The following is a 288,358-nucleotide window of genomic DNA, read 5'->3' as shown; positions in this document are numbered from 1 at the left end:
GCACATCGTTGTCCCTACGAAACGAGTCACCGTGGCAGGTGGGGGAGGCTTCCATGGTCTCTTCGGGGAAGCTCGCCACGCTCGCAGCTGGCTGAGAAAACTTTGCATGTCAGCACCTCTGCAGGCCGTTCCTAACAACACCGAAAATGTTCTTCCAAGCACTGCAATTTCGGACAACGTCTCATTGGACAGTTTTACAGGCAGTACACTGCTGTACTGACATGTGCAGAACTCGACAACGGCGTGATCATTTGTCAGGTTTCTGTTGCACTGCCAGACGATGACTCAGAGTCTAAAGATGTCGCACCATGTGCTACGCTGCCGTCGCATGCGGAGCGTGTACAAGCAGTGACTGTGCTTTCAGTCGCCTATAGTGATCGTACGACCCTCTCCAAGGTTCAGGATTATTGCGCGTAAACGGAACAGCGTGCAAAGGCGCGTTCACGATTTCTTCAAGGCTACTGCCAAGCCCGAATAAGTGCGTGAAAATAAAGAATTTAGTCTTTTTTTTCTTTATCTGCTTTTTTGGACACCTGTTTATTCGGACATTTCCGCAGTCCCCGTGAGGTCTGAACAACGGTCGGCGACTGTACAAGCAGAAATGACCAATTTTAAGCAACCTATACCTAAGACAGCTTTCACTTTGTGCAAGATGGCTGGTTTGCTAGGTACGTCAGTTTCATGATATAGCCTTGAATATACAAAGCGGGGACAAAACCTCAACACATAAGAAGAAAAGGATTCTTTATCAGTGGCACCTCTCTATAAATTAGAAATGAAAGGCTGGAGCTCAGTAGTGCCAGTTGATGAATCCACAACACCTAGTATCACCCACCAGCATGGACTTACCTTGTTATTAAGTCAACAACAGGAGACTTCCATGCCGCCATCTGCAGGGCAAGATCTGCCATGGCGAGGGACAGCTAGAACACCAGAACAAGGAAAAAAACCTTAAGCTTAACGATGCAGGTACCGCACGGCCATGTACTATCAGCATCAAATGAAATGTGAACAGCGGAGGGCCTGGCCCATGCATAATCGATGCTATAGTGCGCGCCGTACAGTCATCACCATTGACAGGCACGCGCGTCCACTTTGGCCGCACCGCGCGATCCCCCTATAGCAAGATATTTTCGCTTCTGTTCTGGTTCTTGCATTTGAAAGGGAGAAAACAAAAATAAATGACAACATACAGTAAAATATTGCAATTTGCGGCAAGTATTGTCGCACAGTTCGCCAAAACCACAAGTGCTATCGGCGCGAACAGCGGCGCGCGTTGTGCAGTTTGCACCGTCATCGTTAAAGATACGTTCGCTCGTGTGGTTTGACTCCCAAACAAGTGCTGTGTGGCCAAATTGGATGTGCCCGTCTGTCAATGGTGATGACTGGACGGCACGCACTGAACTTTCACTTATGCGTGGGCCCCGCGCCCCGCTGTTCATGTTTAATTTGACGCTGATAGTACAGTAAAATTCTACAGTATAGCCTTTTTTGAACACTACGCAAGAATGATTGACGGGGCTTAACATAGCAAAACAACACACAGGCTACGAGAGCCACTGCAGCATAATGTTGACCCGTGGCTGTTCAACACGCGTCCAAAACTTGACGCACGAGCGTTCTCGCAGTTAATCCCCATCAAAATGCAGCTAGTACTGTGCCTGGCAACGGAATGCACGAAATAGAGCTCAGCAAGGCAAATGCCACAGCAAAGTGAACTACAGCTGTGGGCCATAAGAGTGGATACGCGCAAGGAGCACACAATGCGGTTGCAGACTGGTCTGATCGAACAACTGCTTACAAGTTTGCCGGATGCGCTACAGCCAGATCCCTTTCCCATTTCATCCCGAAAAAACAAGTTTGTCCTATACATTACTTCTCTGAAGTCCAGATCATGCCCCAAACGAAAAAAACCAAAACCGGATTATAGGGGTGAACATCCCAAAGAAACACATGGGTTATGAGAGTGTTGTGCACCGGATTATTCTCAGCCAACCGGAGTTCTTTAACTTTCACTTAAACCTAAGTACAGAAGCATTTTTGCGTTTCACCCCCGCCAAAATATGACAGTGGTGGCTGGGAATCAAGCCTGCGATCTCGTGCTTTGCAGCACAATGCTATAGCCACTAAGCTACTGCAACGGGTCAATAACCAATGAGCCATCGCAACAGGTATAATTGTAAAACCTCCTTCACCTCGTTCAGGGCAATCACCATCATCACACTACAAAATGTTACCTAGTTAAATTCAACAATCTGTTTTGTTTTGTTTTTCACTTATTGCATTCTAAACCGCAATGGTCAGGAATCAAACCCACAACCTCCTGATCAGTAGCAGAACACCACAGTCACTGATCCACCATGGCAGGTCGCGTGGCTAAACAGAAGGCACTGTTTTGCTTCCACTTACGCATCTTTCTCTGATGTCGGCATGACCCCCCCTTTTGATTCCCAAGTACCGTATTTACGCAAATCTAATGCACACTTTTTTCCTGATGGAACGGCTCCAAAAATTGTGTGCACATTAGGATCAAGTACGACCCTAAATCAGCATTACCATATCGCCATCGGCGTTTCGAAATGGCCGCCTCGTACGCGCTTCGAGCCTAGCTGCCGTAGCTTCCCTCACGTGCTGTAGTTAAAGGTTCGTTCGATTCAGAAAAAGGCGCCCAGTACCTTAAACGAAAAGGTGAAGAGGGTGCCAGTTGTGGTATGCTGGGTGGCAACCACTCACTGCAAGGTTCGAGGGTGCACTGCACCGGGGCAGCACCTTGCCTTGCACCCCGTTCGATCGGGCACCGGGGTGCAGGGTGCCCCGCCGCACCTTGGGCAATCGAAGACCTAGGTGCAGTGCGCCGTGAATAGGTGCAGAAGGTGCAGAGAAACGTGGCCGAATCAAATGGACCTTTAGTTAATGCACCGTCCGTCTTTCCGCTCTCTGCGTTTGCGCTATCAGCACGGAAGTGCCGACTGCAAAGATATGCCGAGTTCATCACAATGCCGAAAGTTAAAAGGAAAGTGGTCATGTGCGCGGAGACGGACGGGAATCGAGCCGCATCACGAGCATTCTGAGTTCTTGAAACTGGCGTGCGGAAGTGGCACAAGCAGCAGATGCATTCTACTACGGCGGCTGCTATGTACGGTGCCTCCGAGCGGCACCCATGTTGAAAGGGATCTGCGATGGAGACAGTGTCTATACGTCTGGCGCACCACGCTGTGCCCTCATCACTTAGTTCATGTTGAAGCTAGAGGCCACACAAACATCAATTCGCTCCATGATTCGCTTGGTCCTGCTACCACTGATAAAGAGTTTCCGTGGTCATTGCGCGAGACGTGTTCATGTTTGCTTGTGTGCACGTGACACCATGCTTGTTAACTTAGCTAGTAAACGAATGTTTAACAGTTTATATGGCCGATAAGACTACTATTCTTACTTTTGGTAGAGCTGTCTACTAAAATTTGCTAACGCAATGATGCTTCGCCTTTCAGGCGAAACTGCGATTTTTTTATTTATCGCACCTTTAGTGTACTGGGAGTAAATCTGTTTTTCCAAATGAGAGAAAGTTGCATCTCTGTAGGAAAGAGTGAGGTGCGCAGTACTGTAAAAGACTTTTCTTTTTTTAGGTCCCGGCAAGCAGGCACCCATTACAAAAGAGGGCGTTTTTTTTTTTTTTTTCTCATTTTGGTCATGGAAAACTTGTGTGCGTTACAATCAAGGACACGTTAGAATCGAGTAAGTATGGTATATGACTTGTAGGGGCATTCTGCTTAATACTTTCCCCATCAGGTCTCATTCTTTAAGAGTAGAGCAGTGTGAATGCACATAACATTTGCAAACATAGCATCCCAAAACTCCTCATGGCCCTGCTTTGCAACAAGAACGAAACGCCCATAACCAACTGCTTCTTCAGATTTGCAATGAGATCACTTCTAATCAATTAAAGGCAAGGACAGGAGTAACAGGAGATATATAAAACACATAGAGACTCCTGTCCTTATCATTGTTCCAGGTGACATATCTACTGGAGCATTGAACCACCTATAGCCCAAATTAAAGTTTTCACAGAATGAAATTCTCGGCATCAAAATGAGGTGAGAAGTGAAACAATGGTTCACAAAAATCTTGCGCACCTCACTTATCTCACTGTTTTGACAATTTGTTAGGGCCTGCGCATTATCCCCCTTTCATCAATGTGGAGCCGGATGGCCCGTCATTTCAGCTATTGCACACTACCAAACATTTCTTTCGTACACATATGTTTCTACGGTATTTCTGCGTTCACTGTACTTCATATCTGCATTTAAATTTCATGCTACGCAGGATGACAAGGGCGCTATGCCCTCTTAGTGGTCACTCACATCAACAAGAAAACAAAAATAAGATAAAACACATCCGCCTTACCTGTGTAACAATAACTGGTGCAGTATCTTTGGTGACCTTTGCCAAGTGCTCCATGAGTGAGTCTCGTAAAGAGACGTGGGATTCGGGAGGGAGTTCGTGGAACACGTACTGGATCTTTAAGACACACCGGGAGAGAAAAATGAGGGAAAAAAAAAAAAAAAAGCAGACAACATTAAAAGACTGTTGCAGCATACTCATGAAAGAAGAGACAGTATAGAGAAAAAGCCTGTTTCACCCAGCTGCTACGGTGTATCACTCTCTTGTGTTACACGCTAAAACACCCTGCGATCGCATGTTCAAGACCACTTGCGCCAGCAAGACCACAACCGCCTACGATTTGTCATTGTTACAATATGACATTCAAAAGTGTGGTTGTATAGAAGGTAGCACAAATGTTCATATTGGGCATCACATTAAACTTAATGTTTATAGCCCCGCAACTGAACATAGTAGCCATTGATGAGCACCTGATTACTTTTGCTATGTGTATGACCAGTACTGCAAATTCCATGATTGAATTGGGTGTCTTGGTTGCACACAAACTTTGCTTTCACGTGCCGCTTCATTTCCTCATTTTAAGCTTCTCATTAAAATAAACTTCCAAATAGCATTACATGTACTCAGTGCCCATAGACCAACTACAGAGTGATTTCATAGTATATTCGTGCCAAAGAATTACGCATTGCAGCTGTGTTGATCAACTTTTTCTCCTGTTCGTATTTCAATTTATGCCCATGGCACTTAGAGACAGTCATCCATAAAAAACAGGACCTTTTCTTAGCTTAGCTTTCATCTTTGCTCAACGTATTACCATGTGTATACTGTTTATCTCTTTCACAGTGACCATTTGTTCCCCAGATCATCACTGTTTACCAACCTGTCACTCATACTGTCACATCCCCTGCTATGAGCAGTCCAGTGATGTTTCACACAGCGCAATTTTACTTATAATTTTGGACGTGCAACATCGAGGGGTGCATCAAATTTAGTTCTTGTGCTTGTCATATACCTCTTGCGCCCGTGTTTTACAGCAAATCTGTCAAGGGGAGTTCCACAACAGTTTTTGTACGGTGATGGTTGTGAAAACCTGTGGCCCTGAGTGGCCACGCAACCAAGACATCGGTGATGAGCTACCTAAGAGCAGCCAGCAACAACGCCCTACCAGGCCATAGGAACATGCAGCAAGATGCCGAAATCGGTAGAACCAGCACAGCGTGCAGGAAAGCGTCGGATATAACAAAGAGTGTAGAAGTAATAAGCTCACATAGAGTGAAGCATATGAAAAGGCTCGGGTTCAGCGAAGGAATTGCACTGGACCCAGCGAAGCGTTTGTCAAGTCTTGTGTAGATTTCAGGCAGTAGTAGAAACAAGACACCTAGGGCTCCCGAAGGAGGTGCGAGCTCCCTTACGCACCTTCCCAGTCTTCGATGCACAAGTTGCTCTGACTGACATAGATCTGCAAAGTTTCTTTTTTTCTTGTGTGCTACAAGTTTAGCACTAGCCTGATCTTACACACATCTTGCAAGTTTGATGTGAACAGCCCCAGCTCCTTTATTCAAATACCAATGGCTGTTTTCTTTAGCCTTTGCTAACTGAAAATGGCTAAAGGCCAAAAAGAGACAGGAAGTCGTTTGTTCACCTTTGTTCGCATGGTCTGGGCAGCGAAGTAGCAGGACTCAAGGTCCACATTCTGCTGCAGGAGTTCGTCTGCAATCTTCCAGGCACAGACCTGCAGTGGAGCACACAACACACTCTCACTGCGATGACATGCAGTCAAGATACACACACATACACGCTTGCGAGATGGCAATAAGACATACTTCGTGACACATTTGCAGCAGTAACCACAATCAAGGTTAACCCCTCTGGTATGAATTTTGTTTTTGAAGTAACAAAGTTATATGATGTGTAATTGGAGTGAGAAAAGAAAGACAATTCCCAAAGCAACCTTTCATTATTTGCAAGAGCCACCTGTCACAAATTCAGTACGCTGCAGACGAGATCATAAACAAGGAATCGTAAGTAATCGTAATCAAGCTAGTAAACAAGTGTGTTAAAACAATGAGCACGAATTATTCAAAGATTACCTTCAAGCCACACCTAAGAGATTTTATGGTCCTTATGTGATAGGCTCTAAAAATGCAGTCTCAGATGCCAGACCAGCATGCGGCAATGTGTCGACTTCTTGCAAATTTCAGAGAGAACCAAATGCTAATTGCTGGCACTCTGTTTCCTCAGGTTAGTTTTGGGTTTTGCCCATTTTTGTGTGTTGCCCTTTTTGGTGCTGGATATCTCTTGTAAAGCACTATGAATCCTTCAGCAGACATGCCAGCCTTAGAAAATGAAAAATAACACAGTTACAGTCAAGAAATACTAACAGTTCTTTTCATAAGAAGCCAACGAACACTGACACCAAGGACAACATAGGGGAAATTACTTGTACTTAATAAATGAAGTAAAGAAACGATAAATTACTGTAAATGAAAGTGGGTGAAGAAGCAACTTGCCGCAGGTGGAGAACGATCCAACAACCTTCGCATTTCGCGTGCGATGCTCTACCAATCGGGCTACCGCGGCGCTGTTTCCCCATCCACTTTCTTGGGTATTTATGCTTCCTAGTAGAACCTTGGGAGTGTTAGCCAGCGCCACCACTCACAAAACTTGGTGCTGGATGTGGAACAGAGTGATTGGCTAACATGCTTGGTGCTGGCTAACACGATTGGCGCTGGCTAACACTCCCAGGGTTCTACTAGGAAGCATAAATACCCAAGAAAGTGGATGGGGAAACAGCGCCGCGGTAGCCCGATTGGTAGAGCATCGCACGCGAAATGCGAAGGTTGTTGGATCGTTCTCCACCTGCGGCAAGTTGCTTCTTCACCCACTTTCATTTACAGTAATTTATCGTTTCTTTACTTTATTTATTAAGTACAAGTAATTTCCCCTATGTTGTCCTTGGTGTCAGTGTTTGTTGGCTTCTTATGAAAAGAACTGTTAGTATTTCTTGACTGTAACTGTATAACTGCATATAGGGAAGCTGTCAACAGGTTCTCATGCTCTAAATATTCGCAGTAGAATTATTTGTGCCACAAATGTTTATGAAGTTTAAGAGCAGACAAATCAAGCATTCCAAAATGTTGTTTCGTGGTGTAACGCCTGGAAAATGGAAAGTGACAGGTTACTCTGTCTTTATGGCTACTACACACAATAAACATACTCTCAAGTTACCTGTGATTTATCATCATTTGTTTATCATTATTGTACCTGTGATTTATCACTCTCAGAGGCCACACAATGCAAATAATAGTGTCTCTGAATAACTAATGATCTTAGATGGACTCCACACATTGACCCAGTAACAGCCCACTGCTAATTAATAACTATTTTTTCTTCGAACAGTGCTTAAAGGGACACTAAAGGAAAGTATTAATTCATGCTAAAGTTATATATTAATGCTCGAGAACGTCTGAGGCGTCAATGTTATCACAAACGGAGATTTCATAATCGGGAAATTGAGGTAAGTGCAGGACAGGATTTGCAACTCCACCGCGACATCAGGTACTAGCCTGTTTACGAAGGCACTCATTATTATAGTTCTGTCACTAATACCCAACCATTTGTAATAAAAAGATAACTGCAACGCATAAGTGGAAAAGACGGAAAAAAAATGCTACTTGTCCGGCTATATCCGATTTGTAGAAAAAAGAAGTAACTGAACTTGCCCTTGACAACGATGTGGGTGGTCAAAAGGTTTAGTTTTCGTTCAACCTCGGCAGTGAATGTGCTTTCGCGTTTCAGTAGTTTCACTACCGCGTAGTGGTGCGCTGGTTTTGCTGGCTCGCTAAAATCACACAAACTGCAAGTAGCAGAGAATGCTTTGTCCCTGTAATTCCAAGGGATGCCCGAACGGTCCAAACCACTCGACCAAGGACAGCTGCCATGGTGCATCCACCATCTGTCTTGACTCGGTTTCACCACGGTGGTGATGGCGATGGTGTGTGCAACGTCACAACTCCCCCGCTCGGGAGTGGGCGGTTTGAGTTTCGCTAAAGGTATGCGGACCCTCCAGACGCGATTTTCTCTTAAACTAAGTATTTTCTTGGCACGAAAGAAGTGCTGCAAGGTTTCTGGAATGGTATTTTAACAGTCCATGTTGACTTAACATTTGCCTTTAGTATCACTTTAAGCTTTCCGCTCCCTCCACGAGACTTCTTGCCTGTACAATAAAACTAGCATAGATAAACCTGAACAAGTGCTAAAGAAGGCTGTTTGCTTTACTTACAATAACTTCAGATGTACCTCCAATGACTGTTATTAGAAAGATCTAAACTTGAACCCTTAGCGCAAAAATATTGTAAGTCAAGACTAAAATTCCTATAACAATTAAAGGACAATATAAAACTGACATCACGAAAATTATCTGCTTTTCTTCTGGATACGCTACGAGGCAAAGAAACGAGCTGACTGTAACCCCTCTTTGAGCCAAAAGCCACTGTTTCAAGTATTTTTCTGCAAACTTCCAATGATTGGAGTCATCCAACAAACTAACTTAAACTCCTACAACCAACAATAACATTACTTGTGCCGCATTTAGCGTAATGAATGCTCATTTCCTTTTTGCGTGTGACACTAAAGTGTGTTTTCTTTATGCTATATTGACCTTTTCTTTCTAACTTGCTGTAATCTGTACTTAGCTTGTAATAGGTTATACATAACCAGTTGTAACCTACATATGTATTTCCCACCGTTATAAAATTACAAATGAGAATTACCATATAAGTAAGTGTGTTCTTGATATATTCAGGTAATGGGGGTTGAAATTTTGTGTGTCTTTATAACAATGGTTCTATAAGTTGGAGTTCATGGTTGCAACAGTGCGATTGGACATAGACCAAGTAGAAAGTAGAAAGTAGAAAGAGTAGAAAGTAGAAAGAGTAGAAAGTAGAGGACACCACACGGCACTGCGTGGTGTCCCTTCATTTTGCTGAGCCCTTGTCCAGTGGCGCTGTTGCAAGAGTGAGGCTGCAACAGCTCGCCCGAAAAAGCTAGGCTATGAAAAATCGGTCAGTGACGAAGTTCAATTTTTTTTTTAAGAAGTTCTGCCCTAAACTGGGTGGAAATGAAAACATTTTTTTCAAAATTACTGATGTCAATATGCCAGTCACAAACAAGCTCTAACAGTTGGTCATTTTACGACAAAATTCTAAATGTTGGCGGGCATGCTACAGGAATTGATGGACCAAAAATAGGTTAAATAAGAAGCTTGACAGAATACATAACAAGCCTATGCAGGACCTGTCTTTCCCTTCACATCGTATCACAAAAAACTTTGACATACTGGCCTCACTTCTAGGTCAGATTTTGCATCAAGACTGCATTTCATGGCTCAGATAGTTAAAACACTTTGCCTTGTTAGCCAGGACAAAAATGCAAACTCGCCTTCACCTCTTGGTGTTTACATCGCACTCCCAGTGATGATTTATGGAAATTTATCTACAAGGCCATGCTCTGCCATACTGCAGACACCAGAAGCAACTGGGTAACATCATAGCTACCATGTACAGGCACCACTAACTGCGAGGAGCGCTGACAAAGGCAACTTGTCATTTCTTGGCAAAAACAGGTATGTAGTAGTGCCAAGCGTTAGACTACCTAAATGATACGGACCACAAAATGTGATCTTGTTGTAGCCCCCCTCGGCCCCCCTCCACAAATTTGTTTCACACGTTCACTGTGGCATGGGTGACCAGTGGGTCACCGCAGTTATTCCCATTGTGCAGCCGTGCAGTGAGAAAGCGACATCTTTGCTCGAAATCAACCAAGATAAAAAAATTCTTGTTCATTCTGGCCTGGCATATTGTGAAGCCACCTCTGTCCACCTCGAGAAAGATTTATAAAGGAGCACAACTTCCTGGTGAATTACCAGGGGAGCCACGGAGCAGCAGAGAAATAGTACGACAAATGGACGGCCCACCGGAAGGTGATGCCACAGAGGAATCGACATGTCAAGAAGTGCTCCCGTAGTGATGGCGTTAATGATGTCAAGGAAAAAACGCTGGCCCCTGTATTGCCAGCATTGTCAGAGTGCAGGCTGGAATTGTGTCGATAAAATACTGTGGCACAGCAACTCCCCCTCTATGACATGCTGCTTATTTTCTATAATTTCTTTATTAGTTTTATTTGTCTTTTTTCCTCTGTGCATGGAACTCAACAAGGCCTTTGTACATAGATGTCCTGCATCTCCTCACTTGGGCTGCAGAATCGAACTGGTACAAGGAAAGGTGCCACATTCAACAGAAAACAACTTAAAGGAAAAGCGCTTATCTCCTCTTTTTCATCAAAAAGAATGGTAGAAGTAAACAGAACTGCAAGCAACCTCATGACAACAATTAACCAATGTCAACCGTGGGAAAAGAGGAGGCGACGTCTTTCAAAGGGTGTTGCGGCTTCTTAAGTATACAAGGGTTTTACTGAAGTGAACTCGGGCGCGACAGCTGTAGCACTAAGATGGCGACAGGTAGACTAATGCCCTAGCAGAACAAACATCTTGGAACAGGACTAAAACAAAAACAAGACATAGAAGTAGCTTCAAAAATTAGTTAAGAACACTTGGACACATGCAAGATACAGTATGTCCATACTAAACAGTCTGGTACAGGGCGAACAGCATAAGCTAGAAGAACGTGTGACTAAAGAAAAGGAAGAAAGTCCTAATAAGCTTCATTTGCCGAAGGTTTCACACCTTGCAGCCAGTTTGAAAGACTACCGACTTAGACAAAGCAGGCTAGAAGACGTCGCTCACACTGACACACATAAAGGAGAAAATTACACCGACAGCAGCTCAAATGACCCAACTTTGCCGAACCAGCCAGTTGCCTCCAAATGGCCACTGTAGGAATCCTAATGATGCATGGCGCCCTCTAAAAAGAACAATAATGCTCAACCCGTTTCCCTCCCGTTTCTCTGACACGACTACCCTCGCCATTTTTTCCCCGTTTCATCACTTATTTACAGTATGCACTCCTTTTTCATTGGCTGAAAAAAAAAAGTTTCGTAATGCTAATTGTGTCGCAAGACAGAAACGTCAATTAACAGCAACAGTCCTGCAACTTCTCTAAGGTTGTGCACCTAGATCCATAGCTAAAACACGAGTCGCTCGACTTAAAAGTGTGTGACGAAACAATAACAAAACGCATTGGTGGGCGATCAAAACACGCAAGTCCACAACAACACGTGTACCTGAGTTCGAATCTATGTGGTCGGAACGACGCAGTTGAAGAGGTACCACGGTATGCTTCGTTTCTTTTTTTTTCGTTTACTACTGCATCTAACGTCATCTACAAAGCCAACAGCTGCAGAGACTTCAGCGGAGAAATCGGACACGATTGAACGCAAAAGATGAGGTCTCGATGGTGCTCTACACGAGCTCTCGGCTAGACGTTCGTGTGCTAAGCGTACTCGGCGCTGTCGAGTCGTGTTTACTCCTTGAATTCGTGTAGATGAGATTAACATCGCGTTGAAGAAGTACGGACACGAATCGCGAGGGCAAAACAACGCATGGCACGCAGTGGCGATACTGCGAGGAGACAATCAGTTCCACAGTCTGGCATTTCTGAGACGTCGGGAAGACGCGAAGTGTCGACGGGCAAACGTGGAACGCAGAGAGAAGTAGGCTGACACGCGACGCACGACTTCGCACGGCGAAGCGTGATCCAAAAACGTCAAAAAAAACCGGTCGGTCAGGGGGTGATAGGTTTAGGAGCTGGGATCAGAAACGCGCCTTCGACGGCGCGCAGCGGAGCGCAGTCAAATGCGAATAGGGGGCAAAGGAAAAAAAAAGCTTCCACACCTACAAAACCTTCATCGTCAGCTGAAAGAGCTTCGCCTGCTTTACGACTTCTATCATTGCACATCCGTCAGCTTCCGTGCTACACATGACATCGCTTCGGCGCCTTTGTCGAGAGAGGCGAATCCAACCCCTACGCGCAATGAGTCCCGTTAGTATCGCACGAGCATGGGCGAAAGTTTGGCACACGAAACTTACAAAACTTACGGATCTCTGCAGTTCCCCGAGCCAGACCGATGCTTTCTCCTTGCCCGTAGTGTCTGGCTGTCTGTAGAGCGCGTGGATGGCTTGGACGACCGCTTGCAGCGATGGCATTCCGCTCGCGTCGTCCATGGCGACGCTATATCCGCGCTGTGTGCCGCCGCCTACACGCTCACGGCGATCGTGCACCCCACCGAACGTCCGCAATTAAGCGTAACACGCTCAGAAAATGATTGAATGTCAAAAAGAGACCCCATCAACTGCTAACCGCCATTACGTGCAGTCCCGCAGCTGTCAAATTTGTGTGCATATTTTTTTCCACACAAGCAAAAGTTACCTTCCCAAAAGCTTGTTAGTATTGTTTGTTTTAATTTTTGATAGAACGTGTTTAGTAATTGTTTGCATGTATTTAATTTAAAGCACTTACACTGATTTAAAAATCAGTGACAGTGCATGCGAGCCTGTCGTGTGCAACATGGACGACGATGGGCTGCCGATTATTGGGCACGGCGTTGATTATACCAAGGTAAATAAATTGAGAGCTTTAAATTTCAAGAAAGGAAGAGTTAAGAAGGCTCCCATTTCACTTTAACTCAGTTGAAGTTTGTTCGTTATAAATAGCGTTGTAGCCTTGTGAACACTTGATTGGAGTGAAAGTGTGGGTGTATTTCCCAAGTGGTTTCGTGTCCGAAAACATGTGCATAGGACGCTTATGTTTGACATTGTAGCGATTTTCATGGCACTGCTTCCTCATTCTAAGCCTTTAATACGATGTTGTATACTCGATGTTTCGCATATATAACTGTGCCGACGGTTTACGCCAGTTCTTGCTTGTAGTTTCTTAAGTCTGATCACCATCTACTCTGTTCCGTTTCAGGTCCCACCGATCCAACAGAAGCGGACTCTAGCTTTTCTCAACTATTTCCTAACAAGGACGACTTCGTTTCTCAATCATTTCGCAACTGTCTGTGATGAGAAACTGGAAGACCTACTCGTCAGAATACAGCGACTGGAAGCATCTATGTGCATCTTAGAGGCGAAAGTAAGTTTATCGAGCAGCGCGTTTACAACAAGTTTTCTTGTAATCGATTAATCTATTTGTAACCTAAGCAAGGCATTGTGCTCGATTGCTTACACCCCTGTTAACGTGGGCGCCGTCAACCGCCCTTGGGTCGATGCAGATTAAGCGCTGCTACGAGTCATTATTAAGTATGTTTGACTTCTGTGCTGCCCTACTTGCGCAGTCATCGTGCTTCGATTGTATTCGACAGGATATAGTACAGGTTTATCTTCAAGGTAATCGAAACTGCGTGTGTGAAATGGCATCACGTTTATTTTGATCATTCACGTCATTTCAACATCCCTGTATAGGTTGGATTGGCCTTGAGGTTGATCTGCATAGACTTAAAGAGACCCTGAAACGATTGTGACGATTTGTACAAACGTACTCAGTCTGTAGGGTAGGTCCTTCTGATCATTAGGTGATGCATCTAAGCACTTCACGTAAAGCATGTAATTTATTATGAGGTTTTAAAAATGTACATCGCTACCAATCGCAGCGGCGCCGCTCCCTTGAGTTTTCAGCCACCCCACCAATATTGACACATGTCCTCCATCTGACGTCAGTAGGGCGAGCTAACCAATCGGCTACCCAGGGCACGTCATGGATTTTTATAACTTTATGGTGAGCAAATGTTGTTCGTTATAGTTGGAATGTTGGTTAATTTGTTTCTGTAAAAAATAAAAGTTACAGAAAGAGAATACATAACAATTTATCGCTACACTCAAGCACTTCCAGCACACAGCAAGTGTCGTCTGCTTGTCTAGCAACATTATCCTTGTTGATGCGAGCTGCACGGTCAGAGTTGGTCTCGAGCTTCTTCTTCCTGAGCACTATGGATCCCCTTGTTACATTGTGGGCTGCAAATCTAGCGATCGGTGACGTGTCAAGCTGCGACATAGTGTCCCTCTACAAGGCTACAGACTAGTGGAGTGGCTGCAGCACATCAGGCTGTTGGTTTCCGATCAGTGCCAGGTTCTCTGCATTTGTGGCCTTCACGCTGGAGGGTTACTACAATAATAGAGAGTTTCAGTGTGTCCGGTATTTGGGTAAATGCGACCGCAAACTGATTGGGCATTTCGTTGGATTAGCGGAGGCATAAATGTGAACGGCCTGCATGGTGCAGCCTTGGTGGCACAGAGCTCAACCGAACACAGAGCTAAAATAGCAGTAACCAATTGTGTTCTACTTTGTTGCTAGTGCCAATTTACGGCAGGAGCTTAATCATTAACACATTGTCTTTTTAAATGTATCAAATGTTTTACACTTGGTTACAGAAATATTAGCTCTGTGTTTGGCTGGTTAAGCTATGTGCCACCAGGTGGCTAGACTGTGCAGGCCAATCAGGCTGCTCGTGGGCTCACGTACGTCTGCGCTTAAGTTCCTCAGTGCAGCGGTAGTAGTATGGAGGGGTTTTATTTTACGCCTCCACCCATTCGTCAAAATACCCAGCGCGCCTGTGGTTACTGGAATACTAGACACACTTGGTGCTGCAACACAATGCTCGCAATGCACACTGCTTGGATAGCTCTCTCTGGGGATCGATGGCCAGGCGGTTAGCAGAGAAGTTGGAGAGGCTTTGTGCGCTGACTCCAAGACAACCAGAAGTAGACGACACAATGTAACATCATGACGCAGAGCCAGTGAAGGCGGAGCTTATTTCCGATCACTTAGCAAACAAGTTGAGAAAAAGCATGACAAGGTAGGAGAATAACTTGAAACCGTCCGTAGCCTGCTTAATATAATACGCTTCACTTAAATTGTAGTGTGGATGTTTTACTGTAGCTGTACCCTACATGTCTAGAGAGAGAGAGAGAAAAAAAACATTTATTCGAACCATCGAGGTGGTTGAGTTTGAGGTCGAGTGGGCGGTGTCCTCATTCCAGGACTCCACTGGCCATGGCTGCTCGACGTACTTGCTGGACGAGAGCTTCTTGTCCCGCCAGGGTATCGCCGGTCAGCTGTACCTCCCACTGCTCAAATGACGTGCTAGGCGTCTGTAAGTGTTGAGGTTTGCCCCCGCACCCCCACGAGATGTGAAAGAGTGTAGGGCGTGTGTCGCCGCACCAGGGGCAGATGCCGCGATATGTATGTGGGAACATTTTACTGTATCTGTGTCGGTTTGGAAATGTGTTTGTCTGAATAAGTCGGAGAGCTACAGCATCTTCAGTGCTGAGCTTTCTGTGAGGCGGAGGATAAATCCTGCGGTTCAGTCGCTGGATCTCGAGTCGGTCGCAGTAATTGGACGGCAGGGGCATGAAGGTAAAGGGTGGGGATTGATGAGACGATTCGTCTTGCCCCGCTTGGTTGATTAGCGCTCGAGCTAGGGCGTTCGCCCTTTCGTTCCCCTCCAGACCCGCGTGGCCCGGCGTCCACGTGATTTGATGGTATTCTTGCAGCCTCGGGCCTAGAATCTGAGCCGCCAGCAGCGGTGTTCATCCGTTGGTAAAGTTACGGCAGGCCTGTTGCGAGTCGGTAACGACATGGACTTCCCTGCCTACCCTGTCTTCTTGCTACATGCCTAAAAAATTCATCCAAACCATTTAAGAGACCTTTTAATATGGTTTGAAAGTACTCGCGTGACAAAGGGCTAGCACGTTGGCGAAGCAACTCTCTGCTCTAGACCCTCGTCGCATCAGCAGCTTCAGTACTCGGTGAAGTTGATCAGCATTGAATTTTTCAATTCAAACCACGAATCATGATCAACTGCACCAGGTTCGAAGTCAAATGTAGTTTACTATGTATAGTAATGCTCAATCTGCTATGAGTTTATCTGAAGAATGACAGCATGAAAGTGGCTGAGAGATCTTTAGCTGCAGCGGTAGTTATTACTTCATTTTTTTTTTCTTTATGTATAACCCGAGCCTCTTATATTAATTCCCGAGTACCAGCTTTTCAGACACTGGTTACGGGCCACTTTCAGGCTGGCAACAACCTTCATTTGACGCTCCACCACTGCCCTTTATTAGCAAGGGTGGGCAGTGGAAGAGCAATACCCACACGTGGCAAAAGTTTACCGTTCTCTGGCAGTGACGGGTGTAAAATGTGCAGGAATCTGCTCCCACGACAATGTGCATACATCTATAGTGACTGTTAGGTCACCTCCTAGCAGGGAAGAAAATGATGTGATTGTATGCTGCTCAATGGAAAGACGTTGCTTCTAGGCAGTCGCACTGTACAAATGGGACAGTTGCAAGGCACTCATCCCAGCTCTAAACGAATTGCAGCTTTTCTTGTGTTCTTTTTCTTGCTCCGCAGTGTTGCACCCAAACACCCTGGACGGAAGTATGGACTTCTGTATCGCTAGCTTCCATGGCATCTTAGTGTGACTGGGCAAACAATTTTAAAAAGTTGCGGCAGAACTCATCAATGATGATTTTCGAAGTTATGCGAGAGCCATTCGCACAGCACACATACTTAATTCAACTTCCACTGCAGCCAACTGAGTGGAGCACGACGGTGCATCCGTCTTGCTGCATCACTTTTGCCGCTAAACGCACCGCGCATCTCTAGAGAGCTTCTAACCCTTCACACGCGACCCATGCATGCACGTCAATATTGTGATGATGACTGCAGTACTCTTTGGCTCTAACGTCGCACGTATTCCGTGCTCCTTCTCAACTATTGGTGGGGCACCAAAGATAGGTCCAGGTTTGATTTCTCGGAGGAACTACATTTTCTTATTTCTGTTGGCAGTTATAGTATAAAGGTCAGATGGACAGGCCAAAGTCTGGTAGGTTAGCCAAGAAAATGCTCTCACATTTGATACAGGAGGCTGTGGTTGAACGGAATTATGTGCTCATCTGGAGTGGCTGCTAAGAAGTAAGTTCACTTGCTTTCAGCTTTCGTCGATTCCTGGCCTCGAGAATGTGACGGCCGGTGCAACTGAAGCCAAGCCGGAGGCAAATGATCAGCAGAGTACGACGCAGGCCACGGCTGGACAGAGCCAGTCACACCAGTCGCAGGCAAATGGTCCCACGACTGACACAAAGGCCGAACCCCTCCAGGCAGCAGCCACTGCAACACAGCCTCCAGCTGCACCAACAAACACGGTCTCCAAGGATCCTAGGTTTTCAAAGTACTTCAAGATGCTCAACTTTGTAAGTGACTCGAAATCTTGCCAGCATCGCTGTGTTGCCTTCTGGCTGTTCAGCTTGGGCACTGTATTGCAGTTGAGCCTCACTCTAATAATGTCACATCAGACAATTTCATCATATTCAATTCGTTGATTGCTTATTTTCGTTATACTCATGGGCTGATATCAGCAAGAACCATTTTATATACCTTGTTATATCCAGCAATTCACTTAGCTGTGTTTGTTATATTGAGGTTCGACTGTATACACTAAAGTCCTGTGCACTTTTTTTATTCGGTTACCGTAGCTGCATAGTATACCACTCTAAACGTGTTTGCAAACTTTCAAAATATGTGTGGGGAGAAAGTACGCACCATTTGGCTTGCTTTGGTTGTGTTCACCTGCTGCTCTGCCTGCCAACAGCAGATAGGTCATAAACAAGGCTGAACGAGCCTGACAGCCTGTTCGTCATGATAAACCTATTTGAAGGACAACCCCTGCAAATCTTGTAGGTTTCTAGCAGGCACAAAATTTGTATTGAGCAATAAAGCTAACTTGGGTGAATTGGTGATACATTTCAAGGTGAATATATATCAGCACACGAAAAACACTGGACTGCAATCGGATCGTACGTTATCCTGGGCAGTTTGGCAACATGCATTTAATGGCATGATGAAGAGTTGCATACTTTTCCCCAGTTTGATTTTAAAGACCTGCATGCACACTCGTGATTTGTGCTTTCAAACGGACGATGCAGCATGTAACAGCGTAGCTATGCGGGCCTACACTTGATGCCACTGTGCCATTGGACAGGAGTTTTTTGTAGTGCAGTAGCCAAAGACCCAAGTTATGACTAATACACTCTCCTTATGCTTAGTTTAGAAGTAACTTGAGGCTATTTGTAAACAGCATTAGTTGAATGTTGCACATCAAGGCACTTGATAACCATAGGCAGGCGATTTTATTGCTTACTGTTCCTTTTCATGAACTCAGGGTATTCCTCTGGGTGCTGTTCAAATCAAGATGCGGCAAGAAAATGTGGATCCCAGCATATTAGAGTAAGTTGCTGACGTTTTCTGTTTCCTGGTGCCCTTCCTTCATCTACATTTACTTGCACCGATGTTTACTCTCTGTCCTGTATGCTATGGTTATCCCATCTATGAAATGTTACGTCTATGACTTTATTGTGATGGCGATTTTACGGATGCTCGAGACCCATGCACGCTGTCAACGCTGTTCAACTTGATGACACCCGCGTGGTTCTCCCACGCAGGAGATTCCTTTAGAGACATGGAGTGCGTTTGGACGCAACGATGATGAAGCGAAGCCGACACATTGTAAACGCTATGCTCAGTCACCTCACTTGCAGAGCCAGAACTGTGTTCTGCCTTCTGCTGCAGGCATGAGTGTTGCACACACGCCACTGTAAGCACATGGTCCTGCCGAGATGCTGTGCGTATGCACTACTCTTGAGTGGAAGGGGCAGTGAACATCGAGCTAACGTTATCTAATATTTCAAGACGGTACTAATTAACGCCGACAATTTCCTGTCGGTCTCTTGTCATGCGTCATTGGGGTGCGACGCCTGTAATGTCGCTGGTAGCTTATCACACGAGCATTGTGAGATGCCTGGTAGCTGCCAGGGCGCTGTTCCTTCTACCCGGCAGCAGTTGCCTCGCATGCTGCGCCTTGTCAACATGTCGCATCCGTGTATAGTTAGAACACCGTCCGAGGAGTCATCATCTTCAATCTTTACGGCAATATCGTAAGATACGGATACAGATTATCTGGACTGATAGCCTACATTGGCTAGTGGCCGGTCCGGTGAAACGCATGAAATAGGTCAGCAATACAATAAATAAATGAATAAATAACTGCCCTGAAACACTAAAAAGATTTGTACATTATCACAGCAGTGCAATAAATAATGGGAAATATAAGCAGCACATTGGCTGCGTGTAAAAGAACTATCTACAAATCTTGATTTTTCAAATAAAATATTTTAGAACCACATTTAAAATTTCTCTCTACCTTAGTTTTCATGGGTAGCTTATTCCAGATTCTCTGCCCATGTAATTGAAGGTCTTTCTCGGTATAAATTGTAGCATGTAGACAAATTAAATTGCCGTTTGATGCATGTCTTGTGTTATCAGACGGTATGGTGAAAAGAGTGACACTGGTAGACTGGTGTGTATTATTTTGTTAACAAGGAAGGAAACCTTATAGTTACGAAGTGGTGGTACCAAGAATATTCATTGTTCCTGAAATATATTGTTAATATTGCCATTTGCACAGTTACCACATTATTTATAGTACACTTATCACTCTGTTATGTAGTTGCAGTAGTTGCTCCAGATATGTCATATATATTAGACCCCATGACAATACCTAATGTGAGGATGACAAACTGCCGAGTACAGCGACCGAAGCACAGAATGGGGAAGGCATTGGCATCCTTTAGTTGGCGCATAGCAGCCACACGCCCCTCTCCTGCGTACACTGTGAGCTTGTTCTTCCCAGCGCAGGTGCTGGTAAAAAAATCACGCCTAACTGTTTGAAGGAAGCAACTTTTCCAACTGGAGCGTTGTGCAGATAGGGCGTAATTGATAAAGTGTCAATAAACCCTGCTATCACTGTCAATGCTTCGCTCTTTGAGCGAGCTAGATTTTTGTTTATTGTAATAGCAATTATATGGACACTCCAGGCGAATTTCCGCCATCGCCCTGAGGTTCCTTATTAAGTCCAAGTGCAATAGGGTCACAGCTGTACTGTAGGCGCGAGGATGTGCCAAGAAGGATGGTGGCTTGATGCGGCAGTGGCTTCTCGCGTACTCAACGAGGGGAGCGGCATGACGTGTGCGCAGTAGGGGGGGGAAGGGGAGGCAGGTGAACCGTCCACCTCCTCTTCTACTCTGGTCGCAGTGCCGCATGGCACAACCGAGAGCGGCCGGGTGCACCCTGTCTTGAAGGTAATCTGCAGTCAGTGCAAACACTGGGCGACCCGAGTAGCCTGATGGCTTCATGTGCGATCTGTTTCAGAGCACCTAGATCGCTCTGAAGCGAGAGGCAGCCCGAAGAGGAGTTCGCTTGCCGCTGCTGCCTCTCTTGATCGCACCAGCGTTTTATCGAGTGAGAGTTCGGGTTTGCCTATGTGCGCGCGACACTATGCCTGTTAATTTAGTTTGTAAGTAAACGTGTACAGCAGTTTATGCGGTCGATAGGACTACAGTAAACCTTTGATATATGGAAGCTGCTTTAAGCGAATTATTGCTTATTTTGAAGTTTCTTCCAGTCCCAACTGAAATGCATGCAGTTTAAAACAGGATTGCTTGAAGCAAAGCGATAAGCTGCTACGTTTTGAGCGAACGGTCAAGAAGTGCATGCACACTCAGTGGCGCTCAGCACCTTTCGTGGCGGGCGAGGGAGCAACCGTCTTCGTTGCAGCTGCGCCATCACGCTGCATGTGCACCCTTTTCCTGCATGCTGCTTCCATGTGTTATCATCGGCGAGTGGGTACGCAGTCACAGTGGCGCTCGGCACCTTTTGTGCCCAAGTCCCGTGAATAAACTAAAGGTAGCGGAATTCCTGCTCTCCTGGCCTCACCTGCTCACTGCAAGCACCTTCCCTAACTCTCGCCCTTTAAGTTTGTTCATTTAGAGCAATAGCAATTATAGAGACACTCCGGGCGAATTTCCGCCAACAAAACGCGGGACGCAGATAGACACCCAACTGCAGTTTCCGGGAGATTTTTCTGTCAACCGTACAACTGGAATAAATGGTCAAAAACTGGAAGTCTTGGCATGTATGTTCCCAGCTCACCCTTGCACCTACAGCGTAGGGCGCACTGCTGCAATCTTATCGCACTTGGACTTTGTACGGTGCTTCAAGGCAACGCCGACACCCCAGGCGGCAATTCACCTTGAATGTCGGCGTCACCGTGAGGTTCCATACTGTGGCTGTAGCATTCAGGAACGTGAAAGTTACTCTGCCACATTCTTCGTTCACGGAGTGCCCAGAGTCGCTCGAAAGCCCTATTGGCTCCCTCCCACAGCTTGCGCAAAAGAGCCAATGGCAAACGAGAAAGTCGATCCCAATTGAAAATGCGCCACATGACACCTGTATTAGACTTCTGCAGAGTCACGTTTGTTGAATTACTGCTTATACTATGAAATCTTTTCTTCATCCCATTCACTTCATTTTAACGAGGGTTTACTGTACTAACCTTACTTTATATAGCTGTCTAATAATTTGCTACTGCAATGCATGCTCCACCTTTCGTGCAAAACTGCAACTTTTTCTTCAACAACAATTGCACCAGCATTTATGTGTGTCCAGGTGCAGTTTGCAGCGATAGTGCAGGCAGTATGCGTAACATGTCTGCTGGCCAAACCTTGTGCTTGGGAGGCAAAATGCAGTCATCAGTATGATACTGTCACGTTAAGTTTCGATTAGCTCTGCCCAAGGAGCCTGCCTACACTTCTTTAACGAATAATTGTGGCTGCCCCCATATTCAAGTAATAAATTAAAACCATATGATCCAAATAGACGAAGCCTGATAAATTATATATGAAAAATGAACTGCTATATTTAATTGATGTATAATTAATGGGTAAAAGATAAATGCAAATATAGGAAAAGACAATTGGTCATGTGGTTGACTGAGAAAAAATGTTAGCCTATCAGTTATCCGGATTCTTCTAATTAGAAGTTCTTTAACTGTACTTTCCACCATTGTTAGTTTCAAGCAGCAGAATTAGTCGTACAGACGTGTTGGCATGGCTTGATTTCATCATCTTAGTGCCTTGCGCATTAAATTGGAAGTTTTCTAACTACACAGTTTACCATTGCCAGTTATGATAAGCAAAAAAGTAATCATGAGACATGCGTGATCATGGCGCCACCGCACGTAGTTGCGAGAAAATGTGTTCACGTGAACAGCTGAGGCTACTCATCTGCTGGTGATGAAGTCACCTTTGCCCTTCTTTTTTTCCTTTCGTACTTTGTAGCAATCCTGATGCACCAGCGCCCCCGGGGGCTCCAACTTCTCCATGTCCTGCGGACGACGACAGCTCCGACGACAGCAGCCTGAGCAATTGATGCGTCAAATTTGTGCACCGGCACCCACATTCCATGCATGGTCGCAAACATGCGCCTGGGTACATCCTCGCCACACTCGTATTCATGCCAAAGCAAGCCGCCGTGCTCAAAGAAGACATTCAACTAGCTTCAAAGCACCTGTGAAGAAGCCTTACAGGGAGCCGGTGTCACCACAGCTTGCCGCAATGTGGTGTTACGGCACGTAACACTCGCTGTTACTTGACAGACGCGTGCTGCAGTCTTTGGGGTGTTGTGCCCATGCTGATAAATATTGTGAGCTTAAGTGTCACTTGCAGTCACAGTTGCTCTTTGTGACGGTTCAGGCAGCTTAGTGTGCAAGGAATATTTGTGTTGGCCAAAAGATCTTTCAGGAGGGTCGTAGGGTAGATGGCAGCAATCTAGGTACTGAATTGTGGGAGGGTACTTGTACTAGCAGCTTCGCAGGTGTTCATGAATGGATGGGATGCAATGGAATAATTGAGACATTAACCATAGTTTTTATAGTTGAATCTTGAAACTAGTAAACAGGTATGGGCGTGCAGGAAGAGTGCAGACTCTCTTTTGTGTGAATGAAGTGTTGCTGATGCAGGCCAGTACAGCTCTGTAAATTGGCATCAGAGCATTCTTGTTGGCTTCCTGAATTTGGTATTGAAAGACATTACAGGGTGTGATGATGCTGTTTCATTTCTCTGCGCCACTGGCTTGTACCTGCTGCTTTGTGAAGCAGCAGTGCGCGATGCGTGTATGCTTTAGAAGTGTTTTGTAATCGTAATAGTGTTGATGGCTTGCTCGTGGATTAATTTCCTCCCCGTGTCATTGCACTTTGGGGTAGTCGGTGCTTTTGCACAAGAAGGGGAGGCCAGTTAACATTCCTCTAACAGAAAGTTTGTGCATGCAGACCCAGCCTTCAGAGTGATTTCGCATTACAAGTGCAAAATTAAACGCAAATTGTACGTCATATAGTTGCTCGTGCCGTGTACATTCATGAGAGAGTTTTAGAAACAGCATAGCGAAGCGACTTTGTGTACGCAAAGACCCAACCTTCATTGTAGGCCCTTTGCATTCTTTTGTAAGCGTGGTGGTCTGCGTCTCTTAATTTTGGGCGCACAGTATCTAAAACTTCCTATTGTCTGTAACCTAAAGTGATGCTTGGCTGTTATGTTCGTGTGTTACTGAACCGTATACGACTTGTTTTTATTGCCCCGTTTCTTTTGGCTGCATGGAAGTTCCAAGCCACTGCACTGAAAGGGAAGAATGTTCGATGCTTTCTTCAGAAGGCGTGCGACTGTTCGCTGAAACAGTGAGAAATGTGATGGCATGGCCACCACATGCCGAAGTATTGCATGAAGCATGCCAATGTGACACCGACTTTTAAAGTTCCTCTTTCATCCTTGCTTTCAGCACGTAAATGAAAAATACTCTTGTGTTTGTGCGGGTGGACACTTTGGATAGAGCTGAAATCATGGCTCCTTTATATGTTGTGATCCTCGCAGTGGTGTTTTGATCACCAAGTTTCTTGTGTATCACGTGCGTGTTTTCAGCGGTAGCAGGCAGACAGTTGAAATGTTTGCAAGTTTCTCTAGTCCATGTTGTTTGTCCCTGTTTCTTGCTTTTCATGACTAGATAGCACGCCTAAAATCGCCTGCCATGTAGATTCCTGACATAAGTATTTAGCATGATGACATGGAACCGCATTAGAAGCTCGTCAACGCTGCTTTTTATTTGTATGTGTAGGTTCTTGCTGTTCATGACTGCATGCTGTCAGAAATGACCTGCATGCCGCAGTAAAATTCATGATTTAGGTGTTTATCAAGGTAGTAAGGAGCCACTACAGGAAGTGCTTCCTAATCTTAACCTTATGCAAATGGCGGGAAGAAAGTCGCTATATTGCTCTAAGTGCAAAGCAGCAAGAACAGTGTATTTGTGCTGTAGCACTTCATGTCAAAACGTGAAGGATTGAGTCACCTTACCTTTTGTGTCTTCCACATAATCTGTCCAGAAGCTGCAGTATTTGTCAATTCATTCTAATGGTGCAATGCTTGGAAACTTATGGATTTCCAGAGTAGAGCGAACCCCGCACCCTCCATCACTGTGTGATCTTGTTTGGCATTTGTGCGTCTTGAACGTCTTTGTTCGTAGAATCGCGTTTATTCGCAGTCACGCACATGGTAGTGTGCAGGTCACATTTGAAGCACTTTCGGCTTATGTGTGATTCCCACGGCATTTGTTGCATTGCACATTTCGTATTGAATGAAAATGAGACGTGGAACAGGAAATTGCAACACATTGGCATTTTTTTCTCAGCTATGATTAACTGCAGTGCGTCTACCTGCCTTGTTAGCCTGATCATTTTGCTTCTGCACCAATGCTGTTTCTGCCACACTCATAAGGTTACCGGTGTTTTTTTAATTTAACAGCCATTTCATGTCGTACTAATTAGTGTGTTTACAAGAAACAGCTGGAAAGTCCAAATAATTCAGATTTTCTGTTATAGACAGGGTAGAATCAGCAAACTTGTACTCTATGAAGAGTAAAGAATCATTTGGGACAGAAAATTCCAAACTTATCTTGGGAATGCTTGGCATACTAGTTAGATGCTATCCTCTGACACCCATTTCTGAAGATTATCATCTACTACTTAACGCATGTATGTACATTGAAATAAGTCATTTGATTGTGCAAAAATAAAGGTGTGTACTTCCGTTCTGTGTACCTAGGATGACGTAGCAGTACTAATAAAGCTCCACTGTGTTTATTTTTCCCATAGTGCTGTATAAAAAAGAAAAAAAATACTACTTGTCGTAAAGTCAAGTTTGCGCTGTGTTCCCACAAGCATTATCATGTAATATGCCACGCCTTCTGTGTTAGCAGTTTCCAGTAAAAAAAAAAAAGCACTGTTTAGGCAATTGTATTATTGCTACTCCTCGCTATTTATATTTTTCAATCAGTATGCTGATTAGTATGATCAGATATGATTAGTATGCTGATCAGTATGCTGCATTTCACTTGCTTCATGCTTAAGAACATGTACGCTTTTATTTCTTACGTCCACAGTTCATCGTCTTCGTGATGCACTACACTTTTGACTTCACAGGCAAATCTGCGAGCTGTTGGGTTCTCTATGGCACCTACAGTTTTCAGTTGCCAACGATGATTATTAAGAATGCTTGTTCCCAGCTTCTAGCAACACTTCATTAATGCTGTGTGACATTGGGTCCTGCTGAGCAGACTTTAGTTTTGCATTGTTACGACCAGTGCATAATGGGAGACGATAACACGTCTTCCATGTTTTTGTCTACCGTTATGCGCCGTTTGTAATTATGCAGAACCAACTCGGCCAAGGCTGCACCTTTACAGACTTTAGTAGTGTTGAATAATTTTAAATCACTGCCTGTGGTAATCACCACCCTGGCATTTGAAACACCATTATATGGCAACAATATATCAACTTTCAAAAAAAATTCTCTCTAATGCTTTCAATGTTTCGAAGATAATCTTTGAGACAAACTAGCATTAAAATCAAATCACCTTCATGGACTTTTTGCCCAAATTTTACAACATGCACAAGGTTGATTGTCTAGATTTTGATCCACTTAACACTGCAGCAAAAGCAATGATGTTATGCGAGGACTTTGTGGCTAAGCCCTCGGCAAAGCGAGTTGGAATGCGTGCGCTATTTATTACCTCCATAGCTGACAAATCATTCCAGCTGTAGACTCCATTGAGGGCACTTTCGTATGAAGTTCAGTGTCATACCTCGCATGTCAAGTCGCTTGATTTCTGGATGTGCCTGTTTATATGCGAGCTTTTGCCTTAGGCTGTCCACAAGATGCTTCGAATGTGAAGCTGTTTCTTTTTCCCACTTTGTTGACACTAGACCAAAGGCTGGAGCCGTTTGTGATATGTGAAGGCATTGTGATAAACTGGAAGCTTGGTGAAGTCTGTATTTGTATTCACCTGCATTTTACAAGACAATGCAAAACAGGTGAATGGGCTGTTTGCAGTTATGTAATTATAAAGAATACATATCATTGGATGAACTGGACTTGTATTTGTCATTAAATGGTGGGAAATCTGCTAAAGGTTGATTTGAACATGCAACGGCACGGACTGCATAGTCATAAGGGAAAAGCTGTTGCATGTTGCAAAGGGAGATGATGATGTACGGGGCCATTTGTTCTTACAGGGAAATGCCGAATTATTCAAGGCAACATAGCTTAAGAGGAAGCTTTAGCTCAGATGCTCCAATCTAAATACGTGGGAAAGGAGAACTCGTTTTTCTCGGCAACCACTGCACGAAATTTGGCGAAGTTTGTTGTATTTAAAAGAAAAACTTAATATCTTGTGACTGTTGGTTTAGAACTCTTTGATTTAGGTCGTCAATTTTTTATTAAAGATTGGCAAATATCGAACATTTTCAGAAAACGAAACTATCATGTTCACAACTCTGTAACTGCAACGAAAATGATATCGCAGTTCTGTGAGTTGCATCTAATAATATATCTAAAGCGTACAAAATTGATATGTTACACATGAATCTAAAAAAAAATTAGTAATATGAAAATACAGCTTTTGCAGAACCCTTGTAAACAATGGAACAAATTCACGTAAAATGTAAAATGACACATCGAATTTGTCCGCTTTCAATGATCTAATGGATGCCATTCACAGAATCGCGATATCTGTTTTTGATGCAAAGCTATGAATTTGTTAACTTCGTGCTTCTCTCTCAAATACAACAATTTTCATTAAAATCGGCCCGGGGTTATTTCAGAAAAGCGTTTTTGTGTTTTACATGTATTTGAATAGGCCGAGTTGGAGTTGGGTCTGAGCTAAGGCTTCCTCTTAACATTCCTTTTGTTTGACATTAAGCATGGTCAATTTGAGGTCCAATGTAGGTATGTATCAGTAATAGGTTAATCTGCAGGCCTTCACAGGAAAATTTAATCGCATATGTGAGCATTTGAATGATACTAGTGAGATGTTTTTTTCCAAAATGAGACTGTAGTGTACATTGCTATGTGTTGCAATGTCGTCGAGACTGCGAGGGACGGAATAGAGGGAGCGAGAATAAAGGCGCACTAGAAGGTGTAGCCAATCTATTTTCATGGAGCCATGGTCGTGCCAAAAACGGTTTGCATGTAGACATCGCCCATGAAGCACGATGGCTACGTAGCATCTGCTTTTTTGTAATTTGCCTGTCGTATGTATTGAACCCTAAACCGATATTAAAGCTTGTACAGTTCTGGTGATATGGTGTTGCCGGCAAATCATTTAGAGCAGAGAATTACTGGAAAATTTAACAAGCCAGCAGGAACTGTTTTCACAAATAAAAATTTATTTAAAATTGAGCTGTGATATGTAGGCAATTTGCGCTGAATGCATGGAAGCAGACAAATAAGTGAGTGCATGAAATGGTGGGTGACCTCAGTCTCATTAGGATTATGACTTTTGATTAGGATTAGGATTAGGATTATGACTGTAGCAGTGTGCATGTATGCCATCTCTCTGGCCTTGCTGCTCTCAAGCGCTGTTTGACAGGTATGGTGCAAGTACAAGTACTGTTTATCGGTGCAGCCACCGTGAGTTGCTGGTCTCACCTGTGCTGCAAAGAGAGAACAGGCTCTTTGTGCGTGTACCTGTACAGGCAAGTCCAATCACCTACTACTTAAAGCATCATTACAGAATTTCTTATGGCACAGATGTTGAATAATTTTGGAGGGGGCCAGAGCTTCATGTGAATAATATTCCAACTGTGAAAGGGTTTATTGGTGGCGCCTAATGCGAAGGCACAGCGACCGGGAACGGCGAGGCAGCCCGAAGCACTGTCCAAACGGACGCCAGCAATCAACAACGCGAGCGGAGACGAGCCGCGTGTTGGCGATGCGGCTGTGCCGCGAGGCGCGTCTTCTTCTTCACAATCTCCCCCCGGACAAAAAGAGCCATCCTGGCGCCTTAAGAATCGGGAGGTAGAGGGTCGTGGTAGGGCTTGAGACGCGAGACGTGGACAATATCACGTCCACGCCGGCGCAAGTCTTCAGGTGGTGACAGGGGCTCAATGAGAAAATTCACCGGGGACGTTTGTTCCAAGACTCGGTAAGGCCCTTCGAATTTTGGGACGAGTTTGGAGGAAAGCCCCGGCGTTTGGAAAGGGACCGACAACCACACAAGAACGCCTGGAGCGTAGGTGGTGTTTGGACGCGTGTCGGTGCGGTTTTCTTTCTGGCGCTGCTGTTGCTCTGCCGTAAAGGAGCGCGCTAGCTGGCGGCATTCTGCGGCTTGTCGGGCGACGTCGGACACAGGTAGACACTCGGAGGCGTCAGGACGGTATGGAAGGAGCGTGTCGATGGTATGCGTGGGCTCGCGGCCATACAGGAGGAAGAAAGGTGAAAATCCCGTAGTGGCCTGGATTGCGGTGTTGTACGCGAACGTGATGAATGGAAGGATGCGGTCCCAGTTACCATGATCAGATGCCACGTACATAGAGAGCATATCACCAAGTGTGCGGTTAAATCGCTCTGTGAGCCCGTTAGTCTGTGGATGGTATGCCGTGCTTGTCCGATGAATAATGTGGCATTCCGAAAGGAAACTTTCGACGACTTCGGAGAGGAAGGCGCGACCTCGATCGCTGAGGAGTTCTCGAGGTGCGCCGTGTCGAAGCACGAAGCGATGTAGGACGAAAGAGGCTACATCCCGCGCTGTAGCACTTGGTAAAGCAGCAGTTTCGGCGTAGCGTGTCAAATGGTCAACAGCAACTACGATCCACCGATTGCCGTCTGGTGTCATAGGAAGCGGGCCGTATAGGTCGATGCCGACGCGATCGAAGGGTGCGGCAGGGCACGGGAGCGGCTGCAAGGCACCAGACGGGCGTAAAGGCTCATAACTGTTCCCACAAAAGAAAGGCTCATAACTGTTCTCATAGCCCCGACGTCCACCAGGCCATTCTGCATATACCAACAATTATCACTTCCACTTTGTTTCTCAGCATTGTAACCGGTAGAAGTATCTGTGTCGTGTCGGGTCTGGCGAGTTCACCTCCATCGGCCACGCAGTCTAGTTTCCCGACGGTGGTGGTGAGAATGAACGTCACCTTGGTGAAGGAGAACGACATTCATGAGAAGACCGTGGAGTGAGATTGCAGTTGCAGAGATTGCGTCTGAAACGGGTAAGGCGCTGCGTTGACTCCGTCGTGGACTGTTGATGGGGAAGGTCATCGATGAAGGAAAGGAGCGTGGAGGCCAGGAATGTTTGAAGTCACGACGTTCGGCGCCATAGGGCGTTGGCTGTGCGCTCTGACAACCCAGCTGTGACATATGTGCTGTGACACCCCAGCTATAACACACGGGAGGCTGACGGCTAACGTTCGGGTAGGATGGGTATGTCCGTGGCTCCGGGTGCGCCGTTGCTGAACAACGGGCATATCTCTCACCACGCTCGTTGCCGGTTTCCCGGTGGTAGTTCTGTTGCGTTCTCATTGGCCTTCTCGAGCGGTACTCCTCGACAGTCGAGCAGAGATAGAAAGGGGAGCTGGTGGAAGATTGTCCGGATGTTGACCATCGCGGAACTCGGTGTTCAATTCCATGCAACGACATAGCTCCTCTCTAACAATATGGCTGATGATCGTCGCGAGATCGACTGATGGGATGTCGTCTTCAATGCTTGCAACAGTTGTTACCTTCGCTAGCCAGCCAAACTTCGGGGGTATGCGGCGCAGTTTGAGAGCCTCAAAGGTACGGCAATGACGTATTACGTCGGCGACTGAGCTAAGGTGTTCTTTAGCAATGAGGAAGTTGTAAACGACCTCTTCGATTCCCTTCAACAAATGACCGACTTTGTCCTCCTCTGACATACGAGGACTAGCCGTACAGCATAGCTTGAGTGCGTTTTCGGTGTAGGCCGTGCACGTTTCGCCCGGAATTTGAGCTTTGGAGGACCGTTTGCTTTGCCTGCTTCTTCTCTGCGACAGAATCACCGAAAGGCTCCTTGATTTCGTACGAGAAACGATCCTATGTTGCCAGAGTTTCCTTGTGGTTATCGAACTACACGAGCGCCGTGTCCACCAGAAAGAAGACTACGCTTGAAAGTTGCCTTACACTATTCCAACAGTAGTGCTTGCTCACACGTTTGTAGTGGCTAAGCCATTCTTCAACGTCCTCGCCGGGCTTCCCTCAGAATGTTCGAGGCTCTACCAAGCGTTAGCGCTGCCAAGGCCTAGCCATCGTTTGGGTCGAAGATGCCGCTGGTGCGGTGTGAGTGTTGCTTTCGGTGTGGGACATCTCAAACACCGGAAGTAATGGAGGCAATCCAGCGATCCGGCAGCTTCGACGCACATCAGGTGTTTGGGGAACCGTGTCGTCCGTGTTGCGTGGTGGTCGGCGGTACCCCGCACCTCCACCAATTGTGAAAGGGTTTATTGGTGGCGCCTAATGCGAAGGCACAGCGACCGGGAACGGCGAGGCAGCCCGAAGCACTGTCCAAACGGACGCCAGCAATCAACAACGCGAGCGGAGACGAGCCGCGTGTTGGCGATGCGGCTGTGCCGCGAGGCGCGTCTTCTTCTTCACACAACGTTTGAGTCCACGCAGCTATCGATGGCTAAACGCCTAGCCTGCAAGAGGAAATCGGAAACTGCACATTTCACTGCAGTTGCACGGGTGCCTTGCAAAGCACGGGAATATTAAACGTAAAATTAGTTTGTCAATAAAATTGTTCAGGACGAAACCATTTGCAGCTCCACGTTCAGTCTGCCACATCGTAACACAAGCTGCTGCTTGTGTTTACTTATTGAATCACTTAGGGCAACTCCGCCTGTGTCGGTTTTCTCGGAAGGCACGATTAATGTGGCCAAGTTTTCGGAAGTTGCTTCTGCAAAACTGATGCACTTGGGATGAGGTATTTTGGCACCGAATATACTGTAGCGGAACCAGGGCTTCATGTCTCCCTTCAATGGAAGGGGGCCCTTACAGGGCAGCAACCAATGTATATATATATATATAAGTCGAGCATTGACTCGCACGATCCAACAGTGAAACGGGTAAAAAAAAAGCACGGTGCAAGGTCTGACTATACGACCTACAGTGTTTGATCCCTAACCTTTAACAGGTTAGCTAAAGTTGGCTGGAGACCCTTGTATAATTCACACAACAAGCAAAACTGATGAGTATGGGAACTGCTTATACCGCTGTTATTCGGATCATTCTGCATTCAAGAAATAGTGAAGTTCTTCAATCACTTAGAAAAAATTGTCAATGTATCTTCAGAAATAACTCTGGAGGTAACCAGTTAAATGTATGTGAACTCAAAGCAAATAATTCTAGCTGCAACACAGAACATCATTCGCCTTAATTCATGAACAACCTCAGGCACTACGACAATATAGTTTATGGTTTCACACCTACATACCTACAAAAATGGACAAAACGCATGCGCTTTGGCATAACACAGCACACATAGTGCACAACTAAACAAATGAAAATGAGCAGGTAACTTAAAGAAACTAATGTGAACCTTCAATAATTCACGAGCTTCAAGCTCAGGTGGCTCGTGAAACAGTGTGCTGTGCCAAGAATCTTGGTCGAACAAGGGAGGTGACCGCTATGTGCAGTGCCTCGGGGAAATGCGTGCAGCAGTACAAAAATACCTGCTTTCCTGTTCTTGCTCATGCCACATCAACAGATTAATTGCCATTGAATCATTAATCGAAAAAGTGGAGAGTTGGAACACACAAGGCACAATGCCCCTGTATCACACATCGGGTCAAAAGGGTGGTCCAAATTAATCCAGAGTCCATCCACAGCGCGCGCCATAATCAAATTGTGGTTCTGGCATGCAAAACCTGAGAACCTAGCTCATTCCCAACCGTGGGGGGAAAATAGGTGTTTTTTGTAGGTAACACCAGATTTAGGGCGTGAGCTCTACTACTACTGGTTCCGTAGATCTGACCTTCAAGCTCAGCCAAGGTCGTTTTCTTCGCGTTTCGCCTCGCAACACCCGCAACACCGCTAGCGGCGCTCATCAGTCCAGCGTCCCGAGACGCCAGGTTACAGTGCAGCTGCCAGGGCTGCTCCTACTGCTATGCAGCAGCGCTTAGTTCACGTGCCGCGTCGCGCCAACGTGCCTCCCGCGCGTATTGCTAGAACACTGAGGCTAAACATTGCTATCGCTTCAAGTGCTTCGCCCTTCGGTCGAAACTGCCCGGTTATTTTTTTTTATTGCGACAGCAATTATATGGACACTCCAGGCACATTTGTGCCGTCGCCGTGAGGTTCCGTATGAGTGAAATCGTGTGAGGGTGAGCCTGCGAACGCGGTTCAGTCTTAGAGAAAGAAATTGTTCGATCACGTGCGCGAGCGAGGAACGCGGCCCGGGTGCGTGCCCTCTCCTGTGACGCGCGAGGGAGGGGGGGGGGGGCGTTCTTCTCTAAAACCCCTTAAACTTCGTAAAGTAGTGACACTCTCCTCCTCCGCCTTCACTCCTCCTCGTTTCTCCTCTCTTTCACGCTCCTTCCTCCACCGTGGCGCCGCCTACACTGCTCAAGCGTGGCAACGGCGGCAACATGCGCTCCTCGCCACTCGATAGATGCTTTTCGAGCAAAAATGGCGCTGATGCACGGTGCGAGGGCCCACGCGATGCTATTAGGCCAATAGCGACGCGGCGTCGGCCTCGACCAGAGCGCGCGAGGAGGAGGCGGCATTCTTCAAAGCGTGGCAGTACTTTACGAAGTTTAAGGGGCTTTATTCTTCTCCGGTGGCTGTTACGGTGCCTCGATGTCCTCCTCGCCCGCCGCTCCATACAGAGCGGAGACAACCGCAGCGTCTACTACGGCGTTAGCCACGCGAATCGCGGACGCCGTAGGGACGCGTTGCCGGCGCTCGTGCGTCTTGAAAGCAATCTGCGGCGTGGCTAAAGTGCGCGCCCGCGCGGGCCTCATCTTCCAAGCGATCTGCGATGCTTGCAAAGTGCGCGTAGTGCCGGTACCTTTGTATGCGCTGTGCTTTCGACGTTTCGTTCGCGCTGAAGCGATGCATGCATGAAGGTCAATTCGCTTGCTGCTGCCGCGATTCCCCACTCCAGAATTTTCACAGCGAGTTTCCGCGCTCATCGAGCGAGATGTGTACATATTTACCTGCGCGCGCGTGACACTGTGCTGGTTAAATTAGGTAAAACACGTTGACCGGCTAGTTGGTTTGAATCCATGATAGAATGTGTAAGCGCGACTGAACAAGGACGTAGAAGGAAGCAGACACACAAAGACAGCGTTGTCTGTGTATGTATTTCTTTGTACGTACTCGTTGAGTCTCGCTTACATGTTCTGTCATTGTTAATTTAGTTAGTAAGCGAACGTTTGCAATTGTTCATAGGGCCGATAAAACTACTATCCTTACTTCGTACAGCTATCTACTAATTTGCTATTGCAATCGGTGCTTCGCCTTTCGGGCGGAAGCTGTGATTTTTTTTCTGAAGGAACAACTGCACTCAATATTTTTATGTAATACATAAACAAAAAGCAGCATGAATGTACTTTTCACGCATGAAAGTTTTATTAACGAGATGTATGTAATAAAAAACAGATATAAATTGCCAAACTTAAGGCTGTGGTATAAAATTGAACAATGTTTGTAAAGACCCGCTTGTATTTACTAAGAAAAAATGTAACGAGAATTGTGAGACATACAAAATGTATTACCATCTTATAGGAACTATCTCCGAAAAAAATCAGAATTTTTCTTTGAACGGGCTTTCCACTACCAAAATTTAACTGCAAGCACTACAGTTGGGCGTGCCATGCGGCGAAGCAGTTCACAGGGGTAAAACATCGCGAAACGATGCAATTGCATGTCTTCCCGTAAACTCTTGCTTTCTGCTCGATTTTCCTGTGATTGTAGCATATCCTGCAGTTTCGATCAGTCTCCATCGCCGCCGGCTCTCAAGCGCTCCAGCGGAAACAAGAGGCGAAACTAACAGCGTGCTTAAGTCGGCCGCCGATGTTCCGTGCTGGTTTGCGTCGTCGTCGGTCTCGGAGCCAAAGTCCGACGAAGAGGCAGCATCCTCAGATTCGCTGCCGCTCGATCCATCGATAAAACCAGTCGCAGACGCAGCGGAATCTCGAGATCTGCGAGCTTTCGAAGCGCACGCGCACCGCTTTCAGAGGTGGCCATTTTTGCTTTCTACTTCGACGATCGGGAACTTCAGAGCACGGTGTTCTGAGTGCGCTCAAAAATCACTGCCAAGTGGGAAAGAAGGCGAACTGCTTAAGAAACAAACATCATGTCCGATGGCGCAACGCGTCCCTGAGCGGTCTGAGCGGTGCGGAAGGTGTCGAAAGCGGCGCTTCAAACCATCGATAGCTGGTTAACGATGCCTAATGGGCGTGGTAGGGAAAGAATTAAATGGTGCTAGAGAGCCTCTCCGCGCACAATAAATAGAAAAGATGTGGAAAAAAAGCGTGCCATATCACATGACCTTGTCTGTAGTCCAATGGGAAGGGGGAGACCAGCGGGGATGGAAGAACGGCGCACAACAGCCAAGCATTTGCGTAGGCGTAATTAACGGACAAAAATGAGCACAACCAAATTAAGAGGGCAAGTAAAGGTATAAAACAACGCTTGTGCAGTATCGGAAATTTCCGAATATCCAATCGAATAATATGCTATTCGGTATTTGCTTCGGTTCAAAATTCAGCTACTATTCGAAGTATTCGGGACGAACAAACGTAAGTCTGAGAACATGTACAAAACAGTTTCGGCTTCTGCAAATAAGTCGCGGTAGGACCAGTTCTAGCCACCCTAACCACGGGTAGAGCATCCAAAGTATCTAGTTACAAGCGAGTGGCCAAAGCGGCGCGCGATTGCATGGGGGAGCGTGAGGCACTTTCAGTGAGCAGCCGACAGAGGCGCTGCTGTGGGAGACCCAAGACCAGGAAGCCTTAGAACACGCATCCATAAGGCAAAATATAACAAGGAAGAAGAAGCACGTGCTTGCTGCGGTAAAGCTAGGGAAACGATGGATCACGTTTTATGAGAATCTGAAGATATCTGCCCAGCGGTCGATTTGGGCACCACTGGACTCCTTGAAGCCCCTGGGCAACGTTACTAAACTAGGTAACGTTGCCCTTGGGTTCAGCGAGAGGAAGGGGAAAGTAAACATTTCCGCAATAGAGATTAGCAAGAGGTGATTGGAAGGCTGGTGGAAGAACAATAGGGAAACGACAAAAGAAAACGGAGACGTACAAAAACAAAGTTCACAATAGGGGGTTAGAAAATTTGGCTATGGGAATTCATCGTGCATTTTTTTAAAGCGAAGCTTTCTTTGCCTCTTCTTTCGACTTTTCCACTGCTGCAGCTGCTGCTGTCGCACACCACCCCTCGGGGGGTGGTCAGAGCGTGTATATAGATGACAGGCGCAAGTCAGAGAGGAAAGGTGACGAGAGAAACTCGTTTTCACCCCACCGCGTCGAATGCGCACAATGCCCTCTGGCGATCCCTGGCCGTCGCCACATTAGCCGCTTGGTAGTTGTAATTAGAAAATTTTAGTGCGTCCGGTATTCCGGCAAGCGCGGGCGGTTTGCCGTGTGAGCGGGGGCGTAAACGTGAGCGGCCAGATTGGTGGCGCCAGCTGGTGGTGCAAAGCTCAACCACCTAAACACAGAGCCAATTACTATGTTCTTTGCTGTGGTGTAAATGTCCAAAAGCGGCGTAATTGTGAACACAATTACGCCGCTGCCGAGGATTTGCACCTGCAGCGAAGCAGAATAAAGTAGGTTACTGCAATTTTAGCTCTGTGTTTGCATGGTTGAGCTCTACAGCACCAGGCGGCTGCACCGCTCCGGCCGCTCACGTTTACGCCCCCGACTATACGGTAATACGCCCAAACCGCCCCGCTTGCCGGAATAGCGACCAAGCTCAAAGTCTCTATTATCCGTGACTCCCCTCAGGAGTGCTGCAGAAACTGCAGCGCTTCCCTTTCTACTAACGTGTGAGGCCAGAGGGGATGCAAATAGAACTGTAGAGAGGAGAAGAAGAAGGAGAGGGAGGAGAACAGTTCCATACAAGAGAGGTGGGGGAGGTGACGTGAGAAGGCAAGGAAACCTTACTATTATTCGACAGCGGTTGCGGGGAAACAGGATAGGCTAAAATTCAAGGTACGGCACAATACGTTGCTGCTGTTTCTGAAAAATAAACTCCATGAAAATATGTCAAGCGGGCAACTTACGCAGGGCGTGCAGAAGCAGAGCTGCATTAATTAAAGCGCACCGCGGGGTCCAGGAGACACTACGGAAGCGGTCGACCGTCAAATCAACACTTCTGTGGCCGCCGTGGTAGCTTTGCGACTATGGCATTGCTAGAGGTCGTGGATTTTATCCCAATCGCGGCAGCCGCATTTCGACGGTGGCGAAATAGAAAACGCACGTGCACTTATAGCGTCCTCGATCACCTTGCCCCGGGGTTGCCCCGAAACCAGAATGGTGCGCTTTGCCCCGCCGTGGTGCCGCACTGCGGAGGGTCAACATCGAGGACAAAACTGCACCTTGTGCAGGGTGCTTGCATGCAGCGCTACTTTGCCCCTGGCGCGGAAAACGTGCGCAAACACGCGCGCGCGCATATTTTATTGTTTGCAGATGCTGAGCATCTGCGGCAAGCGCTCGAACCTTGTCAAACTGCGTGCTCCGACATACCTGGTTGCAAGCAAACACCAATGGATTTTATAATTAATCCTGACGACCCGTTCAATGAACCTGTCCACTTTCGGCCGCTCTTCACCACACTGTTTTTGGACGAGGTCGAGCAGCATGTCGTCTTCGCTGTCAGACGAACTTGAATAATGCTTATCGATTGCGGCAACTAGCAGCGCTTCCTTTCTCATTGCCGACAAATCCACTGGCTAACTCCGTCAACTCCGTTGCAACCGCAGCTACCGGGCCAGAGCGTCCGCGGTTCTGCAGTCGGCAGTGCGCGCGCGCGTCCCGCATTGCTTGCTGGGATTGCACCCCGGCGCACCGCCGATTTTCTCGGTGCGAGGCGGGGCAGCAGAAAACCGCTCCAACAGGGTGCGCTTCCGGTGATCGAGGATGGTCGGTGCGCACCGGTGCGGTTGATCGAGGATGAAAGTGCGCACCAAGGCGCCCCGGTGCGCACCGGTGCGGGTGATCGAGGACGCTATTAGATTTTGGAACACGTTAAAGAACATCACGGTGTCAAATTTAATGGGGAGTCCGCCACTGCGGCTTACCTCATAATCCGAGTGTGGTTTTGGCACGTACAGCCCCATAATACCATTCAAGTTTAATACTTCTGCCCCAATGCGATGTGCCATGTGATGAAATGACAACGCTCAGCCGTCTCAGAAGTTATAAAATATGGCGCACAGCAACGCCTCAAGCAAACACTTCTCCCTGTGTGTTCTGTGTACTACGCAGACAAACAGTAGTGGTGCACGCAAGGTAACGCTTAACATCAACTCACCACTCTCTTGTTAGCCTAAAAGTTGAAGAAATTAAGCTTTATCCGTCAACAGCACCGCTATTTATCGTCAATCAAAACATCCAGCACGGAAAGCATCGATTCCCACAGTGCGCGGGATCTGCATAACGTTCTTCTTTTTTTTTTTTTAACCTAGGCAGGGCAAGATAAATAGTATAATAGCAAGAGCCCGGTGGCGCAACCCACCGCCCCGTTCCAAAAGGGACGCTCATAACATCCATCGATCCATGCGAGGGCATGGAGGAAAGAAAACTTAGGGGTTCTGACGTCACTATTTGCGAAGCGTTCTAGCGAAGCCGGAAGTTGACGTTGTTCCGCCATCGTGTCGGACCAGTTGTCCTCTCTTGTTTACATTTCTCGCGAAACCACGCCGCGCTGCGCGCAACCAGGCTGCTCGAACGTACGCGCTCCGCAGCAATCCTAAACTAAAGGATGTAATCGCGATGTCTTATCGCATTACCGTTGCCGAGGTCAGTCAGACAGTCAAGCCCAATGTGGCTCTGGCAGGCCTGATGAATGCAGTATGTTTTCTAGAAATAATAAAAGAATTTATTATTATTATCATAAGTCATGTTGAAAGAAGTTCATAATGAACTTCGCAAATTGGGCTGTGAGGTCGAATCCGCTATTTTACCTGCTTTAATGAAACTGGAGATGCTTTATCAGCCCAGCTAACTGAGCTGTTCTCATCGACTTCAGGTAACGGCCGCTATACCCAGTTCTTGCGTCTTTTTAAAAAAAGATCACCTTTATCGCTCCCATCTGCTTGATTTTCTCTGCTTGGACTTCCTCTCAGACGGACTTGCGATACGAAAAAAAATGTACGCATTCTCACTGCACTGCAAGAATGCACTGGAGACACGCACGACGCACTGACCGATTTGCGTTCGATCTGGAGTTTGTAAGCACAAACACCTATTCTCGCTGTGTGTTGATAAATCGTCGTGCTTTATTGTACAAATTTGAACAAATTGAACAAAAGCGCGCCGGCGAGGAGGCAGAACGTCATTTCTGATTCCGCGTTTAGACTGCGGCCTGAGGTGCCTTCTTCCCACGGTAAGCGAAGCTTCATGGAAACAAAGTTTTGTGATAGCCGGCGTACGGTACCGAACAGCGTAGACCCGGCCTACGTGCGACCATGGAACAGCCGTTTAGTGTGTTCGCAGGCGTACGTTCTGTGGAGCCCTGCTCACTCTTGCAGAGCATCCGCTAACCTTCACTTCCCTGCGCTTCTCGAGCGCACAGCTATAAGATATGCCTGCGGTAGGGAGAATTCGTTTAAAACAGTAGCTTCTTTCCTGTCTTCCTGGATGAAGCGTCGACTGGCCGGCGCACGGTGCCGAGGGCATCAAAATGCACGTGTTCTGCGTAAAGCTCTATCAGCACGTGTATTGTGGCATACCTGCGGAAGTACAGTACGTGTGTATGACCATCGAACGCACTCTGCTTAAAGGAGTTCGTGCTGTCGCGAGTACTGCGAGAAACAAGAAACAGTTGAGCAACATGTGTTTTAATATGCGCAAGAGTAAGTTGTTACCGAACACGAAGTTCTTAAACCCCAGGATTATGCAATCTTGAATAATATACGTTCTACGTGCTGCAAATGCGCCACGCGCTGTCAACAGCAGGAATCACCGACCTGCAAGGTGTTCACTGTACAGATTCTGAAACGCATCGGTTTCGGCCTGCGATGGCGGGAGACACATGGTGCGATCGGTCGTACGACCATTCGCATCAGCAGCCGCACTCAACAGGTTCTCAAACAAATCCGCCGCACGCGCCGCAGAACCGCACGCCGTGCATGCGACCGACTTGCTGAATATTGTCGTGTGACTGCCGCATCGGTCGGTCGACCGCAGCCAATGACAGCGCCGGTAGAGTGAACGTCATGGCCACGTGGTAGACCCGGTGGGGCGGGGCCGGCCAGCGGGCGCCTCGCCGCTGCCTGTCATGTCTCTTTTTTTTTTTCTCTCCCTGGTCAAAACGCGGGCCTTTTTCGCCGCTGACAGCGGTACATAAATCGGCTGCAATTTGTTTCTGACACGAAATAACTTCTAGAATAAAGTGACCTCGAAAGAGTGCGTGTCATAAAACGTTGTGCGAAATAGTAAATCGTTGGCGTGATTTCTACTCGGACGCGGTCAGCGCAGACGCGCTAGCAATCGTCTGTGTACGAAGGGGCTCGCTTTACTGGCGTGTTTACTCATCGCTACTAACGACACCGGGAAAACTAACCGTATTTTCACTTAAGAGAAACATAAATGTTCAGGCATTGATTGTGCTGACGAATTTAGGCGCTTTATAACGAGGTGCGGAATCATCGCAAGGACCCTCGGCCCCGGATAGACGGCCGGCGAGCTAGGCCTACATCGTCTCCCAGCGATCGCAAGCTCGCCTGGCATGCTCGTTCGCTTCTGTCGGCGCCAATGAAATCAAATGTGCTGCAATTTAAGCGTGACCTAAATGTGTACACGTTGTGCCGACTAACATAGGCGCTTCGTTGTACGAGCTGCAAGGGATCGTGTCACAAGCGCCACCGGTGTCGGATTCGATGGCCCAGCGAGCTATGCCTGCCGGCTCCTGGCCATCGGCGGCTGTCAACGGATCCGATACTGCCAACGCGGCGTTGCGGAAGCACGGCTACAGTGCTCGCATAGACGTGTTTATATTGTCATCGTTTGTTTCAAACAAAATAGCTGTGCAAATACGGTTGCTTTCACTTTCTGTTCGAAGTTACGCAGCATTCCGAACTTTCACGCAGGGGCGCCAGTTCTGGGCGGAGCTACCCGCCGCTCGCTCATTCGTACCCCATGTATCCCAAATTTCATTTCTTCCACACTTTTCTCCTAGTGCGCGGAGGGGGTAGGGCCTATCCTCAGTTTTCCTTCCTCCATGCCCTAGGGAGACCCGAATTACAAACTTATTTTATAAAGGTAACGGGGAGAAAGATAGAATTCACTCGTATAAACGGTTGACCATTAAATCGGTAATATACAGGCTAGCAATACAGGCAATCAAATTAAAGCTTCAAGCATGGGCAGAGAATAATGGCATTTTGGGAGAGCTTCAGAATGGCTTCAGAATAGGTAGGCGTTTGGATGATAACTTGTTTGTTCTTACTCAGTGTATTGAAATATCAAAAGCACAAAGCAGACCGTTGTATGTGGCCTTTTTAGACATTACAGGAGCCTACGACAACATAGACCGCAACATTTTGTGGGATATTCTGGAAGGGGAAGGCTTAGGTAACGATTGTCTACAGCTTTTGAGAGAGATTTACCTAGAAAATACGATTTGCGTTGAATGGGAAGGGATGAGGAGCGAGCATAAAGTTCATATCAACAAGGGACTGAGGCAGGGGTGCCCTTTATCCCCACTGCGGTTATGGTGAGGATGGAGAGGGCGCTAGAAGGAAGTACTGTCGGGTTTAATCTCTCATACAAACAGGCGGGTACAGTAGTAGAGCAATAGCTTCGAGGTTTATTTTATGCGGACGACATTGTGTTGCTATATTTAACGAGCAAAGTGATTTGCGACGTCTGGCTAATATCTGTGGGCAGGAAGGCGAGGATTTAGGTTTGAAATTTAGCGTTAGAAAATCAGGTGTTATGGTATTCAATGAAAACAGTGAACATACAGTGCCAATACAGGGCCAGGAAATACCTATAGGGTAAAAGAATACAAATATATTGATATATGGATAAACGAAGGCAATAGATATATGGAAGCACAGGGGAAAATTATGCAGATCCCACGCACTGTGGGAATCGATGTAAGCGAAGCTTTCCGTGCTGGATGCTTTGATTGACGATAATTAGCGGTGATGTTGACGGCTAAAGATTAATTTCTTCAACGTTTAGGCTAACGCGAGAGCGGTGAATCGATGTTAAGCGTTACCTTGCGTGCACCACTGCTGTTTGTCTGCGTAGTGCACAGAACCCACAGGGGAAGGTATTTGCTTGAGGCGTTGTTGTGCGTCACATTTCATAACTTCTGAAAGGGTTGAGCGTTGTCATTTCCTCACATGGCACATCGCATTGTGGCAGATGTATTACACTTGAATGGGATTATGGGGCTGTACGTGCCAAAACCACACTCGGATTATGAGGCGCGCCATAGTGCAGACTTCGGATTAATTTTGACACCGTGTTGTTATTTAAGGTGTCCCAAATCTAAGCGCACGTGCGTTTTCTATTTCGCACCCGTCGAAATGCGGCTGCCGTGATTGGGATCAAATACACGACCTCTAGCAATGCCATAGCCATAGTTTGTGCATTGTAAGTAGCAAGCTACGTTGTTTCTGTTTTTGTCGTCGTGGGTGTACTGACTGGCACTATTTGGCCGTTGTTGCCCCATGCAGCACAACACACTATTAACCATAAATAAAAGAAAATAAAACAAGTCGAGACTCAACATGTTACTTCTCCGATTTTCATAAAACGCCTCTAAAAGCAAGTAAGCTTGTATGTCAAATTTTAGCATTCCCGCTCGGTACGATACAAAACTGTAAACTGCAGCTTTCCCGACAGGGCTCGCACCCTATCACCTGGTAAACTTGCAAAAATTTCATAGTGAGGCACGTTATTCAAGTGGACATGTTATTATGGGGACCGTTGAGCTTCTTATGGCTTGGCGTGGGCAGCTTGCAGATCAATAATCTCTTTTGTGCGTCTTCCCGAAAAGAGAAATGATGAAGCCCTGACAAACATCGCAGCAAAAAAAAAAAAAAATGGTGAAACAAAAGTTAGTCCAATAAATGAACAAATCATGGTTCTAGTTGAAGTGCTCAGAAACATACCCTGCAGTGTGAGGATTCCGGCGCTTGATGTTACTTCAGTGGTGACACATTCACTGTTGTACGCCCAGAGACAACAGAGTCCAAAGGGGGAACAAATATGAGCAGCGTCTTGGAGGCTGAAGTCGAGAGAAAAAAAAAGATCCTCAGTTACTATGGTGAAAGTGCGGGCGAGTTTGTGATTCATGTATGTCTAAAAACAGTGCACAAAACCCTCCATGACGGAAAAGCGCACGCACGCACGCACACACACACACGCACGCACGCGCGCACACACACACACGCACACTGCTTTTGAATGTCCATTTCTGTCAATGTACGTGCGTGGGCTGTGCTTAGTGAAACCTCGATTAGACAACTTTTTTCTCGGATGCTAGGTAATAAACAGTAATTTTATTATGTCTCAAATGCAATTAGTCTAACGGTATCACCGGAAGTATATTTGCCCCTCACGTGCAGTGAACTTATCGCAGTGTACTGTTCATGCAGAAACAGCTAAAACGATTTATTATGTATGCAGTACTCCGCGTTAGGAATTTTAGCAAAGTGGCAAAATAACAAGAGCCTTGTTTGAAGTGCCTTTGAAGAGCAATAACTATATTATTATTATTATTATTATTATTATTATTATTATTATTATTATTATTATTATTATTATTATTATTATTAATATTATTATTATTATTTTCCACATTTAAAAAATGACTGCATGAATCTGTTTTATCCGCGTCGTACGCAACGAAATTCAAAGTTGAACATTCGAAGCAGTGCTTTCTTACTCACCGGTGCGCACACGCAGAAGCTCGTATACCCGCCCTAGATTTATGGTTCAGACATTTTTAAAAATGTACGACTTTTCAAAACGACGTACGCAATATGCATTTATCACTGAACCGTCTCAGATTTTTGAAGTATCGTGGTCGAGATTTCACAACCCCCAGGTAATATTTGCGCAAGCACAGTTACAACAATTGGATGTGTCTACATATACGCCAAGTTTGCCGTCCGAATGATACCTCACCAAACCTTGAAATTAAGTTCGGGGACATGTTTCCAAACGATTCTAAACTATTAGCAAGCAGACATTTAATTAATGTCTTACAGGACCACCTATACCAGCTAGCTACTAACAATACAGCTACTGACACGTCTATGTGCTATGACAAGGCAGTGGTGGGAATATTCTCTGAATCGCTTCAGTGGCCTTACTTACTTCGCCTTCTCGACTTCACAGCCATATTTCAGGCAGAATTATTGGCGACTGTATTAACATTGCGAAAGCTTCCCCAAAATGACCCATTAGCTGTTATCGTGACCGTCTCGCAGTCTGTTATACACAGCACTTACTGCATCTTCAAATTCAAGAATTCAGCGAATATTTTGTTAGACGCTACCTCCGTACTTATGGCAAGTATACTTACCTTAGGTACCGGGACATCGTGGGTTGCACTTGAATGAAATGGCTGATTCAAACGCACGAGCATCCTTCAATGGCCCTATCATATTTGTTTTGACGACATCAGCTTATGTTACCGCGGCGAGGTACAGAAATTTCTCTATATTGCCAAATTTTGCAATACCCATGCAAACATCGTCTTCTGAATTCCACCATCTTTGTTTCCCATGGAATAAATAATAATCGGTGCCCTTCAAGGCAATTGGAAGTTTCCTTTGCAAAACTGAGGTGTCGTATAACGCCTCTAAATTTCTACTTACACAGGTCCGGTCTCGCTGTGTCTGCTCTATGTTCTTTTTGCAATACGCCTGAATCTGTTGAACATTACTTTCTCTCGCGCCACCAAGTTTCTAGAAAAAACTGTTAGAAAACTAATTTCGACAACTTGGGCCATCGCTACCCTCGCCTCCCATTCTTTCTTTCGCGGCGACTGCACTGGGATCCAGCCACAGGGATGCTTTTCTCGCAGTTTACAATTTTATTAGAGACAAAAAGAATACCTTGCTGAATTTCTAAAATTAAGAATTATATGTACTATTTCGCTTCTTTACGTTAAATTATTCTATCTCAAAATTCTTAGCAATATGTTTTAAATTTCTAAATCACATTTCTTTACTCCCATGCTATACTATTCAAATTTAGTTTTTTTTTAAATTCTAAACATACGGGAAACCACCGGCTTCTTGGCCAATCCCCCATAGTGGGTATGCGCCAGTGTTTGAAAACAAGACAAGACAAGAACAAGAAGAAGACGATGAAGATATGACGGACGTGGCGTTAGACGCTGTGCAGCGTCACCATATTAGGCGCATAGTCACATCGTCAAAGGCACACAGCTCCATCAACCGCGGCAAATCAAGTCACCTCGCGTTATGCGTGTGCGGTATGACATCAGCAGTAGCCGTCGTCGTCACAGCTGTGTCTCTTGGCATCTACTTCAGCAGCCGCGGCGGAGTGGGACGGGAGAACCCCGCGCTGGAAGGCAGTTTCTGCTGCCCGGACGAAGTGCTAGAGCTGGCGAGGTACGTCAACACCAGCCTGAATCCCTGCAAGGATTTCTTCGAGTACGTCTGTTCCAGCGCCATCGCGGACAAGCACTCGACAAGAGGCGTCGACCAGGCCGAGCTCGTACGCATGGCGATAACCGGAACGACGCCGGCAGGCGCCGAAAGGGGGCGCGCCGGTCGACTGCTCACGGCTTTCTTCGCTACGTGCGTGCAGACTGCGCAGCACCAAGAACTGTTCCTCGCTACCTTAGCGACTGCGCTAGCCCACAATACGTGGAGTCCTCTGCAGACGCCGAACACGAGGAATGCTTTAGCCTACTTAGTTACGGCGTCAGTTAAGTATGGCATGCCATCGGTTGTTCTCGTGACTATCGAAAGACTCGAGTCGGTGATGGTACTGAGGATGGGCACCCCGTGCACGGTTGGAAGGCCCAAAGAGTTGCTCTCGGCGGCCCTGAGAGCCTCTCGAGAAGCACTGCGGGGGCACCAAAACGCGACCGCAAGCGCGGACGGCATGGCGGACGCGGCAAGCCTGGACGCCAAGTTGTGCAAGCGATTCGCTGCCGTAGGCAGATCGAGGGCCACTTATGCGATAACGAACGAAAGCGACGTGTTCGACCGGGAAGTGTGGCACGTCGGCGACCTGCAAGCATCCCTGAACGTGATCGGTCTCTCGCCGGAAAGCCTGAAGACCGTCGTGGTCGAAGGTGTCCGCAAAATACGGCTGCTCCACGACTTCTTCGCCGCAGACGAAGACTCCGTAGACCTTAAGGCAGCCTACCTCATCTGGCACAGCGTTGGTCGAGCGGCGGCAAGCTTCTACGCTTTCTACGACGGTTCCCCCACCGAAGCCTTTGAGAAGTGCGTCAATGGCTTGTTCGGCGCGCCGCATGTCTTGGACGCGTTCGCCGCGGAGGTCTTTACCAGCCCGGAGAAGGATGCGGAGGTTCGGGCGACGTATGAAGTCGTCAAGGACGCCGTCTTTGCGGACTGCCAGAAGAGCTCGCTGTTCGAAGCCGACGACGTCGAAGAGCTTCGCAAGTTCTTTAGAGACCTCACCCTGGTTACACCCACGGGGGCCGGCGACAGTCGAGTCGTGATACCAGGTCCGGCAGACACCTTTGGCGAGAATGTCTTGAGACTTCGCGCGTGCGAGTTTGACATGGCCAGCTCGAGTGAGCAGGGCGCCGATGACAACCCGCTCTCCTATCTAAGCCTTCGGTTCGTCGACGAGCGTCGCTTGCTCATCTCGTCGTCCGTTTACAACCAGATTCGCACTGGCTCGCCTGACCGCGACGTTCCGAACGTACTGCTCGTGGGCATCTGGCTTGCAAACAGCTTCTGGTACAGGTTCCTCTACAGCGTCCAGTGGAGCCCCAAGACACGCGACAACATCGACCGATTCAAGGCGTGTCTCGCGAAGAATTACTTCGCCGACGCAAGCCGCGGACTCGGGGTAGACACGCTCACAGTCATAGCACTGAGCTTGTCCTCCGTCGCGAACGCATTGAGGACTGCCGACTGGAACGTGCCCAAACCCTCCTGGGGCCTGCGGCTCCATTCGCGCGCCCAGTTCGTCTACACGTTAGGCATCTACTATCACTGCCCGAGGGAGCGGTCGCCGTGGTCCGTGCGATTGATCAACGCGCCGCTGACGTACATCAGAGACTTTGCCGAAGCCTTCGGCTGCCCCTCTACCTCGCCAATGAGGAAGCCTCAAAGGTGCTCGATGCAAGACCTGGCTCGCGACTAATCACCACAGCACCTTTTCTTTCGCGCTTCCTTAGCCGTCGAAGAAAATACTCCGTTACTGTGTCACTGATGGGGATGTTTATGGGACATCTTGCCGTCAACTTTGCATTTCTGTTTCGCAATTTATACCAAAAACCCTAGTAAACCCCTACAGGCGTGCGGTACGCTAATGAATGCGGCGCATGCGAAAGCTGTGCGAATAATTGTGTATTCGTTGTTGCGAGGAAACTATGCATGATGTTGACCATGCTTACGGATTGCTTGTGACAGCATTCGGCGCAGTTGACACACGCGGTCGCAAGAGTGAGGCACATAGGCGAGTCGTGTTCTGCTTACGTGCGTCTGGATTGCGAATCTGTAACTGATTGACGTTTCTCCTCCACCACCCATTAATCTTTTCAGTTGAAATATGACGACGTTTCTGTGATACAGTGCTTCGTAGTTTCGTATAATTCGTAATGTTTTGCTTTAACACCTTTGCGCACATCATTTACAAGTTTATTTTTGTGTGTTAAAGCCCACTACCGGTTATTGCTAGGTCATTTATTAGTGTGGATAAACGTGCACCGTTTTACAGCGATGGTGTAATGCCATTTCTTATCTTCTAGAATGTTATGGTCAATCGAATAGGAATACTCGAGCAAAACGGCCTTCGAACACCGGATCGAATACAGCATATTCCTTTAATTTCCAAAGAAACTGAAGTATAAGATGTCATGTGGAGTTTTGTAAAAAGAATAGGAAAGCTCGTTTACATCATTCCATACACTTATCGTCCTTAAGAACTACACGTCCGGTCAACTCTGGAGCTTCCACATGAGCAACAGCTGAAATGTGGCATCTGGTGCACACATAAAATGATGATGGCAACTATGAAACACAGGAGCCGCATGTCAGCAGGTGCACGTGTGGTGTTCGTTGAAGCACAGTACCGCAGCTCGTTCTAAATGCAAATGTAGTTAAATTTTCAAAAAAATTTAGTTCTACCTAAATTGAGAAAACGAATTGGCAAGCCACTTTCACAATGACAGCAATGAAACGCAGGAACAGCGTGCAACCAGATCACCAGCGGCACGTGGTGCATTTTCTACGATGAAGGAGAAAGGCGTAGGGCAAACCCACGATAAAAGATATCTAATGCTCGCACACATCAAATAGTTCCCACTGTTTCACTAGCTTTCACCGAATGTCGCGTTTATTTAGGAGAAGTCAAATAGTTAAAGGGACACTAAGGGCAAATACTAAGTCGACGTGGACTGTCGAAGTACCGTTCGAGAAGCCTCGCAGCGCTTGTTTCGTGCCAAGAAAAGACTTGGTTTACGAGAAAATTTGCGTCTGAAGGGTCCGCATGCCTTCAGCGCAATTCATATCTCCCGCCCCCGCGTGGGGGGAGTGGTGACGTTGCATACGCCATTACCGTCGGCGAGCAAAAGGGCTCCCGACAAACTGCGTTATGGTTGGATGTGCCGCTGCAGCTGCTCTATACTTCAAGTGGCATGGACCACTCGGGAATCTCCGCGACGTCACATGGATGTAACATTCTCTGCTACTTCCACTTTGTCTAGTTTCGAGGGCCTGCAAGACCATGGCAGCACCACGCGACAACGGAGCCGCTGAAACGCTTAGGGCCGATTTACGCTCGAGCCGCCCATCGCCGCAAGCCGCACCGCACGCTTGCGGTCACGAGAAAAATTGCACGTATCCAGCACTTGTGCACAAATTACCATTTGCACTGTGTGCACAGTGTATACATTACACATTGTAAACCGAAATTGGTGCACAAGTGTTTGATACGTGCAATATTTCGCGCGACCGCACGCGTGCGGTGCGGCTTGCGGCGATGGGCGGCTCGAGCGTAAATCGGCCCTTAGGTACGGGCGGCGCAGAGTGGACAAAGCGAAACCTTTCGACCGTCCGCGTCATTGCGAAGGCTGAGGTCAATGAGTTCTTTTTTCCAAAGATCAAATAGAACTGGCCAAGTAGCATTTACTTTAGTCTCATAATTGAATACAAGCATCGTTTCTTTTTTACGAGTGGTTGAGCACTAGTGACAGAACTAATAAGAACTGCCTTCGTTATCGGTCTAGTACTTGAATGTCCCGGGGGAGTCTCTCATCGTGGCCTGCATTTAACTAAATTTCTAGATTACTAAAGCTCTGCTCGCTTCAATATTGAAGCTTTAGACGTTCCCGAGCACTAGTCTATCGCTTTAGCTTCACTTGTCATTTGCCTTTAGTGTACATTTAACGCCAGTTTCCAAACATACGACTTCGAAATCTGTGGTGAAGAGCATCCATGTTTCAATTGAGACTAATCACTATGGCATTTTTTTCTCACTAATGATGAGCGTTAACCTGAAGATCAATGTATCTTGAAACAGAAATCGTGGACGTATTTTTTTAAAAACTGTCACGAAGCTCAGGATTTCTTATAAATAGATATGACTTCATTGCGCCTTGGCTTCCATTCCACAATTAGGAGATGTGGACTGGAAGGCCGGAAGTTGGGGTCCAATTCGAAATGATTACGCATGTTCGCGGAGTCTCATTGCCTACAAGCTTCTAGAAAAATACGATCGCTTGAAAATTTAGGACAAGGTAATAATATTCAGACAGAAAGTACCCTTTGAGATTGATTATCTACGTTAGTGCGATTGCCATTCAAGTGCTGGTGCATATGTTTTTGCGATCGGAAGTTCATCATTGACAGAAATATTAATGATCATGTCTATGTTATGTAATCATAGAGTGCACTCTGTCTGTCCATACACGTACCCCTTGGCCCATGCGCAATGGCTCAAGTTGTTTACTAGGACAAGCATCGGCCAGCAGCAAATTGTATCTGCAGTCCATAGCAGTGGCTATCTATCTATCTATCTATCTATCTATCTATCTATCTATCTATCTATCTATCTATCTATCTATCTATCTATCTATCTATCTATCTATCTATCTATCTATCTATCTATCTATCTATCTATCTATCTATCTATCTAGATATCTATCTATCTATCTATCTATCTATCTATCTATCTATCTATCTATCTATCTATCTATCTATCTATCTATCTATCTATCTATCTATCTATCTATCTATCTATCTATCTATCTATCTAGATAGATAGATAGATAGATAGATAGATAGATAGATAGATAGATAGATAGATAGATAGATAGATAGATAGATAGATAGATCGATAGATCGATAGATAGATAGATAGATAGATAGATAGATAGATAGATAGATAGATAGATAGATAGATAGATAGATAATCTGTACGGAGCTACGTGCAAGACCGCACTCATGCAGTACCCGTCACTCCCATGCCAGCAGAACAATTCACGCGCCAGTGTTTTCCCCAAATACTATGCCAAGGCATATAGTTTCCCACAGTAATTCCTATTTGCTATCATCTTCTTCTTCTTTAAGATGTCAACAAATAGTAATTAGTGTAGGGAACACTATGCCTTGGCACATTTCGTAACGTCTCTGCGCTGCGCCAGTGCGTGGCACGGCCGCACGGATGACGTGGTTCATCACGTGTAGGCCGCAGTCGCGCGCACTCACCGAAGATGATTCGACAATGGCGACCGCGAGGGGAAGACCACTCGCCGGCCTGGAAAACTGCTGCATGCACTCCGCTCTGATTGGCGGCGACTCGCTTCTCCCCCCGTCATACGAGGGACGAGGCCAGGGCGCTCGAAGCTTGTTGCAGGAATGGCGAGCGCCCGAGGGGCCGCTTTGTGAGTGAGGCCGTGCTTTCATTTACGGCGCTAAGCGCGGCATTGGAAAGGTTGCAGGTCTGCTCTTCAGCGTGCTTACTCGAGCGCATGAAAGGCTAAATCTTTATAAATAAATAAATAAATAAATAAATAAATAAATAAATAAATAAATAAATAAATAAATAAATAAATTTATTCATTCGTCCGGTTCGTTTATTTCTAGCAATGCATAAGGAATGTCGCTGTGCATAATGGCGGCATCTTTAATTATGGAAGCAACGAGGCAATATCTTGAATACATGGCAGCAAGTAATTTATTGCGAATGCGATGCGAAAGAGGTAGACACACGGATGTGCACGTCATAAGTGTCTCACTTTTCAGTGGCCACCTGAATTATCCCATGGCCATGGAAGGGATGATAAATAGCGGGAGTAAAACAGAGAAGGGATAGCTAGCAAAGTAGGCAATAAAAGGACTTATAGAGCAAAAAATAAATAAATAAGTAAGTAAGTAAATAAATGATAACGTAGTCACACACAGCGACATACAGATACGTGCAGGGATTCTATGCCAGTGAGATGGTAATTGCCGTAGTTCATGAAACAACTGAAAGCCCCAAGCGTTTATTACAAGTTGGGTTCTTCGTTCACCTGTTTTGTATGCCTTGAAATTCATATTTGGGTAAAAAATCGGTTGTTATTTTTAAAGAGCGAAACGGGATAAATCGTTTTTCTCTTTCTTCTCTTTGGCACAAAAAGTATGGTGAATTCGGTGCTTCTTTCTGGCAGCCCAAAGTTCGCGATTCGTCTGTTAACTTTTACAAATAAATTAGCAGAAGTAATGGTTTCTTTCCGGAAACAAACTTTATACACGGTGTTTCAACTAAAACGGGCCAAGCTTTAAAAAATCCACGTTTAGTTACTAGAATGCAAGCAACTTAGTATTGTTCGCCGACCTCTTGCGCAATTGAAAATATGTTTTGCTATGAGCATAGCTAATTAATTAACATCAATTAATAAAGAAACGTGAACAGGGACATTAAAGGGATATATTAATGCTCGAGACCACCTAAGGCGTCAACATATGTTATCGCGAAGAAAGTTTTAGTAATCGAGAAACTGAGGTAAATGAAGGACACTATTTGCGATTCACCCGGGAAATTCAAGTACTGGCCCGATGACGCAGGCACCCCTCATTTAAATTTTTTCGCTAGTACTCAAACGCTCATAATAAAAAGAAAAGTAATTGCATTGGAATATAAGACGGAAGAAAACGATACCGACCAGTTCTATTCAATGTTTAGAAAATAAAACTCATTGACGTTATCCTTGACAACGACGGGGGTGGTAGGAAAGTTACGCATTCTCCACTCTGCGCCGCCCGCGCTTACGCGTTTCCATAGTTTCGTTATCGCGTAGTGCTCCGCTGGTTTCGCTGCCTCGCGAAACTCACACAAACTGCAAGTAGCGGAGAATTCAACTTCCATGAGATGTATAGCGGTATGCCCGAACGGTCCACGCCACTTGACCAAAAAGCACCTGCAGCGGCGAATCCAACGCTCTGTCCTGGCTCGGTTTCTCCGTGGCCGCGCGTTCACGTCTTGTGAAAAAAAAAGTAGTGCCGTTTGTCGGGAGTCCTTTCACTCACCGACAGTGATGACGTATGCAACGTCACCATTAGTAACACTAATGTATCTGCGCGGGAGCGTGTAGTCTCGTGATACATTTTCAAATCTCGCGCGCTACCTTTGCAGCCGAGAAAAAAAGCAAAACCACAGCAGCTATTATCACAGAAACAAACAATTTGGAAATGTTGCAATGAGCTCTACAACTTCCACATTAAAGATTTCTTTTTGCGTTTAAATCAATGTTTTATACGTTGGTCAATTAGTTACTGTTAATTAATGAAGTAAGTTCATAGTAGAAAAATTATTTGAAATGCCGAAGAAGACAGCGAACAATATTAAGTTGGTTACATTCTCGTAACTTACACACACGTGGATTTTTTTAAATGCATGGCCCAACTTAGCTGAAACACCCTGTATTTAAACAAGGGAAATCACTTACAGGAACAGGTATTTGCAAAGAGGGCTGCTCGCAAATCGTGCGACAGAAATCCTCATTCACTGACTCTATTACCACATTTAAAAATGTTTAGTAATAAGAACAACAAATAGAGACGAGTCTGGCAACCTCGTGTTAGTTTACTCTCCTCGCGTTTTAATCCTTCCTCTAAAAAAAAATAGAAAGAAAGAAAGAAAGAAAAGAAAAGAAAGGAAGTAGGAAAGAAAGAAAGAAAGAAAGGAAGAAAGAGAGAAAGAAAGGAAAAGCAGCACTTATCCACGTTTCGAAGTATGCGGGATTCTTTCCATCATCTTACCAGTCCATGTTGACGTACTTTCTATTTCTGCGCGTCCCTGGTAGACTTTTGTACCTTTCGCCCTCGTCTATTTTGTTCTATTGGTTCCCATTATAAACTCTAGGCCTGGAGAGATACGAAGATCTGCAGATATGAAGGGCAACATTTCTGAGTACGGTAGCGGTGCGTGCGTGTGCGTGTGTGTGTGTTGTCGAAAGTCGGACAATAGGAACTGCAAATTTTCGAAGACATGGAAACAGAATCCTTCATGGCCTAATTATGTGCCAAGTATGAGTAATTGAATGCATAGCTGAGGACAATGCTCGCGCAGAGTGTCAACTGCGAGTCATCGGAACGAGGGAAACAGACCGAATGCTGTCCGGAATACTATCAGCTGTCATCACCATCATCATCGTAATAATAATAATAATAATAATAATAATAATAATAATAATAATAATAATAATAATAATAATAATAATAATAATAATAATAATAATCACAATCATCGCCATCATCATCATCATCACCACCACCACCTCAGTCATCATCACTATCATTATCATATTTGAAGGTCCCTGCATGGAAATTACCTCTTCCAGAAACCTCCAAATGCTCTTGTATTGCTTGAACTGTCACTATGCTGCGCCTGCATGTTTTCTAACCTCACCGCCCTAGCCAAAACCGCGATATGATTACAGGGGAGGACTTCGAATTAATTTTGACCATCTGTGGTTCTTTAGCGTGCACCCAATGGACGGTACGCGGGCGCTTTTCCATTTCACCCACATCGAAATGAGGCCTCCGTGGCCAGGATTCGATCCCACGTCGTCGGGCTCAGTAGTGCAATGTCAAAACCACTACATCACCACGGCAAGTTCAAACCAAATCTCTTTATACTATCACAGCTAATGACAGCTTCTCCATTTTGTGTTTCACATTCCCCATGCATGTGGTTCTTCACTTACGCAGTGCTGTCTTGTTCATCATTACGAGATTGAAAGGTAGGCATTGTGTTATCGCGCGGACGAGATCTCACTTAACTTGATCAGACTGCAACTTGCAAATTAAAGGAGTTGTCGGCGACGCATAATCGTCCCCGAGAAACGTTTCTGCTCAGTACAGACACGAAAAAAAAAAAAGAAATAATGAAAGGGACGCGTGGTACGAAGGTTTTCTCCATGCCCTTTTTGTATGCTCTCCAATCTCGCCGAGAACAAACACTAGGTCCTGGTTCGAAAGCTAAAAAAATAAACATACGGGATCGATGGATGGCGAAGAACTCGATGTCTCGTGCGATGAGCTGTCGGCAGTTTGTCTCAGAGAAATGGCACATCAGGCCGTGCAGACGTTCCGCGTGCTTTGCTCCGTGAGACATTGGAAGCGTTCAAAGGTCTCTGTTGTTCGCGCACGTGGCCTCTCATCAGCCTGATTGGCCGGTAATCGGAGGTGCTACGTCACCGGGATCACGTGACATGCCCCTTCTCACGATCCTTCAAAAGCAGCCTGCTTGGCTCTTCCGAACTGCAGACGGCATGGAGCGTAGCAGGCGAGCTTTGGTCATCCTGTTCCTATTCCTCGTGGAGTCAGGTACGTTCTCGCATGGAATAGGCTTGTCTTGCACTAGTGAACGCTTGTATACGTCACCATACGTAGCCGTACGTTGATTTCGGGAGGTGCGTATTCTGCAGACCTGGCACTGTAGACTCTCAACATCATGCCTTTGTTCTAAAGTCCGCACTAGCGAGAAGCCTGTGCGTCTGCTCTTACTGAAGCATCAAATGCGGTAAATTGCATGCTGGTTACACAATTTGTGCAGATGCAAGTGTTTAGGAGTAAGTGAGTGAGTCGTGCTGTTGCATGCAGGTCCAGCCAACATCGTGTCGGCGCTAATTACCTCCACCTGGGTGCCCATCACAAATGATAAATGCACGCGTGCAGTGTTTCTCAAGCTTCCGGTCACGGGCCTTTTTTTCTTGGGGTCATTGAAGCTCCAACTGCCACTGTCACCAACGACGTCAGTGCCTCTCAGCAACCTCTGACGCCAAGCCTTAACCGATCCACTTCCCTCTTTTTCGTGTATCGGCCCTAGAAAATGAACTTCAGCCAGGAAGGTAGCCCGAGAAATGGTATCGCATTTTAAAGTCCGGGCCTCGAGGGCTAAACTACATCCTTCTGATTAAAATATATGATTAAATCAGTACCTGTTAAAAAACATTAACAAGCATTTTGGTAGCCCTTTCTGCTGTAGTCAACGTACTTAAATTAAGATGTACCTGCGTCATTGAAAAAAGTAAAATTTCAGAAGACTTATCAAGCAGGGGGCATGGTAGGTTTGGTAATGCTAAAAGGGGTCACGTGCTGTCAGAGTTTGAGAAACACTGCAGTCCTACACCGTAATACTATTGTAAAGGCTAGTTTAGCTTCCCGCGAAAGGCGATGACTAGGGATGACACATCCCACCTGCTATAAAGAGGTCCTTATGGGTATAAAAGCTCGGACATGCTACGCATAGACCAAAGTCAGGTGCGTATTGTACGCACTAGAGTCGGACGCTCACCACCACCCACTACTGAACCCATAAAAGAGTTACGTGGATCGCACGTGCTACGGTAATTAACGGACGCAAAGTTCTTCAACGGCTTCCATCACGCTCTCAGTACCGACACTCTGTTGGTCTCGTGGTGCAGGCATAGAATGGCAAGCATGGGTGTCTGTATACTGGGATGTGTGAAACGCAACGCTTAACGCCGTCAGCACAACTTGCAAGGACACGATCCATCGTGCCTCCTAATCGGGACGTTGGAAAGTGTCGAAGCTGAGCTACACGAAAGCCATTTGCGACGCGTCAACCAGCGCCAATGTACGCAAGTGCTTCATTTCGAAACTCGTCCATGCTTACATCACAGCTGTTCTTTTTTATTTTAATTTTTTTTTTACTCTACGCATCTCAGCTGTGTGAGAGACCGCCCTCTAAGCGCACTCGGCAATACACCAACGCCAACCTGGGAGAAATAGTGAAAGAAAGTGTTGGCACGTTCCAAACATTGCGTTAATCCCGACCGCGGCGAAAAAATTTCGATGGGGGGCAAAATGCAAGAAACGCCAGTGTATTTGGATTTAGGCGCACGTTAATGATCCAGCCAAGGTCAAAATTAATAAGGAGTTCCCCACTACGGCGTGCCTCATAATAACATTGTGGTTTTGGCACGTAAAACCTCGGCATTAAAAAAAAAGAGCTTTTTAACACCAGAGTTAGTGTAACGCAGCAGCGTTATCAGGATCGGCCCAATCGCGTTCTTGAATGCATTGCCCCCAGGATCGCTCTGCATAACAAACATCATTAAAACTCTTGCTGGGACACATATTCTGCACTGGCGTAAAGCTCGGCCCACCAAGTCGCAACCTTTGATAACGCGATCTCCGGGATCAGTCCACTTTCGTTTACTTTATATCCGGAATCGGTATAGTGTACTACTACGCTGTCTCTGGGATCGTTACAGTTTACAAATACACTGTCTCCAGGATTAGGGCACTTCGCTCAGTTAGACAGTGAAAACATGATGACGACGACACGTCAAACTCCGGGAGGTAGATGAAAAAAAAAAAAAAAAGCTTCGCTTTAAAATGTTCCAAGTTCTCTAGCAACCTTGCAGGTAGCACGCAAAGTATTGGTTCTGAAGACGGTTCATTGTTGCTTTAACTTCTAGGTGACTTAATCTGGAGGCCCCGTAGACAGCCCCATAAAAGTGTGCTATCGTAGTTAAAGATGTCGATCATGAACAGAGGTCTCGCCCGAAGTCCGGGAATAAACTTGAGGTCGCAACGCACAGTGGACGATGGACAGCGCAGGCTTGTACGTAGACGCGCCACTGGACCGAGTCAACGACACTTTGCAAAATAAGCAGTGTATATAGTATTTCTAAAGGTAACAAGAACTTTTGACACCGGGCCTTTGTACCTCATTGGCATAATATAGAGCTTTTAAAGTACTACTGTTTTTTGACGCCGTTGCTGTTGTGGCTTTCTAGCTTACTGATCAAAGAGCTTTTGTGCCAGTGAACGAAAAGAAAGGGAACCGAGGGACTAGATTATTCTTATTCGCAACCACATGAAACCAACAGTTGAATCAAAGTACAGAGGAAATTATTTGTTGTTAAGCATAAAATCCTTTTTGCTCCTGTTGTCGGCGACCTTCAAGTGACCTTTAGCCAAAAGCCAGTGCTGTTATACTGGTACTCAAACGAGAACATCCGGGCAAGTTGCTGACAAGGAAATTTATTGACCCGTAGGCACGCTTACAACTGTGGTATGAAAGAAAAGTACAATATAAGGTACATCACATGTAATGCATCATACTTGATGTAAACAAAACAGATTAACAAATGAAATAATAAATGGTGTCTACTTGACACTGGCTTTGCCGCACACAACTACAACAACAACAACAACTACAAAACTCATTACCGCATCCACGCAAAAGCATTATTGTCAGCCTCGAATTTATGAAAGGTACCCGGGGCACATACAGATACAGTCTGAACTCAGGCAACAGAATTGAGCATTATTCTGGCTGTAGCAAGACTTTGTCTCGGGAGACGGTTATGTACCGCGTAGACCAGCGGCGAAGAAACTCGGCTTCACCGAGTTCGAACAACTGTTCTTCAAGGTGACCCCATATTATCACCCGTAGTTTCCGCATTCTGGGGTACATTGCTCTATTTGACAGCCGAGATCGTTCTGCGATGTTACGGAAGCACCACAAAATGTAGCTAGCGCTGTAGTAGACGAGACTCGCAAACCGATCTCGGCGCTGTGGTGGCCGCACGATGGATCTTCCGAACATTCTTGCAACTAGCTTCCAGAAGGTGCGCGCTACAACGCAGTCCTTTACTACATGCGCGTTGGTCTCTGTTTGTGCGCAATATATGCATTTATCATTCGCTACCATATGCCAGCGTTCAAGCCTGTCTCTTGTAGGTAGAATGCCCCACTGATATTGCCAATGAAAATCCTTCACTTGAGAGGGCAAATCAGGTGAAAGCACAGCTTTCCATGTTTCTGTAGTAGCTGTCCGTGGAGGTACAGCTGTCTCACACAACATTTCACAAAGCCTGGAAACTGGTGTCGCACGCCACTTTGTAATTCTTAGTTGTACAAGCTGGATTTGCAAGCGCGCAGCCGCCGCATACTGCGGTGCTGGCGTTACCGCCGTCGGAAGCAAGTTGCCTGTACTCTGCGGCATAAGCGTTCGACGGTAATGGCCCAGCCAATAAAGGAGCAGTGGCCTACCAGGGTACTCATCATCATCAAGTAGATCACATGTAGTCTTAGTGCACAACAGCCTACCGAATGTAACTATGCACGGCAAGCTCCATCCTCCGCTGGATTTTGGCAGACGCAAAAATTGCTGCGCTACGTATTGCGACTTGTTTAGCCAGAACCATGAGAAAATAAGTGAGTTTACTACTCGTACTGTTGGTGACGGCGGGAGAGCTACCCTTGCAGCAAACCACAGTTTACTGCACAATACGTTCTTAATGAAGAAAGCCCTTTCTGCCAGCGGCAGTGGCGACGCAGTCACTGCTTCTGACTGTTCTTTAATGGAGGTGACAATGTCTCGCCACGTGTGAGGTGAAACACCACTTGTACAAAATTTGATACCTAGTATTTGCATATGCTCGGTCTGTTTAATGTCCCCTGGTAGCGTTATTTCGCCGCGACCTAAATTTAATGCTTCACATTTTCTCATATTTATTTTGCCCCCTGACATTGAAGCATATTGATTATAAATACGAAATACCTCTACGAGACTGTCCCCATCCCGTAAAAACAAAGTGAAGTCATCCGCATACGCCGATACTTTTATGCACCCGGATCCCGGCATAGGAAGACCTCTTATAAGCGGGCTCTCGCTAAACCGCCTTAACAACGGGTCAATCGCAAGCACAAACAATATGGGTGACAAAGGACAACCCTGCCGCACTCCCTTTGTCACATCAAATCTAGGTGTTAAAATGCTGTTAAGCAGTAGCTCAGCTGTTGTTCGCGAATACAACATCCGCAGGATGCCTACAAACTCTTCAGGGAAGTTATAGCATCGTACAACCTCAAATAAGTACTGGTGTTCTAAGCGGTCAAACGCTTTGGTTTGGTCCAAGCTTACTAATACTCCTGAAGCTTCACGCGCTGTTGTGTATTGTATGATATCACGTGTTAAGTTGAGAGACGAAAATATACTCCGACCCGGCACGGAACATGTTTGATGTACACTGAATATTTTCGGCAATAATATCTTCATGCGATTTACAAGAAGGGTTGTCAATATTTTATAGTCTCTGTTGAGCAGCGTTATAGGCCTCCAGGATGAGGGTTCTGCAAGGTTGGAATCTGGCTTTGGCAAGAGCATTACGCGGCCCCGATTAAACGATTTAGGAATACCTTCCCGTGCAAGAATGCCGTTAAGAAGCGACACTAAGGCAGTGCCTACTTCCTCCCAGCAAGATCGGTAAAATTCGACTGGTAAGCCATCTGGACCGGGTGTTGATCCGCTGTTCATAGATCGTATAACATCAAAAACTTCTTGCAGATTTGTTGGAGACAATAAATTCTGGCCTTCTGTATCTTCTACTTGAGGTAGGTTAGCGCAAAAGTCTGAAATTTCTTCACTCAATAGCTCTGCATTATAAATCTTTTCCGATGAAAATGCGTCTGAGAACCAGTTCCAAAAAATTCTTTCGATATCTCGCCTCGCACTGCTCTCTGTGCCATCTTCTATTATAACCCTTTCAATGAAAGAGCTGCCATTCTGCCTCCTGCTGGACGCACGAGCCAGCCGCAGTACCTCAGGGTCGGTAATTGGCCTGTTGGTCATCCACGCCTTTGCAGAGGTGCGAGAGTACCAGCTCATAAGTCTATGGTAGCGTTCACGCTGATGATCTAGGTATTCGCGCATTAACTGTGTTTGGGAGTTACAGTCTCGTACTATTCTTATCCTTCTCAGGCACTCACAAAGCTGTTCGGTCTCTTTTCTTTTTCTTTTCCTGCTAGCTGCTATGCATACTGACCTCCACCTTTCCTTTAATGTATCCCACGCTTCGATATTGCATTCATAATCGCAAACTGTTGTAGCTACTGACGCTTTTAGTTCGGTTAGAGTCGCCTGGTCACGCAAAGAAGCAATGTCTAGTCTCCACATGTCAGTGCGTTCACCTGGCCTTCCTTCGAGGTTCAATATGACAGCGAAAGGGCGATGATCTGAAATGTACCCGGCGTCCGCGGGGAGATCGAGGATGCTGCACTGGACAATTTGCGTTGTTAATTCAGGGGGGAAATACATTCGAGCTAGACGACATTGCGATTGCCTTTGCTGCCATGTGGCGCCAAAACTTCCGCCATGCATATGGACCCAGGCATCCGACAAATTGTATTCTTTCACTATACGAGATAATTCAGTTGCGTGCGTATTGGAAGCGTATTGTCGTGGCCCTCGTGAGTCGCGCATGGGGTCGAGCACACAGTTAAAATCGCCAACGATAAAGAATGGGTGGTTGTCTAACAAAAAAGGGGAGAGTCTCGCAAAGAAGTCATTGCGGTCTGACCGTACGGCGGGTCCATAGACATTCAATGCCCGAACTTTCCTCTCACCCCAGAAAAAATCAAAAGCTATTACACGACCTTCCAAGTCAAAAAGGCGGTGACTTCCATGTAGAAGCACCCTACGAAAAACTACCACTCCTACACCACGACATCTCCCGGGGCTATATGAAAAATAAGCTTTAACAGAAAATTCATCGCAAAATCTTTTAACTTCCTGCTTGTTTCTCAAGTTACACTCCTGAGGAAACAGGAGGTCGACTTTTTTCTCGCGAGCGAAATGAATTACTTCCCTCTGCTTATCTATGCTACGAAATCTTTGTGCGTTAAGTGTCATTATGTGCAAATACATGGCGAGTTAGTTGCGTACAGAAATAGACTAAGACAAATGGCTTACCACATGCTAGTTGCGAACTGAATCGGCGTCCTACATCAGTGCAACAGCCAGAACACGGCAAAGTCAGCAATGACTTAGGAGTATCACAGCGGCGAACGCGAAACGGGCACTGTTCATGTTCTTCACACAAGTTAGCCGGAAGCAAGCTGATTACTAAAATACCGAGGTTGCAGACGCTCGCACAGGGACGGGAACGCGATGTCTGCGCCAAACACCGTTCCGTCAACGCTGCCTGAGCTTCGTAGCGGGGAGTAGAGGAAAAGCAGCCCTTACGGGCAGCAGAAGCAGTGTAAGGCGCCATTGTTAGTACGTCTCCGAATCGGAGACAACGTCCATGGTAGTGGTGTCTCGTGGCATTTTCTTGCATTTCTTGGAGGGTGTCGCCATTGGTTCTGATGACGTAGAGCTCTCTGAAGAGAGCATTCTCTTGGCTTCTTCAGACGCTGTTTGCGAGCGCGTGCGTCTCTCATTCACCGCTGTACTAGTACCACTCGCAAGCGCGGTCGTTGTCTCGGCAACCGGCGTGGTCCTCGACGGACCGGCCGAAACTTCGGGGAGGCCGCGATGGCGTCCATCCGCGTTCTCGCTAGCGTTCGGTGTTGTAGCACATGCAAGGAGCCGTTCCCGCTGTGATAGCGTAGACTGGGCGTCTAACGTAGGCTCCTCATCATCTTCCGTGGCAGACGACGCCATTGTGGCAGGTGGCGTCTCGTTGCTCTCTTCGTCAGTAGAGGGAGAAGACGCAGCGTCGCTGGCATCGGGGGACGCTGGCGTCGGCGCCTCTGGGGCACTTTCTTTTCCTGCTTGATCTGTGGCTTGCGTCTGTGCTGCGTCTTCAGATGTATTCTCTCCCAGTCGTGGCTGGGCGGGCGTCACTGGTTTCACTGCAGCAGCATACGAACGTGGCAACACACAGTCAACAGTGGCGTGCTCGCCATTACAACGTCTGCATGGCGCGTTGCACGTTACAGTCGCATGGCCAAAAATGGCACATCGGGTGCATCGAGCTGATGTGCAGGTGGCCCCAAAATGACCTTCTGCTCCGCACTTGAAGCACACTCTCTTCATTCCTTTGTATTCCAGCATAACCCGAAAGCCAGTCACCATGATGAAATTCGGTGGCGGTTTCACCACCTCGAGCTTGACCAGGCGGCTGCCATTGCTGATGTCCGTCCTGTCCTTGAAAACAACGTCGGAAATGCCTCGGCACTTCCCATACAGTGCAAGTGCAGCAATCAGGGCGTCGTCACTGACACAGGGTGGAAGACGATAGACCGTCACATAAACCACTGGAGTGCCCATGCGTTCCAGCGGTACTACCTTGTTGGCGAGCAGCAGGGAGCCTTTTGCCGCCATCTTGGCTGCCTGAGCCGCGGAGCGGACAGCTGCTAAGAACTTGTTGCCGCCGTGATGTTGCAGATACTGCAACCCTCCGGCACCTACGACTTCTTCGATGGAGTCAATGATGGCGTCAACCGGCGTCGAAACCGGTACATTGAAGAGAAAGCACTGGGCTTTCGTTGGACGCTGAGCAGGCGCTGGTTTGTCCATAGCTGATTCACCTAAGCAACCACGACGCAATGCGTGGTGCCCAGGCTGATGATGCACACGAAAAAAGCACAGACAAGTTGCGAGAACAAAACGAGATCATCCGGCCAACCAATCAAAACTTCAAAAAATGCGGCCCTAAGCCCCAACCCTTCGTACAGGACCACATTACATACGCTAGTTACTGCCCAAACAAGTTACAAAAAATATTGCTTCCGAGTTCTTAATGTTTGCTCACACTATCACTCAAGCTGTAAGTTCTAGTACGCTGAAGTTTTATGTGTTATTTACAATAGCAACGTTCAAAAGGCAGGCGCAGGGCACCATACACTTCTTTTACATCTTTTACATATACATTTTTTGACGCTGAGCGCTCTTTCGAATGCCAGATGTCCATGAGTTCCGCGGCGCGGGTTTTACACCGCCTCGAGAGATGGCGCCACGCTTCCTGGCATCTCCTTTAGGCGCGTCTACCTGACGCGGTTGCTTGGCGGTTACGGTGTTGCGCTGCTAAGGACACTGTATCAAATCCCGGCCGCGGCGGCCGCATTTCGATCGAGGCGAAATGCAAAAACGCCCGTGTCCCATGCATTGGAGGCACATTAAAGATCCCCTAGTGGTCAAAACTAATCCAGAGTCCCCCACTACGACGTGCCTCATAACCAAATCGTGGTTTTGGCAGGTAAAACGCCAGAATTCAATTCATTCTTTTTTCTATCTGGGCAGCGCTCTCTGTCTGCTTGGTGCCTTCCGCTGCCTGTCCCGCGGCCTTAAGCCAGTTTTCTTCTTCTAGCAGGGCAGCGTCCGTATGTACCAGTGCACACTTTGGCGTGGTGCGGCGTTGTGTGGTGGAGTGTGCCGTTGCAAACATCCACTACACCCATTTTAAGATTGTGGCTAGTATCATCTCCAACCAAGCTGTTTGGCCGCTTGCCATTTCATGCTTACATCTACTCTCGATTATGGGAGAGCCAACATTTTTTATTGAACTGTATAAATGACAAGCTACAAGGGAATGAGAGTGGACGAAAAGAATAACTTGCTGCAGGTGGGAAACGAATCAGATGGGAGCCGAACCTGGCTCCCACGGGAGGCAAGTTGCTTTTTCGTCGACTTTCATTTCCCTTTAGGTTATCATTTATATCCTTCAATTAAAATTAAAAAAAATGCCTATGTGCTTTTCTTGGCTTCATATGGTCGTACATGTTTAACGCCTGTTGGTGCGGTGCCGAAAAAAAATATTCACAGCCTTTCTTCGTACGAAAAGAGCAATACTATAGCCCCTGCTTCCACCTGATCTACTCACGGTTAAGCGTACACCGCATACACTGCGTCCACTGGACATCGCTTGAACGAGGTCTTTGAACAGCGTCTTTGTTCGGAGCGTCTTGCGGTATTGCGCAAGGTTTTTTTTCTACTAGATTTGTTATAGGAAACTTCGAGGCTGTGATCCTTCAGCTGCCACGTGAGTGATGGGTATTTGGTAGAATGATTAGTCTTACGTTCATGCTTATGACTTCATCCGTACGTGTTGTTTTATTTGTTACATTTACAAGCACTCGCATATTTCTAAACACATAAAGGATATGATTCTTTGGGGACATCCGTAATCATTGCGGACTGTTGGATTTGTAACGTTATGTGTAACATGCTTGGCTGAACCTCCGTAATTAGTTCCCCTGTAGACAGAGAAAAATTTTCCTAATTTTTGTAAAAAAAAATTATGCGGTGCTATAGGCTAAGAAAAACCAATTTATTCACGTTTTCGCTATAGACGAGTGTTTTCCGGAAGGATCCGCTCATGATTTACCACTTGCAACTTCGTCCTTCAATGGTATTTAAGGAGGCGCGTGCTACGGTACTATGGTATATGTCATCTGACAGGTATGGAAAGCAAGTACGCGTGTATTTGGCGCCGAAAGCAAGTTAAGTGCATGCCGAGGCTATGCGCTTCAATGTGATTAAGTGCATGAAAATACTAGCGCACAGTGGCTTATGCGTGCGTTAAACGTGATGTAAGTTTCTTATAAAATGGTGCTTAACTTTCTTTAACTTTCTTTTCCTTAGCTTGGTCACTCGTTTGTATATGTATTTTGAAAGTACCTTGTACCGACTCTAATAGTTGGGCTGTTTTGCATCGCATTAGTGTGTGCGCCTTTCTCTCCCTCTCTCCTCTCTTGTATCTCATCATTCGTCTTATCATTCTATCACTTTTTGTTCTATTTAACCCTCCCCCGACGCAAAGGGCAGCCAGCCAGTATTTTCACCGTCTAATCTCCCATTCCTTCGCTCACTTTTCTTTTTCCTTCCTGCTCGCTCACTTACTCAACAAAAACTGTGAATGCTGCTTGTGGGGACATGTGCTATACCCATGTTTCAGAGGAAGCGTAAGCTGCGGGCCAGATCCCTCGGTAAATAAAATCGCACTATTCGAGATCTCGCTTTATTCGAAGTATTTCACGTTCCCTACCGAACATGATGCATTTTAGACTGGTTTATTCGAATGACAGTCGCACCGAAGCCCGCTTAGTACGAAGTGCGTGGTGAGAAATCCGTACGTGACAGCTCGGTTCAGCAGACACGATGACAATTCGCGTTTGTCTGGACCAATGTGCCAAAGCAAGAAGCGCTGTGAAAGTCAAACAAGCACGTGGGTGGCGGATCTTTGGGACTAGCTCTACCACGTGAGGATGATTGACAGGCGAGGCAGGCGTTCACGGGCGGTAGCAGAATTTCACCACTGCCATGTCACTAATATCAAGCGCGGCTTTGTTTCGGTATGCATTTTACCAGCTCTCTTTAACGAATACCTTGTAGACCCTCCGTGTTTTATGAAATACCACTTATGACGAAGTAAATTCCATGTACCGATCACTTAGTTATAACGAGTTTTTTATTGTACATGTGAAATGCACAGGTGCTCTTCCTGGACAACCACCAGACCGATTAGAATAAATTTAGCTGCGTTTGAGATGATAGCTTAGTTTCCTTTGCGTGCCTCATCTCTCTCACAGAAACTTGCGCCAGTCGATAAATTAAAAAAAAAGAGAGAGAAACTGAAGAATGAAGTTTATCGCCTAATGAATCTGCACGAAAAACAGACTATTGCATTTTTGCAAGCTGTTTTATAGAATTGTTGAAAGTGGGGAAGTGTAATGTATATGTTTACAGCTATCATTAAATATGTAGACTTTCTACGTGAGGTTTTGTTTAGGTATCTTTTAAATGTTATTGGCAGAAGTTAGAGTGACTTACAATAGGTCATTTTTGTATCAATACTAGATGCCGTTTACGAAATCATGACAGCACGTTTATAACCGAGTTACGGAGTTGTACAGATGACGTTACAGTTTCTTTCTAACAATGGTTATCAGCAGTTAAAGATGTTGAAGGCCTAAATGAAGAAAAGATCTATTGTTTCTATTAGGTAGACTTTAGGCATTGTTTCAAATGCAAGAAACCTAACCAATTTCGGTACAGTAAATGCCGGGAGAAATGCTTTCTCCGTTCACACTTCAGTAGTTGTGAGGTAAATCAGCTCTCTCCTAAAATAATTTTTTGGGCAATATTGTGTATCACCCATGGAAAGCATTCCCTTTGTTCGGACAAGTGCAGATTGCACTTGCTCAATCGGGCGATACGAGAAATATCCTTAAATTGAGTTAGATGTTGCACAAAGTGGGACTCCTACAATGGCCCCCAAGATCTGGTGGTGCGTGATGCTTTGATCTCGGATGCCATGTTTCCACGAAAGGAGCTTTTAGCACATGCGAGAGGTGGCGCGAGTTTCTTTGCGAGTGGCGGAAAAAAATGAGGGCTCAACTGGTAATATAACTCTTACGCCTTAAAAATGTGCCTGCGAAGGAGTACTAAAGGCAAATATTAGGTCGAGAACAAAGCCTTCGTGTGTGATAATATGTCATAATTACAGAACAGAATTAGGGGAACTCCACTGGGGGCTACAATGTATGCGGGGTGATAAGATCGAGAATTAGAAAACGAGCAACAGTTTTCGTCCTTACTTTTTTAAACGCCGTTCATGCTTCAAATCGGAGATCTTGTCAGTGTTCAAAGTTGAAAAAAAGTAGCAGTTGCGCCAGAAAGGTGAAGCATCGATTGCAATAGCAAATTAGCAGACAACCGTACGAAGTAAGGATAGCACCTTTATCGGCCGCATCAACTTGCAAGCATTCGCCTGCTAACTAAATTAATACTCATGGGGTCAGCGCGCACAGCAAACATGAACGCATCATACTCGTTGACCGCGGACACTCGCTTTCGAAACGCTGGCGTAAGCTAGCGCGACAGCGTCAGCGAGCGAAGTGACCTTCGTGCTGTCTGTCGCTTCAACGCTAACTGAGCACCGAGAACATATAGCCCGCACAAAGCTACGAGCCGTCGACGCACCTAGACTCAGCTGCCAACGCAGATCACTCTGAAGATATGGCTGCGCGACTGCACGCAACCGCCACATACGCAGTTGCAGCCGGAGTAGAACGTCCCCCCCCCCCCCCACTCCCCTTTCCTTCCCCGGTGCCTCGCAACGTTGGGTGTCTCGCGCGCGACGGAAGACGGCGCGCTACCTTCCCGCTCTGCTCCCTTTCGCGCGGGCGAGACTGAGCCGCCGATCGTCGGCTCCCCTCGCACGCTTTCATTCGCGCATACAGCGCAGAGCGCGCGGCGACGGCGTTATCGCCCTTGGACTTTATGCGGAACCTAACGGCGACGGCAGAAATGCGCGTAGAGTGTCCATATAATTGCTATATCGCAATAAAAAGTTAGATTGTCTTATTTGCCTTGTAAAACCCAAAAGGAGGCAGTGCTGAGTGACATGCAATGGGCTTCTCTTGAAGTCAGTGACGAGCAGGGCAATATTAGGTTTGAGGAAATACTCGGGAGCATTAATAATAAGAAATGAATAGCTAGAGCGTACAAGTATATCAACCTCTAATAAGTGGACACTGGCAACCAAGTACAGGGTAATTGACAGCGTAAATAGACAACCTGGATTCCTCGAAAAGAAAGTGAGAGATAGAAAGACGGTAAATTATATACAAAGGAAGGAATTGAAATGTCTATCTGTATTTACAAAGACGGTAAGCAAGACCAGGAAAGAAAGTCTGCGGTACAAAGACAGTGCCTTGGTATTTGAGGCACGAGCTGGCTACTTGAGACATAGCGGAGAAAATATTCGCAAAGGCATGAGGCATGTGTCTGTTGCAGTAGCAAAGTCCGGAAACCACTGAGCACATCGCTATGCAAAAGCGAAAGCCGCAGGTAACGTACATGTCCTAGGAGCGCTGGGATCATAAACGGATGGAAGCATTAAGTGGTCAGTACAGGTACAGATAAACAAAAGGCGTTTAGTGTATTGGTGAGAAAACAGGAAGGAGATGAGATCGGGATCATCGCAGCCATATATAGGCAGTTAACTTTACCAGATGAAACAGAAAAAGGCAGAGTGCTAGATTACGACACGGTAACATGTAAACAGCTCACACAGGCCGGGTGACAATTAGTTGCAATCCCGCTTGAAAGAAGGGAGGCCGCATGCCAATAACATAATAATAATCATCGTCGTCATCGTCGTCGTCGTCACCATGAAATCTCCATGGTACCAGGGTGCCACATGTCGCGTTTATGATTGCTGAGCTGCAGACAACCCCCCACTCATAACTAAAAAAGAAATTATCTTCGTTTCATTTCACTATAAGAATAGGCTTAGAAGAGCAGAAAAGTGGGCATGTTTGTTCAGATTCATCATCGGTGCCGTATTCGTCGTCTCGCGTCCTTCGTCCTCGTCCCTTGCGCTGCCCTGAGCCATGAACAAAGTAAAGGGCTGTTTGACCAGATATGTGTGAGTACACAAAATCGCACTGGTGATTCATTTTCACCGTGTAATGTGGGCACTTTTTTGCTAGACCACCGCAGTCACTGTGCTATACTTTTCAACGTTTTATTTCTGGGCAATTTGAATTACGAAAGAACAGAGTGGTTGGGCTCTTCTATCTCGATTTCATTTGCAACTATGCCTTCCTTCGGGCTCAAAAATGTTGCCAAGCTTCTAGTTGTGTAATCTAACAATCTAGATTAATTCGAAGTTCTAATGAATGTTAACGCCACAGCCAAAATATTTGGTTTTGAAAAGTAAAAAAAAAAAGTTGATGGACTAAATAAAGATCTGCTCTCTATGTTCGGTAGATTTCAGCCGCTCTGCTTTAAATTCATCAAAGCAATCGTATTCAGTGTAGCGGATCTTAAAAAAAATTTCTGTTCACATGTATTCCTACTGGGATACCACGAGCCGAAGCAACACTTCTGTGCTGCTTGTGGTTCGGCTAGGCGTTCACAAACGCTTACTCATTTCGCATCAGAATGGCAGATCATCCTGAGTGCGACAACTGCGGTTGCGGGATCAGACATCTTCTATGTGAGCTTCCCTGTTATAATGTGCACAGAAATGAACGAGAAGAAAGGGAGTTAACAGAGGGGTCCGATTTTTATTAATCATATCATAAGAAGCCAACAAAGAAAAAAAAAAACCTTCGGCAGGTTGTTTTTTTCATCCACTTTCATTTCCATTAATTTATCATTTCTTAAGTTAAGTTAGTAAGTACGAGCGATTTCCTCCATGTTGTCCTTGGTGTCTTTGTTTGTTGGCTGCTTATGAAATGTGCATAGAAAGAAACTCTGAACAGTGTTAGACAGATTAGACGGCCTCCATTTGTTGGAAATTAAAAAGCTGGCACACTGGCCGAGACCGTGCTCCGCGTGAAATGCCTTAAACGTGAGTAGTGTGTGCGAGTGTAGCGACGTGAGTTCTGAATGTAGCGCCCGTAGCGTCCGGTCTTGTCTTGATTGTGTCCGTTGTACCCACGCTAACATGGCTCCATCAAGAGTGAATTAACCCACGAGTAAGTTAACTTGAGTTGCCTTAAACGTGTTGCTCCGTTTTTTTAGGACAAGCGGACTTTGGAACAGTCTTCGAGTGTTTGCGTGCTGCACTATATTGTGTCCACAGATTCACCCCCCCCCCCCATATTTTTCTTGTCTCTTGTTTCTTGTGCAAATGTAGTGTCTATTTCTGTGAATTCACTAAGCCCCTTAACCCAGCACAGAGCAGTAAGCCGGTTTACGACTGGCTAAATGCTTTGTCTTTTCCACTCTCCCTTTTTCCGTACTCATCTTAACACATCATTCAAAGGTGGAGTAATGGCAAAACGTCGGGTTGCTGCACCGAAAGTAAAGGTCCTTACATCAAATACCCTTCCAAGCCACTACATGGTTCTTTTCATGCTTGAAGTGGCTCCTGAATCGGGCACATGAAAAGAAGGTGATGCCAACAGCCTGTGGGGTTATACTGCAGCCTGTCGCTACAACCAAATTTGAAAGGCCCACCGGATTTCAGCGAAGACAGAACAGCAGCAAACGGTCATCCTGGCGCAATATATTTAAACGCTACCTCATTTTTCTTGCATGTTTCTCTTCGTGTCTCCAAGTTCCCGTTGCTGCGATGGAAGCGCAGCGCACAGATTACCTTGCTACCAAGGCAAGGTGGCGGGTCAACCACTCGGCTCATTAACGGGACAGTGTGGCACTGCTTACCTCTTGTGTTTGCTTTTGCTGGGCCACGTTCTTGTTGGCTCTTACTCACTATTCTTTGGCTAAGGGTGCAAGCAGTTCTTGTAATCACATGGTACGCAGTGTATGGAATAGTAGTGAATTGAATTTCTTTTGTGATGCCCCACGCAGCTCTCCTTCCAGCCCAATGCCAGATGCTGAGAACCAATCACCCTCCGCCCTTCAACTTCAGCAGCGGTATCGTGCGGCTCATAATCAAATGTGAGTGTGTCTCGTTGGCTTTTGCCGATGTCCATACGCAAACCTAAGGAAGGCAGTGATAACGTCTGCTGGCTACATTCTTGCTTCTTGCATGCCAAAGCGAGCCGCTGGCTAACCCTTACGTTAGGCCCTGAAACGCTTCTACAGTGAAACTACCTATGTGAATGAAACTATAAGAGGGGTCGGTACAATGCAAAGATTGCATTCTTTCGATTATATTCCTTTGTTATCAATCACCGTTATCAGCCAGCCCATTCTGCTGATGTCGTAAGAGGAGCGCCGCTCAGTCTACTTGCGAAATGCGGAAAGGAATAGAATTAGAGTAGTGTCGTTCCATTATGCCAACCCTACATCGAAAATAAATGCATCAGGTCCACAGCGAGCCTTTTGTCACAGAGTGTTCAGCCCTGCCTATCTGCTCTGACAGCGAAGCTACGATAAGTTGCTTAGCGCCTGCACTTGAACAAATACGAAAGTATATGACCGTTGTCACATCATTTACGTTTTGTGGGGGAAAAGACCAGCGACTAAACTGAAAATCGAAATAACACCGGAACTGAGCTTGGACGTTACGGTCCTTTTCTCACTCCGGAAAGAAACCGAAAATGAAGAAAAAAAAAACTGTTTTCGGTGGAGGTTATGGCCAACTTTCCTGGAGCTTTTCATCCATGCCTTAATTGCCTTCACATATTGTGTCTCAATCGTGCTATACCTATTTTGTTCGGACTCGGCCACCGCCTGGAAGTGCAAATATGTCGGTGTTGGTATTGGCTACACCTTCAACTGCACTGGAAGGTGTAAGGCTAGGGGCAGCAGTGCTGGGGCGACGTAGTCATGCGAATGCACTTATACCTGAGAAGGATGTAAGACTGTGCCTGCAACGGGTCGTCTGCTCATTCCTGAGCGCAGTTCCAATTTCGAGACCTCGCCTAGTATAGCATGGATCCACTTGGCGCCGCTTTGTTGGGAAGCAGTGTTTTATAGTTTGAAACTAATTTCTTCTGCCGTGCGTTTGAAATAAAATTGCCAGCGCGACTGCCTTTGACGGCGTGTCACTCTCCTTGTTCGCGCCCGCGCTCACAAAATACCTCCTCTGTAATTTCACTATCTGCTGTTCTTCTCCCTGTGTAAAATAGCCAACCGATTCCTTCCAATCTATCCGCCTACTTCCCGTTTCCACATGAACGTAGAGTAATAATTCGACATGTTTTAAGCACGTCTTCCAGTAGAATTCTTACGAAAATCTGTAACAATATTGTCAAGAACTCAGTATATGGTTTCCTTGGAGGAAAAAACAGAAAGCATACGGAATTTCGCGACGAAATGTGCTTCGATCGTCGTTAATGAAAGCTCGGAGCGCTAAAAACACGAAACACTCAGAGAAAGAAACACACACACACCTCACGCGCTCACTCACAACTCACAAGTTGCGAGTGAGCGCGTGTGGTGTGTGTTTCTATCTCTACGCCTTTCGTGTTTTTAGCGCTCTAAGTTACCATTAATGTGCGTCACCAACTAGCCCACCTGTCCGCCCTGTCACTCGTCCTGTTCCGCGCGCTCTAATAGTACGTTTCACTCTCACGTCGCTTCCGACGCCATCGCCTGCGTGCAGCGTACACCGATGAGCTCATCCGGGACCTGGGCGACAGCCCCGCGCTGAGACTGAGCGAGTCGCAGGCCGAAGTCGTGCGCCAGCGGCTGGGTCGCCTCTACGAGCACGTGCGCCGCCACCCGGCTCTCCACCAGCGCTACCTGTGGGTGGGACGGGACAGGCCCCAGGCCAGCCCCGACGAGCCCCCTGCCGGATACGAGCCCGTAAGTGTCCCAGGACGCGCACGCGCCTCTTGTTCGTTCTTTGTTGCCACAGACCCAACGGTTGACCTCCGCTAGAATAGCAGCTTGGGCTTGTTGGTTACGTTTTGCGCTGTTAGCAGCAGCAATGATCTCCGACTTGCCATTGCACGTTGACAGCGCGAAATGCGCAAGAGCTCGAAAGTGAGTGAGCGGGCAAGCCGGTTGGCATGTACTTTGTAAAGTGAGCCGAGGATGTCAGGCTGGTTATACTCATTGTAACTTGATAATTCATAAAACAATGCATGCAGATCAAGCGGATATCTCGGAATTTATGTGAAGCTGCTGTTAAGCTAATGTTAGAAGCTTTGCCAGTTTCGTTCATGTATCTTTGACGTAAACGGTCGCGCGAGCTCCTGTGCTGTGGAATGTGACACTCGCAGTACGATCGTCTCAATGGGCTAGTTGGAGTTAATTGGCACGTCCGAAGTATACGTGTGATTGTGGCCTAATGGTGAGACCACAGGGCTGCTGTGCTACGGGACCTAGGTTCGATCCCGGCAACGGGTAAATAATTAACGTTAATTTTTTTCAGGTGTGGGGCTATTCGGGAAGACAAAAGCACCCAGCAGGAGCAGCCACAATCAGAAACGTTCGCGACGGTTCGCGAAGAAAGCTTCGCTTTCAAATTGCGCGTAAGGAAGCACTCAACGAACCACGGTTGGTTTCACGCTGTATGAAACCACATCTTTTCAGATATGGAACTAACATTCCCCAGAAAGTGAACCGAGCATGTCATCGGGTGATGTATAGCTGTACATACAAATCGTTGATTATGAACTTGCTGTTTTGGCAGTTAGGGCTCTGGTGTCATCGCTTCTGTGTGTACATACAAATCGTTGATTATGAACTTGCTGTTTTGGCAGTTAGGGCTCTGATGTCATCGCTTCTGTGTGTACCTATGGTTCTGTGTGTGCCTATGGTTCAAGTTACGTGACTTGCCACCCCACCCCAATTCTGAAAGTGGAGTGGCGGTGCAAGTGCCCCTCCCCCTAAACGCCTATATTTACCACTTATTGTTGTCAGGACAAAAGGCAAGTACGGAGGGCGGATTAGGATCGAAGCAGACAGCCTGGACGCTGCCATGTTGTTACGCAACCACGCTAGCCCGTGGATGAAGTCCAGGTAAAGTTGCAGGACAGTACAGTGGTTCACGCTGGTTTCTCGGTAAACTCCGCGCATGCGCAGTCGAGGAGGCAGCCGGTGTCGACAGCGGTCAGATTTCAACCGTATACGCTAACTCCCTCTTCCGCGCTCGCGTTCCCCGCGCAGCCTTCGACGGTGAGCAAGCGTGGAGACAGCGGCAGCCGTCAGCAGCGGTCCTCCCCCCCACGGATGCCCGAGGGCGGCGAGCGTGGCAGCGTGCGGGGCGTGAAGAGGACCCCTCCGGAGACGCCGATAACGCCCCTGTCGGAGGAGATATGCCGCACGAGCACCGCGTGGGAGAGGCTCAACGAGACGGTCGACTCGTTCGGCAACGCCGTAGAGGTGGTCCAGGACGAGGCCTTTCCCCAGTGGGTCTTCTCGTACCGCTGCGCCACGCAGGGCACGCCCTGCGTCGGCATTGACGCCATGTGGGTATACCCCCCCGCACTACGTCTCACGCGGGAATGGCACGTGCGGGCGAACTGCTTAAGAGCACCCTTTCGCGTTCGTCGCTTCGCTTTTCACGCATCGAAATACGATGCGGAAGTCCCGTTCTGCAGTATGTTTGCTGTCAGTATCGAGATTGGAATTCGCGCTTGACTTTCCGCCCGCGGAAAGCGGTAGATAAACGGCTGGATGGGTGAGCGGCTGGGCGAGTGGTCGGGTCAGAAATAGCGAAACTGAAAAAAAAAAAAGAACTCCGAGGGCGCCTAAACACTCTTATGAGTGGTAAATGAGAAAGCATTAATGCCCAATCGGACGCCGCTCAGCGGTCCTACGAATTTCGCGCGGCGAGTAATGTTTTCGAGTTTTGCAGCGGGGTATGTTATAGAGTTTTCCGATTAAACTGGTACAGGGTTTTTTCTTTGGTAGTTTCTAATTTAGCATTTCGGCTGTACACCGGAATCATTTGGACGACATTGCTGAGAAATCAAGGACACTGCATGCCACCGACGTCCTGCGCGACGAAACACCGAGGAAGCAGCAGCGGCCACCAATGCCGGCAGGCACGCACAGCAGCAAAGGCCAGTCTGGGAGAGAGCGAGGTACGAACCGCGCGCCGGCTTCCGAGAGCGAGACGGTGGCACCTACACGCGCACGTCACGCCCCGCTGGTGACGTGGCGTCGCGGCCATGCCCTCTCCTTTCACGCAACGCCTGGCGCGCCAATGCGCAGCAGGTGTTCCAATCCGTCTGCTCCTTTCCGTCGAGGCACCCTCGTGACGTGGCGTCGCAGCCAATGGGAACTTAGGAGCCGCGTCACTGCTACAGACGCTGGCTTTTTTGCTCAGTGGGTCGTTCGGTGCTTGAATATGTTGCCAGCCCCCTGCTTTCGCATACTGCTTTCGTTCAGCAGTTCGTTTCGCTCGCATGCCCAATTTTAGGAACAACGTGCACGGCGGCGACGTGCAAGCCGGCTCTCGTTGGAAATACGCGTGTGACGGTGCAGGTACAACAGCGAGTGCACGGAGCGTTCGGGCTTCATGATCCTGTACCACCGGAAGAGTGGCGCCGCCAACGACAGCCTGCCAGCATGGGGTGCCGTTGAGGTGCCGCATCACTGCACCTGTAAGATCACCCCCAAGGTCCTCACCGAGTCCTGAGCGGTCCACTGGACCCACCCGAAGCTGCCGAACGGGTAAAACATCTATGTGACGTTTTCTTGCGCTCTACGTTTAAACTGCCACTAGAAATAATCATTCGATAATCCGTCCACACTACGGAAAAAAAAAAAAATCCTGACTCTTGCAGTCAAACTGAACGTAAGAAAAGTAGGCAGCGTCGATTGTCCCGGCGGCCGGGAGAATTTCTGAAACGAATTTCTCCGCACACTCACCTCCTATTCGTGCTCAGAAATCACGTGACAAACTGCTGCGAGAAACTGCCTGCAGGTGTGCGCGAGAGCCTACAGGTGTGCCCTGACCTAACCTAACTTAACCTAAACTAACCTAATATTCCGAGAGCCAATAGGAGGTGACTGCCGGGAGAAATTCGTTTAAGAAATTCTTCCGGTTGCTCGGAGAATAGGCACTAACTAAAAAGTACTTAGACCATTCTATTTTACGAATAGCAGAGGGAGCCTGCGTAAAAAGAAAGGAAAATACACACATAAAAAAGCAGGGGTGAGTTCTGTTTTCGAAATACGGACAGGCTGTCCGTAATTTGATGTGGTGGGAAAGCAAACATTCGGAAGCGAAAAATAAACTTGCAAAGAATATAAAGAAAAAGCACTGTCTACTCTCGTTACTAGTTACATAATGTCACCATAGATAACGCTGCTTGAGCATTATCCACATGCCAACAGTAAAAACACGATAAAAACAGAATTTCTTGAGCGCTGGGGCTGCTAATAGACTTGTTGAGCGGCGTTTCAGAACTCTTATCGTTTCCATGTAAGAACAAAAGCAAAAAAAAAATGGTCGAGTTACCCAATAAAGTTAAGGCACAACTCCTCTGACTTAATGCCTTAAGTCAGAGTATGAATTATGCCTTAAGGGCAAGTCTTTATCGCAAAAAAAAAAAAAAACTCCTCTGACTTGAATTTCATCCCGATACCTCGGCACTGGTCGTTAGCTTGGCGTCACGAATTTAGTATTGTCTCGTATATTTGAACCGTTACGGCGGAGGACGAGTTCCAGAAATTTGCTGCGTTTATTTATTAACATACTCCGGAGCTTTGTGTGTCATAACCATGACATGCTTATAACGCACGCCACAGGGGGGGGGGGGGGGGGGCGCAGGTTTTAATTCTGATCCACCTGGGGTTCTTTAACGTGCACCCAATGCACTGCACTAATGGGCTTCAGCATGTCTTCAACAAAGATTAGTAAGGGGCGATTGGAAGTTTGGTGGCAGAAAACTAGGGGGACCACAAAAAACGGAGGCATACAAAAAACAAAGTTTCCAGTAGTTCAGAAAGTTCGATGGTGGGAATTACTCGATGTGTCTTTTTTTTCTCCTTTTAAAACGATAGGTAAGACACGCCAATAAGCAAAATAAGAACAAGAGCTTGGTGGCGCAACCCGCCTCCCCTTTTCAAAGGGGACGCTCATAGAATCCATCCATCCATCCATCCATCTATCCATCCATCCATCCATCCATCCATCCATCCATCCATCCATCCATCCAAGAATTTCTGGACAAGAGTTTGCTGGACTGGTATTTGAAGCTCGAGCTGCAGTGTATGCTGCAGCAAAAATCCGGGGACCACTTAGCACATCCTAATGGAATGCGAAGGGATTCTTCCAGTCAGATCCAGAGGTAAAGTACACCTTGTATTTAAAGTGGACGGAATCATCAAATGGTCAGCAGTCGAGATAAGCAAGATACGTTAAAAGTATTGCTGAAAAAAAAAAAAGCCGGGAAGGAATTCATACAATTGGATCCATTACAGGCATACGTAGCGATACAAGGTAGAGAACGTTTAAGGAAAAAAAAGGAAAAGATGACGGCGAGCTATACAAAAATGCTAAAATGAAAAACATGTACAGCATACCTGATTAACTGAATGAAGTTTGCTCAATATTTGTCAGCGCACCATTTCAAAGGGGATGCCAACGAATCATCATCATCAGAAAGTGCACACTCATGAAAACGGTGGTGTATGACTATATGCAATATGATAAATTAATACGATATACTTTTTACCGTATTAACGTAAAGGCGGCTACGGCTAGTGTCTTGATTCCACGGCTCCCCTCAAACATGGTTGATTTGCGGAAAGCTGCCGATAGATGGCAGCAGGTGCTGTATAAAGTCCATTCGCAAGACACGCCTACTGTATAAAATGTTTTTGAATGTTGTTGCCGGTTCTATCCCGAGAGAGTCCGGTCCACGGCCCCGTGTAATCAGATTGCGTGCATAGGTTTACCGTGAACGACAGGACGGCATGTATATAGACAGTAGGGCCCCACGAGACAGCTATCACTGACTTTGACAATCATACACCATGGCTTATGCCACATTTTTTAAAAGAGCTGACCTGTTTGGTCGTGTCTTTCGCTGGACCGGTCATTAGACATTGTAAGCTAGCGGTTCCTACCGACTTGTGATCTTTCCCTGTGATGTTTCAGTAGAATAGGCAGCTTGATTAATAGCACCAAGTTTAACATTTCGCTAAACTCGCCAAACGACTGCGGGGTTATCGCATTTTCATCATTCGCTTCGCGTACGTGAAATGAAGAATTTTCAACTACTCTCTCCTGCTTGCTTTATTTTCTTCTTTTTTTTTTACAGAGACGAGGATTTTCAACAATGAAGCGTAGCAAGCTTCCGGGAGGCGCGCACAACAACACAACAATGAAGACTGCAGACAAGAAGCCTACAGCGCAGGCAAATAGAAATAAAAAAAAAGTGAGGTGCTGAAGAAAGCACCACTTCCGGTTTCGTCCGGTATTAAGCAAATTTCGTAGCCTATCTTTACTATAGCAATCGACCTTTCCTTGCGGAAGATGTCGGCTCTCGTCATGTGACTGATGCTACACTGGCGAATGACTTTCTGCTACGGAGGCAAAGCGGTCCACAAAAGCGATCCGAAAAAAAAAAATAATAAAGTCCGAGATCCTCATTTGCGATAGCCTTGAGCTGGCGAAAGAAAAACTAACAGCTTATTTACAACAGCAAAATGAGGCAAAATACACTAGTGAGCGTTAAATTTGACTTACTTATCTCTTTTCTTGCGCATTTGGGCGAGTCCGACACTGTCGCACGTTGAACATACAATGTTTAAGCATCTCTTAGAAGAAACCTAAAGCGCTGTCAAACTGTGGCTGGCTAAACTTGGCGTGGTAATACACGTGCAGAAGCAGCACCCTTGCGGCCTTCCTTTCACTGCCGCAGAAAGTTGTCTGCGAGTCGTGCCTGGTCGACGTACGGGAAGGAGAGCCCTTGTGAACACAGAGGCCTAATGGCTTCCCAGCTACTGCAGAATAGCTCAGGGCAGTCAGTGTGAGTCCGTAGGCATGTGTCCATGGCAGGACATGTCAGCAACCCACAACTGCACTTTGTATTTCATTTTAACTCGCCACAATCAGCTTTTTTTTTCTTCATTTGAAGAACATGCCCTGCAGCTCAGTAAATGGAAAGTCTGGGCGAGTTGGTGATTAATTATCATAGCGCGATGGTGAAGTAGCGCACTGACCAGGACAAGGCAGAACGTGTCGTGTATTCTTGTGTCTCTCCGCTTTGTCCTCGCCAGGGTGCTACTCCGCCAACGCGGTATGATGGTGCCCTGCACCGTAAGTTGGTACTTAAATGGAAGCGTGTAGGCTCTCCTTACGTAAGAATTGAAGTTATAGAACTCTACATTCCACGCGTAACTGTTAGCCTGGTCAGTTTGCGACTCTTCCAGCTTTTAGAGGGCTCTTTCTCGGGTAGCTTTCGTGCCTGGACATAGCCACAAGAGTAGGTCAGCTGACAGGTGGTGGAGCAGAACACTTGGGACCGCTTACGGGATCTTCAGGTGTTGGACACTAGTGCAAGGTGACGGCAGGTGTGAGACGCTATAGGGTGGAAAATTGGGCATGTTGATTTGGCATCTTCAGGTAAAAGGCATGAAAATGATGACGTGTGTCGGTGTATTCGGGTGTCGTCGTCGTTTTGGTGCCTTTCGTCTAAAGAAAGTGTAATGATCACCACAGCCCGAATTCTTGGGAGACGCTTCCTCCGCTCAGGAAAAATAACGGGGAAGAGATCAAGCAGACACACGGAGGTAATAAGGCGCGTCTGTGCCGAAGGATAATATATTTTTAGGCTAAAAGAATGGAGCAAGGGCCTGCAGGGAGGGAAGCAGGTGGAATTTGTGGAGTCGCAATAGAGTGTGCATTCCGTCCGCTAGGCCGTTGTACTGGTTCTGACTGTCCGTACACACATTGCACAAAGGCGATGAATGCTGAAGGCCTGCGAGCTTAATTGTACTATATATAGTGTTTGCACTGGTTCGCCAAGACTTTTGTTTGAAGCCTTTTGTGAGTCATTTGTGCCTCCATGATGTGTATCGACGCAAAACTTTACTTGTAGTATCAAATTATACTTAATGCTTGCAGTGATACGGCTAATCGCGCAAAACAAACAAAGAAACAAACAAATAAGAAATAATAAAAAGAGGAAAAAAACGCTAACTCGTGCATGGGATTCTCGAATGCAACAGCCGTAATTTGCCGGCTCCAAGGTAGATGGAGCCGCAATAATGCCCCACAGGAAACTTGGAGGCCTCACCAAGGCGCGCAGTAATCTGCGCCATGTTAGAGACAGCTCGTCAACGCGTGCCTTAAGCGGCGATTGATCAGAAGGAGTACGTACGTCAGCGGCACGGTGTACACGATAGACATGAACATGCTCTCGCAAGTCCTTGTACTCACAATTTTATGCCAAGAGTAATACGTGCTGCCGGGCAAATTGGTTCATGATCTAAACACTGAAGTTGAAGATTAGCGCATGTCCTGTCGTTCTCGTCCATGACCTTTTTGTGCTCGTACGTCTAAATTATGCGTATATGGCATCCTGCTTTTTTAGAATAGTTCTTCCCGGCCTCACGGCAGCGCTTTATCGCAAAAAGGAAATACGCTCATTGCAAATGGCGCTGGCAAGGGGGGGTATGGGCAATATTTAACCATAACTAGCAAGTTCGAGCTGTGCAGTCGTCCTAGCCGTTTCTACCAATATCGCCAAACAAGAGCCGTACTCGTCCACATCACAGCATCTGCTCTGCTTGCCGGAGACGAGCCAAACTCATCAACTGAGTTCGTGGGCGACATCTGAGTTTTGCTATTTGAACATATCACTTCATGACTTCGGTACCTTTCGTTATCGTAAGTTCAGTTAATTATGTTCGAACGTGACGGAAATATATTTTTATCCAAGACTGACGCCTCTCAATAACAGTTCAAGTAAATATAAGAGATAAACCGAACATTTAACATATTAGTTGAATGCGAATATATTCTGTAAATTGTTGAAAAAAATATTGAAAAATTTGTGCACATATTAAAGACGTTGTGAGTTTGGGTTTGCGCCCGAACCCATGCTTATATATGGCATTTTCTACAGGCCATGTTAAGGCTCGCTCTCACTAATGGCGTATAGGTTGAGCTCGAGTTACTTGATATGCGACCTTTGGTAGCCTATGAACTAACTCTAGGATTAAGGAGTGAACGAAGTCCCACTCGGCTTGCGGTTCGCTTGAGCGGAAAGCGCCGCGGCAGAGCCGATCCCGCCGAGCCCGATTCCTGCCGCCCACAATAGCGTCGTCGTCTCGTATCTGGCCAATCACCACGCGCGCAGAGGCAGTGTTAGCTATGCCAATACGTCATCTAAGCAAGCTACGCGTACAGACTCGACTCGCCGACAATGGCGGACGGCAGATACGGCTGCGCAGCCGCGTAGTGTGATCGTAATAAAAATCTGTACCGTACGAAACAAATTACACAGAGTTGACACGGGAACCATCTTGAAATAGCGCGCAACGGGACCGCACAGACGGGACGGGACACGGAGTTAATGGTAAAAATGGGAAAGGTATAGATAAAGTAACGGCGGCACAAAAATTATTGATCCGCTGCGGAGTCAACAGAAGGAAGGGATTAATTTTAAAACTACTACAAATGCTTACAGCTGAACCTTTCCAAGGGGATAGTTAAAATCCATTCACGAACAAATATGACCATCGAAAAATGGTTTAAAATATAGAAAATAACTTATCAGGCATGTTACTCAGATCTGGCGGCTCTGACTGGTGGCGGCGGTGGCTGCTGCTGCCGAAAAAAAGAGAAAAGAACGGATGGGAGGAGGACTCACGTGAGCAGCGCGCGTTGCGAGAGAGCAATGTTTTGAGGCAACAACGAAAACAACAACATAATGGGCGAGGTGCGTCAAAAAGGCATGATTTACTTTGCCAAGAAAGTGGGACAGGCTTTACTCATCTTTGATCCTCAAATCAGTGAGTACACGGTGCTGCTGCTGATGACTTCAAGGACCGTTGCGCGCATCCAATAAGAGGGATTGCCAAAAAATTGGGAGGAGTAGAAACAAAGAATTCTTAGAACATAGTTTCGAAAGGATTGAAACCAGGGAGAAAAGTGAGTGAGTGAGTGAGTGAAAACTTTATTGAACCTAAATGAAATAAGGCACGATGGTTGGGGCCCCTATTTCATGCCCCACAGGCACGAGCGGTTCGCTGGTCTTGGTCCAGAAGAGCCAATTGGCTCTCCCGACCCTCGTCCGCAAGCCATGCCTCCCACTGCCTATTACTCATTAGTGGATGTTGGTGTAATATGGGGCTGTCTATGTGTGGAGGCCTCCTGAGGCACTCCCATGTGATGGGTTTTAGTGTGGGTGTGTCTGTGCACCACGGGCACTCGTCAGTGAACCTCGTGGGGTCTATTCTGTGCAGGTGGTGCAGGTAGGGGGTATGTATTCGTGTGAATACGACGACAGAAACCAGTTTGAACAGTCAGGCACGGATCAAGTGAGTTGCTCGCTTGAATTAAAACGAATAAAGGAAAGTGTCATATGGAGACACAGAAGTAAAAACTCAGTACCCTTCCACTCTGTGAAGAAGGATGACCAGCGAAGCTGCGTATGTGGGCCCCTTAATGGCGAACTGCACCTCCGCCACGGGTCGGCGCGGCATTGCGCTATTTTCGGGATCGGCCTACGTGCGGGGAGTTTCATGTCTACACACGGACACGATTCTGGAGGCACTAGCCGTTAACAGCTTCTCTGTGGAGATGAATTCAACAATCATTTTGAGGACATACACGACGGAAATCATTATTGAAGTTTGTCACTGCAGTGCAGGCATTTCTGTCGGTGTGCTTCAGCATGAATGCCCCAATAACAAGCAGAACAGGGGCACTCAAGGGATTCCGCACAGGAATTTCCGAACCCCTTTTCTCCGCTAGGGGAGGATGAGGTGAAGGGAGGGAGAGAGGGAAAAGAAAAGATCAATTGATTTCAGTGTCCTGACGCAACAGACACAATAGAAAGAACGACGTCATATGAGCCTGCTAAAAGTTCTTTTTTTTCTTCTCTTGCGGCTGGAATGCATGCGCAGGTTAAGTTGTCGTGATGGCCATTCTGCATGCATAAAGCAGCTTTTGCTGATTCGCTGCCATATTTCAATGTTTCAAATATCATTTCAATGTTAGCGCAGGAATCATTATATTATAATTTTTACGACCAAATATGGAGAAAAAAGAAGAAAATTTCAGCTCCCTTGACTGACTAGAGTAAGAATTGTGCCGTCGGTGGTTGTAAAATCAAAGAGAAATTATGTTGCCAGCAGAAATAAAAAAGAGACGCCATCAAAACAATTCCATTCAATACATTTACCGTCATCTTTCTTGTCCTTTCGTAAAGAAACGGATGCAGTTACTTGCGCCAGCAAAAGCTCCGACATACCTGAGAATGCGCATCACACGCGCTACGGCATCCTGGAGGGCTCAGAATGTTCTCGACAGAAACGTCAGGATTTTTTTTCTCGAGCACCATACGGAGTACGCATTCGTCGACGAGAGACTGCGGCGATAAGAACGGCACGCGTACAGGGGGTCCTCGAGAGCACGCCACTCAGAAGCGTGCGAGAACGTATGCGCACTTACACACACCTGTCGTTGCAGACGAAATCTGCGGCAGACAAGCGTTTTTCTGCAAGGGCGCCTCCAAATGCTAAGCAGCTTCTCTGCGAAGCCTCACTTTTTCTCGGCGGCAACAATATTTTCTGCAGTCAAGTCGGAAGCGAATTCTCTTTCAAGAAAAAGAAAGAAAGAAAGAGAGAAAGAGAGAAAGGAAGAAAGAAAGGAAAACAATGCTACTTCCTCAAGGATTCGATATTTTGTTCGTTCTCTACCGTTGTTGCGCGGTATATTTCTTCTTTATAAAATTACAATTCCAAGAACAGAGAAAGTTAGGAATCGGGTCCAAAATCTCGGATGTAGCACTTAGCAGATCCTTTCATTGCTCTTGCATAATGTTTTTACCTCTACATTTGCTTTTGCGAGGCTGACTACAATATTACAAATGTCTTGACGTTGTTTTCACTTGTTTGTTCCTTTATAGTCGAACCTGGACATATCGAAGCAGAGGTGGAAAGAGATAGAAAAGGAGAGTTTTAAAACACAGACTATCTTTTTTAGCGTGTTCGTAAGTGCCTACAACCTTGTGCGTAGGAAGAGAGATCCCTTGAGAGATAATTCGCAGGAAACATGCTCCCTGACGCGTTAAGTTCGGGTTGGGGAAGTGCAAATCTCGTGATATCACGCTTACGCCCCAAGGAGCCCTGCGGATTGGTCCAACGCGTAGAACCAGATTGCTTCTGGCCACTTGCACTTGTTCAAAAGCTCCGAAAATATCAGTGCTGAGGCATCCTATCAAGCTATATCATTCGTATAAAGTACAGAACATCACACAGGTGCAAGGATGAGGCGTCTGACGACAAGTTTTTCGCGGAGACCCGACATGTTGACCGCAAGTAGACATATAATAGCAGACAACTAAACTTTCGTTCGAAGAGAGACAGCGGTTGAATATCTCATCTGATACCAACGTTCTTTGACGAGGAGAGACGTTGTAATAGGAGTTTGGACTATTTGAATGCCCGTGACTGCTGTGGGGCGGCGACGGACGAAGAGGAAGAGAAGAGCCGGTGTCTGCGCTGAGGCGGCAGCCATACTGCGGTTAGAAAAAGATGGTTGGAAATACCTTTTCGAAGAATTGGCCTGGACTTGACAGAACCTTCAATTCTTTCGTTCGGAGCGTCCACTTTGGGATTCAGCCACAGGGATGCATGCTTCGCTGTCCGAACATTTCTTACGGAATCTAAACGAATGCCCTGCTAAATTCCTTTCTTTTTGTTTTTACTTTTAAATTAATTATTACTAATTCAATATAACCTTCCTGATTTTATTTAGCAGGTAATTAAGCGCTATTCAATGCTATTTCAATAGCTATTAGGAAATTTATGCTCCATAATAATTTTGAATAATCCACCCATTTCTTGGCCAATCCCCCAACGTGGGTAGGAGCCACACGCATCGCAGGCTACAACAACAACAACAACAGCCATGCGAACTGCCTGAGCTGCCTGGGCTGGCCTTCCGAACGAGCCGAGCAGTTCGTCTATCCAAGGCCGGTGTTCCTGGGTGTGCTGGCAGAACAGGCCGGGCTGTCCTTGGGCTTCAACCGGCCTGCTCCACTGCTGGGCGAGCATCCGACGCCGGCATGTTCCGGTGCAGCTAAGCCTTCCGAACGGTCTACCCTGTGGCGGGCAGACGTCCCGACCCAGCTGTCGTGGCTCATCGTGTGCCGAGCATCCGCCCCGGCCTCCAGCGCCTGCGCCACTCGCTGCTCCAGATTCATCTTTGCATCTCTTCGTGCCGTGAGTGTGTGATACCGACGCGCTATCGGATGCCTTCCTATATTGACGCTGAGCTTGACTATACCTAAGCGACAGACACTTATGAAAAGAACTGTGTGTGTGTTATCGTGTACGTTATCCTAGTCCCGCCCCGTGTCATTAAAGCCTCTCTATGTTATTCATTGTGCCATACCTGTGTGTTTGAGGCCTGGGCCCACATCTTCCTATCACAGACGTTCCGAGAGAAGGCTACTTGGCACATGTTCACGTGTCTGGCTCAAATCCACTCGTCACGGCTAAATGTTGCTTAAAAACAAATTCCGTGTTGGCTTTCGTAGGGCTGCTTACGAGCGCAGGAATCAGCGACACCTTTTCACGCCATCCCATGCTCACACTTAAGCGCTATAAAACTAGTCCCTGCGCTAGAACCCGGTGGCCTCAGTTAACCGGCCGGGCGAAATATCAAGCATTTAATCTCCACGATAGTGAGCATGCCATCTTCAGGAATAGGAGAATGGTAGCGTTGAGAACGAATAAGAAGAGAGAGAGAGACGAATGGAAGAATAAAAGCACAGAGGATATCCAGAACAAGAAATAAGGTTTTCAAGCTTAAACTAGGGTGGGGGAGGGGGAATCAGAAAGGTAAGAAAAAAAAAAAAAAAAAAAACGCGCGCGCGCGCGCGCGCGAGATAGCGAGAGAGAGAGAGAGAGCACCTGCACACGATCACAGCCATTGACAGCACAAGATAACAGTTTGCGCTTGTCAGTGCTAGAGTCGCTTGTGCAGGTTTTTTGTCCTTAAGAAGCAATCGGAAAATATTATCACAACTAAACAACTCGGGCTCAGCAACAGTACGCCATAGCCGTTAAGTCACTTCAGTGGGCCAATGGGTATGCGGCTGCCACAAGGAGCTATCGAACCAGCGATCTCACGCTAGGGAGGACAGCGTCGTACTCGCTTCGCTGCCACGATTGCGTAAAGCTACATCGTGGAGGGAGATGCATCAGCTGCAGGCAAAGGACGCGTCGGAAACAGGCAGAGAACGCTTGGCCTCTACTCCGTCTTCCCGACTATGGTCAGTGAAGGCTTTTAGGCAAGAGCGAGGCGTTCGTGCCTCTTGCAGGCTGAAAGCGGAGTTCTTCAGGAAGCAAGCATTTTAAGAACACAAGGCCAGCTGCGGGGTCAAGTTTAGTGGCGTGACACGGAGGGCCGCGCTGACGTTTTAGCTCAGGCGCGCTCGGCTGGCAAGGTCGATCGCCGAAGACACAGAGCAGACCGCGCCGGGTGTCTTTCTCAAGCTGCACTCCTCGGAAAGGAAGCTATACATACCTAGCCAAATGTAAGCAACAGACGTGTTCCTGGCTTCGAGAACGCGGATTGCTCAGAATTGCCGGATGCTCAACGCAAGAAAAAAAAGGAGAGCGAGAAGGGTCTGCCGTGCGTGACGTCACACTGAGGGACAGACCCCCCCGGGCTTACGGATGACGTGTGTGCGTTTCCGAACCTGAATTTGTACCGGCTGCCGAGTCCATCACGCAGCCCGCCTTGCAAAACAAGTGACTCAGCTGGGAGCAATCCCCCTCTCCAGTCTATAGTACTGTATACAAAAGCAGGCATAGGACCGTGGCTTTGGTGTTATGAGTTCTGTGCAGTATACTGTCAGCTGCATGCGGCATTATTGCCGTCGGCGGGTTAAGGACAACTTTGCGTTTCGCTCTTGATGTAACATTAGGCTCGAGACGACTTTGCAGTCTTACGACGTTTGGGGTCCCTCATCTTAGGGCTTTAAGGACAACCTGAACACATCAAAATGAATTGTTTGACCAGTCGGTTTGAGAGTTGTGCGAGAGAATGCAAGAGCCAGAAGAAGACACGTTATGGTGTGTGCGATGATGACAATAAGACAACCACACGACGCCTACAATCGTCTTGCTGTCATCTTCTGTCCCTTGTGTTCACTGGCTCCTCGTGCGGATAACTTGTGCCATTCTCCAACAAACGTCACAACTCCTTTCATTTTCTTTTCTAACCGTTACCTTTCACACATGCCAAGTGGCAGGCCAGATTTCGTGCAGTCTAACCACCTTGAGCTATCTAACCGCCAAATTAGCTATCTGTTAGCGAAGCTTTATGTGAACGAAGCGCCCCAAGCCTCAGCGTTGAGCCATCTGAAGAACACGCTAGGGGTTTGTGATACTATATGCCACTTACTCCAATTTCAGTGATTAGACTTGCTTCGCTACCGATGTCACGGGAACACGCCGTAGTTGCTCAGTGGCTATGGTGTTAGGCTGCTGAGCACAAGGTCGCGGGATCGAATCCCGGCCACGGTGGTCGCATTTCGATGGGGGCGAAATGCGCAATCACCCGTGTACTTAGATTAAGGTGCACGTTAAAGAACCCCAGGTGCTCGAAATTTCCGCAGCCCTTCACTACGGCGTGCCTCATAATCAGAAAGTGGTTTTGGCACATAATTTTTTTTTACCGATGCCGCGCTGCACTTGACAGCAGTTTTGAAGTTTTCTCGTTATCGGGTGACCTAAGGATTCCTTTCCTGCGAGCTCGAGAAAGACAATTTATACCGCAAATTACGAAATAGACACGTGCTTTATTAGGTGAGGAAAACTGGACACAACATTTTAGTGCCAGTACTTCTCGAATAGCACTACAAACGCTTGCGTCATGCTCAACGCATAGGCTTAGTTTGGGGTCCTGGGTACCGCGCACACTGAGAAGCTTCTGTGTTAAGTTGACCGTTCTGAAAACTCTCGCTGTGAATGTGGCAATGCAGATGACGTTACAGAACATCTTATTTTGGAATACCGCCAGTATGCTGCACAAAGAAGTCGAATGATGTCACTGCTGATGACGCTTGTTTGCATAACGAGTCTAAAGAGGCAGTTGGGACCGTAGCCAACAGCTACACTTGGGAAACATGCGCTTGCTGCTCTGAAAAAATGTTTTTGGAGGTCAGTCATATTGGGGATAAATATTATGATAGCAAGTGTAAGTGCATTCTTGCCTACTGAAAATGACTTTGCGCTTATATGCGATGTATATAGCAAGCATTACAGTTTAGCAATCTTGTGATATTCTGCATATCTATACTTCCCCTGTAATGTTCCAGTCATTTTAAGCAGCATTTTGTCTATGGTGTCATATTGTAATCTGTTTTATCTTGTTCTTCCGTCAATGCGCGATTTGTGACACATTTTCAGGTTAGTTACGTGAAAACGAGTAGCTGGCCCCATGCCTTGGTGTCAATGTATCATTCATCCATGTCAATAAAAAAAAATGGAGTTTCTCCCGAAGGTTTCTCCCGTCAAGCTAAACCTAGCATCAAGCTAGGTTTAGCTTGACGCTTGAAGTCCTCGGTTGGTGCTTCACCTATATGCGTGCGCGACGTGTTGGCGTTACGCGGCACGCAAGGCAAACTATACTGCTGCGCCAAAGAAACAGCGCCTCTGCAGCTACCAGGCGTCTCACAACGCTGGCGTTGCACCTCGACGGTGCACGAGACGAGACCGACGTGAAATCGCAAACCGTCGGCATTAGTCAGCTCCGAATGCAACGTTAGATAACGTTACCTCGGCGTTTAGCTCGTATTGGGGGTTTAGTGTCTGTTCAGCTCAGACCAGTGCATACATATAGCGCAGCGGGTACGATATAGTGTGCTTAATAGTGCCCGTGGGAACGACGCTCGTGCCAGCAGTGAAAGGCAGGACGGCGTTTGTGGCTGTGCTCAGCCATACGATTGAGGAGGAGCGTTCGAGTCCACTTTGCTTGGTCGCTTTTTTGCAGTGAAACGCGCTCATTGTCCCCGGAGACCCTCCCAACCTGCGCGCACGTGAGCCGCGCATGCGCCGTAGATAGCGGAGCAGCACGACGGCGGCGTCACCCAAAGTGGGACTGCTTCTCCAGGGCTCGTATTATTCATATCAAAACAACAACAAGAAAAAGAAACAAGCCTATATCTCTGAATGGGCGTCAAACGTTCCTGAGCGCGAAGTACGAATCACGCCGTAATCGTAATGGAGCCTGAAAAGTTTGCTTGCGACGTGTATGACTGGTGCATGCACCGGCAGTCACAATGAATACCGTATGAAGAAAATCACGGGAAGAAAGCGAGAACCAAATCGAGTGATGATGTAGTAAAATGTCGAAGGGTTGAGTGGGCGAATCTGCCACAAGCAGAAGGGAAGACTGCTTTTGGCCCTATAGTTCACCTCTGAAATGAAACCTGGTCGCGTGTTGTCCGTTTACAGGTAAAGTGCTTTGGACCTGCTAGCCAATGATAAGATACAAGCTAGTTGTTCGCGAAAAAAATTATTGTCTTCGGTGAGTATCTATGACATCAAAGCCAGCAAAATTTGGTAAGATGTTTGGGCATCATCCTAAAACCAGTAACACAAAAAATACATGTCGATCACTATCTGTATGGCAAAATAAGCCAAGATAAGCCCCTTCTAAGATGGCGGCGTTCCAGCTTCACTCACGGGACATCATTTCCATTGCATCACCAAATATGTGCACCCCTTACCATACGGTAAGGGGTTAACTACAAAACCTCGGTGAACCTTGGCCCGCGGAGAAGTATATATCCATGTCTGAGGCAATCAGCATGACTTCGCTGATTGCGAAGCACTGGTTGCACCGTTGCACGCTACTAACTACGCGGAACACAGGTGACGGCCGCCATCACTGCAGTGCCGACAGAAAAGAAGGGTTCAGCACGGTGGCCTCCCCTTGTTCTGTGCCGCCGCGGCCTTTTCGGCGCGGAGTCAAAAGCAACGACCGTGGTGCGGCTTACTTTGGCGAGGAATGCGCGTTTGTTTGGACAGCCCCTCTTGGTCGAAGATGCCGGTTCGGCCGGCCCTTGTTTACGCCCGCTCTTGACAAGCACGGCAGCGCTGCGCCGCCTGGTGCAACGGAGCGGCTGTGTCACGTTATCGTGTGTAAGCGGCGAACAGCGCTGGTCAGTAACTGCGTTTATATATGAGGCCAGGAAATGCAGCTCGCGAGTCGGCTTGCGCGGTTGAAAAAGATTAATCGGCGGGTTCGCGTAAATCTTAGCGGGTCTGGCCCAGAAAGCGTTGAAGAGAGTTCTGTCAGCCCGCCTGCATGTGAGGACCTCACTTAGCTCGACCCGCTTGGCAACCCGCGCATGTGAATCGCGGACGAGTTGGGTCAACTCGACTTGTCGATCGACCCATTCGCGTCGTGTTCATGTAAATGAGGCTTATTCCGGTCAATTTACACAGCGCGTGACTGTTGCGGCTTTTTACAGCGAAGCTGAATATGGCCCATCGTGTACGTCTTGCGGCTGTTGCGAGACGCTTCAGCACGTGATATTTGAGTGTCCCGCTCTCAGTGCGCAGCGCATGTCGCTAGTGAGAGACTATCATCTCCTTGGTCTGCCGTGCCGGTCAATTTACACAGCGGGTGACTGTTGCGGCTTTCTACAGCGAAGCCGAATATGGCCCATCGTGTACGTCTTGCGGCTGTTGCGAGACGCTTCAGCACATGATATTTGAATGTCCCGCTCTCAGTGCGCAGCGCATGTCACGAGTGCCCACACTGGCGAGCCGAGCACAGTGCCCACACTGGCGTGACACTAGGGCGTTTTCGATTAGGGAGACGCAAGGCGTTGGGGCCCCCTAGTGCTTTGGGCCACGGTACTGCGCATGCGCACACCATCTACGCATGCACAGTACCGTGGTCTCAAGCACTAAGGGACCCCAACGCCTTGCGTCTCCCTAATGTAAAGCTTGATACTAACGCCGGACTTATACCGGCACGCTGGCGGGCGCAAATGCAAAAAAAAAAAAAAAGAAACCTATGACAAGACGTCTGTGTGCAACAAGATGGCTGCACCAGAAACTGGACGCCTGCTGTGGGACAGCCCAAAGTTGCAGGCACTCCGGCTGAAGCACCAGTGCCATGTGACCAGCTACGAGGAGTTGATCTGTCCGTCGACGGAGGCCGGCACCGTTTTGTGAACGCTCTACGCCTTGGCTGTGGAGTCGGGCTTTCTCCACATGGTGAAGTGCGGAGCACCTCTCTACGGCTGATCCACATCCTCACTTCCCAACTGCTATCCTTCTCCGCGTTAGTTCACTGAGTAAAGCTCGATCATTACCAAGACTTGATTTATTGCGTTATTACGTAGAACAGAACAGCGTTCATTCGCACTACTTTTCATGTCATAATTAAGTCATATCACCCGGTCCAACGTACGAAGAAACACGGGGATCAATCTTAACACTTCGCATTGAAATTGTATGTGATTGTACATGATTGTGTATGTAGACGAAACGTAGCAACATAATTAGGCGAAATTAAGTTGCAATTAAGTTGCTGGTGAACTAAGCTGAATGAAGCTGCTGGTGAATTAAGGTGAATTAAGTTGCAAATAAGTTACGAGATGCAAGTAACTTTCATTCTGTGTTAATCCACAGGTAATTAAAACCAATAAACACATTAGCATCTCAGCTCTAGTAACAGTTCAATGCGCTCTATACCACGACGTTGGACAAAGGGAAATTGATTGGAATACACGTAACAGCAGCACAGGTGCTCTTAATCTGGATAAACGTGTGCGCTAACATTTACCCCAGCTAATACAAACAATTATTCACTTCGTTCACACTCGGTCGCTGAGCGTCACAGGTTTCAGGTCATTCCGCAGACAAACACACATACAGACATGCATACAAACAAAAAAGCACAAACAAACAAGCAAGACAGCTTGTAAAGTATCGCCGTATGTTCTAACACGCGCAGTAAGCTCACGTGATGCGCCGCCCTGTTTCTCTTTGTTTTTATAGTTGCACTTACTAGAGCTACGCCATACGGCAGAAAGACGATTTCAAAACAGCAAAAAAATGGAAACTCGATTTGACCTCCCCTTCCTTTCTTCGTAAACTACAAAAATTACCAACCCTTCGCCTACCGGAACATGAGGGTAAGCGGAGCTTGTCTAGCGTCCACCCGATTTTCGTCACTGTTAAGTAAGCCACAGGCAACGCTGCCGGATTGCATCGGCGTCCAACTCTTTCATCGGGATCTTGTCGTTGCTGTCGGATTGCCTGGGCTCGGGCTGTTCTAACGGCTGGATCACCAACCGACGGCGAGTCCTTTCATGGACAAGTTCTCGCTATTGCTCGTCGAAGGCTGCCAGTACCTCGGGGAACACACAACGCGCGGTCGTCCGATCCGTTTTCCGAGAATGAATTGAACGAAAACGAAGCCGGCGCAGCGCATGCGAAACCCTATTCTGCCCTTTTCCTCCCCGACAGAAGCGAAACAGTTCTGATTGGTTGCGCGCGTGGCGTGAGCGCGCGCCTATGCAGCTGGATTCCTCCCTAATGACTCACGCTCCGGCGCCGGCGCAGCTGTCATCAAACCGCCCTTTCTCACAGCTGCTATGCTCTGGAAGCAACTGAGTTTTTGCATGACCAGACTGCCACCGTAACTTGTGAGTCAATACAAGCTTCGTTTGAAAAAATACTTCACAGAGATATGTGAATCCGAGCAACTTATACATGAAAGGCGGTGAAGCTGTATAAGGTAGTTTTCACACCCTTCGGTAGTCACAAGACTCTGGTTTGTCACTGCCCGAAAGCTGCCCAAGGCTTTTCAAACGCTTCACTATATCTGGTGCGATACATTTCTATAGCCTCCGCTACAACCGACGCATGGTGGTGGAGGGGATGTTGCTATACAAGTGGAATTAGCTTGGCAAAACTGGCCGGCCACTGCTTAGACGGAGCGTCTCTTTCTGTGTCAAATATGCCACCACTTGCCCATTGGTCCTGTCGCTCGCAGAAATGAGAGAAGAATGCGTGCCACCTTCCGAGAAGAATAATTGTTCGAGATGTTCGTAAGCATATAGTTACTACACTGACTCTAGAGGAAAAGCTAGGGGAAAAAGTGGTAACCGCGAAGGCGCCACCATATTGTTATTTCTCGTTACTGTAACGCTAACTATAATGAATGTGATACAAAACAAGCTTCACACGAAGTGCACATGTAGGTACAATATATAAAGTTCCATATATTCTTGAGAAATTTTCCGTGGCCATTTAAAACATTTTGACGTAAAATTGACGATGCGTGAAAGGATGCGTTTGCAGGCGCCTGCACTAGGTCATCATCATCACCAGCCTGGCTACGCCAGCTGCAGGGAAAATGCCTCTCCCATACTTCTCCAATTATCCCAGTCATGTGCTAATTGCGGCCATGTTGTCCCTGCAAGTTTCTTAATCTCATCCGCCCACCTAACTTTCTGCCGTCCCCTAAGCTTCCCTTCCCTTGGAATCCAGTCCGTAACCCTTAATGACAATCGGTTATCTTCCCTCCTCATTACGTGTCTTGCCCATTTCTGTTTCTTGATTTCAACTAAGATGTCATTAACTTGCGTTTGTTCCCTCACCCAATCTGCTCTTTTTTATCACTTAACGTTAAACCCATCATTCTTCTTTCCATAGCTCGTTGCGTCGTTCTCAATTTAAGTAGAACCCTTTTTCGTAAGCCTCCAGGTTTCTGCCCCGTAGGTGAGTACTGGTAAGACACAGCTGTTATACACTTTTCTCTTTAGGGATAATGGCAACATGCTGTTCCTGACCTGAGAATGCCTGCCAAACGCATCCCAGCCCATTCCTACTCTTCTGATCATTTCAGTCTCATGATCCGGATCCGCGGTCACTACCTGTCCTAAGTAGATGTATTCCCTTAACACTTCCCGCCCCTCGCTACCTATCCGAAACTGCTGTTCTCTTCCGAGACTGTTAAAAATTACTTCAGCTTTCAGCAGATTAATTTTTGTACCCACCCTTCTGCTTTGCCTGTCCAGGTCATTGAGCATGCATTGCAATTGGTTCCCTGAGTTACTAAGCAAGGCAATATCATCAGCGAATCGCAAGTTACTAAGGTATTCCCCATTAAATCTTATCCCCAATTCCTCCCCATCCCGGTCTCTTAATACCTCCTGTAATAATATGCTGTGGATATCATTGGAGAGATCGTATCTCTCTATCCGACGCCATTCTTTATTGGGATTTTGTTGCTTTCATTATGGAGGACTACGGTGGCTGTGGAGCCGCTATATATATCTTTCAGTATTTTTACATACGGCTCGTCTACACCCTGATTCCGTAATGCCTGCATGAGTGCTGAGGTTTCGACTGAATCAAACGCTGTCTCGTGATCAATGAAAGCTATATTTAAGAGTTGGTCATATTCCGCACATTTCTCTATCACCTGATCAATAGTGTGAATACGGTCTATTGTTGAGCAGCCTTTACCCGCCGCGGTTGCTCAGTGGCTATGGTGTTAGGCTGCTGAGCACGAGGTCGCGGGATCGAATCCCGGCCACGGCGGCCGCATTTCGATGGGGGCGAAATGCGCAAACACCCGTGTACTTAGATTTAGGTGCACGTTAAAGAACCCCAGGTGGTCGAAATTTCCGGAGTCCTCCACTACGGCGTGCCTCATAATCAGAAAGTGGTTTTGGCACGTAAAACCCCATAATTTGTTGAGCAGCCTTTATGAAATCCCGGTGGTGGTGGCACTAGGTGGTGTTACCGTGTTAAAGAGACGAAGGTTTGGGATCGTGTATATTGCACGTCTCGTCCGAATGGCATCTCGTGTGCGCCTGCGCATCTGCACAGAGTGGCAACATGGCGGCGCCCTTGCGGTTACCTGTTTCACTGAATGGGTGCTAAGGGAGCTCTTCTAGACGGTGACTCCATGTTCATGAGGAAGTCCTCTTCTTACGCCTGCAGGTGGCGCTACTTGGGACATTGTCAAATTCCACCATGTTGTCAGCTCTGACTGGCTCACAAGGGTGTTACGGCCTCTCTCATTGGCTCGAAATGGCGCATTTACAGAATTTGAGACTATAACGGAATTTGACGACATCCAGAATAGCAGCCATAGTTGTTTATACAGCCGCTACTGGTGGCGATGTAGGTTGCTCATCCTTTATTGAGTGGCGATGTAGGCGGCGCATCCTTTACGGAGATTTGAGACGGACCACGGCACCGGCCTTCGCCGGCTTATGCCACCGTAGGAAAACCGTTGTGAAACATTCATTCACAGCTTTTGTTTTACTTACTTTAGAGCGCAGCTCTTACGCGCCTGTTCCCGCGTTGAGCGTCGGCGTGTCTCGGGATCTCTCGTAAGCGATCGAACGAGCAGAGCGAAGGATGAAAGTGCGAACGCGGAGCGCAGCGGGTGATAAAAGACGACGACAGCGAAGCGAGCGCGAGAAGGAAAGCGGAGGAGGAGGGGATGGCTAAAGCGTCAGAAGAAACGCGTAGTGCCGCGGAAAACGGGCTTTGCGGGGATGATGGCTACGAGATGGCGCCAGAGTAACGCGCGTCAAACATATGAAAGCGCTGCATGAGCGGAGGTCTTTCTGCGGTGGCCGATGTGAATCGCCGCCACGCGTCACCCACGCGCGACTTCTTGCGATCTCCTGTTTAGCGAGGCAGGTGCGCCACACATCGCTCCGTTTGCAACGTGGCGCCCCAGACAGATTGTCCGCACCAGCCAATATATCGTGCAATGGACACGTGTAGAGCGGCGCTCAAATTTCACATTAGGGAGTATCGTAATCGTTGGTGAAGATTTTTTTACTTTCTTTACATATATTGCTGTCTCAGACTTGAGACATTGCGAGAATGGGTACAGAAAAGGGAAACAATGCAGAAAAACAACAAAAAATGGCTACACAATATTTGCAAGAACGGGATGTGACAGCTTATGCAGTACAGCGGCTGGGTTGTTCCATATTTTTCAGTTGTCTATAGGAAAAGAATGACAACCGTGAGCAGTCCAAGCGCCACCTAAAAGTAATAATGTAAAACGCGTCTGTTGTACGGGTAGAACGTGTGAAGGGGCTGACAGACGCAAACAAAAAGAACGTTCTTGCATATTGAACAGTGTACAATGTTGTGCAGCATGCTTTATTCGTTCACAGGCCCGTCTGTGAGCCAACGGTTCAAGTAGCGCGCAATGAAGGGGATAATTACGGTCATACCAATTAAAAGTGAACCGCACTTTTTTTGGACAGATTCGAGCCTCGATACGTCGGATGTAATACATTGAGGTGACCAAACCACTGACGCGTATTGAATAACAGGCCTCACAAGGGACTTATAAGCTGCTAGTTTACATTTCTTAGTTGCTCTTTTTAGGGTTATCTTCTAGTAGCCCAGCTTTCTAATTGACTTTACATATATTGAGTGCAAATGTTTGTGAGCATGGACTTCAGGTCGGGGAAAAACGTTACACCGAGATATTTGAAAAGACCTACGCGGTCCAAGCTGTGTTCATAACTATCGCGTGTCAAAGTGAGTTGCTTTTTATTTGTAATTGACATCGTTGCTGCTTTGTTGAAGTTTATTTTCATCTGTCACATCTCGTTCGACTCACAGGAAGATGAAAACGCATCATTTAATAAAGCTTGGTAATTAGAGTAAGCGGTATCATTGTACAAAATACGGTCATCTGCGTAGAGCCGGAGCTTGACTGTAGTGCCACGAATAACATTTGCAACACTATTAATACACATAATTAAAGTGGCTCAAGCACAGATCCTTTGCTGCACATCAGAAGGCAGACTGACAGCAGATGAACATTGGCGATTGAAGCTTACAATCTGAGACAGAAGGTGAGTAACGTTGTGTCCAACACAGCAATCCTTTTTCGTAATTACCACAGAGAACAGCACCTGCTACACTAAAACACATGCTCTGGGAATGCGAGGCAAAGACTAAAGGCATTAATCCCGATGTTCTCTCGGCGAAGTCGGCCGATGCCCTGCACAGCTACACGCCCACTGACCAAATCTGGGCCGTCCAGCAGGCCCGCGAAGCGGCGACTAGGCAAGGCCTGGACGTACCGACGTAGGAGACCTGAGCCCGGGTCATCAATCTGCAGGACACTCAACATAGGTTTTTACCAACCAACAGTCTCTGGCTTTAGAAGTAGTCAATAAGTATCGGTTATTAAGGGCTGATGCCGTGTCATGCGTGAATTCAAATAACTGCGTAATTGTTCAAGAGCCAGTTCGGAAACGGTGCTGCTGTTGAGAAAAGAATATGATCATATCTGAGGAACTGCAGCTGGAATATTCGTCTGCCATCTGGAGCCCTAACCAAAAATATCTAACAAACTGTCTAGAATCAGTACAGAACCATGCCACAAGATTCATTCATTCATGCTATCACGACGCGTTAAACCGTCGTTTGCGGGCACTTTATTAAAGTTATCCCTATCCCTATGCTATTCATATAATGTGAGTATATCCCCGTTAAAACCAGAATCTGGCTTAACAACCCTGGCTTGTCGGCGTCGTATCGCTACTATGTACTTATTTCATAGGTTCTTTTACAGCTCACTTCATCATCCACCCTACATCAGTCCTCCAGCACGCATTTCACTCCGCATTGGTCATCCCCTTCAAGTCGCCCGTCCACGTGCGCACACTTCCACTTCTGCCTCATCATTCTTCCCACGTTCAGCCTCGGACTGGAACGGCCTTCCACACGACATTGCCGCAATCACCCGCCCATCCACGTTTTTGAACTGTATAATTAACATATTTACCAGCGAGCAAACTTGTACCTAAACATCTTTTCCTTGTGTATTTATATTTATTTTATTAGCTACCCACCCCTTATGTAATACCCCCAATCCTGGGCGCCTTTAAGGTAATAAAGTGAAGTGAAGTGAAGTGAACTGCATTGTATGCTTGTGGATTATATGCACTAATAGTTTACGGCACGGCGATAGCAGCGATACTGGCTGTAAATAGACATTAGTTGTCTATTACCCGATTTAAGTATTGGTGCACTCTCAGCAGTGGGTATCTGTATACCAGTGGGTCTCCGAACATCACAGAGAAGGCGCGGTGGCGAGCAAGCGACGTGGTACCTGATGAAAATATCTTCAGGGGCATAAACGCGCTTGCTGTTGGCTAAATAGGCTGTTAGGAACTACTGAGATAGACTATCTGAAGTGTGTTGTCCCACTGTCGCATTAACGTTACGACGAATCGGTCACGTGATCTTACGGTGCACACGGGAGTCTTTGATGAGCAAAAAGCAAGCCGCAAGTGCGTTGGCACCGCTGACAGTGTCGTGTATCGCGGGTGTCCTTTCTTTTTTTAAACGTTCGCACATTTCACATATATATGCGCAGTTTGTGAAGCCGGTCCGAGGTCTGTGAAGTTGGTCACGTGGTAGAGGTGGAGAAATGATGAGAAAGCTTACAAGAGCTTAGAAGAGCGAGGGTGGTCTAGAAACCAGTCGGAGCTAGGAAGGAGGGAGAGAGAGTTGCTTTTTATTTGTATTTGACATCGTTGCTGCTTTGTTGAAGTTGATTTTCATTTGTCACATCTCGCTCGACTCACAGGAAGATGAAAACGCATTATTTAATGAAGATTGGTAATCAGAGTAAGCGGTATTATTGTACAGAACATGGTCATCTGCGTAGAGCCAGCAGCGAATGGGTGCTCGAGAGAGGGAAATGGCGGCGGCGCTGAGGCGCCTATGCTACAGCCTGCTGCGGACCACCGCCTGTTCCTCTTCGGTCCAAAAAGCCAGGACGTGTGTCAAGTGTGAAATGAAACAGCAAACAATCGTAGTATGATTTGCGAAGATAAAGAGGCGCTAGCGCAGTTCCCTCGTATTTACTGCTCATACTGGCCACTATGTTTATTGCGACAGCACTTATATGGACAATCCAGGCGCATTTTTGCCGTCGCCATCGCCGTCATGTCCCGTATAAGGTCCAAGGGCGATAACACATCGCCGCGCTTCGTATCCTGTATGTGCGAGTGAAAGCACGCAAGGGGAACTGACGTTCGCGGCTCAATCTGGCGCGCGTCAAGGAAGAAAGCGGTGACCAAACGCGCCGTCTTCCGTCACGCGAAGGGCCGTGGGGGGGGGGGATGGGAAGGAGGAAAGGAGGCGGTCTTGTGCTGGGGCAGCAACTGCGTATTTCACGAGCGGGTGCAAGGGGAACTGACGTTCGCGGCTCAATCTGGCGCGCGTGAAGGAAGAAAGCGGTGACCAAACGCGCCGTCTTCCGTCACGCGAAGGGCCGTGGGGGGGGGGGATGGGAAGGAGGAAAGGAGGCGGTCTTGTGCTGGGGCAGCAACTGCGTATTTCACGAGCGGGTGCAAGGGGAACTGACGTTCGCGGCTCAATCTGGCGCGCGTGAAGGAAGAAAGCGGTGACCAAACGCGCCGTCTTCCGTCACGCGAAGGGCCGGGGGTGGATGGGAAGGAGGGAAGGAGGCGGTCTTGTGCTCGGGCAGCAACTGCGTATTTCACGAGCGGGTGCAAGGGGAACTGACGTTCGCAGCTCAGTCTGGCGCGCGTCAAGGAAGAAAGCGGTGACCAAACGCGCCGTCTTCCGTCACGCGAAGGGCCGTGGGGGGGGGGGATGGGAAGGAGGAAAGGAGGCGGTCTTGTGCTGGGGCAGCAACTGCGTATTTCACGAGCGGGTGCAAGGGGAACTGACGTTCGCGGCTCAATCTGGCGCGCGTCAAGGAAGAAAGCGGTGACCAAACGCGCCGTCTTCCGTCACGCGAAGGGCCGGGGGTGGATGGGAAGGAGGGAAGGAGGCGGTCTTGTGCTGGGGCAGCAACTGCGTATTTCACGAGCGGGTGCAAGGGGAACTGACGTTCGCGGCTCAATCTGGCGCGCGTCAAGGAAGAAAGCGGTGACCAAACGCGCCGTCTTCCGTCACGCGAAGGGCCGTGGGGGGGGGGGGGGGATGGGAAGGAGGAAAGGAGGCGGTCTTGTGCTGGGGCAGCAACTGCGTATTTCACGAGCGGGTGCAAGGGGAACTGACGTTCGCGGCTCAATCTGGCGCGCGTGAAGGAAGAAAGCGGTGACCAAACGCGCCGTCTTCCGTCACGCGAAGGGCCGGGGGTGGATGGGAAGGAGGGAAGGAGGCGGTCTTGTGCTCGGGCAGCAACTGCGTATTTCACGAGCGGGTGCAAGGGGAACTGACGTTAGCAGCTCAGTCTGGCGCGCCATACATGGATGAAAGCGAGGAGGCAGCGCGGGAGGGAGGGGAGGCCGCTTGGACTCCGCCAACAAGTGCGTACTTTGCGCGGCCGTGCTTTTAGCCGTGTTCGGTCGCGCACGCCGTATCTTGGAAGGGACCTGCAGACGGCTCATACCGTTGTGCGCGCTGTGCTCTCGCCGCTCTTGCGTTGAAGCGATAAACCGCGTTTACATGAATGCGACAACTGGCGCACCGCATCGCATCACATCAACTTTCTAGCGCATCGCATCCATGTAAACGGGCCTAATGCGCTAGGAAATCGCGTCACATTAATGCGCCAGACCGAGGTGGATTGAGACGAGTAGATCGACTTTCGCAATGCATGTAAACGCGATCGCATCGCATTAGGAATTCTGGGAAATTGAATGTGCTGCTGATCTGCTGCGCTCGCTGACCTGCAGCGTGGCGTGGCGCCGAACGCGTCTGAAAACGCTGCTTTACCTTCTACGTCAGACGCTCGCCGAGCTACGGCGCGGCGCCGGGAGCGTCTGATGCGCTGCTCTGCCTTTCGATTTGCGACACCGCGCGCGCCACCATCGCACCAAGGGTAATGGGCTACATGTAAACGCTGGCGCATCGCATTACTCGTGATGCGCTAGGAAAGGTGATGCGCTACTGGCGCATTCTGTCGCATTCATGTAAACGCGGCGTATATAGACAGCACGAAGGTCACTTCGCTCGCTGCTGCGGCCGCGCTTGCTCACACCAGCGTTCTGACAGCGAGTGTCCGCGCTCATCGAGTGTGATGTGTTCATGTTTGCTTACGCGCGCTGGCACCATGCTTGTTAATTCAATTAGTAAGCGAATGTTTCCAAGTTGATACGGCCGGTATCACTACTGTGCTCACTTCGTATAGGTGTCTACTAATTAACTATCGCAATCGATGCTTCGCCTTTCGGGCAAAAAAAAATGACTTTTTGATTGTGCGTTTCGTGCGCGTTCGCGAGCTGGTTAGTCGTGCCGGCGGGCTATTGTGCGGTTGGATGCGTAAATCGAACGAAAAAAAGGAAGCGGTATGGTCATTGTTTTGTTTCCCAGACGAGAACCAGCTACAAACGTGGATGCTGGCCGCGCGCCGCGAGAATTGGCAGCCACCAGACGCCGACAAGATCTGCAAAGTTTACTAGCGCCTTTCTTGAAAAATACAACTATGCGGCAGCTGCCTTGGTAGTGTCCTGCTGCTTTCATGCTGGGTGATGTTAATTTAGAGCGCGAACACACGAAGCAACCGTCGGGACAAATGTGGTCACGTTCGCGTTTCCGATGTATAAACTGCCTCTGACAGAGGGGCAGTTTTGATCGCGGCCGAGCCAGGTCCAGATGGAGTGCGGCTACTGCTGCTATAAAGGAGTTTCCGATTATGATTTTTGCTCCAATCGGACCCATTCAGTCGTGATAGAGCTTTGTGAGCGCTATCGTATATATATGTTAGTCATATGCCCCCTCAACGCTCATTGAGCTCAACCAAATGTCCGCACAAGTGCCTCCATGGCAAGGAGGTAAGTCTTAAGCGACAGGTACGTTTTATTGCATCCTTAGTGTATGCTCCAGGCGTGCTCGCGAGGTGAACATATTATGTCGCCGAATCGTGTGTTCGGCGAACATCCGATCGTTTTTCTACTGTTAGAATTGGGGGTTCAATCCCATCGCTCATGATCCGTTGTCAAGATTGGAGTCGGGCATGAATTAGAAGGTAGCTGGCCCATGCCGTTGTCCAACTTATCCACGCTGAGGACGTTGATGAAGGGAAGGACTGCTTCTCATCGAGAACGAGGAATATGGGTTTATTTACAGTATTTATATCAGTCTAACATGACTGCTTGAGAAAGTACATCTGTCTAACATGACTGCTTGAGAGAGCGTCCTGAGCAGTCGCCCAACAGCGGTTTATAAACACTCGGTCCTCCCCCGATACTCAGGTGACGGAAACGGCCGCCCAAGCACCGTAGACGAGTTGACCAGGCACCGTAGGGGAGACTAGGCACCGTAGGGGAGACGACGAGGCACCGTAGGAGAGTTGACGAGGCACCGTAGGGGACACGACCCGGCACCGTAGGGGCATTTATTCCCCGAGCTGCAGCGCGCCCGCCGGCTGCCCATTGTCTGGCGCATTGGTCGGCGCGTGGGAAGGGGTCTAAGTAGACGTTCCCGCGGGCTCAGTAACAATAGTTGGTCCGCCGAGCCCGTTTAGTCACAATAGCGACTTCGTCGAACTCGGCTCCAGCGACGGAGAGTCGAGGACGCACGTATTGTTGTTCACACACAGTCGCTTTTGTCACGCCGTGGCTAGAGGTTTGCGGCGACGCTCCAGGAAAGTTGCCGCCACGGTCGCAACTGGCCGGCAAAACTTGCACTGCAGCGGGCCGTTCTTAACACTACAGCTATCTGCGAGGAAGGATTGGGGTGTTGCTCGTTGCAGGCGGATAGCTTCTCGGCGTACCGCTGACGGGCAGCTTTTGGCAGCGAACTCAAGTACTCGGACAAATCCATTGCGACAGATGACATGGTATACCCATAGCGCGAGAGAAGCCGTTTGTCCACAAGGTCTTTGCACATGACGCGCCTACTCCGCTTGGCGCACGGCCCATGACGTCACGCTGTTTGCGAGAGGGAGAGGCCCACAGAGAACTATGGCATATCGTGAATCAAAGTACCTTCCGATTCGGAAGGCGCGGAATGTGGCGAAACGAAGCCGAACAGACGATACGGGTGAACACCTCTGAGGAACATTCACCTCACCTATTTGCTAGGGAGTCCAGCAGCTTTCACTGCGCTGTAAGGAGTGCTTCAACTATAGCACACAACTTACACTGTTTAAAACACATTGACAAAAAAAAAAATTGAGATAAATGGTCGTTAAAGCAAAGCCTCGTTGCCACCATCTGCATCTGTCTCCATTACAGGATTCGGGTTACACGCAACGTTACCATTTGCAACAAGACAATCACCGACTAGTAAAAGCTACAAGCCACAGAAACACGCCTTTGCAAGAGCCAAACGGGGGAACGGCTACATCGCTTCTAAATATGAGGCCGTGCTGACGCTTCTGTCGCTATTCTTGCTCTGTTCCATAAAGAACGCAATAAGTTGCCATAGCAATGTATGTTTTTGTAGGTGATTGAAAATATCTTCTGGAGACAGGACTGAGTTCGGTGGACTGACTACCCACTCCGGGGAAAGTTGAACATATAAGAGGAAGAAAAAAAAAAAATAGACGGAGTGAAGACATGTGCGGAAACACACGAGGGCGTACTCTTTACAACACGCAAGAATCGTGTTACAATGCAGCAGCTGCCTTGTGGCTTTCGGCATGGTTTTTTAGCATTTCAAAACTACCAGCGCAACTTGAGGACTAACACCGAATCGAGCACATAACTTTTTAAAGCTTTCTCAGCATCCCCCATTCAAATTAGAATTTGCTTCGAAGAGTCATTGATGTCTGTGGACTCCTTAAAGGTATCCTTAAATGGTACATTCTAGGACAACACGAAAGCTTCGAGGCAGGCGCTACAGGAGCGATCGTCACGCATTCGAGAGACAACTGCGCACTAACAGCAACAGCACTGGGAATGTGCGTTGCCAGCTGTCTCCGCTCCACTGAGGCGCGCAGAGCTCGGGAAGCCGCGCAAGGCTCTCATCGCGTGGAAGGACCCTCCGCATTCCGAGGCCCTGGACTCCACGGACGCTCGCCTGTCCGGCCGCCGGAGTGACGAGTGCGCGCTGCCCGCAAGCGGTTTAAACATAGCCGCGGCCCCCCTAACTCGTGTGGGGGCTGGGGGGGGGGGGGGGGAGTGCACTCTTCCCCACCCCTCTCCGGCTCTGACTGCAGGACAGGCGTCAAGCAGTCTGCTGGCCTCGCAGCCCGACAGCCGCCGTCTTCTGCGCGCTCCTTTCTTTAGACTCTTTCCGGTTCCCCCTCCTTCTCCTCACTTCCGAATGCGCACTCAGGGACGACGACGTCACATATTTTTTCTCCGTGAACGAGGCATGCCGGGAAAGAGGCGGGCGTTTGAGGAGCCCAGCTAGCTCGGCGTTCATGAGAGGGCGTGTGGTGGTGAAGACGAGGAGGTGGGCTCTGCGAGGATTCCAGAAGTGCCCACTGAAATCTGCCGCCTCGAGGACGCTGTGGTCGGGCGGAGAAGCGATGGCGAGGAGCGTGCAGCAACGAGAGGCTTAACTACACAGTGCTGGTTCTGTGGGCCGCGAAGCCGCGGTTAGGTGATAGTTTTGGCTTAATTTAGGCCAGAGACTGGCTGTGTTTAGGGCCACACAACTCGAGCCTTGGCGCGTTGTGAGGCAAGTCAAACAGTCCGCGAGAACCGCTGACACACGCGATACGCAGATTGTCTCTAACGAGGTTACATAAACGCACGCCTAGTTTTGTAGGTTGCACAGGAGGTCCGGAGAGACGTAATCGCGCACGGCAGGGTGCGCTGGAAGTTCATCGTATCCTCTTGAAGCACGTCTAGAGTTGGGGTCTCCACCGGTTTCTTTTTTTCCCCGACAGAGGCGGTTTTTTTCCCCTAGCACAGCCGGTGTTTTCCCAACGATGCCGGCTGACAGATCAGCCCCCACACAGACATGCCATTTGTCAGTTTTCTGGTTCTTTACGGTTGGATCACCACACAACTTATATCGCAAATGAGCCGGCAGGTGTTCATGCATAGAAAATACCGTAATTGTTGTTAACAGATTTTTTCCTCCTTTGTTAAGCTTTGAACCTGCATACTCCAATATAAACTCATGCCAACTTACACGATAATGGTATACGGGACATATGAGTCTTTTCCAATAAGGGAGTTTTCTCTGAGTCCGAGAGCACCTTGTCAATTATCGCTGTGCTCAACTAGTTCAATGACCAACCTCTGTCAGAAGAGACAATCCTCCATGCATTGACATGAATATGTGTTGTATCAGAAGACTGTTAAGGCATTGTTGTGCTTTCTTTTGCAATCCAGCGGGCTCAGTGAGCGCCTATAGTAATTCCAACATACTTAAAGACAAGGTGTTCTTTGCTGACTTCAAGCGGGGCTGGCATTTTTCGGACCTGGATATCTTGTGATCACACACAGAACAAAAAGCGGTTGGTTAGTTGACTTGTACATGTCATAGGGAACATAAATATGGTATCAAATGGTACCATAAATGGTACCATGGTTTGATATAAATGGTATCACAGTGCAAAGTGGCGTTCAAATATAGAGAAATATTGAGCGTTGAGTATTTAAACACTCGTACGGTTGTACGACTGGAGTTGCTAAGTCACCTGAAGGGGCACACTGCAGTGGAGCTCCTTAGCGAAGTCATTGACTCGCGCCGGCCGTGTCTGGCTTTTGTTTCTTGCATGACGTAGTCTCGTAGACTGCAGCAGACGTCAAATATACCTCGCTATACAGCACAGCGCTTGCCTGACTGATAACACCGGCGTTTTTCTCTATCGGCAGGATAGCTGAGCTGTCTCATTCTACTCCCCTTATCGTACCGAACGTCTGGCGCACGTTTACGTCGCCAAAGCTTGGCGCGTAAGCATCAATCAATCCCGCAGCTCTTGTCTCCGTGGAATCTCTGTTATGTGTTTACGTCTTCGACCGCAGGCATCAACGTCAGTAAGCAAACAACGCTCTTTCAGTCCCGCCGCCGCTTTTATCACCGCAGGAGTTCACCGTAAGTGCTTGTTCACAGGATTCCAAGGGAAGGGAAGCGTAGCAGAGGGCGGCAGAAAGTTAGGTGGGCGGATGAGATTAAGAAGTTTGCAGGGACAACATGGCCACAATTAGTACATGACCGGGGTAATTGGAGAAGTATAGGAGAGGCCTTTGCCCTGCAGTGGGCGTAACCAGGCTGATGATGATGATGATGATGATGATGATTCTTGTTCACATTAAGGCATTCGGAGTCTATAGCGGCGCAGAATCCGATTCGGCGGCAGCGGGGGCGGATTACGCCGAGAAAGGCCCTCTCCTCGCAGATCGGTTTCAGGCCAATTTCTGCTGCCGCTGCTGTTCGAATACCTCGCCGTGGACCAATCGGAACGCGAGCCAGCAAATGAACGTTCCCCCGTGGAAGTCTGCAGATGGCGCCGATCCCGTTCGAATTCGCTATCTCGCAGTCCACTCGCAGTCGTCTCAAAAGGCCGCGTCGAGTGCCGAGACGGTGGCGGCGTTAATAGAGGCTGTGGGGAATTAGCGAGTTCGGCCCGACAAGAACGACGCCAAGCACAAGCATAACGTGACGCAACAAGCGTGAACGCAAGTATCACTGACGCGAAAAATAAAAGGACAAAAATCTCTACACGAGCGCAGAAGACCGTAAAAAAAAAAGCTCACTGGGCCGATAAGACTGTGCGGTCTTGTTAGCGCGTACTCGGCAGATCGCGCTAGAAGTAACATATCGCGCTCTCTCCTTGTATTTTGTAGTGGTTAAAGAGATGGCATGATGCACATGGCCGGCGAAAGGTTACACGACGCCCTAGACGCCGACTGTCCCAGTGTGAACGAGTCATAAAGCTTCAGCAACCGCCGCGCCTTTGCCCATCAGTTGTTTGCAACATGGAGTGATTTCGGTATGTTTCTCCGTTTTACAACATCAGCTCTTAAGAGAACCAGCCTCGACTCGTCCCTTGGTTCAGGGCATTTTTCTTTTTCGAGAGTGGAGCTCCTAGGCGCCCGTTTTTGCGTAGAAGGTCGGCGTGCCTCGGCGTTGTTGTACCTCGTAACCGAGCGAACGAGCACAGGGAAAGATGAAAGCGAACGCGGAGTGCAGCGGGAGATGAAAGAAGAGCGTGCAAGGAGGAAGGTGGAGTAGGAGCCTACAGTGAAAGCATGAGGCGGAAGGTGGAGGAGGATAGTATGGCGAAAGGGGAGAAGGAAAGCAGAGTGCCCCACGAGACTACGATATGGTGCCATAGTATAAAGGCGAAAGCCTTAGACGGCTCATGGGTCGAGAAATTCCATATCCGGCGTTACGCTGTCCAGCGTTATAGCACTAAAGTTCACAGAGAGTGGAGCCCTGGACCTTTGGCGGGAGTAGAACCGACTACCTGTGGTGTTAATTAAGACGAATTTCGTTAAGATCCACAACCTTTGGTGGAAGTAGAACCCACGACCTTCGCTCTCAGGGTGAATTAGGCCATCAATTTATTTATAAGGAAGCGTGAAGCCGAGGCAAAGAAGTGTAAGGACGACCTAAGGTGTTGATTAAGCCAAATTTAATCGGGAAACAGTTAATTAAGATTGAGGTAATTAAGCCACTCGAACCCACGGCCTTTGGTGGGAGTCGAAACCACTTGGAGATACAGGCGAACCGGTCATTTATACAAGATGGATCCCAATTGACGTGAACGTCGATAGTCGAGCCCTCGACCTTTGGTGGGAGTTGAACTCACCACCTTTGGTGTTAATTAAGGCGGAGGTAACTAAGGTACAGTTAATTATGATATAATTAATTAAGGCACTCGAACTATGACCTCTGGTGGGAGTCAAACCCACTCGGAGATATGGGCTAACCGGCGATATATCCAAGTTGGATTCCAATTGACTTCGTGAAGGTCGAACCCGCGACCTTTGGTGTTAAGGCGAAGTCACTCGAACCTACGACACAATATGTAGACATGGGTGAACCGGCCATATCTCCAAGTTGGATTCCAATGCACATTGTGAAGGACGAGAGTCGAACCATCTATCTACCTTTGGTGTTAAGGCGAAGTTCATTAAGACACGGTTAATTAAGATAGAGTTAGTTAAGACACTCGAACCTACAGCCATTGGTGGGAGTTGAACCCGCTGCCTTTGGTGGTAATTAGGGCCACTGTATTTAAGGCGCAGTTAATTAAGGCAGACGAATCCACGACCTTTGGTGGGAGCAAACAAGTAATAGGAAGTAACAATGCATTCGAATAAAAATGTGAAGTAATGTAATGAAAATCTCGGGAGCGGGCAGGCTTTCGCCTTCATCCTCTATAGCGTATACTAAAGTGAGTGTCAACATTTGGAAGCCCGATTATATGCGCGACGAGAATTGTGTAGTACTTTCTGCAAGCCACGTGATTACGCTGGAACCTTCGACGAGTTGTGTATGAAAGCCGACGTGCTTGACCCGCAGATCCGATTTTCGATTACCGCAGACTCTGCTCGCCGCTATCGTTGTGCTTGAGTGTCAGTTCGTTTTGCAACGCTTCACTCCGTTTGCGACGGGCCGCATGAGACAGATTGTCCGCGCTAGCCAATACATCGTGAAATGAAAACACGTATGGAGCTGCGCTCAAATTTCGCGTTAGGGAGTGTCGTAATCGTTGGCGAATTTATTTCGCCACTTCTGTGTCGCAGCCTCTTTTCATAGTGATAGCAATTTTACGGACGCTCAATGCGCACTGTCATGGTAGCAGCGCGCGTGCGTTGCCGGCTCGAGGAGGGTTGAAAGGCCTCTAGAGACTCGAGAGACGAGCAGTGCGTTTGTCTGCAAAAGTGACAAAGCCAAGAGGACGCACCGTCACGATCCGCTTAATCGACTCTGCCAAACCCTGCCTGGCAGCGTCGTGGCTTCTTCTGCGGGCACGAGCGTTGAGCGCATGCAAATAAGCGTTGCTGCACGCACTGCTGCATGCCCGCCACACCGTGGTGAACGTCAAGCTAAGTTTTCGTAATCCTTTCTTTGGATGCTGACCAACGCCGACCCTTATTCTTCGGTCTCATCTCGTGCACCATCGCGATGCAACGCCTCCAACGCCGCTGGCACGCTTGTTACCGTGCCTGCGTTCGGAGACGCCTTCGGCGCGAAGCGAAACCTCGCCATCGCTTTTTTTTTTTTGGCCTTTGGGTGAAACTCCCAATTTGATTCGTACACGTGCAAGATCACGTGCGCACAAGTGCGCCTCTTGGCGCATGCGCGCGCAAGCAAGAGCCTGCGGGTGACCTTGACAAGATCGTCACAGCCGGGCGAGAGGACTTCGAAGACACCGAACAGACCCTGTGCACGTATTGGTGATGACTCTAATTAGTGCGCCATTAGAATGCTAGTGCCCGTAATTGATTACCAAGGTTTCGATCCTTCTAACAAGGGCAGGCGCCGTAGCTGCAGGCGGACATAGCGTTCTAAAGGCTTTCGCTGGTCGTCATGCAAACATGCGCACACTTTTGTCATCTCTTTGAAGGCTGAAGCGCAACCTGAAGATTGCAATGAGAAAACTGATGCGGGACTTTTGGGGTGGTGCTTGCTGTCAAATGATGCTATACTGAATGTACATAAGCCATATTCTATGCTTGCGTCATTGATGTCACTTTGAAATAGAAGAACCTAAATCTCAACAGCTCTTAAGTAGGCACCGCAGTCACTTTGGTCAATGTTACATTCTGACTTGATTTTTTTTCTACCTAAAGTTTGTAATCTTGAAGCCCTTTCAAACAGTGATGAAGAGCTTAATTTGCAGGGCCCATCTTTCTGCGTCGTGGCGCCATGCGATGCTGTGGCGAAGAGGCTTCGACGGGAGAGTGCCTGTCGTTGGGCAACAAATCGTGAATCGTGCGAATCACTCTGGCGAGTGCTTACTCTTACATTTTCCCCCGTAGGCGTTATTGACAATTTCTGGTAAGCAGCATTTGTAGCGAGTAGCGACTTTCCTCTTCTATCTGAAGTGGTACGTGGAAAAACGCCACACCGTTTATCTTCAGGGCGGTTGGCCGATTCTAAATTTGAACTTCGTGCCCAACGAAGGGCTTCAGAAAATTTTCCGCCCACTCAGACCCACGAACCGCCTGCGGCGACACTGATACACGACTCCTTTCTATGCTGTGTTAGAAATAGACGTGGACCTTTTTTATCGCTACCTCTCTTCTTCACTTGTATAGCGACGGTGTGCAACAAAAATGACAAAACATATTTGGGCACCTTCGGAATTGCATTTAGCAACTCCCATGAAAAATTATTGCCAGGGCAGGCCAGCTGCCGGTGATTTTCGCTAGGGTTGATCTGCCTACAGCTAAAACTTCCACCATTACCAAATCAGATCTGTCATCAAGGACGTCGAATTCATGTAATCAATAGTCTAAACGCAAATGCTTTGTACAAATGCGAAGAATATTTCTACAAAAAACATTGTTTGTTTTGATTAAGTTCGAATGTCAGGAGAGCTTGTTGTCATTGACATGATCGAGAAGCATTTATGGGCAGCGTCTAGGAAGCTTCCCGGGCATTTCTAAGCCCTTTTATTGTCTTTTAAAGATTTCGGGCGCGCTTGTGTGTTGAAAGCCAGTGTTTATTTCCAGCAAGACTGAGATGCTTCCCGAACTCATGAGATATGCTCAGCTTAGTGTATCATGGTCTGGTGTTGTACCACTTCTCGCTGACGAGCTACGGGATAACTTCGACCCGACTTTGCGAAGTCGTGATCCGCGTTTGCGGTGTGTCGATCCATCCGCAGTGCTGTGCTAACAGTTTTTAAGCCGTGCATTCGACAGCTTTAGCTGTTCCTGCTGGCTGCAGAATGAATCGGCGAAGGCCTTTAGCAATGTACTCTTTTCTGACCGACTGATCTCCGACAAAGGGTACAGATTGCAATGCTCTGAGCTGGGCAGCTGACAGCCGAAGAACCAATCCCATATTACAGTGTTGTCGTGCTGATGAGAAAGAAGAGGGTGATGTGGCAGAGCCCTGAGGTCCCTCCACCGTCTGCTCCCGACGATGTGCGATTTCCAACGGGGGGGGGGGGGGGGGGGGGACGCTTTTGTACTACATTGAAATTATTTAGGCATTATGATCAGTGGCTTCTCAATTGTACTTGGCTGTCAATAGCTCGGATACGATCGTGTTCTTCCTGAGAAAACGTAGACATCTGGCATGGTTACTGAGCAAGTTCAAGTGTTTGTGCATCTATAGGACGCGTAAGTTACCGCTTTTTGAGATCCTTGAAGGTTCATCTTATGAAGAAGGCAGAAAGCTAAGTAATTTGCAACCTTTTACTTACGCTCATTCCATGGAATTTCTTCAGCCACGTCTCATACAAAAAATTTGAAAGCAGCCGATATACTTATGTGTTAGTGTTTGGGGTCCCGTCAATACTGGAATGTTGTAACATGACGAGAAATAAACCTGTATCTGCATTCGTAATGCTGTTTAAGCAGCCGCCAACCCACATGCACGTATAGGGAGGCCGAAAAGCATTGAAAAGTTACAACCTTGTGAAAAATTCTGCAACACCTTCATTCAACAAGAGGTAATCGTATTTGCACATGCATGTGATTGTTATTCCCCTGAGATAATGACGACCGGTGCCCCAATTTTTCTCACGTGCGTTAAAACGTCATTAAGTTATAATAGGACGAACCTCAGTTTGACACAATGTGGTGAATACCGAGGCCGATGATCCGGTATCCAGGTAAACGTCTACTCTGGGTACATGCTCCAAGGCCCATGCTTTGATAGCCAGCATCTTCCTTGCCGTACAGCCGCTTCGTGTGCAGCTCAGGAGGCACCAGCATCATCTGATATGTGCAGCGTTCAGCAAACACGGCTGGATTCTCTTTCTTCAAGGCTATAGCGCTGCAAACGCACGTATTACTGTATGGATTTACGCCTTTTCGAATTCCAAGGACAACACTATGGAATATGCTTCAAGAGCATGTCCTTCAGGCTGTGTCCAGAACACGAGGAAAAAATCAAGAATGCTGAAAGATGCTCTGGAACAGCTAATCATGTCGCATATCAGCGCTAGATATAGTGCCACTTGCTTTTTACGGATGTATCAGCTGCTCGCGTTTGAACCACCGCACTTGCGACGCTTACAAATGTCTCACGCCGATGCTGCAGATCGATCCCAGAAGATCAACGTCGGTGGAGTCGGCCGCGATCGTTGAGGTACTGCAACTAGTCTGTAACGACGTATCATGTTGGTGGATGTTGGGTAGCTATCGGATTCTCAGTTAGCTCTGCGAAAGGAGAGACGCCGCATGAAGACAGGAAAGCAACTAGAACCTGAGTATAGCATTTCCGCATGCGGATGCACTTGAAAATGGCCACTTCGTAGGGTTCCGTAGGTGCATTCAGCTAGGAGTTGAACATTTCATGCAGGATGCCCTGCGGCTATAAAAAAGACCTGCAGAAATTATGTCTACAATGGAAGACAGATATAGCACAACGCGTCATACTATGCGAAAAATTATATGCCTTATCAATAACCGCATGCGACAGGTTTCAAACAAGTTCTATCAGACTCCCGTAGGTTGCCACAGTCTGAACAATTGCCTTTCAGAAGCGTCGCACGTCGTTCTGGACACAGTGTCGTACCACGTGTATTGCGCTTACTGCTCACTGAGGTAAATAGCTCAGAAAAGTTTACTACGCGTGCAAAATTGAAAGTGGAAGTATAATAAGTCTACATAGAACGTAGCGCAAGTCATACCCCTCAAGTGTGAGAAAATACCATGCCGGGTAGGCGGGGCCGCTGCTACAACAATAGAGTGAGAAAGCACGATTACAATGACAAACGTGCACATAAAGAATGGATTGGTGCCCACTGAAAATCCCGCCATCCCTCTCCCGTTGTCATTAAATTCGCAGTTTTGAGCATGCACAGGGATCACCTGACTCGGGAAATCATCGGAGTTGGAATGATCGCATACGCTCTCATTTTATAGCTCACCAGCTGCAACTTTAAGTGCAGAAGCGAATTCTGGTATGTCCTTGATTACAAATATGGATATATTCTTCGCACATTGTGCTGTGTATCAGCTCTCCTGTCCGTCGTGTATCCCTGTGCTGTATATCTAATTCTGCCTCGCTAACAAGTACAACTGTCCTGCAGTAATTCACTGAGATATCGAGCATAATCCACTAGTGGCAGCCATGCAGGTCAAGGGAGCACTACAACGTGCTCTCGTGTCCTTGCAGTGCCTCGCAAGCTCTGTCACGTCGCGCGAATTACAACATGGATCCCTCGCCCACGGACAGGCACGACCGTTCTATGCGGCCCAATTGTTAGCGGCACTCGATTGACGGTTGCACGTCCGTGACTTCGAGCATGGGTACACCCGTTGGTCTCAGTAGTTCGGCGGGAGGGTTCTTCAGGAGAGTGGAGTCCGTGTCAGGAGGGTTCTTTCACCGTTCTTCGAGCCGTACGTGTCCTATCAGTCCTGTCGTCTTTATCTTGCCCTTCGCTCCTCCCAGGCATTCCACCCTGATCTCTTCGTCAACACTTTCTTTCGAGTAGGCATCCCTCTGTATCGAGTGGTTGAGAAGGAGCTAGTCTCTTTTTGTGTAAACAAGCCCACACCTACGCTAAAAAGAAAAAAGAAGAGCGCTAAGCGCGTACTTGACGCTTGCTCTTCAGCAGCTCTTGCTCTCGTGACCCCTGTGAATGTCACGTGCTTCAGAGTGCTATAAAAGCGCAGTCCGATGGGCAGTCCCTCGATCGTTTGCTCTACAGATATCCGTCCGGGCGTTCTTGCAACTACGTAAAAATCGACGCTTCTCGTGATTTCTTCTCCCGGAGAACAGTGACCAGCGCTAACCTTTCTTCTTATTGGCCACCGACTGTCTGAACCAAAAGCTGCAACGCCTGGCCCAATGCATTGAATTTGGGCATTGAATCGATTAGCACTCAAGACTCGTACAGCGACCGAAGAGGCAAAGTTGACGGGCTGAGGGCGGTGTCCCGAGAGCGACCTCACGCTCGACGCAGAAGACCGCAACTACGTCATCGGCGAGTGAGTGAGGAGGCGCGTGCCCGAAAGACAGGCACCGAGCCGCGGGCTGCGGCTGGCCGTTTCTCGAAGCTCGGCCGTCGCCATGCCCCGAGCTGCAAGGCCCGCCGTCCAAGTGCTGCAGCCGCCGGAGCTGCGTCAACAAACAAACCGGCCCACCGGGCGGGCCGCCCTAAGCGCCAGCAGCGACGCAGCAGCAGCAGCAGCACTCGAATCGGCGCAGTCCGACGGCTACTTCCAGCATCGACGCAGCGCCTGTGACGCAGCCAACCCGGTTCGTGTGGTGCGACTCGCGTGAACCGAGGCGAGAGTTGGCGCGCTTTTTCAGACTCTACCCTTCGTCTTGCTTTTAGCCGATAGTGCGTGCGTGCGTGACGGGTGTTGTCGGAGAGAAGTGTGAGGCACGGTGCGTGCGTGTGCGGGCGTTTGTTTTGGCTGCGCGCCTCCTCGCTGGTGGTGCGTTGGACGAGACACCCGGCGGAGGGCGAGGGAACCGGAGGGGGTGCTGCTCACCCTGTCTTTCCCACCCGCGGTCGTCGGTGTGCGCCGCCAAATTGAACCCTCGTGTGTGCCCCGAGACGACGTGCTTCTTCCCTCCGCGTGTGACCGCGACTCAGCCGACGGACTTCGATATTGTTCGACCGACCGCTTGAAGATAGATCACATCGCTGCCTAGCTTGTACTTTTCGATGAGGCGACCTGACGGGAACGCGGCTTCCAGCGCCGGCGTGAGTCGACGGACGTCTGCCGGTGCGCTGTTACTTCTCATTGGATACCTGGCGGCCTCGTTTACGCAAGGTCAGTGTTTGATCTAGTCTTGCCCAGTTTAGTTAGAGAAAGCTTCACAAGAAACTAACGAATTACTGAATCAGATGTCGACGAAACAAAGGATGAGATATGGAGAGAGTAAGCGTACGCGCCATTCAAAAAGGGTTCATTTTGAATCTGGCCTTTGCGTAGAGTCACGCCAGGGTATTGGTGGTTCTGGTTTTGGCGTGTCCTGAAACTTGGGTGTGGTGGTGGTGGCCTTTCCGAACGTGTTAAAGATGCTGGCTTGCTTTAGGACAACGAGCGAGACAAGTTGAAATTTCTTCTTTTGAGAGTGAACCGAAGATGTGCAACCCAGTGCTTTCAGTGTCACAGTAGCGAATCGGGAGTTTTTAAAAGCGCCAACACATTTCGGATTCTTTCGTGTGTGATCGTAGGCTCGTGTTATACGGAAAACGAAACTTTGTCCTCTGAACGCAACGGCAAATGTAAAAAAATATATGGGGTTGTACTTGCCAAAACCACGATCTGATTATGAGGCACGCCGTAGGGGGAGACTCCGGAAATTTTTACCACCTGGGGTTCTTTAACGTGCACCTAAATCTAAGTGCATGGGTGTTTTCGCACTTCACCCCCCCATTGAAATGCGGCCGCCGTGGCCAGGGTTCGATCCCACGACCTCGTCCTTAGTAGCCCAACACCATAGCCACTACGCAACCGTGACGGGCTCTAAATGAAACGTTTGAGGGTAGGCTCTCTTTATTTGCACCGACTTGCGTCTGCTTACGCACGCATAGTCTTTGTATGTTTCCGAATAAGCCTCTGCCGAAATGAAATGAGTCGTACAGATTTCACTTCCAGTTAATTAGGTGCAGATTTTGACAGCATCCGCGTGTGCCGGGCGTCACTGGCCCGGAGTACTGTGGGAATGATATACAGGTGAGTGAGAGAGAGAGAGAGAAAATGATAAATGAAAGGCAGGGAGCTTAACCAGGACTGAGCTCGGTTGACTACCCTACACTGAGGGAAGGGAAAACGGCAGGGAAAGATTAAGAGAAGAAGATAATGTCCACTGTGGATGTCGCCGACGTGGTAACAGTTTTGTGCTCTTTAGCACTGATGGTAACTCAGTCTGCATCTCAGCCGGTCACTCAATCCGGTAGCTTTCGGAAATCGCAGCAGCGCTTTTGTAGCTGCGATATGCAAGGCCATGGTCCCAAGATCATGTTCATGTGCAGGTGAGTGGTGTGCGAAGGGTTATGCAGGTGGGTAAGAACGTTTAACTGTGTGGCGGGGGCGAGAAGTTTGAAGGCAACAAGCTTCTGAGGGCTACACAATTTGACTTTTCCGAAAAAATCACAAACTGGCACTAACACATTATACACCACGAAAAAAAAAACACACACACACAAAAAAACACGAAACGTCTAGCAAGAGTTTGAGCACATATTAGGCATGCAATTTTAATTCGGAGGATCGCGCAGTGTCATAGGGATGTTCACTTTGAGTTGAGGACACGGGAATCCAGCACTTCACTGCGTGTACCACGCTACAGGTCCGTGGGGAGAGCGCTCAAAGTACATGTTTAAAGGCCACCTGTCATCTTATCACCACAGCAGAGCAAAAAGCCCAGATAATGAACACTGATATGGTGTGTTTCATTGTTCGCGAGTCACAAGAAGAACCGGCAGTTTTCAGAAAAAATCAATATATGAATACTCATTCAAGCTGTTGACAGCTCGACAGTGTGCATAGCCGACAGCTTCCACAGTCATATGTTAATCTTTCTTCACCGTTGCCTCTTAAATGCCTGCGGTACTTTGGTGGGACTAAAGGATGACACGATCTAAAGGATGACACTTCGAAAGAGGCAAACGAGGCGCTACTCGAAACTAAGTTTAATTCAAGGAAAAGAAAGAATATTCACTCTTAAAATTACTACGTGCATACGCATAACTGGGCATAGACGACAAGATAGGCTGAGAACATATATAAAGCAAGGGAACCTTGATATCCGGAAAGCCAGAGAGAGAGATAAGAGCAAAGGAAGGACAGGGAGGTTCTAATTCCAGAGAGAATTGAATGCTATAATTGGGTACCTTCTGGGAATACGAATTACTTAAGTACTGTTCTCGAAGCTTTCTTTCTAATAATGCGCGCTTGAGCGATGCGCAAATAAGACTCGGGGGCTCAGCCGTCAGAGAGCCATGAACGGTGAAGGCATACTCTCCCACCTGCTCAGGGAAGTGGTTCTACGTGAAAATGAATGGTTGGCGCTATCTTCTGCAACCCTTGAGGGAGCACGACTCAGCGCCACTACCACCTGCTCGTAGGACAGATAACAACCGCTCCTGTCCTCTTCCGTTCGGGTTCGTCACTGCGGAGTCTGCGCGTACGTGCCACATTGTACCACGTGTGATCGGGGCGGAGTCGGCCGTTATGAGCTCATGCGCGCTCGTGAAACGGGGCCTGTGGGCGATTTAAGAACAATCGCGACAGGTAGCCGTATTGGCCTCGAACTGTGCAGAAGCCAAATAGATCTTGTGCGCATGCGCGTATAGCTTAGAGCTAGAGTGCTCTGACGCTCTGTGGCCGTCATTGGTCCTTGCAGCACAAAACTCCGTACATCACCATCAGAGTGCCCTAAATGGGTGCTTGAAACGTTAAAGCTCGTAATGGCTTTTGTACGACTGCTCGACGGGTTAGTACTTTTAAGAACCGCTTCGGGCCCATAGCTTTCAGAAAAGAGACAAACAGCATGCGGTAGAGAAAACACGACGCAGATGTAATTACACAGTAGATGAAAAATGTGCATGAGGGATCAGAACGGACATTTGATGCAACAGCGAAAACCCATTGTACAATTTACGCATTTGATGAATTAACAGTACCCTCGTAAACTACAAAATAAACCAGTAAGCGCGAAGAACGCATGCGTACTGCGGTAGACAGGGGGCGGGGGGAGGGTGCCGCTCCGATCGGCTGCGAGCTCTTTTTTCGTCCAGTGTGTTCTTCCCTTTCCTGATTGTTTCATTTCAATTAAGCATAACAGTTGATTTCCCTATGCCTTATTTGGCTACATTGCCTGTCTGCTTCATATGGTTATGACTAACAAATAAGATAATGTATTGGACGCACGAAAAAAGGAACAGTATTCGCGCTCACAGAAAAAAAGAAAGAAAGTTGAACCAGAAGAAATAAATGCTACGAATTACAACATCACTACAAGACGATGAGCAAAACGTGAACAAGGTGAATGCAGGAGCCAACGTTTCGAGAAGTGGACTTGTCTTTTTCAAGGCCTTGTTCACGTTTTGCTCATCGTCTTGAATTTCCATCTCCCGCATTCCCCGTCTTTTCTCTGAATATCACTACAAGACACATAAGCTGTGCGTAAGTAGGGCATTTCTACGCTGATAAGATGCCACAGAACAGAAGCTGCAAAAATTAAGCAGACGCAACACACATCTTTAAATCTAGGTAGATCGAAGGTTTCGTGAAGAGGTTAGTGAAATGCTATACATTTCTCCATTCTCGTACTGCGTCTTGGGCGCAAAGGAAATTGGCGCGCGCGCGCCTTTTTTTCGCGCGCAACCGCGCTGCGCAACTCTCAAAGAGCTAGTGACGTTGGTACGAGATAAGTGACCTCGAGATAAATGACTAGTGATAAGTGATAAGGGATAAGTGACCACGAGATAAGTGATAAGTTGGCACGAGATGTGATTGTGACCTCTTGGTTACGGACTGCTTTTCTGGAGGGCCGAGGTTCGATCCCACCACCGGACGCAGAATTCAAGTTCTTTTTTTTTTTAAATATGAGCTATTGGGTTAGACCGCAGCACTCAGCAGTCACGGTCAGGAAAGTCCGGATTGTTTTATAGTAAAGGCATTGTAAAGTGAAAACCGCGCTTTAAAATAGTTGGCGAAGTTAAATTTCGTTTAAAGTGTAATATATCATTAGTTAAATTAATTAGCAAAGTTGCATTGCAATGAACTCAGCTAAAGCGAGCGGACACCTTTACAGTCGGGATGGATGGCTGGATGCAAAACTTTAATGAAGGTCCTGAGGTACGCGACTCAGCGCGCTGCGGGCCGCTCCCACGTTGGGACGTCAGGCCATGCCCGTCCGCCGCGGGATAGATTTAATTAAATTTCTCACGATCTTCATGCAAAACGCGGCACAGTAGATTGACCGCTGGGAACACTCCTGCATTAGCAGGACCTTTGGACATTTGTGCCTACTTATGCCCAATTTGCATGCTCGCTTTGAACTGGCGCTTTTCTTGTAGTTTCTTTTTTTTCCTTTCGATGGCTCTAAACCCCGCTACACACGCCAAAACCACGGTACACACGATGTTACTAGCTTACTTACTAGCTTATTAGCTTAGGGGGTGAAATAATTGCGCCGAGGTTAACAACACTTCAGGGCATCTAAGCATTCCTGACTTTCATCACACAAAAATGACCGTGGTGTTCTGAGGTGTGTAAAACCGTAATGCAAGAACTTGACAAGTCAAGCGGGTGAAGCTAGCCGGTAGGTCCAGAAAGGTCACAGGGAAACGCACGCTTTCCCCGTTTCCCCTTTTGCTTCCCGAAGCCAGTCGCACGGCAATTTGGCGTGTATGCGCGGGCTTCTTTCACGCACGGAAAAATACTTTCAGGTTGCACGTATTGAGCAACAGAAGGCTGTATCGCGAGTTTCTCGTGTTGCTCTACAATTTTCTCTTTAACACTTTTCATCGAGAGTAATATTTGAGTACTTGATTAATTAATTAAGACCGATTATGTAATTAGGTGGAATACAAAATATAATCTGAGTATCCTCAAGCGATGGCAAACAACATTACCTTGGTTCTGTGCAGCTACGCGGCATTTGCATATTTTAAAATCTTGGCGCGTAGAAATGATATTAGTGCTACATTTATCGTCACGTGTGGTTTAGCGAGCGACCCACAATGCTTACCGATATGAAGGTTGCTTCACGTCAAAAGCGAGTGTCGAGACAGCGCTCTACAAGCGCACTGGTGTCATGCGGTGGGTGGCCATTACGGGGGAAGTTAAAATTAAAGAAAATGATTAAAATATGGGATTTTAAGTGCCAAAAGCACGATCTCGTTATGAGGCACGCCATAGTGGGGACTCCGGAGTAATTTGGACCACTCAGGCTTCTTCAACGCGCGCCTAAATCGAAGTACACGGGTGTTTTTCGCATTTCGCCCCCATCGAAATGCGGCCGCCGTGGTCGGGATTCAATCCCGCGATCATGTGCTTAGCAGCCCAACATCATACGGGGGTAGTTGGGCCCACAAGCTCATCGTATCGTAAAATTATTGAGCCAATTCGCTGTGTAATTTATTCCTTATTACTAGGAACGGTTAAGGAGGTTTACAGCTATAACAAACGTCAATACTTCGATTAAGTTCAGTAGTGCTGTAATATCGAAAATTAAAATCTGTTGCGCTCTGTCAGCGTTAACCAGGAATGTTAGCTACCTTCTCTAAATCGAATATTAGAGCAACTGCAGTTGTTGTAAAGATTAAGTGGTATCATACCGAGAGCACTTTATGTTCTGGGGACTGTTGGGTAAACATAAGCATATACGTCCGCGAATTTTTCTTTGCACTGCACTACTGTAGAGAACGTATATGTATGCTTTCCTAGTTGGAAATGCTCAGAATTGTGTGTTTTCATTTTTTTTCACATTAGAATTTACTAATCCTTCCAAGAAACAAATTTTGCAAGGAACCACTTCTGTCACGCTTTTCGCCGCTCGCAATGGCACTTCATATTGCAGGCAACATGTGTAAATTGGCGCCTAATTTTCCCCATCGTCTCTTTGATTAAACTTGTCACTCTTTCACTTCGCTTACCTCCAAGACACTTACAACCCCCGGAAAAGAGCGGAAAATGCAGGGGAAGGTAAAGTTACATATTTCGAAGTCTCGCAGGGAAGCATCAGCACTTCTCAACACACCATCCTACACGCATTCCAGAGAGGACTTCTCAGTCATACGAAAAGCACAAACACACACATTACTCGCACCACATGTTACGCATTTATGTTAACAGGGACCCGGGCTCCCCCACTTGCAAACCATGCGGGCGCCTATCCATCAAAAAACCACACCTTGTGGGAGTGCCCTGCCAACTACATCTTCAGAGAGACAATATACTTTCTAAACTACCACCAAACCAGCCTCCCAGCAACTGAGGGAGTGAACCACTCTCCCCCTAAAGCTCCAAAAACTATGGTGGCCACTTCTGGTGCAATTCAGAAGGGTGATGATTTGGGCTAGTTGGTTTTCCATTTTTAGATTGTGTGGTACAGCGCGAAGCAAGGACAAGATCAATAAAATTTCACTTGACAGTAAGCGCTTGTCCTCGTTTTTTTTTGCGTCCCTTGTCCCTGCTTCGCGCTGTACCACACAATATGGTGCAACGCCTCAAGAATTAGCTGGGCCAGGAAACATGAGCCTACCAGGAGGCCCGAACGGGGGCTTCAGTTCCCAAATTTGGGAATAATAAGTGTCATTCTTAGCTTTCTCTTTCTCTCACCGCTAATTGGAAAATAGGATTCTGTGCCAGCCTGGCTTTAGTCTCTTTGCTTGAGAGCAGGTACGCGTAACGTTTCTACAGATGTCCAGAATGAAAGCAGTTCAAACCGGCGGGCACTGGCTGCGGGGACTAATGGCTATGGCGTTGTGCTCATCTGGACGAGGTATCGGGCGGTGGCGGCAGCATTCATTCCGGTGGAATTAGAGTACAAAAATAAAGGAAAGAAAAACTACCACGAACAAAAATTATGTTGAAGATGGAAGTTCAAGTAGGAAAACTGGTCAAAATTAACCTGTAATAACCTGAATCTATTGCCTGAAGAAAAACTTTCGAATTGCAGTTAAAAATGCTGGTACGCAGAGTGAGAACATGCAAAAAAACTCTCATACCATTTACTACCCCGGGTGAGACTTGGAGACTCGTTTATAGACTGCTGAAACGGGCAATGTCAAATTCGCAATGTCAAAACAATGTCAAATTCGCATGTTTTCACACTCTGAAGAAAGTCAGACTTGGCAGGTGAACCGTCTTGCATTTTATGGCAGTCCGTAAAACAGTCGGTATTTCAGAGATGACCACTTCAATTCATGCTCCGGAATGGATGCCGCTGAACGAGTTTCTTGGAGTGTTGAACGTCGTTGGAACGATTCTGCACAAAGTGTTGTTTTCTGAGATAGAGCACGCTATCATGCATTTGCTTGATGTCCACACATGACGTCAAAATCAGCTTTTGTCTCGCTTAAGTGCTTCGTTTGGATTTATGAGCTCAGATTCTGCATGTCGCGAAATCGCTACAACAGGCTAGAAGTGGTTAATCAGAAACTCTCTATTACAGCGTCTCTCAAGCCGAATAGAAGCTTGAGCTGAGCGCTGAACTCGTACGTAAACTTACACAGGGGTGAATGCTTAGCACTCGTGAGAGTAAACTTTTGAACAACAAGTTACTGGTTGACGAAGGTTCCTCGCAGGTGTTACTATTTTCTCACTCGACAAATTACTTTGCAACAACGTGCTGCCCTGTGCTTTAATTTTCTATCTGTAGAAAATACCCCACGCACGTTCTCTGTGGTGTTTACGATGTCAAATTTCATGAATCGGTAATCTTATTTATCCTGGAGGAATTCGGGAACAGATTCCTGAATAGAAGTACACTTTGATCATTTTTTAAAGGTATCGGGGTTGTCTATTTAGGATGAGAACATTCATGGGTTTGAGTTTCTTTAGTGAAACCCTTTCACCGAGAATAGTTCGCCCTATCTGCTTTTTCTTGTATCTGTAACCACGTCACAGTTAGGTAGCACTAACGTAACGTAATGGTTACCTTTGACACCAAAGAAGAGAGTCCGCGGGAACGTCCCCGTGGTCCTCGGGAGAAACAGAAAGGTGACATCTTTGCTTCCTAAAACAAAACCTGCCACCCTTTGTTGGATCAAGTTTTTCCGGAGCTCAGCTCCCTGCCAGCGGAGACACCTAGCAGACGACAGTTCCAAGGACACTTGCTCCTCGTCTTGGCTGCACCCAGACGAAGGAAAAACAACTACAGAAAGGTCTACACAAGCGTAGAAGAAGCGACGGCTTTGACAAGAAGTGCTAGGCCACGTGATGCAGGGTGTCTGTGGGCTCAACGACTGCCCCGCCGTCGACAGCAGGCCAGATCTTGGCCAAAGCAAGAAGCGCAAAACTTTTTGAGCTTCGATGCAGACGACGACGCGCGCAAAGGGGGCAAAGCCATCGTCTGTACCCGTCCACAACTTGGCAACGGTGCCAAAGGAAAGACATGAGGCCGAACGCATCGCCTTCGCTCAACGGAACTGAGTTGCGAAAAAAAAAAAAAAAGAGGGATAGCAGTGAGCCGGGAGTCGTATACGTCCTTTGAGCCGTGAGAGACACGTCCGTAGACAGAAATAGACATCGTCTCCCGCTGTCGACCCACCACAGAGACCAAAGCACTAGCTCCGGCCGGTTCAAAGAGCGTAGGAACCTCCCCACCACCGCTCCCACCTCCTTAAATCATTTCTCAAGACCGTCGCTAAACTCTGGGCGTTCGGGCGAAACGAAGAAGTACTAAAACACATCCGTGGCCTGTCGCTGGCAGGTTGCTTTAGCATTGCTTGAAAGCGCGCCCTCTTATACTTTCTTTTTGGTCAGTGGTTTGTTTAGTGCGTACATATGAATGGATAAGTGGAAACTCTACGCCTGAATTGCATCTGAAGACCAGCTCGGCTTTAATGGTCATATCGACCTGTTCGCACATTCCAGTAGCAACGTTGGCGTGAAAACTAAATTGTCAACAGGTGCTAGCATCTGTGTTACTTCTGTCAGGGTGGCAGAGCTGCTGCGCATTTCACGTTGTTAAGTTCGGTTCGTGAATGAGCATCAGTTGAAAAACACCAGAGTGTATGCAAGATATCCATCAATAACTGGCAACAAAGTTGCTTATTTGCTAACACATATGCTGGTGGCACAAAAAAAAAATTACATTGCAGCGTTGTGGCATGCAAAACTTGGGTTTCTTAATTTCAACACCCAGCTGCGAGTTAGTAAACGCTGAGCATGCGTAAAGGTTGAATATCCAGAGGAGCCTTGTGCTAGACTATTGTATTTGCGCCGGACGACGGAGCTCTACGTCGTAGCGTTGTACTGATAGCTTTACTGGCTCCACTACTCATTCAAGTTCAGCAGCACAATTGACATTTCATTTAGAATTACAAATTGCTTTAATTGTGACCCCATCGTATGTAGGAACATATCGACTAGTGTGCCTTGCGTTTCCTTGAAGTAAAACAAAACAAAACGAGAATCACCGCCCAAGCACTCTCTACATGTTACAGCTTCATACGGTTTAAGTGGTTAATGTGGTTATGTGGTTAAGTAGCGAATCTCGTCGGTTCATCAAATCACGGCTTGGTAGGCTGCCAGATACTTGGGACACAGTTGCTGCTCGCGCTCCGCTGCACGAGGCTGTTTTTGTGCCCGGGCTGCAGCATCGGCATGGCGTAGACGAGCTCGTTCCCGGTTCTGCTCGCGGCGTTGCTGATAGAAAGCTGCCTGCTCCACAGGAGTCGGAGAGAAACTCCGGCTCCCATTTCGGAGCCGGAGAGAAACTTCTGCGCGCGCACTCGGCTGCGACGGAGAGCAACGACGTCACTACTGGCGCAGCCAATCGCTCGCCCTCCCTTTCTTTTTCGCGCATGCGCATAGGGTTGCGCCGGAGTAGTTTTCTACGCAAGGCGACAGACGGATGGACGGATGGACGGGCGAATCCACTAGCTATATACAACTTCGCTGTAAAAGGCTATAGAGGTTTTCGCGATATTTGCTAAAAGATGCGCTGACAACAGCATTTTCTTGTAATGCGTGTATGATTCGTTTAAATTGCAAAGGCACCCGACACTATGCAAACTTTGTGGAACACTCTGGATGCTGATCTACCTGTCACTTTGTTTAGTGGAACCCCGTTGTTGTTCTTGGCTGGATGAATGGTACAGATACCTTTAACGTGTGGTGGAGGCGACGTTCGGCCATCCGATAGCAGTACTTCATTGTTCTTACAAGTAACACGCTATCATCTTATGCAGGCTAACATAATCAGCTTTATCATTATACAAGCGTACGACCGTCCGTGATTAAGTTATCACAAGTAGCATGAAATGCTATCAGCTTGACTATCGTCTCCATGCCTCTCATTGAAGTGGGCCTCTCACCCTATTCCAACAAGGCACGTTTGTCGGTGCTTTGGAGCAAGGCCTACAGCTTCGACCTCCACAAACATGTCGTCGGTTGTGTTGTTTGAGGCTAAGAACGATCGTCGGCTAAGTTTCGCAAAATTGAGCAACACGGCGTTGCCGCTGAAAAGATTTACGGCTTTTGCGTTTCCGCAGTAAAATGTGCTTGGGAGTTGAAGGGACCGGGAAAGTGGCCGTGGCGGAAGCTAGGTGTGTCCTTCGGGCTAAACTTTGACCTTTTGTCTGCTGGTTCCTCCCGGCCATAGCGGCTTCGGCCGTCTCAAGACAGTGAGTCGTAAACGTCACTTCTCGCGACAAATCACTCGGCGACTTAGCAGCGGTCGTTATGAAAGCGGTTGCCGCTGTCGCAATCAGTGTAGGGTGTTGTCAAGTGCCGCGGCGGAAAAGCTTTTTGTGGTACCACCCTTGACGCTAAAGAAAGAGCACGAGACCACCAGCGCGAGGCCTTGCCAAACTTGAAGCCGTAAGCCCTGTCGACACGCAACAGGTTCGTGAAACCTAAGTGTCGCCCGCCTCCTGCCGTAGCCGCTTTGCGACGTACTCGTCCTCCCATATATACCTGCCCACTTTGCGAGCTGCGACATCGCCGTTGCGATTCACTATAGCTATAGTGTGAAGGAGAATTCGCAGGTACTCGGCTTCCCTGAAGGGCCCGCCGCGTTCAGGCACGGAACGGCATGATGATGCGGCGTTTCTAACTCTGCCATGCGCGAAAGTTTCTTCCTACAAGAACACTGACTTATTACTAAAAAAAAAAAACCGCTTTAGGATTGCTTGATTTCGGAACCAGACTAGGTTACCGATGAAGCGGCAGCCATTGAGTGTAATAGGAACAGTGAAAGTTCCAAAGAGACTCTCACGTCTCGGCTTTCAGCAACGAAAGTACCCCGTGACTCGCTTGCCCGAGATCAAGTACATGCCCTAAATGTAGGAGCTCTGATCATGAAAACATGAAAAGAGCTGAAGAAATCTACTCGTTTTAAAACGAGTTGAAGAGTAAAGAAAAAAAAAACAGTTCCATTTATTAAAGAAATGACGCACTTGACGGCGTATATTTGTTTCGGTGCGGACATTTAGTTAGCATTTGTTGTTTCGTTACGTGATTTCGCAGAGAACAGAGACGGGGACCGGCGCACCAGTAGTGGTTCAGCACAGATGGCGATGCGCATATACCCACTACACACATGCGCGCTGCTGTGTGCTGAGCCTGGTCAGGCGATGACGAAGTTTTCTTGACGCGGATGTATGCGGCACACCTCGAGAAGAGGTGAAATGATAAAGAAGAGTACGAAAATAGAGCTGAATAAGTGTTGTAAGGTTGTATGGGCACAGTAACGAAATACCAGCACGCGGTCATATAAACGACACAAAGGGTTTGCAGGAAGGAGGCGACTTCAACTTATCAACAGCGCTTGCGCAATCGATGTCTGAGACAAACAAGAGGTCTGGTACCTGACTCCGACGAAGACAAAATTCATTTGCCGAATCGTTGGTTCCACTTTTCCCGTTCAGCTCACGTGCTTAACTTATGATTGAGCAAGGGGGGTGGGGGTGGGGGAGGGCTACGGTCTAATATTGCAGTCATGCTCTCTCCCTGTTCGCAGTGGGCCCGCTCTTGTGAAAGGTGGGGGCGGGGGGTGCGGATTGGCATCCCTCAATCTAGCGGCCCGGATTTCTTCACTCCGTTTTTGGACCACACGTGTCGAACGCGGGGGCGTCATAGCCGAGCGACCCTGAAATTCCCGCAACAATTTGCACGCTTCTAAACCTCACAATTCCCGATGAGCGAACGCTTGGCTTCGGTGGATCATGCCTACGTTGGCCAGAGTGAGCTTTCTCGAACGCTGTCAACTCCCGTGCGAATCGACGAACGTACTGCCGAGTGAAGCCACTCTGAACGTCGAGCGAGAGGCTAAGTTTTGGCACCGATCCCGACATGCGTGGAACGACAACGGCGCCATCTTTGAACGCGATACGTACACGATCGAGTGATAGTTTCCTCTACTCAGCGACACCAAATTAAGACGCGTGGGTAGAACGGTGGGAAAAATATAGGTGATATTATACAGTTTAAGGAACTGCGCCATGACGACACGTACGCAGCACGCAAGCGCTTTGCTGAACGTAGCAGCGCGTGTTGCGTTAGGGTTTTTAGTACTGCAATATGCCTACGTACGTAAGCGGGCGAGCGTTAGACGCCGGGCGCGTCGGAGCGCATTGACCGCGCCCGCCAGTACGTCGAACCATCGGTCGAACTATATGCTGTTGATCTCGCTAACGTGATGTAACATGTGGGTGTGTTCCCGCTTCGTCGAACTATATGTAGGCCTTTAAGAGACGTTTAATACGGATGAAATACACGAATCATATTGAGAAAAATAAAAACCGAATACTTGCTTTTTGAGGCTGGCACGGTAATTTGCGACGAGCTGCGCCGAAAGCAGGTCGAGCCTTTCGCGCAAGCAGCACACACTCAACGCTTTCTCAAGAACAAAGTTCCTATTTTTGCTGTGCATTCCCACCGTGCAGGATCCGGGAATGGCTTTTCTGCGCGTTCCCTTCACGCAGCCAAGCCAAATCGTAGGCCATTGAAAAGCACAGCCTGTCACTGGTCGCCTTTGACGCTGCCATTTTGGGAAACTCTTTTGTCTCGTGCTCTCCCGAACAAACGAGAACCACGAGAGCAGCACGCAAGCCTCCGTACGTAAGCACGCAAGAATCGGATGCGTGCGTACGCAGCGGCCGCCTACGCATCACGTATGGTCCGTATTGCGTTCTGCACATGCGCACTTTGCAGAACGTAGCTATCTTACGTACGCAGCGCCGTTGCGTACGCTTCGTACGCAGTACTAAAGCTGTCTATTATCGTTTCTTGCATGTTTTCTTGAGATACGCTTTTAGCAAGCGACCCCCTATGCGGCTTGAAATCAAAGATGTCTCACCTCAAAATACGTTTACTAACTGTTCACTTTTGCAATACAGCTGTCCGTAAGCGTAACGTGAACGCGCCTGCGATGTAAGCATGCTTAATATTTTTGTGCTTGTGTTCTTTTTCACGCAGTGTCTGCGGCGCCGTCAAAAGAAGAGCTGGGCAAGGGCTTAGCGGATGGTCGCTTGAAGCTCATAGTAAAAGGTGAGATATTATTCGCCTCTCCACCATTAGCGACGAGCACTTACGTACACTTGCACTGAAGTGGAATTTGTTGAGCCAAAAGTAGAAAAGGACCGGACGAAAGATTGCAGATCTTGTTACACCACGATGAGCTCGCAGATTAGGCGCCGCAGCGCGTCGGTTCAGGTGTAACGTCTGCACTTTGTGCGAGTGGTTACAAACACGAGCAGCCATCGCAGATAGAAAGGTGAGGAATGCTCAGGAACTCGGGAACCTTGCTTTTTGTCCTGGATGCCCACACAATTTGACTTTTTCATCGTTTCAAAACGTAAGAGAACAGAAAATTTCATTCACACAGTGCCAGTTCGCTATGTTCCGTGGCTGGCATCACTTAAACCAAAAGAGCCCGACGCACCATTTTGCATACGCCGAATTTGATGCCTAAAAACTGAGGCACTGGAATCCCAACGTAGAGTTCATAATGGCATTTTTGACATGATGGAGGCAACTTTCAGTTGTGCATAGTTAAGCAAATCGATTACTTATAAAGTAATTACCGTACCAAATATTTTTTACTGAATTATTATTTAACAGATTTTTTTCGTACCAATATACTCTCCATGGCCAGGAATAAATGGGAACAACTTCTTTTTATTGTGTTTGATCTGTAACAGCGTTCGCGCCTTGCGACGTTAGGAAGAGTTCAGCACCAAAGGAACTCGATATTTCTTTCACTTGCTCATAACGACGCAAAAAAATAAGAAAGAAATTGCAGCTGAATATCTACTCTTAAGTTGAGGGGCCGCGGTCGACGGCAGTCGCAAACACGCGAACGCTTGTGGGATAGATCTGTGTTATGATGCTTACGTATTATGTAATATATCATGTAATATATGCATTATGGTAACGCGCGGACGTTTCGTCCCCGAACCGCAGCCTTCGCGGACCAGCTCGTGCGGGAACTCTCCTCGGCGCTCGACTCGGGTCACGTGCAGCTGATCAAAGACAAACTGGCAAAGCTCTCGGACCACATCCAGGAGCACCCGGCCATCGGTCAGAAGCACCTGTGGGTGGGCAAGGGAAAGCCACCCGCGCCCAAGGATGCCGAGAGGAAAGAGCGCCACGCCCTAGCCGCGAGGTGAGAAAACCGCGTTGGGAGTCCCCTCCCCCCCCCTGCTTTTTTTTCAAGGAACGATTCACGCGTTGATGGGTGGGTATACGTAGAAGCGGCACTATTAACGGGTGCGCAGCTGCAAGAAGAAAGACGAACGATCGCGCTGAACGAATTAAACTCTGAGGAGTCGGGTCAGGCGAGCGTGCGTGCGGTGTGCACTAATTTGCAGGAGTTTGTTGGTTATGGTTACGTGTAGTTTTTTTACTTTCCTGTAGGGCAAAGAAGTGCGCACGGACGTTTGTATCATGTACATGTATCCTTTGTTCCTGTTTAAGCGCTACGTATGCGAATACTTCGTGTGTAAATAAATAAATAAGTAAATTGAGCTGCGGTGCTTATACATCTCGTTAACTGAATCATAATAATAAGAAGCAATAGGATCGATCCCCTCGGTTTTCTTCGACAAACGTATGGCCGGGTACCCATAGTTGCGCAATAATAATACAGTGGATTACGCGCGCAGTGGTAGATCTCGAGCCCGGGCCTCCTAGCGCGGGAACCCCCCAAGTTCTTCCCGTTCCCGTCTCGCTGACGTGTCGCGCGCTGTGCTCGAGATGGCGTTGGCGAGTCACAACAGTGGATGTAGCCACCCAGAGATGTAGAAAGGTCGCTGCCGACGCAGAGTAGTCGAAATCGCTTACAAATTACCGGATCGTCCCCCGCGTAGTGGTTAACGCTAAAACCCCTTAAACTTCGTAAAGTAGCGCCACGCTTTGAAGAATGGCTCCCTACTCCTCGCGCGCTCTGGCCGAGACCGACGCCGCGTCGCCATTGGCCTACTAGCATCACGTGGGCCCTCGCGCCGTGCTTCAACGCCATTTTCGCTCCAGAAGCGTCTACGGAGTGGCGAGGAGCGCATGTTGGCTCCGTTGCCACGCTCGAGTGGTGTAGACGGCGCCACGGTCGAGGAGGGAGCGTGAAAGACAGGAGAAACGAGGAGGAGTGAAGGCGGAGGAGGAGACTGTCGCTACTTTTCGAAGTTTAAGGGGATTTAGCTAACGCAGTTCCTTCGACCATTTGCTTTCACTGCGCTCAGGCCGCTTTTTTTGATCGTCTCGCCGCAGGCGCAAGTGGGCGATGCACAAGCGGGACGGTGCCCTGGTGCTGCCCTCGGAGGAGATCTGCCAGACGACCACCCAGTGGGAGCAGCTGAACCGCACGCAGGACTACGACGGCAACGAGGTGGAGATCGTGCAGGACGAGATACAGCAGTACGTGTTCTCCTATCGATGCGCCACCGCGCAGAACCCGTGCACGGCCATCTCCGGGCTGTGAGTATATGCCTTCACGAATCGTTGCTTCTCTCTTCCTCTGTCGAGCATGTGTTGGTCGGCTGGTTGGTTAAGCATGATTACAAAGACGGCGCCGAGCGCCGTCTTTGTAATCTTTCGAGCGCTACTATTACTCTCATACGGGTTCGCAACCTTTAAAGCACCCTACAACTTACGGACGCTCGACCACGTACGAAGCACTCAACATCTTCCAAGCGCTCCGAGTAAAATCAGTTGAAGAACAGACGTTCCTTCTGGGTTATTCCATTCGCATTATTTCTTAAAAGCGCTGGAAGCATTCAGTAATATCAAGTTGCTTCCTTTGAGGACACACACGTGTCACTTCCTTTTTTTTTCTTATGCATAAACTGGAACCAATGGGTGTCTATTTAAACAAACTGCAAAGGTCTGAAAGTACACCCACCCCCTCCACCAAAGAAAGAGGTGTTTATACCTGCGCAAACACTCTGCAGTCTCACGAGTCCTAATGCAGTCACAAAGCTATTAAAATGAAACATGCAGCCTGGTGTTACTTAGTCGTCGTATTCATTACAAAAGAAGTATTATTATCTCAAAGCTTTACATTTCAAAAAAGACGCTTTTATTTGGGTTATCACTTTAAGGCGGATAGGTAGAATTCTTTGTTTCTCTGGAAGCATCTAATAATGTCAAGTTTCCAACTAGCCCAACTTTATGTAATAATTACATCAAGCTCGTTTAGCGATGTAAAGGATTCTTGTGTGAATACTAGCCGTCGGTGACGTTGATCAGACTCAAGACCTTGGGAAAGGCTGGAGTGAAGCCATGCGTATCTGAAAAGTACAACCGTTTGATGATGGATTGTGGGTCTGTAGCAACACCGTCGCGGTTCCTGCGCAATGGAACGTTGAAAGCTTTTATTTGACTTAATTTGTTACTGTCGATCTATTTCCGGCAAATTCTCACCCCCCTCCCAAAAAATGGGAGCTGTTTTTCTGCTTGCAAAGTTCGTTAATTGTTGCTCACGATTTCGATGCAGCTACGACAGCGAGTGCACGGAACGCAAGGGCTGGATGTACCTCTACTACCGACCGCTAGAGGGCGAAAACCGAGTCGCAAAGTGGGGCTACGTTTCGGTCAACCACCACTGCGTCTGCAAGGTGACTCCGAAGGGCGCCCGCTAGCTGGCTGCCCAGCAAATCACCGAGACCCTCCTCTGCAGCTTGCGCCGAGAGCCCCACTGCAACCGGCTGGCTACACTGGCTACACTGGCTACACACTGGCTACACTGGCTGCAACTGGCTACACCGCTTCGAAGAAAGCTGAACCTGCTCGAGTCATGCATCGGCCGTGTGCTTCATAGTTGCCGCCGAGAACGTGTGCGAAAGCTTAATGAAGACGAGGCCGGAAAAAATCGCAGTGAACACATTGCAATTTCAGTGATCAAAGCTTAAAGACATTGAACTCTGGTAGTTAATCTTCCGTGCCTCCCATAAGTAGGCATATGTATTGCTTCATTTAAAAAAGGAAGGTGGAACTAATAGGTGTTTATTAAGACCAAGTGTAAAGGTATGAAAGAACCTTGCACCCCCACTAAAATGTAAAGGTGCTTATTCACAGAGAAACACTGTGGCGTTTTGGTGCAGCCGCAGAGGTGTTAAAAGCAGGCTCCTGCCCTGGTCTTATTTAGTCGTCGTCTTTATTACAAAAGGAGCAATTATTAACCCAAAACTTTACTGCGAGAAACGCTTCAGTCTAGAATATCATTTTAAGGCGGAATAGGTAGAATTCTTGGTTTATCATAGATGCCTATTCTTTGGTCAGAATTTTTTTTTTCATGTAGACCTCAGGTTGCTGCTTAAGAAAAAAGGTTAAGATCATTTCCGTTTGCTGTTGTCACTGTGGATCCCTGCGTAAGGAAACTTTTTTAGTACTATCGCAGCTGACTATGTGTCATCGATTCCATTCGGATATCCTCTGCTGGAATGTTTTTAGCAATCACATCCTTATTGCCTGCGGAAAGGCACTAGTGTTGAATACTTGAAACGTAGTGTTTGTCAAATTGAAAAATTGTCATCCACCCGACTGTTCCATGAAAATACAAAGGAGTGTTTCTGAAACTGTGTACGCTGATTTGAATCAGTGGCTTCACGATCGTTATTACGCCTGGAGCGCACATTGCTAAACAAAAGCTTCTTTTTTTCGATTGTATGCGACGCTTGTTCACAGCATGACGTGAACATTGATTGTTATCGTGAAATTTGAGGTGGCTTATTTAAAAATTTGCGCCCGCAAATCCTTTTTCGTTCGCACCCGCAATTAAGGCATTAAACGCAGTTTCCCATGTTTTCTTCGTTCAGTAATATTCATTCATGAACCATCATTGAATGCATCGAATTCATTGTTTCAGAAAATTGCTCCACCATTGACGATCTGAATTTTTGTCTTCAGTATTAAACATTTTCCCTACTCGAGATCACCGCCCACCACCTTTACGATTTTATGAAAATATTTATCTTTTTTCCTTCTACGTCATCGATCACCCTTCATAGCTCATCTATTGTCACTTGTTTACATCAGAGCAAATATAGAATGCATTCATCAACCTTTCTTTTTTCCCCGTGTGAAACATTTTGGCTGAATGTGTGTATTGCAGTTTGTATATGAGAATGAGGTGTTTACATAAAGCAGCGAGAGTTCGTAGTCTAATGTCTTGTGCTGTTTTCTTTCTTCGCGCCGGAAGGTCCTTCCAACAATGGCACTTCATTAAAAAAAAACTGACACACTGATATGCACTGCCTTGCAAAGGTGTCGAAAGTTCGATGCTTCCCTGCGGGTTCAAAAGTCTAAACTCTAAACTTAAAAGTTAGACACCTTCTTTATGAAGCGCTAGGTTGGCGCAGGAACATCGACAGTGCTTGATGCGTGCAATGCCTATTACGTAACGTACAACTAATTCAGGTATGTAATACACACAGAAGGAAGTCTGAAACACTGAAAGGCGAGATATTGTGTTACTCCTTACAAAAAAAAAGAGAGAGAAAAAAAAGGCTATTGCCGCAGGGGGCAAGTGTTGGCAAAGTGTTATATTCTCCCAGAAATGTGGAGCTAAATACATGGATAAACAGTAGAACATAACTATAGTGTTGCAGAAACCACATAGGAAAACAAAAGCAAGCTCATACATATCCAGAGAAAGCGCACAACTCAAATTTAAATGAAGTTGTGGCAACATTTCTTCAAGTTAGTGGATAATAAATTTCTTAATAATCGTGATCTCGGCACTCATCGCCGTTATAAGGTGCTGACGTGCCACGCGGTCGACGCTCGCGCGCTCACTGGAAAAGGATAAGAGAGAGAGAGAGCAAATGATAAATGAAAGGTAGGGAGGTTAACCAGGACTGAGCCCGGTTGGCTACCCTACACTGGGGAAAGGGAAACGGGGACGGAAAGATTAAAGAAAGAAGAGAAAGTCCACCGGGGATATCGTTCAGTCACTCAGTCCGGATCACAGACGCTGACTCAACCCTGTATCTTTCAAATATCGCAGCAGCGCTTTTGTGGCCTTTTGTAGCTGCGATATGCGAGGCCATGGTCCCAAGATCTTGTTCAAGGGGAACGGTTTTCTATCTAACTGGTTGAGAGCTGTGCAGAGTTCTTGTCTTTCATTTTCAAATGATGGGCAGTAGCACAGTAGATGGTCTATAGTTTCTTCGACACCGCAGGCATTGCACTCGGCGCTATCAGCCATTCCAATTAAAAACGTATATGCATTCGTGAATGCGACGCCCAAGCGTAAGCGGCACAGCATTGTTTCCTCATTACGCGGAAGCCCTGGTAACAGCCGCAGTTGCATAGATGGATCGAGGGAATGCAATCGATGTTGAGTGAAATCAGGTGTGTGCCACTTCTCCAATGTCATACGGTGCGCTAGCTTGCCTAAGTGTTGGGCAGCGTCAGTCCGCGATAAAGGTATAGAAACAAGGGTTGCTCCTTCATGTGCTTTCTTAGCAGCTTCGTCAGCGACGTCGTTGCTGGAGATACCGCAATGGCCAGGCAGCCACTGAAACACGACGTCGTGTCCTTTCGCTATGATACCATGGTGCATTTCTCGTATCTCCGACACTAGTTGTTCACAGGACCCGCGACGAAGAGATGACAGAAGACATTGTAAGGCCGCCTTTGAATCACAGAATATTGCCCACCGATTAGCCGGTTGGTTGTTAATATAATTTACGGCACCTCGGAGGGCAACAAGCTCCGAACCGGTCGATGTTGTCAAGTGAGAAATCTTGTATCGGATGCTTAGTGATCGTGATGGTATAACCACTGCCCCGGTGGAGCTGGTCTGGGTGGAAGAGCCATCCGTATATATGTGGACGCGGTCAAAGTAGAAAGTGTGCAAACAATCCAGAGCTGCTTGCTTCAAGGCCAAGGTAGGCAGGTCGGTCTTCTTTCTTATCCCTGGAACCGTAAGACGCACTTGAGGTTGTTTTAAACACCACAAAGCTGAGGTTGAACGTGCTGATGGTGTGAAGCCCGATGGTAGGGAGGCACGATGCTTGCTGACCTTGTTGGAGAAGGATGGCTGTGGTCGTCGTTCTGGCAGACAGGCAAGAAAGCTTGATTGAATCCGTGAAATATGACGAACATGGGCCCTAAGCGAGTCGGTGCTGATGTAAGTCGTGATTGGATGGTCTTGAGCCATTATAATGGTTCCTGCTGTTGAGGTGCTCCGCGGAAGGCCTAGGCAAACACGTAGTGCCTGTGCTTGCACGCTCTGAAGTTCTCGAAGATTTGACTTGCATGTTTTAGCAAGCACGGGAGAACTATAGCGTAGAAATCCGATAAAGAGTGCTCGATATAACTGTAGCATGGAGCCCACTGACGATCCCCATGTTTTGCCGGCGATGAACTTGAAGATGTGAACAATAGATGTGAGCCTCTTCTTCAAGTGGGCAACCTGAGGGCTCCAAGAGAGGTCCCGGTCAACAATGACACCCAAAAACCGATGATTTTTCTTGTAGCAGATAGGCTGGCCATTGATGTACACTGGATAACCAGACATCGCTTTTCGCGTAAAAGCGACTAACGCACATTTTTCTGTTGAGATGGTAAGCCCTTGTGTCCGAAGATAGTCAGATGCCTGTGTTGCTGCTTGCTGTAGCCTTGCGCGAACCTGCAGGCGAGTGACCGCTGATGTCCAGATGCAGATGTCGTCGGCGTATATTGAAACACTCACTGTTTCCGGTAGGGATTCAGCCAGCCCAAGAAGCGCGAGGTTGAAAAGAACAGGGCTTAGAACACCGCCTTGGGGAACGCTTCGGCATGTGTAGTGGTCGGTAGTCGGACCATCTTCCGTACGCACGAACAAGGACCTTTGTGTCAAGTAGTTTCTGATCCATCGATATACTCGCCCTCCTAGTTCAACTGTCAGAAGTGCGTCTAGAATGGTTTGATGGGAAACATTGTCGTAGGCGCCTTTCACGTCAAGAAAGAGTGCTGCTGATAATCGCTTCCGAGATTTTTGTTGTTCTACAGATGATACCAGATCGATGACACTATCAATCGATGAACGGCCTCGTCGAAATCTCGCCATTGAGTCAGGGTAAATTTTGTTGTGTTCAAGGTACCATTCGAGACGCATGAGGATCATACGTTCCATGAGTTTCCCGACGCAGCTGGCAAGTGCTATCGGCCGATACGATGCCAGTTCGAGCGGTGACTTTCCAGTTTTTAGTAGCGGTACCAGGCGGCTTCGTTTCCATTCCTGTGGGACGACACCATCTCGCCATGAGCTGTTAAAAAGGCTGAGGAGTTCTCTTCGTGCTTCTTGACCTAGGTGGCGCAAAGCACTATATGTTATCCCATCGGGCCCTGGTGAAGATGAACACCTACAGAGCGCCATAGCAGCTTCTAACTCTTCCATAGAGAATGGAACGTCCATACTTGTATCTCGTGGACCGGGGATGTCACCTAAAGTCATGTCAAAGACTAAATTTGTGCCGCCGGCGACTTTCGCACAAAAATCCTCCGCAACTTCTATCTCGCGGCGGTTTTCATAGAGAGCAAGGGCGTTGAAAGGGCGTCGTTGCTGGGGGCTTGAGCTAAGACCCCGTAGGGTACGCCACACACGGGATAATGGCTTGCGGGGGTCCAGTGACTCGCAAAAGCATTTCCATCTTTGATCCGCTAGCTTATCCATTCGCCGCTTTATCTTCTTTTGCATGCGCCGAGCTTCTCTGAGGTCAAGAATTGACTTCGTGCGCCTGTACCTCCTTTCAGCTCGGCGACGTAGTGCACGAAGCCTTTCCAACTCAATGTCATTCTCTGTACGCTTTGATGAATGTGTGAAGCAACGCGTGCAATCTTGCATTGCGTCAGCAATTATTTCTTCTAATTTGCGTGCAATACGTTTCTTGCATGTGTCTTCTACACGAGCTTAAAAGACTGACCAGTCGATTTGGCGAGATACAACCGGTAATGCGGCGTCTAATCCATCGAGTCTCACATAGGTCGGAATGTGATCACTTCCATGGGTTTCAATATCGGTGAACCACTGCACGCTCGAAGTCAGGCAACGTGACACAAAAGTCAAGTCAAGGCAGCTGCTGTACGTTGTTCCTCGCAGAAATGTCGGGCTTCCGTCGTTTAGAAGACATAGGTTGTGGCCAGATGCAAAAGATATTAGTGACCTGCCCCTCGAGTTTATCCTGGAGCTTCCCCATATATGGTGGTGAGCGTTGAAATCCCCTGTTATTATCCAAGGACCGGGAGTAGCAGTCATGATATCTTCTAGTCTTTTGCTATCAAACTGACTGGTTGGGGATAGGTAGACGACAATAAGAGTAAAAGACAGCCTCTTCTTTTTCACAGTAACACAGACATATTGGTTACCGTCGTGTGGCGCTACGGGTTGGGAAAAATACGTAAGGTCTTTGCGGATGTAAACCAAAACCTTACTACTTCGGACACACGTGGTTGAAACAAAAGGTTCATACCCTGATAGTCTTATGGAGGCTGATAAGTTCGGTTCACAGATAACCAGTATAGGGAAGTGGTTGTCAAACATGAACTGCCGCAACTCCGAAATACGTGACCTCAAGCCTCTCGCATTCCATTGGAATATGGAGGCACTTCTGACATAATCCAGGAACGATTGCTGTTGTTGTCGATGAGCCGTGGTTCCGCTGTAGAAGCCCTCAAGCACTGGACTTCTGAAGGCTCTCAAGAACCGGATTGATGGCATCCAGCACTTGCAACGCACTTCGAGCTGTTGGTGTCTGTAGCTTGTCCAGGAGAACACGAATAGCACTCATCAGAGAGCTTATCATGACAACAACTTGTTGATCCTGGTCTGACAATTTATCAGGAACAGATGAGGTATCCCTTGCTGTAGAGCTCTGATTTCGCTCAGTAGGGGCATGTAGCCGCGGGAGTGCAGGCCAAGCGTCAGCAGCCGTGCTGTTCGATGCACCTGTGTCCTTTGAGCTGACTGCGTTTGGCCGGGGCGGAAGAGCGGGTGGTAATGTCCGCGGCTGGCGTTCTGCAGAGGCTTTGGAGGTTCTTGATCGACGTCGGCGACGTGATCGTCGTCGCTTAATAGATGCTGCTGCTTCTCGGTGAGACGAGTGGTCTCTAACCATTTTTTTTTCAATATTGATATTTCCTTTCGTATCAAAGGGCATTCCTTCGAAGATGCATCGTGAGGGCCGCTACAGTTTGTGCACTTCAGCACATTGGCCTTGCACGTGTTAGTGGTGTGGGGCCCAGTGCAGCGAGAACAGACGGTAGTGTTCTTGCACACACTACTCACGTGTCCAAACTTCATGCATTTCCAACACTGCAGCGGTTTTGGTATAAATGGGCGAACTGCGTGTCGAAAGTGGCCCACTTTTACATGCGATGGGAGGGATTCGCCCTTAAATATGATCTTCACACACCGTGACGTGCCGAGACGAAACGCGTTTGTGATGACGGTGTTTTCGGTAGCCGGCTTGATTAAGATCGACAGATCGGAGTCGACAATGGTCTCGTCAACATCGTAAATTACGCCAGCACTGACTTGTTTGCCCAGCGGAATATGAGGGCGGACTTTCATCCCGTCAAGTTCCGTGACATTGCGCAAAGAATCCAACGCAGCTGCGTGTTCTACGTCAATCGCAAGGACGTTCTTACGGGTGTTCACTCTGATGTCTTTGATTTCATTCGGAACTAGCGCCTCTAGATGTGAAGACACGGCTTGCCTGTTGAGGCGTCTCAGGTTGTCAGTGGCGAGAACTGGCGCGAACAGGATGGTGAGCTCCTCGGTATTGCGCGAAGATCTCACGGTGGACTCACTCGAATTCGATGATGCGCTGAGAAATCTTCGCTTTGCTTTACGACTCCGCACCAGCTCGAAGGTGTCGTCACAAGAATCTTCACCGCTGACATAGTACTGCATCGTGTCGTCGCTGTCAGTGTCGCTCTCGGTGCCGTTGCGCTTCCTGGAGGCAGCCGTCGCGGACACTGCCGAGTCCGGCGGACGCGCGTGAGACTCCATCTCCGTCGCAGTTAAGGAGGAAACAGCAGTTCAAGGCAGAGTCCAAGAATGTACACGGGTCAATATTGTTAAAATGCCAGGAGGCTGTACACTTCACTTCCAGTGCTCGCTGAGGGCGCTGGCTAACCTCGATGCCTTTCCTTTCTACTGTTGCCCTCTATGTCTTGAGCTCTCCCCCAACCCTTCTTTTTGTGGGTGTGCGCCCTTCTAAGCACTAATTCGCCTAAACTGTTATGCAAGAGCAATTAGTCCAATACTTAGCACTTCTCACTACCACCCCCCGCTTTAATCTACCACTGAACTAAGACATCATTGCGATGTTAATTCTTCAGGATTCACTCCTACCGAGATCCAGTAAACACATCTGGGGCCACTGCCTGTAGACTAATAATGCGCCTTGAAATACCGAGCTTGCTAAGAAGTCGCGAATCTCCTCCGGTGGTCTGAAGCAGCTTATACGTTGTTTCTGTACTGTACGGTGGCTCTCTACACGTGTACACAGATGGACTCGTCACTTCGTGCGTTCCACCAGAGGCCTGTGCGACCGCACGAGAGTTAAAATGGCACGTAGTATTACTTAAAAAACGCTGCAGAATGAGCTGCCATACAAGATGCTCTTCATTCTGTCACCTGCCAGGTATGCATATTTTTTGGGCGACAGGTGATTCGTTGCAGTAATTGAGGTCATAGAAAATCACACGTCCTGTGGTATTTCTTGTCCGTGTGAATCCAGCGCTATGACCTCAATTACTGCCGGATACTCCGTAAATGGACGGTGTTCTCCGACACGAAATAAACGCACAAATATTTTACCATATTATGAGAGGACCCCCTTTTAATTTGGTCCTAGACGTATTGGAGTTACTCGACCTTGCTCAGCAAATCAGTCACTCCCGTTATGTTCCAACGGAAATCGTCACTGTGACTCAGATGGTAACGAAGCTAGCCGATGCCGAAGCAACATCAGCTTTTACCGAAGCCTCAACTGTACGGGCCGCCGTATTTACAAACGGAAGAGAATTCCTTTACTTATGCAATACTGCGCGATGTCTTACCGGGCTCAGCCAAGCATTCGTTACAGGCCCGTGCGGGAAATGATCCATGACAGGACCTTTCCACCTTCCCGTTAAAGTCAAGCGGGGTCAAGCAAAACTGCTCCATCTAATTCGCCGTGACGTCACCTTCACTCGATGCGACGATGCATCTCAGCGGCCGTGCCAACTTCCCGAACGGCGAATACCGTCACGTGACTGTGCGGCATGTATTTAGCGACTGCCCTTCCTACGTGAGAGCGCGGGTAGACGTCGGCCTCTGCGCTGGCAAGCATAGGAAAGCAACCATTATCAGAGGCTGTTTGTTATTGCGGGTACTTGTAACCGCACGGGGACAAAATAGCTACGGGTGCTCTTATAGACTATCTGTACAACAGTGGACTCGACTCAATGCTTTACAGACCACTGTGTTACGTGGTTATTGTAAACGCACATCCATTCCTCCTATCCGAATCATATTTCATCACTCCATTTGTCCCCTTTCCTCCTCCCGTGCAGTGTAACAGGCTAGAAAGTGCTAGAACCAACGGTGCTATCTGCAGTTCGTATCATAAATTATGCATATCTTGAACACATGTTATCGAGGGCAATGTATTTGTCCACTAAGTATGCGATGGAATACCTAATAATTTGCATTTGAAAACAAAATTTTCAGCATTGCGTCTTTTTCTGCGTCCCCCTTACCCCCTCTTTTCCTTTCAATGTCACACTTCAATCGCAAACGCTTCTTCATGTGGGCTCGTGACCACTTCTCCACCCAAGATCACCCCACGCGATGCTGGCATAAAAAGCGATCCAAGGTCACGCTAAAGGAGGAGGAGTAGTAGTAGATTTTAATGTAGAGAAAGGAGAGAGGTCGGCCTGGAGAGCGTGATTCTAGCCTGCTACTCCTCACTGGGGAAAGGGGAAGTGGGAGATACAGGGAAAGGTCGGTAGCGGGTGATTATTTTATGGTACAATGAGCTACTATATACACGTTGTCCAATAAGCGGACGCGCACTGTAGACGCAATACACGATAGAGTAATCTTGTCCACACAAAAAGTTATCGCGCAAACACATTTCGCACTCACTGTACGGCTCACAGGTTCTACAGGCGATCGTCTAAACCAGTCTCACGTGGACAGCTCAAAAGCGACTAGTTCTGTTCATCCCATGCACGCCAGTGGAGCTTGGTAGGTTAATGGATTTTGGCACAACCTGTGGACGCACGTTGCCAAATAAGCGCTTTCATCTACCTTCCCTGGGCGTCTTCGGAATCGGCACGGTGAGCCTGTTTCACCGTTATCGCCTCTCCGAGACCGAATGGCGCCTCTCACATCTTATCTCCCTTCTTAACCTACCCCTGCGGCCTCGTTTTCCCGTGGCACGGTCGCGGTGTGGTTGCTGACCACTGCGCGAAATCAATTGCCACCTTACGTACTACATCACGTTACATCCCTGCACGTCACGTGACAAAACGTTCACCGCGCTACGGCGCGCCGTCTAAAGACACCATCTGCGCGGCCCGGCTTTGGAACGCGCGAGATATATGGAAATCGAGCGCGTCGCACGAAAAAGCAGGATATTATTTTCTTTCAGCGTTATCTGCCATATACTTCAAAGGCCTTCACGGTGACATTAAATGGTAAAGATAACCCGAGGCAACCTGATCTCCGAGAACTGATCTCCACGTCTGCGTGTGTCACTACGGAGACCACAGTTTCCGGACATCAATTTCAGACGAGCGCGAAACAACTGCGCAAATAATTAGTGACCGTCACGGCATACATCGGTCTCGCCTCAATCAAGGGCGATGCATTTCCGCAAGCTGCAGCACTTTGACGCAACAGCGACAAGCGTGCCGTGACAGGCATGCGACTTCAGCGATGAAACTTTATAAAACGCGCCCTGTTCTTTAATGAGCATACGCGTGCCTTTCGACTAAAACACGGACTTGAAGGAAACGGCGCTCACGTACATGAGTGCAGAATCAGCGCGCGTACAAGTTAACCGCCAGTTAGCACCATTGTCATTGCTCGTACTTCAGACAATACACTGAAAGAAGAATAACACCAGCAAGCAAGAAAGAGTGCTGGCAAAAGTACTGGGCGGCGCAAACAGTCTTACCTTAGCATATGGTGCAGGTGAAAAAAAAACCTCTTGCGTGGGGTAGCGCAGGTCATATTGTATCATGTGCGTCCATCTTTAGCATGTGCAAGTACCAGCATCTTCTCCGTTTGATAGTTTCCAGAAACTTTTGGCATGCAACACCTGTTCGGCATTGCACGTTCAAATGTCCACATCACACACCGATAACACGCTGTAAAAGCGGTGATAGGAAACAACCCTGAACGGCTCGAACCCGAACACGGAAAACTAAACGAAGCTTCAGCATGGCTTACGTACGGTCGGGCTACTGCCGGAGCCGCAAAACCGGTGGCAGAAACTAATGTGAAGAATTTTGAGTGCAGGCCTTCAAAGATATTAGAGGCGGCAGTTCGCAAGGGTTCCTTTCCTCCGATTTTTTACACTTCTTATCATTTGTCCCGCCGATGCGATAATGTCGGCGATAGCGTGAAAGAAGCTTCATCCGAGCTAAGGACGAATGGTAAAAAGGATTAAAAGAAATCACCGCCCCTTCTAGTCCGTGAAGACGGTCGAGCAGCGAAGCTGCGTTAGTTACAAAGAGTGTTACATCATGCAAGTGAAACTTCGCAAGCAGTCTACATTGAAAATCTTTTGTTTCACCATTCCCTTCTGCATGCTTTGCGTGGTGAGCGTGTTTTACGAGCGCTGCCATTTAAAATCTGGCATCTCTGGCGCGCAGCTCGGGGTCGGCCCTACGACGACGATCCCGTTCGCGAGCCAACTCTCGTCGATGTTCGCGGTAGGCAGCTTCTTCCTCAGGAGTACGCACTACTCGTGGTCTTCCCATAGTTGTAGCTCGGATGGTATGCGCAGAACCACTAATCCAAAGCTCTGTACATTGGGCGCAAGGGCACCACTGGAGATGCGAGCGCCGCAATCGTTTTGACGATTGGTTGGATTGGTTTGACGATTGACGCGGCTGCCGGCACTTCTTGCTGGCGCAAGAAGTGCCCGACAGCGACGCTCTCCTAGTATCGGGTTTCAATCGCTGGGCACTGTTCGCTGGCCGCAAACAGCGACACATAGAAGAAAAAAAAGAAAAGAAGCGAGATAAAAAATTTCATGGCAGCACATTCTTTTAGGCGCCCGTCGTTATTTTCACATGTAAACCTTCCTCAGCAAAAAAATAAAAAAGAATGCTGATGTGGCTTAAACGAGTCATAGTCACTTCACATAAAATTCAGTACAGTCAATTTATGCGTGTGGGATGATTTTTATTTTCGTGCGGAGCTCTCCCTGGAGCAATGGAGAAAGCAAGAACAAGTCTAGAGCACTCAAAATGTGCGGAGCAGGCCGAGATTGTACTTCGCAGTTTGTTGACACGTAGTGGTGTAGTTCTTGAACCAACTATATAGGGCACAAACCAGTGAGCCCACACTGCAGTCATCCACTGTATTCACCCGTCCTGTCTACAGCGGGGGTACTTGTGTTACAACAGTGTAACACAAGTACCCACAAGTACAAGTACAATACATAATTGAATTAACTTCCCGCAATAAATATAACCATTATTTTTCAAAGAACGCGTATGAAGTGATACAACCTCAAAGTTTAGGCACATTATATAAAAAGAAATGCAGCGATGCCCTTTGACGAGACCAGTAATGAAGCTTCATGAGCCATGACCTCCGAGACGGGGTGACCACACCAACTGTTGCGCCACGTGTTCTCAGAGGCCATACATAGGTGCCTCAGCATCTAAAATGTCTTAGTCGCTGTTTCCCCGAATGTTAGGCAAAGCGTGGTGGTTGCTTTTGGTACGGCACAATGAATATCCTAGGCTAGGAGGTCAAAGCCCACCAAAGAGATCAGGACTAGGGCTTCAGTTATGCTGGGGAAGGTACATTATTTCCTGCCTCTCGTCCTCTCATTTACATGAACTGACTTATTATAGTGGTCATATCAGCATCATACTTACAAGAAATCCCACTTAAGGTGCCATATACAATTTGTAATAATTGCCACCACACAATTACAAAGTACCTGTATGCGGACGACATCTGCATTTGGAGTGCGGCGCGTTCCCGCAGTACCACCCAACAACGCCTCCAGAGAGCGCTAGCAAATATATCGGCCTACCTAAATCCAAGGGGTCTGAAATTGTCCCCCGACAAAAGCGTTGCCATGGCTTTCACGCGGAGGTGTATGGAAAAATACCCACTAGTGTTGGGTGGTCGTGCCCTTCCATACGTCAAGACGCAAAGGTTTCTTGGAGTGACGATCGATAGGAACCTCACATGGTCGCCCCAAGTGAAAAAACTGAGTGAGAAGATTTCCTCGGCGTCGCACGTATTCCGATTTTTAGCCGGATCACAGTGGGGCAGCAACTGTAGATCAATGGTGCTCCTCCATAAGGCCTACGTCGATGGAACACTACGATATTACCTCCCGATCCTGCACAAAATATCTCCCACAAGCAAGAGAAAACTCGAGGCAGCACGAAACAACTGCCTTCGCGTATGTCTTGGCCTTCCGAAGGGGTCGTCCCGGTCAGGGACTGTAGCAGAAGCTGGATGCCTGCCTCTGGAAGTGCTATGTTCGCAGGAGACACTTCGGATACACCTCCGCCACGTCATTCATACGAAGACTCACTTTTTAAAGGATATTTCCAGTACCCGTGCTACATCTAGCTTTGGGCAGGCCGTCGGAAGCATATCTATTTCGATTCCTGCTCAGGCGTCACAAATTATGCCGCGAAACATTTCACCATGGACACTGTCCCCACTGGAAATCGTGCCATATATACCTGGAATCACTGCGAAAAAAAAAATGCCTCAGGCAGCGACTTATCAGATAGCTTTAGAATATATGCACAAAGAATACGCAGCCGCAACGCACATTTTCACAGATGGCTCTACAACTCCACATCGTTCATCATGCGGACTTTTTGTAACCTCTACAGGGCAACGGTTCTCGTTTCGTCTTGAGCGAGCGACATCATCTACTTCAGCGGAGCTATATGGCATTAAGGAGGCCCTTGTGTATGTACTTCGACAGCAGCCGCCAAAGACATGGGTGATTTTCACAGACTCAAAAGCAGCCCTACAAAGTATCTGGAACAGGCACAAGCGTTGCAATAATCAACCAGCAGCATTTGACATTGCTTATCTTCACCACAGGGCTAAGATTGCTGGGCATTGCATAAAGTTCCAGTGGATACCTGGCCATGCCGGCATTTCAGGAAATGAAAGAGCGGACGAAGCCGCCAGAAATGGACTCCAATACCGCAAGTTCAGATGAACATATTTTACAAAAGCCGATGCTTCAAACATGGCAAAAAAATATGCCTATCAAGAAAAAGACCGCATCTTGAATCTACCCAGAAATGAGACCGAAAATTCCACGACCACTTCCTCGACACTTAGAGACATTGTACCATCGTCTTCGACTGAACGTGGCATACACGAACATTTATCTGTACCGCATAGGACTCACCACTAACCCATACTGTGATAACTGTCGCAACTTAGAGACAATTGAGCACATATTACTAGAATGCCCCGCGTACCGCGACGAGAGACAATTTTTTGAGCACCAAATGGACATGATTTGCCACGAACCGTTAACGTTACCGAGCATCTTAGGTCCAATGCCCGGCCCTTCAAAACAGCGACGGGTTTTGGATTCATTGTTCAATTACCTGACAGAACTTGGTCAAATAGGAAAGCTTTAAAAATTGCATCCTTCCTATACAAAAGCTTAAATTTACCCGCCATGTCACCTGTAAATATTAGTATGAGGTCCACTCGGACATTTCATATTTACTTTTATCCTTTTTTTCTCCAACTCTTTTCTGGAATCTTTTAATCCCATTCCCCATCCCTATACAGAGTAGCATGTCAGCAGTTATATACGCGCCGGCAAAATTCTCTGTTTTTTCAATAAAGAGCCCTCTCTCTCTCTCTCTCTCAAAGTACCTTAGAGAGGCAATATGAGAGGATTAAGACGAGTTGATCAACAGCGTGGCGCAAACAAGAGAAGCCTCAGCCTGGAAACGACGTTTTCACAAGGGGACCTTGTCTTTGTGAGGGCTTTAAAATGCCCTTTTCGAAACGCCGGCACCAGGTTGAAGATTCGCTTGGTCGGCACTATTGATCATTCAGTGCATAAGAATATTTGAAAATTGAATTGCACTGACGACAGCCGTAAGAAATGTTGATGTTTCTGTATCATTGTTTCTCCTAATACATGCCAACGCGCTATCTCAGAAGTAAGGATAGAGACATCAAAAAAAAAAAAAAAAAAGAAAACCACGTGCAAGCGTCGTTCGCTCTTTAGGGACGCTACAGTGAAAACTACAGCGGAAGGCTCGATGATGGAGCCATTGTTGTTCCCGTCAATTTTTATAGAAAAAGAAAAGGAGTTATTTGCAGGAGCGGAACGGCACATACCATGCTACTTCATCTTTACACATAAGCCGAATGAGACTTTGTTCATCGCATACTGTTTAGAGCCCGCGCTTCGCACAACGTCTCTGATGGTGCTGCACATAGTAACGTTACATCGGCGTGTGTAAACGCTATAAACAAGTGCAGACCAGTGTTCGAACACATCTACAGGAATAAAAACTAGGTAGTCCCTAGACTTTCTTTCCCCACACTATTTTGCGTCTTCACGTGAGGCTTGGGATGTTTTTCGCTTCAGTGAGTATGTGTGTGCCTGTGTGTTTGGCGATACCACCGCACAACCACTCGCGAACGAAAACTGCAAGTAAGTGAATAAAAGTCTGATATGACAGTCATCGTCAAAACGTCCAGTCTGCATTAGGAGAGCGCATTCTGCCTTGGAGCACTAGGCCTACGCCACCGGGCCGGTATGCCGGATCACGCACGATACGGCCTCCCGAGTTCAACAGCGTGCTGTCCAGCCTCGAAACTGGAACTGGCAAGTTAATGGGCGAGCCAAACAGGCCTCTTCTTTTCTGCGAGATGTCATAGGAACGCAAACCATGCACTATCGTACAGCTGCACTTCCTTGGCGTGGGCACCCATTTCCTTGAATGCAACCGAAAGGAGGCACTCACACAGGTCCATGGTTCAAAGGCATGACGTTGTTTAAATGAAGAACGGTTCGTTCTCTTCTCAGGGCGTCCACATCATTATCACTGAAGTCGGCTAGTCATGGGGTTCCTGCACACAATTTCGATTTTCATATCTATAGAAGTGTTGTACCAACCGCGGCTGGCCGCTTGGCCAACTATGCAATTGTCGCGGTGCTTGTTCAACAAACCCGTGCATTCGACACCAGAATGAATCAGTGTCCGCGACACAAGCTGTACGGTGCGCTTTCACGGTGCAGTATGTACCAGGAGTTGGATGGTACGCGCCGTTCACGGGCTAGGGAAAGAGTTTGTGCAAGCAACGATCCCTGCGTCGTCATCCTGAAGACTTGATCGGTCGTGCGCGGTCCGCAACGGCTGCCATGTCTGAAGCAAAATCGTCATCCTGTACTAGTGGAGGTGACGCTGAACGTTCGATTCGAGTCCAGATGCAAGGCGAAGACGTTGAGGTGTATGGGTGGGGGCGGGAAATGTCACTGGACTTGTGTTGAACACAGGACTTGGCATGCAAGCCTCTGAGAAGCCGCCTCTTGAAATGCACGAAGAGTGCGAAGTGAAATCACAACCACGGCCTGGCGCGTCAATAAAAACCAACTGTTCGAAGCCCATAAAATTTGTAGATATGAAGCCCTGCGCCATCCGCTGAAGCACAGTCCCTTCTGCGGCAAGTGACCATGGCTTTCAAGTGACGCCGGCAGTTGTCGACCATGACGATGGTTGCTTACTGGAGCACGGGCTTGACTCCGCGTCAGTCCACAACACGGCCACACTCTTTTGAAGAGCTGCAAGGAATAAGGGCATGGTTATAGAATTGCACGTAAGCGGCTAGGAATACCAACCCGTCGTGCACTTTCTATAAAAGTGTTACATAATTGCTTAAGGCGTCCGTTGTTTCCCGTACAACCAAATCTACGTATTACTTTAAAAAAGAAAGCCCTCCAATATACTCGTAGTCGGTTGCTTGTGCAGGCACCGTATTATGAACGGTTCAGTCAACTTTCCATTATTTTCGTTTCTGTCAATAGTTCGAACGTCACCGCGTCGTGCACTGCACTGCCGTGACGTCATGACTAGCCATGCACTGCGACCTTCGCACGCGATTGTTGAAATTTCTTCAAGCTCTACTGAGGCCGTAGTCATGCTCAAGCACTTCCAAGATATTTATTTATTTATTTGTTTATTACCTAAATGGCTCCTAGTGAATGGGCATTACATGAGATATGGGTCAAATTTCGCAAATTATTGCTTTTAGTACAATTGTTCAGTGTGGCAGAATGGGAGGGCAGCGGGACATGAGGAGGCAGGTCCTTGGATTCCTTTGCCGGTTGTGCGAAAAATAATCGCAAATGCGCAAAAGTGTGAGCGCTCTGAGGATGACTTATGGTTGAGTGACTTATATGATTTATGTTCTGGTACACTAGTGCCAAGTGAAGAAGGCGAGCAAGTACACTTATCGCCGCGTCATTGCTCTTTTATGTCTGTTTCACAGGTACACTTATAGTAATAAATTTCACTGTATGGGGGGGGGGGGGGGGGGCGCTTCATGCTCCTGTGCGCACATCTCGTCGCATTCACAACAGACTTGGTTTCATGCGCATTCATGGTCAAACGCAGGCATTTAACGCATCACCACTACCAAGAGGTATTGCACATTGGAAAAGTCTCCCGATCACATTGCATCCATCTTTAATAGTAAAACATTCCGTGATAACCTGAATTCGTTGCATATTAATACTGTATAACAAGTAACGTAATATAAATAAATAAATAAATAAATAAATAAATAAATAAATAAATAAATAAATAAATAAATAAATAAACAGATTCGGAGTGGCTTAATTGCGTGACAGGAACTGCCATGAGCTGGTGTGATGATAGAGCGGCCAAGCTGGGAGTAATAAAATTTGTGGAATGGACGATACCGACAGGCTTTACGCCTGTATTGCAAGCTGGCAACGTTAGCTTGTGATTTATCTTCCGTTACACTAGTGTTTCAGCGTTTTGACAGCGAGCGTCCGTGCTAATTGAGGGTGATGTGTGTTTTTTTATGTTGACTGCAAGACGAAGGCCTAGTTCTCCAAGCGATATCCAATCACCCGTGTCTTGCGCTAGAAAATTTAATAATTTCATCAGCCCACCTGATTTTCTGGCATCCTTGACTGTACTTCGCTTCCCTTGGCATCCATTCTGTTACTCTAGTGGTCCACCAGTTATCTGCCCTGCGCGTTACATGGCCTGCCCAGACCCATTTTTTTCTCTAAATGTCAACTAAAATATGGGCTATCTTCGTTGGCTCCCTGATCCGCACCGCTATCTTCCCGGATCTTAACGTTATGCCCAACATATTGCAGTGGGTATAGCCCACTGAACCTCCTGAAGGTTTCGGGCCAGAAAGCTCGCAAAGAGCCATTAACAATCTACTGCACTAAATATTCTGACCAGCCATCAAAATTGCTGGCATCCTCTATCGGCGCACTATGCAATGATTTAGCGAATTTACCTCACATGCTCTGGCGATGTCCCGCGTTACACAGCGATGAAAACAACACTTCTTCACGTTGGGATGCGGTCCTACACAGCCCCAACCTCGAAGAACAGTTATGGGCTGTCCAACGGGCCCGCGACGCGGCGGAGAGACTCGGCCTCTCTGTCCCGACGTGGGAGCGGCCCGCTGTGCGCTAGTGCGCGCCCTAAAGGACCCTAATAAAGTTTTTCATCCATCCATCCATCCATCTATCGGGCGTTACAATCGTCTAGAGCTTATGGTAGGTTCCAGATAAACAAACGGTGTTCTTATTCTATTAGAGCTACGGAAAGCTGAACAATCGCAAGTGATACACAATATGAGAAAGCAGGCGCAGGAAATACGTACACAACGTGAGCAAAAAGGACAACATATCTTACTGCCGTGCTTTTCGCTCCTTCTATGTCCGCCTTCTGTACACCTGCTTTTTCATATCATGTCTTTCTTTTTCTCTCTATCTTGGTTTGATGTCTGTGTGTGTGCTTGTTCGGTGGAACGGTCGCACCGACTATACCAGTGCTCTCGTGGTCAGTTACTGTGGGCCGAAGAGCCACTCCTGGATCCTTTGCGGGGCTGGGACTGTTGGCCGCTGTCCAGTCCAGCGATGGTGTCTTGCGCCACGATCTGCTCCCGCTTGATCCGCTGCTGAACCGACCGGGGAACGTCCGGTATCAAGGCGGCCACCAGACCCGTTATGCAGAAGACCACATGCTGGACGTACGCAGAAAGCAAGAAAAACGAAAAGAACATAGAGAGATCAGGAGTTGGTCATTTCAGAAAGTGGAAGAAATACGACCACCGGAGAGCCTAAAAAGCTTAAGCATGAGAGGAACGTCGTTGCTGGTGTTCCTGTTGCTCACTGTTTTCTTTAAAAATGAGTAAATCAGGAGGTGCTGGTACCAAGAGGAGGTGCTGGCGAGTTTTTTTTTTTTTCACTCGAAAAGCGTAAAGGTATATCACGCGTAACCGGACATCGCGAACACAAACGCGACGTAGCATAGATTGACATAAACACAACAAATAATTTAGAGCAGGCTTCTTAAGTTGCGCTTCAACCAGCAAGAATATAGGACCGGTTCTGTGCTACTCATGGTTGAGTAAACGATGTCTGCCTATACGTGACCTTTTGCGCAACAGGATCCCCAGTATGCATTACTAAAACGTTCTATCTGCCACTATGCATGCCGCACTAAATGTAAAACGTCGGCAATTTGCAAGGAACGTGTTTGTTCCTTGCAAACCTCGATGACCCACTCTTCATCACTCACACAGCAATGCTAACATGTTTACTAGCGGACCGTCACACATGTGCTTTATGTTGCCTACGACGATACACAAAGTCGGAAGTCGATAGCTTAGGTGCAACTTATCGAAGTTTGCATAAAACATCACACAGCAATAAACGACAAACGTAAGCAAGCTCAGTAGTAGAAAGAGGATATTTAAATTTGCGTTAGAGCGCGGGAGTGAACAGACGCCAATACGGCGCCTTCATCGCCATGGTGCTTGAGCGACTGAAACGCCACTTTTAATTTTAGAAAGGTTGTATGAAACTCAGTGGCTCTAAATGTTGCAGCGCTGGGCTTTCAGAAGCGCACAGCGCAGTTCGTTCTGTCCCTTTGGATGACCAAAAGGCACTGCACACAGCGGGAACAATAGGCTAAGACGCTCCCAAAGAAAGAAAGCGTGCCTTCGTTCGCCAGAAAAGTTTGTCGTAACGTTGCAAGGATTCTCGAAGAACCTCACCCAAGAATCGAGCATGATTGGCACACTGACAGTACAACTGTCTGAGAACGTTACATTCTGAAGAAGGCAAAATCTTGCGCCACTGTGATAGGCTGTAACGGCTTGGATTATATAACGCTCTGCCGCTTTAGATCCTATAAAGGTGAATCACGCCAGGGTTGGGTAGTCAACAATATGTCAGTCGGCTGCTGAGGGTCGGGCTCTTCATCGTCTACCACGAGGCCTGGTATCATCCGCCAGCCGCTAAATTCGCCTAGTAGTGATGATTATTTGATTCTTCAACGAGTGCCTCATTTTGGCCTCGCGACCCCTAATTATTTGTTTGGAACCTTTCTCGCACAAACTGTGCGTACGAACCTCAATATGTTGTTTTGGCCAAACAAACATACACGAAAGGAGTCGTGGCATGCCGAGGTAGCCTATTTCGGTGCTCTGCACAAACGTTTGCTCTAGATTGTAAGCTGATTAACATCCTCAGGGATCCTAAATGGTGAGAATTTATCTATATCTCACACCCTTACATCCGTAAGAGTGTAAGGGTATGAGTAATTGACAGAAATCACTTTTAAGGGAAGAGGAGGATGAACAAACTTTATTCAATATCGCAGAAGGGTCCCCGCGCGCTTCCCTTGCAGGGGAGGGGGGGGACCCAACCTAGACGATGGCCATGATCGCGTGGGCTCTTGCAGCCTCTTCGGCCTACCAGATTAGGCGTGCCTGTTTTTGCGGGTCGGAGCTGAGGAGCGCGGCCCCCCCCCACCCCGGCCCGTCCGGGTATTCGACCCCTGTGGGGGTCGCCGGGCAGGCCCAGAGCATGCGGCTGAGGTCCGCTCAGTTATTACAGAATTTACATTTGTCTGAGTAAATTTCCGGTGCGTAGTGATTCATTGTTACCGCACTTGGGAACGTTTGCGTCCGAAGTAGGCGCCATGCAACCGCTTGTCTCTTGTTTAATGACCCGCGCGCTGCAGGATAAATTCTCCTGCTTAATCTATAATGCAGCGTTATCTCTCCGTAACTGGTCGTTATTTCAAATCTCCAATCTTCCTCCCACCTCGACGAGGTCGATCCAGAGGCTCGGCCTGTGAGTCATCGAGCCGTCTCGTGTGCAGCCTCATTGCTGGGTGAAGAGGAGTGAGCGGCTGCCCAGATTATACGTATGTTACGCTGGTCTTTGCGATCAGCCAATATTCTTGTTGCTATATTCTTATATGCGCCCATTATAGATGCTCTGGCTGAAGCCGGAATCGGTGACCGCATTTTTCAGTGGCTGTGCAGTTATTTGACCGACAGGCATTTCTTCGTGATGACCGAGGATGGCGCCACAGCTCAACACCAAACGTTCCGTGGAGTACCACAAGGCGGAATGTTGAGCCCGACGCTATTCAACCTAGTGCTCGTTGGCCTAGTCAGATGCTTGCCCAACACAGTTCGAGTATCAATATATGCCGACGACATTTGCATTTGGGCGTCTGCTCTAACACCACTCCAGGTACGAGCACGGCTCCAAAAGGCAGCTACGTTAACATCACTGTATTTGCGAAAACAGAACTTAGAGCTGTCTTCAGAGAAATGCTGCCTTGTTACATTCGCTCGGAAGGCAATGAAGTGATACTCTGTAAGTGTCAATGGGCAAGCAGCTGCAAATGAACGGGAACACCGCTTCTTAGCGGTAACTAACGACCGCGACCTATTATGGAGTCCGCACGTTTCCTACCTAATGAAGAGGTTAATGACAATAATACATCTCCTCAAATTTCTCGGCGGAAAGTCATGGGGCACATCGGTGCGGTCAATACTGCACCTTTATAACGCCTCGGTTTCGCAAGATACAGCCTTCCTGTGCTTGGTAACACCTGCAAAACAAACCTGCGTGTACTCCAGGGACTACAAGCTCAAGCCCTAAGGACGCGTCTCGGTCTTCCGAGGTGTGCGTCTACAACGACAATGATTGTCATAGCTCAAGATCCCCCAATATCAACATACTTGGCAACCGACGCTCTCAGAGCGCATAATCGGCACGTTGCCCGACTACCTTCTCACCATCTTGGCGCTCTACCCGCAGAAAGGCAACACGCAACTTTCAGTCGTATAAATGTCGCCAATCGTACCTCATTGCCATCGAACTACGTGCTTGCAGCAAGACCATCTTCACTTTTATGGTGCCTGCACAGACCTGAAATACGTCTCACCATCCCAGGAATCATGAAGAAAGCCAACATGCCGTCGTTTGTCCTGAAGCAAGCCTCATTAGAACTTTTACATGAGGTGCACAGTGGCCGCGTACACGTTTACATTGATGGCTCAGTCAAATCTGCAAGTTCAGCTGCCGCTGTGGTGATACCAACAAGATCAATCAAAATACAGCTAAAAACGTCACATGTATCATCAACGGCAGCTGCTGAACTGGTAGTCCTGCGTACGGCTCTTCATTTCATTCAAGACGAACCACCCCACGCATGGTCAGTCTTCTGCGATTCCAAGGCGGCCCTACAGAGTGTACTCTCAGCACTGCGCCATGGATCACATGAGCAGCTCGTCGCAGAGATCAGAGAAGTCCGCCATCGCATAGTTGACGAAGGACATGATATAATATATCAGTGGTTGCCTAGTCACTGTGGTATACATGGCAATGATCGAGCAGACGCAGCTGCCCGATCTGCCCATGACAGCGTCAACTGCGTTGCCATTCCTCTTTCGAGAGCCGACGCCGCGAAAAAACTTTCCCGCACTTGCGCGTGACATGACATTAGCTCAGTGGACTTCATCTGAGTTCACAAGTGCACGCCTTCATACCCTGGACCCTGATTTACACCTCCGTATTCCGCCCGAGCTTCCACGACGTGACTGCACCCTTCTAGTCCGTCGATGGCTTGGAGTAGCATTTTCAAATGCGTACTTTTTTCTTATCGGAATGGCCAACAGCCCACTATGTGACTTCTGCGGGTGCAATGAAACAATCGAGCACCTTCTTTGTCAATGCTCTCGTTTCAACCCGCAAAGAGCAGTCCTCTCAGCCACCCTAGACAAACTGGACAAGCGCCCAATGACAGAAAACAAGATCCTTGTAAACTGGCCTACGAGAACATCAGCGCGATCCGCTATGAAGGCGCTGCTGCGGTACTTGAAAGACACGGGACTTTTTGACAGATTGTGACTGCACACTGTGTGACGTAGGATTGTACGGTGACACTATGTAAGACTAGGAACGTCTTTGAGGGCTACGTGACAGTGCCCACAGAAACAGTTCGTGCGTACGTGCGTGTACTTGCGTGTGTAGTTTTTTTACTTTTTTTAATCCTTCTCTCTCTCGCCTATCGCATCCCCTTGCCCCTCCCCCAGTACAGGGTAGCCAACCGGAGATAATCTCTGGTTAACCTCCCTGTCTTTCCTTTGCCTTTCTCTCTCTCTCTCTCTTATATGCGCCCCCGTGCAAAGTTTCTCACAGGCGTCTGCGAGTCGCTGATAATTAGTGCAGTTGAATTGGTTTACGGTGCGCGCTTTGTGCTATCACTCCTTAACATGCAACTATTTTCGGACACGTGCTTCAATACTCTGCTTCGACAGAAATAAGCGACACAGGCGCTTTCTTTCACGTCTGTATTTCTTTATCTAGGGAACTGTCGTTTGCGCTCTTGAGAAACGGTTATGAATAGCACGTTTTTACAACACATTGTGACGCTTGTTCGGTAAGAGGCAGGATGCGTGCCCTTTTGGTGTGCGTAGCCGATGTATAATCGCGGGCAACAGCGACAGGTAAAAAAAAAAGAGAGAGAGAGAGACTTCGCGTATTTCTCTCGCTGCACTATTGCAGGAGCACTAACACCGGCCTAAGTCAAGAGCAACGTACCTCAAAAACAACAACGAAGAAGAGCCTTGCGGCAAATATGTGCCAGTACGTCAGGGTGAGCTGGTACGCGTTTCCTGAGCCGGGTGGCTCACGGTAGTCGAGGTACCTGCGTAGTGTTAGGATGGGTCATAGCATCGAGTAGAAAGAAGCATGAAGAAGTCCTTGAGTGTTCTGCTCATTTCAGCGGCGTCGTGGCGCAGCTTTGATGCTGATTTAGCGCACTAATGATGTGAACTCCGGCGACTCAATGAAAGCTCCTTGTCGTGAAGAATTATTATTGCTGTTTGTTTTGAAAACATATACACAATTGACAGGAAAGGAGAATGAGGAGCAGGCTTGGAACTTCCACTAGGAGGGGCAAAACACCTGCCTGCTCTTCAGAAAGGAGGAGACAGAAACATGGAAACGGGAGATAGGAAGAAGGGGAGGAAAGAGGAAAGAAAGAGCAAGATGACAAATCTCGAAGAGTAACGAAGAACACAGAAGAGTACAGGTCACACACAGTTGGTTCGGTCACTGCAGGTCACGCTATTTGAGGATGTTAAAACAGAATATATAGAGTCTGAGGTCTTGTGAAGTGAAAGCAGAAATAAGCTACAAGCGTGAACCTAAGTTGGTTGCTTCGTAAAAAAGGATGTAGAGCGCGATGGTGCCTGATCTCGTCGAGGCGCACAACCACTGGGGTACAAACATTGGCCGAGTGTAGTACACCGCAGGCCAAGGAGATGATAGCCCCTCACTAGCAACGAGCTCTGCGCAATGAAACCGGGACACTCCAATATCAGGCGCTGACGTGTCTCGCAGCAATCGCAAGACGCAACGTGGTTTTGACGCACAAAGCAGTCACTCATATGCGTACACAAAGCGCGACGGACAACTGATCTCTGCAGCATAAACGATGACTGATTAATGGGGCACTGAACGATACATGCTAATTTAACCCGGTCAACCTAAGTCATAATCGTTGAATTCGGTTCACACACAGCCGATGGAGGTCTACGACCACCTGACCTGCAGTGGTGGACGGTGATTCCGTCCAGCGTGGCATTGTCCGGCCGAGTCTCGTCGTCGAAGTCGCTCGTGTCGAACGAGGACAGTGTGAAGTTGACGAACCCGTGCAGGCTGTGGTCCTTGGTGTGCACCATGCGGTACAGCATGCGCGGAATGAAGTCACTGGTATAGGCGATCAGGAACGCCTGCGAACGTGCATTGTACCTTCTCGGTTTCACGAATAGCTGCAGGGGAGGAAAACACGAGCGAATTCCTAGAAGTGTCAGGAATCGCGGAGAAGTACTATTAGTGAGAAAGTAAAAAAAAAAGGCAATCGTGATGGACGTGACAATGAGTCCATTATAGTGAAAAGTCGACCTCGTTTCTTTTATTGCCAATTCCTTTGTTCTTTTTTTTTTCGTGGCTTAGGCCCTACAGTTAGTATTCAGAAGTGGTGAGACTTCTGTGAGGAGAAGGAGTAGCGTTGCTTGCTGCCTAATCTAACTATTTCCCAGATACTACAGACGTCCCTTATTTTGTATGGGCACAAAATGTATGTATTCCGTTACCTTGAATAAGTATTTGTTTGCTTCCTTGTATTTTAAAACAAAGAAATAATTTAACCATCCAATTTGCATTAAATGTGTGTTTGGATTAGAACCAACAGAAATTGGCGCCTTAAGCACTTTCGGGGCCCTCCTGATGCACACACCTTGTGTGGGATGTGCAGTTTGCCACAGAAGTTCGCAAGACACGACATTTGAGAAAAATTTGAGTTCTCGCGAAGCCTTGGCACATAGCTTCGAATTGAAAGTTTCAGTCTGTAGTAGCTCTTACGAACCGTAAGTGATCATTTAATAAGAAGTGCTTTGCTTAAACAGGGCCGAGAGCTCCATTTGTCGTGGAGCCCGCACCCCATAAGCTTTTGCGAGAGGCTGAAGGTGTATTTTGTGTGGACAAGATAAATGATTTCATTTGTCAGCTCTTTAGCATTAGACGACGGACTTACGTTGCAGATGACAGCAAATACGGAGACGCCTTTGAGTATCACCTGCCAGGCACCTGTACGCATACGGCAGGGAGAAAAAGATAACCAGGATAATCAGGCAACAACTGTTAATGAGGGTTTGTAGAAAAATTTAGATGGGAAGGTACTGTCCCATTATTTTCACGCTATGCTGCGTAATGCAATGTATGTATGTATGTATGTATGTATGTATGTATGTATGTATGTATGTATGTATGTATGTATGTATGTATGTGTGTATGTGTGTGTGTGTGTGTGTGTGTGTGTGTGTGTGTGTGTGTGTGTGTGTGTGTGTGTGTGTGTGTATGTATGTATGTATGTATGTATGTATGTATGTATGTATGTATGTATGTATGTATGTATGTATGTATGTATGTATGTATGTATGTATGTATGTATGTAGGCATGCACGCATGCTGGAGACCACGGATGTAAAAAAATATTTTTTTAGATGCCTAGGGAAAGCCGAAATGAAGTGGTACAGCCCATACTTATGCGTGTTCTTCACGGTACACGGCTATACAGTAATTTTGTTTTCCTTTTCTTTGCAGGTGCTATGGTCTCTAAACTTTTGATACCAGCTGCACGGGAAAACTCTATAACCATTTTTAAATATGACTTCAGGCTCCGAAATCTCTGCAAATCATTATTTTCAGCTCCAAATTTTACAACTTACTTAGGTTTCCCTTGTTCAACTTTTGCAAGAGATGTTTCAACAAAATAAATCAGACCACAGCGACCCGTAGCGGTGTATGAGAAACTGATTGACTGCTCGAGTCGAACATATTTCCTCGCACATTTTCTTCTTCTTTAACTCTTCGATTAGCTATTCGCGATAAACGGCCTGCCATCGCCTACTTAGAGCTCATCGCAACTTGAGCTGCAGTTGGTTGACGTCTGGAATTTCTGCAAGTGATTTTCCAATAACACCTGCGTACTTAAGGTGTCCTGAACAGAGAGAAAGCAGCGGAGGCAACGTTATTGAAATAAAAAGTGCACAGAAAAACGCCGTTTAAAGCGCGCTGCTGTAATTCTTGTGCATTCATGACGACTGAAATTTTTTTTTCCAGGATGCAAGTCCCACCAAAGTAAGTCAGGAGAATACTGAGTCTTCACTTCAGCTGACGGTGGCAGCGAACACTCCTGCACATCAATCAGCTCCTTATGAATGTAGTCAGCAGGAACAAAAAATTGTCAAAATAAACGCTTTTGAAGTCGAACAAATAATAGACTTATCACATCAACCCATGGCCTTCAGCTCGGGACAGACATACGTGTATCGCAATGCAGTGTTGCGGCATTTCAGCCTGCTGTTGACGGTAGGGCGTAGTCACTAATTATCTGCAACTAGCGCCGACAGCATACGCGTCGTCTAATAGAAAAAACATCATTTTGGTTTTCATTACGACGCATGTGCACAGTACATACGTTACGATCATAACTGATATAGGCCCATGCTGTCGCTTACCAATGTTTGGCACCCTTTCGGCAAGCGGCCTGCGCATCTGCGAGGTGTACTTGTAGGCGTCCAGGCGGATTTCCACGATATTGTTGAGGAGAGCGAAAAGTGGCGCCAGTGGGAATGCGGCCACGAAGAGGGTGACAAAACCGAACTGGATGGCTGCAAGGTTGAGAACATAAGTGTCGCAGCGTTAGCAGAGAAAATTTAATGTCGACGCACCAGTAGCTGCAAAGCAACTGACGTGTTTGAGAAATTCAAAACCGAAGAAATCTTCGGTAATGAGACACATTAGCAGTTTAAGTGAGTTCTCTTGTAAAACCGCAGCGATGTTATAAAAGGTTTGAAATTATTTGATCCTACGTCTATGTATGAGGCCAGAAGCGAGAGCAAAATTGCACCAGGTCAGTTGCGGTTAACAGTGGAGACGAGCCAGGCCCCATTTTAACCTACGTTGCCGCGCACAACACCGAATATGAGAACAGAGATTAGTTGTGGCTTTCCAATTTCTTGAATCTCCCGTAGTATTTCGTTACAGCTTTGGTACCTTGAGTCATTGATGAAATGAAAAGATGACTGCTCGACGCGAGAAATATACTACATATTGGCTTAATTTATTCAATTCATTCAATGTTTACGCGATTAATTTTGCAGATAACTGGATATCCAGCATGGTTTTTAAGTATGCAGAATGTTACTAGACGGCGCAGCGTTTGCGTGCGAGATGACGAGTTGTGTTTGTGATGTGAGCGTACGTGAGAGCTGCATGGTGCCGGCATAACGACGACAATGCGACAATGATGTTGATGATGCTGACATGACGATTGCTTTATTATACCGGAGCGAGGAAATGTTAAAACGTCTTCCGGTACGACCTGGCCCGGTCTGGAAGGCGTTAACACCGTCACGGAGTATCTCAAACCGCTAACTGCTACCAGAAAGCTGTTAGGAAAAGTAGGCCAATCCCGAAGCCGGGGGAGTGCAGCGTCACATAGGGTCTCAAAGCGTTTTTTTTCCCTCATAGCAACGGATCGCGGAAGTTGGTGCGCTCTCGCTTTTATAAGCGACTTGTTGCCATGCGACTTCACAGTTGTGAAAACCAGTGGTAAGGTTCACAATTATTTGTGCGTTCTCCTCCTGTGCCTGTGGCGTAAAATGCAAGCTGTCACGAGCATACGTGCTCGCGCTTTTTCAAAACTACGCGACACGACGCGTGCCCCAATCATTTCGAAGCACTAGTTGGCACGAGAGAGGCAAGCATGTGACTGCGGCCTAATCACCAGACCGCCGGATACTGCGCTGGAGAACACTGGTTCAAACCTAACGTTAACACCGAGCACGTAACTTTTCTTTTTTTAATAAGCAGGCCGCAAGCGAGGCGCAACAGACACATACCTACCTACAACACAGTACCTTGTACGAGGCAGATGATTCTTGGCATTAAAGCAAATCGAAGACTCCAAATGTGAGTTAATTTGCGCTCGAATCGACTACATCCTCGTTACGGATATGACAGTTGGCCACAGAGAACAGAGTGTCTGCTCACCCATCTCCAGGTACTCGTCGAAGAGAGAGAGAGTGTGCCACTGCGCCAGCACGTAGTCAGCCTCCCAGCGAGCCACGCAGCTTTTGCGATCACCAATGTCACGGGCCCTGTGATCCCGCCGCCAGGAGCGCCACCAATTCATGACCAGTCTGGGATAGTTTAAAGAGAGAGAGAAAAGGAGGTAGCTTGAAACCTTGCCTTCAGTCGAAGGCTTCCCGTCACGAACATCAGCACTATAGCCCCGTTCACTTTGCCACCTCATATATCATGTTAACACTGCTATTTGAAGCAGCTGAAGCCTACGAAAGCATTGTTGCCGTATCGAGCCCGACAATCCTGCACAAACTACTCTAGCAACAACGGTGATCCTGTATTGTAATCATATGCTGACGGCGGCCGTGGTCATGTGCATGTAATCTGTGTGTTACCCTCCCTATTTCTTCCAATATTTCTACATCCCTGTCCCCCGTTTCTTAGCGTAGGGTAGCAAATTGAATTATCCGTTCTGGTTGATCTCCCTGCATTTCCACTTTCTTTCGTCTCTCGCTGTCTGCTTTCTGTCACTTCATATACCTGTCTGCTGCTTTCTGTCACTTCATATACCTGTAGCCCTGCTATGTCCCACTTTTATCGCGTACTCAATGTGCTAGATGTGTTTATCTGGGATCCCGGTTCACACGTCGGCTGGTCAATTCATATAATACACCTGCTTACAGAAGTACTCAGAGTACGGCAGTCACAAATCCAGAAATCGACAATTATACTCTGCAGTTCTGTGACAAGTGTACTCTGCAGTATAAGTGCACTCTGCATTCTAGTCAGAGCTTCGCTAGGATATTGAACGGCCGAAATCATAAAGATTTTCCTTGTGCGAATTGTACATCAGTTGCCGACCGGCGACGCCGACGTTTTCGTTGTTACAAGTCGCCTTACATTGTTCGTAGGAACCACTGCAGCGTACGACTCGCTCCAAGAAAATGGGCCTATGTTTTCTACCTTAATCTGTCTGAAAAACTCCCTGGAGATTTGGTCTCACGCCTCACAAACAGGGACGGTCACCAACCATTTTGACCCTCTTGAACGACTGCACGAGATGTCTTCCTAGCCGCATGGCGCAACACTCAACTATGTGAGCAATGCAAGTGCTCGTGGAATTGCTGCGACATACAAGTTTAGGTTATAGCCGGGGAAAGCCCTCCGTAAAAGAATTAGTTTAACATTCTGCTGCCTGTTCTCGTCAACACATTCTCACATACCGCTAATTTTCAAATTTTTTTCATTGATGTCGAGTAACAGACCGAATAAGTTTTGGCTCATGGATCACCTCTATGCCATCAGTGAAATTTCTTCACCCTTTTCTATTAGGTAGCTAAACGAAAATTGCTAATGATTAACGCGATTGCCTGATACATTGTGTGGGCTGACTAGGTAGACCTCTTCTACATTCAAATGAGACACGTAAAATGAGAACGATGCTAATTTCGCGGAAGGTCACTTTCAGCCAGCATAATTCACATTGCCGTAACGTAGGTATTTCTTCTCAAGTGACGTAGGCTGTTACGCGCTCACCTTTGCTTGACAGATAACTCAAAAGCCGATGACAACGTTAGGTGTAGTGTTGGCTAAGATACTTTACAGACGTACTAGTAATAGTGTATATCATCTTGTGGTGACACCATAGCGAAGAGGGTCTTACACCACGAACATGCAATTTGTTGTATCGGCGCAGCTAAAATCAAGCGTTTCTTGTTTATGAGCTACCATCCGCGAGGAAACGTCGCAGAAATAGCGGCAAGTGGAGGGGCAAGTCCGAAATGACAAATTTTTCTGTTAGTAGAAAATTTTAAGCAGAAGTGGAAACTTGGGACGTTGATGCATGAAAATAGGCCTGATAAAGAAAGAGGTACTGGTAGAGCCGGGAAGTTAAACCCGCAGACAAATGTACACCCAGAACGAGTTGAAGAGCGTGTGACAGAACAACAAAAAGAAAAGAAAATGGCGAGAAAGAAAAGGAACATCGCACTAAAGATTGATGCAATTGCAAAGCTTACGGCTGTCCGATTTCCTGAATGTTGTTGATGACTTGTTTGCCCACCATGACTATTGCCAGTTGAACGCACACTTCGTACAGGCAGCCACCTTCGCACTGAAAAACAAAAGCAACAATAGCAATTTTTCAGCTATTGCTACTTCTTGATGGGTATGTCTTAATACCTTGCCCCCCTGGTCACCTTATCAAAGCTATGTGTATAGTTGAGGATTACACTGAAGTGAGTACCGATAGAATCACTCACGCATTAGTAGAATACACGAAAGAAAACGGAAGCGACTATTACTGTAACATTCAGCGCGCGTTATACGAACACGCTATTTGAATTCAGAGTACGCAAAACGTGTTCGTGATGAAGACCATACAGGTCAGACATGGCACACCGGCAGGGAGATCGCAGCACTCAGGATTTTGTGCTGCCTTTGTCTGCACATCCCTCACGCAATACGGAACTTGTTGAGTCTATCCCCTACTCGCTCTCCAAATCACTATATTACTCACTGACGTACCCAGTCACTCACTCACCTACAGGTGCACTCAATCCCGACTTTGTTATTCATTCACTCATTGACGCGATTACTCACTCGTTCATCCACCGATTTACTCAGCGGCCTAATTGCCGGACGAGTGCTTAATCTAGTGCGCCTGCGCGTGACAATGTGTTTTAAAATTCTAAGCGCAGTAGAAGCGAGCACGTGAGAGTGAGTTACAACTGCAACCAAATTGGTTCATAAGTGTTCATGCATTTAAAGGAAACGTCTTGCCCAAGAGCTGTGCATACCTTGTCCAAGCTGTATCCAAAAAGTGTTCCCTCCTTGCCTGGGTGCCCGGAGAACCTGAGTGGTGAAAAGAAAGGCGTTATTCCGAGTCCTCAGTGCGTCAGCTGGCTTCCCAACATACTTTTCCTCAAAAATTAACAGCTAGCGAACAAGAACAAATAAAAAAAAACAGTAGACATTAACGATTCCTCTAGTTTGACTCTGCAGTCGTGTATTGCGATGTAAGTTTCTTTCTGAGCTCAGTGCAAACGCCTCAAACTTTGTCAAACTCCCACAACTCACCGCAAGCTTCCCGCAAACTCCTCAAATTCTAATAACCTTATGCATACCCAACCGCGACCGCTCGGCTTTGTAGGAGTGGTCATGCTCCTACAATGTGCAAGAACGACAGCAACAAAAAAAAAAGCGCTCAAGGACTTATAAACCACAATGCTATAACTCAGTAAGCAGCTTGCCGTGAAAGTGGTGTGCGTAAACGAAGAACTAACAACTTTGGCGATGCCGCCATGTGGCGCTACAATGACACATCGATACATTAAAGTGGCCCTGCTACCCCACTTAATGAAAGTGTAAGATATCTTGGACATTAAGGGCAATGCTTCAGGCCTCTCATCCGGGAAGAAGGCTTCAGAACCGTTGTTTAAAAAATGACGAAGCAGCAACAAGGAACGCAACTTGACGGCACAGAAAACCGTACCCAATATTTTGAACGCGAGAAGTCCTCTCTGTCCTTGTGTTTTTCTGCCCGCTTTCACTTTCCCCGTGCTGTGTAAGTTAGCAAACGACGTGCAACTTGGCTAGCCTGCCTGCCTTTTCTTTTCTCCTTCTCTCTCTCTTTCTCCATACTAGTAAAGAAAATTCTCCTTCCAGGGCTAGCAACTTGTCATGATATAAGTAGTGGGGTGATGATGATGACGACGACGACGACGATGATGATGGTGCAGCCTCAGCTTTTTGAAATTTGTCATCGCTCGACTGCAGTGGGCCATAGAAAAAAGAATGAGCCATTGTCACGAGTGACAATTAGTGGTGGCCCTGCGCGCTAAGTTTGCGGAGTATACCTGCAACTTCTGTCTGGCTCAAGACGCGCGCTCGAGACCAGCCGTGGTAGAACTCGACGAGAATGATATGCATTGAAACAAGCACAAAAAGCTGTTCGTACAACGACAGTGCTACTGATTTTTTTTTACTTCGTTGATGCTATTGTACGAACGCAATGCAGGTGCTCCGGCTTAGAAACTGCTCGGCAGCTTTCTAACCTAAGAAGGCGCGCGGCCCCGCGAGATGCGCTTCGACCAGCGCCAAGTAAGGGACGAGATGTTGTTTCTCGTATTTGTCTGAGCGTCGTGCGCATGCGTGAGTTGCGAGAGAGATGTCTGGGGACTTTCGTTGGAGACTTTTGCGATATCTGAGGACTTTTTGGCTGAGGACTCCTGTCTGTTTTGTGCGTTTAGCTATGGGTACTACCAAGGACAGCGCGCTTTGCTTGCGTGTACGCACAGCTAAATTTCCTTCCATCCGAACGGAGTCATAACGAGAGTCCATAAAACCAAAGCGGCAGTTGTTTGCCGTCAGTGGTTGGCCCGTGTCACTGTGGCGCGCGCACCATAAGGTTTGCCGCTTCCCAGTGCGTCATCAGCGCTCTGCACGTGCCACGGTGATGGGCGACGGGTATAGGTGCATCTGGGCCCGTTCTGTGCATGCGCCGCCCCACTATGAACAAGTGCTAAGCATAACCTGAAAATGAGCATTGCTTAACATAATGAATTTGCAGTAACAACGCGCAATTATTTATTGGTCGGCAGCCCCTAAAGTGGCACCCAGCTAATCTTCCACATCTCCGAGAGGACTGATGTAGTGTTTTAGCGCGGAAACTATTTCACACGGACACAGGAACGGACACACGGGAGCGATAGTTTTCACGCTGAAACACTACATCGAAGATGTCGCACCAACAAGGCCAGAAGTCAATCCTTGCTCTGACAGGAGTTCTGCTATTTTACCGTGAGGACGTTGCAGCAGCGAAACTGCGGGCACCGACGTTATGCGAATCAAGTTGAAGGTAGGTTGTCATACAGCATTGCATGTCCTGTGTGCGTGTCATGAATGCATATTATTCTTGTCATTTCATGCCATTCATGTCGTTAATGACTTTTGCACTCATGCAACGTAGAGGCACGCCAGCTTCCAGGCAACCGTGCGCGAATGATGGCGGGTGACCACGCGTGTTTGCAGAGCTGGCCAAGTTGGCTGTTGTGTGCGGATACAAAATGCGCCATCTTTCGTTCCTGAATACGCAGCGCAAAGACAGGCGAACAGACAACATGCCGGTGAGCGCGGTGCGTATAAAAGAAATGTCGCAGTTTCACCCGAAAGGCGGAACATCGATTGCGATAGAAAATTCGTGGACAGCTAGCTATACGCAGTAAGGATATATACTCGTAGATAAAAAAAAATTATGGGGTTTTACGTGACAAAACCACTCTCTGATTATGAGGCACGCCGTAGTGGAGGACTCCGGAAATTTCGACCACCTGGGGTTCTTTAACGTGCACCTAAATCTGAGCACACGGGTGTTTTCGCATTTCGCCCCCATCGAAGTGCGGATACTCGTAGATATATCGGCGGTATAAACATAGGCATACTAACTAAATTAACAAGCATGGTGTCACGCGCATCCACGCAAATACAAGCACATTGCACTCGATGAACGAGGAAGCTCGCTGTCAAAACGCTGGAGTGAGGGAACGCGACAGCAGCAGCGAGCGAACTCACCTTCGTGCTGCGTCTCGCATCAGCGCCAACTAAGCCGCGAAAACACAGCGCGTGGCCGGAGTCGGTCCCGGCGGCAGATGGTTTTCAAGGTACAGAGGCCGCGCGTTCTACAACGGCCGGCAGCCCGGACCGCCCGGAGTAGAGCGCCCCTTGTCCTCCTTACCCCCGCCTCCTCCTCCCCCCCCCCCCCCCCCCCCCGCTGTTTCGCGCGCACGACGGAAGACGGCGGTCTACCTCAAGGCTTCTCTCGATTGCGTGCGCAAGATTGAGCAGCAATTGCCGGCTCACCCTCGCAGCTTTTGCTCGCACATACATCACATAGCGCTCGGCGACGGTTTTGTCCCCACTGGACATAATGCGGAACATCACGGCGACGGCGACGGCAGCAATGCGCCTGGAACGTGCATATAACTGCTATCGCAATAAAAACGCGCCGTCACCCGTCATCTCTCGCGCTTGCTTGCCTGGTCACCTCGTTACACGCGTGGAACACGGCGACACGGCGCTGCACTGGCCGCCCAGGCAACGTCATATTAAAGCCACATGAGCTTGCAGCGCGGCCCTGGTGGTGAGAAGCGAACGCACAAGGTGGGAACAGGACAAGGATGCGATGAGCAGGCACCCCACTCTTTTTGCTGTGCTTTCTCAGTGGACGCCTAATTCGAGCTCAGCGGCTAACGTTAGATGGCGCTGCCTTGCTCAGCAGAGCCCCGGCGGCGCGCTCTAGACAAGGCTGCTAACCTCTGTACGCTAAAGTACCCGCTGAGCAGCTGCGTGCATAGAACGGTCTGAGCTGAACAGACAGTGAATGTCAAGATAAATCTACTCAATCCTGTCGTTGAGCACTGACAGACGCCGATTACTTTCCGTCGGTCTCATCTAGTGCACCGTTGGGACGCGACGCCTCGGGCAGAGCTTCTTATCACGTCAACATTCTGAGACGCCTGGTAGCTGCTGGGGCACTGCTTCATCTGCACAGCAACAGTTGGCTCTAGTGCTGCGTCACGCCAACATGTAACTCCCAAGTGTCGGTAGAGCTGGCCAAACCACAATCCAAACTTGAGAGCAACGCAAAGCTTTGCAGTTGCTATCAATTATGGGTGGGCGAATAGTGACTTTCAAAACCGAATCGAATACGGATCAAATAGTGCCAGAAGAAATTCAAAGCTAATCGAATATCAAATAGCTAAATAATAGTTTTCGAATAGTGAATGGGCGTTACCATAGGTAATATAAAACCATGTTCAGATCCTAGTATTGTTAAGGTTAGCAAGTTTCTGGCGTTACATAGTATGCTATGAAGCGTTGTTAATCAACAGAACAAATGGAGCATTAGGAACAAACAAGTAGTACCTTCACCTGAACAGGACTCTTCAGAGAGTACTAGTGATCGCGGCATTGACGAACGCCGTTTTATAGCTGAGCCAATGTGCATACACCAAGGCAAGACGACCATACGTTCTATAGGATGACTTGGACCATGACAGAATTGCGACGTACCTTCCTTTAAAGAATGCGATGTATATCAACGAAGAGTAAGTGTTGAGGAACGTGAAGAGGAACATCTTGAACGTGAAGCTGTCTTCGTACTCCCGTTGCGTCCTTGGGCGTTCTAAAAACAAACACAGAAGACATTATTACGTTCATGCGCATAATACTAATGCTCTAAACAAAACGTAACCTACATAGATAGGTTTTTCCGGATTACATTTGATACGAAAGCGTCAAATGGCTCGTTGAGCGAAAAAGCCGCGTCTGTAACACGGAACCGGCACCTAAATTCCCATTAGCTGCGACTCCACCGAACGAGTGCGCCTGGGCGGAGCAGAGCGGGCGAAAGGCAATAGAGAGTTTTAGAATAGGGGCCCCAATGGTTTGGGGCCCCAAATAGCTTTGCGGGTGTTAGCGTTGGGGCACGCAGGAGTGAATGATGATGATGAAGCAACATTTGCTGGGCCCGAAATAAATCGGTGGTGCACGCAGGCACCCGACGGGGTGGTTCCCTAGTTACGGGACCCATATGTTTCTAGCAGCTCCTGGCCCCTGTCCGTCAGTGCGAGCTGAATCGGTAGGGCGGGGCTGGATAACAAGGTCTCCCATCGCTCAAGGGGTTGGGGATTGGGGGTGTTGGTGGGAAGGGGAGGAGGGGGGGTCTTGAGTTCTGTGCACTCTGCCAAGACGTGCGGCAGGGTGCAGGAGTGAAGAGCTTTAGGATAGGGCTTTGCGTTTGCGGATAGCGTCTTGCGCTGACAGCGCCACTGCGGCGTCAAAGAAAAACTATTAGAAATAATTAAATATTATAAACCATTTTATGATACGAATAGTAATGTTTTCTTTCAATTTTTCGCGTTCAATTACAATTTGGAGGTTATTCTACTAGCAGCAAACAATTAGATACGCTTAGTTTTGAGTAACCAACTTTACGTGACTTCACCAGCCAAGGTAAGCCGTGTTATGCCTACGAGCCATGAAATCCACAATCGAATTTCGAATCAGCGGCATCTAATGAATCAATCTTCATAACACACGCTAACTGAGAGAAAGCGATAACCGTAGTCACTTCTTCTAGCTTGCGAACTTCCCGCGTTACCAAGAATCGAACCCAGTTTGGTGGTAGGTTAGAGCTGCTTCTTCGATGGGTGCCGCCATCTTTGTTTACGCAAACTTTTTGGGGCAGCTTTGGCTCCCGCTAAATCAGTGAAATAGCGTGCCCGACGCAAAACCCAAACGCAGTTTGCGTCTTGCGCTTGCGCAGTGGCTTGGATGCTATTTATTCGGGGCCCCAAACGTTTGGGGTCCCTGTTCTAAAACTGCTACCGCAGTAGCGCGCCAGCTATTTCGTGATGGGAGAGGGCATAGCCCTAACGTCGTGTCACCCTCGCTCTCGGAAGGCTGTGTGATCCGCGCGTTCCTTACTCGTACGCTGCCTATTTGGATAGACGTACGAAAACTAATCATTGTACGAGAAAGACAACTTACCAATGTCTGTCAACCGGGTGGCTATCCTGCTGTATACCTGCGCAAGAAAGAATGGAAGGGCGTGTATTATGAATCAGGGCATCTCGAAAAAGGTTGGGCAGATGCAAATGAAGTCTTACATGAGTACTACATTACGAAATATAGAACCCTTGTGAATAGAGAGGCAAGATTAAGCCACAGACATATAAAGAACATTGGTTTCGGCACGTAAAACCCCATAATTTAATTTTAATTAAATATACAAACATCAGGAAACACGCAGGCATGGCATATGCCACTCTAGAAGAAGTACGCGCACAAATTCAACGTTTTAGAGAGATGAAATGTGCAATAATCAAATGGAGCCCCTTGTAGATATTCCTGGTTCACGCAAAAACTGGTTCTCATTTCTGTGTTCGTAAACGTTGTGTTTGTTTTTTAATGTGGTAGTCTAAGAGACACGTGAGACAATGACACGTCAGATAATTGAAGCTCATGAAATAGACAAAATGAATGAAATATGTTTGAGCTTTCTACCTTTGGCCTTATCGGAGAAAGGAAAGATGTATCTAGAATCATCGCTTTGAAAATGACCAGGTGCGATGTGATTACAGTGACGACACGTGCGGGTTCAGTGCTGTATCTCTATATGTTTGTCTGCTTGGTTTTATTTTCGATTCTCTGACATTTTATAAATAATACGTGCGATCGAATAAAACGTTTAGTGCAAAGTTAGCGCTGTGTATGCTTCTTGTTATTCTTGATCCCTGTCGTATTGCGTTGCTCCGTGTTTACTATGAATGTAAACGAACTAGCCCGGCAACGTGCCCTAACTCTAAGACACCTCATTTGCGCCTGAATATTAACGTTTTTTTTTTAAGCAAGCGCACTTTACAGCTGATGGCACTGCAGTTTTCTTTCTAACACTTGTATTATTTCGTCCAGTAGTGTTCTAAAGACTAGGAACAGCTGGCGCCAGCTGCAGACGCAAACGTTTCCTTAAACATGGATACGAATAACAAAAATGGTCCTTGAAGACCCACTTTGTTAACTCGGCTTGCGTGTAAAAGTTACGGTTGCATTCCCTCTTGGGCACTACAGGCCGTAGCCACACTCATTTATTTGGCGCTCTATGCGATTATCTAGCGAAAGACAAAGAGAAGAGAGAGAGGAAAGGCAGGGAGTATGCGATTATCTAGAGCCCATAAACGTTTCCCGTGTTACTTCCATTTCTTCTTTACTGTCAATACAACCTTCCAAATTATTTTATCTAAATCGTTAATGTAACTGCTCTTTATTTTCAATCTCATTTATTTACTCGCCTAACTGGCCAGATTATTACACTACGCACCGTTCTTTCGTTGTAGGTTTTCATTTATCTACTGTTTTAGTTCAGTAATGCACTTCTTACTGTGTTTATTCTCTCCGCCCGATAATTCACCCAGCCAACCGTATGTGTATGTGCCACGTTTTTCGCCGTCATGTTCATGATCATCATTACCATCATGGCATCTCGCGCTACACAGAACGAAGGCAATCAGTCGCATGGACAGTGAGATATGCGCGACGCTCGTACCCTGTTCATGAGCAAGATGATGACCAGGTTGAGCATCGAGGCCGTTACAGCCGTAGTGACATGGGCCAGTGCGCGCCAGTTCTGGTCTCGAGACAGCAGCGCCACCAGAATTATGCGGTAGGCGATGATGCCGAACACAGTGCATATGACCAAGCACAACTGCAAGAAGCATCCCAAGTAATAGTTTAAAAATCAACTCAAATTGCAGGGGATTAACACCGCAAATTACCTCGTGGGTAAATTCGGGCTGTTCCTGCGCACAATCTAGAGGTTCATTGTTAATCACGAAGTTTAGTTCTCTTGTGTTTCGACCACCTATTTTCTTTATTTTTTTTTATTCTAACGTGCGCAGAAATTTGAGTACACAAGTGTTTCTTTTTTTGCATGCCACCCTCTTAGGAATGGAGCCCCTTGAGCAAGGAATTGAGCCCTCGACCTCGTGCTCATCTGTGGAACACCGTACCCATTGAGCCACCACAGCGGCTCCAATCAACAACGGTTTGCAATTTTTACGCCGAAAAATGTTCAGATGTCAAATGATTATCTCTCGGAATATCATTGTTGTGTTGTTTCTTTAGTCTCTTTGCTTGAAGAATTTGCAGCCCCTTCGAGGTGTCCTCGTCCGAGAGAATTGCTGCGCTGCCGACATCCTCCCTTTTCTACCTCGCAAACAAGCAAGCATCTCTGTCAGCCCTTTTGAGCATGCATAGTAAGTCAGAGAGGAACAGTATAGCTATGCATTTTACATGCACTATGACCTTAGCAAATAAAAAAACGCTTGCGAAATATTAAAAGGTACCAGCCATGAAGATAGATAATCTCAGAAGATTTATTTCGTATGAATAAATCGTAGTCAAATTCCTGTTTTCAGTTTGTTCGTTAGGAAACGTCATTCCTGCCTTTAAACATAAGCATCCTGCCTTTAATTATAAACATTATAATCCTCATCATTTTTTAAACCCTTAGAAAAACCTGAAGGGCATAACATAAGGGACGTGTACGTGCAAAATGTAAAAACAAAACGATGAATACAAATCTTAACCGAATGCGAAGTGCGAAAATTCTACTGGTATTTTCGTGGTGCAGAAAATTCACTAGGCGAATGCGTGTTGTTGAATACCCCATAAAACTTCAGAATGATTACAGATTGTAATAACACAATCACATTTCATTTCATTTAATTACTGTCAAGGCCCGAAGGCATAAAAGAAATGAATGGGTTTAAACAAAAAAAAAAAAAACATATACACGAATTAACATGGTTGCAAAACTAAATTATGTACTGCTGTACTGAAGTTCGTGGTAGATAACTGGTTCCACAGCTGAAGGAATAAACAAACAAAAGCGGCAAATTCGAATACAACACCGCACGTGCTGCAGGAAGAAAAACTTTTAGAGAGTTGCCGTTTTGGAAGTTCAATGAATTGGTGGTAAAGAGCCCAAGCGCCTAAGATCGGGAAATACAACTTAAGAAAGAATACCAGGCACTGAAGAAAGGGCATATGAGCCAGACATCGAAGGTGGAGACTTAATCTTTGCGATAGCTTTAACCTGACTAAGTATGGACGAGGCCGCGACAAACCCTGTGAACTCAGACGAGAAACCACAAGGCTCGTTCGCTCCCAATAATGTTCATGTTGTGGAGAAGTTGAAACAACAGATAACTCCCATTTGTCCTGCCGCTGTTCCTATGTTTTATCATATGGTACCACCGCGTCCTGTTTGCAGTCTTGGTTCTTACTCAATTGCGCGTGTAACATTCTCTTTGAAAGCCCCTACTCTTGGGTTCAGTGACAAAATAGTTCGGGACATTTTATCTAAACCCGTCAATTAGTTCGCGCGGGTAAGTCTTTCATTTTAGTTGATACTTTCCTGCTTATCAATTTTGTATGTATATGTGATGACGTGCAACTCGCGAACTCACTTTTGTCATGTCCTTCTACTTTGTTGTAGCGCAGGCAGAACGGCAGGGGCACAGAAAGGCCCATAAGTGAAACACAGAGCGCTATTAGTTTTGTCTTCGTTTTTATCACCACAATAATCTTAGCTAATTACCTACCGAGGGTAACTACCGCGCTGCTCTCGGATCGGGCGACTCTCTCCCCGGACACAGAGACGATCCTATCACGCACAACGAAATCACTAAATTCTTTTACTTAGAGAGAAGGGTTTTCCCGCCGCCTCACTCCAAGCTAAGCAGGCCGCAGCGGTCACAATCAGACTCCTGCAAACGAACTCCTACCCAAATCCGGCGTCCCTTAAGAGCATATATACCGAGATTTATCCGAATTGTTCTTGCGTGGCCTGTAGTGAGGTTGCTACTTTGCCTCATATGCTCTGGGAGTGCGGGTCGCTGGGCCCGAAGTTCACCAAGGAAGAGTGGGACGCGCTCCTGCGAAGTCCTGTCTTTGAGGACCAAATCCTGGCCGTCCAGCGCGCCCGCGATCGGGCCGGCAGACTAGATCTGTCAGTCCCGCCGTGGGATTAGCCGGGTGCGCGTTTCATCGCACTTTGCTGGACCAAATAAAAGTTTACTCACTCACTCACTCACTCACTCACTCACTCACTCACTCACTCACTCACTCACTCACTCACTCACTCACTCACTCACTCACTCACTCACTCACTCACTCACTCACTCACTCACTCACCTACCGAGGGTACGTGCGATAGACTTTCATGTCGACAACAACATCAGAGAAGGAAATAGAGCTGGTGGTTTTCTGGTTTGATTGTTAACAATTACAGTGAAGATGTCAGTAGGAAACTGCTGCAACGTCTTTGTGTTGGCTCTCTTGAAATACAGCGTAGCTGTTTAGTAACGGGCTTCTCAGCAAATACTCGTTACCACCTTTGTGCTTGAGCTCTAGACAAGCTAATTTACGTTTCGTATGTAAGCGCACAGATGTCCTTCTTTGTTGTAAATATTATGGAATTCACTTTCTCTTGTCCCATTTTCGTGTGAGTTAAACGCTACACCCTCATCCAAGGACTGGCTTTATAGCTATTTTGACATGACGTGATGGCACCAAGTCACACTACAGTTCAATAGATCAAGGTTCCATAAGGCACCCACCATGAATAGGACGACGGAATTGGCCCCTGATATCCTGATTGCCTTCTCCCAAAAAGGCACGTACGGTTCATACCTCTGCAAGAAAAAAGTTACATCTGTACGTTTTTCTTTGAAAATTGTGCGAAAGGCAGCCCAGTATAAATGTCGCATCTCAAGGAAATAGTGCGCAGCTTGTGTTAATGACAACAAAAGGAAACAACAATCCTTCTTTTCGTATGGGAACTAGAAGACAAACATGACAAAGCAGTTCTGCCGAAATCCGCAAAGTGGGGGACGTTTGGCGAACAGGCAAAATTGTCATTCATCCGACAATACCTCGAAGCTACGCCATACTGGTCTCTCAGAAAGAAAAACTGAGTTCTTGAAAAAAATATCGTTTTACCATACCCTGGTACGAAGTCATTCCTGTACATTGCTGTACTCTGGGTTTCCTTTGTAGGGGGCTTCATGCTGCTGTCAGGTAGACGACATTTTTTTTCTCTTTCTGGTAGGTGTAGAACGAAAAGATACGCAAGATAGTACGAGAAATCTAGCGGAAGCCATTCTTCATTACTTGCAAAGTCAGCAAGAGCCATCTTGTGTGAGCTTGACTACTGCCCTTCTACAAGCAATACCGTGATGCACAGCAAACCTATAGGCATATCAGCAGACACGCTAAGGCGCAACGTCACTTCCAACCCCAACACTAATCGCGATGCCACTCCCCCAAGTATATTTTGGCGTAATGTCATACCCAAGCCATAATACCAATGCTAATGCCAATGTCACCAGTACATACTATAGCCTTAGTGTGATGTCCCACTCTACGTCTTTGACAATCCTAATATCAAACCCAATGTACCTTACAGCATTGTATTTTGGTGCATTGTCTTACTCAACCTGCGCTACTAAGCACAATACCTGATTTGATGGCAGCCTCTAACATAACTTGCAAGGTAAATCTACCTGATAGTCCCGCTTCCATAGAAGCCTATACGTTCAAAACATGGTGGGTAATTGGCTGTTAATAAAGCAGATGCTTGTTCCATAAAGCATACACTTATTCGTATTCGCCTGGGTTGATTTGTCTTCATTTAAAGCTTGGGGGCATGATAGTTGGGACAGCCTATAGAACAAACTCGATCTGGAACTTGCTTCTCTCTGCTCTGAAGAATAACAGGCGTAAAATTTTTTAGCCGGGATGTTCATATAGCCGCCTTCTAGTGAAAGCATCGTACAAGCGAACTATCTGAACTTTTTTTTAATACGTACGGAACGTAGATTCTCGTGCATGTGCGACGTTATTGCAGATACGTAAAATAGCAAATACCACGCAACACATGGCTTCCTCCATGCGATGTCTTTCTACATACCATAGTCACTGGATTCAACTTGTACACTGTTGCCTTGGCTTCGTACTCCGGGTTAACAACGTCCTGTGAGGCGGGAAATGTTTCACAGCAGTTGAAAAGAAGCCACTCAGGCATGGAGACCGTGCTAGATCGTAGCATCGCGTACCAGCGGCTCTTTGATATTTGATATAAAATAAAGTGAAAGACAAATACCTCTAAAGTTTAATTATCTTGACTGTAATTACCTTAATCAACAACATTTCCAAGAGGCCTTGCTGAGTTGACTGCACACTGTTAGACGGCGTGTCATAGTAGGAATTTGACAGTAAAGGCGTGCAATCTTTCAGTTCGCGGCCATGCAACGACGTAAGATAAGCAGAAGACGTTCTAGATAAGGCAGTGCGCGAGACATTTGAAAGCAAGGTAAGTGGGTGGTGCTTGAATAAGAAGTAGGTAGCTTTAAGCGAGTGAAATCACTAATTGTGTCCTGTAGTTCTGCGTCAGAGTAGATAAGCAATAATATTTTAAAACGTTCATTCCGCGCTTACCACGTACGATAAGCCTTTCCTGATGCAGCAGAAACGTTTTATTTCAAGCAGTGCAAGATGCATGTCGAAGAAAGTTATCACCTTCGCTGTGTTATTCGCATAAGAGAAGATGTACCGAACATTCCATAATTACGGTTTTCGATTGCGCATCGTTGTTACAGCAGAAAAATTTCAGACTATGGTAAACATTTATATTGTTTCTCGAAGTAATAAACAGAGATATTACTTTTTAATGCTTTGTTCTAATCGCATTTTACAAAGATGCCCGCTGTATTTGTGTCTAAGTTATTCAGCCGTAAACAAGTGTCGTATATTAACGGTTCCAGTTTAACGCCAAGAGTTGACGCTTATAGTTTTTAAAGTTGTCAGATCGAAGAGTCGCGGCATGGAACAAGAGATACACTGCAAAGACATGCAGCCATTGTGATGGGTACTCCTGCCCCTGTTTCTGTTTCTATTCACGACCTGTTTCTATTCACCAAATCACTCACGCAACTGAAACGACTAACTCAACTTCAAGCCACTATCCATTAATCCCATTGCAGACCCAGCTGCTGACCAACGGTACATAATTGCTATGAAACCGTTTGTTAGAAATCTTGCGTCCGTGTCATAATTAGCGGCCTCTGGGGAGGTCATATTTGGTCTGAATACAGCTACAAAGCATTTGGAGGCGCCAGCGTTGCCGTCAGAGTATTGGCCAATGTTAAATAGGGCTCTATGCATTCGAGTGCACTGCTTTACGTCATAAACCGATGAGAGTTTGCGTTCAAAGTTGTCGATATCATTACTGCGAACAGCGCTGATGCACTGCAGTTAAAAGTCCGGATATTTTAATTGAGTACTTTACACCAAGACGTCTTCGAAGAGATAAGGGGCAACTAGCGTGGCCAAAAATTTCACATGCAGGGAGGGTAGCAAATTCTGATAATTCAGCAAAAATCAGTCCTTTTCTAGAAGATATTTTACGGAAATTACAACTGCTGTCTGCTGCCTGACACCTTTGTGATTGAAAGTATTAAAATAAACGAAGCAACACAGATACTGTTGTAAGTCGCTTTCTGAGCCACTGATGTTTCACGGTTTGCAATACGTACTTGAGCCGACTGCCGTCCCGGTATGCGTGGGAAATAAGGAAGAGTGTATTGCTGAAAATGGGGCGAGAGCCAAGAAAAGAAGCGAGAACAACGCACCCAAAGTGATGTGTACAACAACATCGAAATGAGCAAACATTCGAGGTTCGTGCTCAATATAGGCGCGCTTATAATTCAGCACAAATGTTACACACAAACACGTGACGGAAGAGCATGGTACAATGCCGAAGCACAAGACACGATCACATTTTTTATGTACTTGTTGCCGAGATGTATCTTGAATTCCAGAAAGGTACCCGCTAAATATAGCTGATCTGCGAAACAGGCTCAACGTGTTCATGTTTAGCCGCCAACAACAGTTGCAGAGTTGATCTCGAAGTCATGGCATTTGCGAATGTAAACAATGGTGAAGATCACTGATACCTATCGCTGACCGCATGCAGCCCAGCGGTTGCGTCATGTAGATGTGACGTTGTCTTTCTTTGGGTTATTAATGAATGTCTCTTAGAAACCTGGTATGTAGAATGCCAGTTATTTCTACGAACTTCACTCTTATTCAGCATTCAAAACGTGCATCGTGAATTAATTATAACTATAACGAATGAGTTTTGATTACTAATGAAATGCTTGTATTTGTCACATCAATGGCGTACACACTTTGATGCCCAGCCCAGCCCAGCCCAGCCCAGCCCAGCCCAGCCCAGCCCAGCCCAGCCCAGCCCAGCCCAGCCCAGCCCAGCCAGCCAGCCAGCCAGCGAGCCAGCCAGCCAGCCAGCCAGCCAGCCAGCCAGCCAGCCAGCCAGCCAGTCAGTCAGTCAGTCAGTCAGTCAGTCAGTCAATCAATCAATCAATCAATCAATCACCCTGTACTTGGTACCCAACTTTCGTGATCACTTTCTCTATTCCACGTTCACGCTTTTAAATGTAGAGATGCCCTCCACATATGTGCGGAGGGGGGGGGGGGGCGAGTGAGCGCTATCTGGCGGTGTTGCAGAAGGTCTGCCTATATTGGTGTCACGTGACTGCAATCTCCAGCGCCATTGGTGGAACCAGGCGCGACATCGCTACGTGCGATATTTTTTTTTCTACCAGCGACACGCCGCCACGGGTGATTGGCGTGAGCCTCGCGCGAGAAATCGCACCATGTGCTTTCGGTCAGCGTTATGGCATCAGGATTTTTATACGATTTTTTACACCACAGATTTCACTCTCACTTGAAATGTCGATTGTACGCCATTCACGGCGTGGCGTTAGTATGCTTACCGTGAGCGTGTCAATATCGGCGAGATTCCATTCCCAGCCAAGGACGCATTGGCGTCTTTTCCATAATTCTATGAAAATGGTGGCTGCCGAAAGAGTGAGAAACGAACTCAATATTTTATACGCTCTTAAAATACGTGCTTAATACGCACTCTTTTATTAGTGCTCAAAGCTGCAGTTAAATTTTTACAATGAGAAACGTTATAAATTATGCAGTGGATTCACTGATAACCATAACTTGCCATCTGATGGCTGCAATAACGTTATCTGGGTGTGGGGAAAGGGAGGGCGAAACATTAATGACGAATTTAGATTTTATTACATGAAATATCAAGATTAATAACAAAGCAAGTTCCTTGCATAAGCAAAGGTCTAGGAAATGTTTTGAGAAATACCTCAGCAAAAGTGGTTTATATTGCTGCCTGTTACACTTTCGCAATGATTTCAGTTTTTTTATTTAGACGTACGTTGAGAGGCACATGATGTGAATGAATAAATGCATGATGAGAGGATCGCACACGATATTCTTCATCGGGTCAAAACAACAGCCCTTTCACGGCACGTGATGTTAAAGTAAATGAAATGTTACTCAAAGTGTGCTTATCTATTATTATTACTTTATTGCTTAGGCTGTAATGTCGGGAACTTTGTAAAACAATCAAGTTTAGCAGCTTCGCAGCGAGCAATTTCTGAATGACTCCTGAGTAATCTAATGAGTAACAATAACAAAGTAGAGGAATAAAGCAGACACGAAGCATGCAACAGTCGAGGTGCTTACCCCAAAGTGCCATGAATATTGAAAATCCTACGGTGGCCGGGTTATCAAACATGTACACGATCTGCAGTAGAGATGCCAGAGATAAATGCTTACGCGTGTGGCCACTCCCAAACGCCTGAATTAATTACTAAGGCAGTGGAAACGCGTTTCACATAAAAAAATATTGCTTGGCTTTGGATACGCTACCTGGTTGGACCACTACAGATCAACCTATTATATTTCATCACCATTTCTTGAACAAATATCACCCTCTTTAAGAGCAAAAACAAAGAAACAACCATTTCCTACGTCTAGCCACACAAGACAAACAGAAATGTTTCCCTCAGCAGCTTCTGCCTAAATACAGGGGAACGGAGAAACCATTTTTTTCACAGAATTTGATGAGGCTTGTAGTTTTGATCAACAATGCAATAACCACAGATGCGACAGACGAGAGAACAGAACACCGATTCTTCTTTACCTTCCGTTGCTGCTGCCCTGTTAATCAAAACTATAAGCTATGTTTTACCAACAAGCCCAATCTGACACCTTTCTTGATGAGGCTTGCTGCAGTAACAAAAAATAACTTTGTTGATTATTTGGAGCATGTTCTTTTTACTTCGGCTCATTGATTTTTTGAAAAAGTATTGAAAATTGCGAAGCAGAAAAACACAACACAGCTGAGGCATGAAGTTCACAACTGGCTGAGGGGTCTCGATTTTTCCTTAGACACAGTCGTACGCAGTGACAAACCATGAAGCCAGAAAAAGGATAGATGATGTCCAATATGATGTTTAATTGAAATGTGGAAATGATCACCTTGCTGCATTTGATAATACCACTATTCGTACAATAGACAAGATAGTGCTCAAACGGATGTGTATCCAGCTTTGGTCACCCTGATGCGATTCTGCGACCTATTCAGTCAGTGAACGGTTTAGAACCGCGCCGATAAAGGAATAATGACTCATGGTTGAGAAATTTCTCGTCGTTTGCTAAATATTATAGCCCAATGCAGATTCCGGAACTAAAGCAGAATCTGAAGGTTGCATGAATATAAAATTACAAATGGTTTTGCTCAACTGAACCACCTATTTTTGCCGGAGCTCGGAGGGGGTGGTCGATCCACATAAATTCGTGTTTCACAAATTATTGCACAACTTCTGCAGGTTCTCGCGTGCTTCGAGGACTGCAGATATTTTATCAGTGCACTGATAACTGATATCGTGTAACTCTGGTGTCTAGAAGCCAATGCCACTCGCCTTGCTAAAAGTGCACTTGGTGTAAAGGTAGTCGTAAGTACAGCGCTTCTTGCACCCCGGACAGAGTACGAAACTTCCGGCGATGTTGGGATCGCAGGTCTCCTTCCTGGAATGGAAGACACATGAAAAACGTGTCTCCTCAGTACTAATGAGCAGACATAAATAGAGAAAGCATTTTAACAAAAAGCAGAGCGTTTACCCGGCGTAGCATACTTGCCTAGATGCTGCTCATCAAATAATTTGACAAAGAGAAGGAAAGGAACTCGAAGAAGAAAGGTATCAGAATAGAAAGAAACCAAATCAAAGGGTCAATTTTGGGGGGATAATAATGTTATAATAGTTGCTCCAAGTCATGTAGGCAGTGTTATAGTACAGAACTCGTAATCTCGATGCTTGATGTGAGAAATGACTACTCTTCATGAGAAAAGAAGGGCGTCACAGTTTCGACATAAAGCTTATTGCACTTACGTTCGACAGTAGAACACACTCGTGCAAACACAACCTCTATGCAAACAATTGGCGCCTCCAGTCGTAAGAGTTTTGTGTTTTTTTTAAAGCAAATTTGCCCCACAACAGTACTCGCGATCACTTTGGAATTTATTTCATATCAACAGTGCCTATTGCGCACCCAGATAATTTTCTTCTTTGTAGAATTCCAAGCACTGCTGTGAAGCGATACAAACGTAATCCGCAACAATATAGGCGCTGCTAAGAGGAACGCACAAGAACAGATTGCCGACGTAATGAACAAGATAATAATGACGGCTACCGGTGTGTGACAAAGGTGCCCTCAATGTAGGGCAGAATATAACAGTTAAGGCGGAGGCGACGGGAAGGGCGCGACCGAAGTCACATGACGCACGTTTTCTTCATCCCCACTGGGTAAAAAAACTGTTGTGCAAGATTCAGCGAGAACAACTCTTATCGAGACGCTAAGGGTAGAGAGCCTTTATAAGAGTCCTACGAATAGGATCACTAGCTTAAACCACGGTGTATAATGTACTATTCGCTTAGACAAGCTGGACTACGCCTACTAACGCGACAATGTCTCTTTTTTTGTTGACGGCACGCATTTGTTCTATGCTTAGGTTTCCGTGTGTAGAATCAGATACGATCTCCGATAGTTTGATCAATCGATCGATCGATCGATCGATCAATCAATCAATCAATCAATCAATCAATCAATCAATCAATCAATCAATCAATCAATCAATCAATCAATCAATCAATCAATCAATCAATCAATCAATCAATCAATCAATCAATCACGACCGTTTATTTGTAGTTCTTACTGGGCCAAATATGTATAAGAAAGGGTACATAAACGCGAACACTATAAAACATCACAAACTCGTATTCATACTATCTGAGATAATGTGGATCCTATGACTACACTAAAGCAGTGAGCGAATTAAAATGTTGTAGCTCTTCTAAATTTCAAGAGATGCCGTGTGTAAAAACCGACGCATGGCACCGAGGTCTGGCCGTGTGTTGAGCGCAAGCGCACGAAGTGTACAATTGTGACTCGCTGCTTATTTTAGAGCCGGAGGTGGTTGGAACTTCAGTTCTACAAATCTGTAGACACTAACTTTTGCTCAAGAATACTAACTCATGCTCGAGAGAAATATCAAAGAACATCAGCTTTCGCGGATGAAATCACGACTAATCTTGCTGATGATCACTGTTAGGCTATGCGACAGAAATGCCTGAGCAGGCCTAGGGCACTAAAATAAGGTATGCAGTATTTTTGAGCCTGTGACTCCCACATAGCATAGTCAGTACTTACACAAATGCCATTACCTGAACAAGCACTACTACAGAAATGTTGGTGCTGTTTAATTTTCTTTCCGTTAATATCTTTGTCTCTCTCAACTTTCTTGGAGATATTACCGAAACAAAATTTGCACCTCCAATTTTTTTATCTCCAATTTTTTATACAAGGGTATCCCGTCACAAGCATATGCATAATATTAAACCGATTTTCACAACCACCAATGTACAAAAATTTTCTCTTTTTTTTTCCAAAGACGATCGCCAAGTGGAATGCAATACCTAAAAAGTTCACATTTTCTAATGCCTGCCGAGTGAATTGTATTGCAGTGAAGTTGTATCCCACTTTCGTATTATTGTGCAAATAGGCTGAGCATCGCAACAGCGCCCTTCCCTGGAGTGCAACTACTCGCTTAAGACTCGCATAGGTCAACACTTACGTAGGTGTGTTCGTGGCCATTTCGAAGATTCCGTACAACGTCGTCATAACTCCCACCACAGCGGGGAGAAATAGCATGGACGTGTAGAAACCTAGCCAGGCGAAGTAGAGGCCAGTCTTCTCGCCGAAGTAGCGCCTGCGACGCAGATGTTTCAAATTACGAGCACTGTTGGAGAATTTCAGGCTTTTATGACGTTACTTAATCACTAAAGACATTTTCTCCTTGGTTGGATGCAGCTGTACACTTCCAGCATTGTGATTAATTTTACTTTAGCGATGACCATGACCGAACGAGGACCAGGTGAATGAGACACAACACGTGCCAGTGCGTAAGATTTCCGTTCAATAATCCTCAAAAGTATGTCAGGTAGTTCACTCGACAAAGTATACTGGAATGAAGATTGCTTGTAAAACCTGGAGCATACAGCAGCAATTGCATAAGGTAAGTAGCTTATGAGAAGTTTTATGTATTTTTAAAATCATTTTCAGAATGATCACCGTAACGTTTCTTTACCTCAATTTGTGTATAGTTGAGCCACGGCTGCTGGATAAAAAAAAAGAATTCAGCGGCCGTGCTTGAAGTGTGTAACTCTTCGAGTTCTAAAGATATACAAAAACTAAAGACATATGACGACGCCGCCTTAATGTTACCGCACCAGCCGCCGTTCCGTCAGAAATTTTGACGGCCTCTGTTAATTTTCACTTAATTTTCTATCACCAAGGTTTTACCCCAGTGTATTTTAAGAAAAACAGTGACTGAACTTAACAGGTTTCAAGAATTTTTTTTCAGCTACAGCGGCCAAACTACGCAATAGATACCTTGAAATTGTTGACGTCCCACCGGCGTACCAGCGCTAGAATTTAAGCGCGAATTTAACCGTGATATTTAAAGAAAAAGAGGAACCATTACCTTCATATGCTCTCCCAACGGCGAACCTATTACAGCGAGCCTAACGTGACTAGTATTTTAAAGAAAAAGTGATAAGTTTAAGTAGACTTGGGGTTTCTCTTTAGTGTCCCTTTTGGGTCTATGAATATTATGATGGTTTGATTAATAGATCATGACCAGAACAAACCAATACTTTCGCTTGATCTCTGTCTTCGTCTGAGCGACTCGCTTCTATAGTGAACGAAAAAACAGTTCCTACAATTCACTTACTAAGCGTGCACCAATTATTTAACAAATACGCACTGCTACCATGTAACGAAAGTTGAAAGATGATTAAATTGCTTTTAGTTATTTATGCTTCAATGTTTTCTCACATCGAGGCGTTTCCTTGTGCAAGCTAGTTTTGGAAAACGAATTAAGGCAACTTGCTTCAGCGTTTATTAGGCTACGCCGGGACATAGGCGCAGAATTTGCAAATCATTGAAAATCGTGCGGATTCAGTATTCCTAGGAACCAACCTGATAAGGACCAATGGCTGCTGCTTGTACCAGGATGCCGGTCGGGCCCATTCGCTGTAGAGAAGCTGTCACGCCATGGACAATCAAAGCAGATTGAGGTTTTTACACATAAAGAGTTGCTTACTTGATAACACAATAACAGCGGTTACCACGCTTGGGCAAAGCTGCGTCATATTAGTTGTATTTTTTGTTTACATTCTTCTATAGAAAGAGCAGCAAGCGCAAAGGGCCGTAGAGCTGTTGCCCCTGTTGTAGTTCGACATGCAGGTATATATGATAGTTCGACCTAAGCATACGTGATATGCGCACGTCATTTTACATGCACTCTGCCGACATTTCACGACGTAAATTCTACACACGCGTTGCACATTGAGATCATTAATGTGAAAATAATTCTGTTCACATTTCACAATTAATTTATGATCAAGGGACCAACCCTTCTTTCTGTAGGAACTTCTGTAAGAGGATCGAACGATCCGCTGCCACAGGGACCCTGCAAGTAGGAGTGAAAATGGGAATGAGCGGCGCTGTAACAGTACGACAATATATTCATATTGCTTTTAAATAACGGCAACTTAAGAGAGAGCATAAGGCCTAGAATTTGAATACGCATTTAAGGAATATATCGCGCGCGTACTCTATGTAATCTCCTATGCAGTCCACCTTATAATGCCAACCCTCCCACAAAACAAATGAAAGAAACTAGTAACGCGGATGGTGCTTGTTATATGTCAAGTACGCGAGTGCTGTGATCGCCGTGGGTCAGCCATGCGAAGACGATGACGGTACGCTGCAGCGGTCGCACGAGCGCGCCGAAGAAATAATTCGGGCAGCAACAACAAGAGAGCAGAGAGAAAAGAAGAAGAAGCCGGGGAGACGTGGAAAAACAAGCCTGGCCTGCGCGGAGGAAGGAGTTCGCAAGTGCTCCAGGCACAGGAGTGAAGTTTTCGGGCGTCAGGCCCCTGCTTCGTGCCTTCTACTTGACCAGGGTGACCTTCCAGGGGAGTGTCCCCACGTTCTAATGATCGCACACAGGCAGGTGCCGAGCTACGTCGGGAAAATGAAGCCCATGCACCGGGAGAAGAGGTGAAGCCATTGGGCTTGGTGTCCGGCGTCGAGACCTCCACCGTGCCAAGGGCCACCCGCCCATGTTCCCAAAGTCGCAACCGGACTTCTCCTGCATCACTGGAACCCGTTTGTTCGCCTGAGCGTGTCCAGAATTCATCAGCAGTGCCTTTCTTGAGCACCGCTTCCACGCTCCGAGGGCTGCCTAGGTCGCCACCTACAGTTCATCTCGCAGCTCCTCTGCAGACCACGAAACTGTAGACTCTTTCTGACTTTGACACTTTCTTTGGAAACTTAATTATTTTGTGTGTTTGATTAGTTTGTATAGTTTCTGTTTCTCTTTGTACTGGATGTTCTTTAGTGAATGGCTTGCGGTGTGGTAACTAACGACTTCGTCACTTCATGCGCTGAAGCTGGGCCTCAGCAAATAATAAATAATTGGAAGAACCTCATCACAGTGGTGATGGTGATGGTGGCAACTATACAGGCGGGCTTAGCTTGGCGGTTCATATTTGAGAGTTTGTTTCAATATCACGAAGGGCCATCGCCGGAGCTAAGAAAACTAGCGTCAACCGGGGGGCAAAGGAAGCAAACACGAAACGGCTTCGTTGGGGAGACGGCTCGTGAGGAAAACACCGCGTTTTGCAAGCACCCATTCCGAATATACATGTTTTTATTCTGTGGGCTCTGAAGAAACGTGTACCTTTAGACACAACGAGATGGGCACGACCCCAGAAAGCGTTCAATGTCTCATGCCTCATGTACGAGAGATAAGGCGAATACAGAATGGAACAAGTTTTACGGCGTACATAGGAGTGTTACGCGCGAATGTAATTAGTTGTACCTAGCTCTTTAGTTACGAACGACAGAGTGCGCAATTCTTGTATACTGAAATAACAAGCTGCAAAGTGAATACTTACGTCGTGTAGAGGGTAAGCTGCCAGATAGACCTGCTCGTTGAGGAGCCTGTAAATGCCTGTGGTAAGGCAAGAATATGTTATCATTTGAGGCTCGTTCAATATGGCTCTTACGTGAACGTCTTCGATAAACAAAGATTAGCAAACAAGTATGTTAGCCTATCTAAAGACGCAGCAAAGAAGGGTCATCACGACGACCTATGTTAATGTATTACTTTTGTTGTTTTTTGCTTCTTACAAATATTAGTGTTTTTTCTTGTTTTATTGTAAGGTAACTCGGGAACATTAAAAAATGGTTGATCTTGAAAGAGCAGAAACAGCAAATCAACATTGCCAGATATTGACATAAACCTTAATTTCAGGTTCAACTCACAGACATATTCACTTAAAAACAGAGAGAGAGAGAGAGAGAGAGAGAGAGAGAGATCAACTTTAGTGAAAATGCCTGCAGAGTCGGTTAGGCTCCCTCCACGCAGGGAGGTAGAGCTTTAAAAGCAAGCAATAAAAATGCAGACTTTGAAGCGTGGCATTTGCTTTCAATCACATTGTCTCATGAAAATGCATTTATTCAGAAGTTCGCAAGACGGCAAATGTATCCAGGCGTGTTAATCTCTTACCGAGAGCCTTACGTCATCTGAATTATAGAAGAAAGGGTGGCACACACCGCGTGTCTCTCACCTTTTTGTCGATCGTTGTCGTCGTACGTAGTTCGCATAAGTACTTCCCACGCAATGCGACTCCGTATGGCTTGCGAGAAAAATGACTCCTTGTTTTTTATTAGGTACCTGCATGCAAACAGAAGTATAAGGAGACAAGCAATTCTCAGCTGTTAGGAAGGGCAAAATATTACTGGGACAATACACATCTAATGAGTTATTTAACCGTGCACACAGTAGCTTACCTTTCGGTTGAATTCCTGCACTTTTCATGCAAAGCCAGAAGAAAGAGCTAATGGAAAAGCGAATATCTTGTGGAATAGCAGCTACCCAGAGAAAAATTTCTTTTCGTGAAAGCTGTGCAAGGTTTATTTTTAGTCAGCGAACTCTTGTGGGTGCTGGGGCATACTCGTATAGTTTAGTACTTTTATATATAACAAAATTTAACCACGAAACCTATTAGAAGAACACGAAGCAACATGGATACGCGATAGCAGCCCCAATTCTCGCCACGCCGGAAATGTGAAAGAAGCTCGCACTATTCCACAACGGACCACTTTTATCTGCCATTTGTCACGACGGCGTTCACAAACATCGCGTCAAATGCTTTTAACCTAAAAAAATATAAATTTCTGGTTCTCCCAGCTTTGCAAAAAAAAAAAAAAGAGAAAAGAAAACTAGACACCCTTCCTTGGCGTCACTTAAGAAAGAAATGTGTAGTCTAGTGCAAGCTTAGGCATCGCGACAAGTTAGATTGTAGCACTCGTTGACTGCCACCAGAGCCTCAGCTCGGGCCATTACACTTCGTCATGGGCGCAAATTACGGGAGTCAAGACAGCGACAGATAACATCACACCACTTGCTCACGTACAGACATGTATACAAAAAACAGGCAAACGGTGGAGATGCCACCGGTACAGTCTTGCATCAGGGAAACACACACGCACACGATACTACACCAAACGACAAACACGAGGAACACTATGTCGAAGGAAGGCTCTGGCTCGCTACGAGGCAGGTGAGGGGCTACGTGGGCGCTACGGAGGAGAGGCCGGGGGTAAACACTGCGGGTGTGCTACGTCTACTACTGGGAGCAAGTCGCACGTTCGCCCCTTGAATTGGCAGCTGCTTAGGCGGCGCTTTCAAGTCGACATCGAGACGGGACATGGTTTGCAGATTGCAAAGGGAGTGTCGTGACCAAAATTAAAGACGTGCGGGCCAATCAAAGATTAACACATCTTGATTTATTTTTGTCTCCTACTTGCGAATAAGGAAGTTACATTCTGCAGTTAGATGTGTCTTCTTTTTTTTTCTTTTTCATATTCATATCTGATTGTGGTGTATTTTGTATTTATTGCAGAAATATGATCTAGTTGGAACTTACGGAACTTTATGTGCAATCGTCATTATTCTGATCTTCTGCGATGCCGTTCCTTGTTCTTCAAGAGTTGGAAGTGTCTGTGACATTATGTAATTTTATATGATTATATATTATATGATGTGATTTTATTATAATGCTGCATCAAAATGCGGTAGTTACGTTATGTGGTTTTGCACTCTAAGGCCGCATTATGCTTTCCCGTTCAAAAGGTGGTATGCTACTCCTCAAACGTCTAACCGAACACACTAATACGTTTTGTACTTCGAACACGGGTTCAAATTTCGCAATCGTGTCTACGGGTTCTACTTTCCACAATGGTGCATCGTTTACCTATACGCCCACCCACGCCAGATTGATCTAACAATTGAAAGCTATCGACATTTGCTGAAAAACAACACTTTTATCAATCGCGATACATATCACGTATCCCGTGACCCTTATTCGGCTCCAGCATACGACTTCTACAAAATTAAAACAAGCGGACGCCTTGTGTCTTAAGCCTATTACGACCTGTATACCGAGCTCCTGTTGAGGGTGCGACGATTATATCAGCTGGGCCCTTTCACTGTTTACAAACATAGGCCCTGGACGACTTCCGGTTTGGCTCACCGACGTAGCCCACTAAATCTAGCGAGCAAGGAAAGCATTGGCCGCTTTATCGAGTAGGAGCAGTGCGTTAAAATCTAAGCCCGCAGATTTTCAACGCGTTTCCTCTCTACATAACGACAACTTTACAAGTCACGATTACCGCAAGTTATGCGAGAAATTTCATGTAGTATAATATTAAGGCGTAATGCATATGCCTTTTATCCAGAAACTTAAATATAGACTTTCCGCACAGTGGAAGAACTTGAAAACACACTTTGTGTTTCGGCGCAGCAGACTGATCAGGCTCGTGACCGGAAGTTCCTTGGGGCCGCTCTTTCGCTGCTGTTATCGCGTGAGTGAAACCGTCTATAACCAGCGCACAGAATAAAAAGCGGGATATGAGCGAAAATACCAGGGAATTACTATATGCGAGAACAACACAAGCATGACGCAAGTTATCTGTTTACAGATTTCAAGCCACATGCTAATCATAGCTCGCGTTGTTCTTCCCAATGCTTCAACAAATGTTTGTGTCCTTGCAATATCTGATATCACTTGCGGCATGATCATTACGGAGACAATGACGAAATTTTTTGTTTTAAGCTAACTGACTACTATGCCTGGGTGTGTTCTTGCGCACAATATTTTCTTTCGCTCACTGAATGGACCCGTCCGACTAACCCGTTTAATTACAATGATTTCTACCCAGTGTCGTCGCACAGTGGCTCTGGCGTTCTGCTGTTCAACACGAGGTCGAGGGTTCGATACCCGACTGCGGCCACCACATTTCGATGGGGGTGAAATCAAAAAAGAAGATGCTCCTGCACTTTGAAGACAGTGAAGAATACCAGGTAGTAAAAATTGATCATGATCGCCTCCACTACGGCCTCTCTCGTAGTCCCCAGTGTTAGGCTCGGCGAACGTCAACCCCGTGGCGACGTCACACTCCACGAACCAATCCCTGCGCCTCCTAAGCGTGACTGGGGCGTCGTTGCGACCTGCTCCCTCGCATGCGTGCACGTGAATATCGACGCACTTACGAATTGTCATCTTCTTCGTCACCGCTGGGCGACCAATGACAATGCGCGCAGACCAGCGTCACCGGAAAAGCCACAGTGAAAAAGAGGAAGCGTTACTCACCCAAGACTTCTCAGCGCACAATACCGCGGTGTGTCGCCAACAACGTATTCCATTTTTTTCTTTTTTTTTCTTTTCTCAGCTTTGTGCTGCATTCGGAAACTATTGCACCTTCGACGCAATTTTTATTCGATGGGCCGGTCACAAATAACCACCAACAATTTTCTCTCTAATGTCTTAGGTTTTTTCGTAGTTGACAAAGAGTAAGCGGCTCTTCAGTACTATAGTAGCTTTCCTGATATGCCGGAGTAAAGCCTCAGATGTGAATAGTTGCATCAATTACGAAATAAATAATTGCTCTACATATTAGGTGTTACGAGAAATAACATTGCTTTTTTTACAAATGTACTCGACATGACAAAAGAGTAAAGGTGAAACATGTGTTCCAGGATTTTCGTGGTGTGGAAGTGTGTTTCACAATTGCAAGGTTGAAACGGCTATGATGACGTATGAAGTGGTACAGACGAAATACACCACTCACGTAATAACGCTGCCTAGCTACAAAACGTGCCATTTGATTACGTGAGCCATCAGTGTGGTGACGCTGACAACTAAGCAAGACTTGAAAGCTGGCTAAGCGGCATTTCGTGTCTAATAAGCTCGAAGCACATGGAAGACGACAGTGACGACCGGACAGGACAAGAACAAGTCTATCCTGTCGGTCACTGTCTTCCCGCTTGCGCTTCAAGTTTATTGCTTACAACGTTATAGAAACGATAGCGAAGTAAGATGAGTGTTAAAAGCGACAAGAATCTCAATTTAGACATACTTTGTACCTCTTGAGGTGCTTGAACACAGTATTCCGAGCCTTTCCTGAATAAAAGCACGGCCCATGTTGACCTTTGTCGCTTTGTCGCTTTTGCATGTTGTAGCAAAAAACGTTTGCCAGCAGGCGTTAGCTCACATTCCTGACTTCATTTAAGCGTGCAGACAGGAGCATGAACAGTGTCTATAAACTTGTGCCTATAGCTACGTTGGAGCAGTCATGTAGACATGCCCCCTTGCGTGTCGCGAGAATGAATGCCGGCTTCTCTCGCTCTCTTTTTTTGTTGCGTTCCTCGACACATCATTACTTTTTCGTGCCATCATTCCTTTTCTTTTTATTTCCGACTGTCCCAGTGGAGAAATACATGGTTAAAAGCGTGACGCCCATTTTGTCTCCCTGCCTCGCTTATCAACAGTGTTCTCTTTGTCGTTATATTTACATACGAGATGTATATTTGTGTGAAACATTTAATCTTTCTGTAGTTTAACACGGCGCCGAGAAAGGCCACTAGCAGTAGATTGTTAATTTACCTATATATTTTGTTTTTATTTCGTAGCTAGAAAGCAGAAAAAGTATTTTTCCATTGGTCAACAGAAATGAAAATAAAAGCAGCCGTAACATCGAAAAAATAGCCCCAGACTGACGCAAATGTATATATATATTTCCCATTAGGTGAGGCTGTCTAGTCAGCATTCTTTTTTTTATAGTAATAATAAAACGAGAGAATTTTAGTCATTTGAAGACCCGTCTATTTCTAAGTTCTAGCCATAAAGAAAGGAAGAAAAGGTAATTAAATTACGAAACATTCTAGAAACATCCCGCCGCGATAGCTTAGCGTCTATGGCGCTGCACTGCTAAGCACGAGGTCGCGGGATCAAATCCCGGCCACGGCGGCAGCATTTTGTTGGGGGCCAAATGCAAAAAAAAAAAAGCGCCCGTTAAAGAGCACGTTAAAGATCCCCCTAGTGGTCAAAATTAATCCGGAGTCCCCCACTAGGGCGTGCCTCATAATCAAATCGTGGTTATGGCACGTAAAAGCCCAGAATTCAGTCCAATTCTAGAAACGTCTACAAATTTCGGAGAGCAATAGCAAAACAAACGTCATAAGAGTGCAAGAACGGCACCAGTATGAATGCATCATGTGCACTTAAACAAACATATTATTCATTGACCATAATGTAAACAAATAACGTGTTACACGCATCCAAACTCAAAGCGGTCACCTAGGCAAAACGCTGCCAAATGCGAGCTCGGTTCCTCCCCCATTGCCGTCAGCCCAAGATATACTCACATGTGCTCTCGCTGACGTACAAACTCGGCGTTGAAGTACTGTGTTTCGTCAGGTATGAGTTCCTTGTTATAAGGGAAGGGCGTCCATAGTTTGGCCCACATGGCTTCCAGCGCATTGGGCTTGCCTTCGTTTTCTATTTCGGTTGATTCACTCTCAAGCTGCAACAATGAGAAAAGTAATCGGCACAAGATCTTGCTCGACTGCTTTCTTCAGAAGCACATTGTGACGCTGCGCTCCGAGATTGTGAATTTGGACTTGTGCATCCAGTGCAATGAGAGAACCAATTTTAAGTGTCATGATTACGCAATCTACACGTGCAATCACATGTTGTTTTGCCGGAAGCACAAAACTTGTTCTTGAGGACCAGGTTGTGGAGAGGTTTATGGCTGGCGACTAATGAAACACGATGATTAAATCGCCCTGCCTTCTGTCCATTTTGAGCCGCATGGTGGCATGGCGAGGCGTTAGTATATGGAGCACATAACAATGGTTGTACTAGTTCAGCGTACAGATACCTACAGGTCCAAAGCATACTGCTATATCAAGGGATGCTAGTTACTTATAATGGACACAATTCCTTGCCGAATTGTGTTCAACTCAGTTTTCCTTCAAAGGCTCCTCTATGGGTACTCTAGTAGCTTCGTGTTTTTCCAGGTGAAAAACTTCGCCGTGTGAATGTCCACCGGTGTCAAAATAGCGACACCTGTGAAAAATAGCTCGGCGGAAGCACATTCATGGAAGAAAAAAATATCTTGCAGGTGATTGCGATACAGTGTTACGGAAGAAACCATTACGATTTTTCTCACGAAGGTTCTTTATGCGGTATCACTGACCTTTGACTCCCAGAAACCGAACAGGTCGCTTTCTTAACACTGTGCAACATTCAGACGTACGACTCCTTTTCATTTCACATCATTGCTCGAACTCATGTCTCTTTAAAAATATGGCGTTTCCTACGACACCGTACAACAACATTTGCCATGGCACTATGGTTATTGGGGAGAAACTTTTGAGTTACAGAGGATGATCTATTTTTTGTCTTGTAAGAGGATGGCACCAGATTGAATGACGAAGTTCGACGGAAAGGTGGGCTTTCCTCCTATTTATTGGACAGAAATGCTACATGTAAACGACTTTCAAAATCAATACCTTTTAACATGGCTCCCTCCCTCTGTCTCTCTCTACAATGCTACTCAACTAATTAAGTTGCGCTACACATAAACATTTTTCATTCTAGAAGTTCACAGGGACTTTTTCACGTTTATTTCTTCCTGTTTGCAAAAGTAGCATGCATGCACATGCCTTCACATTTTTGTTTCGTGCTGCATAGTTATCTCATGTGCGAAGTACGAAACGCAGACATCCTGACAGTTTCTACATAAGAATGCGTGGGTCGACGGAACCTGGACGCCACAAAAAAGGATGATCCTGTAATTACTGCCGATCCCGGGATTGCTCTACCAACTGTGCGCTTAAACTGGGAAACCTCACGGCGCAAAACATAAGTGTGGAGCAAATTGTTTCACGTCATGCAAGTAATAAGCGTCAAACTGCGAACAGCAGCAAACGACAACGTAGTGCAATGTACAGCAAATGGCCCATGAAGTGGAAGTGCCGGACGAGACGTGAAACAATACAAAAGAATATATCGGGGGCTATACGCACAGATGGGATGTGGAGGTGCGAGAAACGGGCTGTGGCGGACAAAGCTTGCGGCGCCCGATGGCGCTGTCAACGTTGCCACTGATTGTGCTTGACAACGTGCAAAAAAAAGATGCCGGAAGTCACCTACCCACGCCGACGTGTTGCGGGGTCTCCTGGACACTGTGCCCACCTGAGGCTGATAGCGGCATGGGGCGAGAGACAAGATCGCATGGAAAACGCATTCTTTGAATCGTTTAGAGACCTTGAGCGTGTCCGTAAACCTAAATAGGTTACAGTTTACGGACTAGTGCCACACCAAACAGAAGGTGTGAGCGATGATGTTGATTTATTATTTTTAATGGGACGGGCCTATGACACATGGCCCCAACAAATAATCACCAAGTCTGCGTGAGCTAATCAGGCTTTACTGCACCTGTTACAGTGTAGCATTTTGCCTTTCCTTACCTTGCCCTTATAACATTACCAATACCTGCAGCGATCTCGCCCCATCTCTTCCCCGTTTTTCCCCACCCACACACCAAATGTCTTGATTATTTCGGTTGTTGCCCAGGTTACCTTCAATAAGCTTCGAACCCCAGCGTTCCTGAAAGGCGGCCGTTCCCTAGGATTCTAGCTGGGCGAATAGTTTGGCATTCCGGCCATTACAATGTGCTGAGACGTCACCGGAATTTTTTTTTATGCAAGACACATGGCTCACTCTATAGCACGTATTTGCTCGTTAACATTTGTCCTCAAGCAGCCGAATTTATGTTTCCATCTATTGAATAGAATGTGCCGTCGGCGTTTATCTCACTTTATTTTCCAATGACGTCGGTTTGTCTACTTATACTTCTTGCTGAACTGTACTTAGTTGCCATCATTTATGACATCTATTTTGGCTCCACGCTTTTGAGATACAGATATTTGTGCACTCTAGCCACCCCTGCTTGCTTTCATTCATTTTAGTAGTCTTTTTTTTCTTGCAACGGAGTAATTTCGTTCGCCGCTTGTCTCACTTCAAAAGAGACTCAACCAATGTCACCAAGCACTGCGTCATTTCTGGTTTTACCGTGGGCCCCCAATGCCAATCGGCGCACATTCCTTTGGTAAACTTCCGACTCCGATAATATCTGTGAAATTTAAGCACAGAACAAATGTTACCAAAGTTCGGATGGGCACGATTTCTATTTGCTCTTATTATTACTCGCACCAACTCATATTTATTGTAGCCAGCAAATTACTGCAGGTTTTATTATACAGGCCGCGTAGCAGCACTGGTATCGCCATCTTGTGACGCTAACGTCAGCTAGGGTTCACATAGCACGGCATCCGAGATTCAACGACAGCCGCGCGCAGCCCAATCTCGGAAGCCTTGCACAAAATTATATGTGCAGGGATTACGTTATAACTATCTGCCAGTTCAAAAGCGTCGCCAGCAACAATAATTAACGTGTAGTGTATCTATTGCTCAATTATTTAATGCGTGAACACTGTCTCAACGCGAAAGTGTTCCTAACGCGTTGTTGAAGAAAGCGGCACGAGATGTTACCATACGAGCGCCGCTCCTGCAGTCGACGTCTTTGGTGTTGCGCTAATGCGCCAACTGTAATACCTTTACGTACAGGCAAAGCCCGTTCTGACTACCTTGTCCAATAAGACCGGACGCTACACCAAGTGTAATTTTTGGGAGCATAGCAGGTGTACCATTTCTTAATACTGCCCCCGTGGATGTCCAGTTATTGCTACGCCGGCAAAACCGATTCCACGCGTACGAATGAAATGCAATCGCTTTGATACAAGTGGTCTGAAATCACTCTTTGACTGCTTATCGAAAATCGTTTAACGCGCACTGTTGGAAAAGATCACTTCACGCTTGCTGTCAAACTTGGCTGAGGCAAGGCCGTTTGCATTAAGGCGCCTCTTCGCTGAACGATAGGCAGCGGATAATATGTGAGTACAAATAATGGCGACCCTGCGTTAATACCTCCGCTCATGTACTCCCAGCTTCATCGTGTGATGTCGTTCACATTGATAAAGGCGGGCATTTTGCGCAGTTCGTAGTAGCAAACAATGGCTGCGGCTTAATTTAGCTTACTGAAGTCGATGAGGGTATGTACATCGGCTTGTTGGCATGGCATCTTCTACTTAGTTGTAGCGCCGGTAGGAAGACAGGGATACAGAAAGGTACGTTGGACAAACACACGTCGCTTTGTGTATTTGTCCAAGGTGCCTTTCTGTGTTCCTGTCGTTCTGCCTGCGCTTCGACAAAATACCTTGCTCAGAGAAATATGACGTAGTTGAACGGCTAAGACGTGCTCGAGAGGGCCATTCGCTCTACAAATGCGGAATCGGGCTCAAGCCGACTGATATTTAACTGTCATATCTCGCTATTCTGATTCACTGTTCTTAACAAAGTAAATAAATCCATGAGCACTACATCCACAAGGAGAGCACGTATACTGACAACACCAAATCCCCAACACCAACACCCGCTTGAAGGATACCAGGTGCATTCAGAAGCATGAGCGGGGTCACAAGTATACTTTATGGCAAATGCCATTACACTACGTTCTTAAGTTTCATGTTGTTACCTTGTCAGTAATTTAGAAGCTTCCATTATATAGCAGGCCTAAATATCCCCACAAAAGGGGATAGAGGGATACATAAACAAAAGGGCTTTTATTATTTGCCTAAAAGCTCTTCAAATGATAAAAATCTGATCAACCGTGCTAGCATATTTAGTCAAAGGGAAACACAAAATCAAAAAGTTAAACGTTACTGTTGTTTGAATAGTGCGCGGCTATTACGCAGACGAGTCTGTACCGATAGATATGTCTACCGATAAAGACGTCTGAGGAATGGTGACGTCATTCAGGTATAAGTATCCTCTAACATACGTTTGTTAGCTTAGGATTGTGTTATATTTCGCGAAATAATTAATGAAACCGACGTTGCCGAATTGCAACTTGATCATAACTCAATATCTAACTGGTGTAACTCGCGGTTATTGGGAATAAATACTAATAAGTGTAAATGCTATACGCGTCCAGAGTGTATCGCCACCAAACCGGTTTATTCACCATTAAGACAATGTCCCCCGAGAAACAGTTAATTCACACAAGTATCTGGGTGTCCATATAAGTACAAACCTGGTCATGGTTAGTTCACAGCGAATACGTTATTAACAAGGGTAACCGCATGTTAGGCTAGCTGCGACACAACTTTTCTAGCACGGCATCTCAGGTAAGACAACTACTCTATAAAAGCTTAATACATCCTAAATTAGAATATGCTACTTCTGTGTGGGATCCTGCACAAGCTAACCTAATTACTTCCTTAGAGTTCGTCCTAAATAACTCAGTAAGCTTTATCTTTTAAAGTTGCAACAGAAGTGCAAATATTAGCTCAATAAAATCTAACCTTGGCCTTCCTTGGTCGTAATTTTGACGTAAGATCGCACGTTTAACACGTTTGCACGTTTATTATCTATCGCAACGTGTTGATCATTATCATAAGGCCTGGTCGATGTCATGGGAAGCATATTTCCAGTCTCTTTTTTTTTGCCTAGCACGTGGGCAGATTGGCACCACCTTCCCGCTCAATCGTAGTCATTAATGATAGCCCCATTTCATGCAACTTTACATAACGTTGCATAACCAAGCACTCTTGGACTTTTCCATTGCTTTTTGTTATTTTCATGACACAAAAGGTAATATTGTATATAGCAAGAAACTTTTGATTCTTACATATAGTCCTTAATTTAAATCACTGTCTTTTCTTTGTCTGTTGTGTGCAATATTTGCACCACGCCCCTCAATAATGTCTCTGACCCTGAGGGTATGACGAACAAACAAATAAACATGTTTTTGATTTAGTTTGCCACAATTCAACCCTCAATATAACTTGCTCACGATATCTGAGCGCTGCTCTCACCATTCGTGCCTGGCCACTGCTACGCTCGTCGTAGGCGTACGTGCGCCTATGTCAGCGCGTGAACTGCAATTCCTGTTCACACAGGAAGCGTTTAAATAAAAACACAGTTGTACCAGAACATCTGACCTGTCCGCTTCGCCTCCCTTCTTTCTTTAACTGAAACTTTGCCCGCTCAGAGAAACGTTCCCGTGAACTCGGAGTGGGCCCACAAGTAAAGGATTCTCTTAACTGCGGCAGCACCCGATTCCGGAATCACACACCATACCATTGGTGGTACGAGCACACGGGAAAGTCCTAAAGAAAGCAACAGCTGTTTACTTACAGATTTGAGGTCTGGTAGGACGGGCTTCTCGCCCTTGGCAACAGTCACCGTCGGGAATGCGACCACTTTGCCCCGCTTCTGGAAAGGTAAGTGTTAATTGTTACGTATCACTGGCTGCATCGCAACAAGGCATCGTACCCGGTGACGACCTAAGAATTCAGTGAAACTACACTGCATGTGCGCTCTGTGTTTCGGCGCTCGTGGAACTGTCCCTATAAAAAAGAAGCCTGGTCCATTGTATGCTCACATGTATGTCCTTTATTTCGCCTCACTTTTTCGAATTCTGGGCCTAACGTCATGCGCCTTCATGTGGACTTATTTAGTGTTTCCTTCTTCTAATGCCCTGCATTGATTTGAAGAATGAGTGTGTTGCACTTATGAATGGGGTGTGACTTTAAGATTAACCGTGTTTGACTTGTTTACATGTTCTCACTTTAAGGTTTGAGAGTGTTCTTATGTGATTTTTACATACTTTAGCACTTCACTATACATGTAGTTTTATGTGAAAAGGATTAGCTGGCGCCAGCGAAAGGACACTGACCTCGTTGGTTTCTTGTAAATACTGCTATTTGTGTGATGTAATTCTTATCTGACGGCAAATTTATAATACGGAATCGCGTGTCATTGACATTTTGGCGTGCGTGCGTGCATGCGTGTGTCATTAATCTTTTTCCTCCATTTTCTGTCAGCGTGACTTTTTAGCATTAGCGAGTTATTGTGCTATTTGCCGTGAAATCAGCTACTCCAGCATAAATAGAAACTACCCAGCCTCTGCATTACGCATGATTTGTGTTTCTGTTTACAAATTTATGTAAAGTTCGCACAAACACCCACATACACGCATACATACATACATACATACATACATACATATATATATATATATATATATATATATGTATGTATATATGTATCTGGCGGCTTCATTAAAAAAAAAAAAAACTCAAGACCTGGAAACACAAACGAAGAGAAGAAAGCTTGCACTGTTTCTCCAGAAGAGGTTAAACGATAAAAAAAAGAACAGAAATTGTATCACTAGCGTCGGGGACCGCCTAATCATGCAATGGCGAACGCCACTGTCCAACTCATAAATAATGCGCACATATGCACCAGCCAATTACTTTCGCTGATTTCCGTGGGGTGCCGGCGGAGGCGCATTTCTTTAAATATCAGCGTCTCCGAAGAACGTTGACCATATATATATATATATATATATATATATATATATATATATATATATATGTATGGTCAACGTTCTTCGGAGACGCTGATATTTAAAGAAATGCGCCTCCGCCGGCACCCCACGGAAATCAGCGAAAGTAATTGGCTGGTGCATATGTGCGCATTATTTATGAGTTGGACAGTGGCGTTCGCCATTGCATGATTAGGCGGTCCCCGACGCTAGTGATACAATTTCTGTTCTTTTTTTTATCGTTTAACCTCTTCTGGAGAAACAGTGCAAGCTTTCTTCTCTTCGTTTGTGTTTCCAGGTCTTGAGTTTTTTTTTTTTTTAATGAAGCCGCCAGATGTACCTGAATCTGCAAACAACCTTTAAAAGACTATTCAAACCACTTGTTTGCTTTTTTTTAACCAATAGCAAAAAGACCAGAAGAAAGTTCAGTAGCCATTTAGCGGTAAATTGAAGAGAAATGCGCTAGCATTACGTTTTTGAGGTCCCGAATGCATGATTTAAATGCGTTCACCACAATGCAAAGTCATGCTCAGCAGCTAACTCGACACGTCCTGCATCGCCGAGTAGCGAAGTGCAACTTACCTTGGCCTCCCGACTTTGGCACTCCTAAAACGCATCAAAAAAAACCCAGTGAACGCACTCCAAAACTCGGTATTTAGTTTTCATGTGCTGCACGATCCATGACTTCAGAGAAGCTCATATGTTACGTCATTGCGTCTGTTCAGGTTCTCAGCCTATATTCACAAAACATTTGTCATCTAAGGACCGTCTGCGATTAGCCTTCAGGACAGGAGCCACCTCCTCATCCTGTAGCTCACCTATCGATAATATCTGAGCTCGCGGTATTGCTCAGGAAGCAATACCAACAGGGATACCGAGACATCTACAAATTTGTGTGACCAACTGTGACGTCGATGTGCACTTCTGGATGAAGCGCCACCCTCAGCGTTTTCTCATTTCTATCCCTCTTTTTGTCCCTGAGTATGTAGCAGATCAGACGTGCGTCTGGTTGAACTCTCTCCCTATACTTTTTCTCTTTCTTCTCTCTCTCTCTCTCTCTGATTAATAGAGTTGATATTGTGGCGGTTCACTGAACACATGAGCTTTAGAAATAAGAACAATTGGCCATCTGAAAAAGACAGATTAAAACTTCAGTCAGACATCTTTCGATCCCGCTCGAGCACTAGCACGGGTTGTAAACATCGTCGTCCCTAGCGTGACTCAGAGCAGATGGAAGATGCGGCAATATCATTATTATCATTGATCATAACGTAACGATGATCATCATTATCGTCATTGTAATATTGTGAGCGGCGGGCGCATCGACTCCCCGGTGAGTAAAGAAACGTTTTCATCAAACAATATTTGTGTTTAATACTGTCGCTGACTCGCTGGTTGCATTTTGCGTTACTATGCTCCGTTCCATACATAGCAGTCAACGCTGACGAGGCTACGCAAGTAGTTCGGTCAGGTAAAGTTATCACTCCGCGCGTTCCGTCCATGGTTCGCTGCCCGCCAACAGCGTTCGCTCGGGCGAGCACGCACGTGAGGTTCTTCGCGACGGGTCGCAAATAAAAAACCCGAAAAGAACAACAAAAACAAAAATTACCAATAAGAACGTATTAGCACCCCTATACCACAGTGTGCTTGCTCCTAAGGATTAAAACTTGTTTCATTCAATAATGAGCAACTATAAAAACCAGTTGCGCACAATTGCGCTCAAAAAAAAAAAAAGAACATCGCACCATATCCAAGTGCGAACGAAGCCACTGCAGTAAGTCTGTCTAGCTTCCACAGCGTTGACTGCTATGTGTGGAACGGCGCATAGAAAGGGCAAATAACAAGCGCCAATATCGGCATCCAGAAAATTACTTTTACAATAGTATCGCGGTATAACGTGATTCAGCTAACGAAAGAGCTGACCTTGATTGGCATCCGGAGGTGAAGCTTCTCTGCATATTTTACGAGTACTTTCCAAGGAGCGTGAATCTTCAGGAAGTTGGTCTTGCCGTCTCTTGACGCCTGCGTGTGCCGATGAAAAGAAAAAAAATATTTGCTGCTTGAGGTACTCGCTTCTGCAATGCTCGTATTGTCCTTCATGTCATGTTTTATAACATACGGTTTATTATTTATCCTGCTGCATTGTTTATAAAGTCACCTGTTTTAGAGCGGAAGCTCTACTCATCGACGTACAATTTGTAAGGTCTATCTCGGCGCGCGTTTGACCTTCAGCAGCCGGTGCGCAAGTGTGAAGCTGTGACGTCACGTCACATGATCTGCTGTGGAGAGGTGTCGCCGCTGCGCTCGCTCCAGCCTCGCCGCTGTGTACCACGTGACTAGGCGAGGGTTATGGCCGCTCAGTCTCGCCATGGATGAAGCACGCGCCGGTGCGATCGCGTCAACTCCTCGCCGCAGTCGCCAGGCTGAGTGCGAGCACCCAGCCGATATAGCTCGCCGGGAAGAAGCACTGAAGAACCGTGTCTAACCATGCTTACCAGAGCTTTCGCTCGCATAACTAGCTTCAGGCCACGTTGAACCCCAGCCACCTTTTTGGCTTGTTGCTTGTTGTTCTCCTTTAATATTTCCGAGAACTAAACACATTAATTATGTTACCCTGACACCTAATGCCTACATACAGCGCCAAGCGATGTACCGGGTACTTCACGTAACTTGAGCAAAACATTAAAAATATTCAGATGCCGCGTAGCAGGACGAACCAAGGTACTCTGGCTTGCGGTCGCTTGGATATGCTCAGATTATTTGTTGCATTCCGCCTAATTAGATAATTAATCTTAGTTAATTAAACGGCTTCTCAGCTATTATATTTCGGTGTAAAATGTCAAGGACAAAAATGTAGAGCAGCATGAAGAACTCCCCATACAGCTTTCCGTTCCTCAATACGTGCTACATAAAAGTGTTTCTCCGAGCGTGAAATAATTCCGTGAATACACGCAACATTGCCGCTCGACTGGCCACTCTAGGCACCTTGAGAATTGAATTAACTCGAGAATTTAATTCTCCAGTGTACGCACATGTGACGTCTTATACCAAGACCTGTCTTGAGCGGGATAGCTTACTCTAAATAGGGTTATATTGCTCGTGACACAATAATAACCTGATGTCGCAAGCGCTTCAGGTGCGCGAATAGAACCATGATACATGTGGAAATGCTTGACACAAGATGGCCACAACACTCACAGTACGAAAAAAAAACCACGATTTCATCATGAGGCACTCCACATAAGCAGCAAGAAACAATACCACGGTTATGTAATGTGCACATATATAAACGTATATTTAGGCAGTATTGTACACCACTCTCAAGTATAAACGGATTTCTGAGGAGGTCTTTTACGAAACCTTCGTAAACATTGTAACAATTTCACGTAGGCTATAAACTGAGTTATCGCATTTGTCTTTTTGAGTTGCTCCAACAGATTCAATTGAGAAAACTGCGATATCTGTTTTTGTTGCAGGGTTGCGAGCTTAGGAGCTCTGTGCTTCATTTCTTTTAGACTGACAGACATGCGGCAATTTTTGCAAAGAATCAAAACTCTGCTTTCCACTATCTCTACAATGCAGCTTTCTGTTTTAAATTCAACGAATTTTCTTCAAATTTGTCTGGCAGCTGTTTAGTGAAAGTATTGGTTCGTCCAGGAGCTTAAAGACTTGCTATTGCACTGTAAAATATTAAAGACACTCAAGTAAATAAGGGTGTATATCGGTTTATAACTCACACCCTTACACCATTTTTGGGGTAAACGTGCGAGTTATACACGCATGTGCATCCTATTCATTTTAAGGGTGCAGATTATTTTATAGCGTAGGCGTTCAGCACGATGACGCAGAGTGCATAACTGTTGAAGACGCCTAAGGCTCGAAAACACAGGTTAATTCTGTAGGCGCGTACATTCGGCTACAAAACTTTAGAAGACGTGGAATTTGCCAAACAATTAGAATTTCCGCGAAGTTTGTCACAAAGCCTCGTGAAGTATACAAATATAGTGCAAGGAGAAATACGGTGAAAAGAAGATTTAAAAACACACACACATGTCACGACTTGTTCCTGTTTGCGCTACTCGAATACCTTAAGATGTCATACATCAATAAGCCTACATTTACAATTCTCGTAGGCATAGCCCGGAAGTCAAGATAGAGAGATAAACGGGATGGGAAAGGCAGGGATGTGAACCGGATAAAACTCAAAGTTTCGGTCTGTAGTATAATAGTCTTTGCGACTTACACTGTAATCCAATTGAATTACAAGCGCAATGCTTCGCCAGACCAGAAATTCACATTTTGTCGGGTAACTCGTGCCATGTAAAACTATGTGGTCGATTGTACCATGTCCTTGAAACATGAAGAGGAACTGCAGAGTATTTGTACGAGAACACGCTGGCCCGCGGAGGTGGATGCTTGTAAACTTGTAGTAGTCATCGATTACCTATTACCGCCACCCCCATCAAATTAGCTTTAGTCATATACAACAAAAAGAGCCACCATGGAAAGCAGGAAGGGAGGCCAGTATGCACACTTAGCAGAAGTTACGAGACTAGCCCGGCTTTCGAGACACTCCTCGCCAAGCTTGCATTAGGGTTTGCGTCGAAATGCATCGATGCTGCTGCTTGAGAACGAATAGCTCGAAGCTTGCGGGAGTCTGGTGGTGCCAGCTAGGTTAGCACCCCTCAGCACTGGCCAGCTACGATACCCCAACTGAAACATCTGTGCTGAAGTAATTAAATGATAATAAACATACACTAGTTATTTATTTACTGATTATTGATCGCCACACACATGCTACCAGCTATCACTGAAGGAAGTGACGTTATTATCTTCACTGCACTGTATTTAGAAATGTCGGGCATTCCCATTTGCAGAAAATTATACAGAGGTACGAAACGTGTATTGTGGCGTGATTCCCTCCCGAAACAATGGCGGCTTCATTGCACAAATTTAGTGTTCAATGTCATCCGACTAACAAGAGCTGACATATCCAAGCACGCTCAGAGCCGCATAACCAGCTATCGTTAGTTCAAAAAATAAAGAAGGAAAGGGGGAACAGTTAACTAGAAGCTGCAACGCTAAGTCTGAAGCTTAGTGCGATAAGTTCATGCTGAACAGTTGAATGCTGCATAAAAAAAAATAAGATTCGTCCTTGGCGCAGTGATTTCAATATCGGGCTTCTGTACAAGATATCCCATATTCGAATCCTGCCGTCGGACAACGTTCATGGTCTTTGTTTATTTATTTATAGCACATTAATTTGTTCAAAATGATGAGTTTACAAAGTTACGAAGCCGTTCGAAGCCAGAAGGATGATGCTTAGGCAAATCTATGTGCTGAGCATCGTTCCCACGCCGGCTGAACCGCCCCGATCGAATGCCGTGGACACTAGCGCCATGGTTCCCACTAGTAATTATTGCATAACAACGCTGAAGGGTTTGGGCTTTTGGTGGATGTCGGCCAGCACGTGGCGGCTTTCTGAAAAAATATCGCGTCGGAGGTTCGTGCGCCCGCAAGTAGTAGGTGGCGGTAAGCCCGCAGAAGCTATTCACCCATTGAAGCCTGTAGATGGCATTACGGCTTTTTCAGACGCGAAGCGCAAGGAGCAACCAAATGGCGCAGGAAATGACCCCGTATATCTTACGAAAGAATGCGACGCTATAAAACGATGAACAGGAAGAAAGTGTCACGACGTGGCGCGAACCGGTCTATGTTGAAGGCGAGTATACCGTGATTTCAGCACTATCGTCTGCACGGTAATCGGCATGTATCAAGTGCGACAAAAATTTTTTTTTATCATAATGTCCGTACTCGATAGACATTCCGCATGAATCTTTCGGTTATTAGTCACAGTGGTTTACAGGTTACCCGTGCTTCGTACGTACACGAGAATCGTGCATGTTTACCAAACACCAGCGGCGTCCTTCAAAATGGAGATACCCGAATTGCTAGCATCACATACACAAGCAGTCTCCCGCGTGGTGACAACGTAAAGCACAGTCTCTTTACGAAAGCAGCAGAAATTGCGGCAACAACAAAAATAAGCTGCGGTTCGCCTTCTGTCGATAGTCTGCACAACGCAAGCTTTTCATGTCCAATCATGTATAAAGTCCGCGGGCTGTAGAAGTGAAACTACGGCACTTGCCGCTGCGTCCTCGAGTTCGAGGTCCAGACCTTCCTTGAGCAGGTTGTCCTCGAAGATGCGCCGGTAGTTCTCGGCCCCCGAGTCGTCTCCCTTCTGGTAGGCGAGCACGAAGTCGATGCGGCGCTTCCCGTCCTGGAAGTACAGGCTGCGCAGCTCTTCGTCCTGGGCCCGACGCGGCGCCACCACCCCCACGTGGCGCGTCGGCGCGTTGGCCACCCCGTCCGCTGCGACCTCGGCTTCGGTAGCGTCTGTGCCCTCTGGGTTAGCGGCCGTCGCAGCGGCCGCAGTGCCGCCAACGCCGGGCTCGCCATTCTGCACGACAGCACTGGTTGGTAAAACTGACCGGTTCGGTCCCCAAGCGGTGGGATGCACCACCAGGCTCTTGTTCTTGTTTCGGCTATTGTCATACCCACCTTCACTCTTTTTGTTTAAGCACACAAGGAGTTATAGCATCAAACTAGGGAAATGTGACGCAGCGACACCACCGACAAGAGCATCTAAAACTTCAGACACACCAAAGCTATCGAGCGACAGCATGCGCGTCGACGAGCGCGCAAAATTCTGCATCGACACAGAAGGCCCGGCCTCACTCCCGCCACGAAAATGGGCAAAAGAGGCGACGGGAGCTAGTTGCTTTAAAAATTTGCATATCCAAAGCACAGACTGCAATGTATCTAACGTTAAACTTGAGGGAAGCCACCAATACCGAACTAAATGCGATGCGTAGAATCGTATTCGCTATAACCCCTATGCAACGCGTAACCTAATGCAATCTTTATGCACTGCATGGCTAACAACTTTATTTGCACGTAATGCTTGTGTTTTTTTTTTCACTGCACCGCTCACAAGCTACGCCGAAATGCAAGCACCAAAATGAGGCGATGCGCAGCGTGAGGCGTCGAGGCAGCGATGCGCTTGCGAGGACGAAGCTGATTTATGCTTCTTGCGGAGGGAATGCTGACGAGTGGTGTGTGCATAATAATGCGCATTTACCAGTACATTTAAGGATTCTACCGCCCTTGTGTCGCGGTGGCATGTACGCATTTTGGAGGATTCGCCAATAGCCGGGTACATTCCCAGTTGCGCATGTAGACTGGCTCAAGAATGGGGTAGCTCAAATATGAGAAAGAAGCCTAAAGAATTAAAAAAGTCGTCAAAGATCGTGTTCTATTCCGTTAAGAGGTCTGTGTTATTTAGAGGTACCGAGAGACGACATTATATGTACAGGTTTTATGTCATGACATATTGTCTGATTACCCAGAATAGAGAGGGGTGCCCATGCACTATATATGCTTTGTCGGTCAACACGTTCGGTGCTGCGAGAAACGTTTCTACTTAGCGGCACCGAGTCACCCCTCTCCACCCACGATAGAGAAGGTAAGCAAACAGACCGTGAAATATTCGCTTTAGAAACCACGTATCATTACTGTCCTTATCGTGCGTCCTCTTGCATTATTACTGTCGTGAGTCCACGAGATACGGAAACTGCATGTACACAGAAACCCCATAACACGGCTGGATGAAACGTCCGACATAGCGGCGATGATTAGTGTAAACCTTTTACGCGTTTAAGCACTTCAGTACAACGTGGCGGAGTGGAGCATTCTTTTAGAGTGGAAGCTACGTGATCGTTTTTTGCCGATGCAAGTTTGACAAACCGGTAGCAGCGTTCAATGTGTTGCGTCTTACACATGCGCATGCAATAGCGTCTGTGATTAATATGCAAAAATATTGCTAGACAAAACTTTCCCAAAACGGAAACTATTTTTCTCGAGCGCTTATGTAGAAGCTTCCCGAAAAAAACAGAATGAGAAACAGACTCGAATAATTACTTAAACAGGTAATTATGTAATTGTATAAACTAATTATATTCGTAGTAAAATTACTTGACACGTATCAAGTCCTTTAAGTGCGATTTGTGGAGCACCAATAGCTGTTGTCAGGGTAAACATAGACAGGGTAAACATGGAACAAACGGCACTAAAATGTATGACGCCAGCACAAACCACACACTCATTTTACAAATGGAGGAATTTACCCTTTGAAGAGCTCAATGATATGCAAAAGCCGAAGCGGGCGAAGCATATTACCTTTTGTGGAAGAGTATCACTTACGCCACGTTTTCTAACAAGCGCACCGTGGCACGCGATTCCAATAACACGCACCTTCGCATTAGGCGCCCACAGCATAGGGCGCAACGAAAACGACCACGTGAATCGAGCTTGTGCCATGTCGCTGCGAGCCACGCTACATATTTTTGGACATCTAAAGGGGCGCGTCAATTAACCTAGCTGCAGTTTGGTTAGAGCGGCGAATTAAAGCGTATGCCCTGCTCCAGCGTCTGTAGCCATGGAAGCTTGCCTTTCAAAACAAACAAGAAGAAGGAAAGAAGGAAAGTGGGAAGCAGCAATTGCAAAGCGTACATACGACTCCAAACCATGCCACGTAGCCCAACAGAGATGCCGTGCCTTTCCCGGCGTCAATCTATACATGCCGGCCCTTGTGTGCGTCGCTGAAGACGAAACCTCGAAAATCGATTTCGAGGCCCAGGTTTAGCGTGTCGGCGACCCATTTGTCTCATCGTCTCGCAGCGGGATAGGGGAGGGGTACGGAGACGTGGTCGAAGGCTCGAATGGTGCACGTGGGACAACCACGCGGGGCCCGCTGCCTTTTCAGGCGAGCCGTGCTATTATCTGCAGTTTTCTATTTATACCTGCATCTTTTTCTATTAGCATTCCAGTGTGCCCGCCTTCTGCACGCCATTCAGCTGTGCGAGGTGTCGTAACTTGTTCCGTCGCACCAACCGCGTCGGATCGTCGGGAAGAATATACAGGCGCGTAGAATTTCAATGCGGAGGCGGGAAGAAATTGCGTAAGTATAGTAACCACGTGGCAGTATCTGCGTTTTCGTGAGAACACCTCGCTAATGCATTACGATGAAGAAACGCCCCGAGTAGTACACGCGTGTTGCATTATTATTATTGTTATTTTGTTCTGGCATGTAAATGTCGGAGCGTAGCTCCGTACCAGCAGCAGCAGCTCGGAGATGGTGGCGTGTGAAATTCCTCACGACGGGTATACGTGGCCTTTCCTTGATTGCTTGCGTGACATGCTAAGTCGCATCTATAGCGATGCATGCATATCGATAGGCGGCCCACGGCCGAGTCCACGTAAGCCAGTCTGCAGGCAGAGTTCGCTTTCGTGCCAGAGCTCCTTTCACTTCGTCAATGCCAAATGACAGCGAGAAAGCTACGCGGTTAGTATGTGTGTCGTTCCGAGTTTGCGTAAAGGCCGAGTTGCGCGACAACTCGCATATAAGCAAGATTGCAATCTATCGCGGTTGTCACTTGAAAAGGTGCGCAGGCGTTCAATATTGAACTGAATAGTTAATTCGTTATTCACGCGATTGAAGAAAGCACGCGATTGAAGAAAATTCACACGCGATTGAACAAAAGTTCAGGTTTGCGCGACCAGCGCAGTCCCGGCATCCACTGCTCGTTTTCGAAAGCCCCCTCGCCTTCTGCTTCCTCTAGCCGTGTTCCCTGATTCGGTCTGTTGAACCATTTGCCGTCGACGCAACGCTTTCTCAGGACGGAGCCATGGCGCGTTGTGGTGAACGCCGCTAAACCAGATGCCCCTCTCTGGAGCTTAGAAATCAGAAACTGAAACCATAACCTTTCTCTAGCTCCCACGTGATCAAGGCTGGTCGCCAAGGGCGCTTTAGGAGTCGAGAAATATTTTCGGAAGCGTTGTGACGACGTTCGCGCGATCGCTAACGTAAATGAGCGTTACAGTCGTCTTGAGACGCGAGCTTTCGTGAGCAAATGAAAGCTGAAAAGGTTCAAAACTTGTTTCAGTTTCAGTTTCAGTTTATTATTCTTTAAATACAATGAATTGGTAAGATACAATATACAGACGAGGGTCCCAAAGTCAAGGACTGCAACGGGACCCTCGGTTAATAATAACAATGTAGAGATGCATACAATGTAGAGATGTATACAATGTAGAGATGTACACAATGTAGCATTTAGCATTTAGCACAGTGTAGCATCTTATGCGCGAGTATGTAAGCGTTTTACGACAGCGTTGAGGCTTCGCCTGGTTAGTCAACATCCATTGATTGTGGAACGAATGCCATGTGTGATTGTGGAACGAATGCCATCTCATCGCACTCGTCATCCGCTTCAAGTTTCCCGACCTCGTGCCCGAACTACCACTTTTGCCGCATCATTTTTCTCCCGTACTGCAGCAGACTGGAACGACCTACCCAACGACATCGCAGCCATCACGTGCTCATCCAACTTTGCCGATAATGTTACCAATCATGTTTCATTGTGTTAACACTCGCTAACCAAAATATATGTACCCACCCCTTATGTAATACCCCACGTGGGTCTTTAAGGTAATAAAATGAAATGAAATGAAATGTGTATTGAGATCCTCGTTCATTCTTCACCATTGCGTCCATTAAAATTACGAGTTCGCGAGCTTGTACAACTCAATGAGTGTCCCGATCATTTCAAGGCGCGAGCTACACGAACCCAGAAAAACCTATGCTGCGTGAAGTCATGCTAATCCAAGCTAGTGACATAGCGAGTAACTTGCGTGTTATCACAATCTAGGCCTTCGTGCGCAATAATGAGAACCATTTTCAAGAAGACAGCCGAGATAGCACCTAAACTAAGTTGCAAAAGTGAGATGAAGGACAGGGAAATTGTACTACCCAATTTGTTTCCCGTGAAGTGGGCGAACAGGTTAGTAACAGCTACGCAATCGGCCTGAAGCGGTTAGGCCGGGTGCCGCTATTTCGAACGATGACGTAATTTCTGCAGGATACATGCACAAAAAACGATTATGCGGTGCAAAAAAGAAACAGAGGCTTCCACAAATGAAGACGATAAGGACTAGAGAAAGGTTTTTTTTTTTTTTTTGCTTTTCGAAAGCAAATTACTAGTGCTGTCTGCAAATATTTACTTCAAACGGATTCGAAGCGACTAAGACCATTTTCCTGTTCGCGAACCGTTTAGAAAAAGTATGACTACTCCATACGCAATTCAAATCCCATAACAGTTGAATGCACTATATAAATAAATAATACACACGGCTGAGAATGCGAGTCCCGTGCACTGTCGTTCCACAACAACCGCGGAACAGCGACCCACAAACCTGACTTAGATCAATGACATTAGTTTTGTGCAACGTGTACAACTGATGGGGCAGTAAGTATGCGACAGATGGGTAAACATATGTACAGTGCATGCTCTAGCGGCGAACAAAGAACTCAGAGATAAGAACCGGTACATTCTCCTACCAAAACTGGGCAGGTCGAAAGAAATTCACCGACGATTACGATGCTTCTTAACGCGAAGTTAGAGCGCAGCTACATAAGTGTTTCACGGCGAAGCTGTTTACCTCTATACCCCGTATGCGTTCCCCGCATGTGTTTCCATGGAGATGGGGGTGCCCTGGACGAATTGCGTCCGTATCATGGACACGAATGCGCACGCAGCCGACCATTTAGGGGAGAGGGGGAAACAGTACGGCGACGGCGCCTGTGCACGTGGCCTGCGCTTCTGTAGTTACAGCAGGCCTACTCATTCCTAATCGGAATGGCGGACAGTCCCAACTGCAGCGCGTGTGGTGTCGGAGAAACGACCAAACGTCTCCCTTGTGACTGCCCCACATACGAAGGTTAGGTGAGTGCCCTTTTCGGACAGCTTTGAAGCAATTAGACGACAGGACGTTCACAGAGCAGACGATCTTGGGCCCGTGCCCTCGTGCGTCTGCTATGTGCAAGGCCAGAGAGGCGCTGGTGCGTTTCTTGAAATGCACCAGCCTGTATGACCGTCTGCGAGTGACTCAGCGATGAGCGCTTGTGCATGTAACCACGGCCGCTGAATAAAAAAAGCAAAAACAACAACAACAAAAAAAAAAGAAAGCCGTGGCCTGCCGCGTGCTTCGGAAACGCTGCCAACCGGCCCAGCGCTACCAGTCGGGGACTGTTCTCTGGGGTCGGCATAGAACATCCGTGAGGAACGCTATTCGAACGCCGTCGCCCTTGGAAACGGGCGCGTCCCGTCCCCGAGAGCTTGCGCCGTTCGGCCCAACCAAGCGGCCGAGAGTGCAACTACGGCTGAGACATTCGCTCCCACTGCAGCCGCCCCCCCCCCCCCCCCCCCCTCCCCCTGACGTGGCAAACCGCATCTCTTTTTTCCAACGGCCGTGGTGTAACAGTGCAAACTGTGAACTTATTTCTTCCTCCTCCTCTTTCAACCCTCTTTTCCCTATCCCCAAGGCAGCGTAGCCTACCGGGCTTAGCCTGGTTAACCTCCCTGCCTTTCCCTTCTGACTTGTCTTTCTCGCTCGATTTCGGCTTTCCATCCCATTAAACAGATGGCTAACTGTGTTTCTGCATGTTGTAAACTGAGTGACTGACAGCATTAAGTCCACCGAACATGTGCGAAAATTGTCGGCATGTACAGCTTCATTCACCATTGACGCTAAACAATGTAAGTTCACTTGATTGCACTGTATTTTCGCCAGTTGAGACCTCTCGGTCGCCTGGCGACCCAATAAAGATATCTGTAGTCATGTTAGAGTACCGTACACTGGAATAGTTCCCCGACAGCGGTAACAAAACGTCCAAAAGCAGCGAGCGAGCAGCGAGACCAGCCCTAGAAACCGCTACCGCAGCGGCCATAGTACTCATAAGGTAATGATGATGGTATAAGTTTTAATTTTGATTGCGACATCTTTTGGTCACACACTTTAGTTCACGACACCACCGCTACTCTTACTTCCGTTGCACTGTGGAAGGCACAGTTTCCTTTCTCTAATTTTATATAGGTGTTCTGTCATCCGCGTCGGAGGTGCCAGCGCGGCTGCAGGAGTGGTTGCAGCGGATGCACGGGACGGTGACCGCGGCGGAGCTTGTATCAGCGTAGCGTGGTGCCGTATGAAAAAAAAAAAATGTAGTTTTCATATTGTATGCAGCCCATGTATGCAGCCTGAACAACTTTGCTGGTAATCTGTCCCCATATGAATGTTGCGGCCCGCTCCCATTTTTTTTTTCATTTCGCGATATAATGGCCAGCACGGACAATCTGTCTCGTGCGGCACGTTGCAAACGGAGCCGAGTATGGCGCGACGACTCTCGCTAATAGGGAGATCGTGAGAGGCCGTGCTTGGGTGACACGTGGGCGCGATTTATAGCAGCCGCCGCAGACAAACCTCCGCTCATGCAACGCTTTGTTTCCATATATTTTATCGGTGGCGTCATCGGTGAACAGACGACGTGCGCTACTCTCGCGTCATTTCGTAGCCATCGTCGCCGCAGAGCCCGTCTTGCACGGCACTACGCTTTTCTTCTCACGCCTTTCGCCATAACCTCGCCCTCCGCTTTCCGCTTCGTGGTTCCACTGCACCCTTCTCCTCCGCTTTCCTCCTCGCATTCTCTTCACTATCGCCGTTTTTATTCCCCGCTGGGCTCCGCGTTCGCCCTTTGATTCTACGCTGTGCTCGTTCGCTAGGTTACGCCGAGGGACGCCGCCGCCGCCGACATTCGTCGCAGGAATGGACGTATATGAGCTGCGCTCTTGAACTTCACGCGCCCGTCATAGACCGACTCGAAGAGACAGGACCCTTGCCAAAAAATTACTCTTCACCGAGAAAAGGAGAGCTCCTCCAACAGAACAGATAAACACTCGGAACAAAGTCGCTATAGGATGGGGAATAGAGCAACCGACTGGGCAACCGACTCGCAGGCTTTACGCCATAGAAAAAATGCACCGGCAACAAGGAGAAGGTGCGCGAAGGGGCCCCACAAGGAATGGTCAGTAGAAAAGAAACAATTTATTACAAAGTCGCGATATCAGGCATGCATGGCCCCACAATACCCCAGCAACAACACATCACCTTAGAACATGTTCATTCCCCTCCTGAAGGGGACAGTTAGGACACGACGTTGACTAGACCTTACCCGAAAGCCCACAGTAGTGGAAGGTGGGAAGAACGCCCTGCGAATGCGACACATAAATTCTTAGAGACGGCGAGGTAGAAAGATGTTATCGCTACCCATGATAAAGCATGATAAATACGTGCACGCGCAAGCAGTAGGAGAAGTAAGGCCGCTGTCGTGTCAACAACAAAACTGCTAAGCACGTTCACTCCTTGACAGGTCAATTGGACATGACATTAAATGTAGCAGCTGTCGTAAATTTCTGGCACCCTCAAAACCTTTAACACGCCGTGTAGAGCCTGTAATGACATCGCACAGGTACCACTACGCTGCTCGTAAAAGCCACGCCTGTAAAATTTCAGAACGTGCAGCTTTGAACACTGATATTGTTTTACACTTTTACTATTTAATAGTCTGAGCAGATTTAAGATAAAAGGCATGCACTGCGAATGTTCTGTTTTATGACATTTGTTCGTGGGCTGCAATTCTGGGAATTCTCAGGAATAATTTGGTCAAGAATGTAAGACCTGCCATGAGCAACTTTCGTGATTGCATAGCACAGCAATTTAGGCCGCACATACGCAAACAGTTTTTACAACTGCGCAAACAAACGATCACAGAGAGAGACAACAAGGAAAGGCGCATTCCTTGTTTGCTCTCTCGTTGCGCCAGCAGAAGTGATAAACGCCAACAGTTGGCGACCGCCAGAAAGTCGTATGAGGTAGAAAAAAAGGATACTTATCTATATCTACATCTCCGAAAAATAAAAAAGAACGAGAATGTTGAAAGGAGCGGTCTCCCAACAAGAGAGCGAAAAGCTTGAGAAATGAGGCATGAATGCGCTTGCGACAATTCAGCAGTCAGGTACGTAGGAACGACGACACAGCGTTTTTGATCAAGCGTATAATACGCCAATTTAGCAATAAACGAAAACCCGGCAAATGACGCGGCGGTGTGGGGGTCGAAAGGGAAGCCGGCTCCACGAGAGAAAGCTCGGTTGTGCTGCTGGGATACTGGCCAGGTGGCGACCCTAAATATTCCGCATCTCTAATTGCCATGCCAGAAAGATGTCCGAAAGATACACGTGGGCAGTATGGCTTTACTGATCGCTTTATTGATTGAGGGTTCATTAAAGCATCCTCTTTATGAAAGTTTATTGTCCCCGCGGTGTATGAAGAAACAACCTATAAGTGTTAGCTTGCTTGAACGACCGTTAACATCCATTTAAAGCAATTCATAAAGGCAGGTTCTGATTTCGCATGCTTATTCTCAAAGACATGGAATATAAACCTGTTATAGGGCACCTAAAGCATCATTAAACAGGATGTGAAGCCATTCTGTAGCCCACTAAATCATTTTTTGAATTACACAAAAGCAAATGAAACATTACACAGTGCGATGCACTCCACCCTCCCCCCCCCCCCCCCCCTCCCGGGCTAGCACACTGCACTGAACGCAAAACATTGAACGATGTGATGGCCCTACCCACCGCCCCCTCGAACACTATCGATAACATGTATCAGGAAACCGTCTACCAACAACTTGAAGATAACACAACATGGGATGATTGTTTGCATGGCGACTAGTCCTCACTGCAGCAATTACGGAGAAAGTGCCATTAATAATTCCGTCTCTTCCTCTCACGCATGTGCATAGCGCATCCGGCCGCTATATATACGACGTATTTTTGCTGCATGTTTCATCACTCTCCGAGAGGCTCGGTATGTGTCTCTAGACACGGTCGATACAAACCTCGACATTCGTCAGCAGTTCAACGAGAGGTTATCAGGGTAAAGGCGACTGCGATCATCGACCGACATTGTCGAATGCAGCAGCAGGCTAGACTCGATGTCTGGCAACTGACGATAGCATTCGTGCTAGCTGCAGAAAGACGCCTAAAGGTCAGCGGCCATTCGACGTATATAGGGCCTTCTCTCCACAAAAAAATGTTTGCAGATTAAGGAGCACATATTAGAATCTATGCAAAGCGAAGGTATAATGAAGCGGTCAAAAAATGTTATATAACTAAATGCAGTGTGTAAAACCTTGCTTATTCTGAGTATATGCAACTTGTAATCGCATACAATGCTTTGAAGAAGACCTCCAAATTGTTCAGCCTTGTGCTCCGGTCAGCTACGAGAAACATTGAAGGCAGAACGTATAATTATGTCATCATTCGTTTTTCAACAAGAAAGTCGTTTGCAACTAGAAAGTCATTTTAGCGTGTGAACCTTCATGTTCCTGTTGTGCATGTAGCTCTTGCTAAGAAAATTTTGCTGGACGTTTGCATTACAGGGTGTGGTAGCGTTTTGGACTAGTAGCCTCTTTAGAAGCAGCAAGCCGATTAATTGAGAAGACTACCTTAATAGGGATCTCCGCAGAGACGAAAGGCCCGGCTTCACGATGGAGAAACGTTGAGGGCAAAATGTCTCCCTTTAGCATACAGTGACGCAAAGCTGTTAGATCCCAAATAATTTAGGAGTCATCTCCCTTCATCGACAATGTTCATCTAAACAGAACGAAGATAGTGAAACTTGCAAAGAGTGCATTTTGAGACTTCCGATCAGGCCAAATCATGCCTACGCGCATCATCTTGGACTTCACGAGTCGCCCTGTGAACAGAATCTTTTGGAATTAAGAAATGTTTTCGATGTCAACGACACTGTCATACTACGAGATTTTGCTGAGAACCACAGTGCTGGAAAGTATGACCGCGCCTTCACGGCCAAACACTGCATGCCACGTGGGCCACCTCACTGCGCAGACGGGTGGTACATGTCATTGTTCGAGAAGCACCCACAGAGTAGTAACGGAGAACAGGAACTGAGATATACAGCATGAAAAGAGACAAGCGTCGTAGGCCTGGTCCAAATTCCGACGTAGTGCACGTCACCAGACAGAAATATTTTTCTCGTCGATGTCAACGCTATGAGCCAACATGAACAAAACAGCGACGCAGCTGCTCTGAAAGGCGCATTCACGTTCACTTCCTGATCGGTCTCCTGATTATACTCGTGTCTCAGGCGAAGACAGAAGAACCGCCCATTGCCGCACCAGGAAGACGATTTAGTCAGCTAACAGTACTTGAAAACTTATACAAAATGTCCTCTCGAAAGCACAGCGAATGAGCACATTGTGAAGATCATTATGTGGCCGTTATTTGCAATAATAAAGACGATAACTATAATTAACTTGGCAGTGGTCGCTGCAGGAAGAAATGAATGACCGTTTTAGTATGCTACAGTTATTCCAATGGAATGCTAATAGTTTGTCAGGAAAGTTAGGGGTCTTTTGCAGGTTGTTTATTGAAAGAAATGGTCAACCTGAAATTTGGGAATGGGCTGCGTTAGGCTTAGTGGTAGGCCAGCTTGAATTTTGGGAGTGGTCTAACTTAATTTGGAGTGGGCCACCTCCAATTTGGGGGCGGGCCAACTATTTGGGTGTATGCTTACGCATACTTCGACAACTTCTGAGGAGTGTCTGCATTCTTTTTCAGCCAACTAAGCGCAAGAACTTAGAGAGCTTTGACTATGCGGATGCCTTCAGAACACTTCATTTGAGCATAGAAAACAGCAGCCCGATGCTTCCCATGCAAGGGCACACAAACATAGACTGTGAGCGTCAGCGAACTCTGAAGCAGTTCCAGTGCGTTGAAGAAGTAATCATAAGAATCAAATTCATGATAATGAGCAGTCACACGAAGCGGGTTCTATGAGAAATGGAAATCCGAAAAAAGAGAATATCAAAAGAATGCAGAATCTCCACAGCTGTGCAAGTATACGTAATCATCCCCCAAATTTCAAGTTGCCCCCTGAAATTTGGGTTGGCTCACTCGCAAGCTTTAAATTGGCCTCACTACAAATTTATAGTTGGCCACCTCCAAAATTCAAGTTGGTCCACCCCAGCTTTGATTTCGTCCAGCCTCACATTTCACCTTGGCCCAGCCCCAAATTTAACTCGGCCAACCCCATGTTTAACTTGGCTTACCCCCACATATCAAGTTAGCCCACCCCCGAATTTAACACGGCCCACCCTTGATTTCAAGTTGGTCTACCCCTAACTTTCAAGTTGTCCATTGAGAATTGACACTATATTGTGTTACCTATTTCGGGCATGAATGATTTATGAAAAGCGCGTAGACATACACTACTGTTGTACCTTGCGCATACTTTCTAGTGACAAGAATAAAAAATATAATGTGGACAGATTCCTCACATCTGTACATGCCGCGTTGACGTTGTAAAAGAAAGGGCGAGACTTTCCATTTGTAATTCTACATACTTAGAAGTTTGCTCATACTGATCTCGAGAACGTATTCGAGGAACCAAATGCGTGAATAGATGTCCGCACTGTACACTCCATAAAACTGCAAATATTCAAGAATATATCTGCAGCAACTGACGGGGTGCACTGCCGATCGCACAAAAGAAACAGAGAGAAGTAATGAGAAGGCTTTACAGTATTCACGCAAATAAGGAAAAAGCACGTAGCGACAACACTTGTGAAGTTAACACACAATTTATCATCACGTCAGAATGGCCGTATTCGCAACCATTCTTTTCGTCTACATTTGCACTTATTCGTTCTTGCATGTTTGCGTTTGTGTTTCTGTGAATTGTATTGCGAGCGGGCGGTAACAGGGAAGTCAATTGCTTCCACGTGCGAACTGTACAACCCATGTCTGATTGATCGCAGACGGCCTTGCTGTTGCTTAAATGAGGCATAGCATTCATGACTTGCTAGCGTATGGGTTTACAGCGTTCCCGGTAAGTGAAGGGGCACGTTCCGCGCCTTCTTTCTTCTCATTAGCTTCGGTATCAGCGCTGTCCAAACCTGAAGAAAGGTCAAAGACACCTAGGCGCTGCCAAGGTCGCCTGTTTTACGCATGGATCAGAACCATATCGTTCTGGCGGCCCGTCTCACCACTCTTAGTATTTCACTGCGCGCGAAAGTTCAGGTATAATTGCAAACGAAGGCCAGAGGCACGAAAATCAGCGGACGGATTTATCTCGGTGTAAAACCTTTTTTCTTTTTTTTTCCCCACACGTTATAAGTGCTGTTCAAGCTTGCCGAAAATATATCGTGCACCTAGGCGCGATCCCGACCGCATGCGTACGTGAGATTCTGGAACAACGATGTTACGACCATTGAGAATTGACACTATTGACACACACTGGCGGATAAACCGAGGGATCTGTTAGCCTTGTAAGGCCCTCTGGGCTGGGCTTCTCCGCGATAAGGTGGCCTCACCGCCTACAGGATTATCTGACTGAGCTATCTAGAATGCTCGGCCGCCATATAAATTTGAATCCTCGTATGAAAAAAATAGTTTTTTTTCTTTTTCTCTTTTTTTTATTTGAGGATGGTAAGCTCGAATTTCGCCTCTTCCAGTGCACTACATCTCCAGGCTTGGAGCGGCGCCTGACACCGGCAAAAGGTGCCGAGAACCAGTGGGGCTATACTAATCCCGGCACAACCAAATTAGGATGGCCCACTAAGCTCCAAGAAAACACTCCCTCATCAGAACAGGAATTGGCCTCCCTGGTGCAGTATTCGGCCACTACCTCCCAAATGACTCATTCGATCAACCAATGGCCCTCAGTCCCCAGCAGCTGAGGAACGCCTGACCAAGGCGGCGGTCAGACCTGTGGGGCCGCAGAGAGTGCTAAGAATCTCTAGATCCGGACAGGCCGCCAATGGAAGCTGACCCTTGCAACGTTTAACACCCGAACCCTCTCGAGTGGGGCTAGCTTAGCAGGACTCTTTGAGGAACTATCAGACATTGTTTGGGATATCATCGGCCTTAGTGAGATTAGAAGAACTGGTGAGGCTTATACATTGCTGAATAACGGCCATGCCCTCTGCTATAGAGGTCTACCACATAAGAAGAGGAGATAAAAGGAGATGCTGGTAGAATTCGCGGAAAGTAATAAGCTGCGAATAATGAACACATCTTCAGGAAGCCTAGCAACAAAAAGTGGATGTGGAAAAGTCCTAATGTTGAAACATGAAATGAAATAGATTTCATGCATTTCTGCCGATCCCAGCATAGTGCAGCATGTAGGATGGGTTTTAGGTAGGGGAAAGTGCAGTGATCATAGGTTAGTGAGGGCTAGGATTCACCTCAATTTGAAGAGAGAAAGAGTAAAATTGGTCAAGAAGAAAGAGGCCAACCTAGATGCAGTAAGGGTTAAAGCAGACAAATTCAGGCTGGTACTTGCAAACAAATATGCTATCTCAGAACACAGAGATGATGACTTGGAAGTAATGAATGAAACCGTAACTAGGCTGGCTTCAGAGGCAGCAGTTGAAGTGGGAGGTAAGGCACCAAGGCAACCAGTAGGCAAGCTCTCCCAAGTAACAAAGGACCTAATAAAGAAACGACAAAGAATGAAAGTGTCCAACACAAAAAATAAGTTAGAATTCGCGGAACTGTGAACACTGATCAACAAGGCGAAAATAAGGGATCTCCGAAATTATAACGTGAGAAAGACTGAGTAAGCCGTAAAAGATGGATGAAACGGGACGAAGCATGAAGCATACAAAATGAACGAAGCATGAAATCAGTGAGAAGGAAACTTGGCATAGGACAAACCAAGATGTATGCACTGAAAGACAAGCAAGGTAAAATCATAAGCAATCTCGAAGGTATAGTAAACGCAGCGAAGAGTTCTATACTGACCTGTACAGTACACAGACGAGCCACGATACTTCCACACGAAGAAGTAATGAACAGGTTGCAGAAACTCCTTCTATAACTAGCGGTGAGATTAGAAAGGCCTTTCAAGACGTGAAAGGAGATGGGATAACAGTTGATTTAATCAAAGATGGAGGAAACCTAATGCTTGAAAAACTGGCGGCTCTCTATGCGAAGTGACTATCGGCTTCAACGTCCCCAGAAAACTGGAAGAATGCAAACATTGTACTAATCCACAAAAGGGGAGACGTTAAAGTATTGAAAAATCATAGGCCCATTAGATTACTCCCAGTATCATATAAAATGTTCACCAAAATAATTTCCAATATAATTAGGGCAATACTGGACTTTACTCAACCAAGGGAACAGGCTTGCTTCAGGAAGGGATACTCTACAATGGATCACATCCATGTCATTAATGAGGTAATCGAGAAATCAGCAGAGTACAAACAGCCTCTCTATATGGCTTTCATAAATTAGGAAAAGGCATTTCATTCAGTAGAGATTAATTCATACAGACTTTACGTAATCAAGGAGTACAGGCGGCTTACGTAAATATATTGAAAAATATCTACAGAGGTTCCACAGCTACCTTAACTCTACACAAGTAGGAAGATACCTATAAAGAAAGGGGTTAGACAAGGAGACACAATCTGTCCAATGCTATTCACTCCGTGCTTGGATGAAGTAGTCAAGCTTTTAAACTGGGAAGGCTTAGGAGTAAGGATCAACACTCAATATGTTCTAAACCTTCGGTTTGCAGATGACATCGTCCTGTTCAGCAACACTGGAGAGGAGTTACAACAAATCACTGAGAACCTTAACATACAGAGTGTAAGAGTGGGGTTGAGGGTTAATATGCAGAAGACAAAGCTAATGATGAATAACCGGGCAAGGGAACAAGAGTTCTGGATCGCCAGTCAGCCTCTGTGGAGGAGTGCGTTTACCTAGGTCAATTACTAACAGTCAACCCTGATCGTGAGAAGGAAATTCACCAAAGAATAACAATGGGTTGGAGCGCATACGGCAGATATTGTCAGTTCCTGACTCGAAGCTTACCTTTATCATTGAAAAGGAAGGTGTGCAATCAGGGCATTTTACCCGTGCTGACCTATGGGGCAGAAACTTTAAGACTGACGAAGAAGCATGAGAACAAGTTAATGACCACGCAAAGAGCGATGGAACGAAGAATCCTAGGCATAACGTTAAGAGAGCGAAAGATTGCGGTTTGGATAAGAAAGCAAACAGGTATAGACCTTATTCTAATTGACATTATGAGAGAAAAATGGAGCTGGGCAGGTCATGTAGTGCGCACCGGTGTACTACTAGGGTTACACAATGTGTTCCAAGAGAAGGAAAGTGCAGTCGAGGACGGCAGAAGACTAGGTGGGGCGACGATAGCAGGAAATTTACCGGCTCTTGTTGCAGCGATGCAGCGATGGCGTAGAGGTAGAGCATCCACCTCGCGCGCAAGAGGACTGTGGTTCGAACCCCGGTACTGGGCAATTTTCGAACGGATTAAAAAAAATCCGCGTGTTGATAAAATTGCATAAACAGGCCTGGAGTGTGGCCTGATCTCGGTGACCAGAACCGGTAACGCCCTCAGGGTGTAGGCGCGCCGTATGTAAAAATACTGAAATATATCTATAGCGGCTCCACAGCCACCGTAGTCCTCCATAAAGAAAGCAACAAAATCCCATTAAAGAAGGGCGTCGGGCAGGGAGATACGATCTCTCCAATGCTGTTTACAGGAGGTATTCAGATACCTGGATTGGGAAGAATTGGGGATAAGGGTTAATGGAGAATACAATACCTTAGTAACTTGCGATTCGCTGATGATATTGCCTTGCTTAGTAACTCAGGGGACCAATTGCAATGCATGCTCATAAACCGGAACAGGCAAAGCAGAAGGGTGGGTCTAAAATTTAATTTGCAGAAAACTAAAGTAATGTCACTCTTGGAAGACAGCAGCAGTTTACGATAGGCAGCGAAGCACTGGAAGTGGTAAGGGAATACATCTACTTAGGGCAGGTAGGGACCGCGGATCCGGATCATGAGACTGAAATAATAAGAAGAATAAGAATGGGCTGGGGTGCGTTTGGCAGGCATTCTCAGATCACGAACAGCAGGTTGCCATTATCCCTCAAGAGAAATGTGTATAACAGCTGTGTCTTACCAGTAATCACCTACGGGGCGGAAACCTGAAGGCTTAGGAAAAGTGTTCTACTTATATAGAGGACGACGCATCGAGCTATGGAAAGAAGAATGATGGGTGCAACGTTAAGGGGGGGGGGGATAAGACGAGAGCAGATTGGGTGAGGGAACAAAGGGGAGTTAATGACATCTTAGTTGAAATCAAGAAAAAGAAAGAGGCATGGGCAGGGAATGTAATGAGGAGCGAAGATAACCGGTGGTCATTGAGGGTTCTGGACTGGATTCCAAGAGGATGGAAGCGTAGTGGGGGGTGGCAGAAAGTTAGGGGGGCGGATGATATATAAGAAGTTTGCAGGGACATGGCCACAATTAGCACATGCCAGGAGCAGTTGGAGAATTATGGGAGATGCCTTTGCCTTGAAGTGGGCGCAGCCAGGCTGATGATGATAAGTTGGAAATGGTTGGCGTAGGACAGGGGTAATTGGAGATCGCAAGGATCTCCAATTGACCTAGGTTCGTCCTGCAGTGGACATAAGATAGGCTGATCATGATGATGATGATTATAAAATTTTAAGTTGGCCTATTCCCAAACTTAGGTTTGCCCACCCCCAAATTTCAAGTAGCCCCACCACCAAATTTAAGTTAGCACTACCACAAATATGACCTGTACCCCCATCGCATTTGAGGACGGCTCACCACCAAATTTAACTCGGCCCACCTCCAGATTTCAAGTTGGTCAACCCCCAACCCCCGGGGCCACGATATCCGCAGTAGTAGCAGATGGGTCTGGTCGAACATCATGACGAATAGTAAGATTGGTTAGGTGCGTCGGTAGGCATCGATGCCAAGTGGGACGGCGTCGGTATTGGAGGCATCGATGGATGATAGCTGGGATAAGAGTGGGTACGTGCGCGTATGCTGGTGGGGCCAAGGGGCTAGAGGGTCCGTATACGCAGTACCAGCCATGGACGTCAACTCGTACTTGACAACGTCACGCAAAATGATACTAGAGGCATGGGAAGGAACGGGACCTGCCTAGAAACTAAGAGACTTCAGATTTTCTCGTATGATTGTGCGGACCATTGCGCGCAACGAGGGCTCGGCAGTGCTATTCTTTTCAAGGATGGCCGGCGGCAATCGTGCAGATTCTAATTCGTCAAGACGTTGGCACGTAGCTACATCAGCGACGGTAGCTGGGTCCTTGATGGCCAACGCATTGAAGGCGACAGTCCCGATTCCTTTGAATACATGGCATGCTTTGTCTGATTCTGTCATGGAAGCATTGTCGCGTCGATGAATAGCGTGGACATCCTGTATGTACTAGGTATAAGGTCTCGCCGAGTTTTTTCTTGCGAGTGTCCGGTGTCTTCTTCGCTAGGGCGGAACGAACCACCGGAGTAACGAACATTCAGTGCCCTTCCAGTCTGTAGAGGATGACCAGCGAAGCTGTGAATGTGGGCCCCTTAATGGCGAACGGCACCTCCGCTACGGGTCGGCCGGGTTTCGGATCGGCCCACGTATGGGGAGTGTTCAACGCATGCTTCGACTCCGCCGTGGGTCGGCCCGGCATTCAACTATCTTCGGGATCGGCGCACGTCTGAAATATTTTTGGCCTATGTTCATGGAGACGAGATTCTCCAGAACCTAGCCACAAACAGCTTCGCTCTAAAGCTTGTCGGAGCTGCTGTTAGAAAGTACTGCAGTCGGTTGAAAAGCGTCTTCGCTGAGGCCGTGAGATTGAAGGAGACGTGGCGTAGCTTCAGCAGCTCGTCCTAAGGGTCAGCAGAACTCACCCGGTCATAGTTGTCAAGCCAATCTTCGATACCTTCACCGCAAAGGCCGGCGAACAGATGGGGATTGCGCTGGGGCCCACTGACGATCCAATATGGAGAAGCAGCAGTAGGCGGAGCCGAGACCATAGACGTAGAATTGCCAGATGGATCAGCGTACGTCATGCTGGCGGACAATTGGCACAAACGGCCACTTGAGCGAAGCTCCAGAAGGTGGAGCAGGCGAGGAGAGGACAGGGGACTGAGGAGTAACCTCCACCACGTGTGACGTAGCAGTTAACACGACCTTCAATACTGCCCGAAGATGCGGCGGATCGATCACACTCAAGCCACAGATCAATTTAAGTATGAGCTCCCACAAGTAATGAAGACGAAGAACCCGATGCCATGAAGATCATGTGCAGATGAAGAAGAAGCGCGTTAGAAATGCTCATACTAACTCTATAGGGATTCTCTTTTTATTCAGCTTTTTGGTTTAAATTGCTCTTTATAGCTTATACAACTACCGATCATCTACATTTACACTATTATAGCGATTGTCTTTACTTTGCAAATTATGCATTTTTTGTACAGATGCAAGACATTACACTTCTCGCGTCACAGGGCTTGGGTACTAGCCAAAAATGCTTGCGCCTTACAAGAGATGCAGGAGAAACCATGACAAACAAAAAGCCGCAACAATCGAGAAACCGTAAGAGCATTAAATGGCAAAAACGAGAATCATGAGAAAAGTAACTGTTAAAACCCAAACCTTAAAACCGAGAAATCGTGAGAAGCCAGAACCACGATACACTTAAATTCATGAAAAATGGTTTCATGAGAAACAACAAACTGCGAGAACGAAATGCCCACGAGAAGCAGAACAATAAAAGGGACAAATAGTGTGAAATAAGAAAACATGTAAAGGAGAAAGCATGAGAAAGTGTCATGAGAAAAAATTAACATTGAAAAATGAGAAAACACCAGAACGAAAACATTAGCAAACAATAAACCCTCACGTCCAGAACGGCGAGCACGAAAAGTCATAACAAACAAGAAAATAGGTGAATAAGAAGTGTGACAAACAAAAAGTCACAGAAATGAAAAAGAATTTGAGAACCCATGACAGTAATAACAATTAGAAATTATAAACAAAATAGGAATATAACAACGAGAAGCGGTAACCGTGCGTACGAGAACCACGAGAAGCTGCAGACTACGAACGACGAGAAACCGCGAGAAACTAGAAGCCGTCAGAAGGACCAGCTCTGAGAGTCAAAATAACGAAAAACGAGAAAGCACATTAACGAGAACCGATTCGCACGAGAAACTCCGACAACAAGGGCCACGAGAAACAAGAAGCGATCAGAACCAACATCGTGGGAATTGTGTCCAGAACGGCTTGATAATTTAGAGGTCAGACGAGACGTCATGCCATGTTTAGGAATCGCGTCTATCGTGCAAATGAATAATTACTGCTAACGTCTGTGGTCGCACGTCCTGCAAGAAGTAGATACGAGAGATGTAACTTCATTAAGCACTAGAAACATTCTGAAATCATTCGAAATGGCGATTGACGTGGCAGCGCCACAGCAACAATAGCAACCGGCACAATTTCCTGATGCCAACATTTCCTTGCGGATAAAATCCTCTCAATAAATAAAGGGGAGGGTGACCTTCCTTGGAAACAGGCATTGATTGTGTTCAGCTATAGAAAGAGGTTATAGAATTGTCGAGGATACAGAAGAACCCGATGGGAGGGCGAAGGAATGCACGCGTAACATTTGCATACCCAAGGAGAGTCTTCTGCATGCACCTCCTACCAGAAGTACCCCATCAGCCGGAGAGAGAATATCAAGAACCAATTGATTGCGAAGTCCTTCATTTTTTAAAATCTCAAGACAACTCATCGGCTCTTGGAAGCACGAAACACCCACAACAAAGAATTTTGAACGTTGCCCCTGCGACCATCTGTTTCACTTCAGCGCAATGCACCAGTCTAACTCAATGGGCACCATTTTTAAAACTGTTAATAAAAAAGGTAGCCTGTGTTTCAACGACTTTCAGTCAGCGAAGTCGAAAAGGTAGGACCATGATGTTGGCTTCTAGCAAAGATCATGGTCCTAGAAGGCCGGTCACTAAAAGGGTAGGACCTTCTAGTGACCGGCGCCCTTATGGCAGTTATTTGTATCTTTCCTGCTGCGTCATAGCAGTGTTTTAATCATGCCCAAAATTCTGCTATAACGCGGCAAAGACGTTACGACCAACTGCCGCAGATGCGCACGTTAATAAAAGGTGCTGCTTGATGCTGCTAAGGGAAAGTTGTTGAAATTCGGTCGGCTGCTGAAATATTTCCTTAGAAAATTCTGCCCGTCAAGTTATGCTGCTGCACTGCCGACAGATAGCAAAAAGGGCTATGTTCAAAATTCCTGGACATGACAATAACTGAAACGGAAGACAAGTAACGTTTCTGCAACTTATTTGTAATTTATTTTCTTATTCAGTTATTTATTTTTCAACAGTTGTAATTTAACTTTAATGTGACTGCTCTGGCAAACTGTCACAATCAGAGGGCCTGAGTCGCCCTCTTCCTGTGTGCGAAACGCACGATTTTCCATAACACTGATTAGCTCTCTATAACTACAAGAGAGAAAGAGAGAGAGATAAAGAAGTGTGCTGGGTCGAACCAGCGACGCCTCACCAGCAATAATGTATATGCCAAAGGCAGATGTGTTCGCGGAGGTAAACCAGATGTGCTAAGCTTTGCCTGCACCATCACTCAGCTTCTTGTTTGCGCCGGCAACGAAGGGGCGCAGTTTCGGTTTCGCGTAAACAACGCGTCCTCTTCGTTCTTCTTTTCTTTTTGTCCTTCGACTATTGCGTTGTTTGCGGCATCTCTTCTCACCGCCAAGCGGCTAGCCCCATAACTTGACGGTACATCATTCGTCGTCCTGTTTGTTGTTGTGCTGACAAGTTTGCGCATGCCGCGCAATCTTCTGCCACGGCGCCCAGTTGCCATGGCAACCCCGGAAAGCAACCATCGCTGTCATGGTTGCATACATTCTCCGGGCCAGGTACACCATGAAAAATTGACTCAACCTTCCACTTAGGTCACGAGACCATCTGGGCTACTCAAGTGATTAGGGCAATTGCCATAAATAGAGGCATTTATGGTAAATTGCACAATGATTCCAGTAGTGCGAACAACGCAATATATATATATATATATATATATATATATATATATATATATATATATATATATATATATGTCAGCTGACTTCTGATCCGAATGGACAAGCTTGCAGTGAGTGACTCGTGACTGGAGTAGTAAGAACTAGTTATTTACGGGTGACGTGGAATAGGATTAAGAAAGCAGTCATTTCTTTACCAGTGGGCAAGCCGACGTGAACTTGGCAAGAATGCAATGCGACTTTCAACTAACTGACATATTACAGCCCCGTCATAGCGCACCGCGAAAGAAAGAAAGAATAACATAATGCGGGCTGGCTTCGAAAGAAACGCTTCTACCGCTAGAGTAATAACTTAATTAACCTTGTGACACACTAACACTCTAAGCTTAACATATTTTTCATGTATGTTGAAAACCTGCTATACGTGTTTTCATTGTGCCTTTAGAAACCATTTCCCTATTACCACGCCATGTCCATCGGGCATGGCAGTAGAGCGGACGCAACGAATGCGAAGCAGCACCAAAGGCGGGGTCAGTGTCGGCCATTCGGACGGAGAGGTGCTGTACAATGTAGGGTCAACGTTAAATTAACGTTGCGTCGTCATTGGACTTGTTTCCTGAGCAGCTATAGGAGCACAAGTAATGTCCCCTATGTTGTCCTTGGTGTCAGTGTTTGTTGGCTTCTTATATGACTAATAAAAATCGGGCCCCTTGGTTAAACCCCTTTCTTCTCGTTTAATCGCTCGCAGAGCGTGTCCTGCGCGTTTTCTGAGACGCCTTTCCCTACATCAAGGGTTCCCATACTGCGTTCTGAACGGAATTTTAAGGTTCGGCAAGCGGCCGAAAAGAATCTAACCCTACCTTTTCGTTGGTGAATTATTACATTAAAGTTTAGATTTAACAACGAATACCATAAACATATCGGTGAGAAAAAGAACAGGGGAAAGGGCACCCTGGAGAGGCAGGTGGGTTTACCAAGGACAGCATGTTTTCGGTACCCCTCCTCTGGATCATGACCGAACAACGCGAAACGTTAGCATGAGTACCATTTCACGCTGACGTCAACTGCGTATTCAGAAATGCACCTTGACTTGAAGCTCATGCTCGACTTGATGACGCCTGGCGGGAACGAATCCAAGACGCACATTGCGTTTCCTTCCACACGGTCACGTAAGACGTTATTTTGGCCACGCCTAGCATGGGCTTCAAATCAAGGCCTATTTCCGTATGCGAGGGACTTCGTGCGCACCTATGCCTAGTTAATGAAGCGCTGATCCCTCGATGTGAGATGGGCCAACCGATGTCGGGGGGACACAGAGTGGAAAATATTCAGAAGAGGCGTTCCCGCGTTGTCGCCGTTTTTGTTGCACACCGCAACAAAACAGAGGATGCGCACAGACCCCACTCAAGACACGACACCGTGAAAGCCACACCAACACCTCCACATCTCGTCAACCCTGAGCACTACCAAAAGGCCGAGTAGTCCCGGATAGGGAGTCGGAATGAGTCACAATGTAATAAATGATTTTGTCTGTCAGTTCTTCCTCACCTTCTCCGGGGTGTGAACGCAACGGCGGGTACGCGGGCACCATAAAGCGGCGAGTTGGGTTCGTATATAGGTGGTGCGTAATTAGGCGTGCAGCGCAAGGGCACATGACGGACGAGAAGGCTGCGTGCAGCCGCGTGTTTACGTGTGTTCCTACGCTGTCATACGTCTAAATAGTAATTACTCAATAACCGCCACGTCGTCTCCTCTTTGCCTCCTCTTCCTTTTTCCCCCCGTCCACAGCTTGGCTTACCTGTGCCTCAACGGTGGAAAACCAGCAGTTTCCCGCTGTAGCCATCCCGGCGGCGTTCAACCATCGCGCCAGTGCTGGGCCTACCCGAGATAAACTCTTCTTCACCCCTTGTCCGCGACGTCCTGACATCGCGCTACACCCGGCGGGAACCTCCGGACACCGTACAAGCTCCGCCCACAGAAATGCACCGCACCTGTGCTATGTGCTTCCGCGCTCCAAAACGTAGTTCCCTAGAGACGTCGAGGTTGAATGAAGCTCCCTGCCATCGTGACGTCACTTAAATGAGCGAACGTAATTGGCCGGCGAGTTGGAGAGTGGTGCATACACCAGTGAATTCTTAGGTAGTCTTAGAACCTTAGAACCGGGAGGCCACACGACGACGGAGTGTGAGCCTGTACGCTGGGAGCACTCCGCAGGCCTTCGACAATTTCCGCATAATAAAGTACTGATCTCCTTTTCTCGCTATCTAGGAAAGGAAATGCATCGTTTATTGGTGTTTTTTTTTCTTCCGGATACTTCTAGAGAGCGCGAAACATCGAACGGTGTTGTTTTCCAGCCGCGTCCCTTCTTAAAATTTTTAAAACGGGGATGGCACCACCGAACCTCGGCGTGCTGCACTAGCACGCGCGCGAGTCGAAAACAACTCTCTGTCGAGCGGGCGCCATAAGAGCGCGCCAGAATTGATTAATCGATAAAGGCGCGAAGACGGTGGGCCCGAGATGTGCCGCGCTAACGAAACGGCGTGCCGCCACCGCCGGAAGTGGGAAATGGGAAGTGGGTTTCCGTTATGGCGGCGCAAACGATCTAGGCGTGCGGCCACGTGTGCCGTTAACGCCCGGCGCGGGCCTAAGTGCGAGCGAAGCGGGGAAAGCCAGAACGTACGCTTAATGGCTCCCGTATGCAGATAAGAGATGCGAGGAAGGAGGAAGACGGCAGTCGCGTTTGCGCGTTATCTCGGCCCCAAGGTTTGGTTATGACGTGAGAGTTCTCAGACTCTCCGCATAACAACAGAACCGACGCCCGTGAGGCAGGTGTTGTGGTCGCGGCATGACTTCCGCGAGCGTGTGGTATACAGAACATGCGGCCAGTGCCGAGCAGTGGGGTTGTCGAAGTTCGCACTGCTTTCCCAGCTGCGTTTTTTTTTTCTTCTTCGGGGTGAATACGTGCACATCTGCTGACAGTGGGCCAGGAGATCAATCCACGAATTCTTTACCGCAGATAAACATACTTATAAAGCACCAGCGAAGTTGTGAATATGCAGCCTCTACAGTCTAAAAACAGTTTATAACATTTGACGCGTATCTTGGACATACGACAGTCATCGTCATCAGTCTTGCCTGCACTTCCTTTGTTGAGCCCTGTGCGACCGGTACTTCCGGGTCACGAACGACCCGCCGTGGTTACTTAGTGGTTATGGCGTTGGGCTGCTAAGCACGAGGTCGCGGGATCGAATCCCGGCCATGGCGGCCGCATTTCGATTTGGGACGAAATGAGAGAACACCAGTGTACTAGGATTAGGTGCATGCTACAGAACCCCAGGGGGTCCAAATTTACGGAGTCCCCCACTACGGCGTGCCTCCTAATCAGATAGTGGTTTTAGCACGTAAAACCCAAAAATTAAAAGAAAAGGTAACGAATGACATGCGCGTTATCAGTGTGACACAGCATCCTTGACAGGAACGTAGCGAACGCATTGTTTTTATGAAAGGAAATGCAAGAATATAATTACTGTTTTTACTTCAATTACGGGGACAACAAAACTGATCAAATTAGACGTTGTATGACTAAGTCCTAGGGCCCCTAACCATTCCGGCGAACTCTTTATTTATAAATTGGTATTAGCATTAGATGCGGCAGAAAGCAAAAATCGCAGGAGAGGCTGAGAAACTTAACCAACTTTCGAAACATGGTATACAAGCTCCTAAAGGTGCGTTTTTACATATTAAAAATGAGAACTCTTTATCGTAAGTAACAATAATGTCTATCCACGTTTAAATTTTTTGGATATCTTTTATCAAACATAAAGATGAAAATAATTTAGTAAGATTCACATGAGCGAAACATAGTTAACTTCAACGTCAGGCGTCAGGCTACAGCAGGTATAAGCATGATACATGGCGCGCGTGTGTAGTGGCCCTGTAAATTTAATAACAGCGATGGTACTTTCAGTCCTAAATATAAATACCTGAAACAACAAAGCCCACGCGGTTGTTGCCAATAATTATGGTAAGGAGCGCCAGTTACCATACGTAAGGGAAAATATGCACCTCCATCGATGTTAGCCCCTTGTGACCGTATTTCCCTATTGATTCCAACAAGCTGTACTCATTGCGACGCAGCCACGCACTGACCAGAAAATAAACAATAAAAAAGAAATAAAGGGAGCCCAGATGCGCTATGTGCATGATTACACGACATTCCCAAAGCGATCAGCATACACGGCAGGGGAAATGGACTCGGGCACCGCGCGCTTGCCCACGATGCAGGAACATCATTAGGGCGGCGTCATTCGTCAGGAAATGACATAGAAGTGACGCCTAATGCGGTCTGGCCAATCCGCGGCCCGTAGCCCCCTTTCAATGATGTGCTGCGATCTTAATCGCAGGACACTTACGCTGTTTGCCGGATGGACGGCGCGGCGTTCGGCGGTAGAGTTCTCATCGAGGAGGCCGTTGTGATCGAACGCCCAGTTCCAGAAAGCCATGAGCGTCGACGAAGCACTCGCAGCCATGGTCCTCGAACGCCAACAACCCACGTGTGCTAGCCACCATGCAACTGCTCTCGAACAAACGTAGCTGTTTTCTTTCTCGTTTTTTTGTCTCTCTTTCCTTTTCTTTTGCCGGAACCCCTACACGCTTAGCTTTCCGGCAGCGGAGGTGCTATATAGGGGAAGGGTCACGAAAGAGCAGGAATCGGAAGAAAAGATGCGAAAAGAAAAGAAAACGAGCCAGCGTCTTCTATAGAAAGAAAGGGAACTCGTATAAAAAATGTGCCCGAAAGAAGGTAAGGCGTCTCAATTGACAAGACCATTCAGACCAGGAGGTATAGTGCTCGAAGCGCAGGTGGAGTTGGGGTACGCCTCAGGAAAAGGAAAAAAAAAAGAACGTAGAGTGGTTTGTAAGGGCTCACATTACCATGTAAATATCGTTTACAGCTTAACGTTTACGTCAAGCGTTCATAAAATGATAAAATAACCTTATCACTTGACATCAATACGCGGCAGCTAATGGCCATGATAAACCTTGATTGTAGCGAAAAGCAGAAGGATCGACTCACTGGGACATACCATTCTCCTTTTTTTTTCTGTATAGTTTGAATGTGTCACTTAATCGAATCGTATGTCGTAGTTCTGGCGTTAAAGGCGTCTTTGCCTTTGAAAGTCTTTAGCAATTAAAGAGCTTCTTTGATAATAAAGACTAAAAACATACCTAAACTACCACACACTCAGCTGAAGGATCAAGCCTTCTTAAAACGAAGCTTCTTTTTTCCGGAATAGTAGGAGTATTTTGCTTAATCTAATCTTAGACTGAGCATTTGTTGGGCTATATGTAGAACAGATAAGGAGCTCGTGGCAAACGCTTCGAATGATTGAGAGATTAAAGCGGATTTGTTATTGGGCTAGTTGTTACACGGTGCGTAGAACAATAAGGGCGCACTAAAAAAAAGAGAGAGAAATAAAGGCAAGAAACCACCGCGCAGCTGTTTTGTAATGACGAGTTTTGTTACAACAGCCCCTAAACAGTCCCATTCTTGGATAGACAATTGTGAGCATCGGAAGACACCGGCTCCTTACGAGGCGTGCGCTTACATGCTCTCACTTCCACTTCCCATACGCAATGTTTGGCCACACATTTCCGCTTTATCTATTGCGGCGGCCGGGTTGTATACGAGGCCAGGCTTACAGGAAGGCGAGGGGGGAGAGGGGGGGGGGCGCACACACAGGACGAGGAGCGGAAGGCGAGTAGCACGCATCTGGCGGGAGTGGCGGCCAGCGATAAATCGCACAGAGAGAGAGAGCAGCATGCGGGCAAAAGCTGGGCTTCATATTTTGCAAATAATTTGCTATTGCACGTCTCTGTTTTGTTTCAGTGCCTTTCTTCCCGCTATCGAGAGTCGCTGGGCAAAATCTGTGGTGGATTGGGCGGTCGACAGTCTAAAGATTTCTGTGAAAAAAAGTTAGAGGATGCAATTTTAATGCGTTAGCGTTCTTAGTGCACTTCACACACTTTCCGTGAACCAACGATCTATGTTTGCATCTATCTATGTATGTTTGTATCTAATCCTTTTCTTGTCTACGTGGGTCGCTGGATAGTCCGTGGTAGAATGGGCAGGCGCATCGGGCTGCAGTGCTGAGGTAGTAGGGTTCGAAACCAACCACGTGACTAAGTTGGGGTCGCTGAATTTGTGGCCGCTCTTCTACGAACTTCTTGGGTCAAGTACGGCGGGCTGATAAGGCTAGTGGAGTAGCCTCCATAATGCTCCACGCACCTCCGCCTCTTCTTTCAATAAAGTTTTCTACTTTCTTCTTTCACACCGGCATGGGTTACTGTAGATGCAGGACAGGGTAGGTAGCGCTTTTCGAAGAAACTCTTTGGCGCCGATTTCGAGCACTGGGTATGTGTAACTCAGTCTGTGCTGGTCTTCTATGAATCTCTTTGACGCCAACTTGAGTCGCCGGGTATGTGCCAGTAGGCATGTAACGCACTTTAATGAACGTTTTGGACGCCAACTTATGTAACTAGGTACGTGCTGCTAGGAATGTGCCGCTCTGTAATGACAAAAAATATTCTATAAGTTTCCCCGATGGTGAGCGGAATCGAGTCCCCGTTACAGCAGTACCTCAAGGACAGCAACTCGACGCATAGGCAGGCTGCATCGCAAACGCACTGAGTATATGCCGCTTTTCATTGAACGCCTCTCATTCTCACGCTTTAGCGAGCTTCGCCATGAAGGCACTGGCTATGTGTCACTCGTAAGTGAACATCTCACCAACTTGGGTGACTGCTTATGTGCCATTCAGTGTGCGCCAACGAGAAAGCAATTCTCACCGTTCACAAGCATCCGCGCGCCACGCTTCTCGTCTCGGAGGCCAAGCGCGGACTTCTCGGCAGTGCCACTAGACGGCGCAACGTGTCCAGAAAGAAGCGCGAGAGCGGAGCCCGGTTGTCGCATGACGCGTTTCTCAGAGCTCGCACGCACGGGTGCGCCATGCATTCGGCAAGCCACGCGCAGGATTCCTGGCCTAGCTGGCGCCAGTAATTTTAGGGAATCCATCCATCCATCCATCCATCCACCCATCCATCCATCCATCCAACCATCCGAGGCGTGAAAAAAGGAATCCCGCTGCAGTACACACCTCATTCATAACTCGCTTCGACGATGGCTCTACGCTGTGCCGCTATATTAATTCAATGCTAAACGCATTACCGTCGGCAATAATTGTGAGATGGGTTCGGCCGTTTTTTACTCATGCAGTCTCACCACGCTTGCATCTATATGTGGTAGTGTAATATCAAAGTTGTCTCCTCCTTCAGTGACGATAACCCGTGTGTGCCTGTTACAACGCTTGCGGAGACAAATTTTATAGTGTGCAATTTCAGGAAGATGCCAGGCACAGCGCTTCTTACAACTATTTCAATATCCAGTTTCGAAGTTCACATAAGAAGCCGCTTTCGTACACCGTCTACACGACACAGCAGCGGCGTGTGTTTCAGCCGGGCCGGTGCGATGCTCATCAATTCATTGCGCTGAGATTTACTTAGGGAACTTCCCATAATGTGGAGGATGTGTAAAGAAGGCCGCAGTTTCGCTTTGATTATTATCACAGCTGTTAAGCACAAAAAAGATCATAATGCTGAGACGTTTTTGGTGATATAATGCTATAAAATTAAATAAGTATCAAAGGATAATAATATTACATTAAAATGCATGGCATTGTAAAGCGAGAACGAAGTAGTTTGGCAAGCGTGGACGTTAAAATTACCAAACAGTTAAAGATTAATCAAGTAGGCAAGATTTGTAAATGTATTGCTCTACTGCCTTACTATAAAACTGCTCCTTTGTAAAAAAAGAGAAAAAAGGAATAAGAGTGTGATGCTAGAAATGGCTGATTGAAGTGTACGTTTTCTTTTTTCTTCTTTGTTTGGGGGGGGGGGGGGGGGTATTGTACTACCTAATGTGTCATTTTTGATTGCATTCTTGCTGGTGTGTAGAAATTTGGTCACCTTGTGGACTTGAGACATATTCCGAGGCCACAACATTAAGAACGATTACGACGGAGCACTCCTGATTTTTGCTTGCCGGTTATGACTATGCTACTCTCTTGCAACACGATTTGGTTTTGCTTATGAAAAATGCCACAGAAAATTGTGTACGTTTGCAAAACGTAAGTTCATCTCAAATTGGTGGAGAAGTCACATCACAACACACGCAGTAACGATTACTCTTCTTTTCTACGGTGTGAAGTACCGCACTTGAACATTTACGTTTATATATATCCCTTCATATGGTCATATCTTTGCGGGTCATGCTGGGATGCAGAATCGTTGGATAATTTCATACCCTACTCCAAAAAATACAATTCCCAAAGATATACGTCCAGCAATGCATTTCGGGTGCCCAAGTTTTCAACACTTGATATTTCGGCCTGGTACGTGCCTGAAAAGAAGTCTGTCAGATTTTGCATGACTACATCGTCGATACAGGGAGACTGACTTATGAGATCTTTTTGATGCGAAAGCGTCAAATTGCTCATTGGGGGAAGCAGCCGGCGTCTGCAGCAGAGAAAGGGTCCACAAATTCCAATTGGCTGCGACGCAACTTCACGTGACGAGCGCGCCTCCACGGAGCAGTGCGGGCGAAAGAAAACACCTGCTGCCGCAGTAGCGCGCCAGTTCTTGCCTTCCATTGTCAAGAAAGTGCTTCCTGCCCTACTTGACTTTTGTTGTGAAACGCAGCTGAGAGCGCGGCTCTAAGCCCCGCATTGCTTCTTCACCCTTCTTGTTATTTCTTTCCCGCCTTCTTTTCCTTCTCTCCCTGATCTTTTTCTCCCCACTCCCCTTACCCTGTGCAGTGCTCTTGAGGTGTCCTCCTCTGAGAGACAGTTACGGCACTGCACTTCTCTCTTCCTCTCCTTCAAAAGTCACTACAACAACGCGAAGGGGAAGGGCGTAGTCGCGGCGCCACATTACCCCGCTCACGCTTTCGGAAGCCTGTCTTATTTGCGCGTTCGTTGTCCGCGCAAGCTCTGGTCTGCATTCTCTTAGTGAGCCTCAGTAAAGCCAAATCAAAGCGCGGCAAGCGTGTCAGCGCGCTCGCTTGCCCGCGAGGAGTTCGTAGCTCGAAGGAACGCTCAGCAGCGTTCAATTGGGCAATAATGTTTTCGCATTAATAACTCGCGAGAAGTGCTTAAGTGTCCTGGGATTTTTTTTTCAAGTGAACCTTTCTTTATTTGTTTCCCCTCTGCGGGTGCCAGCTAATGCTATTTTGCCACTTATACAACAAGGGCCACAAAGTGCGTGCCCGGATAGGCAAGCTGGGCCATTGAGTATGTGAAACATTATCTGCCAATATCCCAAACTGGGTATAGGTTCACAAATAGAAAACCAGAACAAGAGGTAAGTGAAGAAGTCCGCAGCTGCAAACTGTAGAATTCAGCTAAAGAGAAGTGACTAAGTCGGCAACAGGAGCAGCCCAATGTGAGAAGTAACAGGAATAAAAATGGGACTAAACATGCATTGAGCGAGGAGCGTTGAGGCAAAGAGAAGTGACGAAGGAGAATTGAAGTGGGGACATTTCAGTAAACGCTAAAGAAAGCTTCGCTGGTCACTGATTCCTACATAAGCGTGAAATCCGTTCTTTAACAACAAATTCCAGATTTTCTTCCCGTTCTGCTTTTTTCTCGAACGACTCATCAAGCTAAATCTGTATAATCATCAATCTTTTTATGTCTTGTATATTTTTTGTAATAATGGCAATAATTGTCACTAAGTTAGCAATACAAAAGTCACTTCACATCCTTTCTAATGCGAACCTTCGCCAATTCCTCTTCGTCAGTATGTGCCATATTTAAAAGGCAACGCAACCGCTACTACAACAGCCTCACACATAAAGTAACACTGAGCGTAAAAGATCTCACCTTCTGCGATCTGCTTCCGAAGTCGCCAGCCACGACGTGAGCCAAATCTGCAGGGCTATTTGGCCGGCTTCCCTGCTGGCTCTTCTGCTGCTCGCCTACAGAATGAAAAATCTCGCATGACTTCAGCTGGGTGGGTGCAAACAACTAGCGCGCATTTGACCTGATGAATGAGAAAAAAAAAGTTGCTGTTGCGGGCTGGACGTTCAGAGCCCTGGTTAGCATACCCTGTAACTTGTCTCTTGGGGCCAAACCAACACACGAATCCTTCATTTACGGAGTTGTTGATAGATCGTTGCTCTATGTGCCCTAGATAACTAAATGAATTTGGCTATAGCGGGGTAGCGCTACCAGGAAATCGGTAAAAGAGGCTTTCATACTGCAGCGATGGGAGAAAGAGATATGGATAATTTTATAAAGGTTAAGCAGGCCAGCCTGACGAAATCGCTGCTGCATGCTGGGGCCTATATGATAAAACGGGAAATATAGGGAAGGTGGAGTTAGATAATAGGGAGGGGTAGTTGATGAACGTAATGAAAATGCCACACACATGTTGTACGGGGCCTGATGGCAAGCAGGATCCTCTTCAGGGCCTACATTACTTGCGCTGCTGTTTCTAACGCAGGCGTATTTAACCCAACAACTAGCTACTGCAAGTCGGTTCTCGTTTGATTGAACATCGGCCTAATGTTATTATCGTATTGTTGCTTCAATGCATGGGACCTATTATGCTATCAATGATGGTGATCACAACAGACCGATGGCCGTTCCACATGAACTGAGAGATGGGGCGTACCGCACGCGGTTGAAAAACACGACGACAAAATGTCGCTGGTTGTGTTATCCTGACGACGACTAAGGTGCAATAGAAGCACAGAAGCGAAATAAATAAGTGTAAATGCATTGGTCTCTGTTCCTACCAATAAAGTGCGTTGGTACGTGTAATCTTGCATGAGCAGTGTGCTGGGACCTCACTTCGAGAACAAGCCTGGCGAAAGGTGATACGGGCGCTCTACAAAGAGTCTACAAAAGTTTGCAGATTTTCTTCCCTACTATAAATTGAAACATAGCACTCGTGTAAGTAAAAAGCAATCAATATCCGATCAAAAGCTGTCAATAAGTATACATGTGGAGCAGTTGCAAAAATTTTGAGGTAGAAGTTTAATTCCGTAATTTTGCAAACACGGCATTAGGCAATTCACAAGTGGAACATAAACATGATAAAACAGGTGTCCTAACTGCAAGAACCGTGGCTTTCATGACTGCTTTCTTTGATTCACCTGCACGAAGGTTAACGCACTTGACTGGCAAAAAAGGTTGCACTTTCCTGGGCAGCCAGCAAGCGAAGCTGAAACGCTTGTTACCGTGCATAGTACAACTGGCATAAATTGGTAAGGATCCGAACAAGAGAGAAGGTCACGAGAAGATGGAAGCTCTCAGTGATTAACAGTGGTCTAACAGGGATTGTCGCCGGAGCCAACTTTTCGACAATCGGACTCGTCCGAGGTCAGGCGCGAACACAAGTGCGCGAGATGACACAGCTTTCCGTAGCCACAGCGAAACTTCCAGTTCCCGTAAAAAAGAAAAGTCTAATCGAAGGGAATAAATTTCAAGAAATTTATATGAGGAGACATGAGTAACACAACCAGTAGTAGGAGTATATTGCTGTCGCATTAAAGCACCTGCGCTGACGAGGATCGATAACCTTCGTTTATGCTTCCTCCACGTCGTTTTGATTCGCACAAAATGGCAGAGATATGATCAGTCTCTTCGCCGTTAAAAGAAAACAAACGAGTATTCTTTAGGTCATCATTACCCCTGTGTAATATGGGATTGCCTTCTTGCGCAAACAGAAGCATCTGCTTTGGGCTACCCGGCTGCCCGCGTGCAGAATCGATCGCTCTGTAGAACCGGAAAGGTCGCAATGAGGTTCTTGTTGTTTACCCTCATCGAGATTTACATCTCAGTTTACACATACTTCGGGCAGCGGGACGATTTGGCGAGCCTGTACTGCCTAGAAGGCGGTGCGATGAAGGTTTGGAAAAAAAAAAGAACGGTCAGTTTGCGGGCTACAGGCAATAGATCAATCCAACGCGGGCTATCACTGCTAATGAAACCAGAACGCTGCGGCAGTGAAGTGGCCACGGAGTCGTTAGCCTGCCTGTCCGTTTGTGCACGTACTTCTATAGTTACAATCGACTGCGCCAAGTCAAACGACGCGCACGTTGGCTTCATGTCCTTTGCGTGTCGCATGTGACCCATAAGGGGAGGGGGAGGGGGTCGGTTCTCGGCTGGGATGGTCAATATGTCGATTGACTTTAAGTTGGCGTGTCGGTTTACACGCGAGTGACACATCAGAATCGCCGGAGTAGAAATTTCTGACAGGTGGGGGTACGAAAACTAGCAATAGAGGTGTTTTTGTAGCGTCAGGTGTTCTGATAATATACGTTGCGGCAGCCGGTGTTTCAAAGAGAATCAGCCTTGCGACAGCGTCAGCAACCGGGGTCTATCTCGGCACTTACCACACACGAACCTTGCCACACACGAACCATGTAAGCATGCGAACAAGGGATCAGATTGTAGGTGAACACAAACACAAAGCATGCGAATGAATGCAATGAATGTTACTATTAGCGGAGTGTTTTTGCGACGACTGCCTCAACTTAATAAAGAAAGGGGATTTGAGACAAATAGTATTATTGGCTCACTGAGCCTTATAGCAGCGGCGGACATCAGCATTTCGGTGGTACGCGCCATTACGACTCCATTATTCATCATATAGTTGATTACATTTTGCAAATAACAGTATTTCATTAATTGCACCTTAATTAATGACTTTGGCGGATATGCTGTAATTACAGAATTGAATACTACCAGCACTCAAAGCGTACAGCCTTACCAGAATTGTGAGTTTCTTGCACTACCCTCGCAAAAAATTAATCAGCATGTAATAGGCAAATGCACTGCTTTCGCGGTTAATATGTTCACTCGACGAGAAAAAAAATGCCGCAAGAAAAACCTTTAGCTCTAGCAGCGACACATTTTAACGCACAATCTGAGCCAAAATTTTGCAGAAACAGCAAAACAATGACTCTGGAATGGTTACGCCAGTCAAGGCAACCTTCATAGCCTACCTGAACTAAAATCGCATGACAGCATCACTTGACGCCACAAGAGGAGTGGCTAAATCCAAAACCGGAATTGTCGCGTTCTTTTTCTCCGCTAATTAGTGTTGTCTACGCGCGTGCAAGTGCGGAGAGAGCGGAACAAAATAATTATACGAGCGAAGCATAACTAGGTGTTGTCTGTCCTGCGCCGTCTTAAAAGGGCCGCAAATTACGCTATAGAGTCGCGCATACAAATCTCCGTTTGGCTACAGGCGTGGTGGCCTAATGGTTATGGAGCCGTGTTGCTCAGCACAGGGTCGAGGGCTCGATTCCCGACCATGCAGACTGCATTTAAATGAGGGTGAAATGCAAAAAACGCTAGTGTGCTGGGCATTGGGTGCATGTCAGAGAAACCCAAGTAGTCAAAACTATTCCAGAATCCCTCACTACGGCGAGCCTCATAATGTGCTTGTGGTGTTGGAACGCAAGACCCCAGTGTTTACTTTAATTAACTTTACCTGTCAACAGATTAGACTTATGAGGCTGTGTTCTGTAAAAAATTTCCTTCGATTATACTTATTCTCTATCGTCCGTTCCACTGAGTGACCGATTCAGGCGTGCCTCGTGCTAGCCAATGAGGAAGGGCAAAAATAATATTAAAAAAGCAAGAAATTGCAACAAAATACGGCTTCTGCAGTACACTTAGCGATTGATTATGCTTCCGGAATTGGCATCGCACAACGCCTCCCGGAAAGACGATGACACGGAAGACGGCTGCCGAAGCCAATTCGAAGCCCGCAGCAGCTTCTCATGACCCCATATACTACAGCGGAAGCTTCTGATAAAAGTGAGGTGATTGTTAGCCGGTGTACGAGGAGTATTCGGTTTTAATTGATTGCAAGTAAGTGTTTACCAGGTACAACTGGAAACTTTCATACATCTTTTTCCAGAGAGAAAGAAACCAAAATACGCGAGAAAACGGTGGTAACAGCGACGCCACACTACAAAGAACGCTGCTGCAGTGAGGGCGGATAATTCTAGAAGAACAGCTAGAGCACCATTTTATGCCTTTACATGCAACCACTTTCCACCAGATAAACGCTACGAGAATTTAGATTAGATTATGGGGTTGTACGTGCCAAAACTATCTTCTGATTATGAGGCACGCCATCGTAGGGGGACTACGGACCACCTGGAGTTCTTTAACGTGCACCTAAATCTAAGTACACGGGTGTCTGCGCATTTCGCCCCAATTGAAATGTGACCGCCGTGGCCGGGATTCGATCCCGCGACCTTGTGTTCAGCAGCCCAACACCATAGCCACTAAGCAACCACAGCGGGTGCTACCAGAATTTCCCTCCCTTTGACTAACCTGCATAGTACTGTTACGACTACTACCAGTACTACTACTCATATTACAACGTGCATCTGCCAACACCCACTACTATTAATTATGATGATGATGATGATGACTATGATTTTGACGGCATTTTGACTTGCCTTTGAGCTGCAAGGCGTGCTGTGACCGCCGGCGAAGTTGAGGGTTAAGAGATAATTCCGTTTTACTTGAACATATTTGAGGTGCAAACACTTACGCTAAGGGTGTACCACTCTCTAGAAAAACAGCAAGCACTGTGCGGGTTGTATTGGCTTAGAGTAAGTCTCTACAGCGCAACAACTTGTTGATGAGACGTGTTATCAGTCGTCCCAACACCTAGGTATCCTAAGGATTGTTTTCGGCTTCGGTCACTTAGTCTGCTTTAACGTGCACCTAAGTGTAAGAGTGCGATGCTACTTGCACAGCGCCCTCATCGGAAAGATGCTGATTCAATGTTGCTGTTTAGCATTCCTTTAAGATGAAACAGAGTCGTAAGAGCTCTACGCGGCTGTTGCGCCACTAAAGCCTACGCATGATCATTATCATAAGACAAAAAGAGCGGCATTGAACTTGCGCACCCATTTGCCATGGAACGAAGTTCCGATCGCTATAGATGTACTCACCCAGCAAGAAAGATATCGAGTTGACCACGTGCAGAGACATGTTTTCACCGGAGGAACTCGGGCTGCGATCCCGAAACGAAGGTGGCGATGCGTCGCCCACAAGTCCTGGTGGTTGCGCCGGAGATCGGGCCGCCAGTCTTACCGAGGATCGTCGTGGGCGCTTGACCGCTGCAGCTGTCCAATACTGTGCAGAACGCTGAAGGGTCAGTCGTGTACTGCGAAGATCTCCCGAAGAGAAATAATCCGGATCGCTTCGAAAGTTAGCGACGACTGCGAATAGCGGCAAATCGAAGGGTATGTCGTAGTAACAGCGAGTCCGTGACGAAACTCCGTTTAAGTAAAATACTAAGTTCACAAATGGCCCAAACAGCAACCTCCTTGTTGTCCAATCACCGAAGAGTACCAGCGACGTTGTCCGTCACCTATTTTCAAGCCGGCGAAGGAGTTGCGCTAGTAGCACAGGTTTCGTTAGTGAGTCCACGGAGCTGAGCCCTCTACGCTTCTTGAAAAGGAGAGCGTTGTACGAGAAACGTTGCGAGTTAACCATTCGCTGGAACGACTTAGGTTATAATGTCGTCGCTGGTTGTCTTGAAGAGACACACATTGTTCACTAATCAAGCAGATGGGAACGTTGGGTTCCAAGTTGTGGGATGACTATCCAGGCTGTGTGGGCTTGTTATGTAATGTGAACGGTACCGAACGTACACTCCTTTACACAAGGGCGTCTCGTGGCTACTCGAAGACGATATACGCGAGGCAGCAAATTGGTATATCGCTAAACGAGTGGCAGCCTCACATATAAGTAGAAAGAACGTTGAAGTGGCATAACTTTTGATGCCTTCATGGGGACTTGTATGGTCGAAGTACTACGGCATCGAGCATAACTTGCGCAGCTCACATTTACGCTTTAATTTCCAACGGCCGTATGCAAGGACGATAGGTACAGCAGTCCCTCGCTGCGCATGCTAGCTGTATAGGATTGCTAGCCCTCTATGTCGGCGACAAATGGCAAACACTGCTCTCTGCCCAGATTCTGCACGGAGCATGGGACAGAAACGGTCGGCACATCCGTCACTAATGGTTATTGATACGGCACACTTGTGTCTTCTTTTCCGTCACTACTACAGCGATTTCAATGGTTTTGGGCGTTTCAAGAAGGCTTTGCTGCTATACTTTGTCTTGGACTACTAAGGCTGGCCTCGCTGCTTAGGGGGAGAAATTAAATAATGATAGGGAATGTGCTTTCTCCTTTGAACACTCAGATTTCTGTGGTTTATGTAGCACGGATTACTGCGTCACGTGTTCTTATTGTCTCTGCAGAGTATAGTAGATACCTTAGCTTCGAATTAGGGGATATTTGTATCACAAGTGAGGACAAAACCAGAGTAGGCTGTAATTTACCAAGAGTGTGTCAAAACAGCTCCTGCAATTAAATCTGCCTGGAAAAGCAAATGGCAGTATTCAGCGTCTATTTACCGCCGGCTACTGGTTCAGTGAGGTATCCCAAGTTTGCACTCACGTTACTACGGCGCCAGAATATTGATCGTCAGTCTGACTTCGAGCAACGGGCAACGACACACAATGAAGCGTTGCATATTTAACAATCTAAAATGTAACTGCAGAATGTAGGTACTCACGAAAAAGAAATGTAATGTTTTTTTTTCTTTTAAGTACTTAGCGAAAAAGCAGCACCAAGAAGCAACATTATAGGATGTGTACGAAAGGGAGTCTGTGAATGAGGATACCAAGACGTAGTCATCTCAGGAAGCTGCAGCACTATGTATATAGAAACTCTATTAGACTGTAAAAGATATCAAGGAGGGGCATCACTAAAAGTATCTCGGCCGCAACTGTCAGACGCCTATCATTAGTCTTGCGTCCATGTGTCAAACCAGTGTCGATGCCTATGGCTACTAAGAAAACGCTTATTCACTAACAACTAACAAGCATGCTTCTGACGCCCTATTACAAAAGTTGAAATCCGCCATTCAGAGCGTACCAGTTCCGAACCAAGCGTCGAATTCAGCGCCGAACGATTAAAATGGCGAACTGGAGCTGATGCGTTTCCTAGTACGCTGCCGGTTTAGCCAATATTCCCGCGGGAAAGGTCAAATGCAAACGGGTGCGTAAACAACCTTGGCATAAAGCACTGCAGAATCCTTCATATTGCACGCATGTCGAAAGCTATTGCGGCCTTAAAAGCCCAACTTGTGCTCGAATTTTATAGTCTAAAAGCACGCACGGTGAACTGGGGGCCCGACGAGGGGGTGTAATTGCATGGAAACCTTCTTATCAATACGCGTGCTTCTTTCCCATCCCACTATTAAGCGCGAATATTAAGACCTGGTATATCGTTACAGATCTCGTTGACGAGAATAACTAACTTCGCCCTGACAACGTAAAGTTAACGGAAACTAAATAAAACTAACCGCAACGTCCATACTCTCTTGAACCGTAAGAAATAATGTGCTTTCAAAGATGTGCAAATGCTGGAACTGCCCCCTTTGATTGCGGCGTCTCGTAGTCATTGTCCGATATAGTGGTGTTTAGGTCGCTTCCCGTTTCCCGTATTGGTGAATTACACATTTTCTTCTTCGCACTATGTTGCGCCTAATTTGAGTGTTGCGCTGCTTTTCGTTGCTTATTAGTGGTGTACGAAGCATTAACTTCAACGATTCAAGATATTACAGAACACTATGAAAACGCCATCCTCTGACCAACAGGGAGAAACCATGCGGGCCTAGTATTTATTGCTCATACTCAATTGTAGACCTGCAAATCAAGGTAAACCTCGCATGCCACAATCATTGATAGTAGCTGTTCTAGAGGACATAACGTAATGAGCGGAATACAAATTCTAACACGGCTCAGGTGCTTCACTAACGCAACTGTAGAGTGCGGACTGCAGTTTAAGCAAGTTTAACTAGATAAACTTGAGCGTCATCATTAATGCTGCTTTATCACCTCAACTACGGTGAATGCGCACTGACAACTCTTAACAATCTGCATAAGAGTGGTTTCAGCATTGGCTTTATGAACATGATCTCTTTTCACTAGAATTACTGGAGCAATGATCCTACTGCTGGAAACATAGACAGCGTGTAATCATTATTCCAGCCGTAATGCACCTCAAATAAAGGGCATATCTATTATCAGGCCTTCTTTCAGAGTTAGTTCGACACAGGTTGCTCCTACCGCCCAAGTCTTCGACAACTACTTCTTTCCCTTAGAAATAAATGTTTCTACTACTACCTACCAAAAACACCTACACAGCAATATTTTACAAATTCGTCCGTGAACATGCAAGCGCTAAACTCATAAAGTGAGCGAGGTATTCAATGCTACGTATGCGAAGGTTTTGTGGTAAAAACAACACCCGATGTTCTTATCGGATTCGTCCCCTTATGCAGCCGCAGTATAAGAAGATAGGCACTCAGTGGTGCATATCCTAAAGGTTTCTCGTTTCTGTTGTCCGATATAAATGGAGAATCAAGTTCGCAGTGTTGAACAGAATCACAACTGCGTCAATTGTCAATTTCTACGGTTACAGCCGACGTACTAGCGGCCACACACGTGGGGTACAGGGGATCGCATCTCTACATGGTACCTGCTTCATGCGTCTGGGCCACAGGCTTCCGATACCTAGCAGCCAACAAAGAAGACTCTTGAACGTTTCCGTCGATATAACCAACACAATTAAAAAATATGCCCGCTACCGCTGTTTAAGCACTACAGTGGAAGTCATGCCTCGAAAACACACAAGGAGAACGCGCAGATTGGCTTGTGGGTGACTTGCAAGAGTAGATGGCGTTCGGGGTTGCTGCAGCAGAAAGATTCCTTCACCGCCTCGCTTCTCCAGCTTGCACTCGCTGCAGTATCTTCCAAACCACTTCACGGTGCCCGAGGAAACGATAAAAAAAAAGGCAAAGTCAAAGCTTGCTCGCAGCACCCACAACACGTAGCCCGCTGTGGCACCGTAGTCGCAAGCGTACGCGGTGAGGGGACTCCGACCTACGAAGTTGTGATCGCGCGGTGCTCAACAGGCGGCTTTTGTTGCGGCCGCGTGGGACGGCCAGAGCGAGTTTATTGATGACACCGCGTGGCGACGGCCAAGACGCCCTCTGGTGGGTAGCGCGCACGGCGGTCGATGGACAACAGCCTGCTCCAGTCGCCGCGTGCCACCTGTCACGTGGTTTGTCCTCCAGAATTCACGGCTTTTGTTGGCGCTTCGCCCGGACACCTCACTGTTGAGAAAATTAACACCGACGGAAAATTGGAAATTGGAAGGACCAAGAGGAAAGCGATGAACACGGAAACCACTAAACTCATGGCCATACGACAAAAGCTGGGGAGACATTTTTTTTTATCGTCAACGACAGCTGCTGGACTGGTAGCCGTCCGTGTGACTCCTTCCATGGTAAATCTCTTGTGATTCCAAGGCATCCCTCCAGAGTTTACTCTTAGCACTGTGCCATGGATCACATGAGCAGCTCGTCGCAGATCTCAGGCAATCCCACCATCGCACAGTTAACAAAGGACACGATATATAAGTGGTTACCTAGTCATTGTGGCATACATGACAGTGGTCGAACGGACGCAGCTGCTCGATCAGCCCATGACGGCGTCAACTGCGTTGTCATTCCTCTTTCGAGAACCAACGCAGCAAAAAAACCTTTCCGCGCTTCCGCGTGACCTAACATTCATGCAATGAAATCGATTCTACTTCACAAGTGATCGCCTTCATACCCTGGACCCTAATTAAAACTCCATATTCCGTCCGACCTTCCAGGACATGACTGCACCCTTCTAGTCCGCGTATGGCTTGGACTAGCATTTACATATACGTAACGCTTTCTTATCAGAATGGCCAATAGCCCACTTTGTGACTCCTGTGGGTGCAACGAATCGCGCACCTTCTTTGTGAGTTCCCTCGTTTCAACACGCAGATAGCAGCGCTCTCCGCCACGCTAGACCAACTGGACAAGCGCCCAGTAATAACAGAAAACAACGTCCTTGGAAACTTGCCTACACGAACATCAGCGTGAGCCGCTATGAAGGCAACTAATGTGTTATTTAAAAGACACCGGACTTTAAGACGAATTGTGACTGTGCACTGTGTGACGTAGGATGCGACGTTGAACCTGTATAACACTAGGAACGCCTTCGCGGACTGCGTGACTGTGTGCACAAATTATGGGGTTTTACGTGCCAAAACCACTTTCTGATTATGAGGCACGCCGTAGTGGAGGACTCCGGAAATTTCGACCACCTGGGGTTCTTTAACGTGCACCTAAATCTAAGTACACGGGTGTTTTCGCAATTCGCCCCCATCGAAATGCGGCCGCCGTGGCCGGGATTCGATCCCGCTACCTTGTGCTCAGCAGCCTAACACCATAGCCACTGAGCAACCACGGCGGGTGCGTGACTGTGTGCACAGAAACAGCTCTGTGTTGTATTTGTGCATTTTTGGATTTTTTTCTTTTCTTTCTCCCTTTACTTTAATACCTTTTTCTATCTCTCACTTATCACATCCCTTTACACCTCCCCCGGTACAGGGTAGCCAACCGGACACAATCTCTGATTAACCTCCCTGTCTTTCCCTTGCTTCTCTCTCTCTCTCTTTGAGCAAACCGGAGACAGAGAGATAACCACGCGCAAGCCGCGCGCCCGCTATCACCGTGATCAGCTATTCAACTCTTTGTATGGTAAGAAGTGAGCAGAATCTCATAAATAGAGTCCTAACGCAATAACACGTTTGGCCTCCTAATCTAGAAAGTGGAGGAGAGCGCGTGGGAATGAAAAGATGAGATGTAGAAGGAAAGCGAACAGCGCAACAACGTTGACGTTAGGGCGCACTATGTCACATAAGCCTGTAGTCATTAAAAAGTGAATGCACGCTCCTAAAGAGGGCCGAGCATAACGTCTGTTAACACGAAATTAGATCTTTACGTCGTTTATGCCGTGATACAGGGCAGTAACGAAGGCTCAATGGTCAACGGTCAAGCGGAGCGAACACGAGCGCCATGACTAGCACCTAGAAACCTAGGTCTTCTTGTTTCACCCCTTTTGCTTTCGTTCACATATCTGCTACTGCACATGTGCGGGCCCGATAAGCCAGAAATTCTGCACTCAGAATTAAGAACAGCTGGCTTGGAAACCAGCTATAACACGAATTCCGACTATCTATAAACAATACTTTTTTTTTAAATAGCGGAGCTTTTTTAGCGCACCATCCCATCGCTTCATCTCGGTTGGTCGGTCTCTCGGTCGCTGGTCGGGTTCTCGTCGAGTAGATTCCTCCTCACTCTTAAAAAACGTGTCTGTGGTGCCCTTCTGTTGCTTGCACTCGCTTTGACAAGCCCACCCGCGAGCGTTGGCGCTTGTATGTGCGTTTGTGTAAAGCCCCTTAAACTTTTTAAGTAGCGCCACGCTTTGAAGAATGCCGCCTCCTCCTCGCGCGCTCTGGCCGACGCCGCGTCGCCATTGGCCTAATAGCATCACGTGGGCCCTCGCGCCGTGCTTCAGCGCCATTTTCGCTCGAGAAGCGTCTACGGAGTTACGAGGAGTGCATGTTGGCGCCGTTGCTCCGCTCGAGCGGCGTAGGCGGCGCCACGGTCGAGGAGGGAGCGTGAAAGAGAGGAGAAACGAGGAATGAAGGCGGAGGAAGAGAGTGTCGCTACTTTACGAAGTTTAAGGGGTTTTACGTCTTGCCTGAAGCAGAGCCTTCTCCTGCTCTGTGACTCAAACCGACGGCGGCACCCAGCGGCAACGAGTCCTAAAAAGTCAGCCGCGCGCCGACGACGTCCGTTGCCAAGAAGCTACGAAAAGACGACAGCGCGCATCGCAAGAATTCGCATTAAGCAGGAATCCTTCGTCATTGATCTATGAGCATTCGCTTTCGCTCTTCTTTACGAACAGCTTGTCGAGCTGACCACTCTGCGTAACGACGTAATGAAACGTCTTATGGTTCGCTACGTCACCACTTATTTGCCTAGGCCCTCTCCGCAGCGGTCAAGCTCCAAACCGCTGCACCAGCGCTACTTCAGAGACTCGGGGGCTCGTTTACAACATTGCATACATTTTAAACAGAGATGATCCGCCATCAATTGAAACTGTTGTCTCAAAAGGCAAGAAAATGAACGTTTTGTTCATTGCAGGGATGCGGAGGGAGCTTTTAGTTCCACGTGGCTTCCTTGATTTCAAATACTAATGAGTCCGCAATATCCATTCGTTATGTGGAAGAGTTTCGAGATGGTCGTCTTTGTTAGACAAGGCTGGGCTGTCACACAGCCGAACGGCTTATCAGTGGCAATCGTGGCTTGGTGGGCTTGCGTGTACGTCCGAGCGCCATCCTTGTTGTGGACGCGAATGATTTATTCGGTTGCCATTGCTGATAGGGGCGCCAAACATGGACTGCTGCTATCGATATTGTTGCGGGGCCTGCGGTCCGACTCAAGCAGCACTGGAGCTTGGCCGGGTCTTTCGATGACGACGATATCGCAATAGTCCTCTGACCTCGAGGCAGTAGCATCTGTTTTTTTTTTTATCAACCGCTGGGGCTTTCTTTTAGACGAGAAAGGTAGCGAATAATGTCACTCCGCCGTGCACCAAGTTGGTGTAGCTTGTTTGGCATTAGACATCGTTTTTCATGATTTCTTGGGACACTCCTGAGGATCGAATGCGTTTCATTGGTTGTGTAAGAAAGGCCTCGTACAACCTGATGTGGAAGTTCGTTTAAAAGTAAAATGTCTCTGCAACGATGCATGATTGAGAAACAACAATCTCATAAATCGTTAAACCTTAATTACATGACAACGCTTGCATGCCGTCATTAGTGAACCGCTAAGAAGGCATACGCAACACATAGTGAGTTTTGTAGAGAGAAGTATAAAGATCTGAATGCACTGTAGCTGAGCAGCCACAATTTCGATTTGCAGTTTATTATTGAAACAAAGTCTCTATCAACGGCTTTTTTCTTTATCTAGAAATCACAACCTTCTCGTATTTTTCGGAGTCTGATTCGTGTATAATGTGTTCTTACTTTGAACAGATAGAGAGAGAGAAACAACCTTTAGTGAGATGCTGGAGAATTGTTATCCTGGCGTTTCGCCCGACATGCTACTCCAGATGCTGGGTGACGATTATGACATTACAATGATAAATACTGAAGAACACATACAGTCACCCACATACATATATATTGACACGTGTACTTATATTTAACGGGCAACCACGTTTCGCCGCCTAACAAATGTTATCGCACAGCGCGGGACGCGTCTGCATGTATCCGAAGTTTCTGGAAAGTTATCGATGCTTCTATCCGCTGTCTGTTGTCGCCGAACCTTGTATTATCTGATTTCATCGCGTGACTCGAATGTTGTAGAACTTTGTGGAAGGCATGCGGGTCCCAACGATTAGTCTGGAACATTCGACGACTGTTGTATAAAAGCCGACGCGCTTCACCCGCTGATCAGATTTTCGACGATCGCCGAGCGTGTTCGCCACTATCGTTGTGCTATAAGTGTAGCCTGTTTTGTGGGCACAGGTTCGCCCAATAAAAGTTAGTTTTGTCGTTCACAGTATTGCTACTGTGTTATTGAACGTCACCACCACGTGACATCTGGTGGAGGTGCTTTACGTTCATGTACCGGACGCCCCCGACAAGCCGTAATTCAAGCCCGAACCGCAAAGATAACACCAGCGCCGTCCCGGAACATCGAGCAAGCCACCGGCTACAGCAGCTGCCCCCGGAACACGGAATTCTACCGGAGACGACCAAGAAGAGCGTCAGAGAAGTTCGTCCAGAGACGACCAAGAAGACAGCCCCAATGGCAGCCGGAGCAGCCCCAATAGTTCTGCAGCAGCCCAGGGAGCCACCGACGTTCCGCGGTTCCACATTTGAGGACCCGGAAAGCTGGCTGGAGACGTATGAGAGGGTCGCTAAGTTTAACAGTTGGGACAGCGACGACAAGCTGCGGCATGTCTATTTTGCATTGGAAGACGCCGCCAGGACGTGGTTCGAGAATCGGGAAGCCACCTTAACGACGTGGGACCTTTTCCGAAGCGGCTTCTTGCACACGTTTACAAGCGTCGTGCGAAAAGAGCGAGCCCAAGCTCTACTAGAAACCAGAGTGCAGCTGCCAAACGAGACGATCGCGATCTTCACGGAGGAGATGGCCCGTCTTTTCCGGCACGGCGACCCGGAAATGTCGGAGGAGAAAAAAAGTTCGCTTCCTGATGCGCGGCGTCAAGCAAGACCTTTTCGCCGGACTTATTCGTAACCCACCGAAGGCTGTGGCTGAGTTTTCTGCAGAGGCATCGATGATCGAGAAAACTCTGGAGATGCGCACCCGGCAATATAACCGCCAGGGGCACACGCCGCAGTATGCCATCCAAGGACTGGGTTCGTACGACCTTCAAGAGACCATCAGGGCCATTGTGCGCGAAGAACTGCGCAAGGTCCTGCCTTCGTCGCAGCCTCCAGTAGCTTCGATCGCTGACATCGTGAAAGATGAGGTTCAGCGATCGCTTGGGGTTCCTGAGGTGCAACCTGAATTATCGCAGCCCCAGCCAGAAGCGATGACCTACGCCGCCGTCGCACGCCGTCAAGGTCCCCCTCCGCGACCACGCCAGGGCCCTGCAACGACGCAATTCCGTCGTCCGCCGCCGCCGCCGCCAGCACGCGCACCCGTCGCCCAGCGTACCTACGCGAGGAAGACGGACATTTGGCGCGCCCCCGACCACCGCCCGCTCTGCTATCACTGCGGAGAAGCCGGCCATGTGTATCGCCGATGCCCATACCGGGAGATGGGACTGCGAGGCTTCGCCGTCAACGCACAGCGCCCGAGGGAAGGTGAACGCCCTCGTGACATCGCCGACTACCTCGCCGCTACTCAGTGGAGCCCTCGACGACCGTCCCGTTCGCCGTCACCAGGCCGCTACCTGTCGCCGCAGCGCCGACCATACACTGGCCCAGCCCGGGGCCGGTCAGCGAGCCCGTATCCGGAAAACTAAAAGCAGCAACCGATGGAGGTGCGGTTGCTGTTCGTCGAACTGACGAAGATCCTCCGCCGCCGACGAAGACGACGAAGAAACCATCTCGACGACCTAATGACGGCACGCCGCCGTCCCGACGAAGTCAGGAAGCCAAGACTACACCGACAAAAGACGACTTGACGACGCGATGTTCCAGCTTCAGTTCAACACGACGCAGCCGTGATCCGACGCCGAGACCTAACTGCAACGCAAGACAAAGAACCACCGACCTCGACGTGCTTCTCGACGGCCACGCAGTCACCGCCTTAGTAGACACAGGAGCCGATTACTCCGTCATGAGTGGACCCATCGCCGCCCAGTTGAGGAAAGTTAAGACTGCATGGGAAGGCCCTCAAATTCGGACCGCTGGAGGACACCTGATTACGCCGACTGGGATCTGCACGGCAAGAATTACCGTTCATGACCGGACTTACCCTGCCACCTTCGTTGTCCTCCAACAGTGTTCACGAGACGTCATTCTCGGCATGGACTTCCTGAATCAACATGGCGCAGTCATCGACCTGAAGTCGAAATCGATAACACTGTCACAAGATCAAGCGATACCGCCGGAGAGCTGTCGTAGTCACCACGCCTTGAGTGTGCTCGAAGATCAAGTGAGCATCCCGCCGCGCGCCAGCATTATTATTTCCGTCGGCACTGAAACACCCGCTGACGTAGAAGGCGTCATCGAGGGCGACCAACATCTACTGCTCGACCGTGAAATTTGCGTCGCAAGAGGGATCGCTCGACTCCACGGAGGGCAAGTGGAAGTTATGCTAACCAACTTCAGCCAAGAGTTCAAGCACATCAACAAGGGCACGACAATCGCATACATCGAGGAAATTGTGGAAACCAGCAATGCCTTTGTCCTCTCGGATTCAGCCGCATCTACCCCGATGAGCATTGTCCCCGAACCAGACTTCGACGTGAATCCAAGCCTTCCTATGAGTAAGCAGCAACAGATCAGAAGTCTTCTCCGACGATACAAAGGCTGCTTTTCGACGTCATCGAGGATTCGACAAACACCAGTTGCAAAGCATCGCATAATAACCGAAGAGAGCTCTCGACCACTCCGCCAGAGCCCTTACCGAGTTTCGACGCGAGAACGTGAAGCTATTAGGCAACAAGTCGACGAAATGCTGCACGACGACATCATCCAGCCGTCGAAAAGCCCGTGGGCCTCTCCTGTAGTCCTGGTAAAGAAAAAGGACGGAACCCTACGCTTCTGCGTCGATTATCGTCGACTGAACAAGATCACGAAGAAGGACGTGTACCCCCTTCCACGGATAGACTACGCATTGGATCGGCTCTGCAACGCTAAATACTTCTCGTCGATGAACCTCAAGTCTGGCTACTGGCAAATAGAAGTCGACGAGAGAGATCGCGAAAAGACTGCCTTCATCACGCCAGACGGCCCCTACGAGTTCAAGGTCATGCCATTCGGACTGTGCTCGGCGCCTGCAACGTTTCAGCGCGTCATGGACACGGTGTTAGCCAGACTGAAGTGGCAGACGTGCCTTGTTTACCTGGATGACGTCGTTGTCTTCGCCGGAAATTTCGACGATCACCTTAGGCGGCTTGCGACAGTGTTAGAAGCCATCAAGTCATCAGGGCTCACTCTGAAGCCGGAAAAGTGCCGCTTCGCTTACGATGAGCTTTTGTTCCTAGGCCACGAGATCAGCAAGTCTGGAGTCCGCCCCGACCCGCAGAAGACAGCTAAGACAGACAAGAAGGCAGTGCGCAGATTCCTTGGCATGTGTGCCTACTATAGGCGCTTTGTCAAGGACTTCTCACGCATCGCGGAGCCGCTAACACATCTAACCAAATGTGATGTCGCGTTCAAGTGGGAAACGCCGCAGGCCAAGGCATTTCAAGAACTCAAACGACGCATGCAGTCGCCGCCGGTACTTGCACACTTCGACGAGGACGCCGATACCGAAATCCACACTGACGCCAGTAGCCTAGGCCTCGGTGCCGTCCTAGTCCAGAGGAAAGAAGGACTTGAAAGGGTGATATCGTATGCTAGCCGGTCGCTGTCAAAAGCGGAAAGCGACTATTCTACGACTGAAAAGGAATGCCTCGCCATCATTTGGGCTATAGCTAAATTCCGCCCTTACCTCTATGGCAGGCCATTCAAAGTCGTCAGTGACCATTACGCATTGTGTTGGCTAGCCAACTTAAAGGACCCTTCAGGACGGCTGGCGCGGTGGAGCCTCAGACTACAAGAATATGACGTCACGGTAATATACAAGTCCGGAAGAAAACACTCCGACGCCGACTGCTTATCGCGCGCCCCCATCGATCCCCCGCCGCAAGACGACGAGGACGACGACGCCTTCCTTGGGATAATAAGCGCGGAAGACTTCACTAAACAGCAACGAGCAGACCCGGAGCTAAAAGGCCTCGTCGAGTATTTGGAAGGGAACACCGACGTGGTCCCTAGGGCATTTAAGCGCGGGTTGTCGTCGTTCACGCTACAAAACAACCTGCTCGTGAAGAACTTCTCACCAGTCCGCGCCAGCTACCTTCTTGTTGTACCGTCAGCGCTGCGTCCAGAAATACTGCACCCCCTACACGACGATCCAACCGCTGGGCACCTCGGATTCTCCCGGACGCTGTCGAGAATACAGGAAAGGTATTACTGGCCGCGTCTGACCGCCGAAGTCGCCCGTTACGTCAAGACATGCCGAGACTGTCAACGACGCAAGACACCACCGACAAGGCCAGCAGGATTACTACAGCCGATCGAACCTCCTCGCCGACCATTCCAGCAGATTGGGATGGATTTGTTGGGGCCGTTTCCGATATCAACATCCGGGAATAAGTGGATCGTCGTGGCGACGGACTATCTCACCCGCTTTGCTGAAACTAAAGCTCTACCAAAAGGCAGCGCAGCCGAAGTGGCGAAATTTTTCGTCGAGAACATCCTACTGCGACATGGTGTCCCAGAAGTCCTCATCACCGACAGGGGAACGGCTTTTACAGCAGAGCTCACCCAAGCCATTCTGCAGTACAGCCAGACAAGCCACAGGAGGACAACTGCCTACCATCCGCAGACGAATGGTCTCACGGAGCGCCTGAACAAGAACCTCGCCGACATGCTAGCAATGTACGTCGACGTCGAACACAAGACGTGGGACGCGGTCCTGCCGTACGTAACCTTTGCGTACAACACGGCGGTGCAAGAAACAACACAGATCACGCCCTTTAAGCTGGTTTACGGCAGGAACCCGACGACGACGCTTGACGCCATGCTGCCGCACGTAACTGACGAAGAGAATGTTGACGTCGCTAGCTATCTCCAGCGCGCCGAAGAAGCTCGACAGCTCACCCGCCTGCGAATAAAGAGCCAGCAGAGGACCGACAGCCGACACTACAACCTCCGACGACGCTTCGTCGAGTACCAGCCCGGTGACCGTGTTTGGGTTTGGGCCCCTATACGCCGACGAGGACTGAGCGAGAAGCTTTTGCGTCGCTATTTCGGACCGTACAAGATCATCCGACGTATTGGCGCACTGGACTATGAGGTCGTGCCAGACGGAATTTCGCATTCACAGCGGCGCCGCACATGATCTGAAGTGGTCCACATGGTGCGTCTGAAACCCTTTTACGGACGCTGACGAAGTTCCTTATTTTTGTTTTCTTTGCTACGGGTGTTTTTCTTTATTGCTTTCATTTGTATGCAGCATCGGGTCGATGCTTTTTTTTAAGAGGGGGGTATTGACACGTGTACTTATATTTAACGGGCAACCACGTTTCGCCGCCTAACAAATGTTATCGCACAGCGCGGGACGCGTCTGCATGTATCCGAAGTTTCTGGAAAGTTATCGATGCTTCTATCCGCTGTCTGTTGTCGCCGAACCTTGTATTATCTGATTTCATCGCGTGACTCGAATGTTGTAGAACTTTGTGGAATGCATGCGGGTCCCAACGATTAGTCTGGAACATTCGACGACTGTTGTATAAAAGCCGACGCGCTTGACCCGCTGATCAGATTTTCGACGATCGCCGAGCGTGTTCGCCACTATCGTTGTGCTATAAGTGTAGCCTGTTTTGTGGGCACAGGTTCGACCAATAAAAGTTAGTTTTGTCGTTCACAGTATTGCTACTGTGTTATTGAACGTCACCACCACGTGACAATATTGCTCCCAATATACACTCGCAGTTTCATTCAGACATGTTGTCCGCAAGAACATCAGCAGCTCTTTGGTGGTGCGTAGCGAACAGGTTGGGCTTTGCCATGGACCGAGAATGTGACGCAGTTCTAACCTAGAGACCCGCTTAAGGTGTAGTGCCACACTCAAAGACACTCTTTGACGCGTAGCAGCAGTCGCACAGAACGTGTTGCAGGTCACCAGGGGCGTTGCGTTCAAAGCACACTGGGGAGTCCGTCAGTTGAATCTTGCACTTGAAGGAGTTCGTGTAAGCGATGTTGAGTCTGATGCGGTGTAGGCATGATCGGTCTCGTCTGTGGAGGCCTCGCAGCATGTAAAAGGCACATTATTGATCTATTTTATACAGTGGTTGGTACTGGTGGCTTGCATCTGCCCAGAGGTATCGCTGGAGACGCCTAGTGTGTGCTGTTACCAGTGTCGCCGCTGTCGCCACGTCTTTTCTCAAGAAAGGTATCTGGACCATTTTTCTCGAAGTTTCGTGTCCAGCTTTGGCATCACGGTCAGCCGGGGCATTGAGTTGTATTCCGCATTGGGCTGGTAAGCCCTGCAGCACAATGCTATGTTGTAGTTCGTAGGCTTTATTGTGTAGGCGTTTGATGGTCATGACGAGTTGTTGCTGCATGCGTGGCGACTTCAAGGAATGCAGGGCCGCTGTTTAGTCGGTGAAAATGGCCCAAGGCTTAGCTATCTGGTCGATGACGTAAATCAAAGTGGTCTGCAATGCAGTTAGTTCAGTGGCTGTAGTTGAAGTGAGGTGACGGAGAGTGGCACACATGGTAACACTTACAAACGGAATCCACACATCAATGCCAGATGATGTAGGCGTAAGGGAGCCATCAGTGTAAATATGGCAGTGAGCCCTGTAGCTGGTGTTAACATGCTCTAGAGCAAGATATGTCAGCGCTGGGCCGGTTGTATTTCTCTTGGTCTTGAACCCAGGCCCGAAAGTAACAACTGACCCCGAAGGAATTTTCAGCGGTGGCTCCGTCGGCGTAGATGCGCTTTGATAATGCAGTGGGAGCAAGCTACGCACCACAGGACCGCTGTCTGAAGCAAGTGGAACAGCGGGCACTCGGTTAGCAAAGCGCATTCGAACTCGGAGAAACTCCTGCTGCAGAACCACTGGAGCCGATAGAGTCTGCTTTGTGCAAGGGTTCCTACACTTGTGTTTTTAGGTAGGCGAGGCACACCCTCTTGGCTTTTTATTGCGCACCAGTGAGTGCTTTTTAAGTTAGTTTGGGAAATGCCCTCTAGCGCACGAAGGCTAATATTGGAAACAGCATCCGGGGCCGTTGTTAGCAACAAGTCTAATACATTGGATGTTGAGGATGTGACCCTCCTAGGCTGCGTTATTAGTTGAGTTAAACAAAAGTCGGAACAAAGATTTACAAAATTAGACGATTTTGTCGAAGAGTTGATAGTGGTATACGAAGTGCTAGATCATTTAATATTAGAGAAATTAAAATCACCAAATAAAAGAACAGGAATATTCGGAAATTTGGCACACACAGCGCTCAGCGCGTCATGGAGGCCGCTGGAAAAACCAATCCCAGTAGATGGCGAACGGTAGCACGCACATAATAGAAGTTTTTCATATTCAGTCGTGATCTGCACACATAAAAACTCTAGCGTCGTAGGAATATCAATGTGAAGGCTATCGAGATGATCAGAGACAGCGACCAGAACACCGCCACCACGTGCGACGGCGCGATCACAGCGAAATATGGAATACCGCTTTTGGGTAGCGAGGATTTCCGTGCTTCTAACAGAATCATTCAGCCACGTTTCCGTTAGGACAGTAATGTTGGCCGGTGTGGTATCGGCGGCGCAGGAAAGGTCATCGCGATTGCGAACAACACTGCGTGTATTTGTGAACAGCACTGAAATTCCAGGGATCGGCTGCGCACGCGGACCGTGGCGCCCAGCCAGCTATCTCGAATCATCAGAACCACCTGCGGCACTGGGATCAACACGTGAAGTAGTAGCATACACGCTAGTTTGTTCACAAACGCTATCACTTTCAGCACAATAGGTATAGCATTTCTTGTTTAAGAACAACCTTACGTGCCTCAGTTTGAAGCGCGGGTTAGGCGCCGTTGCCTCCGCAAATTCCACCAGTTTTTTTCTAGCATGTCTTGTAGATGGACTAAAATCTTCAGACATTGAAACATCTGAATCTTTGAGTTTAGACTGAGCATTTAATAGCATTTCCTTTGTTTTGTAGTTGGAAAATTTCACCATTATTGGCCGCGTTTTCGTAGACTCTGCAATGCCGATTCGGTGGGCCCAGGCGATATCGGTAGTAGAAAGGGTAATTGACATTTTTTGCTGTATTATATTCACAATTTTTTCCTCTGACTGCAACCATGTTTCGATGCTTTCGGTGCCTTCAGATATACCGAAAAATAAGAGGTTATCTCTACGGCATTTATCTTCCAGGTTGTTCATTCGGGTCCTTAATGAATAATTTTCTTTGGCTAGTCGTTCAGCAGTTGACTTGAGAGCATTAAGGTCCTGACGGACGGATTCAAAACCAGCAAGTTTGGCCTCAACATTTATAAGCTGGTTTGAAATATCAGTAACCTTCACGTCTAGTTCCTCTTGACTGCATGTAATAGACTTAACCGAGTTCAATATTTCGACCTGGCCTTGTTCAATGTTTGTTGAGCGGGTTCTTAGATCCTCTAGAAGGGCGCGTATGGCGCCATTGTCAGATTCGGGCTTCGGGTTTTCAGGGTTGGTACGAGTGCTATGGCCAGGGCCAGGGTTTAATTCAACATCTCCGGACAAAAGCAATTTGAGCACACAATAACACTGGCATACATTTTCGAACAGCACTTGTGGGCAAGGGAGCATAACGAGGAATATATCATTTGAACGCTTGGATGAGACTGGACTAACCTGAAGGATGAAAAAACGAAAGACGTTGGTGAACAACATCGTATCGCTGCTCCCATGCCCACTGAAGGGGTGGCGACGGTACAGCCCATTTATATATTCTGCGATGGTTGACGTCGATGCCGATCCGGGGTAAAAATCTTGCGAAGCGGTCACCAACTGCGTTATGAAAGCATTCGATGGGCCACCGGAGCATTAGTCACTTAACGCCGGCGCACTCCCGTCGAAAAGCGCCGGTGGGATTCCGTCGTAGCACTGAACTGGATCTGAAGCGACGCTGCCAGTGAAGAAGACCGGACACTGAAGGATGAAAAAAATGAAAGACGTTGGTGAACAACATCGTATCGCTGCTCCCATGCCCACTCCCGTGTTTGAAGATCGTCAGGTTCTTGTACGATTCCCGCTCCATAACAAGTCTTACTTTCTCTAAATTTACTTCACCCTTCCGTTTAACCGCTGGCATCTTGGCTAGTCCATATCTGGTTGAAGGAACAAGCAAGCAGGGAAGCAATCAAGCATGCATCACGGTATTCGCCAGTATGACAGTGTTAGCATGCGTCATAAATGATGATGCTGATGAAATGTTGATGGTACAGAAGTAGAAGGCAAAGAGAAAGATCAAGTAGAACTCATTAATTGAAAGAGTCCTGTATGCCCGTATGATTAAATCTGTAAAGAACCAATACTTGCTTTGTCCCTACCAAATTGGATTCCGAGCATCATTTTCAATCAGGCATGCTCCCGTGGACTTGGAAACTAGAACGAAACTCATGAAGCTAAATTCACGAAGGAACATCACGAAGACAGAAGCAGACAGGCGCTATTGGGACACTAGACATTTCCAAGGCCTACGACAGTGTAGAATACGTAATTTCATAGGACATATTGCGAAATCTAGAATTCCTATATCTTGTAAATTGCATGTATGAATTTCTAAACAAAAGGAAAGGACGCTTCTCTTCGAGTATACCTAATCAAACACGCGGCGTTCCTCAAGGAGCTGTCATTTTGTCATTATTGTTCAATATTCTGCTTAGTTCCATTCCTCGACATCAAGATGTAGAAACATATGTATGCGCAGATGACATTGCTCTCTTCGCATAAGAGAGTGATATTCACTAGCTCTATTATCGACTGCAGAACTACCTCTACGCCATAGAAACCCGGTTAAACAAGATTCGCCTCTAACTTAACGTTAGAAAGTACTCGACTTAGGATTTTTCTCCTAGTAATCCCGCTAACATATCGTTATCTCGAGACTACACCCCAAGTGGAGTCGGTGAAATATATGACGGTTCCCTCAGCTGGTTTGGCCATATTGACCATATAGTTACAAAAGGAGTGAGAGCAGTTGCCATGCTGCGTACGCCATCCAACAGTAGGTTGGGGATACGGAAAGACCCACTTCCGATGATATACAAAATATATGTGTGGCCAACTTTAGAGTTTGGATGTGTCCTATTTTCTGGGCCGCCAGATTATATATTAAGCCCCCTTGTTCTGCTTGTGATTGTGCTGCGGACTACCGAAATTTGTTGCCAATAACGTATTACATCAAGAAGTACCCTTGCCCTTATTATTATGCAGATTCCATGTAATAACGGCAGAAACATTCACATTCTTAAATGTGTATGGATACCCTATCAGAAGATTGGAAAACATATTTATTTCCCAGCCTGCATTATTCTTCGGAGTACACTGGCCTCAGTTTCGCACACCACAGATGGTATTTGTAGAAACATTGACCAATCTCTTAAATAACCGTATCTGGGACATGCAATTTATTTGTGAAGTGCGAGAGAGTTTCCAAATCATGTGTGATGCCATCTACCCAAACATTGCAAGAATTCTCTCTCATAATATATTACATGAAATGTTACAAGATGACTTATTCAGTTTATCTATAAATGCTGTTATTGCAACGGACGCCTCACAGTGTGAAGAAAAAGCTGGAATTGGCATTTTCACTCCTGCTCTAGACTTGTCATTCTCAGCCAGGATTACGGACTTCTTATCCGTATTTATGGTCGAATTCCTAGCTCTAGCGTTAGCCTTATGCAAACAAAATTCATCAATATCAACGGTAGTCATAACAATGAATTTTTTATCTTTATGCTCCTCGTTCACAGCAAATAGTGGAACTAACCTTTTACGCACATTTCATTGTCTAGTACCAGCTCACCTAAATTTATTTAGACTGCTCTGGGTGCCTGGACTTAACGGATTACTCATGAAGGAAATGGCCGACAGTCTCCCGAAAGTGGCCCTCAATGGCCCTTTGCTATAGATACTATCAATCAATACAATCAGTCAATACTATCAATCAATCAATGCTATCAATCAATACTTAGTACATCAGCTTAAGTAGCGCTGGATTCAGGAAACATGCAATTATTTAAGACTTCCTGCACCCCGGTAAAGCAAATGTTTCAGAATATCGACACCTCTTATTTTCATGGCACAAAAATTATTTTGACACCACTAAAACTGAACAAATTTTTGCCCGAATACGTCGTCTAATGCTAATAGTAAATTTCTAACGTCACAGGGCTGGTCTGGCGCCTTCCTCTTTGTGCCCAATCTGTCGAGAAGATGAAACCATAGATAATCCTTTTCTTATACTGCCGCCGTTTTTCTTCAAAAAAAAAAAAACATGGTAAGATCAAGGTTTACAAAACTTTGTTTAATTGTTTTGCATTCTAAATATCATTTCTCTAAGAGCCTCCGCTCTATGAAACTGCCACAGAGGTGTTCGCTCAGCCGTGGATGAACTTTAGTATTAAGTTTCCTAACACCACCAAAATCTTGGCCAATTCCCAGCAGTGGGTATGTGCCACCAGAGAGGGCAAGCCAAAACAAACCATGGCCCGAAACGAAGTAGCGCAGTCGCCACTAGAACTGCCCCTACCGGCCGGCTCTGGTGCGATCTGTCCAGCGCCAGTGCATCAGAATAAACGCGAGCGAAGAGTCGCCGCCATCGTCGGCATCTCCTGCGCCCTCTTCATCTCCGCGGCCACCTTGGTCATTATCTGGCTCTCGTTCCGGCTGGCCGCCATGCGACGCCATGACACCGTCCTCCGGGAGACCCCGTTCTGCTGCCCCGGCGCGGCGGCCGAACTGTTCGCCGTCATCGACAACCAGGTGGCGCCCTGCAAGGACTTCTTCGCGTACGTCTGCAGGAAAGCCATGGACAAGGACTTAACACAGCAGAACGCCCCGTATGACATTTTGGTAAGTGTCGTTGAGCAGCACAGGGCAACGTCACACTAAGGCTGTCAAACCCAAACACCGGCGAGAATTCGTGTCCGTTCAGACCTTAAACGTTGGCCCTGAACAGTATCCCCATAATCTTATCGATGACTGAAAACGAAACACTACAATCATAGGGCGAGTACGCAGGCTATGCGACATGGGCTAACAGATGACACGTGTGTGAACCTCCATTTGCAGGCAATTAGCGCTCCCTCTGCTGGACGCGTCATAATCCCCAATGTTTAGTGACACGCACGTGCAATACCCCTAAGCTGCGCTCTGATGAAGCTGTGGCCATCTATAATTGTATGTGGCAACATACGAAATACACAAAAGCACACTCGTAAGCAGCGGCTGTACCTCTCCAGCAGGTGCAGTATTCTCACATACCGGTGTGAACATTTACGCCGATGACAGAGTGAACATTCTTTTAGGCAGGTGCTCTCAAAGTGTACACGATTGCCCTGCAGAGAACGCGTCTGCCTCAAGCAAGAATCGTCGTAAGAATAAAAACCCCATATGACTAACTAACCAGTTGTCAACCATATTCTATTTTATCCAAACGGCTTTATTTTTCTTAATTAAATAGCGCAAACAATCATACAAGTGGGTGCACTTAGAATACTAACTAGTTAGCTGGAACTCCAGTTCCTCTGAGTAAGTGGAACGTGCACGCATACCAATTTCATCATCATCACCAGCATAAGTAATGTACACTGTGCGCGGGTGCTTGACTCTCACGCGTCCCCTGATGTTGTTTTCTCCGGGTTGCTTCGGCGTCTCCTGTAATCTGGCTTCTCCCCATAGCTAAACGCCGGCAGCGGTCGGTGTGGTTGCAGCATGTGAGGGGATACGGTGCGACTGTTCTGCTAACGCCCCCTAACGGCGGGGTTACTCGGGCGCGACAGGCAGCAGGCTCTTCCTCTTCGGCTTGTGGTCGGCGAACGACCCAAACGCTCCGCGCGTACCCGGATCCAGGCTTCGCGAGACCGTCCCGGGAAAGGCTTAGGAGCACCACACCGGAACGGGCGAACACGATCGCTGGAACGGGCCACCGTTCGCGTTATTGCAAATGCGAACGATTAGGCGTTGGTGTCTAGCATGCGGGCGAACATATATTCGCTGGCTACCCCGGCCGCGGTGAGTAGATGACAAGGTTCCTCGATCTGTCGCGCGCCCATCGGTATCTTCTATGGGTAATAATTCGGCTGGCTATAGATTGGTGTATAAAAGGCGGAATAAATGCCACTTTGATTGTTTGCACTACTGTGACGTCATACCTTTGTCCCAAGGGCACGTGTGAGACTGCTCAACTGCAAAATAAAGTGCTTAATCTGAGATGCCCATTTACTCGTCACCTGAGTAAAGTGAAGTAAAGTAAAGTGAGTAAAGTAAAGGCTCTCTACAACCGCAGGTCCTTTTTTTCTGCATAACCGTGCCAAATTTGTTTCCCTTACAAGGCTTTCCTTGTCCTGCCGCATACTCTATTGTAATCTGCGATGTTAGTGCAAATCCCATCCAATTTGATGCCGTCCAGCCATGCTTTTAATGTCCTACTAATTATATCTGCTTATCTTTATTGCTCGTTGAATCTCCATCTCCTAACAGTACAAGAAATTCATTGTAAATCACCTTTAAAGGCTAAAAATAGCACGTCTCCCTCTTCGCAGTGGAACATCGATGCCCGCATCATTACGGGCACATCGAACTACGGTGAGAAAGCCGCTGCAACACTTCAGGCGTTCTACACATCATGCGTCACAGAGATATGGCAGCCAGATCTTCGACTGAGAGACACCCTGACGGCCGTTTTTGACATCCCCAGCATCTCGAAGAGAATGAGCCACGCCCAACTTTTGCGCTTCGCCCTGGAAGTGCAGACGCGGTACAATCTCTTTTTCTACTTCTATGTTTTCCTCGACGAAGGTGTCACCTACTTCGTAAGGAACTTGCCCAGGCTCTCTGCATTCGAGCATATTTGCGACGACGCCTGCCGTGCCACTGTTTTGTCCTCAGTGAACGCGTACTTGAACGCAAACTGCACGAACGAGCAAATAGCCGCGTGGGAGAATCTGTTTTCGGAACACGACTCTCCACGGGACGAAATCGCATGGGCCGAGGTCACCATGGCCTTCGGAGGCATGGAAGCTGAGAAGTTCGAAGCCATATTACTCGAGTTCTTTATCGACGTCGACATCAATAAATTTGCAATTGTGTACTCCAAGGCGGAGCTGTTCGCCGACGTGGCACATCTTTGGAACGTCGCCAATCAGCCCCTATCGCTTTGTCACGCACTGATGATGGTCGCACTTTCTGCATTGGACGGGGTCGTATATGATGACCCAGAGTTGAACTCGCCCACTCTGCGCGGCGGAGAAGTCTGCCTGCTTCACCTCCGCGGACTAGTCCAGTTGTTGCGCGCTACTTACGTCGCGGCCGTCACGAACCCCGAGAAGGACCGCCAACTGAGCTCCATCTTCGAGGCAACACGGCGGAGCTTCGTGAGTTACGAGCCGCTTCGAGAGCTCGTGGCAACTGGAAACGACACGGCGAACTTCGAGAATCTAATGCGCAGCATGACCCTCATGCTTCCTGGTGACCTCGTCCTGCCGGAAATGAACGTGCCCGTCTTGAACAACAGCGGTTTCGTGCGCAACATATTCCGTTTGACGAGCTTCGAGTACGACACAAAACTCGAGAAGCTGCGGCGAGGGCTGCCCGTGCTCTCGGAGGCTTCGCTAGAATTTGCGCGTGAACGAATGCTGTTCGTGAACCCCACGACTCTCTACGTGACTGCGACTGCGTACGCCTGGCTGAGCGCCGGTACCACCAATCCTCTACTCGCGGATGCGCCGGTGATTGCGAGCCGCATGGCGTCCTCAATGTGGAGCAACGTCCGCCAATGGAGTGGGTGGTCTGCAAGGACAAAGATCGCGCTACAGTCCTTTCAGTAAGTTCCTTGCCGTTATCTGGCGTCAACCTAGAAATACTGATATCAATTCCTGCATTTTGTCGAATTCGTCTTCTATGGTTAGATTTGCTTATAAATCGAACCAGATCAAACCTTAAGTTACCTCATTGTGATCACCACGATCAGTACAGACGAGCCGTCTCTGTTATTAAACTAGAAATATAAAAGACTCCGGAATTCTGCAAAATGCGCAATCGCGCACCATGTTAGAGACCGCGGAGTTCTTGCTCAGGTGGGTATAACAAAGGGGTTGTGGGGGTCGACGTGTTTTGTTGAGTGTGTCGATACCATGACAGAGCCATTTATTATTTATATGTTTCAGTGCCTTTAAGCCCAAACCACTTTCCGCAGTTTCCAGCGCGGCCTAGCCGAAACTTAAGATGCTGTGATGGTACAAAAAACACACACACAAAAAAAAAACGAATAAATTGAACGGAAAACTTGACCGACGTAGTTCCTTCGAGTAAATGAATTTGTTTGTTTGAGTTTGTTATTCACCCCCATTCCATACCCCTGTTGGCCCTGACGCATTTACCGTCGCATTAAATAAATTTATTTGTTTAAAAAATCACTTCGAACTGAGCCATCAAGGAAATTTGAAGTGTAGCGGATGCAAGCAAAAACAAAGTTTCAAATTATGAAGCGTTTTCTTTTGCTATATGTATGCGGTAATGTGCATGGAGCTGGCTGGCTGCATGGGTTCATTGTGCTGCAGCTGTGTGCTTCTTGCTGCCGACCGTGTGCCGTGAATCCTACACAGAGTCAGCGATTTCACCGGCATCGGCTGCGATTTCGTCGCTTGTAGCGTCTCCCGCGCAAACTGTTGCAACCTGAGCCAAAGCTGTTAGAAACACCGAATGTACGAAGGACTTCCGCAACATGACACCGAAGCCATGTACGTTCATATGTAGCGACCTCTAACTGTGTCTACGCTACACCCTCCTATCCCCTTCAATGCGGGAAGCGTATTGCTGGCATTTCACATCAGCGCTTACTCCGTGTTTAGAATTATATCCCGTGTTTGCCCTCGCATGCTGGCTCTACCCCACTTAGGGACGCTTAGGCACGCTTAGGGACAAACGCCTGCAACGCGCGCTAAGAAACCTCCTCCCTAGTGCCTTGGCAGTCATATATTCAAGGAGGAAAAGCTACCAGATTTTCTTTCTCGCGCCCGCTCTTTCTCGCGCCTGCTCACAAACGGCTGGTGATCCCTCAAATGAGCGTCTCGTCTGATCACTTCACGTGCGCGCACACTCTCTCCACTGTGCCTTATACTCAGTGACATCATCACTCGCGCCGCGCCCTCTATACCAACGGCGCGAAGATAGGCTGCTCTCGTCCTCAATGAGTGCACCCTTCTTCGTTTCCCCTTACCGCTCAATCGTTGACGTCACCACTCGCGCTAGCCTATCCCGACGCTGATTTGCTCGTCACTTGTTTCCACTAGTTCTCACTGCTTCATTTCCTTCATCCTTTAGGCACGACATTCGCGGGAGCAATTGTACTACGAACTCTTATTCATAAATTCTGGTAACGTGCTGTACAATGCGACCTCATCGAAATAACCAAAACTTCCGCGGTGCTGTCACCATTTGCTAAGTCACGTTGGTTACCTTTTCATATATATATATATGTGCAATTTCGACTAAGTTACCTTCTTAGATGAAACCAGATTTGCTAAACATTGGATTTTTCTCCCTGCTGTCCCCTGTCACCTCTCTCTTCGACGTAGGGAATGCGTGCAGCAGTCGGAAAGGCTGTCCCTGTACGATAACGAAGAGGACCTGTTTACGCTGACCATGGGCCTGCGGATAGCTGCAAGTGTCGCAGCCACGAGCTATGCCGGCGGGGATCCCGCAAGGACCGAGTGGTTTCGAACGAAACTCGCCTGGAGCCTGTACCGTATGTCCGAGGCGCAGTTTTTCTACGCCCGTTACGCCTACTTTCGATGCAGCGACGACGACAGCCGCGGTTCGGTGAACGGGCCTACCAAGCACAGCGTCGACTTCTCCATCGCGTTCAAATGCCAGCCGATGAGCAACGTCGGGAACGAAAGCGGGTGCTCCGCCTTTGCTACGGCACACGGCATTTTCTGACATCCAAGTGTCGCTGATACCTTGTTTGTCAGCATCATTTTAAGGACTGGCACAAGCCGCTTCTTTCTGCTGGCACCATGCAACGTTACAAACTTCGTGAGAACATTTTTGAGCTACTCAAACTTTAGAACATGTATTTTTTGTCTTTTCAGGTTGTGCTCTATCCATTTTCCCGAGTACAAAATTTTAACGTCATTCGAAGATTACTCAAGTTCAGCTCGTTCAGCAGCTGAGCCAAGCTGTCCAACTTTCTTTGGGACTCATTGGTACCTTCGTCCGCTTCCGAAATGTGGGACATTTAAGGACATTAGCGTCACGTTTGTATAGCATGTGCGTAAAGATTTCTGAAAACATCGTACAAACCTCCGAATATCTGAAACTGGTACTCATCTGTGGAATTCACCGATTGTTGTTTATTACATTGTCAGCTGTAATGGACTCATTACAATTGCCGTTTCGGCTGGCTATTGTGTCCGCCGCCGCTACCACCGCCGCCGATGTCCGGTGTCCGCAGCACCTATCACCGGGAATGAGAAAAAAGATACCCAGTTCCCGCCAGGATTCAACCAGGGCCCGCTGAGAGTTCGCCACGCCAGTGCTTGCTAGCATGCAATGAAATAAGGCGCTATAAACGCGCCCCGGTGCGTGAGGAGACACGCGATGTGAAATGCACGCTGCCTAGCGTCGATAAATGCACATTTTGCATTGCAGTTGCATTTTATTACATCAGGTAGAATGCCATGCAGCTTATTCACAGGCTGCGGTGGCCTGAGCGCGGGCTGGCAACCTCGCAGGTCCTTTTTCCATTAAGGTTTTTTCCGTCCGTCTGTACAAGGCAGATAAAGAAGGTTGGAGGAAGAAAAAGAAGTTCACGGTGAAGTATACAAGAATGCTGGAAAAAATAGATATTGTAGTTGAATAAATCAAGCTGGCTAGGTGACTGTTACCAATAAATGATCCAATAAATGCCAATGCCAATAAATGATCATCATCCCCATCGTTAGCACTGTATCATGCCACTTGTCAAATCAACCTAGCTACGGACTAAGCCACCGCCGCGTTTCAAAGGGGATGCCATTACATCATCATCTTCATTAGCATCGTATTGTGGCACTTGCCTTGCTACGTGAGATGCGCGCCGCGTAGCGTCTGTACGTGCGGCCTTTGAATTGCAGTTGCGCATTATTGCACCAGTCGGCAGGACATGTAGCAGTTACACGGGTAGTGTTATAAAGCAGATTGAGAAGTCGTGAGGAAGAAAAAGAAGATTATGGAGTTGTATAAGTATTGATGCATTGAAAAACATGTATGGTATGCCTGATTATTTAAAGCACACTACACGACTGTTCCTCACCATCCCGTTTCGAAAGGAATGCCCTTGAACCGTCATCGCCATCATTAGGGTCGTATCGTGTCATTTGACACGCGATTTGACATGCGTGCCACGTAGCATCGATGCTTACAACATTTGCATTGCAGTTTCGTTATATTCCATCAGGTGTCCCGAGATGCAGCATTTGCATATAGCAGTTGCGTGCTGCATGTAACTGGACCTGGGTGAATCAAACAGGCTAGGCGACTATTTTTGACGACCCAGTGTCGAAGGGGATTCGAATAAACCATCATTAACTTCATCATCAGCAACAGCAGCGTATCGTGCCACAGGTCAAGGGATGTGCTATGTGCCTCACGTAGTTTGGATACCTTTGTTACGCGTTATAGCGCCTCCTCGCAAAGTACGAACCACTGCTGAAGAAGCGAATCGTAGAGCTACACGCGCGGCCGCAACCAGGCTACATCAGCCTAAGCAGACCGCTGTCTGCAGAGCCGGACAAGCCTCAGCTCGCCTTCGACTCTGGGCGGACAGCTCAGATCGTTCCAGGCAAAACGACGCTAAGAGACTTCGCCTCGAAGACCCTGCAGTGCGTGTTGCCGAAAATGGAGTTCCTATAGAGGCTCTCCAGCAGCTTACGTTGTGACTGTGCTGCGTGTGCCGTGCAAGCCTGAGACATTTTTGACATTTGAGACAGAAACATGTAACGCTGCCTCCCCCCCCCCCCCCTTATGTAGCACCTCTAACAAAGGGGTATTTAAAAAAATAATCTGAACACAGACGCATATGTTGCTGTCCCACAGAAACAGCGTCCTGGCAACTGCTAGCTATGTCACAACGCTGGCTTGCAAAACTGAATCGCCAAAGGTGCTGTTTGCACTGCAGAGTACGCGAGAACTTCACACCGGGCGAGGCAATAAACTGCGCCGCGATGCGGACAACACTGAAATGATGCGGAGCGCCACCAGCGGCAACGCAGGCGTCTCTCACTGATGGCACGCGAGCACAGGCCGATGGCTGGACCACGTCTCTGAACACTTAACGCGCTCATCAAACAAGGCACCAAAGCTCTCACCTGAACTTCTCACCCTGGCGTCGAGAGACCTCGCTCTAATCCTTGCACTCGCCACAAGTCACGTGACCTCCAGAAATTGGCACGATGGCCGTGCATGCACTCTCAATACGGGTATCTCAGTACGACGACGTGCAAGCACCTCAAGTGTCCGTATAATTCACATCGCACAAGAACACGCCAAGAAAACAGACTACGCAACCTGCAGGACAAATGGAAACCAGAAATCCAATCAAGAGCGCCACTACGCCGCCCAAATAACCCCCGCACTGGAGCAATGTACTTTTGTCTTAGTGGTAACGGTGACATTAGACTAAAGTAAATTTGGTTTCACTGGGATGTATGTTAGTTCTTGCGTTTACAACTATTCGAGCACCGAAGAAACATTTAGACAACTTAAAGGCATCTTATCGAGAAACAAGAAGGAAGACTACGCAAGGCGCTGATGCCGCAAATACTCCAAAGTGCTTCATACTCACTGAATGTGTCCCAGAGAAATCTCGTAAATGCAGGCCGTGATATATGATGAAGTATTTCTTGAAGGGCAGATAGCAGCAAACGCATTATGCCTTTTTCGGTGGAGCCTTTCCTGCCCATGAGTCCATTCTTGGCCCTTCGCCTATAATGGTTACGCACTAATGTGATACAGCTTTGTATCGTTTACAGCGATGCTGTTAGCCTCTCATTGGCCAGCATTTTTTCGTATCGATGTCCACGGACAAAAATGTGGGCCGATCCGGGAGGCTGTGCAGTACCGAGTTGACCCGCGGCAGAGGTGAAGAAGACCGCGCACTCAGCCAAGGGAAGCGAAAAGTGCGCATTCATTTGAATGACGCCTACAACGTGCAAATCAGCATTCGTTTCAATAAAGAACAAGCACAAAACAAGCGTCTGAACCACAGAATTGATGATATCGAGAAACGGCAGCACGCGATGAGGGGAGCGATGTTATTGGCCCTTCGTATATAGAAGAACCAGCCTAGCAACTAATTTTATTGCTGTTGCAGGAGCGCTACAGGTAGGCAACGTATAGTTTGGACTCCTGAGGAGCAATGTGACTACGAGGAGAGTTAAAGGCAAACACAAGGCAATATGACCAGTGGTGGCGCGCTGTCAAAATTGCCACTTCTCTTATTACTACCATTATTCAAAACTACCATTAGTACGGTTGGTCTAAGGCAATAAAGCATTTCATGCCGACCTTATCCTCGGTAATTGTTCATTTGATTCGTTGCATCTACGAGTGGCTCATACTCATTACTGGGGAATGGCGAAGAATGGGGTGACTTAATAAAAACGATTAAACGAATCTAAAAAGAAGAACTATACAAAATTTTGAATAGCTGAAAGAATGAAGTCAGATAAAATTTAAGAATTGAACGGAGGAATCGTCATGATTAAATTATATAGCTTACAACAGCTGAACCAACAGTCCTATGATAGTATAGCAGAAAAGAAGCTCCGACAGATTTACTATCAAAAATCGTTATGTTCAATCCAGCACCATGAAATTGCCTTTGTAAAGTACGTTTTGTTAATGATAAAAAACGGCGACATGACAGGAAGAAGTATTCCATTGGCTTTTGCTCATCACACTAAGAGCACGAGGAGTAGGGCGTCAGACCAGATCAATGCAGATAATAGTTTAATGTTGTTCTTTGTAAGGAGGACTTCAGTTTTTGTGTTACGGCAGAAGTTTCTGCTAAATAGGAAGTGCCGGTAAAGAGTTAAAGTTGTTAATGATAGCTTCAACGAGTCTTGCATGACTGCACGTCTCCTGAACCTAGCAACAGTTATGAAAGCTGATACAGGAAGGATCGAAATAATTAGACCACTGAGGCACGCTATCTGCAATTCCAGTGGTAGCTTCGCTGGACACCCACATTCGCTGGGCAGGGATGGCGAGTAAATTTTTGTTTGTTTGTATTCAAATATTTAGCATTGAGATACGTGTGCGGTGCTCCCCATTCACCACTCCTCGCTATTCTTCACTCTGCAAGCACCGAACACCACCACGTGAATTCACCGGGTCGACTTCTCAAAATGCGTACCCGCATAAACTGGTGGTTACGCTTGAGCATAACTTGTGAACAATGTTTGCACAAACATCAAATGACATAACCGTTGTGTCTCGCGCAGCTAGCGCATAAACATAAATATTGCACGACATTACGTTCCTGATGAGAATGGAGACAATTTTGCGCATGGCATTTATTTGCATAGCATTTGATAAACCACGTCCTCTAGGCCTTTTACAGCGAGGAGCCTCCGCACCTGGCACCAGGGACCGCCACAGGCTTAACGCTTCTGAACGCGTTCGGAATGGGGAGCGAGCAGGCGCTCGCAGCCGCCGGCCGCTCCGGCAACGCTGGGCCGAGAGGCTTAGTGCTATTTATTTGAAATGTCGAAGAGCGGAGGGACGATGTGCTCTGTCGTTAACTGCAGGAACCGCGACATAGACTTGAGAGTACGAAGCCGTGTGAGAGCTTCATCCGCCTCTGCTGCGCAGTGTTCATGTTTATGACCGTGCGTCGCGCGCACTTTTCCAGCAAGGCGACCACAACAAGCTAAAACGCCACTGCTGGATAGCCGATCTCCAGAGAATTTCGAGCGTGAAGAGAGCCTAATATGTAGCCCAGAAAACAACGCAGCAGCTGATACAGCCTTTGTTATCAGCTAATTCGGCATTTTTTTCCCAAGTGCATACAACTCTTCTCGAGATATCAGCACGATGTGAGACTCGAGCACCATTTGGTGTGAAACGCGAGAACGGAATTTTCTCAGTAACCAACAGCAATAAGTATACTGTTGCTCAGGAAGCTGTAATAACTAAAATATTTTCATAAAGGGCATTTAATTTACTTAGACAGTGTGACATTCATCGGCATGCACATGCCCAGTGGCATCCTGTTTGCACATAGAAATTTCTCTTTCTGCATATGATGGACATTTGACAGGCCAGAAAAGAAACTGCGTGGAAGAGTACACATTTAGGTAGGCATCAGAGATGTATTCATGTGGTAACCGCTTGTACAAAAGAAATAGCGAGTATGCAGGTTGTGCTACACAGCGTACAATGAACATCACATTATATAGAAACTAAAATTACACCGAATTAACATCACAGACGGAAAAGCTTCTTGACCTTACTTTTTTTTACGCGACTTTCAAGTGATGGACCATTGGTAGCTCACTCTTTGCTTTGGTTCGCAGCACGCAGATTGACCCATCGCGGGGAATAACATCCAGGCTTATACAGCTTGCTTAAACAAACTATATAGCAAGACAAACTGTAACACCCATCACCTTTCTATTGTATGTAAATAGCATGATGACATTGTTTTCTCGTTCTTTGTTTCTTTTTCTTTGTTTCTTTCTTTGTTTCTTCTTCCTAGCGCCTTTTCGTCCCCGATCCCCTTCCCTGTGCCGAGTAGCAGGTGTGCTCCTACTTACATGCCGGCTGAATTCACTATTTCACTAATTTCGCTAATTCCCTATTTCCCTTTCACTTTCTCTTTCTCGCACACGGCTGCGAGCACAACGTATCAAGAAATGGAGAATTTCGCTTCGCAGTGAGCGTTACCTCCTCCTCCCTCCCCCCCCCTCTCAAAGCGCGAATAACATACGTGAGCAGTTTCCACTTTCTGCAGCGAAGCCAAACGTGGAATAACAGGTGCGCACCGAGAGTTTTCTTTCTGCAATAGAAATCGCAAGACGTGCAAGCGACCGCTCGTCTACCTGCAAGGTTTCAGTCGACGCGTACGCGAATACAACTTAATCTGGGCTGTATGTACTCGACAATCAACTCTCAGGTTATCTGATCAGCGCTTTCGACAAGAATTACGCGCTTGGAACAAGCCACCGTGGTCGGAGCAGATCGTGAACAGGCATCTTCTGCTAGCGCACACAGGCATATTCCGGAATGTTGTGGCACGCGCAATTCACAACGACAACAGGCGCACAGCCATAACAGCCCTATAAATCTGCCATTTAAAACAATATAATATAAATCATAAAAACAAACTTCATGCTGCTACATCCACGCCTTCCGCCTGTTAAATTGCACATATAAGATTGCATTGCAGATAGAACGTATAATTGAAAGATTTACTTTCACTGCCTCTGCACGTGAGCCCAAAGTTTACTGTGATTTACCAACTCAATACTCGGCCATGATGGTCGAAACAGCAGCTGCCTGAGCCGTGCCTCCGGCAGCTGTGACCACTGTAACTAAGCGAAAAAAGACCAATCAAGAGGCACTCAATGGCGGGCACTGCCACGTGACTAAATATGCCGGTGCCTGTGGTTACGGAGCTGCAAAATGTTTATAGATTCGGAAAACAGCGCTAAAAGCGAGATTAAACAAGAAGACACAGACGGTGCGCAGACTACCAACTGGTGTGTCTATTTCCCGTAAAGTGGCTCATAAACTCTAGGAAGCGAAGAAAAGTGCAGTGGGGTGGGGGAAACAAGAAAAACAAGAACTCTGACAAAAATTGAAGTGCATACACACGTGCGTGACACTCGTACTCTCTTTTCCAAGCTCAGGTTTGTAAGGAAATATTTATGTTGGAAATATTCATGCACGATAACACTGCCCATTATTTGCTTTGGACGAATGTCCCTTCTACCCGTGGGTGCTTTTGGTGCTATGCCCCATAGTAAAGTTACACGTGCTTCAAGATTCTATTTGACAGTCAGTACAGCATATATGTAGACCTGCCTGTGCATATTGTGCTTGTTGTCTGGTCAGGCAGCAGGTGGAGAATCTTCTGAAAGAAATACCTCGTTATACATGTATTTCTCGTCTAACTATGTACGACATCGTCGATAAATATGAGAGCACAAAATAAAACATACTAAACAAGTTATACAAGAGGCAATAAATTCACGTGCCAATCTCTTAAGTCACTCATCATCTTTCTCATGTTCCTTGCAAGACATGTATTACCAGGCATTTCATTAAATATAGCTGACACATAGTGGTTGCCCATCTTTTTTACCACAATTAGTATACACCCGTGGTTCAGCAAAACGTTATATCTTCCTCAATGTGATATCTTCTTTTAGAGAAGCTTTATATTCATTTGAATACAAGATTGCGCCCACATTTGTCTCTGTAGATGCACATTGTGCCGTCAGTGGCATCCCTTCGCCCACTCTACAGTGCTGTGAGTGATGCAACTGTTGGAGGGCACAGTGTGCCTCTATACAGTGATGTGCAATGTTCTGTATTAGTGAGACTAGGTTACTGCGATCATATCTGGAACCAGAGAGCTCCTCACCGAGGCCCTCATAGTGTTCTTGCTGAGGTCGTCGCTTGTTGAAGACGTCAACTCAAAGTCTGTCATACCCAGAAGGCAGAACTAGATGGAACCATTGCCTGCAAAACTGGTTCAAGGACTGCGACATAAATAGCTTTTTCCTGTTTTTCAAAAAGGCATTATGAATGCCTTTGTCTTGTTGAACTAGAAAAGTGCTATAGAATGTAGTTGTAAGGAATTATTTTTTTTTATGAAGGGCACGGCGTAATATCAAAATGGGCAAAAATTTTTTATTTTTCCATGATTTGTAGATTATAGTGCAAAGGTATGCGAAAGGGTAAATTTATCGTACTCAGATTATTTTTCACGGAAATGTCCAAAACATGTTTTCACTCAAAAGACTACTAAGTGCTCAGTAGTTTCTGTGGTGAGCCAATCAGTGGAGAGGTCTGAACATGAGCGTTATTCGCATGTGAAGTGCTTTGTTCCATGCACACAGTAATTGAAGACTATTGTTAAGTACTGTATTTTGTAAGAAAGCATTCCAAATGAATGTGAAGTGTCATACGAGATGCATTGTATATGGGATTTTTTCACTAAGGCATGTAAATTCGTATCCATCCCAGTCCCTCCATATAAAAGGGTTTGGAAGGGTACACTTCTAGTACTCAAGCTACTTGTCACTGAATTGTCCAGAACATGCTTTCACTCAGAACGTTACAAAGTGTTCAGCTGGTTCTTCTGTTACCACACTTCTGGCCTAGGAGTTTAAGCATCCGCCTCGCATGTGGGAGGTGTGGGGTTCTAACCCCAGTGCCACCGCGTGCTCATGGGTGATACAATGGGTACAAGCTTTTCCCTGTCCTGGTGCAGGGCTTCTCTAGCGTTAACTGCTTGGAAATTGAGTCTTTAATCACTCCTTGTGTAAATAAGACTAGTGCTTGGAATGGGGCTCTCTCGCCAAAGGCATCCTTGCACCAGAATACTGAACTCATCAGGTTGTTCTGTTGTGGACCATTCAGTGGTCAGGTGCGAACAATTTGTCACTGACTCTGTACCAGTTTTTTTCCTTTTCAAAGCTCTACTGTTTTCAAGCGTTTCATAAAGCACAACCAAGGCTTTTGCGAAATGATTGTTGTTTGTAAAATGTATAGTGCTTTTTGTCATGTACATAGTTGTTCAGAGCTATCGCTAACACCTGTATTTTGGAAAACAAGACATTCCAAATGAATCTGAAGCGTCTTACGAGATGTATTATGTATGAGGTTTTTTTCAATAATGCACGTAAATAAACATTTCGATCCATGCCTAGCACCCAATGCTTAAGCAGGCTTCCTGAAATAGCTTGTGTTCTCACGCAGCTACTTCTGTATAATTTCCTGTGGGTATAATTTTCATTAGCTAACTACGTGGTCTCAACAATTGTGCTGCACATGGGGCAACTGTTGCTTCTAGGAAAGCCCGATTACAGAGTCCCTGAGGCGCCAAATGAGCCAGATACACAAGTGCTAAGAGACCCTTATCTCAATTTCTTTTCAGTAGCATATCATGAATGCTGGCTTTGCCAATGTGTGACATTACCCTGCTGGGGATGGTGTATGTCGCTACAAGGATGCTTAATTCTTTTTAAAAAATTACTCTTGTACCTTTATCTATGGTTGCCGTTGTATCATAATTGTACCATCCTAATGGTCGTAATTACATATTTATCATTCAGAAGGACCGCAAGGACAGTTTTATATCGGTATCTATTTTCTGCCAGTGTGTGAAATACTGAAGTCAGTACTTTTGTCAATATAATCAATTGCTAGAAGTGGGTCAACCTCAAGAAATGTATTTTCTCGGGTCAAGCACAGAATAAATATCAGTGCAGTCGTCATAGGGCCAGTCTGTAATGTGTTCCATCTCGATTACGCATAGTGAGAAAGTATAAAGTGTAACGTATAAGGTATAATGAAAAATTATATAATTTTACGCTTGTGTTTCCTCCTCTTTGAACAGCTGACATTGACAGTGGCGGGAAAGTCGATAACATTCAGTCAGAATTTCGCCTTTCATGTCAAATCAAGAAGTGTTGTAACTTCTTGGGCTCTCTGGACATGAATTCGCATTTTGTATGTATCAGTGCATCCAGAATCGTCTCTCCGCAGTCTGCCTCTGAGACGGTACTCAACCACAAGTCTCAGGCATGTTCTGTATCTCATCGTGAACACTCTCAATGGGCTTCAACGATGAATGACCAAGTTAACACCTGATAGAGGGAGAGATATATAAATGTTTTACTGCCTACTCTGTATGTATATACATCTGTTCACAGGTGTATGTTGTCCTTGTCTATTGAATGTTCTTTTGTCACAGTAAAGCGACTGGGTCTTGGGCTTCTTCACTCGAGCCCCGCCCCCCATATTGTTTGAATGGAAAAATAAAAAAAAAAGTCCGTCTATTAGTGTGTCTCAAAGATGTCTTGCCACAACACTGCGAATAACAGTGAAAAGTTGAACCAGCAACATTATCTCGTGGACTGCTAATAATAGTACTCCGCATAAAACGTTTTTGTTACGTTGCCTGATGAATTAGATGTTGACTGTTTATACCATCGAAGTGCCCAATGCAACTCAACCATGCACCAATCTTGGGCACAAGAACTTTGCAAATGTTATATCACACGCAGCTGTATTTTTGAATGTGCAACAGTGCAAAAATAATGTTCGCAGTACACTGTTCGTGGCATTTGCTAATCATGGATGCCACTACGCCTTTGACATTTGCTGCTTCTTGAACGGCTGCACATACTGTTATGTATGGCATGGTACAGGCACGTACCCAAGGCGGCCCCCCCTCCCAAATTAAGGCGCATAACCCCCCCCCCTCCCCGGCCACGCCACCACTTCTCACACACATTCCTAAAGCGCCGCCAAATTAGTGTTGAGACTTGCCAACTATTCGGCGGTCAACATTTTGCTGCCTTTTTTCTCATTTTGGATAGCGGTAGTTATCGGCGTCTCCTGGGATGGGAAGGCCTATTTTCTCATGAATGCGGTGCCCGCGTGATTAACTCCAGATGGATTCAGTTGTAACTGTCTATTCAACGGTCACGCGCAACGTTGTTGCTTCGTTAGTTCAACATTCTTCGTTTAGACTGATCCAGGGACCAGGAAAGAGATTCAGTTCGTGGTCAGGTGGTGTGTCTGCAAGTGGAACGGGTTGCGGCCAGAGAAAATGCCAATTGCGCATATGTTCATGAATAATCCCAGGGCATCCACTGTGCCTTGGATGCCCTGGAGCTCCTGCGCCTTCTAATTTATTATAATCTCAGGTGCTCTACTGAGACTTCCGTTTGTCAGTTACATGCGCCCTACAGCTGGATCAGTACTTGTAAAAAAAACCTGATCTAGCGTCGCGACATCAAAAGCACCCCGCAAAGAAAAAAAACGCCCAGCGCCTTCTACAACATACCACGCCGGTGCGATAAATTACAGAAGGCCAGCGAAAAATCTAACTACAGCTACGAGCTCCTAACTCATAACCTCGTCGAGTGACACTCCTGCAAGACGCGTGGCCGCTGAAAACCGCATACCGCCGGTAACTTCAACAGGATCTTTCTTCAGTTGCATCACTGCCACCTGCACGGCCAACACTGACCACACCCACACCGTCCCGCAACCCATAATAAAGAACCAACTTATAAAGCCCAAACGCACGGCTGCACGCACACCACATCACCACACTATAAGCGAGACGCCATGCTGCTATGCTACTACGGTTGCCAGCTTAAAACTGACTACTGTCACCAAGTCTAGCAAGCGTCTCAGGAGCTGGAAACCTCAGCGCGAAGCAACATGGCGGCGCTCTTTCGGTTCCCGATTTCAATGCATGGATCCTATAGGTAGCGTGTCCTCTAGAGTCAGTATAGTAACTTTATGGCGGATGCGGAGGGACGCACTTCTGATTATATACAAGATATATGTGCGGCCAACATTAGTATTTGGATGTGTCCTATTTTCTGGTGTGGTCTTTTTAGAAACAATGAATAATCTCTTAAACGTAACTAGAAGGTGCAATCTGTGTGTGATGTGCGAGAGAGCTTGCAAACCATGTGCGATGCCACCTACCCAAACAACGCAAGATTTCTCTTTCATTACATATTACATGAAATGTTACAAGACCATTTATTAAGTTAATCTATAGATACTGTTATTGCGACAAACGTCTCACAGTGTGAAGAAAAAGTTGGAATTGGCATTTTCGCTCCTGCTCCTGACTGGACATTCTCTGTCAGTATCCCGGACTTCTTACCCGTATTTCTAGCGCAATACTTACGCAAACTAAATTCTTCATTATCAACTGTAGTCCTAACAATGGCTTCTTCATCTTTCTGCTCATCATTCACAGCAAATAGTGGAACTAACCTTATAGGCAGGTTTCATTGCATAATGCCGGCCCATATAAATTTAGTTAAAGTGCTCTGGGTGTCTGGACATAAGGGATTATTCATGAACGAAATGGCCGACGGTCTGCCGAAAGTGGCCCTCGATGGACATTTACTAACAATACTTACTGCATCAGCTTAAATACTGCTAGATTCACGAAACATGCACTTATTCAAGACTTTTTGAACCCAGGTACAAGCAATTTTTCAGAATATTGACACCTCCTATTCACTTCGCACAAAAATTATTTTGACCCCACAAGAACTGAATGAATTTTCCCGAATACATCGTGTAATGCCAATATTTTCTTTTCTTCAAGAAAAGGAAAACATCGTAGAATCAAGGTTTACAAAACTTGGGTAATTTTTTTTTTTCATTTTAAATACCATTTCTCTAAAAGCCTCCGGTCTATCAAACGGGCAAAGAGATGTTTGCTCAGCCGTTGATGAACCTATAGTTGCTTGAAGGAGATTTTCCTAAGTTCTTCACGTGTTACTTTTGTTCGTTTCCTACTGACAATTTTACCAATTTTAGTATTAACTTAAGTTTCCTAACATCATCAAAATCTTGGTCAATTTCCTGCAGTGGGTATGTGCCACCAGAGAGGGCAAACCACCACAAGCCATGGCCCGAAACGAAGTAGCGCAGTCGCCAATAGAACTGTCCCCACCGGCCGGCTCTGGTGCGATCTGTCCAGCGCCAGCGCATCAGAATAAACGCGAGCGAATAGCCGGCGCAGTCGTCGGCATCTCTTGCGCCCTCTCCATCACCGTGGCCGCCTTCGTCATTATCTGGCTTTCGGTCCGGCTGGCCGCCATGCGACGCCATGACCCCGTCCCCCGGGAGACCCCGTTCTGCTGCCCCGGCGAGGCGGCCAAACTGTTCGCCGTCATCGACAACCAGGGAGCGCCCTGCGAGGACTTCTTCGCGTACGTCTGCAGGAACGCCATCGACAAGGACTTAAAACAACAGAATGCCCCGCACGACATTTTGGTAAGTGTCGTTGAGCAGCATAGGGCAGTGTTACACTAAGGCTGTCAAACCCAAACACCGGCGGCAATTCGTGTCCGTTCTGCCCTAAAACGCTGGCCGTGAACAGTGAGCACTATAATTTTTGCGATGACTGAAAACGAAACCCAACAATCATAGCGTGAGTACGCATGCTATGCGACGTGGGCTAACAGATGACACGTGTGTGCACCTCCCTTTACAGGCACACGCATCGTAATCGCAGATGTTTACTGACGCACACGTGAAACAACCCTTAATCTGCTCTCTCATGACGCTGGGGCCATCTATGATTTTGTCTAGCAACATAGGGAATACACAAAAGCACACTCGTAAGCAGCGGCTGTACCTCTGAAGCAGATGTCGTATCCTCACATACAGGTGTGAACATCCCCGCCGATGCCAGAATGAACATTCTTTCAGGCAGGTGCTCTCAAAGTGTACACGATTGCGCTGAAAAAAAAAACGCGTCTGAATGCAGCAAGAATCGTCGTAAGAATCATCGAGAAGTGTCGCTGGGTGGCGTCGGTTGCTGAGGCGTGGTGTTTGTCAAGTGGTCGTGGTGGGTCCCGCTAAGTGTTAGTGCCCCGGTACCTAATTCGCTTTCTTTTTAAATTTTTTATTTTTGTGTCATGTTCAAGGTTTTGTCGATAATATTCTATATTGTCTATAATACTATAGTATACAACGAATTGCATAATAGTGTACCATGTGCTAAGGTGCTTCAATTCTACCTCCCCTCACGCCACGTAATTGATACCCCCATCTATGGGCCTATAGCGCTATGCCTAAATAAATAACAACAATAAATATGTATCCATGCTATGGAAGCCATATGGTTGAACACCATGATATCGAGTAGAGTCGAACGTGCTTCAAGTCGAGGAATGTTTGGGAATAGGGTGGCAAATATTCTGCTAGAGGAACATTGACTGATTGGATCGATCGAGCAAAGGAGGCCTAAAGAGCATACGGGCACGAGAGACGCACTAGTGGGGGGCTGTGGATTTCATTTTACAAGCTATGCTTCAGTACGCTGACGTTGTTGCCTGCCGCCGCACTAGGGGCTTCACAGCCAAGGCCGGGAGTCGGACCCACGACCTCGTGCTTAAAAGCAGGAAGCCGTAACCACAGGGGACGCAGCAGTGGGTTACTGGAGTTAAAACGCGCTGGCACTATTTTTACTTCTGATCAGAACAACTATCCCAGTCTTCCACTCTTGTAGAAGAGCTTGGGAAAGTTGGTGCAACATTCTTTTTCAACAGCGCAAAGGACATGTAGGAGACGAGCACACATACACAGCGTTGTGAATGTGCACCCATTTCCTCCCTGTCTTTCGCGCTGTTTAAAAAGAACGCTCCACTCTTGTGCGAATATTCCATAGGAGAGTAACTTGCTTTCCGACAATCGGCGGAGTTTAGAGTGCTTTTCGATGGAATCTACGCAAGCTATGCCGCAGAGACGACTTTCTCGAGCTGCTTGAGATAGACGATTTATGAAGCAAGTTCAACTTTTGCTCGCTGCATTTTATAGCGACAAATCACGGTAACAAGCGCATTATTTTATGCATTCGTTGTTTTTAACTACTGATTTATACAGCAGTATTAGACTTGAAACTGATCAAAGCTTTAAAAAAAATTCCCAGATGTCCTTAGCTATCCCCTAAGAGATGTGAAGGCGAAAGCCTTGTAAAAACTATTGTTTTCACCTGAATCCACCTGAGTGCATCTTAATCCACCCTAATCGACCTTAATACACCCTAACGCGCCTTAATCCACCCTAGGCCAGCTTAATCCAATAAGTAATCAATCATTAACTTTGCTAATCAGTTATATATCTTAATATCTCTTACGCACATCTGGACATGCTTCCGTTTGTTTGTGGGCTTCCTTGGGTCTCGTTATATTTTCTGTACCTCACAACCTGACCCTGAAACAGAAATATAAGGCTTTCGTCCTATATACATACACTCTTTAAGAACTCCGACGCTATAACCAATTTCAATAATTGTGCACTTTAAATATAGTGCTCTTCTGGGTAGCATTACTCCGCGTTCCCAAAGGAAGGCTTTGGGGAACTAATGCGTCGATAATAAATCTACGTCATTTCACGTTTGGTGGCAGCCATCTTAAAAAAAAGTGCCACAGCACAGTCTGGGAATATTGTGGATATGACTTGTGCGTTAATTTCAATTGCCGCGGTTACAACATAAGCGCTCAAGTGGGGTAAAATTGTAAGTGATTGATATCTCGATAAGTGTAAATTAGTTATTAAATTATCCAAGTTTCGATGCCCGCCGCTTTATTTTCTTACCAGAAAAAATTGTTATTTATCTTTCATTATGTCTTCCATTCATGCATACATGAATGTAGTGTACATAAGCGGTAAAGTGGATGGCTAGCCTATTTTATTATGGTGTGAACGCATGAACACCAAAGCCAAATATTCAAAACAAATTAACAGGCTTAATTTGACTCACGAGTATTTAGTGTGACGTTGCAGCTGAAATGTTTCCGTTCGAGTGCACTGCTAGAGAAGCAATGTTACCTGTTATGCACGCAAGCACTAATAGCGAATTTTTAATTTTTGTGGCCTGTATTCTTACGCTACAATCTATACGTTCATTCAAGAGGTACTTCTTATCGTGCAGCACGTGCTACTTCGCCATCAGTACACAGCTTCAGCCTATTCTTCCATCTCTCCCCCTTCACGAATGTATTACCGTTTGCACAATACCAGACTACCGGAGAGGCATAAGGCAGCAACAACACTTTGCGACGTTTTGTGAGCCAGAGTTCGAGGTAAATTAACCAGAGCGTGCAAAGATCATGCTGCAGTGAACCATATGCTGCTTAACTGCTAGTGCAAAACAGCAACATTATCGCTGACATTCAGTCCTTTTATGGTTTTCCTTCGACAAGAACACTGACGTGCCGCAAAATAATTTCAGACGCATTGCAGATGTCGCTACCAGCTTTGCTAGAGCGGCGGTGGTGGTTTGATGGCTTTGGCGTTCCGCTGCTAACCACGAGGTCTAAGGGAAGTCTAGAGGAACACGTAGATGGGGAACTGTCATGTGATGTTGGAGAAATACCCAGTTGTCTGTTATGGTAGCAGAAAGAGTGGCAAGGCAAGTGGCGCGCTTGCGAGCATGGCAGATACTGTATCAGAGGAGGGAAATAGAGTTCTTTCTCTTGACAAGGAAGGGGCCACTATCGAGGTCCTTATCCTGGTGTGCACTTTGAGGTCAACAACGCTGTAAGGCCACACACGTCAGCGAACTCACTGCAATTTCCTTCTTTCCTTCCCTCCTCTCTCTCCCTGTTATCTTTGTTTTCTCCCTTTCCCTTTCCCCCGGTGTAGGGTAGCCAACCGGACATGATTCTGGTTAACCTCCCTGCCTTCTTCTTATCTCTTTTCCTCCTCCTCCACAACGCTGTACGAATGTGCATTGTTGTAATAGAAGTAACTCTAAACCTGTGCAATTCGCTTTTAGATATGTTGCATAAGTTTCTGTCTCAACCAGCGTTGAAAAAATGGGTCTCTGTCCTGATGTGAATACCGTCGCCAGCGTGACACATGTGCTGCTTTAGAAACAACTCCGTTCTGATCAATTCCTTAAGGAGTGAAGCAGTTAGGGTGCTTATCTTTTTTTTTTTTAAGCGAAGCTTGCATTGGCTCACAGGTGGCTTTGCCATGTTGATGCAAAAAGAACCCAGTTACTTTCAGAGCAGGGTGGTTTGAAGAAAGGATGGTTTCATGAGTTGTCGACTGCACCGGCGCTGCAGCGTGAACCATTAGCGAAGATTCCAGCTGCATAGGCGCGCACTCTCGCCACGCACCCAGCAAATCAGAACCGTTTAACTTCCACCGCGGAAGGAAAGGGCAGGGAAGGATTTCGCGCGCGCTGCGCCGGATTCCTTTCCGTTCAGTGCAGTCTCAGAAAACGGACGGGACGGTCATGCGTGGTACGTTGCCCGAAGGTGCGCAAGACGCGCAGTCTTCTGCGAGCTGCGGTGAGAACTCACTCATGAAAGGGCTCGCCCTCGGCGTGCCGATCCACCTATTAGAACCACCTGAGCCTAGGCAATCCGACAGCAACGAGAAGAAGATCCCGAGCTGAGGAAGCGCGACGCCGAAGCAATCCGGCACCGTTATCTGCGGGTCACTAGACCGTGACGAAGGTCAGGTGCACACAGTAGAAGCTTCGCTTACTCCCATGTTCCAGAAGCGGAAGGGTTGGTCATTTTTGTTCCTACAGGCCATGAACGTTCTCTTGTCAAATCATGTCAAAACTTGAACACAATTGTGACGATAAAAATTAATTGTTACGTTTTCAAAGGGAGCCGGCTTAATGTCAACTACCGTTACTATGGCGGTCACATCTGATGTCTAAGCTTTGCATCCCCTCTTCTCATCATAGAGATTTCAAGTTCAATCTAAAGAACAATGTATTCAGAAGAACATTTATCCTTCAAATCTTTTTCCTCTCGGCCCTCTTTAATGCGCCTAAAAGTGAGTTTGATCACAATTGCTCTTTCTATCTCTTAGCTAACGTAACAGCAAGCCTTAAATTCCTGGCAGTAGTTAACCAAGGAAAATATGGGCGATGTGGGAGATGGAAATTCAGGACGATGGGCAAAACGAGAACAAGGTGAAAGCAGGAGCCTTTTTTATTATTATCACATTTTAGAGCGCTAGCTCTACTACTCCAGGTTCAAACCCAGAAAACGCCTGGTTCCACAAATCTGACCTTCAAGTACAGCCAAGGTCAATCTGGGCCTTAGCCTGCCACTACCGTTGGCTGCTGCATAGGCCGCGTGGGCGCCCATATCTTGAAAGCAATCTGGGATGAGGACAAGGTGCACCGATGGCCGGTAGCTTTGTATGCGCTGTGCTTTCGATGCTTAATTCGCACTGAAGCGAGACGCAGCATGAAGTTCAATTAGCTCGCCACTGCTGCCGCGCAGAGCAGCGTCTGTGTGCTGTCTTGTGCTGCAATTGCAGATGCTATGCTGACGACGCCTAGCAGCGCCTGTGTCCTTGCACAAAGCACGCAAAACCATACTATCGCTCCACAAACTTGGTTTAAGCACGTCCAACCACTGCAATAATTTAAATACCTTAACGCCACAAAAATTGGGTTGTAGTCAGTAGCGGGCGAGCAGATTGTCCGGGTCATGATGTATTTCAGCGTGGTGGATGCGTACTCCGTGAGCTAGGAGTGTCTTTGTTGAAAAAGTGGCCTGCGTTTGCTTGCGCTCCTGGGAAGTACTGTCAGCGTGATTTCTGCGTTTGCTTTGTTGGTGTGTAATTCGTTTAGGACCGCTTTTATGGCGTCAACTATGTTGTTACCGCTGTCGTAGATCAGATCATTAGTCCCGCGGTGAATGATAAAATGTGTGATGTACTACGGCAATGAGGCCTTTGATGCCGTGTGTCGTGGCACCACTGGTAATGCTATTGTGTTGTGAATGTGCCCTGACGGGAAGTGTTCGTGAATGTACTTGTAGTGACTGTCGCCAACTAATGCTACGTGCGTCAAGGAAAGCAGAGGGCGCTCACCTTGCTCGTTCATCTTCTGTCAGTAGAAATACAAAGAAAACACGGGGGATGAGGGAGCTGGGAATTCGAGACGATGAGGAAAACCAGAACAGGCTGAAAGCAGCAGCCAACGTTTTGAGAAGTGGACTTGTCTTCTTGAAGGCGAAATAGGGTCACCTCGGCCCAGTATATATAGGTACGGTTATTCTAAAGGGGGAGAGCACAAAGTCGGTAGGAGAAGCAATTACCTGTGGTGTGTTGGCGGCGAGGGCGTAGACTCGAAAAGCGTGCTATTGAACATCGGTGGAGGAATGTAAGGTAGTGCCGAGTGTCAGCCGATTGACATGTCACTGTATGTTCCTCTTTTCGTGAAAGTGGCTTGGACGACGGAAGAGGGTATTATCTGCTTGGCTGGAAGTCAGTAAGAAATGCTTTGATCTTGTTCTAGTTTCACTCATTGACATTAGTTTAAATTATAGAAGTCTTGTATACGTAAATACGTTTGAGCTGCATCCCATATTTATTTATTTGTTTATTCAAATACCCTAAAGGCCCGAGCAGGTGTTACATAGGGGGGGGGGATAGTAAGCAGAAAGCAACGCAGCACTACGATGTGTACAGAAGTCATTGACCGTTAACAGCATGTTGAAAAGAAAAACTCAAAATAAAAATGCAGATAGCAACAATCATCAACAAACATTCAATTGTTACAGAGAGTAGCGTTATATATAGGCACATATATCAAATAGGGGAGGCGAAGGAAGTCTGCCTGAAGTGAATCGCAGGGCTCATTAATTTGCCTGTATATCACGCAATCATCTGCAAAAAATCTGACCGTAGACCTCAGGTTGTTGCTTATGTAATTATTACAAACTAAGATACCTCCGAGTACAGACACTTGTGGACCTCCATATTTAATGTGGAAGAGGGTTGATGAATCACCATTAAGAAAGACTGATTGGTAGCGATTGGCCAAAATTTTTAATCAAAAAATAACTTTCGAATTAGTGTTCAGATTGTCGTTTTTTTTTGTTAGACGTTTGTGTGAAACTTTGTCGAACGCTTTGGCGAAATACACAATTACGACGTCTATTTTGGAGTGAGCATGAGGTCTGTAATGAAGGTCAGTAATTTATTCGAACAGTTGTGTTTCTCAAGATCGACTGTGCAGGAAACCGCGCTGATTAGTAAAAAAGAAGTTATGCTTCGCCAGATAGTTGATGAGGGCCGAAGAGATTATTTGTTCTAGTAATTGGCAGCAGATGTTGGTTAACGAAATCGGTCCGTAATTTGACAGGTTAGAAGCATCGCTAGACATAGAAAGTTGTATGACACACGCAATTTTCGAGTCGTTCGGAAAATCCGTTAGGAAAATCATATCCTATTCTACAAACTGAGTTATTGATGCTTACTTTACTTGATCCAAATGACTTCAGGGTCGTAAAACACTGCGCATTAGTGCTTAACGCCACGCAGGGGTGTCTGCGCAAGCAAGCGTTTGCTGTGTTGCGACACCACGTACTCGAGCACATCAGCGTTGGACACTTCCGCGTGTAGCCGTGCGCGCCTAGACCGCGTCTGGGGAAAAAGGGATCCTGGGGGTTGATCCAAAGCCGGTTGTTTCAACCTTCAAGGCCCCTCGGCGGAGGCAACACGCCCCTTCGGCCTCCGCTTTACGTACATGGCACCCTCGGACTTACCCATGCGGGGTAAATCGGCAGTCACCTTTTGCTGTCCTCACCTCAACGCTCTTCTTTTTTACTGTCACTTTCTCATCTTTCCTGTCTTCTACACACTTCTTTTCACTTCCATATTTCCAGGTGATAAGGGTTGAGAATGTGTATTATGTCCAGCCTTGAATTTATATATTTGGTTATAGCAGTCATGTAGAGCAGGTGTCCACAGCAGGTGTTCTTTACAAGTCCTGCTGCGCCCCTTGTAGGGCTCCATGGTGGGCGGCTGGTATTACTGCCGACCATTGCACGCAATGATAGGGCTGGTTCTTTCCCATCACTCATAGATCGTCCTTTGAAAAGGGGGTGCAACAAAGGAAAGTTCTTTTCCTCAATGAAGAACAAAGAGATCTTCCCGATTCTACGTCATTCACAGTGAACAACCATCCAAGTCAGCAAGAGTATTCTCGCCCTTCCTAGTAGCTAAATCTTTGAATGATCACACCGGACCAGGTTACAAATCAATAAACTCACAAGTGGGGGCCAGCCTCTTGAAATCTTCGAAAACAAAGAGTAGGAGAAATTCACTAGCTTCAAAGAGTTTGGTGAGTTTCTCATCACTATTTCAACACACCGTTCTATGGATACCGTCCCGGCAGTAATCTCTGAGGCAGACTTCATAGACCTAAGCGAAGCTGGACTCCTGGAACGACTGAAGCGGCAGAATGTTTCAATGTAGAGAGAATAAATTTAGGCACGACGACAAAGAAATACAAACAAAGCATTTTACACTAACCTTTGAATCCTGGATACTACGCGACATAATTGAGACAGGATACTGCAAGATACACGTCGACAATTCCATCTAGAATCCGTGTCGTTGATTTAATTGTGAAATATTTGGACAAAGAACACAAAACTGCCGAGGGCAACTCACATGTGCTCGATGTGCCGCCTACGAACACTCATCCGGTGATTGCGATGTCGAAGTACACTGTGCAATCCCGGATGGTGGCCACGCTACATATTCGCGGGCATGCCCCATCTAGAAGAAAGAGAAAGGTGTCTTGACGCTCCAAATGAAAGAAAACCTCATCTTCCAAGAAGCGCGCAAACGTTTGCCTTTGCCCCACAAAGTTCCCGTTTCGATGTGCTACGTCAGGGAGCTACAATGCATTTGTACCCAGCAACCGCTTTGTTCACACGCAGTGAGCCGGCAGCCCTGCTGTCTGGCCCCAGGGCGTGTGCAGCGAACGGTGCTACACCCTCCCTTAAGTCGGCCATCCCAGAGACATCTGGAGGCATTGGCTGCAGCCAGCGTAACTCAAGGGCTAATGAGGCCTCAGCTTAAGTGGTCAGGAGGCAGCCTCTGCCTTAGAGGCCAGCAGCA

General features: G+C 47.0%; 5 protein-coding genes across 7 annotated transcripts in view; 3 read left to right on the top strand and 2 right to left on the bottom strand.

Annotated features, from left to right (window-relative positions):
- Tnpo-SR (transportin 3) overlaps positions 1-12,744 on the bottom strand; it is a 66,483-nt gene extending 53,739 nt beyond the window's left edge. The window contains exons 1-4 of one of the 2 annotated variants that reach the window (XM_050190889.3): positions 12,443-12,744; positions 6,041-6,130; positions 4,402-4,515; positions 850-923 (exon numbers count right to left, since the gene is read on the bottom strand). In XM_050190889.3, coding sequence (XP_050046846.1) covers positions 850-923; positions 4,402-4,515; positions 6,041-6,130; positions 12,443-12,577 — 413 coding nt within the window. In that variant the 5' untranslated portion in view covers positions 12,578-12,744. The remainder of the gene's footprint in view (positions 1-849; positions 924-4,401; positions 4,516-6,040; positions 6,131-12,442) is intronic. The other variant, XM_050190890.3, reaches the window with a different exon arrangement.
- A 158-nt stretch (positions 12,745-12,902) lies between these two features.
- On the top strand, positions 12,903-27,928 carry CCDC53 (Coiled-coil domain containing 53). Its single transcript, XM_050190888.3, has 5 exons — positions 12,903-12,971; positions 13,323-13,487; positions 17,348-17,605; positions 18,574-18,638; positions 22,586-27,928. Exons 1-5 carry the CDS (start codon positions 12,921-12,923, stop codon positions 22,674-22,676), a joined length of 630 nt encoding a protein of 209 aa, XP_050046845.1. The 5' UTR covers positions 12,903-12,920; the 3' UTR covers positions 22,677-27,928.
- Positions 27,929-54,752: 26,824 nt separating this feature from the next.
- On the top strand, positions 54,753-78,029 carry LOC126543776 (uncharacterized). Its single transcript, XM_050190887.3, has 6 exons — positions 54,753-54,836; positions 70,540-70,629; positions 72,242-72,444; positions 73,753-74,054; positions 75,076-75,264; positions 77,862-78,029. The coding sequence occupies exons 1-5, from the start codon at positions 54,782-54,784 to the stop codon at positions 75,227-75,229; spliced, it is 804 nt and encodes a 267-aa protein (XP_050046844.1). The 5' UTR covers positions 54,753-54,781; the 3' UTR covers positions 75,230-75,264; positions 77,862-78,029.
- Positions 78,030-113,434: 35,405 nt separating this feature from the next.
- Positions 113,435-133,070, top strand: LOC126543443 (uncharacterized). The gene is made up of 5 exons (XM_055062357.2): positions 113,435-114,554; positions 127,887-127,958; positions 128,874-129,075; positions 130,176-130,382; positions 131,401-133,070. The coding sequence occupies exons 1-5, from the start codon at positions 114,446-114,448 to the stop codon at positions 131,543-131,545; spliced, it is 735 nt and encodes a 244-aa protein (XP_054918332.2). The 5' UTR covers positions 113,435-114,445; the 3' UTR covers positions 131,546-133,070.
- A 10,207-nt stretch (positions 133,071-143,277) lies between these two features.
- Positions 143,278-231,192, bottom strand: LOC126543442 (anoctamin-4-like). 2 transcript variants are annotated; one of them, XM_072284865.1, is made up of 29 exons: positions 230,590-231,192; positions 204,408-204,719; positions 200,183-200,281; positions 197,068-197,145; positions 191,169-191,326; positions 189,015-189,038; positions 186,028-186,134; positions 185,353-185,408; positions 183,804-183,860; positions 183,368-183,432; positions 181,962-182,096; positions 179,752-179,857; positions 178,511-178,571; positions 177,736-177,818; positions 174,852-174,914; positions 173,500-173,574; positions 170,424-170,582; positions 168,869-168,905; positions 167,390-167,501; positions 163,117-163,171; positions 162,337-162,431; positions 160,286-160,434; positions 158,749-158,901; positions 157,263-157,315; positions 156,275-156,459; positions 155,264-155,369; positions 150,204-150,378; positions 146,002-147,925; positions 143,278-144,067 (listed from the first exon to the last, which is right to left on the bottom strand). In XM_072284865.1, exons 1-28 carry the CDS (start codon positions 230,704-230,706, stop codon positions 147,825-147,827), a joined length of 2,976 nt encoding a protein of 991 aa, XP_072140966.1. In that variant the 5' UTR covers positions 230,707-231,192; the 3' UTR covers positions 143,278-144,067; positions 146,002-147,824. The 2 variants fall into 2 exon arrangements, with proteins under 2 accessions (XP_072140966.1, XP_072140967.1); XM_072284866.1 differs by lacking the exon at positions 189,015-189,038.
- Between the last annotated feature and the right edge of the window lie 57,166 nt (positions 231,193-288,358).

This window comes from Dermacentor andersoni, chromosome 10 (genome assembly GCF_023375885.2).
Source record: "Dermacentor andersoni chromosome 10, qqDerAnde1_hic_scaffold, whole genome shotgun sequence".
NCBI classification, from domain to species: Eukaryota; Metazoa; Arthropoda; class Arachnida; order Ixodida; family Ixodidae; genus Dermacentor; species Dermacentor andersoni.
Note: the sequence above shows the minus strand (reverse complement) of the source record. Positions and strands in the feature narration are given on the sequence as shown.

What these genes read in the sequence shown, in the direction of transcription:
- CCDC53 (XM_050190888.3), top strand. Translation starts at nt 12,921, where the DNA reads ATGGACGACGATGGGCTGCCGATTATTGGGCACGGCGTTGATTATACC. An exon ending in ACTTCAAGATGCTCAACTTT is followed by an intron (nt 17,606 to 18,573) that starts GTAAGTGACTCG and finishes TCATGAACTCAG; the next exon opens with GGTATTCCTCTGGGTGCTGT. An exon ending in GTGGATCCCAGCATATTAGA is followed by an intron (nt 18,639 to 22,585) that starts GTAAGTTGCTGA and finishes CGTACTTTGTAG; the next exon opens with CAATCCTGATGCACCAGCGC.
- LOC126543776 (XM_050190887.3), top strand. Translation starts at nt 54,782, where the DNA reads ATGGAGCGTAGCAGGCGAGCTTTGGTCATCCTGTTCCTATTCCTCGTG. An exon ending in CCTATTCCTCGTGGAGTCAG is followed by an intron (nt 54,837 to 70,539) that starts GTACGTTCTCGC and finishes TGCCCCACGCAG; the next exon opens with CTCTCCTTCCAGCCCAATGC. An exon ending in CCCCTGCCGGATACGAGCCC is followed by an intron (nt 72,445 to 73,752) that starts GTAAGTGTCCCA and finishes TTCCCCGCGCAG; the next exon opens with CCTTCGACGGTGAGCAAGCG.
- LOC126543443 (XM_055062357.2), top strand. Translation starts at nt 114,446, where the DNA reads ATGAGGCGACCTGACGGGAACGCGGCTTCCAGCGCCGGCGTGAGTCGA. An exon ending in GGCGGCCTCGTTTACGCAAG is followed by an intron (nt 114,555 to 127,886) that starts GTCAGTGTTTGA and finishes TTTTTCACGCAG; the next exon opens with TGTCTGCGGCGCCGTCAAAA. An exon ending in CGCCACGCCCTAGCCGCGAG is followed by an intron (nt 129,076 to 130,175) that starts GTGAGAAAACCG and finishes GTCTCGCCGCAG; the next exon opens with GCGCAAGTGGGCGATGCACA.
- LOC126543442 (XM_072284865.1), bottom strand. Translation starts at nt 230,706, where the DNA reads ATGGCTGCGAGTGCTTCGTCGACGCTCATGGCTTTCTGGAACTGGGCG. An exon ending in AAGTTCCTACAGAAAGAAGG is followed by an intron (nt 183,433 to 183,803) that starts GTTGGTCCCTTG and finishes ATGGCGTGACAG; the next exon opens with CTTCTCTACAGCGAATGGGC. An exon ending in TATTTGCTGTCATCTGCAAC is followed by an intron (nt 156,460 to 157,262) that starts GTAAGTCCGTCG and finishes GCACGTTCGCAG; the next exon opens with GCGTTCCTGATCGCCTATAC.